This window comes from Notolepis coatsorum (genome assembly GCF_963971535.1).
Source record: "Notolepis coatsorum genome assembly, chromosome: 15".
Taxonomy (NCBI): domain Eukaryota; kingdom Metazoa; phylum Chordata; class Actinopteri; order Aulopiformes; family Paralepididae; genus Notolepis; species Notolepis coatsorum.
Genome location: NC_140179.1, coordinates 53798387 through 54086744, shown reverse-complemented (window position 1 = coordinate 54086744; position 288358 = coordinate 53798387). Strand labels below are relative to the sequence as shown.

The following is a 288358-nucleotide window of genomic DNA, read 5'->3' as shown; positions in this document are numbered from 1 at the left end:
ACATTGTGAATGACTGTAAGCCAGGATTTCCCTCCCAAAATCCAACCCTAATGTCCTCGTCGTGGGAGGGGGAAGCAGGTGAAACCCTACACCCTAGGAGATGGAAGCTCTTCAAGCATACGAGCTGAAGAGACTATGAAGACGCATGCTGAAAACCACATGGAGAGGGTGCATCAGAACCTTCTATCCCCTAGGCAGTCTACCAACATCGCAACCCGGAACATCAGGACCATGTACACAGCGGGGAAGACGTCAGTCATCGCAGAAGAGATGAAAAGATACAAGCTCTCTATCCTCTGCTTGTGTGAAACGAGATGGCTCCAGACAGGAGAAGTCAAACTGACCAGTGGTGAATCCATAATCTTCTCTGGACACCCGGATGAGAAAGCACCACACACGGAGGGAGTGGCACTCATGCTCTCCAAAGAAGCGCAGAGGGCCCTCATCAGTTGGGAGCCCATCAACTCCAGAATCATCACTGCAAGATTTAAAACCACCCATAAAAGAATTAACCTACATGTCATACAATGTTATGCACAAATGGGGGACCCTGATGTAAACAAGACGAAAGTCTTTCTCTGGTCTGCATCCCCTTAACAATTGTGTGTATTGAGCTGTACTGTATTGTACCCATTCTGCAATCTGTTAATAAAGTTTTCAATCAATCAATAAATCAATCAATCAATCAACCCACCAACACCACAGATGAGGAAATAAAGGACAACTTCTACAACCAGCTACAACAGCTACTCCAGGCCAGGAGAGAAAAAGACATCTTTCTCCTCATGGGCGACATGAATGCAAAGGTTGGGAACAACAACACTGGATACGAGCTGATTATGGGAAAGCATGGAATCGGCAGCATGAATGAAAATGGTGAAAGATTTGCAAACGCCTGTGCGGACTACAACCTGGTCATAGGAGGGACAGTTTACCCCCACAAACCCGTTCACAAAGCCACATGGATATCACCTGACCACACCACAGAAAACCAAATAGATCATGTATAAACAGGAAGTTCAGACGTTCCCTCCTGGATGTACGAGTGAAGAGGGGGGCAGATGCGGGGTCAGATCATCACCTACTGGCTGCAAAACTCCAACTCAAGCTGAAGCGCTGTAACAGCCCCACTGACAACAGAGCAAAGTACAACATCCAGCTTTTCCAGGACATAGGAACAACGGAACTATACCAAATCACCCTACAGAACAGGTTCCAAGCCCTGCAAGAACAAGCTCAAAAACCAGTGGAAGAGCACTGGAACAACCTGAAAACCGTATGGAAGGAGACATGCCTAGAAGTGGTAGGGAGAAAGAAAACAAGCCACAAACCCTGGATATCCACTGAAACACTGAAAAGAATAGAGGAGAGGAGGGCAAAAAAAGACACAATAAACAAATGCAAAACTCGAGCAAAAAAGGGAGCAGCTCACAGAGACTACGAAGTAGCAAACAAGGAGGTGAAGAAAAGCATCAAACGCGACAAACAGAAATACATAGAAGACTTGGTGCAAGAAGCAGAGGAAGCAGCGGGAAAGAATAACCTCAAGGAACTCTACCCGACCACCAAGAAACTAACCGGGAGGTTTAGACAGACAAACACACAAATCTGTGACAAACAAGGACGACTCCTCACCACCAAGGAAGAACAATACCAAAGGTGGACTGAGCACTTTAGGGAGCTCCTCAACAGACAGCCCCCTGTCCAAGAGGTGGAGATTTCGCCAGCTGCATACATGCTGGAGATCAACTGTGCCCCCCCAACAAGATATGAGGTGAAAAAGGCCATCAATGCATTGCGACGTGGCAAGGCAGCAGGGCCAGATGACATTCCAGCAGAAGCTTTAAAGGCAGACATTGAAACCTCAGCCACCATGCTACACCAGCTGATCAAAAGGATCTGGGAGAAAGAAGGAAATGTACCAACAGACTGGAAGGACGGGCTCATTGCTATTATACCCAAGAAAGGAGACCTTAAGAACTGCAACAACTATCGTGGGATAGTTGCTCTCAACACCAGGCAAAGTGTTCAACCGCATTATCTTGGACAGACTGCGAAAAGTGGTCGATGATGAACTGAGAGAAAACCAAGCCGGTTTCAGGAACGGTAGATCGTGCAGTAACCAAATTGCCACCCCCAGGATCATCATTGAGCAATCCATAGAATGGCATGCACCTGTCTATGTCAATTTCATAGATTTTGAAAAGGCATTCGATAGTGTAGACCGTGAGCTGCTTTGGAAACTCATGGCACACTATGGAATCCCTAAAAAATACATCAGCATAATCAAGAACATGTATCAGGACATGAAATGCCAAGTGTTACATAATGTGCACAAGAACACTTCAAAGTGCTCACCGGCGTGAAACAGGGCTGCCTACTTTCCCCCTTCCTCTTCCTCCTATGCATCGACTGGATCATGAGGCAAACCACAACCAATAAAAAGACTGGCATCCAGTGGAGTCTGCAAATGACATGTCGTCAGCCTGTGACTGCAACTTGTTCCTGTTTGCGGACGACTCAGCCCTGCTGGTCTCTGACAAGAACAAGTTGCAGGTTGAAAAAACCCTCAGCTCGGAACTAGGCAAAATCTGCATATGGCTCGCTGATAACATCATTACACATGGGCAAAACAGAGTCCATTCTCTTCGGTTCAAATAACAAACTCAGCAAGACCGACGGCTTCTCAGTTACAGTGGGTGACAATATTGTCACAAGGAAAGACGAAATTACCTACCTGGGTTCCATCCTAGAGGCAAATCTTTCCTGTGACAAAATGGCATCCAATGTAATAAAAAAAGTCAACCAACGAACTAGATTCTTGTACCGGATCTCCTCTCTGGTAAACAAGAATACCCTGAAGACTCTGGCAGGAGCACTCATTCAAGGGTACTACGACTATGCGTGCACCTCATGGTACCAAAGCACCTCAAAGGCGTTTAAAACAAGATTACAAACATCACAAAACAAACTGGTCAGACTACTACTTGACCTTACCCCCAGAACCCACCTCACCCCTGCCCACTTTGACAACCTAGGATGGCTTAGAGTAGACGACAGAGTACAGCAACTTGCAATGGGCCTGGTCTACAAGATACACTATACGACTAAGGTACCCATGTACATGTCAAAATACTTCCCAAAGGTCAGTGAATACCACAACCACTACACCAGAGGAAGCTCAACAAATCATGTTAAACCCAGATTCGGCTCAAACAAGGGACTAAACACGTTTCGCAATTATGCCACATCAATGTGGAACGCCCTACCCAAAGCTGTAAAGGAATGTGAATCCCTACCCACATTCATGTATATTTCTCTCCCACCCACCCACCCCCTCCTAATGTACAGTCCCCTCCCCATCATATGTATATACTCTGTCAGGATCTAGGGGTAACAGTACTGTATAGTTGAATACCGTTTATGTCACAAATGTATCAGTACTAAATACCTATATGTCCCTATGCCATAAATGTCATGTATGTTGTGTATGTCATAAATGTCTATATGAATTGAAAATGGGGGACCCTGATGTAAACAAGACAAACGTATTTCTCAGGTCTGCATCCCCTTAACAATTGTGTGTATTGAGCCGTACTGTATTGTACCCATTCTGCAATCTGTTAAATAAAGTTTTCATTCATTCATTCATTCAGTCTAACGGAGCACCTCGAAGACCTGGACTTTGCGGATGACATCGCACTACTCTCACACAACCATCAACAGATGCAAGACAAAACCCAGCTGCTAGAAACAACTGCAGCTGGACTTGGGCTCAAAATAAATGGACCAAAAACTCAAGTAATCAGAGTCAATAATAAAAGCACAAACCCCATAACCATCGGGGGCCAGACACTGGAAGAGGTTGACAAATTCACATACTTGGGTAGTGTTATAGCTGTAGATGGCGGGACTGAGGAAGACGTAAGGTCAAGAATAGGAAAAGCAAGAGCAACATTCAACATGTTAAACAAGATATGGAAAACCTAAAACATCAAACTCAACACCAAGCTCAAAATCTTCAACTCCAACGTCAAATCCATACTGTTATATGGCTTTGAAACCTGGAAAACCACCACTAACATCATCAATAAACTGCAGACCTTCATCAACCATTGTCTGAGACGTATCCTCAGGATCTTCTGGCCAAACACAATCACCAACATCAAGCTGTGGGAATGCACCAAGCAAGAATCAGTGGAGGTCCAGCTGACCAGGAGAAAATGGAGCTGGATTGGGCACACACTTCGAAGACACAAAACGATAGGTTATGTAGATAACCTAGTTATATTAGTATTGGCTAAGCGTCCCACTCTGAGCCTTACGAGATACTCTATATCTCCTGTGATACCTAATGTATCTCCCACGAACAAAAACACATGCACCCCACCTGTATGGGGCCCCGCCCCTTATGGTGGTACCACCCATATAATCATGACTCTGGTCATGAAACACCCTTCCTCGCCAAAAACCCGTCCCAGGAAAAGATCCCTCAAGAGGGAACTCAGGGCGCGCAGAGCGGGACGCTTAGCCAATACTAATATAACTAGGTTATCTACATAACCTATCGTTATATTTCGTATATAGCATCGCGTCCCGCTCTGAGCCTTACGAGATAATGGGGAAGAGCGGGCGCGAGACCCGACAGATGTACCCCCTGAGGACCCGTAAGCCCACATCAAGGGGTGCGGGGAGCCCTGTCACCCCATCCTTCCTAACGAAGGGGGGGCGCAGTCAACTCCACCTGAATGCGAACAAGAGGGAGCCAGAACCCCTTGAACACACCGTACAGGCGGAACCACGTGTGACTCAACACACTGCGGCCCATACCCATACACTCCTGCTACCCGACCAAAGGACGGGAAGCAGGAAAGGCCACAGACCCCAGAACCGCCTGGGAGACAGAACCCCCGGTCATGTCCATGAGGTAAAACCTTACAAAGGGGCCCGGTGAGGACCATGAAGCTGCAGCACAGATGTCCTCCACCGAGGCCCCACCCAGGAGAGCGGCAGAGGCAGCCACCCCACGAGTGGAGTGCGCCCTGACGCCCCCAGGGGGATCCTGCCCAGCCAACGTGTAGCAGAGGGCAATACCCTCGCACAACCAATGGGACAGGCGCTGCTTCGACAGTGCCTTACCAGCACGAGCCCCACCATAACAGACAAAAAGCTGGTCGGTAACCCTGAAGTCCTGAGTACGGCTGAGGTAAAACCCCAAAGCACGGACTGGACATGACAGGTGAAGGCCCGCATCTAACTCACTAGTGTGAGGAGGAGGACGAAAAGCCTGAACCACAATATCCCGGGAGCGGAAGGAACTCCGGATATTCTTAGGCACGAAAGCAGGATTAGGTCGCAGAGTGGCACCGCAATCGGTCCGAAAAGACAGGCACTCTGGACGTACCGAGAGAGCACAGAGCTCACCCACGCGTTTAGCGGAAGTGACAGCCAGTAGGAACGCGGTCTTGAAAGACAGCCGTCCCAACGGCGCCTGCTCGAGCGGCTCAAACGGGGCCAAGGACAACCGACCGAGGACCAATTGAAGATCCCAAGTCGGAGCCAAGGAGCGTTGCACCGGCTTAACGCGTCGAGCGCCAAGCAGGAAACGCTTCACAAGAGGGTGGCTGAACAAGACATCCCCCTCAAATCCCTCATGATAGGAGGATATAGCTGCTGCATATACCCTCACTGTCGAAGCCGACAGACTATCAAGGAGAGACTGGAGATAACCCAGAACAGCATCCAGGGGGCAGGAGACTGGGTCCCAGCCCCCCCCCTTACACCATTCTTGGAACGCACGCCACCTGCCCGCGTAAACCGCGACAGTGGAGGGAGCATGCGCACACCGGATGGTATCAACCACTGCGGGATCCATCCTCTCCAGACTCACCCTCCCACCAGCCACACCACCAGGCGTTGACCCAACACCGGAGGCTGGACAAGCACTCCGTTGTGCTGCGAGAGGGCCGTCGCTGACCACGGAATGACCCAAGGAGGAGCGACCAGAAGCTGGATTAAGACCGGGAACCACACTGACGTGCCCCGGTCCGGCGCGACCAGGATCACCGTCCTGCGCTCCCTCCGTATCCGCTCCAACAGCTGACTCAACAGCTGTACAGGAGGGAAGGCGTACAGAAGACCGGGCGGCCACGGAAAGGTCGAGAAGGCATCCACCCCCAAGGGGGGATGATCCGCTCGACTGAGCGAGAACCACAAGGGGCACTTGTGAGAACGTCGGCACGCAAACAGATCTACCGAGGCCTCCCCGAACCGATCCCAGATCTGTCTGACTATGTCGGGGCGGAGTTCCCACTCGTCGCGACGAGGACCGCCCCGAGACATTATATCCGCCGCCACATTTTCCGTACCAGGAACGTGGAGCGCCCGCAGACTGCGCAGCCTGCGGGATGCCCATAGCAACAGTTCGCGCGCCACCCGGAGCAGGCGGGCGGAACGAGTCCCACCCTGCCTGTTGATATACGCCGCCGCCGTCACATTGTCCGTCCTGATCAAAACATGCTTGCCTACCACCAGGTGGCCGAGCCGTTTGAGGACCAGGAGGACCGCCTTCAACTCCAACACATTGATATGCAGGACAGCTGGGTCGGCATGACCCGTCCAGCTGCCCCCCACTGCGTGGGTCCGAAACGCCCCTCCCCAACCTGTGAGAGAGGCGTCGGTGAAAACCGTGACGTGGGAGCCACTGCTGCCCATGGGGACCCCAGCGGAGAGGATACCCAGCCTCCCCCAGTGGGCGAGATCCCCCCATATCGACAAAGGAACCGTCAACCGTCTCCCTTTGCCCCACACCGGATCTATTCTCAAAGAGAGAAACCACCTCTGTATCCGCCTCATAAAGAGGAGGCCAAGAGGAACCACCGTGTGGGCCGCCGACATAAGGCCCAGCAGACGCATCACCTGCAGCGCCGTAACCGTCCCTCCCAGACGGAAACCCCCGAGCGCGTGACGGAGATCCCCCCGACGCTGCTCCGAGAGGGTCGCAAGCATGGGCTTCGACCTCAATGTCAAGCCCAAGTACTCCACCTGTTGACTGGGAAGAGGGGTACTCTTCTTCCAATTCACAGCAAAACCCAGGCTGGTGAGGAACTCCACCACCAGTCGAGTATGAGACCTGGCAACCTCCTCTGAACGGCTGAGGAGCAGAATGTCGTCGAGATAGAACAGAACTCGTATCCCCCGACGACGTAAAGGCCCCAGAGCAGCCGCCACGCACTTGGTGAATGTGCGGGGAGCCAGAGAATAACCGAACGGCATTCTGTGGTACTCGTACGCTACGCCCTGAAACAGGAACCGTAGGAACTTCCTGTGAGGAGGGAAAATGGGTATGTGAAAATACGCATCCTTCAGGTCTATGGAGGTGAACCAGTCCCCCCTCCTGACAGCAAGCAGAAGGAGTCGGACGGTCAACATCCTGAATGGTCTCACTACAATCAACCGATTGAACATGGACAGATTCAGTATAGGTCTGACCCCCCCAGTTTTCTTGGGCACCAGAAAATAACGGGAGTAGACGCCTGACATTGCATCCTCCCTCGGGACCACAACGACGGCCTGCTTCGCCAACAGAGATTGAATCTCGTCGGCCAGGGCTGTCACCGCGCCCGACCCTAACAATAGGGTCGGCACCAAACCTGAGAACGGAGGATGGGGCCGCGCAAACTGCAAAACCAGCCCCGCCTCTAACGTTCTCCTCATCCACCGATTCAAGGGACATTCCCGTCGCCATATGTGAATATAATCCCACAGCGCCCCCGCCGTCAACTGACGCTGGGCCGCAAGGAACAGCAGATAATTGGCCCGGTCCCCCCTGTCGTGCAAAGCACCCAAGGGGGGACCCCGACAGAAAGGGCCGGTTTGATACGGGAGGAGCGGTCATCAAACTTGTGGACACACACTCACCCCCTGAACACCCCTCCAGCACACGCTGAGGAGCCGTTCCGCAGCCAGACACGCAAGGCCCGAGGACCCCATGGGCTCCTACACGCCGAAGCCCTGCAGTGATATTGCTACCACTCAAATCACGCCAGCCTCTCCTTTGCAGACCACTGCCGGTTTGACGGGAGTGGGAGGCAACAGCGCGATACCCCGCCTGGCGAGGGCGAAGCCGGGGTAACCCCTGCTGAGCATTCAACAGAAGAGGCACCGAGTCCCCCTGCTGACCACTGGAGCTAGTGGCAGCTGCAACACCAGGTTCCACCCACCCACAACCTGCGGTGTAGGAACCACGCGACGACGGAACATTCTCACGGACAGACCCAGGCTCAGCCATCAACTGGGTGTCAGCCCCTGTCTCCATGAGAAGTGAAGAATGGGGCCGCATACGCTTCAAAGAAGGTTCGCGGCCCGCAGCCAAAGGAGAACGCTCAAAGCCCCGCTTCTGGGGATACCAGAGAGAGGACTGAACGGGGAGCGGGCTGCTCGCGGCAAAATGACGACGGGGTGGTTTACCAACCCCGAAATCACCCAAAATGGCCGATCCCTCGGCCGCCAAGACTGTCGGCCTTGCGAAACCCTGTCGATTCTCCAACCAGGGCACCACTGGCGGGGGAAACATGGCCGCCTGTCGAGGATCTCGCCACAGTCGTTGACGAGACCGTGCTCCCACCCCTGGCTGCACAGCGTGAGGCGGTGTAGGACCCGAATCAAAAACCGCCTGCGCCTCCACAGAACGCCCAAAAAGACTATCTGTGGAAAAAGGAGTCGTGAGGAGAGAAAACCTATCCTCTTCCCCAAGAGGAGACTGCTCCAACCAAAGATGCCTAACAACCAAAGTCGATAGCATCCGAATCCTCCCCGCAGTTATAGCTTGCGACTGAGTCAAGATCTCTATAACACCACAAACATGAATCACGTTCATAGTGTCGGTTGGACTCAAAGACCTACAACCCGACGCCATCTTGGATAGGAAAGTAGCCAGCTGAGCCACAACACTGGCCGCCGCTAAATGCCATCCTGCAGCAGTATACCACTCATTCGTCCATACTGCCACCCTCCGAGCCGACATGCTATCAAGCAACGGCCGGGCGGAACGTCGTTCATCCCCGCCTGGGCACAAAAAAGAAGCTACCTGGCTACTTAGCCAAGGTACCCCCGGGCTGCACCCCGTCGTCAGCCCCTTCACCCGCAAAAAAGGTAAATAGAGCTCAGCGAACCCCCCCACACCCACCACCGACTGACCTTCATCAATGAAGGTGGCAAGAGGAGGGAAAAGCGGAATCCCGCGGCGGGGATTATTAGACATTCCAGCGTCAACATCAGCGTTAGCAGAAGAAGCAGCAGTAGCATTAGCATTAGCAGTAGCAGTAGCATTAGCGTCAACAGCATGTTCCAGGATCGCCAAGACATCGCCCACTACAGTGGAACGATCGCCAAGCCGCCCCGGCCCTGGTGCCGAAACATACTCCACAGCACGACCAACACCGACATTGACGCCTACTGACACAGACCTCACCTTTGTACAAGCCGACCCGATAGCCAAACCTTGTACGCTGCCCCTCGGTCCGTCGCCGTCAGCCGAGGAACCACCAGCATAGGTCTGCGTCGTCGAAACAAGCTCCGGAGAATCCAGGGAAACACAATCCTCCGGTAAGCCCTCAACATTATTAATCTTCCTTAATCTTTTCATTCCGCTAGCTCGCATGGTGCAAGCATCCAGTACGCTGGGACGAAAATAGAGGAAGGGTGTTTCATGACCAGAGTCATGATTATATGGGTGGTACCACCATAAGGGGCGGGGCCCCATACAGGTGGGGTGCATGTGTTTTTGTTCGTGGGAGATACATTAGGTATCACAGGAGATATAGAGTATCTCGTAAGGCTCAGAGCGGGACGCGATGCTATATACGAAATATAACCGCAATAACCAAACAGGCATTAACCTGGAACCCTCAAGGCAAGCGAGGCAGAGGAAGACCCAAAAACACCTGGAGAAGAGACACTGAGCAGGAACTCAAGACGAGGGGACTGACGTGGAAACAGCTGGAGAGGATGGCTCAAGACAGACAGGGGTGGAAACTTGTCATCAATGGCCTATGTTCCGAAAGGAATAAAAGGCCTAAGTAAGTAAGTAAGTAAGCCAGGATTAACAATATACAAGAAATACAAAAAAATTGGTAATATACAATGGAACTAGATATAGACAGGATAATAATAATAATCAAAGGACACAAAAAAAAGTTACTTCAAACTAAAGTGTTTTATGACCATCTAATGGGGAAGACTGTGGGGTTTTAAACTCTGAGTCAATATTTGTATTGTCATTATCTGCATTGCTTTTACCCTTTTTTATTCTCTGCGTTGCTTTTATTATGTCTATTTTATGTCTATTTTATACAGCTGTGAAGCACTTAGGGCTGCAATTCTTGTATGAAAGGTGCTATACAAATAAAGTGTATGATTATTATTATTATTATTATTTATTATTATTATTATTATTATTATTATTATTATTATTATTATTATTATTATTATTATTATTATTATTATTATTATTATTATTATTATTATTATTATTATTATTATTATTATTATTATTATTATTATTATTATTATTATTATTATTATTATTATTATTATTATTATTATTATAGTATAAGTATAAGTATAAGACTTTATTTGTCATGACTCATCAGATTAACACACACACATGTGATGGGCGACCCACAGGAACACACACACATGTTCTCTGCACCTCCCATCCTTCCCCCCAAGGGCAGCCGGTAACACACAAGGGCTGCGGCTAGCGCCACGTCCGGGGGACCAATCCAAGTGCTCCTGTCCATCTTCGTCAGGGATGCGACAGCATTAGCGATCTGTTGTGCATGTTTTTCCATTGGGTTTATCTTATTGGGAGGGGAAACATGCAAACTCCACACAGAAAGGCCCGGGATTATTATGAAACAAACCAAGATATAACAGATGGGATTAAGTCATCTTTACCGCTAAGTCACATTTCAGTTCGTCCAACACAAAGGATATTGTCTGTGGATACGACCCATCTTATTGGCTGACACTCAAGTCAAGACTCTCCTTCACTATTTAGCAAGAACACTACACACCCCCCAACCCCCTTCAAGCCTGGCACCGCCCTGGATGATTGTGATTGGTTGAAGAAATACAAACACCCTAGAGGGTCGCCCCCCCCCCCCCCCCCCCCCCCCCCTCCCCCATCTAAAAAGGTCTGGGCTATGCTGTCTCCAGTCACACGGACCGAGTCTCAGGTTAGGACAGGTTTCAAGTCAATCCCTTTGTGTACCAAGGGTTCATACCAAACAGTCATGTTCTATGGATTTTGGAGGCAAAATAAGCAATAAGTAATCAGTTTATATCCCTGAACATGGACTAGGTTACCAGTGGTATTGAAGTAGGAAATAAGGTGCACAGATGGTATAGTGATTAAGCCCCTCTTCCTTGGAACCACATGTACCCCTGCTGGTCTGGGGTTGAATCCCACCCACAACTTTCACCTCTGTGTCTCCACTTCTCTGTGTCCTTCTCAGCCTTCCTACCGTCTCAATAAAGACAATGGACCTCATGCTCGAACGGACTTACGAGAAAGTTATGAACACATTTTCTTCGTAACTCCACTTACCAACTTCTCTGGCCGATTTTGGCATGATCTAACGGTTTCCTTTTGGAGATTCATTCGTAGCTACGAACAAGATTTACGAACGCAGAAAGGCAGTCGTAAATAGGACAGACTGGTGTGCACCTGTGTTCTTAAAGGAACACGCCAACTTTTTGGGAAATTAGCTAGAGTTAGACAAGCAGATACATACCCTTTTGTTCTCTGTGCATGCATTAGGCTTAGGGAACAGCCGTGCTGTTAGCTTAGCTTAGCGTCATTCACTGGAAGTAGGTGTGCCAGTGTAGCCTAGTTCCCAACAGTCATGAAATACACTCCAAATACAACTCCAAAACGTTCCTGTAAACATGTTGTGACCTGTGTATTTACCACGTAAAAAAAGAATAAAAAACATAATTTGACATTTTTGTTTTTCTAAGCAGATATATATAAGCTCTGTTGTTTTTTGAAAAACTGGGCCTTTGAGGTGATGAAATCACTGCGCCTAGGAAGCAGTGGTTCGGCAATTATTTTTTATCTGCTGCCTTTAGTTCTTTTTTTCAGAGGCAATCTGAATAATCTGAACAGACACAACGGATAAACTAGCAGAAGCAACTAGCACAGCAACCCTGGTATTCACCATACTCAGGGGGTGTAAGAAGTACCCAGAAATTATACTTAAGTGAAAATATGGGTACCGTCTCAAAATCGTACTCAAGTAAAAGTCAAGTAGGCTATCTGGCAAAAAACACACTTGAGTCAGTCAAAGTAAAAAAGTTTCTACTTTTAAATGTACTTAAATACTAAAAACGAAGTAAAATATTTTTTTCTGACTGTCTATTCTTCTGATAGCAGGTGTTTAATCAAATATCCCCGCTTTCTAGTCTTGCACAAGAACATACGGTTATCCTATAACCATAGTTATATGAGTATAGCGAGCGCTCTGCTCGTAGTGGTACCTTATCCCTTTCAATCTAATTCTGAATAAAATGTCTCCACATGTACACACCCATCCGCCTGGCCACACCCACATCCGCTTCTCTACATAACGTAGCCATACTAACAGCTCCTTCCCAAGTCTTTCACCACCGAAGGCGAAGACCACAGGGTCCTCAATGAGTCCGAGCAGAGCGCTCGCTATACTCATATAACTATGGTTATAGGATAACCGTATGTTATATTATCGTATAGCTTACGCTCTGCTCGTAGTGGAACACAGGAGCTGAGCAGAGCGGAAGCTCGACAAATGTACCCGCTGAGGCCCCCCACAACCATCAGAACCGGGGAGGACCTGAGCCCCCGGACCCCCCTAGAGGGGGACGGGAGGGAATCGGATCTGACTGTGTGAAGAGGGTTTAGCAACTCAACGCACAGGGTGAGCAGATCGTGGGACTTACCTTCACACAGAAGGACCCGCGACTACTTAGGCGCGCATCCCACATGCCACTAGGGAATGAACGGGAAGGGGAAAAAAACCGTTACAGCCCCTAACATCACGGGGTCAAAGGTCAAGAACCCAACCCCGTGGCAAGGCCGTAGCAGCGGAGGAGGACCGAGCCCCAGGAACAGCCTGAGGGTCAGGACCCCCCGGAAAGGGGACCTGGTGAGGCCAATGATGCCGCAGCATCAAGACCCCACCAGACGGTCACTAGTGACATCACCCCCCACATCGCCAGTGTATCGGACAGGGCCCAATCCAAGAGCAGGCCCTTCCCCACTACAGCACGCCGCCCTGAAGCACTCCACAGAGGCTACACCCCCACAACACTGTGGGGCCAGTCGGTGCACCGGGGAGACAACCCCCAAAGAGGTTGATCCCTCAATCCTGGCAACAGGTCAAAAGTGTAACTCGACCTGTGCCCGGAGCACTGCGGACTAGACAGGCGCCTAAGGGGTCTACTGAAAACAGCACCCCGGCGGAAGGGGCATTCGGTATGCTGTGCACCATGTCGCAGCCTCCACAAAAACCCGACCCCCTAGAGAGGCCGAGGCAGAGAAGGCTGACATGATTGGCAGACGTCATGAAAAGTGCGGGGGCACACTCGCAGGCAGACGGGGTCAAGCCCGGCCTAACCCGAGACTTGACTCTGCTACCAACACACCGGGGAAACAACCACCTCCCTATGTTTAGTTTAACAGGAGGCGGTTGTTCCCTTAATCCCCCCAAGAAAAAAACTCCGAAACACAACTGCTCGTATACACCGGCTATACAGGCAGTACAAGCGTTTCAGTTTTCAAGAAGGGGTTAACCCAGGCCAACAGGTCGACGAGAACGAGTCTGGACCTGGGCCCGGCGGACCGGGACGTACACAGGGATGCCAGAGGGGTACAATAGAACCACCTCGACAGCCCCCTCCCAGCCCCGCCAAGCAGGGGAAGAGAGGGGCGAAAAAGAATGGAGAAGGACCAGGCTCCTTAGCACAGCGCAAGGTACAACACAATATGGACCAAGCAACAGTGAAGGATAACTCGTAGTGACGTAACCACAAACAGACCTCCATAACATCAAACCCTGTGACCCCCGGGCCAACCCCACATTTCCCCCCCGAAAAAGCACAAAGTCCTTCAGGGTACCAGAACAGCAGATCTGCGCCCCGGCGGACAACGGGTTAACTGACCTGGTCCGGCGCGACCAGAACCAGTCCCGTGTCCTAATCATGCCACCATCCCCAGTCCTAAGAGGGGGGTAGGTACGCGTGTCGATCTAAAACATCACAGAGGGCGCCACCAAGACGGTCAGAACATGAACGCACCGCGCCCGGTGGCCCACCCCATGGGCGTGAGACCCCTCCGCCAATGTTTCGATATACTCCGTCATCTCCCCCCAGAGATGAGCGAGAATTCGTTGAGACTAACCTAGTACACTGGCGCTCGGAAGAGATAAAATCTCCATCCTAGTTGCTCTATAAAAAACGTTTCTACAATGAGCAACCAAGGCGCGCCAGCCCATGCGTCGTTCCACACAGAAGCACCCAGGGCCAGCGCTATGTACACGTCGAGACCCAAAACACATCAATGGCAATTCTAACAAGAACCCAGATAACGTTCCCTCCATGCCGCCTGGGACGAGCGGTAGGAAGCTGGTCAAAAGACACAGATATGGGTCCCATATGACGCGTCTGAGGGAAAGAACCCCTGTCAACCCTGCTCTGTACAAGAGAGGGGACAGGAACCCCCAGAGAGACCTCCCACGTGAGTAATAATTGAAAAGATATATGTAAACATTGAGCTACGTGACCAAAAGCTCAATACATATGCAATAGAGCGCAGAGCAGAAAATAAAGTTTCCACGCACCGCATAACTCAATCTTGACAATAACAGCGGTCCACAACATGGAGCCTGAAAAAAACTCACGGAAGCCTCACGACCAATAGAAACGCGCCCAGTGGGGAGCTCTCGGCGCTATTTCTGGGTCGGGGAAAACCGTGCTCGTCACGGATCTGGGGGACACAAGTTCGATTCCCGGACCCGCCATCATTTCTCAGAATGTCTTCCCCTGCTCTACATCCCATTTCAACCTGTTTCTGTCGGTCATGCTTGACCAGAAAAGCGATAAACGCTAAAAAATAAAGTTTTAAAAAAAGAAACGCGCCCAGTGACGTATTCTATGGCCGGGGAAATTCCGTGACCCACCTGCCCAAATATGGCGTGGGACCAGGGAACCCCCCCCCCCCCCCCCCTCTCCCCACCCTGTGACGCGCTGACCCAGCAGCGTGACAGGAAGACCGAAGAACAGGAGGTCCAACCCCCTGGCCAATCAGAAAAAAGGGGGGGAGGGGTTTATCAGTTCACCCCCTTATGACCCCATACCCCGGATACGATGAAAACAAGCAAGCAGCGATGATACCAGTTATCTAGCATGCTACATGAAAAGTGTATATCCACTATGATAAGCTCAACCATTTGCACGCCAGCCACAGACGATAACTAGTTTGCGAACGGGTCTTTTATACAAGGCTTTAGGCTCATGTGCGAACACGTCACCCGTGTTTATGTACTTCACCAAATAAAGAGAAAACACAGACGCTTAAAGAGAGGGTCAAAGACCTCGGTACAAGCTAAATCAAATCAAATCAAATCAAATCAAATCAAATTTATTTATAGGGCCCGACAACACACGTTAATGTCCCCATGGGCCGTACAGATCTTCTTTAAACAAGTCAAGAAGAAAACATAACAATAAGTCAAGAACAGAACAAGAACACCATAAGGTGCAAACATTTTTAGATGGATGCAAATAAATGAAAGAATGCAAGCACTCCCAGACATACCCCACGCGAAGGTAAGGAAAAACTCACTAAAACCTAACAATAGGGAAAAAAGCTCCACAGGCAGTGTGGAGGAGAGAAACCTTAGAAGGGCCATTCAAGGGGGGATCTCCCTTCTTAGATGTTGGTGATAGTAGTGTTGCAGACCGACAGTTGGTAAGCATGCACTCATGTGTGTAATGGAACACAGATGAGTGCATGCAATAGCAACTGTACATTTTGAAAAATTAAAGATAGAGCTAATAGCGATAGCAACTGAACATTTTGAAAGATTAAAGATAGAGCTGATAGCAATCTATTTGAGGCACAGGGGCGGCGCAAAGAGGGTCACGTCCTCCCCGTCTTAGTCAAGGGACATTTAACACTCCGGTCGTTGCTCAGGGACAGCCGGAGACAGGGAGATAGGGGGCGGCGCAGAGAGAGTCACGAACTCCCCGACATCATCGCGGGACATCCGGCACTCCGGTCACCACTACGAGACCTCCGGAGACAGGGGGCACGCAGAGGGGGGTCGCAACCTCCCGGCCTTCGTCACGGGACGTCCAACACTCCGGTCAACACTCCAGGACAGCAAGTCATAGGGAGACAGGGAGACGGGACAGGCGTTAGACAGCTCATGAGATTGTAGTAGGCGGACATAGCAATAGATACAAGTGGTAGGCATATATGTGAATGGAGTAGATATATGAAGTAGGCGTATTATGTGAATAGAAATGGAAGTACTTAACCCAGCAATGAAACCGCATTGACTGTTAATCTGTTAACAGTCTGTTAATACTGTTAATCAGTTGACAGGACCACGGACAGACGGCGGTGAATAACTGATCCAAGGCCTCGGAGGTACATGTAGAGCAGTCACTACAATCTTGGCCAAGACCCTGAGGCATCCATCACCTTAGTCAGCGCCAGGAGACGGGCACTCAAAGAGAAGGGGGGGGGGGGGGGGGAGGGGGGGGGGGGGAAGAGGGGGGGGGGGGGAAGAGTTAGAGAGTTCCCATGTTTGTGGTGCTGCAGAGGAGCAGACATGTAGTACCCTGTAGTGCCATGTAGTACCATGTAGTACCCCGTAGTGCAATGTAGTACCCTATAGTACCCTGTAGTGCCATGTAGTGCCATGTAGTACCCTGTAGTACCCTGTAGTGTCATGTAGTACCCTGTAGTGCCCTGTGGTACCCTGTAGTGCCACGTAGAGCCATGTAGAACCCTGTAGTGCCATGTAGTACCATGTAGTACCATGTAGTACCATGTAGTACCCTGTACCCTAACTAAACTACCCTGTAGTAAACTACCCAGTGGTACCATGTAGTACCCTGTACCATAACTAAACTACACAGATTAATCTAAAGGTCAGTCCCCGACCAGGTGAGATCAGTGTAGGTTGAAGGAGAGAGAGAAAAGATGAGTCTTAAGCAGGGATTTAAAAGCTTCGACAGAGCAGGCGCCCCTGATGACGGCAGGTAATTTGTTCCACAGGTAGGGAGCGCGGTAGACAAAGGCTCTGTGGCCAGCGGATTTCTTTTTAACCCTAGGGGTCGATAGAAGCCCCGCATTTTGTGAGCGCAGAGCACGAGCGGGCGAGTATCGGGAGATGAGATCGGATAGATAGAGCGGTGCAAGCCCATTTAAAATTTTGTAGGTGAGGAGTAACACTTTAAAGTCAGAACGGGCTTGGATAGGAAGCCAGTGTACAGCTACATATGACTACTTCTGTAGGCTAACACTCTAACCTGGTCGTGGACTCGATGCCATGTTTCCCAAACGTAACAGAATACACACAACCAATGTTCCCCCTAAGGTGCGCCCGTGCGCGCACGCACATGGCAAAACGCTCCCGCGCACATCTGAAATCTGTTGCGCACAGAAACGTTTGTGTAAAATATGCATGTAGTTAAATTGACTGGCGCGTTGCACCGAATACTACGGTAACCTGTTGCGTGTGACGTTACCAAGAGAAGCCTCGCTTTCAGTGCTTTGTGGGCGGCGCTACTGCGCGCTCACACAGACACACACAACAGAGCAGGAAGCGGACAGATCCGACCAGCATCGCTGGCTCCTTACAATGCAAACGCGAAAATGTACATTACAGATTAACTGCAGAGAAAATTCCCAATTTATCGTCCCGGTCGAGACTAATTGGAAGCGGAGTGCAACGCATGCAAAGCTTGACCATATGTTTCTGTGTCTAATAAAAGTGGTGGCGATCTCAAAGCTCACATGGACACAGAAAAACATTACAAACAAAGCAGTGCGAGGCGAGAGTTTGATGGCAAAGTTGACCGAATTGATTGAAGCATGCAGCTATACAGAGAGAAAGAAAATAATTGAAAACTATTTTGATGCCTCAAAATGATGTTTTGGTTATGATACAATCATTCTAAGGATTATGTGTGTAATAAATTTGTTTAGTACACTAATTGCAACAAATCTGAAACTGCATAGTGCACTTTTAAATTAGTATCTTTGTGAGGTTACTGTTTTATAATTTACATTACATTGAAAAGATACAAAGATATATTTTTTAAGCTGGATTTTCTAATACAGAAGAGGTATTATTTAGAACATTACTTCATATTTTTCTTGTTGTTTATTTTGTCCAGTAAGACTTGAAAATATATATTATTTTGTCATAGGTTGATTGTTATTTTCTTGAGATTTGTCAGATAGATTACTTTAGGCATAATACAGCATGTTGAGTAACTTTGGTTATAGAGAGATATTATTTTGTTATATAAAATAATATAAACAATAATTTTATATCCATACAGAGCAGGCATACTTTAAATATATTATAATGATAAGGCATCTTTGAGTAAACTTTGAGTTCAAGTTCAAGTTCAAGTTCTTTAATAGTTGTCATACAGAAGTACAGAATACTTTCATACAAAATGCTTCTTACTGTTACGCTCCAGAGACTGTGCTAGACAAGATAGTATCAAATAACATAATAACATAATATAGCATGAATTTAGAAGAAGAAAAATGAGGTCACAGTGTTCGGTATAGACATATGTACAATGTTCTGAGTTACCATATAATATACAATACACAATACTATGCAGTGTACTAATGTACAGTACTATCTAGTGCAAAGCAGAAATGGGATGAGGTACAATTTTAGGTACAATTTACAGTAAGGTGTACGAGTTGTAGTGCAATCCTTCATCCATAAATATAAAGTGTGGGGAGTGGGTGCTACAGTGTGTTTGTTTAAAGTGGGTGTGTGCTATAAAGTGTGTGGAGTGGGTGCTACAGTGTGTTTGTTTAAAGTGAGTGTGTGCGTGTGGATGTGTGTGCTATGTGCGTTTGGTGGTTGTTGTTGTGTAGTGTTCATTCATTGTTCGTTTAGCAGCCTGATGGCCTGGGGATAGAAGCTTCTTCTGAGTCTTTCTGTGCTCGCCTTGAGACTCCGGTATCGCTTGCCTGACCGCAGCAGTTCAAAGAGGCAGTTGTTCGGGTGACTGGAGTCTTTAATGATTCTCTTAGCCTTGCCCTTGCAACGCTTGTAGTAAATGTTCTGGAGGGTGGGGAGCCCCCCTCCAATTGTGCGTTCGGCTGAACGTGTCACTCTTTGTAGTCTGCTTCGGTCTTGTGCAGTGCTATTCCCAAACCAGGAGGTGATGTTGCCGGTCAAGATGCTCTCTATTGTACATGAGTAGAAGTTCTTAAGGATCTTCTGGCTGACTTGGAACTTCCTTAGGCGCCTGAGGAAGTAGAGGCGTTGTCGTGCCTTCTTCACAACACTGTCAATGTGTGTGGTCCATGTCAAGTCCTCGGATATGTAGGCTCCGAGGTACTTAAAGCTGTTGACTCTCTCAACCGGTGCCCCGTCGATGCTGAGGGGGCTGTAGTCCTTGACCCCCGACCTCCTGAAGTCCACAATCATCTCCTTTGTTTTGCTGACGTTCAGGGAGAGGCTGTTTTCCTGGCACCATCCCGCCAGGACCTTGACCTCTTCCAGGTAGGCCCTCTCGTCTGAGTATCATTAAGTATCTTGAGGCTGAAGGCAGTGTCCTCTTTAAAAAAAATCACAATATGGTCACCCTTGAAGTCGCATGATAATTCACTTAATAAAATAATGACGAGTCAGCCTCCTAAAAAGACAAAAGTTAGTGACACGACTCACACCGCCGCCGCCAAAGTAAGGACTTTGCTCTGTATCGTCAATCAATGGTCAAATAAATATTTGATTAAGGAATATAATATGCCTTTTTGTATTATTTCTCGGTGTATCAGCAAAATTTGTATATTTTTATGTTAGACATTGAGGGAAATTAAGATTCTCAGATCTTTTACAAACCGCCGCTTATCAACTAACCGGTTAATCGGCAGGTGATGTATGTTGCTCAGTAGTTGCTGATGTCTGCTCAGGAGGTTTGAGTGTTTGCTCAGACCGAAAAAAAAATTGAGGGAACATTGCACACAACCCCCTCAAATAAAAAAGGTAAAGTTCACTCTTACTACTGCAAGAAGAACACAGTCTTCTTCATGATGAGGGAAGACAAGCCTTTCAACAGAGTGCTAGCCACAGGCCTTGCTAAGCACACATATATATAGCGACCAGAAACTATTTTCAAGAAAACTGTCCTACTCTCTAAGCAAACACACAACCCCACAGCTAGGTGAGGGTTTATACATTGTATCCCCAATATATAGTAAATAAACACACATTTTGTAACAAAAAACAGTCCCTCACCAGGAGGGACCTTTTATTTAATAACAAAAATTATATCTTGGGGGGGGAGGGGGTGGGACAGGGGTAAACAGGGGAGTCACTAGCGGCGCCTGCCGCGTGCAGAGCGGTGTTTGCCCCCACGGGGAGCCGGCCCGGAGGAACGGTTCTGGGGAGCCTGGTCACGTCGATCCCTACCGTTACCTCCGGGCGTGGGGCGGCTGGCTGCAGCAGACGAGGCACTCCCTCCACTCCTGGCCTTCTTCGCCGAAGGTCCAGTAGCGGCGGCGGTGGTGGCGGAGGCAAGGGTCACGGTCCTCTGCCGGCGTTGCTTTTTCCGGACATCACCGGTGGCATCGGGTCGGGGGAAATGGGGTTGGAGCACAGAGCGCTCCTCCTCCATCTCTCTGCAGGCTGCCGTCATCTGCTGCATGGCCGACCCGAATAGCCCAGCATCGGAGAGGGGGGCCGTGAGCAGGGGAATCCTCTTCTGCTCCGGCACCCACGCCTGCTCCAGCCAAAGGTGGCGCTGGGATAGAGTGGCCAGGGCGCGCTCCTTCCCCGTGGCTATCGCCTGCAGCTCTCACAGGATGACGTTGCCAGAGATTACCTATCATGTCATCAGGAACAGGTGCAGGCAGAGGCTGCGGCAACGCCACGCCATTAGTGGCTGCGGCGGCCGCCATGAGCTCGGGGAACAAGCCGCCTGGGCATGAAGATATTGCTGATGGTCATCCAATACCGACCCGCCCGCCATCATCCCCGACATGTAGCGCGCTAGCTGAGCGATGTTGGAAGTCGCAACTAGGCTCTGAGTCGCGGCGATGTACACCTGGTCACTCCAATTAGCCATCTGCCTAGCCGATTTCCCTTGGGGAACCGGCTTTCGCACCGGCTCCCACACCATTTCGGGACAAAGTATGGATGCCATCGGCCTATCAAGCCGAGGCACCCCGTCCTTTAGCCCCTGGACCAAATCCGCCAACCGCGTGACTGGCACGTAGGTGGGGGTAAAGCCAATAATGCATTGATGGGAAGAATGGGCAGACAACGCCCGTCTCTCTCACAGGACGACGTTGCCAGAAATGACCTATCATGTCATCAGGAACAGGTGCAGGCAGAGGCTGCGGCAACGCCACGCCATTAGCAGCTGCGGCGGCCGCCATGAGTTCGGGGAACAAGGCAAGCAACTCCCCTTGCATACCTCCCTCCACGTCACTCGCGTCCCTCACGTACGTGAGGCTGCCACGGGCGCCACCATCCGACGCGGCAGATAGCTGGGCATTTTGTCTCAGGGTCGGAGGTTCTAACCCAACACCAGAGAACAAGGGACCCCAAGGAGACGCAACACTCCCTGCCACTCCCCGAGGGGGAGAGTGATACGTCTCCACTGGGGCATCGAACAAGAGAGCTCTCGCCCCCTCCATATGATCCTCAGTCTCCATCGGAAATGGAGACGAGGCAAGAGAACTCTCGTCCGGCTCCAGCACAACATCAAAGCCTGGCCGTTCGCCCCTGCAGCTCGCCGCCTTACGACGAGAGCGAGCAGAGGCGAAGAGTCTGCGTCGCAAATCCCCAGCCACCAGAGGAGCTGTCGGGCCGACTGTCCACTGGCGGGGGAACCAGGGCCGGAACCAGGGCATCTCACGGGAGATGGAAGCTCAACGGCCCCTCGGAGAGGCAAACTCACCACCGGGCGCCGCCCGGGCATATCTGACCGCCACGACCGCGGAGCCAGAGACGCCCCACAACGCACGGAGGACGCGGCAATGGGGAAGCGCTGGTGAAGGGTGACGTTGTGAGCGTCCAAACCCTCCAAAGGTGCAAACATTATGTCTTAGCCTTTCTCGTAAATTGGCGAGAGAGAGAAAAATAAGATACAATGTCCACGTAGCTCCTTTCCAACAACTATTTCGGCACTAAACTCAAGTGGTGTATACAGACACTTGTCGGTGGTGAAAATAGGGAAGGAGCTGTTAGTATGGCCACGTCCCCACTTATGTAGAGGAGCGGATGTGGGTGTGGCCAGGCGGATGGGTGTGTACATGTGGAGACATTTTATTCAGAATTAGATTGAAAGGGATAAGGTTCCACTACGAGCAGAGCGTAAGCTATACGATAATATAACCAATCAGCATAGGTATGGGCGGGTTAATTTTCCATTGATGGGGATTTGATTGGCTGTTTTTAAATAAAGTGCGGCCGCAGGATTAATAACGTTAACGTTAGTTTGGCCAGAAAAACAAATATACTAATTAAAATAGTTGGACCTGCGAGATTTGTACTTTGTACTTTGTAGGTCTGCATTTTAAATGTAAGGAGTAAAAAGTATGTTTTTTTCTCTGAAATGTAACTGAGTAAAAGTACAAGTATACAACACTAATAATACTTGAGTAAAGTACAAATCCCCCAAAACAGTATTTAAGTATTGTAACAAAGTACAATTACTCAAGTACTTTACACCACTGGTATTCACCATAGGAGAAGAGACGTGGTGGCATTCCTTGGTACCAGCTATCAGTGGTGGAAGAAGAGCACAGTTCCTTTACTTAAGTAAAAGTAGAAATACCAAGATAAATGAGTACTCCATTTACATTCTACTTAAGTAAAAGTAGATAAGTATTTGTTATTGAATTTACTTAAGTATCTAAAGTAAAAGTACACATTCTACATGACGTTTGTGTATCCATTGACCTCTATAGGTTGTGTTAAAGTGGTATGTGGTCCAGTTATGCTGCTCTGATTAAAGGTTATGTTGAAGTGGTATGTGGTCCAGTTATGCTGCTCTGATTAAAGGTTATGTTAAAAAACTCTTAGTTTGCGACGTCCCACATATGGGACGTGTTTTGGACTTTTTGCAACCGCCACTTTGTCGACCCCTGGCTCGGGAGTGCATATTTTGTAATACAATATATATATCGAATTGAAGGCTTATTTGTTGCCTGTCGATAGCGACAAAATCCGACAAAATCCGTTCAGCGGTTCTCGAATTACATGCCGGTATTTGAGGCTTGTGCAAAGTACGCGGTATTGCGCAAAATACCACTCCCGACTCAGGCTGCAGTAGTTCCGTCAATCTAGATCCGATCTCGAAAATTATTGTGGATCGTTGTAGCCAATGAGTGTGGCTTCCAATGATACCCCATGTGGGGATGTGTGAATCAGGGATCTAGGTGAACAACTAAATTCTTTAACAGGAAGCCAAATGAATTGAAGTCTATGAGAAAACTGAGTTTTTCTTTGTACATAGTTTACCAAAATCACTCCTAATCACGCATTTCTGAATGGATCTTTATGAAATGTACTACACCTTCTGGGGAAATACTACCTCTGGACTACTAACTACTACAGAAAAACTTGAGTAACAAGTTTTTCTACAACTCAAGTTCAGACCTATGTTACTCTATTATGTTAGCACTAAAAGTGATTTTTTTTATTATGATGCTCTGATTAAAGGTTATGTTAAAGTGGTACGTGGTCCAGTTATGCTGCTCTGATTAAAGGTTATGTTAAAGTGGTATGTGGTCCAGTTATGCTGCTCTGATGACGTCCTCTTGAAGTTGACAGGCTTCAAATGTGAAAGTACATAATCCTCATACATTATTAATTTAGTATATATTATGTTTTCTATGCAAAATCTTCAAAGTAACTAGTAACTGATGGGTTTAGATAAATGTAGTGGAGTAAAAAGTACAATATTTCCCTTGAAATGTAGTGGAGTAAAAATGATAAAGTTCCCTAAAACTTAAATACTTGCATAAAGTACAAGTAGCTCAAAAATGTACAGTACTCGAGTACAAATACTTAGTTACTTTCCACCACTGGTATTCACCATATTGGCCTTTCTTCAGCTGACACCTCAGGAGAAGATACTTGGAGGCGTTTCTTTGTACCAGCTATACGCTCTCACACTGCTGCTGCTACGAGGAGAGAGATTTATGCTTTCCTCCTGTGTCACCCTGAATATATTACACAGAGCTAACAACTTTCAGATGTCAACTTGGAAAGGGGGGGTATGGAGAATGGGGGTGCAAGGGGAGGTGTGTGTGAGAGGGGAGAGGGGAGGGGAGGTACAGGTATGGGCAGGGAAATAGAAGAAAGACATAATATAGGCATAGTATAGGCAATAAAATGTAATCTGAATATAAAAATATGAGAAAAATAAACTGTGTAAACAATATAATTAAATATAAAAATATGAGGAAAAATAAACAATGAAAACAAAGGTGCAGATGAGGGTCTGTATGCCCTATTGGTTTAAATATACTGTACAATAAAGAAAGAAAGATCTTACCTGTATCTAATATAAAGAAATGCCATTTTTTTTTTTATTATCCAGAGACGGATGATATAGTTTATCGACAGTAGTTGCAGGGGTGCAAACATTCATACGATACCTCCGCATGTTAGGACAGTCAGGACATTGGGACAATCTCTTTATTGAGACGGTAGGAAGGCTGAGAGGGACAGAGAAGTGGAGACACAGAGGTGAAAGTTGTGGGTGGGATTCGACCCCAGACCACCAGGGGTACATGTGGTTCTAGAGAACAGGGTCTTAATCACTGCACCATCTGTGCACCTTAATTCCTATGTGTACTGAATACCACTGGTGTAACCTAGTCCATAGTCAGGGATATAAAACCTGATTACTTATTACTTATTTTGCCTCCAAAATCCATAGAATATGACACAGCTTGGTATGAACCCTTGGAACACAAAGGGCTTGACATGAACCTTGACCTTTATGACCCATGCCTAACCTGAGGTTTTATGGTTCGGGATACAAACTGATGAGCTTCCTGTTTACAAGGCTTTTTCTACTGAATGGTATCCACTAGTGAGCATTCATGCCTCCTGCATCCTGTCTAGGGTGCCTCAGGTCTAGGGTGCCTTTTGTCTAACGTGCCTCAGGACTAGGGCGCCTCATGTCTAGGGGGCGACAGTGGCTTGGGAGGTAGAGCAGTCGTCTGGCAATCCGGAGGTTCCCGGTTCGATTCACGCTCCTCCCGGGCAGCGTGTCGATGTGTCCTTGAGCAAGACACTTAACCCCTAATTGCTCCCGATGAGCAGGTTGGCACCTTGCATGGTTACCTCCGCCGTTGGTGTGTGAATGTGTGAGTGAATGGGTAAAATGTGAGGAACAAATTGTAAAGCGCTTTGGATAAAAGCGCTATATAAAAAAGCAGCCATTTACCATTTAGGGTGCCTCATGTTTAGGGTGCCTCAGGTCTAGGGTGCCTCCTGTTTAGGGTGCCTCAGGTCTAGGGTGCCTCAGGTCTAGGGTGCCTCAGGACTATGGTGCCTCCTGTCTAGGGTGCCTCATTATATCATACAGAGACACAGGTATATGCTTGAAATTCCTTGTCTTTGTGTGGTTGGAATGCAGGCCTACCAGGACTCTAGAACCTCAAGCAAACACAGAAAAGATTAACATGCCGCATTCCAGGTCAACGTTTTTCCATCCTTTCCTCAAGGTTATGAAACAGAACTTACTTTCATTGCACCGTTCCTGGAACTCTAAAATCATTAGTGACTGCCAAAAAGCATGTCATTTATTAATTCATATTTTTCCAACAAGACGTTCGAAGTGTAGAAATGGGAGCGTTTACCGGGAGGGATCAGGTGATGTGTTTCTCCACCATTGTGCCAGTTGGCAATGCAGTCTTGACTCTGGAGAAGACGGTGAGTGCATCTCCCATAATGTTGGCGTGTTTCCTTTAACCCTTTCACTGCCACACTACCGACGGTTAACCTGCTGTTGTGTGGCAGTGAAAGGGTTAACCTTCTGTGTATTGTCGCAGTGAAAGGGTTAACCGTTTGGTAGTGCGGCAGTGAAAGGGTTAACCTGCTGTTGTGTGGCAGTGAAAGGGTTAACCTTCTGTGTATTGTCGCAGTGAAAGGGTTAACCGTTTGGTAGTGCGGCAGTGAAAGGGTTTTAATGCTTCCTCCAATCAGGAGTCATCGGCAGTGGTGGAAGAAGTCCTTTACTTAAGTAAAAGTAGAAATACCCAGATAAATGAGTACTCTGGTAAAAGTAAAAGTCCTCCATTCAAATTCTACTCAAGTAAAAGTACAGAAGTACTTTAAATTGAATGTACTTAAGTATCTAAAGTAAAAGTACGCCTTCTACATGACGTTTGTGTACTCCAATGCTTGGGAGCGTTCAAACCTCCATCCACTGACGTCTAAAGGTTAATGTTAAAGTGGTATGTGGTCCAGTTATGCTGCCCTGATTACGTCCTCTTGAAGTTGACAGGCTACATAATCTTCATGTATTTTTGCCATGTTTTCTATGCAAAATAATTTTCTTCAAAGTAACTAGTAACTGATGGGTTCAGATAAATGGAGTAAGAAGTACAATATTTCCTTTGAAATGTAGTGGAGTAAAAGTACAAAGTTCCCTAAAATTAAAATACTCACGTAAAGCACAAGTATCTCGAAATTGTACTTAAGTACAGTACTTGAATAAAAATACGTAGTTACTTTCCACCACTGGTCATCGGCGACAGTAAACACTCCATGCCATGCTATCATTTAAAAACAAGGACGTGGAATTGCTCACCGCAGTTTCCATGCACCTGCAAACGCACCTATGATGCACCGGACACCTGGATTATCACCCAAACCAGGTGAGCGAGCGAACCCCGCCCCACCCCCACCCCGTCACATTAAACTCTCTTTCCACCCCTGCCATTTGGCTTCTGGAATTTGAACAGAGAAGGATTTGCCCCCTCCTGCAGTTCCCCAGTTAACGGCTGCCTCTTAAAAAAGGCTTGTAAAGGCAGAATGGTGGCTCGTTTCGCACCCGGCTTCCTCGCGCTTTACAAGGAATCATGTGACCGCTATGGGCTGTCTACCTTTCCCTGAAGCTCCATGACACTGTCGGATGAAGTATGAAGAATGAAGAACGATGGAAGAGATGGAATAGAGCAGATGACAAAAATGAAACGGAGTAAAAACGTCATACAGTTAAAAATTAAATACAAAAGAGCGATTCTTGAAAGATACAGTAAAGAGGAGGGAGGTTGTAACTCATTAATGGAGATGTTGATATTAATGACTTATCTTGTATTTGGTTTATATTAGGTTTTTGTTCTGATCCAGTCAGCATATACCTTTTGCTTTCTAAAGATACTGGATGTAGTTCTAGTTTCAAATGTTTTATTAGTTGTTGATTGATTGATTGATTGATTGATTGATTGATTGATTGATTGATTGAAAACTTTATTAACAGATTGCAGAATGGGTACAATCAGTTGGCGTCATTTAAGTCAAAACCAAGGTATGGCGAGGAGGGAGGGTGGGTGGGGGGGGGTGGGTTCTTTTTGTCAAATCAGTTGTGCAATAGTCACTTTTGGTGAGTTGTTTCTATACAATTCACTCTTATGACATTTAGGTATGACACAGGACTACACAAGCATTTTTAATATAGAAATGTGTCAACCACAATATTTTGCATACAAATTATGCAGAATGTAATATCATAACTGTTGTGAAGGATCAGATTAAACCGAATATATATATTTATTTATGGATATATATTTAATAGTATTTGTATATCGTTTGATATCCCTTGTATATTCCTTGTACATATACACTGAATATCCCTTTATTCTACTACAGCCCATAATAGTTCATTCTCTTATTGGACAAAAGGACCAGGCGCCAGGGACAAGCCCCTGGCGTTCAAGTTCAAAGGTACCGACGAGACATGCCTTTACTAGCCTCAGCTCCGCGCAGGAATACGGCTACCGAAAGCAGAGCGGCACTACTTGTCCACTGTGCATATAAATATGGCGCAAGAAATGTAGAATTCCTCTTAGTCCTTTACCCTTCTACCCAACTAAGTAACAAGACGTGAAGCCTCACCCCACGATACCGCGTGCGGTGTAGTACGGCCTGTTTGGCCTTAGAATAGCAGTGAGACCTCGTGCGAATTAATAGCTGAATTGCCAGAGTTTGGCGCTGTATTTCTATTAAGTAATAATAGTCTATTATGTATGGTGCATCGTTCGGTTAGAGTTCTAAAGTGAGCAGCACCCCCATCGTTTCCTCGCGTTATCTAGAGTCTTAACCAGGCTGGGCAGACCACGCGTGGTGCTTTCATCCGAGGAGTTCTGGGCGAGGACGAGTGGACCTGCACATTGGATTACCTACCCCGACGACTGCTGAGCCCTATACGGCATGGAATATCTATTTGCTTTGGTGCTTTGATTTGTGGAGCGGATAATCGCCAACACCGGTGAGTGTTGGATTTACCCCGAGAGGAGCCAAGGTGAGACGGCGCTCAGACCACACTGAGGTCGCCTCGCTTCTTCTTCGTTGTGGACCGACAGCGACAGCTACAGCTATCGTCTACAAGAGAGCCCAAGTGTATTCATCTGTGGATCAAGGTTCCACGGGCACTGTTTTCTGTACCTGAATTCTCCCTGGAAATCGTTGACCAGACGGGATACAGCCGACGGCTCTCCTAACCCCCCTACTGGCTTACAACCGGCGGGACCCCTTCAGTATATTATCCAGCTATAATCATTAAGTGACCATCGCTATAATCCCCTAAGAGCCAGGTTGTATACTTGCTTCCTGTGTAACCAGAGATTGGACATTCAGTGTTGATTTGCATACGAGTACTCATTTGCCTTACAAGAGCATTCAATTCAAATCATAAATGTAATAAGTAATTATTATATGTACCTTTTGCTATATATTAAATATTTGACTATTACCTTTGTGTGGACCTGATTTCATATGTGGGAAAGTGTTCATCATACTTAGATATCGTGTACTGTATGGCCAGTAATTAAAGTACATAAAGCGGTAGTGGTTTAATGATACCATACTTATCAATACAGTCAGGGAATTGTACCCCTCAGTTACAATTGGTCCTTCGAGCCGGAGGGTAATCAGTGTAATATTAATATAGTGGTATTAATATTGAAATGGCCTATGATGAACACTCCACGAAACGGTCCTCCTAAAGTAGAACGCCCGCAACGTAGACGACAGCCACCTCAGTACTTAGAGGATTACGCTGTCAGTAAACTACCTAGCCTTCTACAAACAGTAAACGCAGTAAAAGTAGAAAGTAAAATTATGTCCAACAACCCTATCAACCAGGATACCCCGACCACAGAGGCCCTAGGGGGTTCTAATGTAACTGACCAAGCTCACGGTGGGGACCAGGAGGGAACTGACACGACTTTACCCCCCGCCAATACCGAAGAAGTAGTCCCCCCAGAGCTCCGGGAGGAAGACAACCCTCCAGAGGTGGAACTCTGCACGGAACAAGATGAGGAGAGCGCCGAGGAGATAGAGCTCCAGGACTCCCCAACGAGTACAGCCAGGAGCGGCTCACCTCTACAAGCGTCTTCCCCCAGCGAGGCGGAGAGGATGCTGTCACAGGCGTTCCTCGTCAGCCTGACAGCCTCTACCGAACGCGATCGACTCCAGGGTGAACGCGATCGACTTCAGGGTGAACGCGATCGACTCCAAACACAGCAACGGAGCGAAGAAGAGCACATACGCCTGGAGATGAGACGCCTTCAGACGGAAGAGAATATGGCAAGAGACCGGTCCGACACCCAGCGTGCCGCTGACGGTGCCCAAAGAGAAGCAGAGCGCGACATCGCTCTCATCCAGCGCGAAGCCGAGCGCGACAGACTACAGGGCGAGCGCGACAGACTACAAGCGCAGCTAATGGAGCAGCTGATCACCAGGGCAACACCCCCTCCCTCCACAAGGGGTTCCAGAGCCTCGTCAAGACACACGTCAAGGGCACCCTCCCCTAACCGATTAGGCGACCTTGAGCTCGACCACCAGAGAGAGTCTACACCCCCCTCCGAACTCCTTCCCCGACCGGTCCAAGTGAGACCCAGCTACAAGGAAGGAACGGCGGACACGGCGGAGAGGCTAAATAAACGACTACAGGATCTAGATGACCTGGCAGAAGAAGAAGAGGGAGAAGAGGAGAGTCAAGCCCGACAGCAGCACATTACTCCACAGGACCAGGAGGTCCAGTACAGCCCAGGCTATACCCCCGCGGCTCTGCGCTACAGACCCCCGACTCGACTCACGGGTGAGCATGACGCACGACCAGTCCCGAGGAATAGCACCTGGACCAGCGGGCCATGGTACCCTGCCAGTACCAGCCCACCGAGAGGCGTAAGAAGAGACTCGCCCAGGAGGCCTCTCTTCCAACGCTCACCGATGTGCCAGCCATCCATGGCGTCATACATTGGCACACCGACGTTTCCAGACTTCACCCATGAGAATCGAGCACAGTACACGGAGCTCCGGATGTGCTTAGAGACAATGATGGTGGATGTCGCTGATGAACGCCACAAGTATGCAATATTATTGAAGCACCTGAAAGTGCCCCGAGCGCACAACATAGCGCTGGCCTATGCCACCTCTACGACCCCATACACCGCGGCTCTAGCAGCGCTGGACCAGAGATATGGACGTATATGGGATTACGTAATACAGGAGATAAGGCATATTGATCGCCTACCCCCAGCAACAGACAATCGCTCACTAGACGACCTGTCTATAAAAGTACAATCCCTGGTAGGGATGCTGGGGGCGCAACGAGAAAAGGGTATGCACGAACTATACGCAAACTCGAACGTCGAGAGGATTTTAGAGAAGCTGCCGCCCGCCCGACAGGAGCGCTTCAGGCGGCAAAGAGACCACCGTGATCCTAACGGTCCCGAGCCATCCCTCCTAGATTTAGCCGACTTCCTGGCGAGAGAAGTCAGCAGCCTACGGCTGGATACGTTCGTGCGGAGCACGCCAAGCTCCAGAGAGGGACCTAGGAGAGTAAACGATGGCCGAAGATCGGTGACTGTCATGCACCAATCAGAATCAGTACCGAGCAGCAAGAACCACAGTACCCCCTCGACGAAAGAGAAGTGGAAGATGGTGTGCCCGTACTGCGAGAAGGAACACTGGTTGTCACAATGTGACCAGTTCAAGAAGATGACCGCTGAAGAAGTAAGTCACTGGATAAAGTCCAACAGGCGCTGTTACCGATGTGCGCGCAGTCACATGGCAGCCGAGTGCCGCCTAAAGAAGAAGTGTAGTCGGTGTGACGGAGCCCATCTGGATGTCCTACACGACAGTAACAAAAGAAAGCCTGCACCATCCAACAGCACAAAGGCAAGTGTTATGTACATTGACCCCGCTAGCAGCAGCGGCGCCCAGGTGCTCTTAAAGGTGGTCCGTGTAACCCTGAGTTACCAAGACAAGATCATGGACACTTACGCCGTCCTTGATGACGGGTCAGAGAAGACCCTTCTCCTCGCGTCCGCTGCGGCCCAGCTGGGGCTACGGGGGAGCGAGAACCAGATGACTATTCGGACAATAAGACGAGATCTAAAGACGATAAAGGGCGAGAATGTCTCCTTCACTATCGCAGCAAGCGGGCAGCCAGAGAGACGGTACAGGATTACTAATGCTTTCACCAGCCAAGAAATAGGACTATCGCAGTACACCTACCCCATCGCCAAGCTGATGGAGAAATATGTGCACCTGCGTCAACTTCCTATCCCGCTCATAGACGGCGCCACCCCGACCCTGCTGATAGGCTCCGACCATGCAGACCTCATAGTCCCGATAGACCGGGTCCATACAGGACCCAGAGGTTGTCCTGCAGCAGTCGAGACCCGCCTAGGATGGACGTTACAAGGCCCCCTCGCCAAGTCTCTTAACCGAACAGCAGCCACTGGCTGCCTCCACTCCAGAGCGACAGAAGGAGACACCACACTCCTGCAGCATGTAGAGAGGCTATGGACACTAGAGACAATGCCCTTTAAGAACGAAAAGAAATACATTCGTTCTAAGGAAGATATCTACGCTATAGCCCTCCTCGAGCACGGGACAAAGAGAGTCAACGTCAGCGGAGTGATGAGATACGCAACTCCACTCCTGAGGCGAGAGGGAATGCCCACCTTTCGTGCTACAAAAGAGGCGACGGAGCGGCATCTATTGAACACAGAGCGGCGCCTAGCCAAAGACCCCGCTCAAGAAGCTGTGTACCGCGCTGAGATTAACAAATTAATCACAGCGGGACACATAAAGAAAATTGACATTAAAGAGGCCGATCAGACGACCGAATCATGGTACGTGCCGCACCACAAGGTCCACCACAACGGCAAGGATCGCATTGTGTTTAACTGCAGCTACCAGATCGGATCACAAAGTCTGAATAAAGAACTCTTGGCCGGCCCAACACTCGGCCCCTCCCTACTAGGCGTGCTACTACGCTTCCGCCAGGACAGGGTGGCTATCGGCGGCGACATCAAAGGGATGTTCCTGCAGGTGAGGCTAGTGGAGGAGGACAAGCCCCTGCTGCGGTTCCTATGGAGAGAGAGGATCGGAGATGAGCACCCAACCATCTATCAATGGGAAGTCCTCCCTTTCGGAACCACATGCAGCCCATGCTGTGCTACGTTTGCACTGCAAAAGCACGTCGCAGAGGACCCAGCAGCAGATGAAGAGGTCCAACAAAGTGTGACAAATAGTTTCTACGTGGACAACTGTTTACAAAGCGTCTCGACGCCAGAAGAAGCCGAGGCTCTCCTACTCAAGCTCCGCGCCTCCCTGATCAAAGGCGGCTTTGATCTCAGGCAGTGGGCCAGCAGCGACCCGCAAGTACTGCGCCGCCTCTCCCCCGAGGACAAGGCCGCGAGCAGCGATACTTGGATGGCGACCATCCCAGGAGAAGCCCAAGAAATGACACTAGGACTAGTCTGGCGCTTCAAAACAGACTCGCTCCATTATAGACACAAACCCCTGATCAAGGAGCAGGGAAGGTCGACGGCAATACCGACCACCAGACGGAGTGTATACAGAACACTCGCCAGACAATATGACCCGTTGGGATGTATTCTACCTTACACCACCCGGGCAAAGATGATTGTAAGAGCGCTATGGGACAAAGACCAGGGCTGGGACGATCCCATACCCGAACACCTTGCATCCACATGGAGAGAGTGGGAGACGGAACTCCGCTCACTCCCTGGTGTTAATATACGCCGCAGCTACTTCCCACCCACAGTGAGGCCAGAGACATGCAAGATCGACCTGCACGTATTCAGCGACGCCTCCGAAGTAGCCTACGGTTCGGTGGCTTACTTGCATGCCCAAGAGGAGGGAGGAGAAATACATACTGCTTTCATCCTGGCTCGCTCAAGAATAGCCCCACGCAAGCAACAATCTATCCCGCGCCTAGAGCTCTGCGCAGCCCTAGCAGGAGCGCAGCTCGCCACGTTAATCCAACGTGAGGGGGGGGGCACTGTACAAACAAGCAAAACTGTACATTGGAATATTGACAAAACCATATTAGGTAAATGACTGTACATTGGAGGGGGTTGGGTTAGGACATTTACAGGGGCCAGTTTCGAATTGCAGTCTCCCGTAGGTGTTCTTTGAGAGTGGTTTTGAAAGTGGGTAGTGATTCACATTCCTTTACAGCTTTAGGTAGGGCGTTCCACATTGATGTGGCATAATTGCGAAATGTGTTTAGTCCCTTGTTTGAGCCAAATCTGGGTTTAACATGATTTGTGGAGCTCCCTCTGGTGTTGTGATCGTGGTATTCACTGATCTTTGGGAAGTATTTTGACATGTACATGGGTACCTTGGTCGTGTAGTGTATCTTGTAGACCACGCCCATTGCAAGTTGCTGTACTCTGTCGTCTACTCTAAGCCATCCTAGGTTGTCAAAGTGGGCAGGGGTGAGGTGGGTTCTAGGTTGTCACAATAAAATACATGTACTTTACGGTGGACTGTAGTCTATTGATTGTACAACTTATTATTCATTAACAATGAAGAGCGATGCACTGCTCTGTTGTTATATTTTTATTTAACTATTTTATCACACTTTTTACTGTCTGTTCTATTTAATTATTTTTAGCCTATTTTTAAACTGAATCAAACCGCACTTTTTTACTCTGTCTATTCTATTTTATTATTTTTATTACTGAATGAAACTGTAAACAGAAAGGCCTATTGGGATGCTAGATCCTAATGTGAAACACTGTGATTTACCTTACCTTGCTACCTCTCTATCTTTTTTATGCTCACTTATGTCTGTATTTTTTACTGCTGTGAAGCACTTTGAACTGCTATTTCTGTACGAAAAGTGCTATACAAATAAAGTGATTATTATTAATAGTAATGATTGTATGTTAACTCGATTGAAGTGATTTTGTTTACAGATTATTTTGTGGGAAGACAATCAAACACTGTGTTTGAAGGTGTACTTGGTTATGTAGGACTAATGATGCAGTGGTTGATATATCGAAAGACGAAAGACTGAAAATAAATGTGTTAAGGGTTTATTGTAAAAAAGAGTATGACCTGGTAAGCATCTTGGTTCTTCCTATTATTTTTCTGACAAGAGACTGTTGTTTGTTTATTATTTTATCTTACTTTATCATTTTTCTTTCACAGCACATTATATATATTTATTTGTCTATTAATGAATTAATTAATTCAAGATGTACATTGACGTCGTTTCACTTTCTGTTGCATGGCTTGTTTATTCTGGGCCTGTCGTGGACGTACCGGAGGAATTATTTGCTGATCCATAATTTTAGGTCAAATTAGGGATGGGTACCGAATCCGGTACTTTTAAGGGTATCGACCGAATCACGTCGGTACTACCGAGTACCGATTCACGTGAGATCCACCGGTGCAACATTTCGGTACTGTTAAAAAAAAATTAAGTCCGATGACGTCAACGTTTCATTTACCGTGAAACAAAACATATGAAGTGTGACGCACATTCACGTCAACGTTCAGGCGCACAATACACGCTTACCTAGGATTTGATTTGATTCAACAACAAAGCAGTCGGGGCAATGGCAAGCCGAAAACGGTTGCAAGTGTGGTTACACTTTACAAAGCTAGATGCAGACAATGCTCGCTGCAATATTATATATATATATTAACAAATTGTTCTAAATAAATAATAATGATAATAAATAGTTTGAAGTTTGGACACATTTTTTACAACTGAGATTACACTTTTTGAGACTAAAGTACAGAAAAAAGCTACCGTTGGGTACCGGTACCGATTCACAGGTACTAATGTGAACGGTACCCCACCCTAGGTCAAATACACAGGAGATTGGCTTCAGAAGACCAGATCAGAGGTCCTGGCATGGCATGGCCGGGCCTTAGCCCCCCGGAAGTGGCTCCAAGAATAGAGTTGTACGTCGATATTTATACATTACAAAAGGGGTGTGGTCAGGTGACCACATATAGGAAGGAGATAGGAGGATGAGACATGGGGGGCTGGAGTCAAAGGGAGGGTCTGGAGAAAGGTGAAGGAGGGAGGAGGGTGAATTGTAGACATGATGTCAAGGTGGGAGATTGGAGGGGGGGGGGGCTGGGGATGGGATGGAGGGAGGAGGGGTGAGACACAAAGGAATGGGTGGAGAGTATTGGAGGGGGACGTCTACTGTACCACAGATCAGAATATTACATATTTTAATTAGGGCTGGGACTTTATCGCATTAATTTCGATTAATTAACTACAGAAAGAATAAAAATGTATGCATTTAATCGCATGATGATTTTTCTTTATTGTGTAAGAAACTAAGAATGTTACCTTTCAAAGGAGACCAGACTCATGCATGTGCTATAAGTATAACGTATAATAAATCGCAAATAACTTTTTTTCTTAGTCTGGTTTGTTAAAAAATAAATAAGAGAAATTGAGATCAATCAAGAGTTAAATTTTTTCCAATGGTCAACTGTTCTGGAATGTACTTGAAAGTATTGCATTTTACTTTTACCTCGAAAGTGCTTGAGTTTACAAAAGGTCCTTTGCGCTATACCAGGGCTATTCAACTAAATTGTTCAGGGGGCCACATTGTCAGAAACCCAAGGGGCCAGGGGCCGGACTGCCACGGCGCCTCCCCGTGCTATGAATATATGTACACTTGACACAACACGCAACCACATTTTCACAACTTTTATTTAACTACATTGCAAAAGTAGTATACTTTTCAAAAAAAGTGCTTCATTTATGTGCCACATCTGCAACATCTCCTGCAGAAAGTGCTTCATTTATGACTGTGCAACAACTGCAACGTCTCCTCTTCAACATTTCAATATAAAAATAAAATAAAAAACAAACAAGTGCATGATGTGCATCTGAACATTCTAACATCAACACTTGAACAAAAAAACACATTTATAGTGCAGCTGAGCTTATGAAAAAGTGCTTCATGTCTGTGCAACAACAGCAAATCACAGCATCTTATTAGCACTTATTGTCCACTCTTAACTCTCAAACATCAGGGGGGTGGGGGGCAGACAGGCCTAGCCTACATACACACATCTAATGAGAGCGATTGCACTTCTTTGACTGGGCAGAGAAAGAGGGTTCATAGGAAGTGAGGGCTACCCGCAAACAGTGATGCAAATGCTCATTTGTCAAGGAGGCACGTTGCTTGTTTTAATGGCATTCATGTGAGAGAAACTGGATTCACAGGTGTATGTTGAGCCAAACATTGTTAGCACAGATATTGCCAGCGTTTTTATTTTGGGGAATGTCTTGACATGAATACACTTTATCCAAAATGTTGTGGTGGATTCATTCTCAAGTGCCTGCTTCAGAGCAGATGATGCTTGCATGTCAATTATTTCAAGTTGCAGGAGACCTTCATCAATGTGAAGTGATGCAAGGAACTCTTGTCCTTTTGTGGAAATAGCAGCTACATTGGCAAATGGGTTGCTCACAAAATGCATCAATTCTCTGGACATGTCAAATTCATCAAATCGAAAGTTTTCCCTCAATTTATCAATGAAATCTGTCATTAATTGAGTTACTTTTGGCTCAACTGTGCGTGTTAACGTTGACATGAAAAAAAAAATGTATTGTCATGTAATCTTTGGCGGGCCGGTCAGAATCATCCCGCGGGCCGGATCTGGCCCGCGGGCCGCCAGTTGAATAGCCCTAACTAACCCTAACTAACCATACTGTCATGCACTTGTCCTAATAAACTAACCTACACTGTAGCACTCAACACTTTGATGAACATTGTTACTCAGCTGATAGAGTTGTGCTCTTCCTGATGGCTTGTCGTACAGAACTTGTAAGTCGCTTTGGATAAAAGCGTCAGCTAAATGACTAAATGTAAAATGTAAATGTATACAGTATATATAATTCCTAAAATTGCTGCACTTTGTTAAAAATTGCATTGATCTGTTGGTCTGTGTAGTAGCTAATACAGGATTTTGCTGTTTAAACGAATGTATAATGTATATTCATTGATTCCCTCATATACCCAAATTAATTTGAATTGAACAATTTGGCTTTTCGCATCAAATATTGATATGCGATTAAAATGTGATTAATTTCGATTAATTAACTCGAAGTCTCGAATTAATTCGATAAACATTTTTAATCGAGTCCCACCACTAATCATTTTTTTTTATTATTATTATCTTTTCCCCCCTTCTTTTTCCGTTTTTCTCCCATCCCAATGTTAGTCGTTATGCCAATTCTCAATCCCCCTCCTGGTCGTTGCGCACTCTACCCCCTACCGTCGGTCTGGGAGGGCGGAGACTATCACATGCTTCCTCCGACACATGTGTAGCCAGCCCACCGCTTCTTTTCACCTGGCAGTGTGGACTCTCACTGGGGGAGTGTAACGTGTGGAAGGTCACACTACCTCTCTCAGATCCTTCCCTTGCTGTGCAGGCGCCCAGACCGAACTGTAGGAGTCGCTGTTTACAACGACCAGGACCCACCCTCGCCGGGTTTCCCACCCGCTAACACTGCCAATCGTGTTAGTATGGACGGTCGGCCAAGCCGGAGGCACCACAGCTGGATTTGATCCCACTGTCTCTGTGGTGGTAGACAGGTGCTTAGTCTGCTGCGCTACCCGGCCGCCCTCCCACCACTAATTTTAACATATGTTTTTATTGAGCCTTGGTCCGAACACCAGATTAAACGTACTCACTTGGGTCATGAACCAAAATAAGTGACAGAACCCATGCTTTAGGAGGCACAAATAATGACCACAAAAGCTTTTTTCTTTCATTTCCGTTTTAGGGTCGGACGTGAGGTCTCTCCACTGGGGTTAAGATTAAGGTTAGGTCAATAAACAGCTTTTTGGGGTGAAAGTTATGACGAGTTCCGGCATCGCAGCTTGGCCAGAGGGCGGTGAAGAAAGCAGATGAGATCACAAGGGACTCGACCCGTAACCTCAGCACCTGCTTTCAGATCCTGCCCTCTGGGAGACATGCCGCCCCTGTGTTCAAACCAAACAGACAGTTTAATCCTCTCTGTTATTAGACTCCTTAACAAACAGACAGTTTCATCCTCTCTGCTATTAGGCTCCTTAACAAACAGAGACAGTTTCATCCTCTCTGCTATTAGACAGTTTCATCCTCTCTGCTATTAGACTTCTTAACAAACAGAGACAGTTTCATCCTCTCTGCTATTAGACAGTTTCATCCTCTCTGCTATTAGACTTATTAACAAACAGAGACAGTTTCATCCTCTCTGCTATTAGACTTATTAACAAACAGAGACAGTTTCATCCTCTCTGCTATTAGACTTCTTAACAAACAGAGACAGTTTCATCCTCTCTGCTATTAGACAGTTTAATCCTCTCTGCTATTAGACTTCTTAACAAACAGAGACAGTTTAATCCTCTCTGCTATTAGACTCCTTAACAAACAGACAGTTTCATCCTCTCTGCTATTAGATTCCTTAACAAACAGAGACAGTTTAATCCTCTCTGCTATTAGACTCCTTAACAAACAGACAGTTTCATCCTCTCTGCTATTAGACTCCTTAACAAACAGACAGTTTAATCCTATCTGCTATTAGACTCCTTAACAAACAGAGACAGTTTAATCCTATCTGCTATTAGACTCCTTAACAAACAGACAGTTTCATCCTCTCTGCTATTAGGCTCCTTAACAAACAGAGACAGTTTCATCCTCTCTACTATTAGACTCCTTAACAAACAGAGACAGTTTCATCCTCTCTGCTATTAGACTATTAGGCTTTAATAGATTCATGATTGCCTTGTTTGTAGCTACTGTTTGTAGCTATTGACCAGAGCAAAATACATGTCCCTTGTGGACAATAACTCTTTGAACAACTGCCTCTTTGAACTGCTGTGGTCAGGCAAGCGCTACCGGAGTCTCATGGCCACTACAGAGAGACTCAGAAGGAGCTTCTATCCGGGCCCAGGAGTTCAAAACATTGGATCCCTATTGATTGATTGATTGATTGAAAATTTTAATTAACAGATTGCAGAATGGGCACAGTACAGTACAGCTCAATACACACAATTGTTAAGGGGATGCAGACCAGAGAAAGACTTTTGTCTTGTTTACATCAGGGTCCCCCATTTTCAATTCATAATGAGTTGAAAAAATTTATGAATACAAATATGATCCAATCAGATAGGGATTACAAGTTTTGAACTCCGGGGCCAGGATGCTCAATGACAATGACACCATGTATCATCTACACTCACGTGCACACACATCCACATGTACACACTCACTTTAAACAAACACTCACCTTACCCCTCACTTTATTCACTTTAGATACTTTAACACTTTATATTTATCTATTATTAAAGATATTTGCACTACATTTATACCTCATTTGCAAGTTTTGTACCTCTGCATTGTACCTCACTGTTACTCATTTTACTCTGTATTGTATATTGTATATATGTATATTGACTTTACTTACTTACTTTTTTTTTTACTTACTTTCTTTGTACTGTATGTAGCACACTGTCAGGGGCTCATACAGAAACAAGCATTTCATCATAAAGTATTCTGTATTTTCTTGTGACAATTAATAAACAAACTTGAAACTTGAAACTTGAATAAAGAACATCTATCTATCTATTGGTCAACAATTGACGGCCGTGAAAGTGAACCAACTCTCCGACGAACACGTCTGAAGGCATTTCAGTTCACTTGACTGGACTTGAGTCATTCTGTGTGGTTTTTCTATTTTAGTCCAAACTAAAAGCCTGTCATTTATTTTCCATTCTCTTGTCGTCGTTGGCTTCTTCTTCTTTCGGAAATTTCAAAGCTATGAATTTTCTCAAGTCTCGACTGCTAAAAGGAAATGTATTGTGTGGCGTGACCTTCAATGGTCAGAGGGCACATCAACACCACAACAGCCCTGATTAGAGAGCAGTTAGTCGTAGATGTAGTCGTAGTTAGTGGAGGAGGAATGAGAGGGGATATCGGAGTTGAGAAGAAACCTTTGGTAACACTATAATATATTCTGTCCATTGTACTGTAGACTCTCAGTTGACTATGGGTATCTATGATTTTCAATGTGCCATCAGTAGACTGTAACCATAGTAGTTTACACTCAGAGTGTAACACTCAAGTTCAACACTGTTTGACGATCAATGCCACTGACCCTTAGCTGAGATGTACCCGCTATCTTGTTCACAATTTGTAAGTCGCTTTGGATAAAAGCATCAGCTAAATGTAAATGTAGTTTAATTTATTAAAAGATAGCGGGAACAGTTTAGGTAAGGGTTAAAGGAACACGCCAACATTATGAGAAATGTGCTCACTGTCTTCTCAAGATAGATACACATTCCCTCTCTGTGCATTCAGTAAAAAGCTATCCTGCAAGCTAGCCTAGCTTAGCACAAATTAATGGAAGAGGATACAGTACGGACTACTAGCCTATAGCTTAAAACTCCGGGAGAGGTGTTTTTGGCCAACAGCTAGGCTAGCTTGTCCGTATCCGCTTCCATTAATTTCTGCTAAGCTAGGCTAGTTTGCAGCTGGTTAAGGTGAATGAAACAACCTTTTAGGTGAAAATTCTGATGAGTTAACAACTTTGCAGCTTGGACAACGAGTGACAACCCCCCACTGACAGCCAAAAGACCCCCTGCTGATAGTCAAAAGATGTATAGACCTGTTCGCTGTATACAAACATACCGTGTTCGAGCCAATCAGCAATACCAACTGAGTCACGTGACTAAGTTGCCCCCGACCTGCGCAAGCTGCTGCGCTAAAAAAGTATGACAGGGCTCTATGGAGAAACCATGACACTCCCCTGACTAAAAGTTGTTTCAAACGAAAACGGCTGGATGTAATTTTGCCAAATCAGCATGGCTGTGAGTGTGAGTATTTCACCTTTTATATATCTAGCTTTGGCATGGATTGATTGTTTAGATCATTAGCATGGCTAACAAATGCAAATATATTGTAGTCTGCCCCATTGTTCTGACCAGGATTACGTTCCTTTTCCCCCCTTGATGCATGCGCACACTGAGTCTGACGTGGACAGCGAACAAGTCTATAAAGTCTACAAAGGACTATCACAATAAATGACCCGGCTTTGGTACAGTACATCCAGCTTTGATACATGCAGTTTCATCAGAATTGCGTAGTGTAACATGCTAACCAAGACATGTCTGTAGCTTGATCATGACATCATCAGCAACCTGTTACAGCAACAGAATTGCATTTACAGTGGTCTTGTCTGTAACTAATTCCTAACAGGAATACAGTCACCAGATTACAAAATCTTTTTTACAGTAACTGAAATCAGTTCATTAGAGTTCTGTAAACAAAAGAAACACGGTAATCACTTTGAAATAAATCAACGATTGCTTGTCGGGGAACTCAAAAGGCATATTTGAAAAGAAAAGATGTGATACGATTGTGAGATTATAGACACCTCTATGTTATTAATTAACAATTGTGTGCAGATAATCAGGAAATTCTCTTAACGGATCACATTTTGAAAGTAGGCCTCTCGTCCCATGTGGGGAATCTCGCAGTGTGATTGTCGACGGACTTCCATAGGTTTTGACATGGCTGGTGAAAGTCTCCTCAATAAACTCACCGTCCTTAAAATACATCCTAAATTAGAGGGTTATAGTCTGGGGGAGAAAGAAACCACTGGGTTTGGTTCTTGGCCCCAAACACACACACACACACACACACACACACACACACACACACACACACACACACACACACACACACACACACACACACACACACACACACACACACACACACACACACACACACGCACACACACACACTCCTGCCTCTGAGTTCCTCCTCACTGTCTCCTATTATTCCTGGTCTTCTGCCAGGTAGAGCTAAGAGAGAGAGAGAGAGAGAGAGAGAGAGAGAGAGAGAGAGAGAGAGAGAGAGAGAGAGAGAGAGAGAGAGAGAGAGAGAGCGAATGAGAGAGTATATGAGTGGACGAGAAGGAGAGTGAGACAGTGAGGGGGAGGGGAGGGAGAATGCAAGATGGAGAGAATGAAGGGGAGAGAGGGAGATGACGGGTAGAAAGATGGAGAGAGGGAGAGAAAGAAAGGAAAATAACAGAGAATGTGAGACTGAGAAGGGAGGAGAAAAAGACAGAGAAACTGCAATGTGGCTACGGGTGCTTCCCCCCTTTGTGAGATCTGGCCAATGTTTAAACTGGGAGTTGGATGAAGGTTGGTGAGAGTGGAAACGTTAGGAGGTGGTTGCAGTCTTCCTCTCGTTTCAAAGAACAGCCATTTTGTGAGAGACATCTAACAACAGTAGCTTCAGTTAGACGGCAGTATATTTAAATCTACTCCTATCCGGAGTTTTAAGATCTTTAACGCCCCGATCCCTGTTCCCATGTCAACACTTTGATTGACCTAATGATCGATTCGCTTTCCTCGGTTTTTCTACCCTTTTTGGGTAGGTGACACCGTTAATGACATGGAAACTTCCTGTGACTCCCAAGATTGAAAGCAAAGAAAGAGGGTGTGCTTTTCAAATAGAATCTGCACTATATGATGACAGAGTGCAAAGCCCTTTGTGCCTCATTAGAACCAAGGTCTTAGGAACACCATCTTCAGAGGTGGAGAGGCGGAACAGTAACCCATAAGTCACTGGTTCAATCCCTGGCACAGATATTGGTGTGTATTCCAGCTGTGGACTTCTTCCTTTTCCTTTTCTTTTTCTTCTTCTGCTTCTTCTTCTTCTTCTTCTTCTGCTTCTGCTTCTTCTTCTTCTTCTTCTTCTTCTTCTTCTTCTTCTTCTTCTTCTTCTTCTTCTTCTTCTTCTTCTTCTTCTTCTTCTTCTTCTTCTTCTTCTTCTTCTTCTTCTTCTTCTGCTGCTGCTTCTTCTTCTGCTGCTTCTTCTTCTGCTTCTTCTTATGCATCAGCCTCTTCTTCTTTTTCTTCTTCTTCTGCTTCTTCTGCTTCCTCTTCTTCTCCTGCCTCTTCTTCTGCTTCTTCTTCTTCTGCTTCTTTGTTTGCTTCTTCTTCTTGCTTCTTCTTCTTTGGCTTCATCCTCTTCTTCTATTTCTTCTTCTTCTTCTTCTTCTTCTTCTTCTTCTTCTTCTTCTTCTTCTTCTTCTTCTGCTGCTTCTTCTTCTGCTGCTTCTTCTTCTGCTTCTTCTTATTCATCAGCCTCTTCTTCTTTTTCTTCTTCTTCTGCTTCTTCTGCTTCCTCTTCTTCTCCTGCCTCTTCTTCTGCTTCTTCTTCTTCTGCTTCTTTGTTTGCTTCTTCTTCTTGCTTCTTCTTCTTTGGCTTCATCCTCTTCTTCTATTTCTTCTTCTTCTTCTTCTTCTTCTTCTTCTTCTTCTTCTTCTTCTTCTTCTTCTTCTTCTTCTTCTTCTTCTTTTTTCTACTAATGTCTTCTACTTCTTTTTCTTCTTCTTCTTTTTTCTTCTGCTTCTTCTCGTCATCATCATCATGAGACAAGGTGTGGTAAAGGCTGGGGGAGGTTGGTTGTGGTATAATATATTGTCCTCATGTAAATATATCCCCCTCCCCTGTATCCCCTTACCTATGCCCCCCCCTCTCTGTGGAATAAGATATCCCCCTCCCCTGTATCCCCTTACCTGTGCCCCCCCCCCCTCTCTGTGGAATCACCCCCCTCCCCTGTGTCCCCAAACCTGTACCCCCTCCCCCCCATCTGACCTATCAAATGGGACCACACCCCCTCCTGTTAACTATATAGATCTCCTCTTGAGATCTATCTGGGTCTTACCTGGGTCATTTCAGCTGATCACCTGGGGCGAGAGCCTCAGCCATTCTCTCTATGTATTCTATCTGTTTGGTTAATAAACCTTGTTATTATCCAAGCCTCGGTTGACTGAGACATTCTTCATCAGGATATCCACAAATATCCCACATTGGTATAAAAGAGGGCATGATATTATGTGGGCGAGGCTTATCTTGACTTGTAAACAACAGCAAGGCATGCTCTTGACAGATTGTTCATTGACCAATGACCATAACAGAAGCCCCCCAGTGAGAGGTGCCCTGGAGATATATGCCATAGACGCTGATCTGTGATCAGTTATATCCTTTTCTCTACTAGTCATTAAGGTTAAGAAAGGGAGGCAAATATTTCACTTAATTTAATTTCAAACCTTTATTTAAACTCGAAAGGCAAACGAGGCTTCCCTCATTTACAGTTATGTTGAGTGTACATATAAGTCTAAAACCATATAAAATCACACAGCATATAAAATCACACAGCATATAAAACCACAACAATAAAACAACAAGACAAGGCAAAGAACAAGGATAACAAATCAATTAAAACACGTACAACTTGATTGACAAAAGTTGGAATTCAAGGTGTTAAACTCTGCAACCGAGGGGAGATTCTCAAGCTTTAAGGACTGTTGGAGTTAATTTAATGAGCTAGAGGGGCATCATAGCAAAATGCAGAATTATCCTGTTCCGAACAAACTATGTAGACCTTAAGGACCAGCCAGTCACTAGAACGGGTTCCATAAGTTCCAAAAATGCACCTGAATAATGATGTAGCATAAGGTGTTAGGTTTACCAGTAAGAATGAACAAATACTTAAAAATGAACAAATACAAATGTTTGTTGCACCTCTCTGTCAGAGAGGACCAACCAACCTTCTCATAAAGGACACAATGATGAGTGTCGTATCTATCACCAGTGATGATTCTGAGAGCAGAGTGAGATACAGAGTCCAAGGATTTAAGAGTTGAGGCCGCAGCATGCCTATATAAATTACATCACCATAGTCCAAGTCTGATAAGAAAACTGCTTCGGCAACTCTCTCCTGGTCATCTTTCCCCTTGGACACGTCATGGTTGAACCAAGGAGAAGCGCAAACCCATGAACAGATTACAAATGTTTTTCTTTTTATCTACTTTTTCTCCCCATTTTCTATTTTTCTCCCATCCCAATTTTCGTATTATCCAATTCTACCCTCCCCTGTCTCGTACGTTGTTAGACCATGCCTCCCACTGGTCGGCTGCAATGTGGATGAAGCCTTGCATCACGTGTCCCCTTCGGTACACGAGGAGGCAGCTGTCGCATCTTTTCACCTGTACAACGCAATCTCTCAGCGGCGAGGAGTAACGCGTGGGAGGCTCACGCTGTTGCTTCCTGATTCTGCTGTACAGGCGCACCAACCGACCTGTAGGAGTCGCTGTCCACAACGTCCGATCCCCACCCACCGGCTTTCCCACCGCCTAATACTGCCAATTGTATTAGTATGAACGACCAGCCAAGCCGGAAGCAACGCCGAGAGCTGGACTCGAACCCAGCATATCCTGCGTTAGTGGCGAGCGCCTTGCCCACTGCGCCACTTAACCGCCCAACAGATTACAAATGTTAAGATTAAGAACAGAAGCTGCTGTTGTTAAAAGCATCACTAACATTGTTCTGTTTCACTCTAGATTCAGTCTCACGCAGGTAAGGAAATCCTCTTGGAGTAAAAAAAAGAAGAAAAAAAAGCCTTCACAAACATTCCAGTCCTGAAACTCAGAGGAACTATCCCCTTCTGCCTAATTTCTTTTCCAGATGCCGCCGTCTAGCAGGATGAGTATATTGACTGAACAGAGCCCTAGAATGAGGCCAGAAGTGACACGAGCATGATGGCGGTTGGACAGTTGGTACTGCAACCCGAGCGAACATTGTCGGATGGCCACCGCCAAGACGTTTTGATCACATGGGACAAAACAGGTACCTGTTGACCACGGCCTCCTCAGGCTAATGGCTGTGTGCTCTGTTCAAGGTGTGATCCTAGGATCTTCCTGTGGGTTTAAGGATAAGCCTTTAAATAAAAATTTAAAAAAGGTTAGGAGTCTCTCTCTCTCTCTCTCTCTCTCTCTCTCTCTCTCTCTCTCTCTCTCTCTCTCTCTCTCTCTCTATATATATATATATATATATATATATATATATATATATATATATATATATATATATATATATATATATATATATATATATATATATATATATATATATATATAAACATGGAAATTATACCTACAGCATCAATACTGATACTGGTAGTTATAGAAATTCGATTTTAGTTTTTGGTACATCACAGTAAATAAGAAAATCTGTAGGGCTCTCATTGGTGAAGTGTAACGCGTGGGAGGTCACGCTGCCTTCCTCAAGTCCTCAAGTTTTAATCATTTCAGATAATGGTTGAAGAAGTGAGTCTTTCGTTTCCCACCCACGGCTTCCCTCCCCCTAACCCAGCCAAACGAGTTAGTATAGCGATCAGCCCAAGCCAAGGCAATGCTGACTCCGGGAGTCAAGACCGCAGTCTCTTGCATTGGTGACGAGCGCAATCTCCGCTACGCCATCTGACCGCCCCTTATTTTTCTTATCTTTGACGGTGAATAACACCATGCTAACATTGACCAAACGTGAAAAATTCAGCACCTACTTGAGATCAAGTGTGCAAAAGGTCTAAGCAAATGAATAAAGGGCAGATGATTTACAGGGGGTTTTGTAGATACAGTACTGAATTTTGCCATCCGGACACATGCCATTTAAAATATGAATATAGAATATCAGGTCTATAAATGACCTTATTATGTCACACATCTATGGACCGGGCCAAATCTCCTCTTTCCAATGGCAGAGTTCAATCTGGATTTAGTATTACCAGGCGCCCCTGACAGGGCAGCAAAAACTGTAAATGAAATCTACTGTAAGTACAGTTACTTTTCTATAATGAAAATAGCGTTTTTTTTCTAGACATTCACAGAAAGGTAAAGAAACGAACTACGTTCTATTTTATGGCAATGACGTTCAGGTTTGTTCGACCCGTGAGATATGACCCCGAAAATAACATTCACCGCTCACCGTCAAAGATGAAAAAACTAAGAAATTATAATAATATGGCTAGGGCTTAAGAGGTTAACTTCAATTCATCAAGTATAATTTTTTTGGATGCTACGTTCACCATGGAGACATGCAAGAAGAAAATGTTGTGTCAAGGTGAGTAATTGAAATACAAAAGTGAAGTGCTCCTTTAACACCATTCCTGTTGAAGGCGACATTCAATCACGGCACCATATCTGACCGAACTTGGCAAGAAATTAATTTAAAAAAAAACTATGGAAATGAAATCCCAGTGACTTTTGTTTTAGCATTCAATTTAGCAGCATTCAAAATCACCACAACTCGATAAAACCCTTCGATCAACCCATACCTCTGAGAGCCTCACATCTGTTTGCCCTTATCATAAAGAAAGATGTATTTTGGCACCTTTGCCGTGACAGAACCAGATCAAAGACCAGCTCCTGTTCGCTGAAGACCCAGAGATGCTTTGACTCCATTGGGAGTAAGTTGAGATTCATACGCCGGGGTCCTCAGAGTAGCAGGTAGCAGCAGATGTCATTAAAGTGTGGCCTGTTTACTGCCTGCTCTATTTACAGTACCAACTCAGAAGATCAAGGGTTTTTTATTCGAGGTGCGTTTAGGACCCCCGAGTGTTTTAACTGTGGGTCCTCCGTGGGTTTCATGAGAAGCCAGAACCCAGTTTGAGGCCCCTTGTACAGAAAGAGGACAGGGTTCTCAAGAGCCTACATTTAGGGCCAAATAGGACTATATATTGTTTCTGCTAGTGGGAAATTATTATGAAATACTCAGTAAAAAAAACCTGTCCTTTAAAGATCTGCTCCACTCAACAAATTGTTTTATGGTGATCTCCTCTTGGAGGCATGACTTTGACTATACAGAACTTGTGCAGAACTTGTCACCAGAATGCCTTTTTCACATTCTTCCCCTGGAGAGCTTCTCTGTACTTCCCTCTCCTGTCTAACGGACATGTTTTGTCACATGAAGCCCTACAACCTCCCCCTTTGATATTATCCCCTCACATATCCACAAGGACACATTTTGACACAATTGGCCGTTATTATTAACCCATGTTTATCCACTGGCATTGTCCCAGAATGTTTTAAACATGCCGTGGCCCAGGCCCAGACCTTTCTTTAAAAAAAATAACTATCTGGATGCCAGATCTCCAACAATTATTGACCCATTTCAAAACTACCTTTCCTCAAAGTCTTGGAAAAAGCTGTTCTCATTCAACTGTTAACTTTTCTCAACAATAATGATTATCCTCGAAACATTTCAATCTGGTTTTAGGGCTCTTCACAGCACAGACTCTGCTCTGCTAAAGGTAGCAAACTACCTGCTTTTGTGGACTCAGGGGGACTCTGATATTGTTTACTGTATATAGCATTGTTTGTTCTTTTTTGGTGAAGTGCCCCTTTAAGTGCAGGAGTCACGCCAGCTGATGGGGAGCTGATACAAATTTATTCAGTGGCTTTAATAATGTTCAGTGGAACAAAAGAGAGTCTTTACAACTGGTGGCAGAAGTGATTGTTGCCTTTTACACCGGCTACCCGGAGATTATAATCTAGCCAGGGCTCGGTCCCCCGGAGACATTTGTCTCCATAAACCAGCCCAGTTTCCCCCTGGCTAATGGGTTACATACGGCAGAGTACAGGAGCACGGGTGCGATGTGGCGAGATGTATATACAAGGGTTTGCCGTGTTTGTTGGTGAAAAGTTGAATCTGTAAACCCCGACTCCCCGATGTGGCTGGAGAGAGGGGACACCCTTTTGAAATACACACAGAGAGCATGGAAAAGAGGTATTTTTTGTCTTTATAACATGCTAACATAGGCTACCTGCATACATAACTGTGTAGCCTATGCAATGGTGGAAAGTAACAAAGTACTTTTACTCAAGTACTGTACTTGAGTACAATTTTATACTTTTTACTCCACTATCTTATCTTAACCCATCAGTTACTAGTTACTTTGAAGAAAAATATTTTGCATAGAAAACATGGGGAAAATGTATGAAGATTATGTACTTTCACATTTGAAGTCTGTCAACTTCAAGAGGACGTAATCAGAGCAGCATAACTGGGCCACATACCACTTTAACATAAACTTTAATCAGAGCAGCATAACTGGACCACATACCACTTTAACATAACCTTTAATCAGAGCAGCATAACTGGACCACATACCACTTTAACATAACCTTTAATCAGAGCAGCATAACTGGACCACATACCACTTTAACATAACCTTTAATCAGAGCAGCATAACTGGACCACATACCACTTTAACATTACCTTTAGAGGTCAATGGATCGAGGATTGAATGCTCCCAAGCACTGAAATACACAAACAACATGTAGAATGCATACTTTTACTTTAGATTCTTAAGTACATTCAATAGAAAATACTTCTCTACTTTTACTTAAGTAGAATTTGAAGGAGGACTTTTACCAGAGTACTCATTTATCTGGGTATTTCTACTTTTACTTAAGTAAAGGAACTGTGTACTTCTTCCACCACTGAGCCTATATGCAAGGCCGGTGGTGGATGTGGGGAGGGGTGGGCTCAGCACAACCAAACGTGTATCTTGCCCACCTGATCTTTCAGCTGAGTAACAATGTTCATCAAACAGTGCTGAAACTTGGGTGCTGCAGTATTGAGTGCATAGACATAAGACATAGTAGTATAGTAGGAGGAGTGCATGGTAGTGTAGGACAGTAAGAAGGTTAGTGTTTTGTTTCTCATTTTGTTTTCATTTCAGATATTGATTGAAGCAGTGTGTTTTTAGTAAATGGCGAAAGATTGTCAGGATTAGGATGTCCTAACTGTGGTGGGAAGTTCGTTCCACCATTGTGGAGGGAGGACCGAGAATAGGCGGCTTCTCCTTGATGACCCTCCCAGAGCTCGGATAGGAGTGGGTCTGAGGCGGCCAGAGGATGTAGAGCGGAGGGCTTTAGAGAGTGTGTAGTTAGAGACCATTGACCGGAGGTAGGCGGAAGCCGCTCCCTTCGCCACGCGATATGCCAGGTCAAGGACCTTGAAGCGGATTCGTGTGGTGATGGGGAGCCAGTGCAGGTCCCTGAGAAGAGGGGTAACATGGGCTGACTTTGGTAGGTTGGAGATCAAACTGGCGGCTGTGTTCTGGATGAGTTGAAGAGGCTTGGTGGCGGTGGTCAGTAGACCAGCGAGCAGTGCATTGCAGTAGTCGAGGCGAGACATGACTGTTGATTGGACAAGGAGTTGAGTGGCTTCTTTTATCAGGAAGGGGCGGATCCTTCTGACATTGCTCAGGAGGAATCTGCTTGTCCTGGTCGTTGCGGCGATGTGAGCAGAGAAGTTCAGCCAATCATCAAGGACTACACCAAGGATTGCGGTCGGGGACGAGGCCACGGCTACATTTTCCACTATGATGGAAAGGTCGGTCAGCGGGGAGGATTTAGCCGGCAGGTGAAGCTTAGGTTCAGTTTGAGGTGGTTGGTCGTCATCCAGGCGGAGATGTTGGACAGACAGGCTGAGATTTGCTCAGAGACGTGGATATCTGAGGGAGGAAAGGAGAGGAAGAGTTCAGTATCATCGGCATAGCAATGATACGAGAAGGCATGAGATGTGATAATGTTACCTAGAGATTTGGTGTAGAGGGAGAAGAGGAGGGGTCCAAGAACCGAGTCCTGGGGGACACCCGTCCGAAGGGGGCGGGGGCCAACAGGGTTCCTCTCCATGATACTTGGTAGGAGTGGTCGTCAATGTAGGATGGTCGCCTGTTTTACTGCAACACTACTATCACCGACATCTAAGAAGGGAGATCCCCCCTTGAATGGCCCTTCTAAGGTTTCTCTCCTCCACATTGCCTGTGGAGGAGGCCGGGCCATGGTGAATCCCCAGGATGTCTGTGTGGGGGGGGGTCCAGACAGCAGGGCAGAGAAGAGAGACAGCCGGTCCAGGCAGAGAAGAGAGACAGCCGGTCCAGGCAGAGTAGAGAGACAGCCGGTCAGAGTAGAGAGACAGCCGGTCAGAGAAGAGAGACAGCCGGTCAGAGAAGAGAGACAGCCGGTCAGAGTAGAGAGACAGCCGGTCAGAGAAGAGAGACAGCCGGTCAGAGAAGAGAGACAGCCGGTCAGAGAAGAGTAGAGAGACAGCCGGTCAGAGAAGAGAGACAGCCGGTCAGAGTAGAGAGACAACCGGTCAGAGAAGAGAGACAGCCGGTCAGAGAAGAGTAGAGAGACAGCCGGTCAGAGAAGAGAGACAGCCGGTCAGAGAAGAGTAGAGAGACAGCCGGTCAGAGAAGAGAGACAGCCGGTCAGAGTAGAGAGACAGCCGGTCAGAGAAGAGAGACAGCCGGTCAGAGAAGAGAGACAGCCGGTCAGAGAAGAGAGACAGCCGGTCCAGGCAGAGTAGAGAGACAGCCGGTCAGAGTAGAGAGACAGCCGGTCAGAGAAAAGAGACAGCCGGTCAGAGAAGAGAGACAGCCGGTCAGAGAAGAGAGACAGCCGGTCAGAGAAGAGAGACAGCCGGTCAGAGTAGAGAGACAGACGGTCAGAGAAGAGAGACAGCCGGTCAGAGAAGAGAGACAGCCGGTCAGAGTAGAGAGACAGCCAGTCAGAGAAGAGAGACAGCCGGTCAGAGAAGAGAGACAGCCGGTCAGAGTAGAGAGACAGCCGGTCAGAGAAGAGAGACAGCCGGTCAGAGAAGAGAGACAGCCGGTCAGAGAAGAGAGACAGCCGGTCAGAGAAGAGAGACAGCCGGTCAGAGTAGAGAGACAGCCGGTCAGAGAAGAGAGACAGCCGGTCAGAGAAGAGAGACAGCCGGTCAGAGTAGAGAGACAGCCGGTCAGAGAAGAGAGACAGCCGGTCAGAGTAGAGAGACAGCCGGTCAGAGTAGAGAGACAGCCGGTCAGAGAAGAGAGACAGCCGGTCAGAGAAGAGAGACAGCCGGTCAGAGAAGAGAGACAGCCGGTCAGAGACGAGAGACAGCCGGTCAGAGAAGAGAGACAGCCGGTCAGAGTAGAGAGACAGCCGGTCAGAGAAGAGAGACAGCCGGTCAGAGAAGAGAGACAGCCGGTCAGAGTAGAGAGACAGCCGGTCAGAGAAGAGAGACAGCCGGTCAGAGTAGAGAGACAGCCGGTCAGAGAAGAGAGACAGCCGGTCAGAGAAGAGAGACAGCCGGTCAGAGAAGAGAGACAGCCGGTCAGAGACGAGAGACAGAAGGTCAGAGACGAGAGACAGTAGAGTAGAGATGAGAGACAGCCGGTCCAGGCAGCAGGGCAGAGACGAGAGACAGCCGGTCCAGACAGAGTAGAGAGAAGAGAGACAGCCGGTCCAGGCAGCAGGGGAGAGAAGAGAGACAGCCGGTCCAGGCAGCAGGACAGAGACGAGAGACAGCCGGTCCAGACAGAGTAGAGAGAAGAGAGACAGCCGGTCCAGGCAGAGTAGAGAGAAGAGAGACAGCCGGTCCAGACAGAGAAGGTGTCTTCCAGCGGTGGCCGATCAGTCGTCTCCGTCTGGGAAACAAAGGATAAATGTGTGGGGCTCTGCTGTGAGGTGAGTTCTAGACTAACCTGTCTCCTGGCTGTGAGAAGCCTCCCTTTATGTGGCTGCTGATAGGGCTTGATGAGTTCCTGGTGTGGGTGATTGGCTAGCAGCTGCAGGTGGTAATTGCCATTCTGTCTGTTCCTCCCAGCCCTCTGCTGTGTGGCCCTGTGACCTCTGGTGAATGCCTCATCACAAGAGCCATAAACTGGAGAAGGCCTGAGGGCACAATGACAGGAGCATCTGATCTTGATTCTGACCCCCAGGGCTCAACACTGAGAGAGAGAGGCTGGTTAAGAGGTACAGTTCCATCCAGAGCCCTAAGGTCAGCCCACCAACTGCTGCTAAATGTACCCAGGTCTAGGCTCAAAACCAGAGGGGACAGATCCTTTTCCATAGCCGCCGCTAAACTGTGGAATAGCCTCCCTCTCCACATCAGGTCAGCCCCTGGAGGTCTAAGTCCCGTCTAAAGACGTATTCTCTTCTCCCTGGCCTTTGACCAGAGCTGAGCCTGCTTCCTAGGTCGCTACTTTTAGTCCTTTTAGTTTTATGCCTTATTTTTGTAATCTGCTGCACTTTCTTTCTTTTATCTTTATTTTTTATTTCTATCTGAACCCTTGCACCTATTTGTATTTGCACTTTTGTGGCTGAGATACAGTAGATACTAGATCTGTCTTTTCAAGTCTTCTCAAATATCATGGCTGCAAAGTAATTAAATTGTTGGCTCAACTGATTCAACTCCTGCCACATGTGTTCTATTGACAAAAAAAAGACAAAGATGGAAAGTTTTAAAAGAGGGGGGGGGGGAAGAGGCCCACTTGGTATAGCACTTTGTTTCCATTTTTTTGTTTTGGTCTGACACGTGTGTGTTGGAGTTTAGTCATATTTATTATACTTATTATACTGTGGATTTCTCCAGACCTCTCTGGGCAGAGCCTGAGGTGTGGCCAGCAGTAGTAGAAACCCCTCCCCCCTTATACCCACTCAACTCTAATCCACCAAAACAAAAGATGTAAACACACTGCGATGCCAAGCGGGTCTCTTTTGCCTCAGAGGTCACTGTTTCATGCCCCGTTTCTAGTTTCTAGAGGAATCCGATGCATGACTCGTGAAACATGTGTTTCTAAAACACGCCCCCAAAATGCATCAAATTCTCCCTCATGGTGTAACTTTCCTTCAATGAGACGGCGGCACCACTGAGCCGTCTCTAGAGAGAGAGAGAGAGAGAGAGAGAGAGAGAGAGAGAGAGAGAGAGAGAGAGAGAGAGAGAGAGAGAGAGAGAGAGAAAGCCTTTATTTGGTCTCTCCCCAAGCTTGTCTCTGATCCAAGTGATGAAACAAATTTTGAGCAAGCTGAAACGCCCTCTGTCTGTGATCCAGAGAAGTGCAGCTTGTGTGAAGCTGGGGTGAGGGGGAGGGGTGCTGAGAGTCAGCTGGAAAACCTCTTAGGATGGGTGTACACTCCAGGATTTTCACAACACGCAGCCCCAGTTGTGCTGCCTCACACACGTTTCTTCAGAGATGGTGTAGTGGTAAAGACCCTGCAGCCTCTGGAACCACATGTATCCATGCTCCCCTACTGCTGTCTCAGCCTTCCTACTGTCTCAATAAAGAACCTTATCTCCTGTGTCTCCCATACTCTGTCTCCCTAGTCTCAGCCTTCATACTGTCTCAATAAAGAACCTTATCTCCTGTGTCTCCCATACTCTGTCTCCCTAGTCTCAGCCTTCATACTGTCTCAATAAAGAACCTTCTCTCCTGTGTCTCCCCCACTCTGTCTCCCTCTCAGCCTTCCTACTGTCTCAATAAAGAACCTTATCTCCTGTGTCTCCCGTACTCTGTCTCCCTAGTCTCAGCCTTCATACTGTCTCAATAAAGAACCTTCTCTCCTGTGTCTCCCATACTCTGTCTCCCTCTCAGCCTTCCTACTGTGTCAATAAAGAACCTTCTCTCCCTTCTCTCCCCTACTCTGTCTCCCTCTCAGCCTTCCTACTGTCTCTTCCTACTGTCTCAATAAAGAACCTTCTCTCCTGTGTCTCCCCTAATCCGTCTCCATCTGTCGTCCTACTGTCTCAATAAAGAACAGTTTCTCTCCTGTGTCTCCCGCACTCTGTCTCCCTCTCAGCCTTCCTACTGTCTCAATAAAGAACCTTCTCTCTTGTGTCTCATCTACTCTGTCTCCCTCTCAGCTTTCCTACTGTCTCAATAAAGAACCTTCTTTCCTGTGTCTCCCCTACTCTGTCTCCGTCTGTCTTCCTACTGTCTCAATAAAGAACAGTTTATCCTGTGTCTCCCATACTCTGTCTCCCCCTCAGCCTTCCTACTGTCTCAATAAAGAACCTTCTCTCCTGTGTCTCTCCTACTCTGTCTCCCTCTCAGCCTTCCTACTGTCTCAATAAAGAACCTTCTCTCCTGTGTCTCCCCTACTCTGTCTCCCTCTCAGCCTTCATACTGTCTCAATAAAGAACCTTCTCTCCTGTGTCTCCCCTACTCTGTCTCCCTCTCGGCCTTCCAACTGTCTCAATAAAGAACCTTCTCTCCTGTGTCTCCCCTACTCTGTCTCCCTCTCAGCATTCATACTGCCTCAATAAAGAACCTTCTCTCCTGTGTCTCCCCTACTCTGTCTCCCTCTCAGCCTTCCTACTGTCTCAATAAAGAACCTTCTCTCCTGTGTCTCTCCTACTCTGTCTCCCTCTCAGCCTTCCTACTGTCTCAATAAAGAACCTTCTCTCCTGTGTCTCTCCTACTCTGTCTCCCTCTCAGCCTTCATACTGTCTCAATAAAGAACCTTCTCTCCTGTGTCTCCCCTACTCTGTCTCCCTCTCAGCTTTCATACTGCCTCAATAAAGAACCTTCTCTCCTGTGTCTCCCCTACTATGTCTCCCTCTCAGCATTCATACTGCCTCAATAAAGAACCTTCTCTCCTGTGTCTCCCCTACTCTGTCTCCCTCTCAGCCTTCCTACTGTCTCAATAAAGAACCTTCTTTCCTGTGTCTCCCCTACTCTGTCTCCCTCTCAGCCTTCCTACTGTCTCAATAAAGAACCTTCTCTCCTGTGTCTCCCCTACTCTGTCTCCCTCATGAATCATGACATCATCCAGCAGAGCTTCTTGGGTGCAACTGTTTTTAATAATGAGGTTGGGATGGCAGTTTTAGAGCCACAATCCTGATTCATTCCAGAGATCTTGTTGTTCCCAGGACAACCTACTTCTTGTGATTGATAGGAACTGTGTCTCAGGCATTCCCTGCAGACACCAGCTCACTGGCATGGTCTGATGAGGTATTTATGAGTCACTAAATCTCAAGTCCTAGTCGAATCTCGAATCCCCAGTGTTTGAGTCCGAGTCACCAAAGAAGAGCCTGAGTCAAGTCCCCATTACCCTAGTCCAAGTCCGAGTCCAAGTCATCAAGGCTGAGTCCACTCCACTCTGGCAGCCAAAGAGCTGACATACAAATAAAAAACACTAGACATTAAACATAAATGACAGAGCGGTCACCATTTCAATCAGAGTTTATTTACTTTGTGACACAATAGCCAAACAAATGCACTAGCAATATCTTATGCCAAATTATTAGGGCCTATTACAAAATAAATTACTGTATTTAACAAGTCAGAGTCGTCGTCTGCACCTTCCGAGTCCGAATGCAGTCAATGTTCGAGTCCAAGTCCAAGTGATCAGTGCTCAAATCCAAGTCAGGTCACGAGTCCTGAAAAACAGTCCAGGACTCGAGTACTACAACATTGCTTTTAAGAGATACCGATTATTTCAATAAGGAATTTAATTCAGGGAAATGCGTAATAATGATTGAACCACGATTGATTGTCACAATGGCTACTGGTTACCCAACAGATGGAGTTCTAGAATACTAGAGAAAACATTCCAGACACATGAAAATGTAACGGCAGTCAGCATTCATGACGCATCATAATGATCGCAATTTACTATGCCAACTATCAGGACGTATAGACCTGTTCGCTATATACAAACATACCGTGTTCGAGCCAATCAGCAATACCACCTGAGTCACATGACTAAGTTGCCCTCTACCTGTGTGAGCTGCTGCGCTAAAAAAGTATAATGGGGCTTTATGGAGAAACCATGACACTCACCTCTTTCAAACTAAAACGTCTAGAAGTCATCTAGCCAAATCAGCATGGCTGAGTGTGAGTCTTCCATCTTTTACATATCTAGCTTTGGCATGGATTGATTGTTTAGATCGCTAGCATGGCTAACAAATGCAAATATATTCTAGTCTCCCCCGTTGTTCTGACAAGGCGCTCACCACCAATGCAGGAGACGCTGGGTTCGAGCCCAGCTCTCCGCATTGCTATCAGCTTGGCTGGTCGTTCATACTAATACAATTGGCAGTATTAGGGGGTGGGAAGCTGATGGGTGGGGATCGGACGTTGTGGACAGCGACTCCTACAGGTCGGTTGGTGCGCCTGCGCAGCAGAATCAGGAAGCGACGGGGGCGGCGTGCCCTCCAAACACAGACCCCCCGACGCTGAGAGATCGCGCTGTGCAGGTGAAAAGATGCGACTGCTGCTTCCTCGAGTACCGGAGGGGACACGTGATGTAAGGCTTCGTCCACATTGCAGCCGGCTTGTGGGAGGCATGGTCTAACAACGTTCGAGACAGGGGAGGGTAGAATTGGACGATACGAAATTGGGATGGGAGAAAAATAGAAAAATGGGAGAAAAAGTAGATAAAAAAAAAATATATATATATATTTATTCAAATGATAAATCCTGCACTGCACTGTCTTTGTCCTGTGTCTTGTTATGTGAAAAGAAAATGTATGGAAAAATGCATACTCTGTATCGCTGAGACAATTACCAATGTGGTTACACATATGGCTTAAAGGAATCTGAATCTGAATCTGAATCTGAATACTACAGTACTGTAGCTCCAAGTAGTTGTTAGCCACAAACTACAATGCAAAGTCAATGGGGTCAAGCTCCTGTCTGTATAAGCAACTGACGATATACTTTGTGTGCATTATGGAGTAGGCCTGTCCCCGACTAAGGATTTGTATAGTCGACTTTGATTGGCAGAAGTTTGCCGATGCAATGCAATGCAAAAAAATATATTTTTGATTAAAAAAAAAAATCTTTTTTGGGGGGATCATTCTGTGCTGTGGGGGGTGCTTAATGTCTGAAGGAGTCGACTGAAGGCTTCTTGTCCTCTGCGAAAGCATGCAATTGGTCCACTGATGGATACATCTTGATATTTGTCTAGTGCGTGAAATCCTCTTTCAGTGCCTCTGTGCCAGTTTTTTTAGGCAGTTAGCCTCACTGGTAGGCCTATGTGCGCTATTAGCATTAGCCACACTTCTAGGCCTCTTTGCTCTTGGAAAGAATGATAAAAAAATGTAATACAAATTATAATCTTTTTTTATTATTATTTTGCATTCGACTAAGAGGTTGGCAGTTGACTACGGCTCCTTTCGATCGATTATTCGACTATTCGACTAGTCGAGGTCAGCCCTACTATGGAGTCGATTTCAGTTGTCCTCGGTCAGCTTGACGGGAGCTTGAGCCCATGGACTTTGCATTAGTTGGATAACTAATCGGAGCTAGAGTGAGAAACAGCATGGATTGTGCTAAGACAGGACTCTACCAATGAACCCATGAATGAATAGCAAATAGGGTTTTATTAATAGGCCCGCCTGACCTCCAACCTACCAAAAGTCAGCCCGTGTTACCCCGCTTTTTAGGGACCTACACTGGCTCCCCAGCGACCGCACAAATCCGGTTCAAGATCCTCGACCTCGCATATCGCGAGGCGAAGGGAACGGCTCCCGCCTACCTCCGGTCAATGGTCTCTAACTACACACCCTCATGACCCCTCCGTTCTACATCCTCTGGCCGCCTCAGATCCTCAGGCCGCCTTCATACATATAGGCACAACAAATAAGAATAAACAATAAAAATCAGCTACAAGTCAACACACTTAAATGCAGCAAGAGAAGGAAGAACCTTCAGCAGAAAAAGCAGTTTTCCCAGATTTAGATTCAATAATAAATTAGATTTGTATTTATATTTATATAATACAATAATACAATAATAAACAGTATGTACTATTTTTATATAAATGTATTGTATTGTATAGAAATACATAGTTTATACATATAATTAACAATAGATTAAATTATAATTTGTGATAGTTAAAAAGGGGTAGGAATTTTATAAAGTATAAACTTCTTCCTACTCCTTTTTCGAACAGGGTAGGATTTGTTTATCTTTTTCTGTTTTTGTTGTCTTTTTTTATTATCTTTTCTATATGTCAAATTAACAGATATATTTGTGATTTTATACTTAAATACTTGTATACTTAAAATATGGACTCTGAGTCTCTAATGTCTTGGCGTAGTGAGTTCCAGAGCTTGGGGTCTGCCCCGTAGAAGAGCTCTGTCTCAAAAACTGCGGTGGTTGAACTTGGTTCAAGAGAGCTTAATAAAGGCTAAGCTAATGGGAGAGAGGAGGCTGGCTGAGGTAGATCCAAGGGGCCGAGAGGGTTGATTGTGGGGAGAGGAGGTCTGTGAGATATGGAGCGGCGCAGTTGGTGAAGGGCTATGCAGGTGAGGACCAGATGTACAGTACCTTAACCAGTAACCTGTACCTGTACCTAAGTCACCATGACACAAAGAGAAGCACTCCACTGCAAACATCCCTCCCGTACAGAACTAGCTAACATCGGGCCATAGCAGCTCCAGCCAGGGAACAACAGAGTCCTGTAACAGCCTCTTCGGGGGAACATACCAGGAAAGATAGACAGAACTCATGAGTGGAGCGGAGAGAGGAGGAGAGAGGAGGAGAGAGGAGGAGGAGAGAACAGACATGCTGGCGTACTAAGCCAGGCGAGGGGAAGAATGGCGGCTTAAGGAGAAACAGCAGTGTCTGAGGTCCTCCACGTCACAGCTTTTAGTCATCAGATCCAATGGGAGAGGACAGACTATAGCAAATGGTTAAAGAATGGATAAAGAATTTGCAGTTTGCCAAACAAAATGCTTTTCATAGTCAAGCTTTTCAAGTCAGTTTGGTGCTCTGTAGTTAAGGAAGGCTTTGGGGAAAGGGTACAGTAAAAAAAAACACTGACAAAATAGTCAATACTCAAGTCATCACCAAATTGTGTGTTACTGTGATACAGTGCCTTCTCTAAACGCGTGAATCACACATTTACACCTACATACTCCTCTCAAGTGAACAGACACATTGACTACCAAGCCAGGGGAGGAAGGAATAGCAATAGAAGCTTAGCAAGATCTCCACGTCACATGTTTAGCTGCAATAAGAAACAGCAGATGGTTTGGTCACTGGATAGGGTGTAATTGGGAGTGGGCGGGGCTAGGGGAAGCAGATGCTCTGATTGGCTGTGGGTTGTTGCCCATATTTAGATTTTTTATTTTTTTTTTTTCAGCTGGGCTTTGGAATGGGTGGGAAGACATCTGATTAGTGCTCTCTCTCTCTCCCTCTCTCTCTCACTCTCTGTTTCTCTCAGTTTCTCTCTCTCACTCTCTCTGTCTCTCTCTCTCTCTCTCTCTCTCTCTCTCTCTCCCATGGAGATTCACTCTGGAGTTCAGTTGGTTGGCCCACCTCGTCCATCTCTCTCTCTCTTGCTGCAGGTGCATGTTTTATAAAACACGTTGTTCCTTCTCTCGTCTCAGATGATGAATCTGGCCAAACAGGGACGCTCAGACGCTACACTTCAGGCCCCGCCTCCCTTTAAAGGGGAACTTCAGGCCCTGCCGCATGAATACTTTCGGCAACCAACATGCCCTTCCGCGTTGCTCTGATTGGCCAGCGATAATGCGCATGCGTGCGTTACCGGCGTAGGGGGGAAACAAGCGTATAGAGGGCTGGCCGATCGCTGGCCAATCAGAGCAACGCGAAAGGCATGTTGTGGTACCAGAAAAGTCACGTGAAACACTGCAGACCACTGATTGGTCAGAAGAGAGACGCGTCACTCGTTGGAGGCTCTCCACAAAAACAGAAAGCTGCCATCTTTAATGTCTCGCATAGGATTTCATTTGCAGCAGGAAAAAGTGCAATAAATAAAAAAGGATACAGTCACTGTGTATTCTGCCTCATTTATTGATGAAACAAAACCGACATCAACACAATTTGCCACCGAGCGGAGAGTTTAGTCTCACAAAAAGATCGCTGACTTGTTAAGCTTGTTGTTAGGTTAGGTGCTAATGTTGTGCTAGCGTTTTAGCATGCTATCGTACATAGCGTGATCAATATAACTCGCTATTGATTGTTTGTACTAGTAACTAATGGTTAATGCTAGTAGAATAGACACAACGTGAGGTAATCACCATCCATTTTAAACCGGTTATTACCTAATGCTAACGTTAGCAGATAGACGCGAGACTGGTGCCGTTACAGCTTGTTAGCCTAATGCTAATGCTAACATTAACGTTAGCAGATAGACACGAGAGCCTAGGTAACGTTAAAGCAATGAGAGGTAGCGTTAGCAGAATAGACACAAGAGAGTCTCGTTAATGTTATTATTGATTGAAAACTGTGTTTTACTCTGGCTTGCGCCTAGCTCGCAGACATAGCTATGCTGGAGCTCTCAGCTGTACACCAGCGGCCCCTGCCTCCTCACAGGGAGACAAGTATGAAATGCGCATGCACGCGTTACCGGCGTAGGGGGAAAACGAGCGTAGAGGGCTGGCCGATCGCTGGCCAATCAGAGCAACGCGGAAGGGCATGTTGGTTGCCGAAAGTATTCAGGCGGCCCTGCCTCCCTTTAAAGGGGCACGTCACCCAAAAAAATTAAACAATGATTTATTGTGCACACAATCTCACACACATCCAAAAACTCTAAACAGTTGTGCACACATTAATTTAGTTTATTTAGTAAATTAGTTTAAATATGGCCACCAGTGATGTCATTGAGGGACATTGAATCATTTCATCAAGCTGTAATTAACAAAACACAAGGATTCAATGTGCCCCGATGACATCACTGATCGCCATATTTAAACTATCAATAACTGTGAAACTAAACTAAAACTAAAAGGTTTTTTGGATGTGTGTGAGATTATGTGCAAAATAAATCAGCATTGTTTTTGGTGAGGTACCCCTTTAACACATTGAGTGCCAATGACTATTTTTCTCGTTTTTTAATCGTTATTTATTTTATTAGCGATATCCATTAATTTTTCATCCATCCAGCCTGACGTTATCATTGGGAATGGCTCTGAGGTCGAAAAGGGCAAATACCGCCGCCTATCGTCTCCCGGATGGTATTGCACATCATTGGATTGGATTGGCTGAAAAAGTGCATCGAAAAAATTACTCCGGTCCACGTTTTACTTCTGGGGCATGCATCTGGATACTATTGCATTGACTGAGGAGACTGGAAGAAGCGTCGATTATCTGTTTCGGAGTATAACGTTGGATCAATAAACGCGATCGATATTTGGAATGGCGATCAGGAATTGGATTCATCTTTTTGCAGAACATCTGATGTGAGGTAAGGACTCTATGTTACCAGTTTTGGGTTTTTTTCACAGCAATCACAACGTGTGTGTGTGTGTGTGTGTGTGTGTGTGTGTGTGTGTGTGTGTGTGTGTGTGTGTGTGTGTGTGTGTGTGTGTGTGTGTGTGTGTGTGTGTGTGTGTGTGTGTGTGTGTGTGTGTGTGTGTGTGTGTGTGTGTGCGTGCGTGCGTGCGCGCGCGTGTGTGCATAACGTCAGCGCTAAGCACGGCATGGATAATCGATTTTTCAGCCAGCTTCTCTAGCGTGCATAAGTACACATATACTATCGATAATCTAGCGTTTATTTGAAAACGATTCATAAATCAGCCAAAAAATGACAACGTGTTTTGTGTATTCCACTAAAGGGCTATTATCGCGGAATTTCTCTGAAATTACTAGAACTCTCCGAAACTATACTCGTATTCAAAATGGTATAAAATGGAAATGTCCAATGAAAAAACAATCCGTTTCGTACAGTACATGTTGACTGCAAGCAAGTCATTCATAAGCGAGGGGTGTTTTAGACCCATAGCCATAATTTAAGATATAGTTTAAGCGTTCGCAAATATCCCCGACCTCCCATTGACTAAAGCGCTGGCACGGAAGGGGTTATCTGGGCATAGGGGCATGGCTCTCAATGTGTTAATATAGGGCCACCAACCAAATTGTTTATTATTCTTAGTATGGCTGCTGAACTGGTATTGCGATTATTTAATCAAGGCCTGATATAGGAGATCTGAATTAAGGTCAAATGGAAGGAGCCCCCAAATTATTTTATGCCTCTGGCCCCTAAAAAGTCTCTGGTCATCCCCTCTGTCTCTTTACCTGCAAGTCACTAAATGCATAAATGGCATAAGAGAAACAACCTTTGAGAAACAGAACAAGGACAAGGAACTCCTCCTTTATCGTTCACGGAGTTCGGCGATCATTATGCTTCATGGTGTTATGGTGCCGTGGCGTGCCGTGAATCACCCTCGTACTTCCTTGTCCACGTTTGCATTACAAAAGGAGGGGGAGGGATAAAGGGGAGGAACGTCATGACACAACGCAGCTTCTCCTTCTCATTTCCCAGGCCGGCTGCCACATCAACAGAGGGGGCGGAGTTGGCAGAGCAGCAAAGAGAACAATTTAAAGGAGAGAATAAAAAAAATAAAAAATCATGTCCTCAAATTGAACTACAGAAGGGAAAAGAAGAATAAAAGCAAAGGGAGGGGCAGGTTGTACAGCTTGGGTTTTATGTGGATGGAGGATGAAGCTACATAGTGTAGGCCTAGTTTCTCATGCCTTTAATAAGCTAATAATAGTCACTGTTTCTGCTACTGTTCCCCCGGTACTGCACCATCAGACAGACGGACAACACAGGTATCACCTATCCTTCCTACTTCCTTTCCCAAATTCTGGATTTCACCCTCTCAGGTTCACAATCTAAAATCTAAAGATAGAAGTTTGAGAGTTGAACATCATAGTGATGCTGTAACGACGGCCACCAGTCCTTTAAAGGTGTGGAGTTTGAGAATTACACGACAGAATTCCAAGAAAAATATATAAATATAAATATATATATTTATATATATATATATTTTTTTTAAGGATTTACGAATGTACAACTCACAAACCAAATTTAACTTTTTTGTTTAAGTAATTCTGGAAAGGAAAGCAATGGTGGTAACATTTTCAAACATTGGCAGCTGATGATGACATTCCATCTTCTTCAGCCATTCCCCTTTTATCTCACGGAGGCGTTTGTGTTAGCAAAATCCACAAGTCGGTCGGCACTTTCTCGGCCGAGCTATAGTCACTTTCCCGCACCTACTCCAGAACTACACATGCACATAATGATAAACCTAGATCTCTGGACAATCCAGAGAGACTCCGTGGGCAATCTTCTGCACATGCGGAGTTTGGGAGTTGGTGCGGAAAAGTGACTATAGCTCGGCCGAGAAAGTGTCGATCGACTTGGAACTGGAATGTTCAGGAGATTCTGGCGTATAAAAGTATATTGGACCATGTCTCCCGCACCCCCACAGCTGTAGCTACAACCACTTAATGTCAAGGCTCTCATCCACATTCATTCATTTACTCCCCCCGCTCTCTCCTCCATGATTTCAGAATACCGGACGTGTTGCAGTGGTCTATACTCAGAACATTCTCCTGGGTGTCTCTCTCAGGCCCCGTTTAGACAAGCGTTTTGTGAACAGAAACCGCAAAAGTCATCTTGCGGTTTCACTTTTAATTTTACGTTTAGACGAGCGTTTTGGAGTGGAATTCTCCGTGCAGACGACGCTGTAACGACGGAGACCCGCTGTCACACGATTGGCGCATATGTCACATGACGTGCTGTGAAGCCCCGCCCTACTCTGCCTCTGATTCGCAGACTGTGGATGGGGAATGTGATTGCACCAAAGCAGAGTCACTCACAGACAGTGTGTCCACTCACGCCGCGGAAACAGATTCTTGTGTATTTAACCCTTTCACTGCCACACGACAGCCGGTTGTGTGATAGTAAAGGGGTAACCTTCTGTCGTGTGGCAGTGAAAGGGTTAAAAGTACTGCCAATGTAGCCTTCAAGTGATCTCCGTTGATATAAGTCAGACATACTTGCTTTGTTTACGTCTCGGCTACTGGCGCATACCTGCTACCTGTGACGTAAGCAGTACGCGCGACCAGAGCCGTGACAAACCTTTCGTCATCGTTTTAACAGATTTATACGTTTTGATAGTTTAGACGAAATCGCAAAGCTTTTGCGTTTCTAGGAATTCCACCCTGGAAGGTAGTCTCACTTTTTTGCGGTTTCACCCCGTAAAAACGCCGTTTCCGTATAAACGAAAGGCACATCCGCAAAAATATTTTTACGGATTCACCTGCTAGCGTTTCCGTCTAAACGGGGCCTCAGTCTCATAAGATAAGATAAGATATTGCTTCATTGATCCCCTTGGGGAAATTCAGGCAACATAGCGGCATGGGGGAGGGGGAGGGGAGGTACAGGTAGTAAAAACAAGCAGTGTAAACAATATAACAAATCAATATAATTACTAACTAACTGAAATATACAGTATTCACATAAGGTGCAGTATGCATATGTTAGTATTATTGCCCTTTTAGGGTTCTAGTAGTTGTAGTTGGATGTCTGGCAGCAGTCCCTGCCCACTGTTGTGGAGCCTGATGGCCGCTGGTATGAAGGACTGGCCGAGGCGGTTAGTTGAGTGTCTTCACTATCTTTCCCAAGTCATTGTGGGGACAGATACTCACCATTGTGTCCTTTGTAGCGCTGAGAAGAAGGAGTCGGAGGCGGTGTCTCGAAGTTAAACCTAATTCCTTTATTCATCAGCGTAACAACAAATCGACGTAGTCGTGTCGACAGTAAATAAGAATGCCGGTGGCAGGAAGTGCCACCCTATAAATCGTCCGGGGGGAACTACCATTCCCAACGAGTTCCTTGTGAATTATGTACAGTCACTACACAAGCCCCCCCAGAATTCACCCATAGTCAAAATCCCCCCGGCGTGGGGGAACAATTGCCCGGCCTCTGCGTGTGCGGAAAGCCGGGGGCGGGGAGGGCGGAGTGGCATAAGCGCCCGCGCCGTCCACGACACCCGGGGGCACGAAACGGCCTCGGCGAGCGCGGAAAACCGGGGGCGGAGAGGGGAAAGCGTCGCAAGCGCCCGTACCCTCACCGACACCCGGGGGCGCTGGCATCGGTGAGGCCGCCGGTGGCTCTGTGGGCGGTGGCACCCGGGGCAACGGCGGACGACCCCTGCGGGGGGGAAGGGCCAACTCCAAAGGCTGTGAAACGTCTACGTGAGCGGGCTTGATCCTGTCTATTGACACGGTCTCCGTCCTACCGCCCATGTCGACCATGAGGTCCTTGTTACCGTGTCGCAGGACCCTAAACGGGCCATCGTAAGGGGGGCGTAGGGGCCCACGGTGCGCATCGTGGCGAACAAAAACATACTCCGCCGTGTGCAGGCTGCGCGGCACCCGGGAAACGGGGGTACCATGCTGCGACGTGGGAATCGGGGCGAAGGTCTGAGCCGCTTCTCGCAGGGTGGAACGCTGGCTGGCCGCGGACCAAGGGGTTGTCGCGTCCGGAATGAAATCCCCCGGGACGCGCAATGTCTGGCCGTATAACAGTTCCGCGGACGAGGCCTGCAGGTCTTCCTTGGGGGCGCTCCTAAGTCCGAGCATGACCCACGGCAGCTTATCCACCCAGTTGCCGTCCGTCAGGCCTGCGCGCAGCGCCGCCTTCATGGACCGGTGGAAACGTTCGCATAGCCCGTTGGCCTGCGGGTGGTACGCGGTTGTACGGTGCAGCTTAACCCCCAGGCCGCTGGCGACCGCGTTCCAGAGCTCTGAGGTGAACTGCGAGCCCCGGTCGGAGGAGAGGTCAGACGGGGTCCCGAAACGTGCGATCCACGTGCTGATAAAGGCGCGGGCCACGTCGGAAGAAGACGTCGAGGCGAGGGGAACGGCTTCCGGCCATCGGGTGGTCCTGTCCACCATAGTGAACAGGTAGGTAAACCCGTGAGAGGAAGGAAGCGGGCCCACGAGGTCAACATTGACGTGGTCGAATCTCCTCTCGGGAACCACGAATGTCCCAAGCGGGGCCTTGGTATGTCGGTGCACTTTAGCCCGTTGGCAGGACACACACGCGTCGACCCAGGCCATCACGTCTTTCTTGAGCCCTCGCCACACAAACTTCTGTGACACCAACCTGCTCGAAGGCTTCCTACCGGGGTGAGACAGGTCGTGCACAGCCTCGAAAGCCCGCCTGCGCCAGCCTATAGGGACCAGCGGCCGGGGTTGCCCGGTGGAGAGGTCACAGAGCAGGGACGCGCCCGAGCCGCCAATCGCGACGTCTCTGAGGCGCAGACTGGTATCCGCTGTCCTGAGGGCCTGGATGTCGTGGTCGGAGGCCTGTTCCGAGCCCATGGCGACGTAGTCGAGGCCCAGTTGCACAGCTCCGATGACGACCCTGGATAGGCAGTCTGCGACCACGTTGGCTTTCCCGGCGATATGCCGTATGTCTGTCGTGTACTCGGAAATGTACGAGAGTTGGCGCTGTTGTCGCGCGGACCACGGCTCAGCCACCTTGGACATGGAGAACGTGAGTGGTTTGTGGTCGACGAAGGCCGTAAACTCCCGGGCCTCCAGCATGAAACGAAAATGGCGCACCGCCAACCAGAGACCTAGGAGCTCTCTGTCAAATGCGCTGTACTTGCGCTCCCTGGGGGTCAGTTGACGGCTGAAAAACGCCAGCGGTTGCCAGGCGCCGTCAACGTATTGTTCATGCACTGCGCCCACCGCGTAGTCTGACGCGTCGGTGGTAATGGCGACCGGGGCCCCCGGTGACGGGTGAGCCAACATGGCTGCACCCGCCAGGGCCGCCTTGGTGGCCGCGAAGGCTGTCGTCCTCTCGGCCGTCCAGTCGACCGGCTGGTTGGGGGACTTGTCCTTCAGCGCCTCGTAAAGCGGCCGCATGGTGTGGGCCGCCCGGGGGATGAACCGGTGATAAAACGTCACCATCCCGAGAAATTCCCTGAGCGCCCGGGCCGTCGGGGGTCGTGGGAAAGCGGAAACGGCCTCCACTTTCGACGGGAGGGGGGCGGCCCCCCTCCTGTCGATGAGGTGTCCGAGGAACCGTATGGAGGTCAACCCGAACTGACACTTAGCCGGGTTGATGATTAGGCCGTTTTGGCCCAGCCTCGTAAAGAGGCATCGTAGGTGCTCCAGGTGCTCTTCGGGCGAGGAGCTGGCGACGAGGATGTCGTCCAGGTAGACAAAAATAAACGGCATGTCTCTGAGCGTCGAGTCCATTAGCCTCTGGAAAGACTGTGCCGCGTTCTTCAGTCCGAACGGCATCCGTAGGAACTCAAATAGACCGAAGGGTGTTACCACCGCCGTCTTCGGGACGTCCAAGGGGTGTACCGGCACTTGGTGGTAACCGCGTACCAGGTCTACTTTCGAAAAGAACAGCTTACCCACCAGGTGCCCTGAGAAGTCCTGGATGTGGGGGACCGGGTAGCGGTCTGGCGTGGTAGCATCGTTGAGGCGTCTGTAGTCCCCGCACGGTCTCCATCCCCCGTCCGGTTTGGGCACGATGTGCAGCGGCGAGGCCCAGGGGCTGTCCGAGCGTCGGACAATCCCCAACTTCTCCATGTTGGCGAACTCCGACCTAGCGACTGCTAGTCTGTCAGGGTTGAGCCGGCGGGCCCTAGCGTACACGGGAGCTCCTTGAGTCTCTATGTGATGCTCGACCCCGTGTTTGGTGGTCGCGGCCGAGAACGTAGGCTGTGTCAAGCCGGGAAACTCCCGCAGTAGGCGTTGGTACACGTCACCTTCTGCGAGCGAGCTGGCCAGCCCGCTGTATACCACCTCATTGCGCACACAAGTCAAGGAAGCGTACGTCTGGGCGTCTACCAGGCGGCCGTGCCTCACGTCCACGAGGAGCCCATGTGCGCAGAGGAAATCCGCCCCGAGTAGTGGGAACGAGACGTCGGCCGTGACAAATTCCCACGTGAACCGCTGTCCCCCGAAACACAACTCCACGGTCCTCGTGCCGTAGGTGCGGATCGGGTTACCGTTGGCGGTCGTCAGCCGCGGACCCCCCCCCCCCGCCGGCGGTGTCCTCCACCGTCGCCGGTAGGACGCTCCTCTGTGCTCCGGTGTCGCAGAGGAATTCTCGACCAGAGAGTGTGTCCTTAATGAAGAGTAGCCTGTTCGACGTACCTGCGCTCACGGCCGCTACTGGGCGCAGGTGTTGGCGTTTCCCGCCCTGACAAAAGTACAAGGCGGGCGGCACTTTGTTGCTTTCGCGCCGAAGCGTGCATGGAAATAACACAGGCCTGTGTCATTATTGCCGTCGGCCGCGGCGCCCCTCTCCATCTTCGCCCCTCCCCCTCTGGGCATGTGCGCCCGTGTCGGGGCCAGCACCTCTGGGGCTAAGTGCTGCGTGGCCAGGTAGAACCGATCTGCCTCCTCTGCCAGAGCACGGGGATCCACAATGTTTGTATTGGCCAGCGCCGTCTGTACCCGTGGCGGCATGTGTCTGAGGAACAGCTCTTTAAATAAAAAGTTCGGCTGCTCGGCGCCCAGTAGATTCAGCATCATCTCCATATGCGCCGACGGCTTGCTGTCTCCCAAGCCACGTATATCCAACAAGCGTCGGGCCCGCTCAGACGGCGACAACTCAAAAATCCTGAGTAGGTGCGTCTTAAACGCCTCATACCTATCCCGGGCCGGCGGAGCGGTAATGAAGCCTACCGTTCTCGCCGCCGTAGTGTTGTTCAGACTCGAGACGACGTGGAAGTATCGAGCGGCGTCATCCACGATTCCCCGTAGGGCGAATTGCGCCTCCGCCTGGGCGAACCACGCGGCCGCCGACTGCTCCCAAAACTCAGGCAGTCTGAGAAAACCAGCGTTGTTTGCCATGTTCGTCGTATTCTCCGTCTCGGAAACTTCTTCGAGACTAATGTCAGGGTCACCAGTGTAGCGCTGAGAAGAAGGAGTCGGAGGCGGTTTCTCGAAGTTAAACCTAATTCCTTTATTCATCAGTGTAACAACAAATCGACGTAGTCGTGTCGACAGTAAATAAGAATGCCGGTGGCAGGAAGTGCCACCCTATAAATCGTCCGGGGGGAACTACCATTCCCAACGAGTTCCTTGTGAATTATGTACAGTCACTACACCTTCATGATAATGATGGTTGGCCTTCTCTCTCTTTTCTGGACTCTTTTTGTATCACAAACAGTACTGTATTTGCAAATCTGGTATGTCATAAATGTATAGATGTAGCAGTAAACAAGACGAAAGTCTTTCTCTGGTCTGCATCCCCTTAACAATTGTATGTATTGAGCTGTACTGTATTGTACCCATTCTGCAATCTGTTGATAAAGTTTTCAATCAATCAATCAATTCAATCAATCAATCAATCAATCAAACAGGTGCAACAATCATTGGTATTTGATTTGACATTTGACAATCAGTGGTGGAAGAAGTACAAAGTTCCTTTACTTAAGTAAAAGTAGAAATACTCAGATAAACGAGTACTCTGGTCAAAGTAAAAGTCCTCCATTCAAATTCTAAAGTAAAGTTAGAATTAAGTTAAAGTTAAGTACAAGTGGAGAAGTATTTGCTATTGAATGTACTTAAGTATCTAAAGTAAAAGTGCACATTCTACATGACATTTGTGTATCCATTGACCTTTATAGGTGATGTTAAAGTGGTATGTGGTCCAGTTATGCTGCTCTGATTAAAGGTTTTGTTAAAGTGGTATGTGGTCCAGTTATGCTGCTCTGATTACGTCCTCTTGAAGTTGACAGGCTTCAAATGTGAAAGTATAAAATCTTCATACATTTCTTTTTTGTATATATTATGTTTCTATGCTAAATCCTTTTCTTCAAAGTAACTAGTAACTGATGGGTTCAGATAAAAGTGGAGTAAAAAATACAATATTTTCTTTGAAATGTAGTGGAGTGAAAGTATAAAGTTCCATAAAATGAAAATACTCACATAAAGTACAAGTAGCTCGAAATTGTACTTGAGTAAAAATTATTTTTGGTATTATTGGTAAGCTACCTCCTTACAATGTTGTTGGAATAGAATTTTGGAACCTATTTAAAAATTCTTTCTTAGGGTCTGGTTCTTAGGGTCTGGTTCCTGGGTTCTGGTTCTTAGGGTCTGGTTCTTAGGGTCTGGTTCCTGGGTTCTGGTTCTTAGGGTCTGGTTCTTAGGTTCTGGTTCTTAGGGTCTGGTTCCTGGGTTCTGGTTCTTAGGCTCTGGTTCTTAGGTTCTGGTTCTTAGGGTCTGGTTCCTGGGTTCTGGTTCTTAGGGTCTGGTTCTTAGGGTCTGGTTCCTGGGTTCTGGTTCTTAGGGTCTGGTTCTTAGGTTCTGGTTCTTAGGGTCTGGTTCCTGGGTTCTGGTTCTTAGGGTCTGGTTCTTAGGGTCTGGTTCCTGGGTTCTGGTTCTTAGGTTCTGGTTCTTAGGGTCTGGTTCCTGGGTTCTGGTTCTTAGGGTCTGGTTCTTAGGGTCTGGTTCTTAGGGTCTGGTTCTTAGGGTCTGGTTCCTGGGTTCTGGTTCTTAGGGTCTGGTTCTTAGGGTCTGGTTATTAGGGTCTGGTTCTTAGGGTCTGGTTCCTGGGTTCTGGTTCTTAGGGTCTGGTTCTTAGGGTCTGGTTCCTGGGTTCTGGTTCTTAGGGTCTGGTTCTTAGGGTCTGGTTCTTAGGGTCTGGTTCTTGGGTTCTGGTTCTTAGGCTCCCTCACACATGAGCTCTGAACTTGATAGATCAACCTTTTATATTGATTGGCCCGACACTCACTCTAAAGTTGGAGGTTCTTCCAACATTTAGAGAATGGTTTCCGATCACTGTGTGTCAACTTGCGACTGTTTTAACCGATTTCGTTGTTTATTTAATTTCTTATTGTGTTATGTGATTTATTTGTCTTTTCTGTTGGTCGTGAACTCGTCATTTACCTCGGCTTCCTAACTAGTTGAAATAGAGGTTTGAATGAAGGAAATTGTCTACAGAGCAGCTCCAAACTTACATGATGACGTCACACATTGGAGTTTTAATTTACAATATTTATTTTAACGCATCAGTATGGGTTTTCCTGAGCCACTGTCTAACCCTAACCTTCTGATTACCAGACGACCGCTCTACCTCCTGAGCCAATGTCGCCCTGTGACACCTTGATTGATTGATTGATTGAAAACTTTATTAACAGATTGCAGAATGGGTACAATACAGTACAGCTCAATACACAGTTTACACACAATTGTTAAGGGGATGCAGACCAGAGAAAGACTTTGGTCTTGTTTACATCAGGGTCCCCCATTTTCAATTCATCATAACATATATGACATACCTTTGTGTCAGTTCTCCTCCCTAAGTCTGTCGTCCTAAACCAGTGGTTCTCAACCTGGGGTTCGGGAGTGGGACCCTCAACAAGGGGGTCACCAGATCATTTAAGTGGGTCGGGGGAAAAGATGCACAAATACATCATCATCATGTTTATAATCTTTGATACAGATGTTCTTTCTTGTGATATAATGGATTTCTTTGAATGAACATTTGTTGAAATTTCTCAATTTACTTGTTACAAGTAAACACAACAATTTTTACAGATAATGAAACATACACACCCACAACACTCCCACCCTCCCCCATCACACCACCCCCTCTGCACCCAACTGCTCTCCCCACCCCCAATGATCCCAGGACACCCACCCCCCTCCTCACATCCCCTAATAGGTTATCTGAAGTCTAAATCCTTCCTCCAATCATTAAGCAAAGTGAAAGACCCCCGAAGAGGTTTGTCTCCTCAACACATTGTGTTTTCTTTTTTTATCAGCTGGAACCTGTAAAAGGCATCTGTTTGCAAGATAATTCAAATGGAAGTAAAAAGAAAACTAAAATCTTAACTTAACTTAACTTAAACATTTTAAAAGCCCTCAGAGTGATTATTCCTGTTGTGGATGAAACTTCACAATGTTTCCTTTCAAAAGAGACCAGACTCATGCATGTGCTATAAGTATAAAGTATAATAAATTGCAGATTACTTTTTCAAGTACAATTTTTTTTTTACAATTTCCAGGTGTTTTCTGAAAAATATGCCTGAGGTTAAGAGGTTAAAGAATCAAAAACCCAAAAGAATCGTGTACCTTCTTAAAAAAAAGCGCTTATATCTCTCTGAAAGTAAGCGATCTTGCATCGATCCACAGATGACATTGTTGCTGACCCCCCTGGGCACCTGAGGACCCTCCTCTAACCCTGCCGCCTCCTCTTCCTCAGCGTGTCCAAACACTGTGCAGGCTGCTGCATTCCTCGTCAGCCTTCCACAGAGAGTAGCCTCTCTCCACAAGCATCCATTATATCCTGCGTTGCTATTATCTGGCAGTGTAATAATGTGTAAGAGGGGGGGGGGGGGTTGGGGGTTGGAAAGTGATTTCCACAGATGGTAATATACAAGGACGGTGTGTAGGAGGAATTCTACAGGCTCATTCTTTAGCACAGACTGTTGGATTCTTGGACTATAGGAGAGTTTCCTTTTTTGAGACAGACGTCGAGCAGCGAAACTTTTCATTTGATGTGTGTTTATGCTAGCTCTCTCTCTCTCTGTGTCTCACTCTCTCTCTCTCTCTCTCCCACTCTCCTCCTTTTTTTGTGCCACATGTCTGCTGTGAACTCAGAGGTTTCTCCCCCCCCCTCTCTCTCACTCCCTCCCCTCTCTCACTCCCTCCCCCTCTCTCTCTCCCTCCCCCCCCCTCTCTCTCTCTCTCTCTCTCTCTCTCTCTCTCTCTCTCTCTCTCTCTCTCTCTCTCTCTCTCTCTCTCTCTCTCTCTGATTTTTTTTGTCCTGTCTGTGCCTGCCTTTTGCATTGCTCAAGTTCTTCAATTTAGTTAGCCCCCCCTCCACCCAGTGGGAGGGAGGAAGAGTCCTCTGGGAGTGTCTCCTGGTGATGATGTCAGCAGCTGGCTGGGGGTGCCTCTACATTTTTAAGCTCCGCCCACTCCTCTCCCACCCACCCGGGCCCCGCCCTCCCCCGGCTCGACTGAGCCCAGCCCAAGTGCACCCTCGATCCCTCCCTTCGCTCGCCCGGCCTTGCGGAGAGAGAGAGAGAGAGAGAGAGAGAGAGAGAGAGAGAGAGAGAGAGAGGAGAGAGAGAGAGAGAGAGAGAGAGAGAGAGAGAGAGAGAGAGAGAGAGAAACTCACGGTTCAGTGGTGACGTGTGCTTGTTTATGTTTTCTTTTTTCTTTGTTCAAGTTTCAAGTTTTGTTTTATTTGTCACGTATAATTTGGTATAAAGTACATGTACATTAGAGTGAAGTGCTTGGTTCTGTATGAGCCCCCTGAGAATGTGCTTCATACAGTAAAAAAGAGGAATAAAGTCCCAAAACTATACAAATATACAATATACAACTAAAGTACAGCCTAAGTACAATGAAAGTACATTGAAGTAAAAATGCAGGCAATGGGGTACAAAAATACAAACAAAAAAATTAGGTATGGATGTAGTGCAAATCTCTTTAATAAATAGATAAAATAGGGTGTAGTGTTAAAGTGTTCAAAGTGTCTAAAGTGAGTGAGTGTTTGTTGTTGTTGTTGTCATGAAAATAAAGTCACGTTGGTAACGTGGGAAAAGTCCACAACTTTTAATCAGTTAATGCCTTGTTATCAACTTGAACTAGTTAGTCGTTGTCTGTGTTTATAAAAAATGCAATAAAATGTGTGTGTGTGTGTGTGTGTGTGTGTGTGTGTGTGTGTGTGTGTGTGTGTGTGTGTGTGTGTGTGTGTGTGTGTGTGTGTGTGTGTGTGTCTAACTTTTTCCGTTGCGTAGTCCTGAAACTCTATATCTAGGATTTAGGGAATGAACGCTCCTACCGTTCACATTTTTGTCCTAAAAGGTTCTTATACGACACCCTGGTAGCTACTGTATAAGAGTCCTCTGGACCTCCTTCTGGGTCCAGTGGGTGAAGGGCAGGACAATAGTAAAAGAGGGATGAAGTGACTGAGAGAATATTTTTTGTTCTCTTCCTGCACATGAGTTGAATTTGGGAAGCATCTGGAATCACTTAGGGCTCTGTGGGCTGGAGCCATTTTGTTGTGGCTCTGCTCTGCTCTGCCCTGCTCTGCTCTGCTCTGCTCTGCTCTGCTCTGTTCTGCTCTGCTCTGTTCTGCTCCTATCTGCTCTGTTCTGCTCTGCTCTGTTCGGTTTTGCTCTGCTCTGTTCTGCTCTTCAATGTTCTGCTCTGTTCTGCTCTGCTCTGTTCTGCTCTGCTCTGCTCTGCTCTGCTCTGCTCTGTTCTGCTCTGTTCTGCTCTGCTCTGCTCTTCTCTGCTCTGCTCTGTTCTGCTCTGCTCTGCTCTGTTCTGCTCTGTTCTGTTCTGCTCTGCTCTGTTCTGCTCTGCTCTGCTCTGTTCTGCTCTGTTCTGTTCTGCTCTGCTCTGTTCTGCTCTGCTCTGTTCTGCTCTGTTCTGCTCTTCTCTGTTCTGCTCTGCTCTGCTCTACTCTGTTCTGTTCTGCTCTGTTCTGCTCTGTTCTGCTCTGTTCTGCTCTGCTCTGTTCTGCTCTGTTCTGCTCTGTTCGGTTCGGTTTTGCTTCGCTCTGTTCTGCTCTGTTCTGCTCTGCTCTGTTCTGTTCTGCTCTGCTCTGCTCTGCTCTGCTCTGCTCTGCTCTGCTCTGTTCTGCTCTGCTCTGTTCGGTTCGGTTTTGCTCTGCTCTGTTCTGCTCTTCAATGTTCTGCTCTGTTCTGCTCTGCTCTGTTCTGCTCTGCTCTGTTCTGTTCTGCTCTGTTCTGCTCTGCTCTGCTCTGTTCTGCTCTGTTCTGTTCTGCTCTGCTCTGCTCTGTTCTGCTCTTCTTTGCTCTGCTCTGTTCTGCTCTTCTCTGCTCTGTTCTGCTCTGTTCTGCTCTGTTCTGCTCTGTTCTGCTCTGCTCTGCTCTGTTCTGCTCTGCTCTGCTCTGTTCTGCTCTGTTCTGTTCTGCTCTGCTCTGTTCTGCTCTGCTCTGTTCTGCTCTTCTCTGTTCTGCTCTGTTCTGCTCTTCTCTGTTCTGCTCTGCTCTGTTCTGCTCTGCTCTGTTCTGCTCTTCTCTGTTCTGCTCTGCTCTGCTCTACTCTGTTCTGTTCTGCTCTGTTCTGCTCTGTTCTGTTCTGCTCTGCTCTGTTCTGCTCTGCTCTGTTCTGCTCTGTTCTGCTCTGTTCGGTTCGGTTTTGCTCTGCTCTGTTCTGCTCTGTTCTGCTCTGCTCTGTTCTGCTCTGCTCTGTTCTGCTCTGCTCTGTTCTGCTCTGTTCTGCTCTTCTCTGTTCTGCTCTGCTCTGCTCTACTCTGTTCTGTTCTGCTCTGTTCTGCTCTGTTCTGCTCTGCTCTGTTCTGCTCTGCTCTGTTCTGCTCTGTTCTGCTCTGCTCTGCTCTGTTCTGCTCTTCTCTGTTCTGCTCTGTTCTGCTCTTCTCTGTTCTGCTCTGCTCTGTTCTGCTCTGCTCTGTTCTGCTCTGTTCTGCTCTTCTCTGTTCTGCTCTGTTCTGCTCTACTCTGTTCTGTTCTGCTCTGTTCTGCTCTGTTCTGCTCTGCTCTGTTCTGCTCTGCTCTGTTCTGCTCTGTTCGGTTCGGTTTTGCTCTGCTCTGCTCTGCTCTGTTCTGCTCTGCTCTGTTCGGTTCGGTTTTGCTCTGCTCTGTTCTGCTCTTCAATGTTCTGCTCTGTTCTGCTCTGCTCTGTTCTGCTCTGCTCTGTTCTGCTCTGCTCTGTTCTGCTCTGCTCTGCTCTGTTCTGCTCTATTCTGTTCTGCTCTGCTCTGCTCTGTTCTGCTCTTCTCTGCTCTGTTCTGCTCTGCTCTGCTCTGTTCTGTTCTGTTCTGCTCTGCTCTGCTCTGTTCTGCTCTGTTCTGCTCTGCTCTGTTCTGCTCTGTTCTGCTCTGTTCTGCTCTGCTCTGTTCTGCTCTGCTCTGCTCTGCTCTGTTCTGCTCTGCTCTGTTCTGCTCTGCTCTGCTCTGTTCTGCTCTGCTCTGCTCTGCTCTGTTCTGCTCTGTTCTGCTCTGCTCTGCTCTGTTCTGTTCTGCTCTGTTCTGCTCTGCTCTGTTCTGCTCTGTTCTGCTCTGTTCTGCTCTGTTCTGCTCTGCTCTGTTCTGCTCTGTTCTGCTCTGTTCTGCTCTGCCCTGTTCTGTTCTGCTCTGCTCTGCTCTGCTCTGCTCTGTTCTGCTCTGTTCTGTTCTGTTCTGCTCTGCTCTGTTCTGCTCTGTTCTCTGTTCTGCTCTACTCTGTTCTGCTCTGTTCTCTGTTCTGTTCTGCTCTGTTCTCCTCTCCTCTGTTCTGTTCTGCTCTGCTCTTCTCTGTTCTCCTCTCCTCTTCTCTGCTCTACTATGTTCTCCTCCCCTCTGTTCTGCCCTGCTCTGTTCTCCTCTCCTCTGTTCTCCTCCCCTCTGTTCTCCTCTCATCTGCTCTGCTCTCCTATGTTCTCCTCTTCTCTGCTCTACTATGTTCTCATCTGTTCTCCTCTCCTCTGTTCTCCTCCCCTCTGTTATCCTCCCCTCTGTTCTCCTCCCCTCTGTTCTCCTCTCCTCTGTTCTCCTCTCCTCTGTTCTGTGCTGCTCTGTTCTGTTCTGCTCTGTTCTCATCTCCTCTGTTCTGTGCCGCTATGTTCTGTTATGTTCTCTTCTCTGCTCTGCTCTTCTCTGTTCTCCTCTGCTCTGCTCTACTATGTTCTCCTCTGTTCTCCTCTCCTCTCCTCTGTTCTCCTTTCCTCTCCTCTGTTCTCCTCCCCTCTGTTCTCCTCCCCTCTGTTCTCCTCCCCTCTGTTCTCCTCTCCTCTGTTCTCTTCTCCTCTGTTCTCCTCCCCTCTCCTAATCAAATCAAATCAAATGTATTTGTAAGGCCCGACAACACACGTTAATGTCCCCATGTACACGTCTTCTTTAAACAAGTCAAGAAGAAACATCACAATAAGTCAAGAACAAAACAAGAACACCATAAGTTCCAAAAAATGTAAAATAAATGCGAAATGAATGCAACACTCCCAGACATACCCCACGCGAAGGTAAGGAAAAACTCACTAAAACCTAGTGTAGCACCCTGAATATTCGACTATTATTCAGAAGTGCTGACTTGCCTTTTATCTCCCCTTTGTGCACAAAGACATATTAACTAGTTTCCATTGATATTCTCTCGAACAATGACGTGAGTTTCTCCTTCTCTCACCGGCTGGAATATGGATTATACAGTAAACTGAATCATATTCAATCCACCCAGTTCTTCCTGTGGGGCTAGTTGGCGGTACCAGCAGGGGGCGGCGGTGGCAGGCGGAGCGCACGAGAGAGGCATGGAGGAGAAGCAAGTCAACTGAAACGGAAGTGGAGAGAACCAGCCTCTTCGACTTTGGACTTGGACCTGAATGGTCGTGTCGTTGGAAGAGCCCCGTAGTGGATCACGCGGGTGAACGTATTGAACTTGAATATATTACGGGTTATACTAGAAATATAAGCGTAGTAGCGTGTTGCATGTCCCCACTGAATAACCCTAGTGATACAACGAGTTATCCTAGAAGAAAGCGGTATAGCCAAGGGTTGGCTTATGTTAACGTTATCCCCTCCAGCGAGGTGCCCGGCCAGCGTGGCTTGAAGAGGACTGGTGGTTAGAGGCACCCTGCGTTGTTGTATGTTTCGGCTAGCAGGAGGGCTGTCTAGGACCCACAGAGTAGCTTCAGTTAAGGTAGCCCCAGATTATTATTGCGCATCAACCCAGCACTGGCAGCCAGCAGCCTGTCTTCGCCGGCGGTCTACATCTGCTCTGCACCGGCGGTCGTTAGCCTAGCACGGGAGTTCGTCCCGTCCAGCAGAGGTCGCCATCAACCAGCACGCGCCTCCAGCCCGCTACTGCCCCCTCTGCCTAACACAGCTTGCTAGCTCCTGAGACGAGAGCGTTTGACGCCATCTTACCACCCGGACAGTGGTGGTGCGGCGAGGCCGCCATCTTGGTTGAGTACACTGGCGCTTCGGTGCTCAGGATCCTTTTGCACAGTACACAGTGTAACGCGGCCTACGGGCGAAGCTAATGTTGCTAACTACAGTTCATAGGGGTACCCCATAAACATTACATGCCGGCATTAGTATAGGTGGGCCCACCTTTTTCATTTTCTTTGAGTGTAATAACGTGTTTGTTCTTTAATAATATTTTCCCATCTACTTAACCCTTTCCCTGTGGGGAGGTTACCGACCTGTTGTTATTTAAGTAAAGCCTTAGAGAGGTATTATCACTACTATATAAGTAAAGCCTGAGAGAGGTATTATCCCTGGTACTAACCCAGACGTGGGTGATGAGTCAAGCACATTGAAGTATATTATATTTGGGTCGGCAATACCTGGTTCTATACAGTGTGGGTGTATTTTACAAGTGTTACAAGAGATGGAATTACAACTGAAGTAGACATATAACCACCCTTTACTATTGACTATTTGTAACTGCACAGTACAAATAAGGATAAAGAACGTAGATGGGAGTCCTGTGTGCCTGTCCATTCCTGAGCCTATTATTAACTCTTTTGGTGTGGGTAACGTTAATACAATTAACCCCTTCCTATCCAACTTCCCCCTTTCCACTATAAGGTTTCTAATGTCAGCGAGGGAGGGTACTGCTTGCGGGAGGAACTAAGTTATTTATTTACAATTCAGTCACTAGGTGTGGGAGGGTTAAAGGAGGTATTGGGGGAAGTGAGAGCGAGTTGGGGAGTACTGCTGACCGCCCCGGAAAGGCGAGGAAGACCAGAGTACCGGACCAGGTTGGTAAATCCCGGGGCCCCATCCACTCCCACTGCCGGCCTCCAGTTGACGCTCCAGGCCCAAAGACGAAGGTGCAGTCAGACGGAGCTCTACTGTGTCTCGCTACCCAGTGGCTGTGCACACCCGTTCCCACGAAGCAGGGATAATCCACCCTGCTACATTAGCAATAGGAAAAAATGCACCACAGGCAATGTGGAGGAGAGAAACCTTAGAAGGGCCATTCAAGGGGGGATCTCCCTTCTTAGATGTCGGTGATAGTAGTGTTGCAGTAAAAACAGGCGAACAGTTAGTAAGCATGCACTCATGTGTGTAATGAAACACAGATGAGTGCATGCGATAGCAACTGAACATTTTGAAAGATAGGGCTGATAGCGGATCTATTTGAGGCAAAGGGGCGGGACGTCCAACACTCCGGTCATCACTCCAAGACAGCCGGAGACAGGGAGACAGGGGGCGGCGCAGAGAGGGTCGCATCCTCCCGGTCTTCATCACGGGACGTCCAACACTCCGGTCATCACTCCGGGACAGCCACTCACAGAGAGACAGGGAGACGGGACAGGCGTTAGACAGCTTGCGTGATTGTGATGGGCGGACATAGCAATAGATACAAGTGGTAAGCATATGTGAATAGAATAGATATATGAAGTAAGCATATTATGTGAATCGAATAGAAGTACTTAACCCAGCAATGAAACCATGTTGACAGACCACGGACAGAAGACGGCAAGAAGCTGATCCATGGCCTCGGTGGTGCACATAGAACAGTCACTGCAATCTTGGCCAAGACCCTGAGACATCCACCACCTTGGTCAGCACTCTCTTCTGTTCTCTTCTCCTCTGTTCTCCTCTCCTCTCCTCTGTTCTCCTCCCCTCTGCTCTACTGTGTTCCTCTCTCCTCTCCTCTCCTCTGCTCTCCTCTCCTCTCCTCTGTTCTCCTCTCCTCTGTTCTCCTCTCCTCTACTCTACTGTGTTCCTCTCTCCTCTCCTCTGTTCTCCTCTCCTCTGTTCTCCTCTCCTCTGTTCTCCTCTGTTCTCCTCTTCTCTGTTCTCCTCTCCTCTCCTCTGTTCTCCTCTGTTCTCCTCTCCTCTGTTCTCCTCTCCTCTGTTCTCCTCTCCTCTGCTCTACTGTGTTCATCTCTCCTCTCCTCTCCTCTCCTCTCCTCTCCTCTGCTCTACTGTGTTCCTCTCTCCTCTCCTCTGTTCTCCTCTCCTCTGTTCTCCTCTCCTCTCCTCTGTTCTCCTCTCCTCTACTCTACTGTGTTCCTCTCTCCTCTCCTCTGTTCTCCTCTCCTCTCATCTCCTCTGTTCTCCTCTCCTCTGTTCTCCTCTGTTCTCCTCTGTTCTCCTCTCCTCTCCTCTGTTCTCCTCTCCTCTCCTCTGTTCTCCTCTCCTCTGCTCTCCTCTCCTCTGTTCTCCTCTCCTCTTCTCTCCTCTCCTCTCCTCTCCTCTCCTCTCCTCTGTTCTCCTCTCATCTCCTCTGTTCTCCTCTCCTCTGTTCTCCTCTCCTTTGTTCTCCTCTCCTCTCCTCTGTTCTCCTCTCCTCTGTTCTCCTCTCCTCTCCTCTCCTTTGTTCTCCTCTCCTCTCCTCTCCTCAAATACTTAGGAACATACATCAGCAATAAACTAAACTGGGATCATCACACCACTCATCTACTCAAAACAGCCAATCAAAGACTATTTCATTTGAGACAACTCAAGAAGTATAAGTGTGCAGCTTTCTATTGTGGTGGTGGAGTTTAGGTGCACTTTAGTCTGTGTGTGTAAATAAGTAATGTTTTTTGTGTTGTTTTTTATGCTGTGCGTTTATGTGAATGTTTGATTAGTGGTAGTTGAGCTATGATTATAAATATGTTTTCATTTTCGGATGTATGGAGGCACTGTATGCTTGGTTAAAGTTGTGAATGGAGATGTAGTCATTTCACATGTGATCCAGGGACGTAGTGAGAAGTGGGCTGTAATTGGTCGAGATACGTCACGTGGTGTCAGTGAGACTAGTAAACATGAAGTTGCGGGGAATTTGACAGCAGCGAAGGGAGACGATTGAGAGCTGGTGAGTGGATGTGTGTAAGCAATTTGTTTTAAGAATGATAGTAGTATTGTGGTAGTTATTGATTGAATGTGTGTCTTGTTTCAAGGTTTGTAACCTGTTGGAGGAAGAATTAAAAGCTTTTTGCAACTGAGTGGCATCCTGTTCGTCCCTTCACCCCAGCTGCGGGAGTAAAGCAGCACAATAAGGTTAGGAAGAACTTAATGATACAATTCTACACAGCCATAATACAAAACATTATTTCACTATCCATCATCAAAATCATTAGTGACCCCCTGCACCCAGCTCATCACCTCTTCCAACACCTCCCCTCTGGTAGGAGGTTCAGGTCACTGGGCAGTCGCACGGTTAGGTTCAATAACAGTTTCTTCCCCAAGGCCATACAACTGCTTAACTCCAACTCCTCCTAAATTTACCCCCTGCTGTTATGTTTCTTCTGGTCTAGGTTACATTGAACTGTCATCTATAGTTTTTCATACTGTACTGTTTCTGTCATGTATTTGTTCTAGGTGGTGTTTTTCTGTACTGTACTGTTCCATGTGTCTTTTTATGTTTTGTGGTGTATTGTCGCAGCTACCACCTGCACCGTGCTTGAATTCCACCGGCCTGGCCGTGTGGCAATAAAAGGAACTTGAACTTGAACTTGAATTCCTCTCCTCTCCTCTGTTCTCCTCTCCTCTCCTCTCCTCTCCTCTCCTCTCCTCTCCTCTCCTCTCCTCTCCTCTCCTCTCCTCTCCTCTCCTCTCCTCTCCTCTCATCTCATCTCCTCTGCTCTTCTCTGTTCTCCTCTCCTCTCCTCTCCTCTGTTCTCCTCTCCTCTGTTCTCCTCTCCTCTGTTCTCCTCTCCTCTGCACTTCTCTGTTCTCCTCTCCTCTGTTCTCCTCTCCTCTGCTCTTCTCTGTTCTCCTCTCCTCTGTTCTCCTCTCCTCTGTTCTCCTCTCCTCTGTTCTCCTCTACTCTGCTCTTCTCTGTTCTCATCTCCTCTCCTCTGTTCTCCTCTCCTCTCCTCTGTTCTCCTCTACTCTGCTCTTCTCTGTTATCCTCTCCTCTGTTCTCCTCTCCTCTGTTCTCCTCTACTCTGCTCTTCTCTGTTCTCCTCTCCTCTGTTCTCCTCTCCTCTGTTCTCCTCTCCTCTGTTCTCCTCTACTCTGCTCTTCTCTGTTCTCCTCTCCTCTCCTCTGTTCTCCTCTCCTCTCCTCTGTTCTCCTCTACTCTGCTCTTCTCTGTTCTCCTCTCCTCTGTTCTCCTCTCCTCTCTGTTCTCCTCTACTCTGCTCTTCTCTGTTCTCCTCTCATCTCCTCTGTTCTCCTCTCCTCTCCTCTGTTCTCCTCTACTCTGCGCTTCTCTGTTCTCCTCTCCTCTCCTCTGTTCTCCTCTCCTCTCCTCTGTTCTCCTCTACTCTGCTCTTCTCTGTTCTCCTCTCCTCTCATCTGTTCTCCTCTCCTCTCCTCTGTTCTCCTCTCCTCTGCTCTACTGTGTTCCTCTCTCCTCTCCTCTGTTCTCCTCTCCTCTGTTCTCCTCTCCTCTGTTCTCCTCTCCTCTACTGTGTTCCTCTCTCCTCTCCTCTGTTCTCCTCTCCTCTCATCTCCTCTGTTCTCCTCTCCTCTGTTCTCCTCTGTTCTCCTCTCCTCTGTTCTCCTCTCCTCTGTTCTCCTCTCCTCTGCTCTCCTCTCCTCTCCTCTCCTCTCCTCTCCTCTCCTCTCCTCTCCTCTGTTCTCCTCTGTTCTCCTCTCCTCTCATCTCCTCTGTTCTCCTCTCCTCTGTTCTCCTCTCCTCTCCTTTGTTCTCCTCTCCTCTGTTCTCCTCTCCTCTGTTCTCCTCTCCTCTCCTCTCCTTTGTTCTCCTCTCCTCTCCTCAAATACTTAGGAACATACATCAGCAATAAACTAAACTGGGATCATCACACCACTCATCTACTCAAAACAGCCAATCAAAGACTATTTCATTTGAGACAACTCAAGAAGTATAAGGTTAGGAAGAACTTAATGATACAATTCTACACAGCCATAATACAAAACATTATTTCACTATCCATCACTGTATGGTACGGCAACACACCCAAACACACACTACACAGACTAGACAGGATCATTATAAGGGCATCCAAAATCATCAACTGCAAACTCCCCACCCTGGACTCCATACACAAACATCACACCATCACACGCGCACACAAAATCATTAGTGACCCCCTGCACCCAGCTCATCACCTCTTCCAACACCTCCCCTCTGGTAGGAGGTTCAGGTCACTGGGCAGTCGCACGGTTAGGTTCAATAACAGTTTCTTCCCCAAGGCCATACAACTGCTTAACTCCAACTCCTCCTAAATTTACACCCTGCTGTTATGTTTCTTCTGGTCTAGGTTACATTGAACTGTCATCTATAGTTTTTCATACTGTACTGTTTCTGTCATGTATTTGTTCTAGGTGGTGTTTTTCTGTACTGTACTGTTCCATGTGTCTTTTTATGTTTTGTGGTGTATTGTCGCAGCTACCACCTGCACCGTGCTTGAATTCCACCGGCCTGGCCGTGTGGCAATAAAAGGAACTTGAACTTGAACTTGAATTCCTCTCCTCTCCTCTGTTCTCCTCTCCTCTCCTCTCCTCTCCTCTCCTCTCCTCTCCTCTCCTCTCCTCTCCTCTCCTCTCCTCTCCTCTCCTCTCCTCTCCTCTCCTCTCCTCTCCTCTCATCTCCTCTCCTCTCCTCTGTTCTCCTCTCCTCTGCTCTTCTCTGTTCTCCTCTCCTCTCCTCTGTTCTCCTCTCCTCTGTTCTCCTCTCCTCTGCACTTCTCTGTTCTCCTCTCCTCTGTTCTCCTCTCCTCTGCTCTTCTCTTTTCTCCTCTCCTCTCCTCTGTTCTCCTCTGTTCTCCTCTCCTCTGTTCTCCTCTACTCTGCTCTTCTCTGTTCTCCTCTCCTCTCCTCTGTTCTCCTCTCCTCTGTTCTCCTCTCCTCTTCTCTTCTCTGTTCTCCTCTCCTCTGTTCTCCTCTCCTCTCCTCTGTTCTCCTCTCCTCTCCTCTGTTCTCCTCTACTCTGCTCTTCTCTGTTCTCCTCTCCTCTCCTCTGTTCTCCTCTCCTCTCCTCTGTTCTCCTCTACTCTGCTCTTCTCTGTTCTCCTCTCCTCTCCTCTGTTCTCCTCTCCTCTCTGTTCTCCTCTACTCTGCTCTTCTCTGTTCTCCTCTCATCTCCTCTGTTCTCCTCTCCTCTGTTCTCCTCTCCTCTGCACTTCTCTGTTCTCCTCTCCTCTGTTCTCCTCTCCTCTGCTCTTCTCTGTTCTCCTCTCCTCTGTTCTCCTCTCCTCTGTTCTCCTCTCCTCTGTTCTCCTCTACTCTGCTCTTCTCTGTTCTCCTCTCCTCTCCTCTCCTCTCCTCTGTTCTCCTCTACTCTGCTCTTCTCTGTTCTCCTCTCCTCTCCTCTGTTCTCCTCTCCTCTGTTCTCCTCTACTCTGCTCTTCTCTGTTCTCCTCTGTTCTCCTCTCCTCTCCTCTGTTCTCCTCTACTCTGCTCTTCTCTGTTCTCCTCTCCTCTCCTCTCCTCTGTTCTCCTCTCCTCTCTGTTCTCCTCTACTCTGCTCTTCTCTGTTCTCCTCTCATCTCCTCTGTTCTCCTCTCCTCTCCTCTGTTCTCCTCTACTCTGCGCTTCTCTGTTCTCCTCTCCTCTCCTCTGTTCTCCTCTACTCTGCGCTTCTCTGTTCTCCTCTCCTCTCCTCTCCTCTGTTCTCCTCTCCTCTCCTCTGTTCTCCTCTCCTCTCCCCTGTTCTCCTCTACTCTGCTCTTCTCTGTTCTCCTCTCCTCTCCTCTGTTCTCCTCTCCTCTCCTCTGTTCTCCTCTACTCTGCTCTTCTCTGTTCTCCTCTCCTCTGTTCTCCTCTCCTCTGCTCTTCTCTGTTCTCCTCTCCTCTGTTCTCCTCTCCTCTGTTCTCCTCTCCTCTCCCCTGTTCTCCTCTACTCTGCTCTTCTCTGTTCTCCTCTCCTCTGTTCTCCTCTCCTCTGTTCTCCTCTCCTCTCCTCTGTTCTCCTCTACTCTGCTCTTCTCTGTTCTCCTCTCATCTCCTCTGTTCTCCTCTCCTCTCCTATGTTCTCCTCTACTCTGCTCTTCTCTGTTCTCCTCTCCTCTCATCTGTTCTCCTCTCCTCTGTTCTCCTCTACTCTGCTCTTCTCTGTTCTCCTCTACTCTGCTCTCCTCTGTTCTCCTCTCCTCTCCTCTCCTCTGTTTTCCTCTCCTCTGCTCTCCTCTGTTCTCCTCTCCTCTGCTCTTCTCTGTTCTCCTCTCCTCTCCTCTGTTCTCCCCTCCTCTCCTCTGTTCTCCTCTCCTCTGTTCTCCTCTACTCTGCTCTTCTCTGTTCTCCTCTCCTCTCCTCTGTTCTCCTCTCCTCTGTTCTCCTCTCCTCTGCTCTGCTCTACTCTGTTGTGTCACTTCAACAAAACATTTACCCACAAGAAACAAAGGAGTCATTTTTAGAAGGGGATGTAGTCAAGTCACAGGAACAATCAATGCGCACTTCATTTTATTCCAGATGTTTGCTGTTTCCTGTTGGAAAGTACACTGAAACCTTTTTTCATGTCAATTACGCCGGCCCTCTATAGTCTATCCCACCCCCACTACCATCGCTACCTTAGATCTGTCCACATTCCGACTGTAAGGGCACAACTGCTCCAAGCAAACATACCAAGCGTTTGCAGGCCTACAAGATACAATCACAAATACTCAACTACTTGGGCCGTGTTTCTAAACAGAGAACATCCGGTCGACATTTACAGCTTTAATGAATGGCATGTGTGAACAACTGACACTGTCTCACCTTGTGACTGACAGTGTGTGGGAGATACTGTACTCTTGAGTTTACAGTAAAACAATAAATGAATAAAAGCAGAGTCAAAAAATAAAAGCAGAGTCAAAAATAACAGCTGGGTTGTTTTTACACATTTTGACAAATAAAGGCAGGTCTCAGTTAGAAGTCCGGTCTACATTCACTGTTTATCTGGTTGCCATTGACGCTGCAAAGCAGTTTATCTTTTAAATCTAAACATAAAAGGTAGGAATAAGTTGCAGAGGATAGTAAATTTGGCCTAAAAAACCATAGGGAAGTGTGGGATATTCTGGATATCCTGAAGAACGTTCTCAGTCAACCGAGATCCAGTTAATAACTAGGTTTATTAGCCAGACAGATAGAAATATACACATAGTATTTAGAGAGAATGGCTGAGGCTCTCGCCCAAGGTGATCAGCTGAAATCGCTCAGGTTACGTAGAGAAGGAAGATCTTTGTGAGGAGGGGGATTATATAGTGTGAAGGGGGAGGGAGGGGCCCCATTTGATAGGTCAAATGGGTGGGGGGGGAACACAGGATAGGGGACAAAGGAGAGAGGAGGGGGGTGTCTTTACATGAGAGTTGGGGGTTCAATATATTATTCCACAGAAGCCACAGAAACAGCTAAGCTACATCTACGGCAAAGTGCTTAGGAAGAAAGCTAGGATACTGGGTGACCCCTCTCACCCACTCTATGGGGAGTTTGAGCTGTTGCCCTCTGATAGTCGTTACAGACTACCTAGGGCAAACCAAAACATAAAAAAATGTAAAGAAAACTCCTTCATCCCTAATGGCATTAAGGCATTAAATGAATCGTGCACTTGTTAGACCCGGTCCTTGTTGTTGTTGATGTATTGTACTCCTATGTTCTCTGCACTTCCCCGTTACAGATGTATATATATATATGTATAATGTATGGCGTTGTTGTCATTGTTGTTGTTTTATTTGTCTGTTTGCTCAATTGATTGATTGATTGAAAAGTTTATTAACAGATTGCAGAATGGGTACAGTACAGTACAGCTCAATACATACAATTGTTAAGAGGATGCAGACCTGAGAAAGACTTTCGTCTTGTTTACATCAGGGTCCCCCATTTTCAATTCATCGTAACATGTATGACATACATGACATAGGCTACAGATAAACAGTACTGTTACATCCAGACATGTATGACATACAAGATATACAAATATACAGTAAAAAATATTTTGTCAGTATGAAAATCAAATGTGATCTGAATAGTGAGATTTTTTATTTTTTTTTCTCTTTCTTTTATTCTTTATTCTTTATTATTATTATTATTATTATTATTATTATTATTATTATTATTATTATTATTATTATTATTATTATTATTATTATTATTATTATTATTATTATTATTATTATTATTTAATTGTTTCTTGTTTAACTGTGGATTGTGTGTTTCTTGTATAATGGTATAAATTATTATTTGTGTAAATTAGGTTGTACGCGGACCATTAAGTAAATACTTGTTTAGTTTAGGAATAAGGGGCAGGTAACTATAAGATTTATTCTTCTTCAAGCGGCTAGGTGGTGTAGTGGGCAAGGCACTCGCCACCAGTGTGGAGACGCTAGGATTCGCGTGTTCGAATCCAGCTCTCCACATTGTTTTTCAGTTTGGCTGGTCGTCCGCAGTAATACACATTGGCCGTATTACGGGGAGGGAAAACTGAAGGGTGGGGATCGAACGTTGTGAACAAGCGACTCCTACAAGTCGGTTGGTGCGCCTGCGCAGTAGAATCAGGAAGTGTCGGGGGCAGCGTGAGCCTCCCACGCGTTACTCCTCGACACAGAGATCGAGCTGCGCAGGTGAAAAGATGCGACTGCTGTTACGTCAAGTACCGGAGGGGACTTGTGCTATGTATGACTTAGTCCACATTGCAGCCGGCTTGTGGGAGGCAAGAAACAGCGTTCGTGACAGGGGAGGGGATGGGAGAAAATATGGAAAAATGGGAGAAAAAGTGGATCAAAAAAATAAAAATTATTCTTCTTCCTGCTCCTTTTGTCCATGGAATGATATTTATGATTGTGTAATAAAGAAACTCTGATTGTATGATTCCATGTGGCAAATAAAAACTCTGAACTGAACTGAACAGTACTGTTTAAGAGACAGAGTTTCTAAAAGAGAGTATATACATTTGAGGGGGAAGAAACTGTACATTGGAGGGGGTTGGGTGGGGGGGGGGGGGGGTTGGGTGTTTACAGGGGCCAGTTTCGACTTGCAGCCATATAGGGTTTGAAGTCACATTTGAAGTAGACAGTTTTAGTCCAGGTGAGATTGTATACTATATTGTAAATATTACCAACCAACATTTATCACTCGGGTAACCGAAAAGGGATTTCAGAAAGATTTCAGATTAGAAAAACGTTGGAAGGTAAACAGTACCCACCTACCATCAATGTTTGAAAACTACCGCTGTGGAAACATTCTCAAAGAGGCTGGATATAGGAAATGGGAAGACAGGAAAAAATGTATAGGGTGGCGATGTCCTCCTGAAAACTCAACTCAACACACATCATTTACGTAATTTTTAGGGTGACCAGATGCAAAAAGTCCAAAAGCAGGACAACAGTATGATTTTGGTGGGACAAAGTGGGACAGATAGATAATGTAATTTTTTTTATTAGAATAACTCGTCTTCACCGAATAGATAAAGGTTAAATCAAAATAAATACAAATTAAATACAGAATTATATCTCTCCACATTCATCTTGGCACTGGCAGCTGGCTTGTTACCACCTAACATCTGTTTTAAATATTCAAACTTTATCACTTGACAGGAATGTCTTGTGTTCGATATTATTTTTTTTGCTTCGAAAAGAGGGAGATCCTCTCAATATGTGGGACGCGGTCTTAAATGGTGGGACAGTACAACCAAAAGGGGGACACCTGCACAGCAGTTTACCTGTGGACTAGTAGCCTACTGCACAGCAGTTTATCTCTGGGCGACTCGTAGCCTATACTGCACAGCCTTGCTAGGCCCTTAACACTGTAGTCTCTGTATGTTGCACTAAACAGTAAACATAATAACAGTCACACTCCTCGAGGAGCAATTCTTGAACCTCGGCTTTGAACCATAAAATAATTGCTTTTCATTTATCTATTTATTTATTTAACTGTATTAAACAATATAAAACTAATTGGCCATAATTTACTGAGCAAACTAAGGCTTACTGCTGTAACCTACTTAACACTAAATCTGAAGATTATTATATAGCAGATACCTTGGATAAGTCGTGGACAACTGTAGCGTGTGCTTGTTTATACAGAGCTGGTATGACTTGCTGGCTGAAATACGGAAGAGAGGGAACTAGATAGCGGGGCTCTATTACCTTTAACATGTGCTTAAACCCTGTGTTCTCGACAACGGAGTATGGTCGCAGATCTGCTGCTATAAAAACACCTATGGCGTTTGTTATTGCTTTGGCCCGGTCTGAATTAATAGCGAGATGCTGCTTGAATGCCACGGGAGCTGGATTTGCACTAGGGTCTGTTTCTTCCTTGTACCAGTGATATTCACATTCGGGTGATGCCGTTTCAAATGCATGATAAAGTTCGCAATAAAGTTGAACAATGCTGGCACGTAGGCCCTTTCGTGACTGTCACGAAAGGGGCTAGCCGGCACGTAGCTTTAGTGCGATCCACCTGTCTTTGTCCATTACTGTCGTTAACTGGGAATCCGAAATGATCCCAAACGGGAGACTTGAATGTTGTGGGAGCATCTTCTAGCTCTGGCTTGTCAGTTAGTATTGCACTCGCCATACTAAGGCTAATATGCTATTGTAGAAATCATCGGAAAGGAGAAACGCACAATTTCTATCTTGCGACAACACAAAGCCGCGTGTCATTTATTATCTTTTTAGCACAAGTGACAGCTGTCAGATCTATGCCGTGCTAGCCTCTCACAGCTCCTAGTACCCAAACATTTTATCAATGACATTCCACCAGCGCGTCTTCTTCAAGCCCAACCCCAAAACCCACCTCCTTAAAGCGACAGTGCCCCATCAATACATCAACACAATACAATGGTGAATTATGTCCATAGCACCCACTACATACGTCCCCCCAGAATTCATCATAACAAAAGAAGTCAATGAACAGGAGGGCGGAGAACTCTGCCATAACGGCTCCGCCTGACCCCTGTAGAGGCCGGCGCCTCTGTGGGGAAAACCTCAAGGCCCCTACGGCCACTCGGGCACTGGATAGGTGGCGAGGGGGTCTCGTGGGCCTTACTCGGAAGACGGGGCAAGGTAGGGGGTCGTCCCCGCCGTGGGGGCTGGGCCAGTCCAACAGGTTTGCCCAAGTCCACATGAGCCGGTTTAAGGCGGTCTATGGAAATGTGTTCCAGCTTCCCGCCCATGTCCACGACAAAGTACTTGTCTCCAGCCTCCTGGACACAGAACGGACCGTCGTATGAAGGTTTCAAGGGGTCCCGATGGGCATCGTGACGGATGAAAACATATTCCGCTGACTGCAGACTTGTAGGGACGTGCGACCGGGGGAGGCTGTGCTGTGAGGTGGGGACCGGTGTGAATACCTTAGCCTTCTCCAGAAGTGCTGTCCGCTGCTGGGCTGCAGACCAGCGGGCAGTAATGTTAGGGATGAAATCCCCTGGCACCCGCAGAGGCTGACCGTAAACCAGCTCGGCCGAGGAGGTCTGAAGGTCTTCCTTGGGGGTCGTCCTGAGACCAAGCATGACCCACGGGAGCCGGTCGACCCAGCCGCTGTCAGTAAGGCTGGCCCGAAGTGCTGCTTTCATTGAGCGGTGAAAGCGCTCGCATAACCCATTGGCCTGCGGGTGGTACGACGTAGTCCGGTGTAGCTTCACGCCCAGGCTCTTGGCGACCGTGTTCCAGAGCTTGGACGTGAACTGTGGGCCCCGGTCTGAAGAGAGGTCGGCTGGAGTGCCAAACCGGGCAACCCAGGTTCCAATAAAGGCCCTGGCCACCTCGGCGGACGTTGTGGCTGACAGTGGAACTGCCTCTGGCCAACGGGTAGTCCTGTCTACCATAGTAAAGAGGTAACTGAAGCCATGTGAGGGGGGCAGGGGGCCCACTAGGTCAACATTCATGTGGTCGAACCTCCTTTCAGGTACAGGGAAGTGCTGCAGGGGGGCCTTGGTGTGACGGTACACTTTAGCGCACTGGCACTCCAAACAGGAGTCAGCCCAGTCTCTCACATCTTTCCTAAGCCCAGGCCAGACAAACTTGGCGGACACTAGTCTCTGCGTAGGTTTCTTTCCCGGGTGGGAGAGGCCGTGGACAGCATCATAAACACGGCGCCTCCATCCTGTGGGAACGATGGGGCGGGGCTGTCCCATAGAGACATCACACAGAAGTGTGGTGCCAGCGCTGTCAAAAACCACATCCTCTAACTGCAGGCTTGAGGTGGCTGACCTGAAATCTCGCACTTCAGGGTCGGTAGCCTGGTCTGCCGCCATACCGGTGTAATCCAGCCCCAAGAGGCAGTCTGCGACAAGGTTTGCTTTACCTGCCACATGTTGAATGTCAGTAGTGAAATCTGAGACATATGAGAGCTGTCGCTGTTGACGGGCGAACCATGGCTCAGACACCTTGGCCATGGCGAACGTCAGCGGCTTGTGATCCACGAAGGCCGTGAACTGGCGGGCCTCCAGCAGGAAACGAAAATGGCGGATGGCAAGGTAGAGGCCGAGGAGCTCCCGATCGAAGGTGCTATACCTCCGCTCACTGGGGCTTAACTGGCGGCTGAAAAAAGCGAGTGGCTACCAAGCCCCGCCTACCCACTGTTCAAACACTGCGCCCACGGCTAAATCTGAGGCGTCGGTGGTGATGGAGATCGGGGCCTTAAAGGAAGTATGTGCCAGCATGGTGGCGTTGGCTAGGGCAGCCTTGGCATCCAGAAAAGCTTTGTCTCTCTCTGCAGACCAGTCGACAGCATGTTTTGGCGCTTTACCCCTAAGGGCCTCATACAAAGGCTGCATAATCTGAGCCACCTGGGGAATAAAGCGGTGATAAAAGTTGATCATTCCGAGAAACTCCTGCAGTGACCTAACCGTGGGCGGCCGGGGAAAATTCATCACAGCTTCCACCTTCATGGGAAGAGGGACCGCTCCCTCCTTAGTGACTCGGTGCCCCAGGAAGTCAATGGTCGACCGCCCAAACTGGCATTTGGCCGGGTTGATTATCAGTCCATGCTCATTTAGCCGCTCAAAAAGCATCCGGAGGTGGGACATGTGCTCAGCCTTAGAGGCGCTGGCTATGAGGCTATCATCCAAGTATACAAAAATAAAATCCAAGTCTCGTAGCACAGAGTCCATAAGGCGCTGGAACGTCTGTGCAGCGTTTTTGAGGCTGAATGGCATGCGCAGAAACTCAAATAGTCCAAATGGAGTTATGACTGCTGTTTTGGGGATGTCCAGTGGTTGGACGGGCACCTGATGATACCCACGCACAAGGTCCACCTTGGAAAACATTAATTTCCCTGAAAGGCGGGCAGAAAAGTCCTGAATGTGCAGGACTGGGTACCGGTCCGGCGTCGTAGCATCGTTGAGCTGGCGGTAATCCCCACACGGGCGCCACCCCCCTCCCGGCTTAGGGACAATGTGGAGGGGGGAGGCCCATGGGCTGTCGGAGCGACGGACAATGCCGAGGCGTTCCATGTTCTCGAACTCTGCCTTGGCAATGCTGAGCTTGACCGGGTCGAGGCGCCGAGCCCGGGCATAAACCGGAGGGCCGGTCATGGCGATATGATGCTCCACTCCATGCTTGGCTGTAGATGATGAGAACGTGGGCCGCGTGAGGCCCGGGAACTCAGCGAGAAGGTGTTGAACCTCATCTGCGGCAGAGAGCATGCTAGAGAGTCTGATGGAGTCTGCACCCCCAAGCGCACCAGCATAAGAGCAGAATGTAATGGCATCAATTAAGCGGCAATTTTTTACATCCACTAACAGTCCATAATCACACAAAAAATCTGCGCCTAGAAGAGGGACGGCTACATTAGCTGTGATAAAGTCCCAGCCAAACCGCTGGCCACTAAAACACATTTCGACATACCTGGTGCCGTATGTGCGGATGGGGGTGCCGTTGGCGGACTCCATGAGGGGGCCGTGTCCCCCGGATAGGACGTCCACTCTAGAAGCCGGCAAGACGCTCCTCTGCGCGCCCGTGTCGCACATGAAACGCCGCCCGGAGATGGTGTCCTGGACAAACAGTAGCCTGCCAGCCCGACCGACGCTCATGGCCACTAACGAGCGCCGGCCCGGGCATTTCCCGGCCCACTGAAGCTGCACGGCGGACGGCACTGCTTGGCTTTAGGTCCAAACCGTGCATGATAAAAACACAGCCCTGCGTCACGCTGCTGGCGAGGGGCTGTCGCTGCGGCGGTGATATTCCAGTCTCCCGGCGGTGAAACAAAGGCTTGGGTTGGGAAAATTGCCGCTGCACAGTGCTGTTGACCAGCCAAAAAAAACTGATCAGCCTCTTCGGCCAGAGCGCGGTAATCGTCTATAATAGTGGTGTTGGCCAGAGCGGCCCGAACCGGAGAAGGCAGCTGCAGCAGGAAAAGTTGCATGAAAAGGAAATCAGGCTTGTGCTCCCCCAATAAATCCAGCATCCTATCCATGAGCTCCGATGGCTTGCTATCACCAAGCCCTTGCAAAGAAAACAACCGGCTGGCCCACTCGGTATGGGAAAGTTCGAATGTCTTTAATAGATGAGACTTGATCGTGTGATATTTATCTCAAGCCGGAGGGTTCTTGAGAAGGCTCACCACTCTGCTGGCTGTCGAACTTCCCAGGGCTGACACCACATAATAATATCTTGTGGTATCCGAGGTAATCTCACGCAGCTCGAACTGTGCCTCCGTTTGCGCAAACCATGCCGAGGCTGACGAATCCCAGAACTCAGGTAATTTCAGTGAAACTGCGTTCGTAGACATGTTGCCGCGGAAGCGTCTTCAAAACTTATAACAGGGTCACCAATGTAGAAATCGTCGGAAAGGAGAAACGCACAATTTCTATCTTGCGACAACACAAAGCCGTGTGTCATTTATTATCTTTTTAGCACAAGTGACAGCTGTCAGATCTATGCCGTGCTAGCCTCTCACAGCTCCTAGTACCCAAACATTTTATCAATGACATTCCACCAGCGCGTCTTCTTCAAGCCCAACCCCAAAACCCACCTCCTTAAAGCGACAGTGCCCCATCAATACATCAACACAATACAATGGTGAATTATGTCCATAGCACCCACTACACTATGCTGAATTACAGCTATCGTTCAGCGTGGCTGCGTGCTGCGTGGGATGAACAAACAACATCCGGTTAGTTGTGCACGTTATATTTGGGACGGGGGGATTCCGTACCGTTGCAATCGCTTGGTGCACAGCGCGTACTGTACCGGAGGACCACATTGAGGCAGTACAGTACGGATACGCGTACCGTTACACCCCTAGTGTCTATGCATGTGTGTGTGTGTGCATGTGTGTATGTATGTCTTTAAAAATGTGTATGTGTATGTGTGTGTGTGTGTGTGTGTGTGTGTGTGTGTGTGTGTGTGTGTGTGTGTGTGTGTGTGTGTGCGTGCGTGTGTATGTGTACCGGAGGTGTTATGGTTTGTAACCGACCCCAATCGCACAACACAAGACAGGTATGAGAGTAAGCCAAAACAGGGCATTTATTCATTACATAACAAAAGGCGGCACTGTCCCTTTAAGGGAGAACACAAAAACACTGGAGTCAAAGAAAATAGGGAAAATGCGGCACTGGGCCAGGGCAAAATGTCAAGGACCAGGACCAGGGGCACTGGAGAGGGGGACAGGGACAGAGGCCCGGAGAGGCGGGCTGGAGACAGGGACAGAGAACAGGGTTAAGGCCTTGGACAGGGCGAGGGCCAGAGCTGCTTACAGGGATGAGGAAAGGGTTCCGACAGCAGAGGCCTGGCATGGGAACCAGGGGCCCGACGGCGGAGGCCTGGCACGGAGATCTTCCTCGGATGCTGCAGACGGGCAGCGCAGAACACAGGGGTCCCAGGGGACCGGGGCGAAGAGACACATCCTCCCGTGGAACTAGGAAGCGATGCGCGCCGGCTTAACGTCTGGAGTGGGAGCGCCGGCTTGACGTCTGGAGTGGGAGCGCGCCGGCTTGACGTCTGGAGTGGGAACACCACTCCAGGCCTGGCACGGAGATCCTCCTCGGAAGCTGTAGACGGGCAGCGCAGAACACCGGGGTCCCAGGGGACCGGGGCGAAGAGACGCATCCTCCCGTGGAAATAGGAAGCGATGCGCGCCGGCTTGACGTCTGGAGTGGGAACACTGGAAAACCTCCCGTAGAGAATTAGAGAGCGCAGACGGTGTCCCACTCCAGGCAAACGGCGACAGGTGGTGAGGGCTGGCACGTCGTCACACGCCGGAGACGCGGCAGGTGATGGTAACGTCCAGGACTCCATGAACACTGAACACAGATAAGATACAGAGTCCAGAACACAGAACCAGCATACAGAACGACCCGACAAGGACTGGAGGGGAGGTCCAGGTATTTAAAGCCCTCTGGGGCGCTAATCATAAACTAAGACAGCTGTGAAAGGTAGTCCAAGGGTGGGGGCTGGTGAAGAGTAGAGGAGAGTAAAACATCGCAAGGGTGGGGGCTGTTGAGGAGAGTAGACAGGGAAAGTCCAAAGGTGGGGGCTGGTGAGGTGAGGAGACAGGGAATAAAGGTCCAGGGAACAGGCGAATCCTCACAGGAGGACCACATTGAGGTGGTACAGTATGGATACGCGTACCGTTACACCCCTAGTGTCTATGCATGTGTGTGTGTGCATGTGTGTATGTATGTCTTTATATATGTGTATGTGTGTGTGTGTGTGTGTGTGTGTGTGTGTGTGTGTGTGTGTGTGTGTGTGTGTGTGTGTGTGTGTGTGTGTGTGTGTGTGTGTGTGTGTGTGTGTGTGCGTGCGTGCGTGCGTGCGTGCGTGCGTGCGTGTGTGTGTGTGTGTGTGCGCGTGTGTGTATGTCCTTATGTGTATCTGTATATGTGTGTGTGTGTGTGTGTGTGTGTGTGTGTGTGTGTGTGTGTGTGTGTGTGTCATTCCTGCAGGCATGTGGAGGAACACAAGTCATAACACGTAGACTACTTCTTTTACATGACCTAAGGCTGTATTCCAATCCACACACACACACACACACACACACGCACACGCACACGCACACGCACACACACACACACACACACACACACACACACACACATGCGCGTGCGCAAACACACACACACACACACACACACACACCACACTTCAACCAGTGTAAACAGTACTGTAGGACTGTAAAAAGTAGTTGTTGTTTAGTTTTTTTAATAAATTTCTATATATATACGCAATCAATGAGTTAGATGTATAGACCTTTTGCTAACTTGACAACATAAACACTCTAAATGGGACCGGGTGTATTTCCTGTTGCAGTGTCTGATAATAGCTAACAGGAAATAAACGGTACCACTAGCAACAGAAGTAAAGCCCAGACGCAGTAGACTGTACTGTATGTTACATGTTTACAGGCCTCAACAGGCTTCACCTCCTGACCTTAAGGAAACACTCCCACAAAACCTGAAGAGATGGGTCTTATATGTATAGCTCCTGGAGAGACTGGTCTTATATGTAGAGCTCCTGGTCTTATATGTAGAGCTCCTGGAGAGACTGGTCCTATATGTAGAGCTCCTGCGGGGACTGGGTTTCTACTGTAGAACCCCTGGTCTTCTACTGTTCCATTACTACAACAGTTTCATTCTTTCCGTTCGGGTCAGGACCTTTGTTTTAGGTGCCTGTTTTCTGTCAAAATAATCAAAATTCTGTCCATATTGCACATTCCTCTAGATCTGTGATAGACATAATTAGATCATACTATTATGTGCTTTTTATTTGGGCCTGTGCTTAGAGTAGTCTTTCAACCACCACATACATTATGATTCCCCAAATAGCCCTTCTTGTGAAACCCGGACACTCCCAACGCAATAAAACATGGCATTTTGGGCAAAAGGGACATCTGAACACTTTTAGTAGAGTACATCTGCCCCGGTTCTTCAGTCACTCTTCGTCAGATCGTTAACTCAGCTACTTGGTTGTGACGTTTCAGGCCCATTTTGTGTTTCTGTGTTTCTTCTGTCTCAGGATCACCCCTGCCTGCCTGCCTGCCTGCCTTCTCTGATACAGACTCACCACCTCCAACCTTCCCCTGTTTTTTATTTTTAAATAAACACATCTTCTATATTACTACAGTGTCCGCCTTGACACTAATCACACCAGGGTCTCTGAGGCAGTGGCAGAAGACAAAAGAAGTTGGAGACTGTTTGTGTGGTCCAAGTAATCTCTCTGTCTGGGGTCTGAGGTGCAGGCTTCTCTCTCACTGGGGCAGAGTAGAGCACACTCACCACACGGTAAGACCAAACATTTGAGTGCGGAAAGGATGAATCACGAGACACAGCAACACAGACAGGTTGTGGTTACAGTCCCGACCTGTCCCATCTCTTCCTGTAATACACACTGTGTCTGGAGGAAGAGAGGAACGGAGAGAGAAATGGTTCATTATAGGAAAGATCTGAGTTGATTCAGTCAATGGGATAGATCTGTATAAGTGGCATGTCTGTAAAGTGGCATGTCTGTACGAGGAGATTTTAATCCATTGCCACGTTGCCACATGCAGAAAATCTCCAGGGCTGTATTTAAGTCTAGTCTTAAACCAAACCACATAATGGAGAAGAGAAAGTATAAAACTACTGCCACTAACCCCGTAACAGCCACACCTCTTGAATTATATTTAGCATTATACAATGGCATGCAAATTTCTTGATTCTGATTGGCTGAAACACTTCTTTCAGACATCGTTATTTCTCATAACACACTCCACGTGATCCCAGAACCCGCCCACAACCGAATTACTTTGTTTCCGAATCACTCCGCCGTTCGTGTTTTTAGGAATGAAACCAAGATGGCGGACAATAATCTTTATGAATGGATGTATTGATAGCGTCATAACGACTCATTAAAAAATGATAAAGTCACGTGGAATGTGTTAGTTGCTTACACAATGTTGGATTATGTAATTGGTTGGTCATGACTCATTGTGAAACAAAATATAAATCGCGGGAAGTGTGTTGTTAGATGCCATTCGTTGTAGAACCTCCCTCTCCTTCAAAAGGACACTGTCATTTCACTGTTAATAAAATGTTCAATCAAATAACAACCGCTAACTTCACTGTTAGATGGCATGCTTTGTAGCAACCTATGTATAGATGTAGCACTGTCTATCTGTATGTCATATATGTTATGATGCATTGAAAATGGGGGACCCTGATGTAAACAAGACGAAAGTCTTTCTCTGGTCTGCATCCCCTTAACAATTGTGTGTATTGAGCTGTACTGTATTGTACCCATTCTGCAATCTGTTAATAACATTTTCAATCAATCAATCAATCAATCAAATAACAACCGGTAACTTCACTGTTAGATGGCATGCTTTGAAGCACCGCACCTCCCAGCTGACACGGAGGCAACTTCTTTTTCTTTTCTTTTTTACCTACTTTTTCTGCGGATGGTTTTGTGAATAAATCTCTTTATTGTGGAAGTTTAGTACTTCTTGGCTCATCTTTTAATTAAGCATTACATCACGCGACAGAGTGTGTTATAGAAATTATATCACGCCTATGGGGGTCTAACGACCCTCGGCTGCGCCTCGGGCCTAACAACCACCCATAGGTGTGATCACACTCTGTCGCGTGATGTAATGCTTAATTAAAAGATGAGCCAAGAAGTAAATCAAATCAAATCAAATCAAATTTATTTATAGGGCCCGACAACACACGTTAATGTCCCCATGGGCCGTACAGGTCTTCTTTAAACAAGTCAAGAAGACAACATAACAATAAGTCAAGAACAGAACAAGAACACCATAGGGTCCAAACATTTTTTAGATGAATGCAAATAAATGAAAGAATGCAAGCACTCCCAGACATACCCCACGCGAAGGTAAGGAAAAACTCACTAAAACCTAACAATAGGAAAAAAAGCTCCACAGGCAATGTGGAGGAGAGAAACCTTAGAAGGGCCGTTCAAGGGGGGATCTCCCTTCTTAGATGTCGGTGATAGTAGTGTTGCAGACGGACAGTTGGTAAGCATGCACTCATGTGTGTGGTGAAACACAGATGAGTGCATGCAATAGCAACTGTACATTTTGAAAAATTAAAGATAGAGCTAATAGCGATAGCAACTGAACATTTTGAAAGATTAAAGATAGAGTTGATAGCGGATCTATTTGAGGCACAGGGGCGGCGCAAGAGGGTCACGTCCTCCCCGTCTTAGTCACGGGACATTCAACACTCCGGTCGTTGCTCAGGGACAGCCGGAGACAGGGGGAAGGGGGGTGGCGCAGAGAGGGTCGCGAACTCCCCGACATCATCGCGGGACATCCGGCACTCCGGTCACCACTACGAGACCTCCGAAGACAGGGGGGCACGCAGAGGGGGTCGCAATCTCCCGGCCTTCGTCACGGGACGTCCAACACTCCGGTCAACACTCCAGGACAGCAAGTCATAGGAAGACAGGGAGACGGGACAGGCGTTAGACAGCTCATGAGATTGTAGTAGGCGGACATAGCAATAGATACAAGTGGTAGGCATATATGTGAATGGAGTAGATATATGAAGTAAGCGTATTATGTGAATAGAATAGAAGTACTTAACCCAGCAATGAAACCGCGTTGACTGTTAATCTGTTAACAGTCTGTTAATCAGTTGACAGGACCACGGACAGACGGCGGTGAATAACTGATCCAATGCCTCGGAGGTGCATGTAGAGCAGTCACTACAAGCTTGGCCAAGACCCCGAGGCATCCATCACCTTGGTCAGCGCCAGGAGACGGGTACTCAGAGAGAAGGGGGAGGGAGGGGGGGGCGGGGGGGAGAGGGGGGGGGGGGGGGGAAGAGTTAGAGAGTTCCCATGTTTGTGGTGCTGCAAAGGAGCAGACATGTAGTACCCTGTAGTGCCATGTAGTACCCCGTAGTGCCATGTAGTACCCTATAGTACCCCATAGTGCCATGTAGTACCCCGTAGTATCCTGTAGTACCCTGTAGTGCCATGTAGTACCCTGTGGTGCCTTGTAGTTCCATGTAGTGCCATGTAGAGCTATGTAAGCCATGTAGTACCCTGTAATGCCATGCAGTACCAAGTAGTACTCTGTGGTACCTCTGTGGTACCATGAAGTACTAAACTTCCACAATAAAGACATGAAAATCATGGCCTAAACTCCTAGACTCCTAGACTCCTAGTGAACGTGTGAAGAGGTCATCCTGCCAACATGGCTGCGCGCGCTGGAGTACAAACATGTCCGGATGACCTCTCAGGGACCAGAGGACAGTGTGAGGCCTGGTCTCTACAGACCGTGAGTCAGTGACCCTTGACCCTACAGCCAGGGAAAACACTCCCTCCCAGTGGGGGGGGGGGTCAACCCTATACTGGTTTCACAGGATATCCACATCCCAGACCATAATAATAATAATAATAATAATAAATGTTATTTGGTGGCACCCTTCATGACACCCAAGGTCACCTTACAGATCATAAAGAAAAAAAACACAGCAAGGCAGTTAAAAGTCAAGGTTAAAAACAAAACAAACAGGAAGTATAAAACAGTGAAGTTAAAATAACAAAACAAACAAACAGCAGGGGGTATATGACAGTGACACAGGTTATAGTGAATATGAGAGTTTGAACAGATGTTGTGATTTGAATGATGATAGTGAGTCAGACTGTCGGACATGTGGGGGCAGGGAGCATATAAATACAATCGATGGAATAGAATGGGCAATTCCCATTCCAGTCCAAAATTCTCGAACGCTCCATTTGGCCTGAGACACCAAAAGGAATTTGGATGAACATTCATGAAAGTTTATCCGTTACCATGGTGAAGGAATCTTTTGGATGAACATTCAGAAAGTTGATCTGTTACCAATTAGGAAGGAATCCTTTGGATGAACATTACACTGGCAGTTGTGTAGAACATTCCAACTGTCAACTCGGGAAAACAATGTTCACTTTCATGACAACATTATCGTAATTCTATGGCAGCCATCTTGAGGTGTACTGATGGAAATGACCATGATATTGAACTGAGTGAATTCTGAACCTGCTGATGTCAAGACCAGGACTGGGGACCCAAGATGCAGGCGGACACTGTAGTGATATAGAAGATGTGTTTATTTCAAAAACAGGAGGTTGGAGGTGGTGAGTCTGTATCAGAGAAGGCAGGCAGGCAGACAGACAGACAGACAGACAGACAGACAGACAGACAGACAGACAGACAGACAGACAGACAGACAGACAGACAGACAGACAGACAGACAGACAGACAGACAGACAGACAGACAGACAGACAGACAGACAGACAGACAGACAGACAGACAGACAGACAGACAGACAGACAGACAGACAGACAGACAGACAGACAGACAGACAGACAGACAGACAGACAGACAGACAGACAGACAGACAGACAGACAGACAGACAGACAGACAGACAGGCAGGCAGGCAGACAGGCAGGCAGGCAGGCAGGCAGGCAGGGGTGATCCTGAGACAGAAGAAACAGAAACACAAAATGAGCCCGAAACGTCACTACCAATGGGGGCGACAGTGGCTCAGGAGGTAGAGCAGTCGGCCCGCAATCCGGAGGTTCCCGGTTCGATTCCCGTTCCTCCCGGGCAGCGTGTCGAAGTGTCTTTGAGCGAGACACTTAACCCCTAATTGCTCCCGATTAGCAGGTTGGCTCCTTGCATGGTTGCCTCCGCCGTCGGTGTGTTAATGGGTCAAATGTGAGGAACAAATTGTAAAGCGCTCCCTCCCTCCTTCTATCCCTCTCTCTCTCCCTCCCTCGCTTCCTCTCTTCCTCCCTCTTCTCTAGCTGCTTTTAAATAGGATTAGGATGGGTCAAATGCAAAGCATGAATCCCCCCAAGGGGACTAATAAAGGTTCAACTTAAGTTTGACAGTATCTACAGTAAATATATTTATATTTTTTTAAATCTTAACACTTACTTCTATCGTATTAATGACGTGATTACATCTGTGGGGTAATCATCTCCATAATCATTACACGAGATTGGCTGTGTTGATATGCAGTTGTTAGTGCTTGGTATTTGGTGATCGGGGCGTGGCTGCTGAGCAGCTTGTGATGATAGCATCTGCAGGTGATGAGAGGCAGCAGGGGTGGAATCCATCGGGGGAAGTGTGTTGCCACCTTCAGGCCAAATGCTACTCAATGTCTGAGCTAAACAAACCGAGGGGGTCAGACTAAAGGCCCATAGTAACGTCTAAACCCGTTCACTACCACACTACAGAAGGTTAACCTTTCACTACCACACTACAGACGGTTAACCCTTTCACTACCACACTACAGAAGGTTAACCTTTCACTACCACACTACAGAAGGTTAACCTTTCACTACCACACTACAGAAGGTTAACTCTTTCACTACCACACTACAGAAGGTTAACCTTTCACTACCACACTACAGACGGTTAACCTTTCACTACCACACTACAGAAGGTTAACTCTTTCACTACCACACTACAGAAGGTTAACCTTTCACTACCACACTACAGACGGTTAACCCTTTCACAACCACACTACAGAAGGTTAACCTTTCACTACCACACTAACGAAGCTTAACCTTTCACTACCACACTACAGAAGGTTAACTCTTTCACTACCACACTACAGAAGGTTAACTCTTTCACTACCACACTACAGAAGGTTAACTCTTTCACTACCACACTACAGAAGGTTAACCTTTCACTACCACACTAACGAAGGTTAACCTTTCACTACCACACTACAGAAGGTTAACTCTTTCACTACCACACTACAGAAGGTTAACCTTTCACTACCACACTAACGAAGCTTAACCTTTCACTACCACACTACAGAAGGTTAACTCTTTCACTACCACACTACAGAAGGTTAACTCTTTCACTACCACACTACAGAAGGTTAACCTTTCACTACCACACTACAGAAGGTTAACTCTTTCACTACCACACTACAGAAGGTTAACCTTTCACTACCACTCTACAGAAGGTTAACCTTTCACTACCACACTACAGAAGGTTAACTCTTTCACTACCACACTACAGAAGGTTATCCTTTCACTACCACACTACAGAAGGTTAACTCTTTCACTACCACACTACAGAAGGTTAACCTTTCACTACAACACTACAGAAGGTTAACCTTTCACTACCACACTACAGAAGGTTAACCTTTCACTACCACACTACAGAAGGTTAACCTTTCACTACCACACTACAGAAGGTTAACCTTTCACTACCACACTACAGACGGTTAACCCTTTCACAACCACACTACAGAAGGTTAACCCTTTCACTACCACACTACAGAAGGTTAACCTTTCACTACCACACTAACGAAGCTTAACCTTTCACTACCACACTACAGAAGGTTAACTCTTTCACTACCACACTACAGAAGGTTAACTCTTTCACTACCACACTACAGAAGGTTAACCTTTCACTACCACACTACAGAAGGTTAACTCTTTCACTACCACACTACAGAAGGTTAACCTTTCACTACCACACTACAGAAGGTTAACCTTTCACTACCACACTACAGAAGGTTAACTCTTTCACTACCACACTACAGAAGGTTATCCTTTCACTACCACACTACAGAAGGTTAACTCTTTCACTACCACACTACAGAAGGTTAACCTTTCACTACAACACTACAGAAGGTTAACCTTTCACTACCACACTACAGAAGGTTAACCTTTCACTACCACACTACAGAAGGATAACCCTTTCACTACCACACTATAGACGATTAACCCTTTCACTACCACACTACAGAAGGTTAACCTTTCACTACCACACTACAGAAGGTTAACCTTTCACTACCACACTACAGAAGGTTAACCCTTTCACTACCACACTACAGAAGGTTAACATTTCACATAGCAGCACGGTGGTGTAGTGGTTAACACTGTCGCCTCACAGCAAGAAGGTCCAGGGTTCGATTCCCGCTTGGGGACCAGGTTTCCATGATGCCAGGTACTCAGGTGGGGTATCTCCCAGGCCTTTCTGTGTGGAGTTTGCATGTTCTCCCCGTGCTCGCAAGGGTTTCCCCCCCCGATAAGATAAACCCAATGGAAAAACATGCCCAACAATAGATCGCTAACGCTGTGGCGTCGTTGACGAAGACGGACAGGAGCACTTGGATTGGTCCCCTGGCGCGGCTCACGTTGATGCCTGTCTGCTCCCGGCTGCCCTTGGGGGGGAAGGACGACGGGATGGGTTAATCGCAGATACGAATTGCATGCATGCATCGCATGTGTGCCGATTGATGACCTCTGAGCAGGTCCTAAATTATTATATTATTATTATTATTACTTCGGAGAGTAGACCCACTCTTCACCAGCGGTTCTCCATTCCCGCCTCCGTCGTGCATTCTGGTGCGGGGCTGCTGCCACTTTCGTGGTTGCCGACCCAGCCCAGGAGGCAGCCGATGGATAGTTTGCCTCTCCGAGGAGCCGAGACGTCGGTGCCGTCGCTCCGGCGATGGCATGATCTCAACTCTGGTTCCTCTGGTTCCAGGGAATCGTCCGTTGTTGAACGGACGGTTCTTTTGGTTCCGGAGGATTTGCGACGCAAGCTTTTCGCGTCTGCCCGTTCACGTCGCAAGATGGTGGCATGCAGGCGCGAACGGCCTGGGTTTGGGGAATTGCTGGAGACCAGCGAGGATGCGTCGGGCTCTGCTTGTCCGATGGAAACTGAGGATATCATGGAAGGGCTTTCAGCGGGGTGTATTTGTCGGCCGGCGGCTCCGCTCGGCCTCCCTTTGTGCATGAGTGATGCCGAGCGGATCCACTATGAAACAGAATGATAGGTTATGACTATAACCAAGTTCTGTCAATAGTGGTGACGCTCGGCATCCGACGCCGCTGCAGCCCTTGATCTCACCTTGTGGTGAAAGCTTGGGAAGGAGGAGAGCAGGTGACCACACACCTACTTATGAAGGTAAGCTAACGAGGGGTGTGGTCAGACGAATACTGGGATAAAGGTACATTGTGGAATTTTATTCAGTGCGCGTGCACATGCGGGGATAGTGCATGAGTGATGCCGAGCGTCACCACTATTGACAGAACTTAACGTTAACCCTTTCACTACCACACTACATAAGGTTAACCCTTTCACTACCACACTACAGAAGGTTAACCCTTTCACTACCACACTACAGAAGGTTAACCCTTTCACTACCACACGACAAAAGGTTAACCTTTCACTACCACACGACAGAAGGTTACCCTTTCACTACCACACTACAGAAGGTTAACCCTTTCACTACCACACTACATAAGGATAACCCTTTCACTACCACACGACAGAAGGTTAACCCTTTCACTACCACACTGCATAAGGTTAACCCTTTCACCACCACACTACAGAAGGTTAACCCTTTCACTACCACACTACAGAAGGTTAACCCTTTCACTACCACACTACATAAGGTTACCCTTTCACTACCACACGACAGAAGGTTAACCTTTCACTACCACACGACAGAAGGTTAACCTTTCACTACCACACTACAGAAGGTTACCATTTCACTACCACACTACAGAAGGTTAACCCTTTCACTACCACACTACATAAGGATAACCCTTTCACTACCACACGACAGAAGGTTAACCCTTTCACTACCACACGACAGAAGGTTAACCTTTCACTACCACACGACAGAAGGTTAACTCTTTCACTACCACACTACAGAAGGTTAACCTTTCACTACCACACGACAGAAGGTTAACCTTTCACTGCCACACTACAGAAGGTTAACCCTTTCACTACCACACGACAGAAGGTTAACCCTTTCAACCGTCTGTAGTGTGACAGTGAAAGGGTTAACCTGCTGTATCGTCGCAGTGAAAGGGTTAACCCTTTGGTAGTGTGGTAGTGAAAGGGTTAAACCAATAGGGAGGAGGGGGGGGGGGGCTATTAACGATGACAAAGACATTCTTCCATTCTTATTACACTATTTTTAGGTTGTGGCCAATAGTTTAAAATGTTTTTTCTTTTTTAAATGTTAAGTTTATGTCCAAAGCTCAAGCTGAACACCTGAACGGCAGCTTTCCGAGCGAGTCCGTCTTGTCCAGTCTTGTTTTTCGTCTGGGTTTTCTTGAGAGGTTTTCTACCCGTATGCTGTGAGAGGCTGTGAGGAAAAGCACAGTCTTCTTCATCTTTGCCCTGAGCTTCAGTTCGTCTGTATTGTTCTGGGATCATCTCTCCATGAAGGCCGGCTGGGACCAGGAAGATGGAAGAGCCCCCTCTAGTGGATATATATATATATATATATATATATATATATATATATATATATATATATATATATATATATATATATATATATATATATATATATATATATATATATATATATATATATATATATATATATATATATATATACTCCTCCTTCCACTGAGGAATTGACTTTACTCAAGTATTGTACTCAAATACACTGTACTTCAGTGTTTCCACCTTAGAGGACTTAATAGTTTTACTAAAGTAACGTTATATGTAAAAAGTTAATAAAAGTAAACACCTACTACTTACTACTATACCTACCTACTTTGAAGAAGAAAAAAGGCTTTACGTACAAAATGTCCGATGGGCCCCTGTTTCAGCGAACAAACAATGAACGGAATCGAAAGACCATTCCTCTGTACATAGAAGCTTTTCGTGGAACTATTGATATTAAGCACATTTTATATTAAATAGCAAAATACTGCAATTTTAGCACTTTTAGTATGATTTTCCACTAAGGACCTGACGAGCTGAATTACTGTGTCGACTGTCGACACAACCTGCTTAAATGACAGGAAAAAGACAAGAAAAGATGAATGACGAAGGCGGATGCTTTTAAGGGTGGATAAGAGGGTTACTAGGTGAGTCGGGTGGTTGGAGGGTGGGGGATGGGGGAGGAGGTGTAGACCTTCCAGACTAAATGGTGTAATTTGAGGATCTGGATTATGACTTGAAACTGAAAGGAGGAGCCACACTCAGAGAGAGAGAGAGAGAGAGAGGAGAGAGAGAGGCAGAGAGAGAGGGAGAGGGAGAGAGAGAGAGAGAGAGAGAGAGAGAGAGAGAGAGAGAGGAGAGAGAGAGAGAGAGAAACCCACATGGAATGGGGAAAACGTCAGGAGTGAAAAGGGGCAACGTTGTGGTTCATAGAAAAAGTTAATCTCTCTCTCTCTCTCTCTCTCTCTCTCTGCCTCTCTCTCTGCCTCTCTCTCTATCTCTCTCTGCATCTCTCTCACTCTCTCTGCCTCTCTCTCTGCCTCTCTCTATCTCTCTCTATCTCTCTCTCTGCCTCTCTCTCTCACTCTCTCTCTATCTCTCTCTGCCTCTCTCTCTCACTCTCTGCCTCTCTCTCTCACTTTCTGCCTCTCTCTTTCACTCTCTCTCTGTGTGTCTCTCTCTCTGCCTCTCTCTCTCTGTGTCTCTCTGCCTCTCACTCTCTCTATATCATTCTCTGTCTCTCTCTCTCTATGTCTCTCTCTCTGCCTCTCTCGCTCTCTCTCTCTCTCTCTCTCTGCCTCTCTCTCTGCCTCGCTCTCTCTCTCTCTCTCTCTGCCTCTCTCTCACACTCTCTCTCACTCTCTCTCTCTCACTCACTCACTCTCTCTCTCTCTCACTCACAGAGAGAGAGATAGAGTGAGTGAGAGAGAGTGACAGAGAGAGAGAGGCAGAGAGAGAGAGGCAGAGAGAGAGAGAGGCAGAGAGAGAGAGAGGCACTCTTTCTATGAACCACAACGTTGCTCCTCTTTTCACTATTTTTTCCCCCCATTCCGTGTGTCTGTGTCTCTCTCTCTCTCTCTCTCTCTCTCTCTCTCTCTCTCTCTCTCTCTCTCTCTCTCTCTCTCTCTCTCTCTCTCTCTCTCTGCGATTAGGTCTGTCTCCACAGAATGGAAAGCGTTCCCCCTCTGGCGTTCTCCAAGTCATTCCTCCTAGACGCTCTGCTTGTGTGTGTGTGTGTGTGTGTGTGTGTGTGTGTGTGTGTGTGTGTGTGTGTGTGTGTGTGTGTGTGTGTGTGTGTGTGTGTGTGTGTGTGTATATACGGAGCCGTCACACCAAAAAAACAGGAATTAAGCCTTTATTCACAGTAATGACATATTAGACAGAATCAGAATCAGAATCAGAATCAGAAAGGTCTTTATTGCCAAGTAGTTTTCACATACAAGGAATTTGCTTTGGTCGTTTTCAGTGCAACATTAACGGACAGACAATAACGGACAGATAATAAAATAAAAAGGCGGAATAAAATAAATAAATGGAATATGAACAAAATTAACACTTTCCGCGCCAGACCCGTGATAGTCGGGTTAACTCGCCGAACGTTCAGCGCCAGACTCGAGTATAGTCGGGCTTTAGCCGTTTTTTCTTTTATTCGATATTTCCATTCATTATCCATCCAGGGAGCCTGGTCTTATCATAGGGAATGAGTCTGAGATCCCAAAAGTGCAATACCGGCCACATCCAACCGAGCACCCTTTGAAACTCTGTGTATTGGGCTGTGCGTCAATTATATTGGTCCAGGCGGACTTTTCCATGTCGGGCAAGGGGAGCGGTTGTCCCGATTATTATTATTATTATTATTATTATGTTGGCGACACGATTGACACCAATACTGGGACTCGCAATCAGATAATTGGAATATTCTTTTTGGGACACATCTTAGTCAAGGTAAGGGCTATATGATATCAATATTGCGTTGATCAAAGCATTCCTTCATTGTGATCCGAGCGTATGTGTGTAACGCTAGTCCATAACGTATTCCGTTGGTGACGATCAAAGCATAAAAAAACGCCCGCCCCCCCCACCGCCCCCCCACCCTTTCATGCATTCATGATGGAACATAATACCTATCATATGCATTTGATTTTTTAATTGTAGCATGTGTAGGGACGGAACGCCAATGCATTTAGTATAATACACGTTGGGGGCCATTACCAGCCTCCCATGAATATCAATCTTGCGTTGATCCAATAATTCCTTCATTGCGATCGGAGCGTAGTGTAACGTATTCCACGTATCCCCCCGCCCCACCCCCCCCCCCACCCTTTCATGCATTCATGATGAAACATAATACCGATAATATAGATTTGATTTCGAAACAGTAGCGTGTACAGGCGAGAAACGGCACGTTTTTAGTGAAATGCACGTATTGCTGCCTAGCGTCGTTTTCTGGGATTAGTATAATATAGTTATAGCCCTGCAAACACCGCCACGTATTCCTATACTTTAGAGCGCTGGCCTTTCAACCACACAGTACACAGCGCTCTCTGGCGCTGAAAGTGTTAAGATAGAAGCACAATAGAATAGAATAGAATTATGAACAAAAAAATAGGCCAGGGCGGAACTACTGTAAAAAAAAATTAAAAGGTGGTGGAGTAAAATAAAATGGGATATAAACTAAATGAAATAGAAGCACAATAGAATATAGTATAATTATAAGTAAACAATATAAATAAAAAAAATACTGACATCTTAGGAACAGGTGTGTTGTGTTGTCCTTATGGATGTGTTCTAATCTAACCTTTAGACACCGGATAGCTACAGTATGATACTCACCGCTGTTGGTTGATCCTTCTCTTGCAGGGAGCTGTGATTTGTTTATTTTCACAGCTCTTAGCGGTAAGCATCCTCCCAGCAGTACAACGATGCTGGGTGGGAATGGCTGCCTTCTCCTTTGGTGCTCCGTGCTCTTAGAACGCCCTTCAATGCAATTTATTGGACAATTTAAAGCTTTGATCACTAACCATTGTGCTTAATTTTGTAAATGTTTTAGCATATTTTCTTGTTTTTATCTTGTTTTTATTGTGTTCGTTACATGTTTTTATCTTTGTGTCATCTTATTTCCTTTGACTGTGATTCAACGTCACCTCCGGTTGAATGTGTTGCAGCCATCTTGAAAAACAACACAACGTGTGTGGCTATGCTATGTGCTGGGGGGGGGGGGGGGGCCTCTGTCATTCCATTCCTGGGATCTCTTGCAGAAGTGGCTGGAGGTCAAAGGTCAAATGTTTGTGGTTGCCAGATGCATGGGTGTGGCCTGCCTGAGGAGACAAAAGCCCAGATAAGAAGAGGCTCTCCAATCACACTCTGGATTCCATAGTAGGTACTGTAACAATAGGTAACAGTAGGTAACAGTGTGTGATAGACACACACGCCACTGTGGATTAATGGGGCTATCGTGGACAGGGTGAGCAGTTTTAAGTACCTGGGAGTCCACATCACAGAGGACCTGACATGGACAACACACAGACACTGTGGTAAAAAAGGCAAAGCAGCGCCTCTATCACCTGAGACAATTAAGGAAGTCAATCAGGGAAGATACTCCACTCCTTCTACTCCGGGGCTGTGGAGAGCATCCTGACTGGGAATATCACTTCCTGGTTTGACAACTGCAATTCCCAGGACAGGAAGGCTCTACAAGTCTACAGAGAGTGGTGCGCTCAGCAGAGCGTACTACGGGTATTTCACTACCACCCTGCAGGACTTATACAATAGGAGGTGCAAATCCAGAGCCTGCAGAATAATGAAGGACCCTCACCACCCCAACAATAGCCTGTTCAAGCTGCTGCGGTCAGACAAGCGCCTCCGCATACATGCAGCAAGAAAAGAGAGACTCAGACTCAGCTTCTTCCCCCAGGCCATCAGAACACTGATATATCCACACACAAGCACACACAAGCACACATGAACACACACACACACACACACACACACCCTCACTTGCACACACACACACACACACACATACATACACACCACACACAAGAAACATAACTGTACATTAGTACAATTATTATATATAGTACTTTACCTTAATTCTTAAGCTTAGCATTGTATTGTATTTTTTTTGTATTACCTTTTAGCATGTCTATTTTATTATCTATTCTATTTTATTATTTGTATTTTTTGCACAATCGAGGCGGGCATGGCCACCTTCATTTCACTACAGGTCTTGTGTATGTACGTGACAAATAAATCTCTTGAATCTCTAACAGTAGGTAAATGTAGGTAACAATAGATAACAGTAAGTAACAGTGGGTAACAGTAAGTAACAGTAAGTAACAGTAGGTAACCTCTACACACCAGCCCTTTGTGCTTGGAGCACTCTATCATGCGAAAACGAATACCGTCTGTGCAAGTGGCGAAACTGAGAAAAATGACTCAGTGTTTATCTCCTGTCCTGTCAAATGTATTTGTTGGTACATAAATGTATTTGTGTATTGTATACAATCTATTTTTGTACCAGCAGTACCGTTGAAGTAATTTTTCTCAGTTTCACTATTTGCTGTTCTACTTGTTACTCTCATGTATTGTCTAGAATAATGTATGCACACACACACACACACACACACGTGCACACAGACACACATACTGTACACACACATACACATTTATTGTATATATTTTATTATTATTAGTTTGCCATTGCTTTTATAGTAAAATGAATCTTCTGGTTTTTACAACACTATGAAATGTTAACATGGTTTAGGTGGAGGCTTCAAAATAAGCCATTTGGGTTTTCTGCCTCTCCCTGTTCTGTATATTATTTGTTATTTATGTTATTATTTGGTGCAACTGTTTCTGCTAGAATGACACAGAAACACAAGACTCTTAATCTGTATGAACATTTGAAAGTTTGTGTGCGGAGTAGAGACTGAAGTACAAACAGTGAGATAGAGATCAAAGCACTGCACAAACACAAGAGATCAGTACACAACTATTATCTTGTTATGGCCAGTTTAAGAAAGAGGTATAGACTCTCCCTTCCCTAGGCCTCTTTCTTTTCCATCCTCTCTCACTCTCTCTCTTTCTCTCTCTCTATCTCTCTCACTCTATATCTCTCTCTCACTCTCCCTCTCTCTCTCTACTCTCTCTCTATCTCTTTCTCTCTCTCTCTCTCTCTCTCTCTCTCTCTCTCTCTCTCTCTCCCCCTTTATCTCTCTCTTTCTATATCTCTCTTCCTCTCTCTCACCCTCTCTCTACTCTGTATCTCTCTCTTCCTCTATCCCTCTCTATATCTCTCTTCCTATATCCCTCTCTCTCTCTATCTCTCCCCCATTATCTATCCCCCTCTCTATCTCTCTCTCTCCCTCTCTCTCTCCAAGTCAAACATGCAGCATAATTTATAATCAAATGTGCAGCACAGCCCCACAGGAAATATTACTAACAGCTGAAAAGAGAAGGTCATGGCCAAGGCAAATTCCACACAACTGACTCAGACAGTGGGATCGGGATCAACTAGCAATAGAGTTCGCTGAGGTGGTAGAATGTTGATCACCCATCTATGGATCAAGTAATCCATGCTGAAACCTGAAGCTGCAGAAGTGACCAGAAGACTCTTTGACTCAAAAACATGGGTCCAAATTGTAAACTAGAAGAGATGCCCAAGGCAGGTCAAAACGCATTGGTCAAAAGCAATCATGCCCCTCAAACAAGCTGCTTCATCAAAAATATTAACATCTGATTGGCTTTCTTTGACAGTACGGGTGTCGTCATAACAGATTACAGTCATTCCTCTCCTAAACCGATTTGGACTCGGTTTGGACTGAAGGGCGGGTATTGCCAAGCGTGGCTTCTCAGACTCACAGACAGTCACATGGACCGGGCTTGTTGGATCTGCTGCCACCGGGACTGTCAGGATTATGAACAGACTATGACCCCCAACATAATGACAACATTGAGAAATGTCACAAAATGCACTTTAATCAGCTGCGCTGCTGAATCATTGATTGGGTGTCTTACAGGTTGACTTATATGTTTTCATTTGATCATTGATTGAGTGTCTTATATGTTGACTTATATGTTTTTATTTGGTAATTGAGTGTCTTATATGTTGACTTATATGTTTTTATTTGATCATTGATTAAATGTCTTATATGTTGATGTATATGTTTTTATTTAATCATTGATTGGGTGTCTTTGTGTCTATTTGAATCCTTCTTGTTGTTGCACTGCTCTGGCCTGGGAGGAAACCGTATTTATTTTCTTTACGTTCACAGAAGTACACAAAGAACTGACGATAAACTAAATCAAAGCACCTATATACCGGTAGAACTGGCGACGGAGATGGAATGTGGAGGTAGAGAGACACTGGTAGAAATGGGTCAGTACAGAGATTCCCTCTGGGGTGTCATATGCTGCGGCGCCGATGCAGAACTAAGTTAAACAGTGTGGAAGGAAGCGCTGCTCTGGGCCATGTGTGTACCGTACGTAGCAGGCAGGCCCGAGGAGACCAACTGGGTTTCACATTCTACACAGGAGGGGGGGGGGGGGGGGAAATCATTGTCATAGCGACCACCATTTTTCCTTTTCCTTTAATTTTTTTTTTCATTTTCTGGGATTTTCCATTGAGCAAGTTTTAACTTCTGTGGTTTTTTTGCCACAGCGCTGGAAGAAGGGGGACGGATCTGAGCAGAGAAGTGGCCACATGGTCTTGGTCTATAGTTAGTAGTTTTCTCCACCGACACACAGACAAAGCTATACACACCAGAATGAGATGTGAGAAACATCAGATATCTAGTGGAAGTCGCACCAAAGGAATGGGTGATGGAGCACTGTGAAGCTCTTGTGGTAGTCTGAATCCTCTGCCCATGTGTGTGTGTGTGTGTGTGTAAGATAAGATATTCCTTTATTGATCCCCTTGGGGAAATTCAGGCATCATAGCAGCATGGGGGAGGGGGGAGGGGAGGTACAGGTAGTAAAAAGCAGTGTAAACAAACTATAACAAATCAATATCATTAACTCTGGACATGTGCATATTGGCAACAAGGTGCAAGATGAGGGTATGTATGCCCTCTCAGTTATATTTGCTCTACAATAAATAGTTACAATATATAATCTAATCATCCAATAATCTAAATCTAATCTAATATATAATCTAAAAAAAAAGCTAAATGCTAAATATATGCAATATATAATGTAATAATCCAATAATCAAAATCTAATATATAATCTAAAAATGCTAAAATGCTAAATATCCTCTGCCCCTATGTGTGTGTGTGTGTGTGTCGTGTCCCAGAACCCCCGTCTTCCTCTCGTCTGGACCGTCTGCTCGGACCCTCCTTAAGACGGCCCTCTCTCAGATTGGAAGCAGCTGTAGTTCCTGGCACGTCTGGAGCTGTGGGGAGGCTGTGACGCCGTGGCCCCTGCCAAGCCTGCCCCCCCCCCCCCCCCCCCCCGTGGGGAGGAGCCTCAACATCTGGAAAAGAAAGATGTCTGGAACAAAGAGAGGAGAGGCCAGCAACACGCCTCGTCCTCCTACTGTCTCTCAGCCAATCGCTGCTCTACATGTTGCAGAGGAGGAGGCTGGGAGGTGGATGAGGAGGAGGAGGAGGAGGAGGAGGAGGAGGTGGAGGTGGGGGCGTTCTCACACCCACCTTGTGTAAACAGAACGGCTCTGTAATTAATCTGTGTTCACATCAGGGCACGGAACTATAACTTTTGCATCAACCAGCCATAGTAGCCTGTGCTGTGGGTTCAGAATTTCACCAAAAGGGTTTATTTTCTTAGCAGCCAAAGTAGGCTTTAGCGTATAAAAGAGTGACTGGGCACTGGTCAGCTATACCTGGCAGAGTGGTGTGTAGAGATGGGAACACTTGGGACAGAAGGAGCACCTTTCACACCCAAACTTCTCAGCGTTTTAGTTTTTGTATCCTTTATTTAATCAGGAAGTCCTATTGAGAGATACAAGATCTCTTTTGCAATGGAGAGCTGGCCAAGATAACAGCAGCAATACAATATACAGCATATCACAGACAAAAAAAACCTACAAGAGTTTACATAACAACAAAAGTGCATGGCTGTGAAAGCGCTACAGAAATAATCACCTGGCACCAAAATCACAGAAAGCAATGACCTTCCTGCACGGAGCTCTGCAATAAATATTTTAACCCGTTCATTATCAAAGGGTTAACCCTTTCACTGCGACAATACAGAAGGTTAACCCTTTCACTGCGACACAACAAATGGTTAACCCTTTCACAACCACACTACAGTAGAGAAAGGGTTAACCTTCTGTAGTGTGGTAGTGAAAGGGTTAATTCACCAAGCGAGACCAGGGCGTCCAGGTGGGATGAGCTCCTGCAGCTCATTCCACGCCAGGGGTGCAGAGTGGAAAAGAAGGTTGTCTTTCCGACTTCAGTGACTACTCTGGGAATTTAAAAGTATAGCCATCATCTAGTAGTGGACCTGGTCTGGCATCTTACTAGAGGCAAAGGAAAGCAAGCTACAGAGGTACAGAGGTATAGGGGAAGCTTCCCTATGATGACCTTATATATAGAATATAATAGAAATACTTTAATCATCCAGAGGGAAATTTGGCACTACAAATCGCTCACAGTAAACAGTAAACATTTAGGTAGACAAAACCAAAAGTCACGAATAAGAATAAAAATAAGCCTACGAATAAAATACGGTCCGGGAAAATATACAGTCAGTAAGTACAATTGTACTATGTTGGTTTAAAAGTAAAAGTCTAGGAAGATAGTATTGTTACCCTGTGCTCAGTGATGCACAGTGAAGCACAGTGAAGTACATATAAAGATGTACATATGTGATTTCCTCCGTGATACAGGGTCCACCCTATCATTTCATAGCACACAGTGGTGAGTCAGACATTTTGGCAAGAGTGACGAAGCTCAGAGAAGCACGGGAGACACTGCGTGGGAACAGGGAGGACAGCTTGGTGTAACCCTTTCACTGCCACACACCAAACGGTTAACCCTTTCACTGTGACACTACAGAAGGTTAATTATGTTAATTAAGATCAATATGAATTGAAAATGGGGGACCCTGATGTAAACAAGACGAAAGTCTTTCTCTGGTCTGCATCCCCTTAACAATTGTGTGCATTGAGCTGTACTGTATTGTACCCATTCTGCAATCTGTTAATAAAGTTTTCAATCAATCAATCAATCAATCAAACCCTTCTTTTCACTGCCACACGACAAAGGGTTAACCCTTGCACAACCACACTACAGAGGGTTAACCCTTTCACTACGGTAGTGAAAGGGTTAACATTCTGTAGTGTGGTTGTGAAAGGGTTAAAGAGAATCTTGACGTTTCAGTACTCGTGGCCCTTCCTCGGAATATAAAAAGACTTACGTGGCTTGTGTGTAATGATGTAGGAAAGATTGAAGGAAAGAAATAAGGAAGGAAGGAAGAAAGGGAAGAGAAAAAAAGAGAGGGAAAGGAGAGATTGAGCTCTTTAGTCGGGTTCTCTTGTGTTTTTGGCATCTGGCAGGTGGCTGGTGCTAGAAGCTGTGTGGTCAACATGGTGATGATGTCACTGGCAGGACACTACATTGGATATCCGTCTAGGGACACTATCGAGCATGCGTATATAGGCTGACTGCCGGTGTAAGATCCAACCCTCCGGGACGTCTCCTGATAAATACAGCATGCCTCAACACGCGGGAGCGCGCCCACGGCAGGAGACCAGAGGAAAGGGATTGTAAAGGGGTTCATACCGGTCAAGTGAAACTTACATTCCTGATCTACTGATTTAGATAACATGAATTGGTGCCTGTGGTGTGGGGATGGCTGGGGTTACGCAGCCGCCCACACCTGAGTCTTGGTCAAGATAATTAAAAGAAAGTGCCAACATTATTGGGAATGTGCTGCTTACGGTCTTCTCCAGAGCCATAATCTTTTTATTTTATTTTTAAGAATACATCCACAGAGCTTTTAGAAAGGTACAGAATAATAGTATTGCTTCCCCCCCCCAAAAAGATGACTGATTAATAAATGTCTTAAAAAAGAATGTTGGCAGGTTCCAAAATGAATGTTATTGTTTACATTTTACCTGCATGTATCCCCTCCCTACTTCCCATTTCCCCCACGTGGAATGCACCTGATTGGATAAATGACATGCTGGTGCTCTAGTGCGACATCTAGTGGCTGAATGTTATCTGTAGCAACTTTAAAGTAACATGCCAACATTTTGGGAAATTAGCTTACAGTCTTCTCCAGAGAGAGACAAGAAGATAGACACCAGTTTCCTCTCTGTGCGTTCAGTAGAAAGCTATCTGGCTGCATGTTAGCCTAGCTTAGCACAATGCATGGAAGCGGACATGACCGGTTAGCCTTCGGGAGAGATGTTAGTTGGACAATGGGCATGTCCGCTTCCATGCATTGTGCTAAGCTAGGCTAACATGCAGCCAGATAGCTTTCTACTGAACGCACAGAGAGGAAACTGGTATCTATCTTCTTGTAAGCTAATTTCCCAAAATGTTGGCGTGTTCCTTTAAGTGACTAATGTTGCAAAGGATGAATACTTCCCCCAAAGCACCAAGCAGCGTTCCTTTTCACTCGTTGTCATTAAAGGGTGAGATTTTTGAACGTATCCGATTTCCTGCTCATCGATGATGTTGATCAGTGGAGACTTTCTCAGCACAACCCATGCCGTTATTCCTCATGCTAGACACCAGCATGTTAGCCACAAAACAAAATGCAAAGTCAATGGGGCCACGCTTCATTTTGTACAGGCCCTGCTGAAATAAACGCCGGATCGTACTCTGTAGTGCACCTAAAATTAGGTAAAAAAAATAGGTTTTCAGCATTTATTTCAGGGCTTGCATAGACTGAAGCATGGCCCCATTAAAGGTTATATAGGTTCTCAAGCCGTTTTAACATTTATTCCCATTTTCTAGCTAGCTGGGGACCTAGCTAGCTCATTCACAAGGATAATTTTGCGAATGAACTAGCTGGGTACCCAACTAGCTCATTCGCAAAGATGACCTATAGTCTATTTGCCAACACAATGAACCCGGAAATTTTGGAACCACCAAACTTTTATGATAGATATGAATAGTATGGGTCACCAGCACTTAGAAACTGCCGGATGCTAAGTTTAACATGTTGGGCAATTTTTTTTATTTGCATAATTAGCATACATTTGTTTAATCACCTAAATGGACAAATCTCTGAAAGTACTTGATCAATTTCAACAATGTAGACTACTAGCTAGCTGGGTACCCAGCTAGTTCATTCACAAAGACACATTTGCGAATGAGCTAGCTCACTACCTAGGTTGCAGATATGTCTTTGCGAATGAGCTAGCTGGTTACCCAGCTAGCTAGGTTGTCCTTGCGAATCAACTAGCTGGGTAGCTAGCTAGCTCATTCGCAAGGACCATTTTGTGAATGAGCTAGTTGGTTAACCAGCTAGCTGATGGTGTTTGGGGGTGGAGGGAGTTTGGGGGTGGAACGGAGGGCTGTTTTGGGGCGGAGCAGAGGGTGTTTGGGGGTGGAGGGTGTTTGGGGGCGGATGGTGAGGACAAAGGATGAGCTAGTTCATTAACGAGCTAGCTCATTCGCAAGGACACATTTTGTGAATGAGCTAGTTCGTTAAACAGCTAGCTCATTCGCAAGGACCATTTTGTTAACTAGCTAAGACACGTGCTACCTAGCTAGCTGGGTAGTGAGCTAGCTCATTTGCAAATGTGTCTTTGCGAATGAGCTAGCTGGGTACCCAGCTAGCTAGGTCATCTTTGCGAATGAGCTAGTTGGGTACCTAGCTAGTTCATTCGCAAAATTGTTCCTGTGAATGAGCTAGCTAGGTACCCAGCTAGTTCATTCGCAAAGACACATTAGCTAGCTGGGTACCCAGCTAGCTAGGTCATCTTTGCGAATGAGCTAGTTGGGTACCCAGCTAGCTCATTCACAAAATGGTCTTTGCGAATGAGCTAGCTGGTTAACGAACTAGCTCATTCACAAATGTGTCCTTGCGAATGAGCTAGCTCGTTAACGAACTAGCTCATTCACAAAATGGTCCTTGCAAATGAGCTAGCTGGTTAACGAACTAGCTCATTCACACTCTGTTATGCCTGCCCAGCTATACTAGTATGGAGGTGAGGCCTTGCTGGCCTGGTCCTCGCCCCCAAACACCAACACCCCCCGCCCCCAAACACTCATGAATCAGCTCATTCACAAATGTGTCCTTGCAAATGAGCTAGCTAGCTACCCAGCTAGCTGATTCGCAAAGACAAGCTAGCTAGTTGGGTACCCAGCTAGCTAATGTGTCTTTGCGAATGAACTAGCTGGGTACCTAGCTAGCTCATTCACAAGGAGTATTTTGTGAATGAGCTAGCTAGGTACCCAGCTAGCTAATGTGATGTGTCTTTGCGAATGAACTAGTTGGGTACCTAGCTAGCTCATTCACAAGGACTATTTTGTGAATGAGCTAGCTGGGTACCCAGCTAGCTAATGTGTTTTTGCAAATTAACTAGCTGGTTAACCAACTAGCTCATTCGCAAAATGGTCCTTGCGAATGAGCTAGCTAGGTACCCAGCTAGTTCATTTGCAAAAACACATTAGCTAGCTGGGTACCCAACTAGCTCATTCGCAAAATGGTCCTTGCGAATGAGCTAGCTGGGTACCCAGCTAGCTAATGTGTCAGCTAGCTGGGTACCCAGCTAGCTCATTCGCAAGGACCATTTTGCGAATGAGCTAGCTACTAGCTGAGGCAAAATTTGGTGTAAAGCCTATGGGACAAAGCCGGCTAGTTAACTAGCTAAGACACGTGCTACCTAGCTAGCTGGGTACCCAGCTAGCTGACACATTTGCAACCTAGGTAGTGAGCTAGCTCATTCGCAAATGTGTCTTTGTGAATGAACTAGCTGGGTACCCAGCTAGCTAGGTCATCTTTGCGAATGAGCTAGTTGGGTACCCAGCTAGTTCATTCGCAAAATTGTCCTTGTGAATGAGCTAGCTAGGTCCCCAGCTAGCTAGAAAATGGGAATAAATATTAAAACGGCTTGCCATAGCAGCAGCAGCAGCAGCAGTAGTAGTAATAGTAGTAGCAGCGGGAGCTGCTGGGATCCATCCTAGAGGCTAATCTTTCCTGTGACAAAATGGCATCCAATGTAATAAAAAAAGTCAACCAACGAACTCGATTCTTGTACCGGATCTCCTCTCTGGTAAACAAGAATACCCTGAAGACTCTGGCAGGAGCACTCATTCAAGGGTACTACGACTATGCTTGCACCTCATGGTACCAAAGCACCTCAAAGGCGCTAAAACAAAATTACAAACATCTCAAAACAAACTGGTCAGACTACTGCTTGACCTTACTCCTAGAACCCACCTCACCCCTGCCCACTTTGACAACCTAGGATGGCTTAGAGTAGACGACAGAGTACAGCAACTTGCAATGGGCCTGGTCTACAAGATACACTACACGACCAAGGTACCCATGTACATGTCAAAATACTTCCCAAAGGTCAGTGAATACCACGATCACAACACCAGAGGGAGCTCCACAAATCATGTTAAACCCAGATTCGGCTCAAACAAGGGACTAAACACGTTTCGCAATTATGCCACATCAATGTGGAACGCCCTACCTAAAGCTGTAAAGGAATGTGAATCACTACCCACTTTCAAAACCACTCTCAAAGAACACCTACGGGAGACTGCAATTCGAAACTGGCCCCTGTAAATGTCCTAACCCAACCCCCTCCAATGTACAGTAAATTACCTAGTATGGTTGTCAATATTCCAATGTACTGTTTTGCTTGTTTGTACAGTGTTTCCCCTCCCCCAACCCCCTCCAATGTACAGTAAATTACCTAGTATGGTTGTCAATATTCCAATGTACAGTTTTGCTTGTACAGTTGTACAGTGTTCCCCCCCACCCAACCCAACCTCCTCCAATGTACAGTTTTTACGTAAAATGTATATACTCTCTTTTCTGGACTCTTTTTGTATCACAAACAGTACTGTATTTGCAAATCTGGTATGTCATAAATATATAGATGTAGCAGTACTGTCTATCTGTATGTCATGTATGTCATATATGTCCTGATGAATTGAAAATGGGGGACCCTGATGTAAACAAGACAAAAGTCTTTCTCTGGTCTGCATCCCCTTAACAATGAGCTGTACTGTATTGTACCCATTCTGCAATCTGTTAATAAAGTTTTCAACCAATCAATCAATCAAGCATGTCTATGTTCCCCGGGTCCTATGTTCCCCGATTGATTGATTGATTGATTGAAAATGTTAGACCACCAGCCCTGATTCCAAACTCTAACCTTAACCAACTTCGAAAGAGGGCCTAAGCTTAACCAGTTCGAAACAAGGCGGACATTAATAATTAATAAAATAATAAACATTAATAGAAATTTCAATCAATTAATCAATCAACCGGGGAACATAGGACCCGGGGAACATAGGGATGATCCCGCAGCAGCAGCAGCAGCAGCAGCAGCAGCAGCAGCAGCAGTAGTAGTAGTAGTAGTAGGGGTGTAAAGGTACACGTATCCGTACCGAACCGTTTCAGTGTGTACCGTACCGTACCGAATGGCTGTAGTGTCTACCGAACGAATACAATAGTATGTTAACCACCCACCGGGGGCTGTTTTTTTCACAATCTAATATAATTATAATTATTTTCTCTTTTCTTTACAAGTTGATTATTAATTTCAATATAGAATATTCGTTGACAGCCCTACAAGTACAATTAGTTACTGCACACTACATCACCCCTGAGTGGCCAAACTTTCCTCCACTGTACCGAAAATCCGTACCGAACCGTGACTTCAAAACCGAGGTACGTACCGAACCGTGGTTTGTGTGTAGTAAGTAGTAGTAGTAAGTAGTAGTAGTAGTAGTAGTAGTAGTAGCAGTAGTAATATTAGTAGTAGTAATAGTAGTCGCAGCAGCAGTAGTAGCAGCAGCAGCAGCAGCAGCAGCGACACACAGAGGACCTGTACTGCTGAAGGGATATATCCTGAGCGGTGAGCGCTACTGGCATCCCACAGCCTCGCCTGACAGAGGGGGCATTCTTCTCCAGAGATCCCCCTGGTCCCACCACTTCAGACCACCGCCTGCCAACCAATCTGTTCACCGTTTATTCAGGAAATGTTCACTTATAGCAGGAAGTCTGAGGTTTCCCCCCCTCTGCCTTTGATTCCAGGTCTTGCCCAAACAACACTGGGGTTATTAGTGAGGTCAGAACAACATTGGTGGGAACTAGCGGCTCCCATGAGGCTCAGTGCAGGTCAATGCAATAAGAATGTCATATTTAAAGAGCTAATCCTCCATTACCCACTTTGGCTGAGTGGTTTTGAATGTCATTCAACCCTAATCCTGATATTGGAACTTGTATCGATTTGTCTCAATCATTATTATTATCCGGCAATTTTATTTGCTATTAAAATTGTATTTTGTTCTTGGTGTTCAGATGAGGAAGCTCTTCTTGCTGAATAACGAGATTTCATGTTGAATTTGACTCAAATCACTTTTAGTTATTTAGCTCCGACCTACGTTCTTATAAATGAGAGAGGAATCCTGACGAAGGATTTGGTCGGCTGTATTTCCACGATGACATCACTGGCGGAGGAAAATAAAGATGTTGTTCTGCAAGGAACCTTTTTGAACGACTGAAGGGGCAAAGCAGCTGAACTCAGAAATCACTTTACATGCCTTGACATTTGAATGTTGATGAAATATTACAAGGAATCTCTTCAAATGCTTACATTTTCTTTAAACGCAGCAATGATACCCTTTTATTTTTCATAAACGCCAACATTATGGGAAATGCCGTTTCCTCTCTGTGCGTTCAGTAGAAAGCTATCTGGCTACAAACTAGACTAGCTCAGCACAAATGAATGGAAGCAAAAACAGACCAGCTAGTCAAGACACCTCTTCTGGATTTTTAAGCTAGGCTAGTGGTCCGTATCCATTTCCATTAATTTGTGCTAAGCTAGGCTAGCTTGCACCTGTATAGTTTTCTACAGAACGCAAAGAGAGTACATTGGTATCTTAACTTCTTGTCTGACTCTGGAGAAGATGGTAAGCGCATTTCCAATAATGTAAGCGTGTTCCTTTAAGATGTTTGAACACTGTTGACATGGATGGACAAAACATCACTTTCTAAAAGGTATATAAAGTTTATTTAACTTATGCAATAAAGATACAAATACCCACTAGCAACGATGAAAACGCCATTCACTGCATTATGCAAAATGTGTTTCTGTATATAAAATATTAAGCCTTGAGAATAGGCTTTAAAATAGCCTTTAGCAGAACATTCCGCATCATGTATTCTCCTTCAAAAGACAGAATCATGTAGGCTACATATTTTAAAGAGAGGCTGAGATTATTATAAAATGGGCGTTCTACACACTTTATGAAAGCAACAGTATTGCACAGCCATAAACAGGAGTGACTTAACAGCTAATAACCATCTCTTAACTCAGTCATACCAGATTCACAATGCATTATAATGCATTTTCTGATGTGATTGTTAATGTAAGGGTAGTGAATATACACTTATGCAACAACACTGTGCAGCATTAACACTTTCTTCAATATAAAGTTCCTAAGATGCTTAATTTCAACCTTTTAAAATTACTGCCGGTGTTCTACTGCTGCTTATACATTGGTTTAACATTCAGCTTCTCATTCATAACATGAACCCAAATAAGAGCTCCCTTTTACTTCTTTCTTTACTTTCTATTTCTTTCCTTCCATCCTTCTTTCCTTCCTTCCTTCCCTCCCTCCATTCTTCCTTCTTCCCTTGGCCTTTTCCCGGACCATATGGTGATGGTAATCTTCCTATTGGTTTAAAGTGTCACACTTTTAGACATAGTCTTTGTGAAAAAAGTGTTGATCTTGCTGCTATAGAATAGAATAGAATAGAATAGAAATACTTTATTCATCCCGAGGGAAATTTGGCACTACAGTAAACATTTCTTGGAGAGTTGCCCTTCCAGGTGCTTCAAGTTCTTTGAAATGTCCATCTTGGAACTCCCTAGCTTTCAATGGCCAGTAGCTATTATTACATCATCATTAGGACGTTCGGTTATCAAAGATTATAACTCACGTGTGAGATTGTCCACCTGATGTAAACAAGACAAAAGTCTTTCTCTGGTCTGCATCCCCTTAACAATTGTGTGTATTGAGCTGTACTGTACTGTACCCATTCTGCAATCTGTTAATAAAGTTTTCAATTAATCAATCAATGGCAGGGCTATATTGCAGTACTACCTCAGTCCTGCAGGGGGAGTAGGTGTTTCTCCCAGGAGTGAAAGAAGCATAGGAATGTGTACTTGGGTGAAAGTAAAAAAAAAATACCCTGATAAAAAAAGTACTCTGGTTATCGTACATGTTTTCCATTCAGTATTTGTAGCATTTTAATTAATTAATTGCATGTTTAGCAGGGAAACCTTTTCTCTTTAAATGTTGCAGAGTAGAAAGTAAAATGTTTACTTTGAAATGTATTGGAGTAAAAGTATGAAGTCCCCTGAACTGGAAATACTCAGGTAAAGTACAAGCTTTTCAAAGTTGCACTACTAGTCTCCGTCCCTGCTTCTCACTGCAGCTTCTTCTTGGCCAGCTCAGCCAGCTCTCTGGCCTTCTTCTTCTTCAGTTTCTTCTTCATCAGCAGCAGGTCGATGTAGACGATGTGATCCAGCACCGTGGAGGCACAGAGGAGACCGCCATGCAGCGCGCCCGCTATCCCACAGCTGAACACGTCCTGGCCTGGGGGCAGACACAGAGACAAACTGGTGTTACTGTTACTGAAAGGTTATTTTCTGCTGACTCACCACTGCCATTGTATCTGAAAATGGTAAATGGCTGCATTTATATAGCAGCTTTTATCCAAAGCGCTTTACAATTTGTTCCTCACATTTTTACCCATTCACTCACACATTCACACCATGCAAGGTGCCGACCTGCTCATTGGGAGCAGTTAGGGGTTTAAGTGTCTTGCTCAAGGACACTTTGACATACTGCCTGGGAGGAGCGGGAATCGAACCGGGAACAGACGATTGCTCTACCTCCCGAGCCATTCGGAGGAATGTGTCTTACACCACATAAACCTGTGAAAGTCAGCACATCTGACTAAAATGCTAAAATCTGCACAAAATAGCTACCAAGCCTTTCAGTAACAGTAAAAAATACTAATATTTGTGTGTTCTGTGATCTGGGAGTGGTAGAGGATGAATTTCATTTTGTTTTTCACTGCACCTTTTTCACTGTACACCGACTTGAGGGGGTTTTTATTTGAGAAAATTCAATTTGTAAATCCGGATTTGTTTTGGCAGTCTGAGAGTTGTATGTCGAGTTGGTTTTTTGTGGATAAGATTTTCAGTTTTGCAGGATTTTTGGAGAAAGCATGGCACTTGAGACAAAACACATTATATCCTATATAATTGTATATGAATTCCTCTTGTTTCTTTGAAGTACATTGTTTACAGGTTGTTTTTGGCCATCTTGGTCTATATACTTATTGTTAAGTATACTATATACTTATTGTTTATGTGTCTTGTAAGCCCATATGGGCTGGGCATACATCTGTATGTAAGACATAAAAATAAAAAACAATAAAAAGATAAAGAAATGTAGGGCGACTTAATTTTTGCCATGTGTGTTTCAAGAATGACTTGAAACACACATGCCAACAACACTGGCACGGTCCTTTAAGAGGACAACGTGCTTACTCATAATAACAGCAAATACTGCCATAGCGGTGACTGCTTTAGTATGAACGCACAACACCGAGATTGGCCCCCAGATTTCAAAAGTGTGATCATCCGATCCAGCTGTAGAGGAACTCAAGTTCAAGAAGGCTTGTTCAGAAATGTTCTAAACCCGATATAATTGAATTAAAAAACCAACTTGTGTTTTGCTTATAGACCTGTTCGCTGTTTACAAACATACCGCGTTCGAGCCAATCAGCAACACCAACTGAGTCAGGTGACTATGTTGCCCACAACCTGCGTGACCTGCTGTGCTAAAAAAGTGCGACGGGGCTCTATGGAGTCTTTCACCTTTACATATCTAGCTTTGGCATGGATTGATTGTTTAGATCTGACCCTGGACTACGTTCCTTTTCCCCCCTTGATGCGCACAGAGTCTGACGTAAACAAGAAACACATCTATAGAATGCTATTTCTATTTATTATTTGATATGTACAGGGCAAAAGCAGAGTATTGCCAGGAAGCTTGCAGAAGTTGTTTGTTTTTAGCTCCAATGACAAGAACCGTAGGAAAATAGATAAGGACATTTCATTTTAAACATTATGGGGCGACAGTGGCTCGGGAGGTAGACCAGTCGTCTGGCAATCCGGAGGTTCCCGGTTCGATTCCCGCTCCTCCCGGGCTGCGTGTCGATGTGTCCTTGCGCAAGACACTTAACCCCTAATTGCTCCCGATGAGTAGGTTGGCACCTTGCATGGTTGCCTCCACCGTCGGTGTGTGAATGTGTGAGTGAATGGGTAAAATGTGAGTAACAAATTGTAAAGCGCTGTATAAAAAAGCAGCCATTTACCATTTACATCATGCACAGACTACTTCAAAGCAGATGTGCATTTCAGTATGTGGCATAAAACTGTGGAAATCTCTACAGAATGATTTAAAGAGTTGTATAAATATATTTCAGTTCAAGAAAATGTATAAAGAAAGAACATTAGACTTTAATAATAATAATAAATCACATTTTTATAGCGCCTTTCAAGAAACCCAAGGTCGCTTCACAATCAAGAGGGCTAGGGGAAAGGGGCGATAGGGGGGAAAGGGGGGGGGGGTGAGGGGGCAGGTAGAGGGATAATGACACCTAAATCTAACCTAAACTAACTAGTGTGGGGAAAGCCTTGGTGAAAAGGTGCGTCTTGAGAGCTGTTTTGAAGGTGTCCAGGGTTGGGGCGTTGCGGATTTCGGGAGGGAGAGAGTTCCAGAGGGTAGGGGACGCCACACTGAAGGCTCTGTCCTGGTGCGAGGGATGGAGAGGAGACCCAGATCAGAGGATCGTAGGTTCCGGGATGGAGTGTGCTGGTGGAGGAGATCAGACCGGTATCGGGGGCGAGGGCATGGAGGGACTTGTAGGTGAGGAGCAGGAGTTTGAAAGAGATGCAGAACTTGACTGGGAGCCAGTGGAGGTGGATGAGGGTGGGGGTGATGTGCTGCCTGGCAGCTGATTTTTTTTTATGAAGTTGAGGGGTAATAGCTTTCCATATGACTCAAATATATATATAAAAAAAAAAATCTCATGTTATTGTTATAATTATTGATTGTTAACACTTTGGTTGCCTAAGGTTAAATTCATGATATACCATAGATTGCCAGCGCTATTTGTCTATGGAGAAAGTCCCCTTCTTTGCAGGGCTATAACTTTTTAAATTCTATTGCTACATTGCCATTATTAGGGCCCATTCAAAGTCCTATATGTATTGTTCATTGTGTAGCAACGTTAAACTTTTTCATTCACATATTCATAGTAAAGTATGGTCTAATGTATAAGTATGTTTTCATCTCTTTCTGCAGCTTTCTCCAGAACGTGATCTATAGCCCCAAATACATTATATTGATGATGCAATACAGTTTTATGGCAATCAGCGCGATATAAAAAATTACAACTAGACGTACTTCTAGAAGTTACTACACGTCATCTGATGTTGACCGGATGGGCTAGGGGCCGTTTATAATTCCGTGGGCAGCGTTATACCAATCATCTAATGTGGGTCAAATGTTGATAATAGCTGTTAGTATCGAAGACGGTAACGTTACACGCTGAAACTCACCCCAGTCTCCGCGCGCCGTTGGGCGATCATCGTAGAGTTGAAATCTTATCATTATGGGATGTAAATTTACCCGGTCCATCTCCAGCTTGTATAATGGTATATACGTCCAAATCATGTTGTTTATCGAGTTATTGGCAATCGATCACTGTGTAGCGTGACGAGCCAGAGTCGCGGGACCTATAGCGAGCACCCGGAAGTACTACGGACGTAGCACAACCTCTATGCCACTTCCTGTTAAAGCGATTGCGCCGATCGGCCACCAGATGGCGCTCCTGAACCGCCAGAGAGCTCAGTGGGTCCTGCTGGTGGATCTCAGGCCAGCGGAGGGGACATATGAATCCGATCGCAGATTTTTGAAATATTGATATAAGGACGCTGTACAGCGTCCCCCGGCAACTTGAGCATGGCCAGCAATGACGTCAAAACACGTTTCATGGCAGTCAAAGTGTTAAATATTTGTAATTGACAGACCATGGGCTAGAATTCAGTGGTTCCCAAACTGTGGTGCACGCTCTAGGTGGTGCGTGACATGAAAAGGCTAATGGTGGTAAATATATATATTTATTACATGGCGTTTTCACAGTCGCCGAAATGCTTGCTTGTGATTGGTCAATAGCCCCCCGACAGCGGTCATTATTTTTCAATAATGACCGCTGTGGGACAATAATGACCGCAGTGCGCAGCTGTTCGCAATCAAGCCCACTGACACACACTGTTTCAGTGCAATTAGACACTGCCGGTGTTCTTCTGCCGGCGATGACAGGGGGCGGAGCGACGAGCGGAGCCAGAACGCAGCCAGAACCAGTGTTGCGAGTCGATGTAAAATGAATTAGGTATATTGTTAGTAAGTTAGCCATGTAATAAGCGGGATAATGTATAGCTATACTCGGTCATTGTCGCAAAATAATTGACCTTCACTGACGTTTAAAACACCTCGCCGAAGCGGCTCGGTATTTTAAACTCCGTGTCGGTCAATTATTTTGCGACAATGACCTCGTAGCTATACATTATCCCTTACATATATATATATATATTTTTTTTTTTTTTTACAATAAAATTTCATAAAAATCTTAGTCAAACCTTTAGTATTATGGATATTAAATATGCTGGCAGAGTACATGCATCCATGTTGTCGTGAACATTTTAATTAAATAAAGAAATTCCCTATCCATAGTCGCCGTGGGAAGAGATAAAATAATAAAAATATATACAATAAATTCCCTACCTACTCATGGCCTTAACTGACAACCAACAGGAACCAAACAATTTTTTTATGCCTAATAAATATAACTAATATACATTATTTCAAATGGGGATTTTCACTGTGTAAATCATGAAATTTAAGAAACGTTTTAATAAAAAACTTACGTTTTAATAATAATAATAAACAATAATGTCTCGGGCGTGTCTGACAGGTGTGCTTCATCTGTGCACGGAGACCAGAAACAATTTTTCTAACAGAAACCCATTGAGGGGTGCGTCAGTTAGGTCGGGAGGTGACAGGGGGTGCACGGCCAAAAAAGTTTGGGAACCGCTGGGCTAGATCCACAAAGAATGGATTGCACGGTGCTAATTGCACCCCCATTTTCAATTCATAATGAATTGTAAGTAAGGGTGCAATTAGCACCGTGCAATCCATTCTTTGTGGATCTAGCCCATGCATTTCTATTGTTTATTTATTGTTTTGAGTAAGGGGCAGGCTAAATAAGATTTTCTTCTCCCTGCTAATTTTCCCTCATGGAATGTGCAAATTAAGATTTGATTATGAAATACTTTTTTATATATATATATTTTATGGAACTGAGCATTACTGTGCTGCATTACCATGAACGGAACAAATACAAATGAAATGTTATTTCCATCCACTTCAAGTTGCGTGGTCCTACCGGAGATGTAGAGGTTCTTCACAGGGGTGTTACACCTGTTCCTCGCCACGGCCTCGGCGTGGAAGCGGTCCAGGTTGTGTTCGGCGGAGTACATGGCTCCCCGCTGGGCGCCCAGGTAGTGCATGTTGGTCAGTGGGGTGGCAACGTCCTGGAAGACCAGCTGGAAAATATATCAAATGCACTGCATGAGGGAAGAGAAATAACTTTTTATAAAACAGTACTTAAGTATTGTAACGAAGTACAATTACTCAAGTACTTTACACCCCTGGCATTAATACAGTGTTTTTATTCAAAGCGCTTTACAACTCATGCCTCACATTCACCCATTCACTCACACAGACGGCTGGAGGGGACCATGTTACCAACCTGCTCATCTGGAGCAGTTAGGGGTTAAGTGTCTTTACTTTGACACGCTGCCGGAGCAGCCGGAATCGAACCGTGAACCTTCCGCTTACCAGATGGCCGCTCTACAATACGTCCTGAGCCACTGTCGCCCCCCAGACTAATGTTAACAAAGATGTATTTATCATGAATTAAAGCTGTACCAGGTCGTTTTGAGAAGAAAACAACTACAAATATGCTTAAATATTGTTTATAAATCGACAGAAAGATCACCCTTTGAAACAAAAGTGAACCAACGTTGGTCTTAGAGGAAGCTTCTTTGAAACAAAATGAATCAACATTGCTCTTAGAGCAGTGTTTCTCAAAGTGGGGGGCGCGCCCCCCCAGGGGGGGCGCAGAGGCATGACAGGGGGGACCTTGAGATTTATATAAAAAAAAATAAAAAATTACAGAAAATTATCACTAAAGTGCTATCTGTTGCAGCTGCACTGTTCTCCATGAAAATACCATTTCTCAAAATCTGAAAATCATTATTTAATAAAACACAGAAAAGGATCACCAAGTTACTCTGGATAAAAAAAAACTTTACAGACAACATTGAGACAAAGCTTCCTGACACATCTCCATCCAAACTCTTGGAAGAACTCTTTGAAATCTCATCTGATACCACCTGGAGAGCTAGTTTCAGAGTGTGGTGCTGAGTACCAAGTATCTCATGATGCAGCAGTTAAGGTGTTGATACCATTCAGCACCACATACAGTATCTGTGTGAAGCTGGCTTTTCATCCATGACAGCTCTGAAAACAAAATATAGGGCCAATTTGAAAGGTCACGATATTGGTGTTATTTCAATAAATTTAAACATGGCCCATTTCATGACTATTTTGTTGGGGCGAGGGGGGGGCCCAAAATATTTTGGTCCGCCAAAGGGGGGCCTGACAGAAAAGGTTTGAGAAGCACTGTCTTAAAGGATGCTTCTTTGAAACAAAGTGAATCAACATTGCTCTTAGAGGATGCTTCTTTGAAACAAAGTGAATCAACATTGCTCTTAGAGGATGCTTCTTTGAAACAAAATGAATCAACATTGCTCTTAGAGCAGTGTTTCTCAAAGTGGGGGGCGCGCCCCCCCAGGGGGGGCGCAGAGGCATGACAGGGGGGGCCTTGAGATTTATATAAAAAAAAAAAAAAAAATTACAGAAAATTATCACTAAAGTGCTATCTGTTGCAGCTGCACTGTTCTCCATGAAAATACCATTTCTCAAAATCTGAAAATCATTATTTAATAAAACACAGAAAAGGATCACCAAGTTACTCTGGATAAAAAAAAAATTTACAGACAACATTGAGACAAAGCTTCCTGACACATCTCCATCCAAACTCTTGGAAGAACTCTTTGAAATCTCATCTGATACCACCTGGAGAGCTAGTTTCAGAGTGTGGTGCTGAGTACCAAGTATCTCATGATGCAGCAGTTAAGGTGTTGATACCATTCAGCACCACATACAGTATCTGTGTGAAGCTGGCTTTTCATCCATGACAGCTCTGAAAACAAAATATAGGGCCAATTTGAAAGGTCACGATATTGGTGTTATTTCAATAAATTTAAACATGGCCCATTTCATGACTATTTTGTTGGGGCGAGGGGGGGGCCCAAAATATTTTGGTCCGCCAAAGGGGGGCCTGACAGAAAAGGTTTGAGAAGCACTGTCTTAAAGGATGCTTCTTTGAAACAAAGTGAATCAACATTGCTCTTAGAGGATGCTTCTTTGAAACAAAGTGAATCAACATTGCTCTTAGAGGATGCTTCTTTGAAACAAAGTGAACCAACGTTGCTCTTAGAGGATGCTTCTTTGAAACAAAGTGAACCAATGTTGCATTTAGAGGATGCTTCTCAGAGAGAGAGAGAGAGAGAGAGAGAGAGAGAGAGAGAGAGAGAGAGAGAGAGAGCAACCAACTCTAATGCCAGTGCCTTGCTCAAGGGAAATGTCAGGAGTATGTACCTAGCATGCATGTATTTTATGGTCGTCATTGTCATCATCATCATCATACCCTGTCTTTGATCTTCGGGAACACGGTGCAGGCCCAGTCGAAGAGCTTGTTGGCGAACCTCATCTTGTAGTTGGTGTACTCGTCTCCCCTCTTCCTTACCGTGGTGTCCGTCCACTCTTCAAACCACTCGTACTTCACCATGGTCAGTATCGTCATGCAGGACTTCCCTGTAGACATAATATGCAGGTTTAAAGGTCAGATGCACACTGGTTTAAAGGTCACATACACGCTGGTTTAAAGGTCAGATACACACTGGTTTAAAGGTCAGATACACGCTGGTTTGTACCTGGCTACAGGTGTGTGTGTGCGTGCGTGTGCGTGTGCGTGCGTGCGTGCGTGCGTGCGTGTGTGTACCTGGGTGTCTGATCTTGGATTCAGGGTCTTTGGCAGACGGCATGGTGATGAACATCATGGGGATATTTTCAGGCGCTTCCTCCTTGTCCAGCGCAAAGAATTCCTCCATCCTAGAAATGATTAGAGTTTATCTCTGTCAAAGCAACACGGCCAAACATTATGGGAAATGTGCTTACCGTCTTCTCCAGAGTCAGACAAGAAGATAGATACCGATTTCCTCTCTGTGCGTTCATTAGAAAGCTACAGTATCCGGCTGCAAGCTAGCGTAGTTTAGCACATTATGAAAGGAAGTGGATACGGACCAGCTAGCCTGTTGGCCAAAAACACCTCTCCTGGAATTTGAACCCTTTCACGGCCACACTACAGAAGGTTAACCCTTTACTATCACACTACCGACGGTTACCAACCGCTAACCTGCTGTGTATTGTCGCAGTGAAAGGGTTAACCGTTTGGTAGTGTGGCAGTGAAAGGGTTAAGCTATAGGCAAGTGGTCCATATCCACTTCCATTCATATGTGCCAAACTAGGAAGAAGAAATTGAAGAGAGCCTGCAAATAGAACTTGTCGAAATGCAGTGTGACGATTCTCTGAAGAATCAACATCAGCTTCTCTCCCTATACACGACTTCTACCGGAGCTGGGAAAAGGCCAAGTTTCCTCTGATGGGACGCCACGCAAAAAGAATGATGAGTATGTTCGGCTCAACCCTTACATATATGTGCGCAAACATTTTCTCTGTTAACTCTGAACAAAAGTAGATTGAGAACCAAAATGGCCGACAGAAGCCATCTTCTGTGAAGTCCTTCGCATCTCAACCACCAAACATACTCCTGACCTGCCATCCATCCTTCTTTCCAAAGCGCAGCATCACTGATCCCACTAATAAAGCTGTTCCCATTATAGGTGAGTTAAAACATATTACACAGTATTAATGTGTTCACAAGCCCTTGTTACTTAATAAATTCAGTTAAAATGTATAACACTTTCGAACAAATATTCGTTGATGTGTTAACAACCCCAATAACTTATTTGCATAACTGGCTTAAATATACCCATCCCAGGCAGGTTTTTTTCCTTTAAGCATAATTCAATTATCAAGCATAATTGACCTACAATTGATTTAGTTAACTTTAATAGTGGCCCATCCTTTTGCATATTCCTCTGAATGTGGCCCTCAGTGAGAAAGGTTTGGACACCCCTGCTCTAAGATCTAACAGCCTGCAGCTCTGCCTCTCTATGGACGCCACTGCAAAATGTCACTTTAAATAATGGAAACGTCACTTTAAAGGAATGAGGTATATAAAAAAAGGTATATAAAACTTTAAGGAAAGAACAGATGTGGCTCTTGTATAGTATAGTTTAGATCGGTGGCGTTGTTAGCCCTGGATGTTTTTCTCCTAGCCCCGGAGCTTAAAAAAAATAAAAATGAATGTTTTTTTTTCTTTTTTTTGGCAGCATCCCCATTGTCTGTGCTGAATGTTTGTTAGTGTTTGGTATTTTTGTTTTGTTTTTAGTACTTTTAAAACATCCATTTTTAGTAAGTAGTAGTTTTCATTTGATCCTATAATTTTTTCATTCACCAATTTGTGGACTGAAAGGCCTGAAAGGCGCCTTATAAATAAAATACATTATTATTATTATTATTATTATTATTATTATTATTATTATTATTATTATTATTATTATTATTATTATTATCATCTAGGAGGGAAAAGACACTTTGAATAGTAGGGACTGCATCTCTGCCTGTCCTGGCCAGGAAACACTTTGCAACTGTGATCTCCTCTGGCAGTAGTTGGATATTGTAATATGTGGCGAGGGGTTGCAGCATTTCCACTGAGAGAAACTGGTCTGAGGCTGGATAACATGCCTGTATGCCTCTCATAAGTTGTTCTCGATAACCTTTGAGTGTGTCCTGCACTGCGCTTTTAAATAGTACAGATAGGTATTGAAGATGTGCACTTTAACACAGCAGCACCTGGAGCCATCCATACCCATGTCCAGTGTCCACTATTATTACAAAACAGAGTAGAATCACATGTCACTCAGCAACATTAATAGATAATATACTTACTAATAATTTAATAGATAATATAGAGAGTGGACTATTAATAAACGACATTAATGACCATTTACCGGTGTTTGTAGTCTATCATTGTGATGTTAAAGTGGTTGATAGTAAAGTAATTATGCAAAGGAGATTAAGAACGGAGGACACTTTAAATAGGTTCAGAAAATAACTATTATCACAGGATTGGAGAAATGTATATGAATCAGTAGATGTGGATTCTGCTTATGATTCTTTTCTCAATTATGTTTCTGCTGTTATATGACAGAAGCTGTCCAATGCAGCAAAGTAGAACAAATGCTAAAAGACCTGACAAACCCTGGATTACAGGAGGTCTGTTGAATGCCTGCAAAAAAAGAACACCTTATATAGAGAATTTATAAAACATAGAAATAAAGAGAAAGAAATTAAGTATAAACTATACAAACATAAACTAACTGATAGTTAGAAAATGTAAGAAAGAGTACTATAATAATGTATTAGAAAAAAATAAAGATAACATAAAGGGAACATGGAATATATTAAACTCAATTATAAAAATAAATCAACTAGTTCTGGCTTTCCAGATGAATTTATAGATGAGGGAAAGTCAGTAAGTAAGAAAAATTAGGTGGCAGAAGGGTTCAACAGATTATTTGTTAATGTGGGGCCCAAACTGGCAGAGGAGATAACCCCGCCACAAGGGGGAGGTGTTTCTAATTATTTTGAAGAACGAAACCCATGTACTATCTTCTTGAGAAATACGGATAAATATGAAATTATTGATACTGTGAAAAAAAAAAATTTATCCACTTTTTCTCCCATTTTCTATTTTTTCTCCCATCCCAATTTTCATATCGTCCAATTCAACCCTCCCCTGTCTTCGAACGTTGTTTCTTGCCTCCCACAAGCCGGCTGCAATGTGGACTAAGTCATACATAGCACGAGTCCCCTCCGATACTCGAGGTAACAGCCGTCGCATCTTTTCACCTGCGCGGCTCGATCTTTCAGCGTCGGGGGTCTGGGCTTTGGAGGGGCCCCGCCCCCGTCGCTTCTTGATTCTACTGCGCAGGCGCACCAACCGACCTGTAGGAGTCGCTGTCCACAACGCCCGATCCCCACCCTTCAGTTTCCCTCCCCGTAATACGGCCAATGTGTATTACTGTGGACGACCAGCTAAACTGAAAGCAATGTGGAGAGCGGGGCTCGAACAGGAGGCATCCTGTTCGAGCCCAGTCTCCAGCATTCGTTGCGAGCGCCTTGCCCACTGCGCCACGTAGCCGCCCGATACTGTGAACAATTTTAAGAATAAAACATCAACAGATTGGAACAGCATTGACATGACCTTAATTAAACAAGTAATCATAGCCATAGCAGACCCTTTAGTTTAGTGCATATATGTAACCTCTCATTCAAACTGGGTGCCTTCCCCACCAAAATGAAAACTGCAAAAGTGATACCGATCTTCAAAGCAGGTGAGAAAAATCTATTCACCAATTACAGGCCGGTTTCTCTCCTTTCCCAGTTCTCAAAGATAATGGAAAAATTATTTGCTGCACGATTGGACAGTTTCATTGATAAACACGCATTACTTATAGACAGTCAATATGGATTTAGATCGAATCATTCAACGTCATTGGCACTAATGGACCTAGTAGAAGAACTGACAAGCATAATTGATAATAAAAAGTTTGCAATAGGGGTCTTCATAGATCTGAAGAAGGCATTTGACACTATAAATCGTGATATTCTGCTAAAAAAATTGGAAAGGTATGGGATCAGAGGAGTAGGGCTCAAATGGTTAAAAAGTTACTTAGAACAAAGACAACAGTTTGTGCAGTTGGGGGAGTACAGGTCCACTCAGTCAAACATAATCTGTGGTGTGCCGCAAGGGTAAATTCTGGGCCCGAAACTATTCATGCTGTATATAAATGATATAGGTAATGCGTAAAAAATATTGAAAAATGTAATTTTTGCTGACCATACAAATGTCTTCTGTGAGGGAGAGAACCTCCAAATGCTGCTAAAGAATGTCGCAGCTGAGCTATCCAAGCTGAAAGTGTGGTTTGATGCAAATAAATTATAATTAAATATAAAAAAAAATAATAATCATGATATTTGGTAAACGTGATATACAAGAAAACACACCGGTCGAGCTAATGATTGATAGTATTAAACTGGAAAGGGTATTTGAGAATACATTTCTGGGTGTAATAATAGACCACAAACTCAACTGGAAACCTCAGGTCAAATATGTCAGGACTAAATTGGCACGGAGTGTTGGTGTTTTATGTAAGATAAGACGCATTCTAAACCAAAAAACACTAGCTATACACTACCACATATGAACTACTGTGCGGAGGTGTGGGATAATACCTACAAAAGCACTCTACAGCCAATATGCACCATGCAAAAAAAAGCAATAAGAATAATCAACAATGTAGGATATTATGAACACACCAATAACTTATTTATAAAGCTACAAGCATTGAAATTTATGGACCTAGTTTATTTCAAAACTGCCCTCATTGTATACAAAGCCAGATACAAACTAATCCCAGGCAACATTCAAAAATGGTTCAGAGACAGGGAAGGAGAATATAACTTAAGAGGGAGAGGGAATCTTAAACAACCAATGGTACACACTACGCTGAAAAGCATGTGCATATCTGTTTGTGGAGTGAAGTTGTGGAATATTTTACCTGAATACATCAAACTGAGTAAACATATGGCACAATTTAAAAAGCAGCTTAAAAAATACACATTAGAGAAATACAGAAATGAGTAATGAGGATAAACAAAGAAATGCTATATTGTGTTATGTAGTTCTGTACTGTATTCACTGCTGTCATGTGAATCAAGTTTTTTTCTTTTCGTACTATAAGTAAAAGCATATTCTATATTGTATTATACTAAATTATGTTATAACTAGTAAAATTAATGGAAGAACAAATGTAAATGTAAGGGGGTAGGGATCAATAAGCTTAGCTTCCCTCTACTCCTTTTTTGGACATGTCTGCTAACAAAATACATTGCTCTTGACTTTTTGTTTATAATTCATTTTTTTTTTAATGTTTTTTTTTTATTGTTTTAAAAAGAATTTGATTTTTGTTGTTATGATTGTTCTGTTTGACGGAGCTATATACCGTGATTTGTTTGGAGGAATATGAAGAATACATGTTCAAAAATAAACTTTTTCATTCATTCATTCATTCACTGACAAAGACATGCTCATGATACTGTGATAAACTATAATAAGCTTTAATCGAACCCTGGTTCATTTCCTCGGATAGTCCAGTTGGTTTGGGGTGGCGTGAAAGCTCATTCACTCTTGCAAGTGAACCCTGCTGCGGTTCATTTCAGATGTGAATGCAAAGTGGACCAAAGGCAGGAAAAGACCCAAAAATCTAATATTTTTTTATGAGAAGACTGAAACATATGTATATAATGAAACACACAATACAGTTTTTTTCCGATTGCTTAAGCACGATTTTGAAAACAGGGCCCGGTGTTTCAAAACACTACACACAATTAGCACAACCACACACACAATTATCAGAACACCTCAGATCCTTTGCTAAATTAAACACTCCTGTCAAAACTATACACTAATTTATAAAAACTACATTTTGTTACCATATGAAAACACACGTTTCATATGACTTTATTCTGTTTGAACCAGTTACACACTGCTGTGCTTAACCTAAAACACATTTAGCAATTCTACTTCTCAGTGATTAGAGTACTGCAAGTGAAGTACACGGAGAATGTGCAAATATACAATAAATTCACCAAACACTACACAAGACCAATGCTGTGTAGACTGATGAAAATATTATTTATTTATTTCCATATACCCAAATCAATGATGCAGACTGATGAAAAAAACATTTTCTCTCCATATACCCAAATCAATGATGCAGACTGATGAAAATATAAATGTTCTCTCCATATAACCAAATCAGTCAACATTTCAACATGGAGAATCACAATAAAACATGTCCCAGTTTTCATGCTACTACAGTGTGCATAACACTGTAAGCTCAGCAAATATCAGACAAACATAAAATACTGTATCCAGTACAATAAAACAAAAACAAAAATAGAAAAAATTTAAATAGAGTACAGAAAATACTAGACATTATCTCTTTGCCTAGCTGGATCTGGCAAGAGAATCTTTTGTTGTGATTCTCCATGTTGACATGTTGACTGATTTGGGTATAGGGAGAGAAAATGTATATTTTCATCAGTCTGCATCATTGGTTGTCTTGTGTAGTGTTTGGTGAATGTATATTTTCACATTCTCTGTGTACAGTATTTCACTCTCCTTCCATTTTGGTTGAAGACAGGTGAACTCACCTGCTGCATTTTTATAGTGCTTAAACCTGATTGGTGTATCATTTACCATTTATCTACAATTAAGCAATGGTATGTTTGTGCATCTGATGGCTGTGTTTAACCAATTGGCTCATATGTGTGGTAATTTGACATTGTGTCTAATGTAATGCAAGTGTGTTTAGTGTTTTGCAAATCACTGTGTGTATTGTTTTGCAAAAAGTGTGAGGCTGACATTGTGCTTATATGGGTGCAAATCTGGGCCTATGTTTTGCTCCTTGAGTCAGTGTAAGGTTTTGATAATTGTGTAATACTTTTGATTTGAGTGTTTATGCAATCGAAGAAAACTGTAAAGACTAGAGATTAACTGCTTATTTATTTTGTACATAGACTGTGCATATGTTTGTTTGTTTGTTTGTTTATTTGCTTATGTGTATGATTCTTAACACAATGGCGCCCGACCACGGAGATCTCAGTGTTTCGATTCCACCCATTGTGGACAGAAGCACGGATATATCCGTGGCAAGTTGTTATTGCTTTTATTCCATTTTAATAACCTATTAAAGGTCGCCGAGGTGCACTGCAGATGTACCCTACTCTTTGAATTCGAGAAAGTGCAATACCGGCCAGATCCTCTTAGGGGCGCTATCGCGATAATGCAGTGTGCCCTGTGGCTGAATGGAGCATTCTTTTTTTTTACTTTCAATGGAGTTTTCAGGTAGCTGGATTCTGGATGTGCAGCATGTAGCTTGGATTACGTTTTGGATTGCGGATTTCACTATGCAATAAGGGGATTTATCATCAGTCAATGGACATATTGATCTACCGGATGGCGATCGATAACGGGGAAATGCTCGGGGGGATCCAACCGGCTCATGGTAAGATCTTTTTCACGTAAATTACAGCCCGATCGAGCCTTGTTATGATACGATACGATCGGCCCATGTGGCTACTTAGACGAACACGGTTATTGATAATCAATAATAAGAAACGACGTCCCCCGCCCCCCCCCCCCCCCCCTTTCATGCATACATGCTTGAGGATCGTGCCGATCATATGCAGTTTGAGTTTTAACTGTAGCATCTGTATAACGGAAATGCCATTGGATATAACGTTAGTAACTATTAGCCCTTTATCTCGCCTTCCAGGAAATATACTAGACCAAATGCCGTATAACGCTTATATTCACGGCGCTATAAAATGAGAACGTATTGATGAAAAAATTATTTCTTTAATCCATTTTGAAGGGACGGTTTATGGTCCCAATTGACAATGAGAATGGACAGATAGCAATACTATAAAGTATAGATTTAGCTCTACAAACAGCCCCATGTTGGTTTACATTTGCCGGTCCTCTAGAGATTCATTAGACACATCCCAATGGCCCCGAATGTGTTAACTGTGTTTTTATTTTGTTATTGGTGTGTATGTATGTATATGTATATATATAATATATATATGTATATATGTATGTATGTATGTATGTATATTTGTACTCATGTTGGGGCCTCTTGGACCAGATCAATGTTTTATCTGGCTAAATAAAGGTTAAATAAATAAATAAAAAACTGATGATTTGGTCCTGTTAAATTTGAATTTTCTATGGGGACTGCCCAGATCCCTCTCATGGACCTGGACCTCACTTTGAGAACCTCTAATCTAGTTCTTCAGTATTAGTCTCTAATTACTCTAAAATTGCATATTTCTGTGTAAAAAAATTAAATGCCCTGGTATGTATGTGACAAATAAACCTCTTGACTTGATTTATACAATAGTGACACCTTGTGGCCATTTAAAGCAGCACATCATCTGCATCCAGTGTTAACACATTAAGAGTGCAGAGAGGGAGAATTTCTTTCCAAATCCATGACGGATTATTGATGACCTGCTAGTTATTCATACTCTGATTGCTGTCTTGCTACACTAACTGTAATGGATGGACATCTTTTGGGGAATTCCAGTCATTCCCGACCCTAGCCCCCTAACCCATAAACTTAACCCGTCTAAACTTCTAACCTTCACCTGAACCTAAATCTAAAATAGTCCCATGTCCTACTGAGTAGAAGAACATGTCCTCAAACGACACACACACACACACACACGCGTTTCTTGTATAGTATTTAATGTTTCTTGTATAGTATTTAATGTTTCTTGTATAGTATTTAATGTTTCTTGTATAGTATTTAATGTTTCTTGTATAGTATTTTACGTTTCTCTTTTATTACTTGTGTGATTTTATTACTGCACTTTAAGTTTGAGTCCCAAATCTCGTTGTATGCAAATATAATGACAATAAAGTACAATCTAATCTAATCTAATCTGAATGAATGAAGTTTATTTTTTCTGTCTTGTTTACAGACAAATCAAACACATCTGTGTGTGGACTTACAAAACAAATAAAAAAATATCACAAATGTACATATTATTCAAGGCAAGCTCACACACAAAATCCAAAATCAACGACCAAAAAAAAGGAATAGGCTGAAGGCAAGCACATGCTTATTTTTGCCTATCCTTTACAAATTCTTAAAAACTAAATATATTTTAATATAAGAAAGAAAAACTTAAAATATGCTGCAAGATATAATATTTTGAAAGAAGAAAAACAAATGTTTGAAGTATTACTCAAAACTGTACTCCTGAATTATTTTATCCTTTAAGGCTTTTTTTAAATCTCCCCTGAGAGGTACACAACTAATCTAATCTAACAAAGGGCAGTACTTACGAGCGGTCCATGTTGTTGTTCTTGAAGAGCCAGAAGTTGGTGGAGACCAGGCCCAGCTCCTCCTGTGTCCCCTCGAAGCCAGAGAACACCAGGAAGGAGCCCCTGCCGTGCTTCATCATGTTCAGCCTCTCCTCGATGTCTGTGAGGGAGTATCAGTTTACATTATAGGGCCGGCCAGGCAATATAGGGACATTTATCGATTATCTAATCATCCCTTCCCCTTAATTGGCTAATAGCAATCCCTGTCTCATGAGCCATTCAACCATTGTGTAGTGGGATGTGTGCCGGCTGCAGCCATTGAGCCTGCATAGCCCAAGGTTGGGTGCTACCAGTGGTGGTGAAGGAGGCAATTTCCACCCTACAGTATATTGTAAAGCGCTTTGAGTGTCTAGAAAAGTGCTATATAAATGCAAGTAATTATTATTATTATTATTATTATTATTATCTAAAGCAGAATTGTAGTGGCCGCTTGTCGCTCCCCAATGAATCGACAAGCGTCCACGATGCACCCGCAATTAACTATCTTACTCAGTCCCAAAGTTGTGATGTTGAATGAATTGAATGTCCAAAGTTGCTCCTCTTACGGTTTACAGGGTTTATTGTTGTCCAAAGGTAAATGATAGTGGATGAAGGTTTAAATCAGAACAATTGTCAAGTGCTCCATTGTCAGTTCCAAAACGGTGAGACAGATAGAAAAATGTATCCTCATCACAGGTGCACGAAGATTGCCGTGATCACCTTGGCTATTTATAGGAGTGGGCTGTAATGGGTGGTGAGCCCTCTAGTGTCCAAACATAAATAAGACAGTCTAAAGGTTTAAGACAGTCTAAACAGTGCATAGTTCTAATATATAATATAATATAATAATAATAATAATAATAATAATAATAATAATAATAATAATAATAATAATAATAATAATAATAATAATAATAATAATAATAATAATAATAATAATAATAATAATAATAATAATAATAATAATAATAATAATATATAAATCCACCAAGTCGGTTTCTGCCTCTACAAGAATAATCTCTGATTATATAGAATCTCTGATGCTCTTGTGAACCAAAGATAAGCCTAGAAAATGCATATTTAGAATGACATGTAAACGACAATGTAAATAACTGTGAAACAGTAGCCTTTCAGGAAGCTTTCTAGCTTCAGTGTCCCAGGGACCCAAAGAAAATATACCATAGAATTTGGTTAGATAAATATACCATAGAATTTGGTTAGATAAATATACCATAGAATTTGGTTAGGAAAATATACCATATAATTTGTTTCACTTCTAATTTCTCTCCCGAAAACCACACAGTAGTAGGAGTATACTTTTCAAATGTCAAAAAGGAATTATGGGAAATGCGCTTACTTACTTCTTCAGAGTCGGACAAGATAGATACCAATTTCCTCTCTGTGCGTTCAGTAGCTGCGAGCTAGCTTAATTTAGCACAAATGAATGGAAGCAGATAAAGACCAGCTAGCCGAGCTGTTGGCCAAAAGTGGTCCATATCTGCTTTAATGCATTTGTGCTAAGCTAGGCTAGCTTGCAGCCGGATAGCTTTCTACTGAACGCACAGAGATGAAACTGGTGTATATCTTCTTGTCTGACTCTGGAGAAGACGGCGAGCGCATCTCCCATAATGTTGGTGTGTTCCTTTAAGTCGGCCCTATAGAGTACTGTGCGGCTCACCTGGCTTGACTTGGATCTCGGGGGGCAGAAGCTTCTGGAAGGTGGTGAAGATCCCACAGTTAGAGATCACAACGGGAGCACGGACCTCAACCTCCTCCTGTCCCTTCCGCACCTTCACACCTATCACAAACAACACAAACGTTTGATTGGCTTTTTTGTCTTAGGCAGAATATCGGTGCTCTCACATTCAAAACATCACAAGATCGGATTGTCTTTTGTCACGGCCTATTATTGATCTCACCATTAAGAACTCTCACATCTCCAAAAGGTCATGTATGATTTAGTGATGTGATGACATGAATTGTTGTATCCCTTTGCTGGATTCCTCTGCATGACTTGATGAGTGGAATGTTTGTCGTTACATGTCATTGGTGGTTCAACAAGTTTCCCTCTCAGGGGATTAGTGTATCAATCAATCAATCAAAAATCAATGTTCTGATAGACATGCAGACCACATGCAGACCAATTAGTAAGCCAGGCTACCGGGAAAAACTCCCAGTGCCAGTCCAGACCACAGAATAACCAATAATCACTTATTATTATTGAGTGAATCTTCTTACCGTAAGCTGTCTCCTTCTCGTCGACCAGGATCTGTGTGACGGGGGCTCTGACCAGGCAGTTGCCTCCGTATCTCTGGATGGTACGGATGATGTGGAAGGCGATCTCGCTGGCCCCGCCCCTCGGGTAGTAGGCACCTCGCTTGTAGTGGTGAATCAGCAGTGCATTGATGACGACACTTGAGTCCTTTGGAGGCACACCTGAATGTATAGACAGAGAATTGTTATTAAAGGTGCTATAGATAACATTCGGCCACTAGATGTCGCACTAGAGCACTAGCAGCACGTTTATTCAATCAGGTGCGTTCCATGTGGGGAAATGGGAAGTAGGGAGAGGATACATGTGCACAACATGTACCCAACAAAAGATTTTCAATGACAAATTCATATATTAATTCATATATTATATCAATATCTTTTTTGGGGGAAAAGCAATAATTTTATTCTGCACCTTTCTAAAAGCTCTGTGGTTGTATTAAAAAATAAAATGCATACGGTCATTAATCTAGGAGGCACCATGATGCTCTTTTTCCTCTGAGAGTGTCCAAAGTTTGAGCTCTCTTCATGGTGGTTAATATCCGGTTAAAAACAATATTGCATGGAATTGTATGAACTTTGACCTGGTGACACTTTGCATCTTGTTTTCCAAGGTTTCGCTAGTGCAACGCACATAACCCACCAAGATAATTCACTTTCACTTCTTTCTGTAAAAATGCCATACTTACACAAGTTTACATCCCTTTGAACGTCAAAACCATGCTGGCCCATATCTAGACAGGGATGTGCACAGGTACGGGCTATTGTTGCCCGGGCAACAGCCCATTTACTCTGATTGGCTGAGTTGCCCCTCTGGAGAGCCTTTTTTTTATTAAATTTTTTTTACATAAAACATTTACAAACAGCTCTGCTGCAAATACAGGGAGGGGCAAGAAGGCACAGCGAAAATATTTGATACTTATATACTTTTATATATATATATAAGGGGGGGGTGCCCTTTTTCCAGGTTAGAGCAATAGCCCCATATAGTCTCTAGATGTATCACACTCAAACAGAAGATTTAGGGTTTCAGGATGTCACCAGTTGGGTATGTGGTGATTTATACTAACCACTAGATGGCCCCATCTACCAGGGTACCGCGATCCAGTCTCTATAAATGTTATAATGAGACACCTGTTGCATGTTGACATGTACGTTACCTACCTACCTGTTGTATGCTACCTAACTACTACCAGGACCTAAATAAATGATATTCAAAGAACCCCAGTTTCTTCATTGATGGACAGAAACATTACATGGTACCAGGAGTGTAATCACGAGTCGTCATGATGGAAAGTGTGAAGCCGCCGGACGCTGTGAATTGGACTGGTAATGTGGATTATGAGTGGCGTACCTTCAAACAGCGTTTCATGCTGTACCTGATGGCTGTTGGACTGGAGGGAAAGTCTGAAACGAGGCGAATTGCACTGCTTCTGACCATCGCGGGACAACAAGCTGTGGAAGTATATAACACGTTTGTGTTCGCCGAGGACAGAGAGAAATTTGCGGAGGTTGTCAAGAAGTTTGATGAACACTGTTCGCAGAAGAAGAACGAAACCTTTGAAAGGTATGTGTTTCGCTCGAGGATGCAACAGTCTGCTGAAAGTTGTGATGTGTTTCTAACGGACTTAAAGCTAAAAGCTAGAACGTGTAATTTTGGAGATGTGCACGACTATGATCCGTGATCAAATTGTGTTTGGCGTACTGGATTCGAAACTGAGGGAGAGGTTACTGCGGGAGACAGAGCTAACCCTTGAATCAGCTGTGAGAATATGTCACGCAAGTGAATTAGCAGTACAGCATGCCAGAACATTTGCGGGAGACGCTAGAGATGGAGCAGCGGTTGCTATGGTAACGAGGAAGCCCTACAACAAGGGAGAAAGGGGGCGGTACAATCAACAAAAGGGATCAGACACTTTTCAATGTAAAAGATGTGGTACTCGTCGTCATGCACCAAGACAATGCCCAGCATATGGAAAAATGTGCCATAAGTGTCAAGGACAAAATCACTTTTCCAAGCAATGCTTTGCCAAGGAAAAAAATGGCAGAGGGGAACGTGTACACACAGTAGAGGAAAATGACCTGTGTGATTCCTTCTTTGTGGGCATGGTGACACAGGATGAGGACAGACAGACAAGTGTGAATAGAGTGGAGCAGGACAAGTGGGCCGAGCCCTTGCATATAAATGGAGCTGTAATTGCTTTTAAACTGGATACAGGAGCAAAGGCTAATATGATAAATGAACTTCACATCAGAAACATGAAAGTGAAGCCCCACATTCGTCCTAATCCCATTCCACTCAAAGCCTACAATGGACAGCCCATCCCCACAAGAGGAATGTGCAGACTGAAGGTGAGAGTTAAAGGCAAAGAGCATCACCTCATGTTTGTAATAGTTCCAGATGGACATGACTCACTGTTGGGAGATGACGCATGTGAACAAGGGTTTAGTCAAAAGGATGTATAGCATCAAAACAAATGCACAGAATGACATAGACAATAGTGGATCAGTATACTGATGTATTCAAAGGGTTTGGTGTCTTACCATACACCTACAAGATCCAACTGAAAGAGGATGCACAGCCAGTCATACATGCTCCCAGGCGGGTTCCAGCACCGCTCAGAGAAAAGGTGAAGCAAGAGCTCGACCGAATGATGTCACTGGGGGTGATAAAGAGAGTGGAGGAGCCCACTGAGTGGGTGAATTCGATGGTGTGTGCCAAGAAGCCAAATGGTGATATACGTCTGTGCATGGATCCAAAAGACCTAAATGCAAACATAAAAAGAGAGCATTATCAGATTCCGACAAGAGAGGAAATAACGAGTGAAATGGCCGGTGCAAGGTATTTCAGTAAATTGGATGCTTCACAGGGCTTTTGGCAGATCAAACTGCACGAAGACAGCACAAAGTACTGTACATTCAATACACCATTTGGCCGCTACTCGTTCCAAAGGATGCCTTTTGGAATATGCTCTGCTCCTGAAGTGTTCCACAGATCTATGGAGCACATACTGGAAGGTATAGAGGGAGCACGAGTGTATGTGGATGATGTGGTGGTGTGGGGATCCACACTGGAGCAGCACAATGAGAGACTCATCAAGGTTCTGCAAAATGTCAAAAAGCATGGACTAAAGCTCAACAGAGCAAAATGCCAGTTTGGTGTGAGAGAAATCACCTTTCTGGGAGACAAGCTTTCGAGTGCAGGTGTCGAGCCTGACATCCGCAAGGTGAAAGCTATAGTGGAGATGCCGAGACCTGAGGATAAGCAAGGTGTGTTGAGAATGATGGGAATGATAAACTTTGTTGGAAAGTTCATACCAACTTTGTCAACCAAGACAGTGCACCTCAGACAGCTGTTACACCACAAGTGTGACTTCAAGTGGACTGACAGTCATGAAGAGGAGTGGACAACACTGAAGACCATGCTCACAACAGTACCAGTCTTGACATTTTTTGACCCGTCCAAAAGGATAAAGATTTCCACTGACTCATCCAAAAATGGGATTGGAGCGGTGCTGCTACAAGCGGATGGAGATGATTGGAGGCCAGTTGCCTATGCATCAAGAACGATGACAGTAACTGAATGTCGCTATGCACAAATTGAAAAGGAGTGTTTAGGACTAGTCTATGGATTTGAAAAATTCCACAGTTATGTGTATGGCCTACCAAGATTTGTGGCAGAGACAGACGCCGTTGATCTCCATCATAAAGAAAAACCTCAGTGAGATGTCACCACGCATACAGAGACTGATGATGAAGCTGCAACGTTATGATTTCGAGCTGATATACACACCAGGTAAACACATTGTGATGGCTGATGCTCTGTCCAGGGCAACGACACAGAGTGACGCACCAGTGAGCTCGACGGAGGCTGATGTTGAATTTCATGTAAACTTGATTGCAAAATCACTGCCTGTGTCAGACAGAAAATCTAAACAGATTTCAGCAGAAACGGAAAAGGACCCCCTGTTACAGAGGGTCATGACCAATATGAAAGAGAGCTGGCCTAAAGGAGACTGTCGGCAATATTACAACATCCGAGCAGAGCTGAGTGTGATAGATGGAATGTTACTCAGAAAGAACACAATTGTCATTCCTCAGTCACTGAGACAAGAGATGTTGAAGAGACTTCACGAGGGGCACCTCGGAATGGAGAAATGTAAGAGAAGGGCCAGAACGTCAATATATTGGCCAGGCATCAACACAGACATTGACAAGATGGTCTCGAGCTGTGTAACCTGTCTGAAACACCATACGACGCAGCAGAAAGAGCCCATGGTAACTGCAGACCTACCTAAGGTGCCTTGGCAAAAAGTGGGAACTGACTTGTTCCACCTGGATGGAAACAATTATCTACTGGTTATAGACTATTTTTCTAACTATCCAGAGATAGCACTGCTTTCCAGCATGACAGCTACTTGTATGATTACACATATGGGTTAAATCTATCTTTGCGAGACATGGAATTTGCCAGGTTCTCGTTTCTGACAACGGACCAGCTTACAACTGTAAGGAGTTCCAAAACTTTGCAGAAGAATATGATTTCCAGCATGTAACCTCAAGTCCCCTGTATGCCCAATCCAATGGTAAAGCAGAGAAAGGTGTGGGCATAGTAAAGAGGCTGCTCCTGAAGGCAAAAGAGAGTGGTTCTGATCCATATCTAGCTCTACTGAGTTACAGAGCATCACCACTAGAACATGGACTGTCTCCTGCTGAGCTTCTGATGGGACGGAGGCTGCGAACCACACTTCCTTGCACTGCAAAACAGAAGAATAATAACATCGTGAGACAGAAACAGAAGTGTCTGCAAAACAGACAGAAAGCAAACTATGACAGTCTCAAAAGGTCTAGTACCACTGTCACGGCGTGACACAGTGAGACTACAGGATTCTAAATACTGGGACAGGAGAGCCACAGTTCTGGAGGAAGTGGGTCCTAGATCCTACACCGTCAGAACAGAAGAGGGTCAAGTCCTAAGAAGGAATCGACGAAGCTTGTTGAAAACACCAGAGACACTTGGAGAACGGTCAACAGCTGATGACGAAGTTTGCACCACAGCAGCACCACCGACAGCTGGGCTGACAAACTTGCCACCACCAGCTGACCAGACACCTTCAACACCAGTACTGAGAAGATCTACACGTCAGTCTAGACCACCTGACAGACTTCAGTATTTGTAAAGAACAGCACAGAGCTCTATCCTTTTGCATTAAAAGAATATAAAAGAAAAATTGAAGAGGCAAAAGGAAAATAATTATAGAGCATGATGTATATATATATAACGTTGATTTATGGTATGCAGGTTAAAGTAAATAAAGATAGTGTTTGGAAATAGCAACAGTAGAAAAAAACTAAAAGATGACTGTTTTGAGTCAACAGAAATGTTTACATTTATTGTTGTATGCCGGTATAGCATTCATAGAAAGGAGGATGTGGTGATTTATACTAACCACTAGATGGCCCCATCTACCAGGGTACCGCGATCCAGTCTCTATAAATGTCATAATGAGACACCTGTTGCATGTTGACATGTACGTTACCTACCTACCTGTTGTATGCTACCTAACTACTACCAGGACCTAAATAAATGATATTCAAAGAACCCCAGTTTCTTCATTGATGGACAGAAACATTACAGGGTACAGGACAGGGAATAATTTTTGGACCACTAGAAGGCAGCAAGTCGCCACTTTATACAAACAAGTTTTATTGCCTGAAACCTTTATTTGAGTGAAAACGGGAGCAGAGAACCACAGACACTAGCAGCGTGTTTATCCAATCAGGCACCCACATCCACGTGGGCGAAATGGCAAGTAGGGAGGGGATACATGCTAGGGGTGGGGCCCCACAATACAATATAATCACGATACTTATGTCATGATACGATAATATCACGATTTTGCAATTGTGTATTAAGATGTATTTCCAAAATATATATAAAATGTTTTATTTATTTTTTAAAACATCACACCTGAAAAGGCGAATGGGTTCTTCGTGGAGTCTGTTCTGATCTGTAAAAAAAAAAAAAAAGGATACCATACCGTAGAAGAGGTAGGAGAAGATGATGTGGAGGTCCTTGTTGGAGGTCAGGGTGTCCACCAGGGTGGTGGCGCAGGTCCCAGACAGGGTGAAGATGGAGGAGGCGAGGTGAGCGAGGCGTGACTTGAGCAGGAAGAGAGCGACCCACTGTGGGATGAGCTTCAGGGTGGCCAGGTAGTGGGTCTTCCTGGCAGACACCTGGTGGACACAGACGATTACCAGATTTACTTTATCGTCAGTTTTTACACAAAGCCGCATTGAAATGTGTCTTTTCTGCATATTTACATACTGTAAGTTTACTGTTCAAAAAGCCAAGAAAGGGATTAAAAGGAGATGTATCTCTATTGTTGGGGTTAACTTGTGGAACAATGCTGATATACATTTAAGAATGAGGTCGCTTAAAAAAAGAAAACGTTTTTCTTAAGTACATTCAAGAGCAAATAATTATCAACTTTTACTTAAGTAGAATTTGAATGGAGGACTTTTATTTTTACCATAGTACTCATTTATCTGGGTATTTCTACTTTTACTTAAGTAAAGGAACTGTGTACTTCTTCCACCACTGAGAATCACATATACATGTATTATATCTACCTCTTAAGTGCACCTGTTATTGCGGAGACAGCCCTCTTCCACATTTCCAACGCAGCGGCCTTGGCTTTATTTCCCCCGGGCCGGTGATGCATAAAGTTGAACGGACAGATGGACACAGACAGAGGTAACAACGGTACCTTCATGATTTTGAAGAAGGCTTCGACGGCCGCCGTGTCGTCGGGGAACTGCTTCTTCAGGTGGGCCTCCATCTCGTATTTGCCAGTGAAGATGGTGTACTCTCGCCTCTCCTCACCCTCGCCGATGTAGATGGTGTCAAAGTGCTGGTCCAACTCCTGGAACTCCAGCTGGCCCTCGGAGATCTGGTCGAAGGCAATGCGCAGCAGGCTGTTCTCGTGCAGCTGACCGATGTAGTGAAGCCCTGGGAATGGAGGGGCGTTAAGGCTCGTTTGGAGAAGAGAAAATGACCTCTACACTGTAAAAAACTAAATGCATTCAATTCGGGAAATTCATTGTATTATTTTACAGATCACTTTTGTTTTTCTACTTTAAGTGTAAATGCCATAAAAATACAGTAAATTACTTTCGAGCAAAAATATTAACCATTAAATAAAGGTTGTAATCTGTAAATTGATTTAAAGGGGACATGCATTGCTATTCCTAGCACTATTTGGGCAACTTTACACAATTCCTGTGAGTCTATTGAAGACATCTGTAAGGTTTTTTTTTTTTTTAAATGCATTGTTTTATATTTCTAATCAAGTACTCAAAACCATCATTTTTCAGCCTCAGGATTTCAGGCTGTTATGGCCTGGCTCCGCCCATAAGCACTTCCCACCTGCGCGCAGAGTGTTTGCGCACCTCTCTCTCCCTCTCTCCCCCTCTCCCTCTCTCCCCCTCTTCCTCTCTCCCCCTCTCTCCCTCCCTCCCTCCCTCTCTCCCTCAGAGTGCATGCAGAGGTGTCAGGTTTCACTCTGCCTCTGCAGTATGAGGAAGTGGTTTCCACTCGCTGTGTAGAGGTAGATTGTGGGCGGGTATTAGCTCCAACCACAGAGCCAATCGCATCACTGTCCGCTTACCCAGGGCCCCGGTGACATCACAACATGCCTCAAATCAGGATGACCTAATTAAATCTAGCAGGAAATGGTCTGAGCTGAATCAGAGCAATCCGCCAATATGGTAGACATTTTTTCCTATTGTTAGGTTTTAGTGAGTTTTTCCTTACCTTCACGTGGGGTACGTCTGGGAGTGTTGCATGCATGCATGCATTTATTTTGAGCTTATGGACCTTATGGTATTTCTTGTTTTTTCTTGACTTACTGTGTTACTATGTTTTTTTTCTTCTTGACTTGTTTAAAGAAGACGTGTCTCTGTTAAGCACTTTGAGCTGCACTAAGTGTATGAAAGGTGCTATATAAATGAAGATTATTATTATAGTTACAAATGACCTCTACAATAACTAGTTACACATTACCTCTACAATAACTATAGTTACAAATGACCTCTACAATAACTAGTTACAAATGACCTCTACAATAACTAGTTACACATTACCTCTACAATAACTAGTTACAAATTACCTCTACAATAACTAGTTACAAATTACCTCTACAATAACTGGTTACAAATGTTTGAATATTGTTTATAATATATAAACAAAGTGAACCAACGTTGCTCTGAGGATGCTTTGAAACAACGTTTTTTATCTTGTAACACTTTATTTATTCAATAGTAAAGATATATCATACTTTATGTATTCAATATGTTATGTATTCAATAGTAAGGATATATTGTACTTTATCTATTCAATACTAAAGATATATCATATTTTATTTTGACTTTTCAGAGGTTAGTTTGAAAACACCCCGAAAAGTAGCCATTTCTGTTTTCGTTTTTGAGGACTGCATGCTTATTTTGCAAACCAAAATACTATACTTTATACTTATAGCACATGCATAAGCCTGGTCTCTCACTTTTAGTGCTAATGAAATAGAATAACATAGGTCTGAACTTGAGTTGTAGAAAAACTTGTTAGTCACGTTTTTCTGTAGTAGTTGCAATATCCACAAATAGTATATCCCAAAAAAATGGTATAAGCTGGGAAACATGCTGGCCCCATCGCCTGAAGTATTATGTAGTACATGTGCAAATTTCATAAAGATCCGTTCAGAAATGAGTGATTAGGAGCGATTTTGGTAAACTGTACAAAATAAAAAGCTCTCCAAGATTCCATTTCCTCATCGACTTCAATTCATTCTGCGTTATTTTTCTCTTCTGGTTTTCGCTCATGACTTTTCACCTACAGTAGATACCTGATTCGCACATCCCCACGTGGGGTATCATTGGAAAGCCACCCTCATTGGCTACAACCCTGTCCAATAAATCTAGACTCTGCCATGTACAGTGGTGCACGCCTCACATATCGGCATGTAACTCGAGAATGCCGTTGCATGTTAATAGAATGCGCCGACCCGCATATGGGACGTTTTTAGGACGATTTGCCCACCGGCATTTTGGCGACCCCTAGTGGCTCGGGTGTGCATATTTTGTAATACAATATATATATCGAATTGAAGGCTTATTTGTTGCCTGTCGATAGCGATAGAATCCGACAAAATCCGTTCAGCGGTTCTCGAGTTACATGCCGGTATTTGAGGCTTGTGCAAAGTACACGGTATTGCGCAAAATACCACTCCCGACTCTTGGCGCAGTAGTTCTGTCAATCTAGATCCGATCTCGAAAATGATTGTAGATCGTTGTAGGCAATGAGTGTGGCTTATCAATGAAACACCACATGGGGATGTATGAATCTAAAAAACAAAAAAAAACTAACGAGCGAAAAAAGGAAGAGAAAAACAGCCGAATGAATTGAAGTCTATGAGAAAACTCAGTTTTTCTTTTGTACACAGTTTACCAAAATCACTCCTAATCACTCATTTCTGAATGGATCTTTATGAGATTTGGACATGTACTACACAAGGCTTCCGGCTATGGGTCTGTCTGATTTGAAGGCCATACCACCTTCTGGGGAAATACTACCTCTGGACTACTAAAGAAAAACTTGAGTAACAAGTTTGTCTACAACTCAAGTTCAGACCTATGTTACTCTATTACGTTAGCACTAAAAGTGAATTTTCTTTCTGGAATCAGAAACTTCAGAATGTCATCTTTCAAAAGAGATCAGTCTCATGCATGTGCTATAAGTATAAAGTATAATATTTTGGTTTGCAAAAAAAGTATGCAGTCCTCAAGTTCAAGTTAAGAAATGGCCACTTTTCTGCCCGCTTGTTAGAGGCTATTAGAATAGAGCCCTTTCACAGAATGTTGGAGAAAATTGACAGAAGAGTATCTTGGATCTATTTAAATCTTTTTAACATAAATCCAGTTCTCTTACCGACATCGAACTCGAAGCCTTTCTCGACGTAGGTGTGGCAGCAGCCCCCGGCCTGGTCGTGCTGCTCCAGCACCAGAACCTTCTTGCCAGCTTTGGCCAGCGTGGCTCCGACCGTCAGGCCGCCGATCCCGCTGCCGATGACGATGACATCCAGGTTCTCCGGCACCTTGTCGAGGCTGAAGCCTATAGAGGATAAAGAGGTTCAAATATTTACTGATGTCGTTCACACAACGCTATTGGTAAATGTGTCTTTCTGCCAGTGTTGTAGTACTCGAGTCCAGGGTTGGGACTCGAGTCCGAGTCCTGGAGTAATTTCAGGACTCGTGACTCGACTTGGACTTGAGCACTGATGACTCATACTTGGACTTGGACTCGAGCATTGGCTGCAATGAACTCCCTTTGAAATGGTGACCACTGTGCCATTTATGTTTAATGTAGTAGACCTTATTTTATCAGCTCTTTGACTGCCAGAGTGGAGTGGACTCAACTTTGATGACTTGGACTCTGACTCGGACTAGGGTAATGGGGACTCGACTCGGACTCGACCCGAGACTCGACTTGAATGAATACGTTTATTTTTGGACATGTTATTCTCCATATTTCTCCAAACAACTCACGATATCTTGTTCCGTCGAACCAAACAATCATAACGCCAAATAAAATAAATTAAAAAAAAAAAAGAAAAAAAAAGGAGTTATAAACAAAAGGTCAAGAGCATTGTGTTTGGTTAGCAGACATGTCCAAAAAAGGAGTAGAGGGAAGCTAAGCTTATTGATCCCTACCCCCTTACATTTATATTTGATCTTCCATTAATTTTACTAGATATAACATAATTTAGTGTATTACAATATAGAATATACTTTTACTTATATTAAAAGATTACAAGAAAAAAAACTTGATTCACTTGACAGCAGTGAATATAGTACAGCACTACATACACAGTATAACATAACTTTGTTTATCCTCAATACTCATTTCTGTATTTTTCCAATGTGTATTTCGTTAGCTGCTTTTTAAATGACTTGGACTCGAGATTTAGTGACTCAAGTACAACACTGCTTTTAGCATATTCTTTCAATGAGCCCCCGATTACAAAAGCATGCACATGCTGTAACTAAAAACAAACAAATAGCTTAAAAGGCGCTGTAAGTGGTATTTTTTATTTGTTAAAATAAGTGGTGTTAAAATAATAGCTCTACACTCCGACAGCCATCATAGGAGTGTCTGATCAGTAATGGGTCTCCCAGTCCCTCCGCTCTGCAGTAAACACAAGATACATTTTCTGGTATCCCGTTCCCACTTTATCCAATCGGGAGAGAGAACTCCACACTGCAAAATGGTCTGACAAAAATAAGAAGTAAAAACTAGTTTTAAGCAATAATTGACCAGTGCAGTAAGCAAATTTGGTTTGGCTAAATTTCTTGAAATAAGTAAAGATATCAAGGGTTCTCTCTCCTGATTGGATAAAGTGGGAAGGGATACAAGAAAAAGCACTTTCTGTTTACTGCAGAGCAGGAGGGACTGGGAGACCCCATGTTACTGACCGAACACAGAATGTAGAGCTATTTAGCACATGTTCTAACAAAAATATATGACTTACACACAGTTCACAGGTTTCAACAGACCAACAAAGAGACACCAACTCACAATACATAATACACTCAGGTTAATGGTATAAATGTATGCACATGTGTTTCTTAAGAGATCCTCAACCAATATGATTATGCATGTACGTACTGGTGTGAGAAGAGCATTTATGCAGGTGAACACCAGAAAGGCTGCTGGCCCAGATGGAATAACAGGATGCATACTTAAGTCCTGTGCTAACCATCTAGCCCCTGTGTTCACCACCATATTTAATCTATCCCTGGCGGAGTCTGTGGTCCCTGCCTGCTTCAAGATGTCTACCATTATTCCGGTACCAAAGAAATCCTCCCCAACAGGTCTCAATGACTACAGACCGGTGGCACTCACCTCTGTGGCCATGAAATGTTTTGAGGGGCTGGTCAAGGATCACATTTGTGCCTCCCTCCCCAGTGATATGGACCCTATGCAATTTGCATACAGGCCAAACAGGTCCACTGATGCAGTCTCCCAAGTACTGCACAGCACCCTCTCTCACCTAGACCGCCAGAAGGGGGGCTATGTGAGACTGTTGTTCATTGACTACAGCTCAGCGTTCAACACCATAGTCCCCACCAGACTGGTGGACAAGCTGATCGAGCTGGGTCTGAGCTCCGCTCTGAGCGCCTGGATACTGGACTTTCTGAGTGAAAGGCCCCAGGTGGTCAGGGTGGGGAGTCAGACCTCCAACACCATCACCCTGAGCATCGGGTCCCCCCAGGGCTGTGTTCTGAGCCCCCTGCTGTACTCACTATACACAAATGACTGTGTGGCCAAGTTCAGCTCCAACTCCATAGTGAAGTTTGCGGACGACACAGTGGTGGTGGGGCTGATCTCGGACAACGACGAGAAGGCCTACCGGGAGGAGGTTGAGGTACTGGAACGCTGGTGCCAGGACAACAGCCTGCTCCTGAACATTGGTAAAACCAAGGAGCTGATCGTGGATTTTAGGAGGAGACAGCAGGGGACACACACACCACTGAGGATAAACGGGGCTACCGTGGACAGGGTGTGCAGCTTCAAGTACCTGGGGGTCCACATCTCAGAGGATCTGACATGGACAACACACATAGACTCAGTCATAAAAAAGGCAAATCAGCGCCTCTACCACCTGAGACAGTTAAGGAAGTTCAGAGTATCTGGGAAGATACTCCAGTCCTTCTACTCTGGAGCTGTAGAGAGCATCTTGACTGGAAACATCACTGCCTGGTATGGAAACAGCACGGCACAGGACAAGAAGGCCCTACAGAGAGTGGTGCGCTCAGCCGAGCGTACCACGGGTATTGCACTACCACCCCTGCAGGTCCTATACAACAAGAGGTGCAAATCCAGAGCCTGCAGAATAATGAAAGACCCTCACCACCCCAACAACAGCCTGTTCAAGCTGCTGCGGTCAGGCAAACGCCTGCGAACACCAGCAACTAGGACAGAGAGACTTCGGCTCAGCTTCTTCCCCCAGGCCAGCCTTGAACACTGAACTCTCCACACACAAGCACACATGAGCACACACACAACACACACACTGTACACGCTCACACACTAGCAGCCACTTTAACATGAGCACACACACACTCTTGCTGCACACGCTCACACTTATGGTCACTTTACAAAAGGAAAGGTCACTTTAAGAATAGTATAGTATAACTTGAGATTGTATAGCAGTGTACATTAAGACCCAGTGCCTCATCCGTAGCGAACAGTGTATTGCACTACCACAGGACCTAGCATGTCCTACCATGCTCTGTAAATAACTCATGTACATATACCGATATGCCCTACTTTGTTTACTTGTTTTATTGCACAATGTCGTTCTATTGGATTCTTATTATATATTACTATTGTATTATGCACAATCATTGCGGGCAAGACCCCCCGCATTTCATTGTATACTTGTTAGGGATGGGTACCTTTCACATTTGAACCGGTACCGGTACCTGTGAATCGATACCGGTACCCAACGGTACCTTTATTCGGTACTTTAGTCTCAAGAAATTTAATTTGCCTACCTCAGTCGTGAAAAAAAGAATCCAAACTTCAAATAACTACAATTTCGACAGTTTTCGGCTTGCCATTGCTCCGACTGCTTTGTTGTTGAATCAAGTCAAACCTAGGTAAGCATATATTGTGCGTGTGAACGTTGACATGAAAATAAAAAAGTAAAAAAAATTAAAAATTAAAATTACATTTTTTTTTTTTTTTTTTTTGTATCTCACTTGAATCAATACTCGGTAGTACCGACGTGTTTCGGTTCGGTACCTCAAAAGTACCGAATTCGGTACCCATCCCTAATACTTGTATGCCGTGACAAATAAAACTCTTGACTCTTGACTTGACTTGGTATAGTGGTGTTACAATGGAAAGTAAACACAGGCCAAAATAAGACCATACAATTGGTCCTAAATCTGCCACCTCGAACCCATATTGAGCCATGTCACTTCAATGAGGTGGGATGGCTCCCTGTGGAGCAGAGGGTCTCCTTTCTGAAACTTACGTATAAAATGTTAAATGGATCTGCCACCAGTTATTTATGCTCTCGCATTGTCCTGCGTGGCCAGGTCCACGGACGACAGTTACGGTCTGGACAGCTCTCAGTTTATGAGCCTAGAAAGGGTTACTATTGACAGAATGGCTTTCTGTCTACAGCCTGCCGGCTGTGGAACTCTCTGCCCAGGGCCATCCAAAACTCCCCCACTATTGCCGTCTTCAAGAGGGGTGTGAAGCCACATCTGCAACAATAGGTTGCAGTGGGTGCTTGGCCACCACTCTTGAAGAACAGGAGGCTCTTTCAGAAAATTGTGTTGTCTATTTTATCTACTTGTTGTATCTATCTTATCTTCTTAACTCTTTCTTTGTGATTTATTGTATTCTTCTTGGGACCATGTTGGAAACAAGTCGACAGACTTTCACATGTTATCCTTGTACTCCTTGTTTTAATACTTTTGTATAAATTGTATGTACTAAATAAAAAAGAAATCAATCAAATCAACACATGCATTTCCTTTTTTGTATTTTCCATATGTGAACTGGAAAATAATGCTTTTTATTGTGTGATCTGTCCACTCAGTCTTTATAATTGATTGATTGATTATTTTATTTTTGTGTCATGCACACAAAGTGCTCAACCCTCATAAGACATCAAAGGTACTGTTCCATTATTACATTTCATTACCTAAATACGGATGACATAAATACAGATTATAGCTCGGTCTTAAACAAAGTATTCTGTCTTCTCTCTCAAGCAACATCCCTTCCTGAAGCACAACTATATTTTTTCATTATTCATCCTGCTCAAGAAGATCTACATAAATGGAGGACATTTTACAGAAAAGTAGTTCCCTCACTTCCTCGTAAACAGTAACAGTAAAATAAGAAATTAACCTCATTCTCAATTTAACTTATCTCTCACACCAAACAAAGTCTTAATCAAGAGATATAACTTATCTTGAGGTGAAAAGAGACAAATGGTCAAATGTGAAGGGTTACGTAATGTGTCTGAAGGTTGTCCCCCTGTCATAAACATTACACAATCATAATCTAATTAAGATAAACCTTCCACATGAAAGTATTTTTCAACTCTGCAGGTAATTGGTGGACAAATAGATACATCGTTAGCCATAACTCTGAGAACAGCTCCCTTGTAACTATTATGATCTGTACTGTATCGTGTGTCGTCATATTGTGCTGTGGTTTAGCCTGGTTACGGGGTGTGTACATTGACAATAATATAATCTTCTTCACTTGTTTGTGTTTCCCGTGTGACAATGACCCAGAAATCTAACTTTATGCAAGCAAGCCTTTCAGCCAATAACTTTGCTTATAACAAACAGTGAATAAGATCTGAAGAAACGGAGGAAACAGAAGAAAGCAAAGAAAGCAACCCTTTTAACAATCCCGTTAAAACTCAAAGCATTGAGGATTTAACTGAAATACAAGAATGTCATTGGAGCAATTACAGTGTACACATTTTTATCATATATTAACGTTTATTTTCAAGTAACCTTTTTGCATTGTCTTTTTATAGTTGAATGAACTAAATATTAGAGTAAAGATTAAATACCAAGTTTACATCAATCCTGTTTAGTTGATTCAACAACAACAACAACAACAGCCAAATGCAAAAAAAAGGTTACTAATATGAATTGAGATTTTCTTTATAGTGTATTTACCAGTGGTGGAAAGTAACTAAGTATTTTTACTCAACTACTGTACTTAAGTTAAAAAAAAATCTACTTGTGTGTAATTTTACTCCACTACATTTCAAGGGAAATTAAACTTTTTACTAAACTACATTTACATTTTTTACTAGTTACTTTGAAGAAAAGGATTTTGCATAGAAAACACAATATATACTAAATAAAAAAGGTATGAAGATGATATACTTTCACATTTGAAGCCTGTCAACAAAGAGGACATAATCAGAGCAGCATAACTGGACCACATACCACTTTAAAGGGGACATGCATTGCTATTCCTAGCACTATTTGGGCAACTTTACACAATTCCTGTGAGTCTATGGAACACCTCTGTAAGGTTTTATTAAAAAAAAATGCATTGTTTTATATTTCTAATCAAGTAAATTTTTCTCACTTTGGATTTCAGGCTATGTTGGCCTGGCTCCGCCCATAAGCACTTTGAGTGACAGTCATCCACACAGTCTGCGAGTGGCAGACACAGACAGACAGACAGACAGACAGACAGACAGACAGACAGACAGACAGACAGACAGAGAGAGAGAGACACACAGAGCACTCCAGCGCGATGCCCCCATCCTGCGGCCGGTCATGGTGCAGGCCCGACGACATCTTCTGCCAGAGATGACGCCGTAGTCCGAGTGCTCAGGGCCCGCTACTTCCTCACGGCTAGCGCCAACGGTTGTAGCACAAGCTAACAGCTAACTCCAGGCTGACGGTTTAGCATCAAGCTAACGTTCTAGCCTTAATGTAGTAGCCAGCTAACGGCTTAGCCTAACAGCTAACTGGCTAACAGTTAGCCTTTACAAAGGAGATGATTGTGGACTTCAGGAGGTCGGGGGTCAAGGACTACAGCCCCCTCAGCATCGACGGGGCACCGGTTGAGAGAGTCAACAGCTTTAAGTACCTCGGAGCCTACATATCCGAGGACTTGACATGGACCACACACATTGACAGTGTTGTGAAGAAGGCACGACAACGCCTCTACTTCCTCAGGCGCCTAAGGAAGTTCCAAGTCAGTCAGAAGATCCTTAAGAACTTCTACTCATGTACAATAGAGAGCATCCTGACTGGCAACATCACCTCCTGGTTTGGGAATAGCACTGCACAAGACCGAAGCAGACTACAAAGAGTGACACGTTCAGCCGAACGCACAATTGGAGGGGGGCTCCCCACCCTCCAGAACATTTACAACAAGCGGTGCAGGGGCAAGGCTAAGAGAATCATTAAAGACTCCAGTCACCCGAACAACTGCCTCTTTGAACTGCTGCGGTCAGGCAAGCGATACCGGAGTCTCAAGGAGAGCACAGAAAGACTCAGAAGAAGCTTCTATCCCCAGGCCATCAGGCTGCTCAACGAACAATGAACACTACACAACAACCATCAAACGCACATAGCACACACATCCACACGCACACACTCACTTTAAACAAACACACTGTAGCACCCACTCCCCACACTTTATAGCACACACTCACTTAAACAAACACACTGTAGCACCAACTCCCCACACTTTATATTTATTGATGAAGGATTGCACTACAACTCGTACACCTTACTGTAAATTGTACCTAAATTGTACCTCATCCCATTTCTGCTTTGCACTATATAGTATTGTACATTAGTACACTGCATAGTATTGTATATTATATGGTAACTCAGTTACGTCTATTATGCATCGAACATTGTACATGTCTATACTGAACACTGTGACCTCATTTTCTACTTCTAATTTACATGCTATACTATGTTATTTGATACTATCTTGTCTAGCACAGTCTCTGGAGCGTAACAGTAAGAAGCATTTTGTATGAAAGTATTCTGTACTTCTGTATGACAACTATTAAAGAAACTTGAAACTTGGTGACGACATTATCCTTTCTTTCTCCCGTAAATTAGTGAGAGAGGGAGAAACTAAAGAAAATGCCAACACAGCTCCTATAACTAAACTAACCTTTGGGAATAGACGCTCCGTTAGCATAGCTTAGCTTCATCACTGGAAGTGAGGCAGGACAGTAGCCTTACAGTGCCTTACAGTGTATTGCAAGGTCTGACATTGACCAAATTTGATATGCATGACCTTGGTGGGCTCTAGGTCAACTCCTGAAAAGGGGGTCAATGTCAGACCTTGCAATCAAAAGTTAGGGGGCGCACTGAAATTATGGCAAGGGTTATTAGCCCCCTAACTTTTGATTGCAAAGTCTGACATTGACCCCCTTTTCAGGAGTTGACCTAGAGCCCACCAAGGTCATGCATATCAAGTTTGGTCAATGTCAGACCTTGCAATACACTGTAAGGCACTGTAAGGCTACTGTCCTGCCTCACTTCCAGTGATGAAGCTAAGCTATGCTAACGGAGCGTCTATTCCCAAAGCTAAAATGCACGCACAGAGACAAAAAAGGTATGCATCTTCTTGTCTAACTCCAGGGAAGATGTTAAATAAGCTAATTTCCCAAAATGTTGGAGTTCCCCTTTAACACTAAACTTAAGCAGTGCTATGACACGGTATTTGGTGGTGAAAGTAGGGAAGGAGCTGTTGTATGGCCATGACCCCGCTTTATAGTAGCGGATGTGGGAGTGGTCAGGCGGATGGGCAGGTCTTACACGCGGTGAAAGCTTTCATTTAGGATATGATTAAAGGGACAGTTCCAATAGAGCAAAGCGTAAACTATAACGAAATATAACTGGACCACATACCACTTTAACACAATGTTTAATCAGAGCATCATAACTGGACCACATACCACTTTAACACAATGTTTAATCAGAGCAGCATAACTGGACCACATACTACTTCAACATAATGTTTAATCAGAGCAGCATAACTGGACCACATACCACTTTAACACAACCTTTAACCAGAGCAGCATAACTGGACCACATACCACTTTAATTTAACATAACCTATAGAGGTCAATGGATACACAAACGTTGTGTAGAATGTGTACTTTTACTTTAGATACTTAAGTACATTCAATAGCAAATACGTCTCTACTTTTTCTTAAGTATAATTTGAGTGGAGGACTTTTACCAGAGTACTCATTTATCTGAGTATTTCTACTTGTACTTACTTAAGTAAAGGAACTGTGTACTTCTTCCCCCACTGGTATTTGCAAGCGTATAACATGTAAAGGATCAGCGCACCTTGCTTGATGACTTTGTCTCTCTTCTTCTGGTCAAACTCCCGAGGGCCCGGCGGTCTCAGCGACTCCAGGGAGAAGGGGCTTGGCTTCCCGAACAGGTACCAGTACGACCCGCCGATCCATATCACCAGCCAGGCGAGGAGCACAAAGAGCCACAACATGATGGAGGCCAAGGTGAGGCTACCGTCCCCCGGAGTAGCTGGTCTGTGTGCAGCAGCTGGTTTACTGGAGCAAACAGCAGGAGTCTGAAAGAAAGGTGCTCGCTTCCCTGTCAGCAGCCTTTTATTGTGCAGAGTGTCAAAGGTCTGGAGAGAAAGGTGATAGATGTTTGTGTGACACACTCTGTTCATGTTATGACCAGCAGTAAAGATAAACGACTAATTATCAGACTATCTATGTTGATATGAAAAACTTGTGAGTTGTGCTTCAGGAAGGGAATTTTTCTTTGTTGCAGATTTTGTTTGTCAAGCTCAGGAGAGAAGGCAGAATACTTTGTTTAAGACCGAGCTGTAATCTGTATTTATTAGAGATGTCCGATATTATCGTCCTACCGATATTGGGATTAAAATGTAATATCTGAAATGATCGGTATCGTTTATAAAAAAAAACATTTGATTTAACCTTTATTTACCCAGCCAAGCAAGTAAGAACAAATTATTATATACAAAGGCAGCCTGACCAAAAAGCTAAAGCCTTTTGAGGGAAGGGGGTGTGGGAGGCTGCAACAAAAACAAGGTTATGTACATGCATACAAGTAAATAAAATACAAAATTACAGTAGCATTAGTATACAAGGAAAATTACAATAAATAGAATAGAATAGAAATACTTTAATTATCCTGAGGGAGAGAAAAGGAAAGAGAGAGGGAAAAAGAGAAAGGTTGAGTGAGAACCAGAGGGAGAGAGAGAGAGAAAAAAAGGGGAGATGCACAGATAATGTTTATGTTTAGAATGCCTTATTGAATGCATCCAGTGAAATCAACACATCAATGCATACTTTTGTCAAAAGTATGCATAATGTTGTGTTAATTCCACAACAAGACATATGTAATGTTAGTTACCTAAAATTGTTTCGTTTTTTTGGGGGGGAAACCCCGCATATATCGGTATAGGTTGATATCGGTATAAAAAATTATGAGTTGGACAATATCGGTATATCGGATATTAGTAAAAAAGCCAATATCGAACATCCCTAGTATTTATGTAATTTATATTTAGATAATTAAGTGTAATGTAATAATGGAACACTGTAACAGTATCTTTGGTGTCATGAGGGTTGGACACTTTGTGTGCATGAAAATCAATCAATAAATCAACTGCAAATTTACTTTTTATTTTTATTTGTCATTTATATATACAGGTAAAAAAACAAGATCTCTTTTTTTATGTGTGACCAGTTTACAATGACAGCCATATAAAAACAAATTGATAATTCAATATAATCGTGCATCATATCGGGATGATATCGTCGTATCATTGCACACAATTCTGTCATCTAAATGAATGACAGAAACCACATATTTATTACACTATTACACTATTAAGTTAATTTACATTATTACACTATTAAGTTAATAAACACTATTACACTCTATTAAGTTAATAAAGACTATTACACACTATTAAGTTAATTTACACTATTACACACTATTAAGTTAATGAACACTATTACACTCTATTAAGTTAATAAACACTATTACACACTATGAAGTTATTAAACACTATTACACACTATAAAGTTAATAAACACTATTACACACTATGAAGTTATTAAACACTATTACACACTATAAAGTTAATAAACACTATTACACACTATGAAGTTATTAAACACTATTACACACTATTAAGTTAATAAAAACTATTACACCATTACACACTATTAGGTTATTACACACTATTACACTATTACACATTATTAAGTTATTAAACACTATTACACACTATTGTGTTTTTAAACACTTACAGTATTACACACTAATAATAATAATAATTCATTACATTTTATATAGCGCTTTTCTAGACACTCAAAGCGCTCCCCACAATGTAGGGTGGAAATTGCCTCCTTCACCACCACTAGTAGCACCCAACCTTGGGCTACGCAGGCTCAGTGGCTGCCATACACTGGCACCAGGCACACATCACACTACACAATGGCTGAACGGCTCAGGAGACAGGGATAGATATCAGCCAATTAAGCGTAAGGGATTACTAGGTGGCCTTGATGTCAGAGACCTGATTGGGAATTTGGTCAGGAATGTCAGGGAACCTCCTACTCTTTGCGATAGGCATCCTGGGTTCTTTAACAACCGAGATTAACTATTACATTTAAGTTATTAAACACTACTACAGTATTACACACTATTTTACTATTATACACTATTACACTATTTGGTCGGAATCAACCTTGAAAACCATTTGGGTGGAATAAACCTTTAAAAAGTTAATCGACACCTCCCATAAGTCGACAAACAGTTCATGAGATATCAAAGGGGCGTGGCTTATGTAGATGACAATAATTAATTAACCTCTTAATAGTCTGGCACATTTTGCATAAAACGCCTGTCGATTGCAAATTAATTTGCGATTTATTATACTTTATACTTATAGCACATGCATGAGTCTGGTCTCTTTTGAAAGCTAACATTCCGAAGTTTCTTACACAATAAAGAAAAAATATCACTTTGAGTGCTAATGTAATAGAGAAACAGAGGTCTACTTTTAACACACTGAAATAAAATATTTGCTCCTTACTTTTGTATTGACTTGTTGCCATTCATTCAGACACGCAAGTCAAAACAAAGCATGTTGGTCTTCTTCTGCCCCTTTCTCCTTGCAATCAGTGCTCGTCTGAGATTGCTTTCGGAGCCGACGCTCCTTGGCTACAACAGTGGTCAATAATTTTCGCCATCAGCGGTGACTGGTCAGTTCAGGACTGACCATAACCGGACGTGGTCACACGTCCAAGTGGCTTGTCAAATGACGCTCTGAGAATATTTCAGCTTGTAACACGAGACCCGAAGCACGCAATAGGTCGAGTGTGGTGACGATCAAAAGGTGGCAAATTCAACTTTCCAACAATGTATTGGTTGCATGGCAAAAAATGCAGCCTGGAGCCGGCAGACGGGGGCCAAGTGCCACGACGTGCGTGCGTCCCGTGCACGGGTGAGACGTACTGTATATGGTACGCCGAACGTTAACAGGTTAATGAACATTTTTAATGCATAGGTATATTCATGACAATTGGTTTACTATGGAAACAGGTGCCAGAGAGCTCATTTACCAGTGAACCTGTGTAGCTTGCGTTCAGAAATTGTAACTTCATACTAAATATAAGATAATATATTGCTTTATTGATCCCTTTGAGGAAATGCAGGCATCATAGCAGCATTAGGGAGGGGAGGTATAGGTATGGGCAGGGTAATAGAAGAAAGACCTAAATATAGACAATAAATCTGAAAATAAAATTATTATCAAAATAATTCAGATAAAATACTTTGTTATCGGGCAAATAATCCAGAACCCTGGCCTGCTGTCAGTCTATGAGCAACATCTCATCCAAATCTGCCCTGTTTGCAAGATTAGCTGTGGACAGAAAGACAGACAGACACATGACGCACGCAACCGATTACATGATCTCCCCCCAGGCTTCCCGCCTGGTGGAGATGGAAAAAAAAAATTGGGGTTGGCTTGACATCATAATACTCTACAAGCAGTGAGCGGTTTCCAGTGAAAGCCTGTTGACACAAGTTGATCAACTTTAATTCTCTCTTTGTATTTCCAGATTGCAGCTTATATTAAGGTACATCCTTAGTGACGACTTTATGACTTTGTTTTCCTTCCATCAATGTACATACTTATGATACATGCATACATTTCAGGAAGCTTATCCGACAGCTGCACAGATTATGAATCTCAATAATGCACCTTAACAGATAAGGTAATTAAGATAAGGGGTAATTGTGTTATATAATCACAGTAGACTTTATACATGTAGTATCCAGCGTTGTGTCTTTCTAGAGGTACATTTGGCCGAATGCACTTTGAGTTCAGTGTCTCAGCAGCTTTGATAAAGAGGGAATTGGAGTGGCTTGCTACTGACTGCCTAATGGAGAGGTATGTTGTGTACACTGTACAGGACCTGAAAACACAGTCCTGACACTGGACAATGCACTAGACTGGAAAACACTGCAGAAAAAAGACACATTTAGTGAGTGATTTATCTTGTATTCAGACTTATCACGCTTAATTCAAGCTAGGTTAAGTAACATAATCTTAAATGGAGCTATGTTAAGTAACATAATCTTAAATGGAGCTATCTTAAGTAACGTAATCTTATATGGAGCTATGTTAAGTAACATAATCTTAGATGGAGCTATGTTAAGTAACATAATCTTAAATGGAGCTATGTTAAGTAACGTAATCTTAACATTACCTCTATTGCTCATGTTTCTTCCATCATCATGCTAACCTTACTCCCATTGTGTTTTTTCATGTCTCCACCCGTACCATGATTTTTGACGTCTTATGTTTTCCCCGTGTTTTTACCTCGTGTTTTTCCCATGTGCTTCCCCTCGTTTATCTGTGGAAAACGTACCCCGTCTCTCATGCACAACATGGGAGACAGAGGAAAGTTCAACCCCGAAGGGCATTTAATAATACTTTGCAAAAAGTTAACACACTCCAGTGCGGTGTGTGTGTGTGCGTGCGTGCGTGCGTCTTGAGCCTGGCGGGGGGGTATCCGTGACCGGGGGGAAGCAGGGGGTTGAATCTGTGGGGATAATGGAGAGAGAGACAGGGTAAGTTTTCCACAGAGAAACGAGAGGAAGCACACAGAAAAAACACGAGGTAAAAACACGGGGAAAACGTGAGACGTCAAAAATCATGGAACAGGTGGAGAGACACGAAAAAACACAACGGGAGTAAGGTTAGCATGATGATGAAAAAAGCATAAGCAAATAGAGGTAATGTCAAGATACTTGCCAGGCCGCCAATAAACGAAGATCTGACGCTGATGCATGGAGATCCTGGTCTTCTTGTAGGTGGGGTGGTGATTAGACAGCAGGTGTGGAGTCTCCATCCATCAGCGTGATGAATATCAGCTGCGCCTTTTGCACGCCCGTAGAGCGTGCGCCGAAGTGCAGGGAGTGAATGGGAGAGACACAGGGTTAGAGACAGACACGGGGGTGTGTGAGGGAGACAGAGAGGATTGTGCAGGTGAAACCGTAACACATACATACCAATTATTCACTTGTTCTATTCTCCATCCATCTATCATCCATAGCAACACTATATTATCACCAACATATCACCCTTTTGAACAGCCCATCTGAGGTTTCTCTCCTGCACGCCGCCTGTGGTGCTTTTTTCCCTATTGCTAGGTTTTAGTGAGGTTCCTTATCTTCTTTGGGGAAAGTCTGGGGGTGTTGTGGTGGTTTTTGTTCTGGATCTATTGTGATGTTTCTTCTTGACCTGTAAAGCCCATGGGGGCAATTCCATGTGATTTTGGGCTATACAAATATATTTTTTATTTGATTTGATACTTGTGGCATATACAGGACACCCTTCCTGACTCTGTGAATGTTCTTCCTGACTCTGTGGACGTGCTTCCTGACTCTGTGGACGTGCTTCCTGACTCTGTGGACGTGCTTCCTGACTCTGTGGACGTGCTTCCTGACTCTGTGGACGTGCTTCCTGACTCTGTGGACGTGCTTCCTGACTCTGTGGACGTGCTTCCTGACTCTGTGGACGTGCTTCCTGACTCTGTGGATGTGCTTCCTGACTCTGTGGACGTGCTTCCTGACTCTGGACGTGCTTCCTGACTCTGTGGACGTGCTTCCTGACTCTGTGGACGTGCTTCCTGACTGCGTGTCGCCTGGACAATTATTCTCAACAGAAAGTTACCACTGGGTTATAATAAAAACAACAACAAACTGCTGACTAACACTAACACTCACTTTGTATGGCAAGTTAACTAAGTTAACGTTCACAGAGTCAGGAAGCACGTTCACAGAGTCAGGAAGCACGTTCACAGAGTCAGGAAGCACGTCTACAGAGTCAGGAAGCACGTCCACAGAGTCAGGAAGCACGTTCACAGAGTCAGGAAGCACGTCCACAGAGTCAGGAAGCACGTCCACAGAGTCAGGAAGCGGTCAATAAAGTGCCTGAAGAGAAGTCGAACTGCCTTATTCTTCACCGATCGCCACAGTATGTTTTCAGCAATGGGATTGGGAATGATTATTTTAAACGTTATTGTTTCATCATTGGCAACTATTTATTTTGTCTTTTACTTTCAAATACAGTTCAACTATCTTACTCGAACCTAACCTAAAGGATACATTGAAAAATAGGGACAGTGCAGATAGAGAAACCAAATCTTAGCTAGATATTAGCCCATCGGTCCCTTGCAACAAAAGAAAAGTGCTAATGGCCATATAATGTTTTTTTGTTTGTTTTTTTATCTACTTTTTCTCCTCCTTTTTTCTATGATTTTTCTCCCCATCCCAATTTTACCTCTCGTGCCAATTCTCCCTCCCCTGTCCTGATCGTTGCTCGCATATGCCCCCCACTGGCCAGTTGTAGGGAGGATAGAAGCCTTGCATCACATGTCCCCTCCGATACATGTGCAGGCAGCCTGTCACATCTTTTCACCTGACAGCACGGACTCTCATTTGGCGAGGAGTAACGTGTAGGAGGCTCACACTGCCCCCACCATTTTCCTGACTTTGCTGTGCAGGCGGCGTGTAGTCTTTTACCAACGCACTTGCAGTTCCGCGTTCGGGTTCCGCGATCCGATTGGCCAGTGACGTTTCTCTCAGAGCCAATCGTGTTACGCCTATTTCTGCCTCTAACAGCCTGCTAGCTAGCTGACGCCTAGTTCTATCACTGGTTAAGCTTGGCGACTCTTTCAAAGTTGGTTAAGGTTAGAGTTTGGAATCAGGGCTGCGTTGGTTTAGACCGCCCTGCTCTAAACCAAACTCTAACCTTAACCCTTTCTCTGCCACGCTTATATCCATCAATGTTTGATCACTGCCAGCTCTATTTGTCTATGGAGATGTTCACCTACTTTGCAGGGCTATAACTTTTTTAATTGTATTGCTAAATTGACATTACTATGGCCCATTCAACATCGATTAGCTATTGTTCAGGGTGTAGGAACGTTTTACTTTTTCATTCACACATTCATATAAAAATACTGTCTAGAGTATAAATATGTTTTTATCGTTTTCTGCAGTAATTCCTAGAACGTGAGTTATAGCCATTTATGCATACATTACATCATCAAATGCAGTTTGCTAGCGATTGACGTCAGATAAAAAATGTCAATTGTACAAGGTCCTAAACGTCATGCCTCATCATCTGCTGGTGACCGGAGGGGGGGGGGGGGGGTCGTTTATAATGCAATGACCGACGTTAAATGAATCATGTAGTATGGGTGATATATTGATCATAGCAGTTTGTATGGATAATAATAATCAAAAACGCTGAAACTCACCGCAGCTTCCTCGTAGCGATGGGGGATGATACTGGAGCAAAAAGTTCGCTATTATGAGATGTTGATCTAGAGATGAACCATTTCCGCGTTGTAGAATAATATATACGTCCAAATAACATTGTTTATTGAGTTATGGCAACCGATCGATTATCCAGTGTGTCAAGATGGAGTCCCGGGAGCGATCGCGAGTGGCGGACGGAATAGGGGGGACACCAAGCACTTCCGGCCCCACTTACCCACTTCCGGTTTGGCGATCGGCCACCAGGTGGCGATATTGAACCGTTGGAGAGTTGAGTGGAGATCCCCAGCACCAGTCAAGGATCCGTCGGTGAAATATGATTACCATGACAGATTTTTTAAATATTGATCTCAAAGACGCTGTAAAACGTCATTGGCAGATTACGCATGGCGAGGAATGACGTCTTAACACGGCATTGGCGATTAAAGGGTTAACAAATTTCGAAAGAGTCGCCAAGCTTAAAGGGGAACTCCTACATTTTGGGAAATTAGCTTATTTAACATCTTCCCTGGAGTTAGACAAGAAGATACATACCTTTTTTGTCTCTGTGCGTGCATTTTAGCTTTGGGAATAGACGCTCCGTTAGCATAGCTTAGCTTCATCACTGGAAGTGAGGCAGGACAGTAGCCTTACAGTGCCTTACAGTGTATTGCAAGGTCTGACATTGACCAAATTTGATATGCATGACCTTGGTGGGCTCTAGGTCAACTCCTGAAAAGGGGGTCAATGTCAGACCTTGCAATCAAAAGTTAGGGGGCGCACTGAAATTATGGCAAGGGTTATTAGCCCCCTAACTTTTGATTGCAAAGTCTGACATTGACCCCCTTTTCAGGAGTTGACCTAGAGCCCACCAAGGTCATGCATATCAAGTTTGGTCAATGTCAGACCTTGCAATACACTGTAAGGCACTGTAAGGCTACTGTCCTGCCTCACTTCCAGTGATGAAGCTAAGCTATGCTAACGGAGCGTCTATACCCAAAGCTAAAATGCACGCACAGAGACAAAAAAGGTATGTATCTTCTTGTCTAACTCCAGGGAAGATGTTAAATAAGCTAATTTCCCAAAATGTTGGAGTTCCCCTTTAACCAGTGATAGAACTAGGCGTCACGCGATTGGCTCTGAGAGAAACGTCACTGGCCAATCAGATTGCAGAAAACTGCAAGTGCGTTGGTAAAAGACTACACGCGTGCAGGCGCCCCAACCGACCTGTAGGAGTCGCTGTTCACAACGACGAGACTACCACCCTTCGACTTCCCACCCGCTAACTCTGCCAATTGAGTTAGTATGACGGCCGGCCCAAGCCGGAGGCAACGCCGACAGCCGGATTCGAACCCGGTGTATCTTGCGTTGGTGACAAGCCACCCAGCCGCCTGCCATATAATGTGTTTTGCCATCACAACCAGTAACCATCACACCAGTAACCATCACACCAGTAACCATCACAACCAGTAACCATCACAACCAGTAACCATCACAACCAGTAACCATCACACCAGTAACCGTCACACCAGTAACCGTCACACCAGTAACCGTCACACCAAGTAACCATCACACCAGTAACCATCACAACCAGTAACCATCACACCAGTAACCATCACACCAAGTAACCATCACACCCAGTAACCATCACACCAGTAACCATCACACCAAGTAACCATCACACCAGTAACCATCACAACCAGTAACCATCACAACCAGTAACCATCACAACCAGTAACCATCACAACCAGTAACCATCACACCAGTAACCATCACACCCAGTAACCATCACACCAGTAACCATCACAACCAGTAACCATCACAACCAGTAACCATCACACCAGTAACCGTCACACCAGTAACCGTCACACCAGTAACCGTCACACCAGTAACCATCACACCAAGTAACCATCACACCCAGTAACCATCACACCAGTAACCATCACACCAAGTAACCATCACACCAGTAACCATCACAACCAGTAACCATCACAACCAGTAACCATCACAACCAGTAACCATCACACCAGTAACCATCACACCAGTAACCATCACGCCCAGTAACAATCACACCAGTAACCAACACAACCAGTAACTATCACACCAGTAACCATCACACCAGTAACCATCACAACCAGTAACCATCACAACCAGTAACCATCACAACCAGTAACCATCACACCAGTAACCATCACACCCAGTAACCATCACACCAGTAACCATCACACCAGTAACCATCACACCAGTAACCATCACACCAGTAACCATCACACCAGTAACCATCACACCAGTAACCATCACAACCAGTAACCATCACACCAGTAACCATCACAACCAGTAACCATCACACCAGTAACCATCACACCAGTAACTATCACACCCAGTAACCATCACACCAGTAACTATCACACCAGTAACCATCACACCAGTAACTATCACACCAGTAACCATCACACCAGTAACCATCACACCAGTAACTATCACACCCAGTAACCATCACACCAGTAACTATCACACCAGTAACCATCACACCAGTAACTATCACACCAGTAACCATCACACCAGTAACCATCACACCAGTAACTATCACACCAGTAACCATCACACCAGTAACCATCACACCAGTAACCATCACACCAGTAACCATCACACCAGTAACCATCACACCAGTAACCATCACAACCAGTAACCATCACAACCAGTAACCATCACAACCAGTAACCATCACACCCAGTAACCATCACACCCAGTAACCATCACACCCAGTAACCATCACAACCAGTAACCATCACACCAGTAACCATGACAACCAGTAACCATCACACCAAGTAACCATCACACCAGTAACCATCACACCAGTAACCATGACAACCAGTAACCATCACACCAAGTAACCATCACAACCAGTAACCATCACACCCAGTAACCATCACAACCAGTAACCATCACACCCAGTAACCATCACAACCAGTAACCATCACACCAGTAACCATGACAACCAGTAACCATCACACCAAGTAACTATCACACCAGTAACCATCACACCAGTAACCATCACACCAGTAAACATCACACCAGTAACCATCACACCAGTAACCATCACACCAGTAACCATCACACCAGTAACCATCACACCAGTAACCATCACACCAGTAACCATCACACCAGTAACCATCACACCAGTAACCATCACACCAGTAACCATCACAACCAGTAACCATCACACCAGTAACCATCACACCAGTAACCATCACACCAGTAACCATCACACCAGTAACCATCACACCAGTAAACATCACACCAGTAACCATCACACCAGTAACCATCACACCAGTAACCATCACACCAGTAACCATCACACCAGTAACCATCACAACCAGTAACCATCACACCAGTAACCATCACACCAGTAACCATCACACCAAGTAACCATCACACCCAGTAACCATCACAACCAGTAACCATCACACCAGTAACCATGACAACCAGTAACCATCACACCAAGTAACTATCACACCAATAACCATGACAACCAGTAACCATCACACCAAGTGACTATCACACCAGTAACCATCACACCAGTAACCATCACACCAAGTAACCATCACACCAAGTAACCATCACACCAAGTAACTATCACACCAGTAACCATCACACCAGTAACCATCACACCAAGTAACCATCACACCAAGTAACCATCACACCAAGTAACCATCACACCAAGTAACCATCACACCAGTAACCATCACACCAGTAACCATCACACCAAGTAACCATCACACCAAGTAACCATCACACCAGTAACCATCACACCAAGTAACCATCACACCAGTAACCATCACACCAGTAACTATCACACCAGTAACCATCACACCCAGTAACCATCACACCAGTAACTATCACACCCAGTAACCATCACACCAGTAACCATCACACCAGTAACCATCACACCCAGTAACCATCACACCCAGTAACCATCACAACCAGTAACCATCACACCAGTAACCATCACACCAGTAACCATCACACCAGTAACCATCACACCAGTAACCATCACACCCAGTAACCATCACACCCAGTAACCATCACACCCAGTAACCATCACACCAAGTAACCATCACACCAGTAACTATCACACCAAGTAACCATCACACCAGTAACTATCACACCAGTAACCATCACACCAGTAACTATCACACCAGTAACAATCACACCAGTAACCATCACACCCAGTAACCATCACACCAGTAACCATCACAACCAGTAACCATCACAACCAGTAACCATCACAACCAGTAACCATCACACCAGTAACCATCACACCAGTAACCATCACACCAGTAACCATCACACCAGTAACCATCACACCAGTAACCATCACAACCAGTAACCATCACACCAGTAACCATCACACCCAGTAACCATCACACCAGTAACTATCACACCCAGTAACCATCACACCCAGTAACCATCACACCCAGTAACCATCACAACCAGTAACCATCACACCAGTAACCATCACACCAGTAACCATCACACCAGTAACCATCACACCAGTAACCATCACACCCAGTAACCATCACACCCAGTAACCATCACACCCAGTAACCATCACACCAAGTAACCATCACACCAGTAACTATCACACCCAGTAACCATCACACCAGTAACTATCACACCCAGTAACCATCACACCAGTAACCATCACACCCAGTAACCATCACACCCAGTAACCATCACAACCAGTAACCATCACAACCAGTAACCATCACACCAATAACCATCACACCAATAACCATCACACCAGTAACCATCACACCAGTAACCATCACACCAGTAACCATCACACCAAGTAACCATCACAACCAGTAACCATCACAACCAGTAACCATCACACCAGTAACCATCACACCAAGTAACCATCACACCCAGTAACCATCACACCCAGTAACAATCACAACCAGTAACAATCACAACCAGTAACCATCACACCCAGTAACCATCACACCAGTAACCATCACACCCAGTAACCAACACAACCAGTAACCATCACACCCAGTAACCATCACACCAAGTAACCATCACACCAAGTAACCATCACACCAAGTAACCATCACACCAGTAACCAAGTTACGGTGACATTGCAGACTTAAGGGTATTTTCCAGAAATATGCAGACTCCCTTATACTACAAGATATGTGAAGGCCACCCTACCCTAGCTATAAATATCTGTGTACTCATTCGGCAGCACTCCAGTACTCTGTAACTGTGTTTGCTCTTACTGGCCAGTAACTTCAAATAAACTTCTAGTCTACCTCTGACCAACCATCAGTATCAGCTGGACTCTTGGTTTCAACTTGGCTCCATCGGCCGGCGGTTTGCCCTGTGAGCTTCACATGTGATTATCACTTATTGATGGAGGTGGATAATGTTCCTGTCAGTCACCACTGGTCTGTTCACATGTAGATCTGTAGATAAGGATGATGTCATCGAAGCAGACAGCAATCTGAGTCCATTGAGCCTCCTGAACAGGCCATTACAGTTTGCTTTAAAAAAAAAAAGTGCTTTATGTGCTTTATGAGCTTTAGCAGGTGTGAAAAGTAATTCAGTACCTGGCTTTCAATTCTACCTCTTTCAGCTTCTTTTATGAGCTTTAGCAGGTGAAAAGTAATGCAGTACCTGGTCTTGTGGTCAACCTCCCAGAAGTCTGTATTCATTGTGGAACTAACTGTACCATGGGAGGCTGCAGTTGGTGAAGCATATGAACGTACTCCGACATAGCAGCCGAGGCAGAACAACGCGGCTGGCGTGCCCAGGTGCTTCCGGTGGAGGTTGGTTCTAGAGGATTTGTTGCCATGTCCACAACCAAGCTTCTTAAGGGGATGGGAGTGCGAGGACAGGCATTCCGACAAGCTGTCAAAACACTGTCAGAGGCTGCCGAACGAAGCAGCAGATGGCTATGGATTAAGAGAAAGGACCCCAATTGGGCTGCAAAATGACCATCGAGGGGTAAAAGCAGAGGGGGGCACACCTGGGACGCCAGGTGTTGCCGTTGAGCCCTTCGGAGGTGTCGTGGGCCTGTTAACGAAACACCAATGAAGGAGGGTGCCCACCTGAAGACCCCAGTGAAGCTTTTACCACTACCCCATTCAAAAAAGTGCTGATTATCTAAGGGATTGTAATATCTAGTCCTATAAGCTCAACTCTACCTGTGTTCACATTGGACCAGTGATGGTCGGTTTCAGTGCTGGTTGATTGTGTGTGCATTGTTTGATGTGCAGTGCCTCTTGTAGAGGGTGTTAGCGTGCTGGGGTTAGTGGTGTTCTCTAAAGCCAGGCTATTAGTCTTAGCCCAAGGTGTAGTGATTTCCTTAACTTAACACTTTAAGTTCATGCGAATTCTGCCAATAACGGCGTACGACGTGTTTCAAGTTCATATTTCATATTTTCGTCATGGTATTCATATTTCACTCACGGAGCCTTGTCATATGCTGCGGGAGCGATCACAACTCTGCAACGCTTCAATACTGCCACCTGGTGGCTGATCGGCGAGTTGCAACCGGAAGTGGATCTCTTGTGATACCGGTGCGTCTCCCTATTCCGTCCAGCCACTCGTTTATCGTCCCTGGACTCAAGACACACACCGTGGATATGAATCTTTGCCATAACTCAATAATCCACATGATTTGGGCGTATATTAGTATTATACAAACCGGAACTGGATCGCATCGATCCACATCACATAACTGGGATCCGTTTGCTCCACTCTCATCGCTACGAGGAAGCTGCCGTGAGTTTCAGCGCTTTTCTTTATCATTTTCGATACAAACTGCTCTGATCTATATATCACCCATACTACATAAATCATTTAACGTCGGTCACGGAATTATAAGCGACCCCCCCCCCCCCCCCCCCCTCCGTTCACCCGCGGATGATCAGTCATAACGCTTAGGACCATGTACAGTTGAAATTTTTAATATAACGTTGATCGGTATCAAACGGCATTTGATAATCTATATGCATTTATGTCTATATCTCACGTTCTAGGAAATACTGCAGAAAACGATAAAAACATATTTATACTCTAGACGGTATTTTCGTATGAATGTGTGAATGAAAAAGTAAAACGTTCCTACATCCTGAACGATAGCTAATCGATGTTGAATGGGCCATAGTAATGTCAATTTAGCAATACAATTAAAAAAGTTATAGCCCTGCAAAGAAGGTGAACATCTCCATAGACTTACAGTACTGGCAGAGAATGGTTTAGGATGATCAAAGTGGTGGCAGAGAATGTGTTAATGGAAGCCTTACTGTGGCCGGTTGCTCCCCATGTCTGTTAACCCCGTTCTCTCTGGCAGGAATATGAACGTTGGTCTCATTATTTATGCTAACCATCCAATAAAGATTGTTACCTTTTGTGACAAACAGCAGCTTCCCCTGCTAACTAGCAGTTTCTCCTGCTTGTGGTGTAACCCACTTTTTATTACAATATTATCCCAAATCAGCTTACTGTTTCCATTTGCTTCATTGATTATGCCAATAAAAGAGATGCCTTTGCCTGTCTCAGTTCTTTGGTCACATTATTTCTTAGGGTTGTACATTTACATTTTACATTTAGTCATTTAGCTGACGCTTTTATACAAAGCGACTTACAAGTTCTGTACGACAAGCCATCAGGAAGAGCACAACTCTATCAGCTGAGTAACAATGTTCATCAAAGTGTTGAGTGCTACAGTGTAGGTTAGTTTATTAGGACAAGTGCATGACAGTATGGTTAGTTAGGGTTAGATTTTTTTTTTTTTTTTTTAATTCAGATAATGGTTGAAGAAGTGAGTCTTTAGTCGACGGCGAAAGATTGGACGTGTTTCGGCTGTCCTAACTGGGGTGGGTAGTTCATTCCACCATTGTGGGGCAAGGACTGAGAATAGGCGACTTCTCTTTGATGACCCTCCCGGAGCTTGGATAGGAGTAGGTCTGAGGCGGCCAGAAGATGCAGAGCGTAGGGGTCTTGAGGGTGTGTAGTTAGAGACCATTGACCGGAGGTAGGCGGGAGCAGTTCCCTTTGCCGCACGGTATGCTAGGTCAAGGGCCTTGAAGCGGATTCGTGCAGCAATGGGGAGCCAGTGCAGGTCCCTAAGAAGTGGGGTGACATGGGCCGACTTCGGTAGGTTTGAGATCAGGCGGGCCGCTGCGTTCTGAATGAGTTGAAGAGGCTTAGTGGCAGTGGCCGGGAGGCCAGCGAGCAGTGCGTTGCAGTAGTCGAGGCGGGAGATGACTGTTGATTGGACGAGGAGTTGGGTGGCTTCTTTTGTCAGGAAGGGGCGTATCCTTCTGACGTTGCTCAGGAGGAATTGGCAGGTTCTGGTTGTCGCTGCGATGTGAGCAGAGAAGTTCAACTGGTCGTCGAGGACAACACCAAGGTTCTTGGCGGTCGGGGACGCGGTCACAGCTGCATTCTCGACTGTGATGGAAAGGTCGGTCAGGGGGGAGGATTTGGCCGGCAGGTGGAGCAATTCTGTTTTGCTTAGGTTCAGTTTGAGGTGGTTGGTCGTCATCCAGGCGGAGATGTCGGACAGACAGGCCGAGATCCGCTCAGAGACGTGGATATCTGAGGGAGGGAAGGAGAGGAAGAGTTGAGTATCGTCGGCATAACAGTGGTAGGAGAAGCCATGAGACGTGATAATGTTACCCAGTGATTTAGTGTAGAGGGAGAAGAGAAGGGGTCCTAAAACCGAGCCCTGGGGGACACCCGTCCGCAGGGGGCGGGTGGCCGACAGGGTCCCTCTCCATGACACTTGGTAGGAGCGGTCATTGAGGTATGATGACAACCATGTCAGCGCAGAGCCAGCCACTCCCATTCCTGCGAGGGCCGCGAGGAGGATCTGGTGGTTGACTGTGTCGAAGGTAAACCTACATTTGTTGTGTTCCATGTTGGACTTAAGGGCTATTTTTAGGGCATGATCTTTCTTTCATTGACTTTCTTATATTTTCATTTATCCAAGGGAGGGTGCTCTTTTGGACACATTTGGATTTTATTTCTTTAAGAAAGCTGTCCATTGTAAATTTGATAGTGGAGAGGAACAGGTGACTTGTCAGTTTCTACATCAGTCCTTGATAGTGTAAGATCCTGATCAAACTGGCCAGTATCACGTCTTCGTCTGTTTGGCTCTCCATCCAATTCCTCTGCGTTGTGTCATTTTAATGGTCCTGACGTCTCTGACACTGGCTGATAAGATCCTTATCTCCCCCGTTAGTGCAATCCATAAACCATAATAATTCTCCACCTACGTAAGAATCCGACACTTCGACAACGTGAAATACCTTACAAGGCAGGGTTCGAAATTAACGGGGGCTTGGGGCATAATGCCCTTGAAAATGGACAAAATGCCCTCAAAAATCAGTTAAGGGGGGCACAAAATGCCCCCGACAGTTTACAATTATATATATATATTTATCCGGTAATGGAGCGTCTGTGTGTCGTACGGTTCAGATGACGCGCAAATAAAAAACTTCATTTGGCGGAGCCGGGAGAGGGGGGCACTGGCTGCAGGCAGCAGCAGCACTAGCACTGCAGCCAGGTGCTAGTCAGTTTGTGTAAATGGCAAGCACAATATAAATCAATCTTCATTACGACTTTAAAAACATAGCCATTAACATTACATAGGCCTACACACATCTTGCCATAGCGTTAGCAGTTTGTACTACACAACGCATGTTGAACTATGGTAGCACTAGCCCCAGCTAATAGTCAACGAAATGTTACCGTAGCTAGTGCTACTAGCTAGCAGCCTAGCAGAGGAGGAAATGAGAGTCTGAGAGGCGGGGTGTTTAAAGACAATGATAGGCATTTATTCAACATCCAAGAAGGCTAACATACAACTGTGTTTTACTAACTCCAACCGGGACTATTGCTGCTATCGTGCTGCTTGTTGATGTTATGAACTACTAACATTACCGGAACTGAAGGTGCCACACGCTAAAATGTCCGTGGGGACCCGGCGCCAACCCATAGATAGTTCCAACTCAACGAATTACGTAATCCACCACAGTTGCACTCAATATTTAAATAATGTTAGTCTAAATAAATGTAGACAGATGCATAATAATTTCAAGCAGAAAACGAATCTTTCCATTAAGAACTGACAATCAGGGAATTTAAACATGGTTGACAGTTTTTTTGTGTTTATATTAAAGAAAGGAAAGTCTAGTGCTGGCTGAGCATATTGTTTGTTTGCATTAAGTTAATACTTTGACAAATGTAGCCTATATTTTTCAGTCAGTTCGGTCTTTGTGTGCCAAACATTATTTAAGGCTGTAAACACTGTAACACTGTAAACCTTTTTTATATGTGAATGAGAAGAAATGAGAAGCATGTTTAGATTCAAGTGTTTTTTTTTTTTATATAAAAATTAATGTATATCGAACCGAACCGAAAACGTGACCCCAAAACCGCGATACGAACCGAACCGTCCATTTTGTGAACCGTCCCACACCTACCGTTTATCATAAAAATGCAGTGCCCCCGAAATACAAAAAAAGCCCCCGAAAATCAATTAAGGGGGGCAAAAAAAGCCCTTGAAAAAAAAAGTTAATTTCTAACCCTGTTACAAGGAAAAGCGTGGTTTTATTTGATAAACAGAAAACCTCAGCTCAGATGTTAACAGATTGTATTGTCCTTGAAGAGTCTATTCTAATGATCTTTCGGTGTGTTCGTCTATCGTCCTTTTGTTATTCAGTCCAATAGTGGTCAGGCCTGTTCGTTAGCCGAGACCATCCTCGTGGTAGCCGAAGCTAATGCTGATGTGGCATTCTTCCTCCCCCCCCCCCCCCCTCTCAATGAGAGGAGAGAGTGTCTTCGTGTGATCTCAGTCCTACTCGCTCTTGGTCAGATTCTAGTCTGCCCTCCACCCGGAATCACCGTTCGACTTATAGATGTTCGTCGTCGCAACGACGGCCCCCGCCTTCTGGTTGTCATGCGACGTGTTGTCATGACAACTGCGTTAATAACCTTTACACACATCTCACGTTTCATTAAGATGAACCTCTCTCCCTCCTGCCCTGGGAGACAGTACACTCTAATCTCAGATGTTCTTACAAGGAATGTCAACAAACACCCTCGCTGGCAGTGTATTCAATCCCCTGGTCACCGTTCTATCACCGTTTTAGCTGTGATCCTCTCCCCCCAATCTATACATCACATACATTGAAAAAGCACCCCAAATCCTTCAATAGTATATCACTCCACTCTTCTTAAGACAGTTTTCTAGATACAAGCGTTAAGGTCAGATAGGCCAGTTACTAAATGTAATGATTTAGTAATCCTCTGTCTCGTTACTAAACACTAGGTTGATTTGGGTCTTATCCTAGTTGGCCCTTTAATCATCTGAACAAAATCAAATTTTGTTGTAAATAGTTTGAAGGCTTTTCTACTATGTTCATCTTCCCAGTTTATGTTGAAATCTCCCATCAAAAGTACTTCTTTATCAAAGTTGCACTCTCTAAGTATGGTGTTCAGCTGGTCAGAAAATATAGCTCTGGAGCCCTAGGAGGGTAAAGGCAGGGATTAAAGCAAAAGAAAATCTCCTGACTGAATTTCTTTTGGGCCAAGTGAAGTCATATTCTTATTTTAACCTCCACTGTATATTTTTATTTAACAGCGTTAGCGTTTTAAGGTACCTAGATTATTTTGAACATCCGACTCAAATAATCAACATACCGTAACTTTTCAGTGCACGTTTTTCAGCTGCTTTTGCATGACAGTGCCTGCTTCAGAAAAGATTAATCACTATCAGGCTAAATCCAAAATTTGATTTGATTGCAATCTTGATCAGGCCATTTCTACTAGCTATTTCTAATGCTTGCTGCACATTAAGACACTCGTATAGGCTCATTTGCTTGTGTGACGTTTATAGATGTAGGCTATAGTTAGGCCTAATAACGTCTGCTTGTGTGCCTATTTGTGAGCTCCCGCACAGGTGTGATGGAATTCAAGTTCAAGTTTTTATTGATCACATAGGCAGGCTACACATTGAGTAGGCTACATGGCAGTGAGATTCATTGTTCTTGTATGCTCTCTCGTATTATTGTTATAGGCTATTGTCAAGAAAGGAAGTACATTCTTTTCAATCGTGGCTTTAATTCGTAGCCTTAAGATCATTTATATAGGCTACCGAATACCGACATCAAAATATATTGTATGCCTCTACAAATCATATTATACCAGGTTGTTTGTATGGTAATTAGGTAGGGCTAGTGCGTCTACGTTTTAACAGTACACAGGATGGTGCAAGGTGTGGAGATGTATCTCTTTGTGTAGTTCTTGTCCAGAAGGGTTTATTTGCACATGCAATATCAAGTTGTAATGATGAAGACTTTATTTCAGACTCACGGTCCATATTACACATATACAAAACAACAACGAGAATACAATAACAAAATAAACAAGCCCAACAACATAGATGAAAATACATAAAGGCATCGGTTCCAATGTTTCCACAAATCAGAGGAGTACCTTGTATCACTTCGTTTTACATTACTAATGGCACCTATTATCTTGTTTTTTTTAATCTAATAAACAACACATACATTTAAACATGAGGTTCCTCAGCAGAGCATGGAAGGTGGGGACATTTGTAGTCACAAACAAATGGCTTGCACTAGTCCGTCTTGGGAGCTTAAGGAGGATCCTAAATGCATCATTATATGCTACTGCAGTTTATTTTTTATTTTTGCTGTGCTATAATTACACCAGGTGTGCAGTATAAAATGGAGTACAATAGGCTCTAGTCTGAACAGGCTTATTTTTACATCGTCTGTACACATATACAATTTTCGTGCCAGCATATTGGCCTGTGCATAGTTTGCAGCACTGGCGCTGCACATCAACATCATCACACAGGTCATCAGTGATATTGTGATATCAGTGAGTTGCTATTAGATACTGGTATACTAATAATGGGTAAGACAATTAACTTCTAAAGAATAAGGAACTGTCCTATACATATAGGCATATATATAGTAACACAAATTATATCACTTATCTAAATATCGATCACATGTGCCAGGTTACACAGTAAAATGGTCACATCATTGGGTTAAACAAATTATTACAAACGATGTCCGCGTGTAGCACCACATATTAACATCCTCACATAAAGAAATTCTAGTAACATCTGCACAGCGGCAAAAACGGCACTACACTAGCTTATACGTGAAAAAAGGATAATGGCGGTTGGTACATTAGTTCAATCATAGGAAGGATCACGTTAGCCAACTTAGCGCCTCTTCCAGTCAATCACAGTTAACAACTCACTTGCTGTACTGTATACGCGTTGCACGATGGGACGCTTTATAAAAAATTATATAACAAATAACCACAACATGACAAAAGGAAGTAGGGCTGGGCGATATAACGATAATTATCGTGATACATTTTAATAATCGGTATAAAAAAATAAATATAGATTTTTTTTTCTTTTACCTGCAACAGGGCAGTTTTAAAACCAGAGACAGTGGACAGACTTGTCTTTCTTGCCTGCAACTTAAAGTAATGGCTTTGCTTGTCCAAATGACAATACTGACCAAATTGAGATTTATTTTTCTTTTGTCCATTTATTGCTTTCTAATTTAAAATACAGTTTGAAACCGTCTGTACACTGTAGGCTATTTGTGCTAGCAGAGCTAGTCTCCAGTCACGAGTCACGGTGCACCTGTGCGGTGGTTTGTCCACCAAAAAAGCGCCAAAAGATAGAAAAGAAACTAGTAGAGCCAGAACTGTTCAACTCCCCTGGAGCCACAGCCAGCAGAGAAGCCCGTTTACTTTAGCTTTCAAAACAGCTGCAGCCTGAGAACTGGAGTGTGAGGGGCTGTAACACTAAAGATGGTGGCAACGACAAAGAATTGCTGCAAAATAAACATACATCTGTTGTTTATAAAAATTTTAAAAAAAACTTAAAAAAACTTAACTTACTTATAACAATATCAATAATATCGAATATAGAGTGATATGATATTGTTATCGATATCGCGATATCATTTTTGGCCATATCGCCCAGCCCTAAAAGGAAGACACACACATGCTATGCAATGCATAGCTAGCTAACGTTAGGTTAACGTTAGTTGGAATTGTCCTATGGCTTGTGAAAAATAGCTTATCATTGTAATCATGCCTAGGCTTAAATATCACCTAACTGAGCTTACCTGATGCGTCTTTGGAAGATAAATTGTTGGGTGAATATGTCGTATGCGTTCATCAGAGCGTGTCTTCTCCTACAAAGGTGTCGACGCGAGGCAGTGAGTCTTCTAATCAGATGCATCAATACATTGTTTGAGTCGTAGCATTGATGCTAGACTGAACACTCGCATCAACCAGAGAATTCCAAGTAAAACAATAATCCATACACCCTGCTGATGCTCCGACTCCTGGTTGAGAACCACTGGATTAACACATTGGGTGCCAACAACGATAAATCTCGTTGTTGGCCGCCATGCGTTGAGTTCCAACAACGAGTTCTCGTTATTTTCTCGTTATTTCTTTTATTAGCGATATCCATTCATTTTTCATCCATCCAGCCTCACGTTATCATTGGGACTGGCTCTGATCTCGAAAAGGGCAAATACCGCCCCCTATCGTCTCCCTGATGGCATTGCACCCATTGGATTGGAGTCAATGAAAATGCATGAGAGAAAAAAACTCCGGATTCCACATTTTACTTCTGAGCCATGTAACCTGAGACTATTGCATTCATTGAGGCAACCGAAAGCAGCGTGGATTATCTGTTTCGAGGTCTAACGTTGGATCAATAAACGCGATCGATATTTGGAATGGCGATCAGGAATTGGATTAATCTTTTTGCAGAACATCTGATGTGAGGTAAGGACATTATTTTACCAGTCTTGGGGTAATCAGATGTTCTTTCACATATTTCACAACGTGTCTCATATGTGTGTGTGTGTGTGCTTGGCGTTAGCGCCAGGCAGGGCATAGATAATGGATTTTTCAGCCGGCTTCTCTAGCGTGCATAAGTACACATATACTATCGATAATCTATTCATAAATAGGCTGAAAAATGACAACGTGTTTTGTGTATTTCAGTAAATGGGTATTTTCGCAGATTTTTCTGGAATCACTAGAAATCTTCAAAACTATACTCGTATTAAAAACGGTATAAAACGGAAATGTACTGATGAAAAAACAATCCGTTTCGTACATGTTGACTGCAAGCAAGTCATTGATAAGCGACGGTTGTATTAGACACATAGCCATAATTTAAGATATAGTTTATGCGTTCGCAAATATCCCTGTCCTCTCATTGACTAAAGCGCTAGCACTCAAGCGATAAATAGTGCACCCCCTGCTGGCAACCAATGTGTTAATACATGAAAGCCACTTCCAAATCCTGTTTTGAAGCTCCAGACACCAGCAAAGAGGGTCTGGTTCCAGTGATAGCCACCTCATAATCATTCTGTGCCCTCCAAAAAAAAGTACATGGGGTTCCTATTTAGTATACTGCTTAGTAAAAGTACATGGGGTTCCTATTGTGTATACTGTTCTACTTTTCAAGTCTACTCACCACTTAAACTGAACAACTAAATGGTTTCTCACCAGTATGAGTTATCATGTGGCTATTCAGACTTCCTTTCTGGCTGAATCCTCTCCTACAAACCGAACAACTAAATGGTTTCTCTCCAGTATGAGTTCTCATGTGTGTCGTCAGATATGCTTTCACACTGAATCCTTTCCCACAAACTGAACAACTAAATGGTTTCTCTCCAGTATGAGTTCTCATGTGGCGATTCAGACCTCGTTTCTGGCTGAATCCTTTCCCACAAACTGAACAACTAAAGCGTTTCTTTCCAGTATGAGTTCTCATGTGGCGATCCAGATGTGCTTTATCGCTGAATCCTTTCCCACAAACTGAACAACTAAATGATTTCTCTCCAGTACGAGTTCTCATGTGGCTATTCAGATGTGATTTATGGCTGAATCCTTTCCCACAAACTGAACAACTAAATGGTTTCTCTCCAGTATGAGTTCTCATGTGTGTCTTCAGATATACTTTCAGACTGAATCCTTTCCCACAAACTGAACAACTAAATGGTTTCTTTCCGGTATGAGTTTTCATGTGGCTATTCAGACCTCGTTTCTGGCTGAATCCTTTCCCACAAACTGAACAACTAAATGGTTTCTCTCCAGTATGAGTTCTCATGTGTCTATTCAGAATTCCTTTCCAACCGAAAACCTTTCCACAAACTGAACAACTAAATTGTTTCTCTCCAGTATGGTTTTGTAAGTGTTTCTTCAGATCTCCCTTCTTGCTGAACCCAGACCTACTGCTGGACAAACTTTCTATTTTCTTTGTCTTCTTTGGTTTCAGAGTCATCAAACTTGGTCCTCCACTCTCCTTCCAGTCATCGCTGTCATCCGTCTCAGAACTGTCATCATCACTGTTTTCAGTCTCAGTTCCAGAACTGTCATCATCACTGTCTTCAGTCTCAGTTCCAGAACTGTCATCATCACCGTCTTCAGTCTCAGTTCGAGAACTGTCATCATCACCGTCTTCAGTCTCAGTTCCAGAACTGTCATCATCACAGTCTTCAGTCTCAGTTCCAGAACTATCATCATCATACAGCCCTTGATGTAGTTCATCTCTAATCTGTAGGACCTCTGAGTCCTGGGTTTGGCTGAGCTGTGAGGACAGAGTATTCACATAATCATGTTCATAATTCACAGGATGTACGGTTGTCTTGGAGCCATCAGCCTCTAGATCTTTAAATAGTTCATTTTGTTCCTCTTTAATCTGTTGTGACTCTGGGTCCTGGGTTTGGTTAAACCATGAGGACAGAGTATTATCACCATCATTTTCATATTTCACAGGATGTAAGGTCGTCTTGGAGCAATCAGCCTCTAGATCTTTAAATAGTTCATTTTGTTGATGTAGTTCATCTTTAATCTGTAGCAGCTGTGGGTCCTGGGTTTGGTTAAACCATGAGGACTGAGGTTTCTCTTCATCATGTTCACTCTTCAAAGGGACAGGAATGGATGTCGACTTTATGATATCAGCCTCCTCCAGACCTTGAAGCTGCTCTCCCTCCTGACTGGCCAATAGTTCCTCCTCTTCCTCTTTAATCTGTAGGGGCTGTGGGTCCTCCTGGCCCAGACTGGGGCTCCTCTCCTGCTGTTGAGGGGGAACCTCCTCTTCACAGATAAACTGCAGTAAGGCAAGGGAGTCTAGAAAGAAGGGCATACAAATATTTAAAAGTAATTTGTTGAAAGTAACAATGGGACATTTCACACTACACTCTTACCAGGAAAGTAACATGTTGAACCAATATATGGGGATAGACAGATCATATAGCCAATATCGCTACCAGGTCAATATTAGCTACATTTGATGGATCAGTATCAACCACAGGTGGTCTGATCTAGAGCCCAACCGATTAATCGGTCAGCCGATATTGGCCTATCACAGACATATTGGCGTATATGTTGGCCAATAAGATCCGATATGAAAAAAATTTTTTGCAGAAAATGATGCTTATTGCTTAGAAATGGTGTCATCACTTAGTTTGACCAGCAGAGCGCACTCTGACTCCATTGTTTACAATACTCTCACCACAGCACATGTGGCAGAGTAGCATCACAGCAGAGCAGACTGTAAGTTGCTAACTAGTTTGTGAAATACATGGCTAGAAAGTTCATATACCCATCATTTTCCCTTTTCAATATAACTAATATAAACCTGACAAATGCCATGTCACTCATGCTGATCTTATCACATCTGTTTGCTATGTTAGCGAGGTAGCTAACGTTAGCCAGCTATAGTTTGTCAGTAACCTAGCAGATTGAAAGGTGAGCATCAGAGCATCTCTTCCCATTCATTCTGCAGCTCAGCAGACAATGGTGTGGTGGTGGATTGAGTCTGTTGAGTGTTCACTTCACGCTATGTTGTTACCTAGTTGGTGAGATGCAATGCTGGAAAGTCAATAAACAACGCTATTTGTTTGCTTGCTAAGGGAACGCTATTTCAGTTATGTTGAGGCTGTGTCCTGCATGTCCACCAACGAGCTGTATGTAACGTTAGCTAAACAGCACCAAGCTTACAGTAAACACTAGAGCTTGGCTAGGCTACCGGTGTTTACAGCTCCGTCAATTAGCACTGAGTGTTGTATATTTTGCAGACTGGAGTATTAATTAGCTAAGTTAAGATAGCTAGCTAATGTTAACTAGTGCAAACGTTCACCGTCTGTATAGCGCCATGGTCTCTAGCTCCTTTTTTTTCCTCAGTTGAAAAAAGTTGAACTTTGAGCTAAAGCGCAGCTAAGACTGCAGAGACAGGGAACGTTACTGCTAGCTATCTTATATCAGAGTAAGACACACACACAGCTCACAAAAGACCTAGAAGTCCGTCTGATCTGACTCATCCTCCTCTCCTCTCCCCCTACAGCTGTTGGAGCCTAGTGAGTGGATCCACGTCACCCTCCTGGACCAGGATAACAGCCCCATCAGAACCGCAGTGCTGGGGCAGAGGCTGCTACTTTGAGTTACTTTTAAAACATTATTTGCACATTATCTTTACATTTAAACTTGCACTTTAAATTGTATTATTTAATTAATTTATTTTGTTTTCATTATGATTGATTATTGTATTTATGTTATTAAAGTACATTTGATTAACTCTTTCAGTGCCACTCACGAGATTTCTCGTGTTTTTTTATAGGTGGTTGCTAGCCACTCACGAGATTTCTCGGATATTTTTTTTTTTTTTCGATCTGAAAAATTATTGCATCACCCGAGCCTACCCGAGTATAGCCGAGGGGCGCCAACAATCACTGTGGAAAAAAGCGCCCCCTGTCGTCTCCCAGATGACATAAGTGATTTTGGAATGGACTCAATGAAAATGAATGGGGAAAAAAATCCGGTACTCCACATTTTCCAGTTCACTGATCCAGCCGGGGTTACTAGAGTTCATTCTGGAGCCTCAGATCCCCGCGGATCATAGAGATCTACTGTGTCGCGTTGGATCCATACACTTATCGATTTTTTCGAATGGTGATCAGGAATTGGAATATACCAGTTGGATACCATCTGATGTCAGGTAAGGACTCTGTGTTATCAGTGGTAGGATAATCGGAGTAAGTTTGATGAAGTTATAAGCTGTTTTGTGAAATGTCTTCTTTCGGTTTCATTGTAAAAGTCCGAGAGGAAATCAACGGGGCGATTATCAGTGCGCGGCCGTAATGTGCGTGCGTGCACGTATAATATTGATCATCTAGCGTTTATTTGAAAACGATTCATAAAAAGGCAGACGAATATCAACGTTGTGGAATATTCCACTAAAAGACGATTTTCATAGAATGCTCCAGAATGAGCCGTTTTTATATCAAAACGGGGGCTTTTCTAACTGCTCTGAAACGGAAACGACGCGATAAAAAAAGAATCTGCCTTCACAGCACTGACTGGAAAATAGTATTTGATAATGCGATGGGCAGATTAGACACATAGCCATAATTTAAAACATAGATTAGGCGATATTAACGTTAACATTGGCGCGGATGGTGGCATTCAAGCGGTAAAACGGAAAACCAGGCATGGCATTGAAAGAGTTAAGCAAGTAGCATAAGATCCAGATATATTTTTTTTGCTATGGGATCTATGCTATGCTATGGGATCATCAAAACTCCAACATTTTGGGAAATTAGCTTATTTAACATCTTCCCTGGAGTTAGACAAGAAGATACATACCTTTTTTGTCTATCTGCATGCATTAGGCTTAGGGAACGCCCGCACCGTTAGCGTAGCTTAGCTTCATCACTGGAAGTGGGTCAGACTTTTACCCTGAAGTTTCCTAGTGAATTCGACATTTACGTTTTCTAAGAAAATATACTCTGAACTATTTCTTGCCTAACCACTCCTCTCGGGGCGCAGTGATTTCACGCAACGCAGTGCTACTTTCTAACGTGACGCCAGTGTTTGTTTACATTTTCATTTCATTCAAAGGATCCGAACCAATTGAAGTTTATGGATACCATGACTGTGGTAAGTTTTAATTTATGTTTTTAGATGGAAGGCTGTATTCCATCGGTCTAACGTTAGCGAATATTGTGAGATTGATGAATAGGACATAACGTTGCTGGACTATCGACCTAGTTAGCCCCTTTCCTGACTGCGATGCACGGCTACAGGGTTTGGGCGAGTGAATCCACACTTGTGGTATTATTATAACTCATTTATTGTGTAACGCTAGCTCCTTAAAACTTACCACAGTCATGGTATCCATAAACTTCAATCGGTTCAGATCCTTTGAATGAAATGAAAATGTAGACAAACACTGGCGTCACGTTAGAAAGTAGCACTGCGTTGCGTGAAATCACTGCGCCCAGAGAGGAGTGGTCTCTCTCTCTCTCTCCACCTTCAGTGAGACCATAACACCTGCACATCATGAAGATGACGTGTCACCCACCTCTACAAGCAGCAGTATCGCCACCACCACCACTAAAGGTTTGACCTCACAAGACCCTGCACTCTATGGACAAGTGTCATAGGCCATACCCAACAATGTGGTATCAAGGGGACCAATACAAGTCAAAGATAGTTTCCGCCCCAAAATACAGCGAACATGGCTTCTGTATTCGTTTAGCACAGACTCAGTCTTCTGTTTGATATTATATATATAAAAAAAAAAATTCCTTCCTTTCCTTCCACTTAACACCCCTGCAAAAAAAGATATAACCCTCCCAGGTGAGATACCTATGGTAAAACATTTTAGATGCTTGGGAGTGGAAATATTTCCCACCATAAGACAAACGGTGAAGCACAATTACACAAAAATACAAAACAAAATCAAAGACGACCTTGACAGGTGGGCAAAACTTAAAAACTCAGTACAGGCAAGGGTATCAATAGTTAAGATGGATGTACTACCTAGAATCAACTTCTTCAGTTCAATGCTACCGTTACCCCCTCCAGAGGGTTACTGGAAAAGATTACACTCCTCCACATACAAATTTATTTGGAATAACAAACCACCACGTATAAAAAGATCCACCGCACAGAGAAATAAAGCAGACGGTGGCATGGCAATTCCAGATTTTTTCCAATATTTTAAGGCGTACACATTAAGACCATTGACAACATGGTTTGATCCCCAAGCATTAGTATCCTGGAGAAAATTGGAAGAAAACATAGTAGCCCCACATAGACTGAAGGACATAGCACACACTAAACTACCAATCAAGCACTGTGAGCGGAAATGTGGCCCCATAATTACCCATGCGATCCGGATATGGCGTGAAACACAAAAAAAATATCCTAACCCACAAAAATGGCACAATCACACTCCCTTATTCAATAACAATGCACTATTTTTTTTTTTTAAACTTTGGCCATTCCCCTGGCTCTTTTTAGCGTTTATCGCATTTATTCTGGTCAAGAATGACCGACAGAAACAGGCTGAAGGGGTACAGATGGGGGGGAAGACACTCTGGGAAAGGCACGGCTGCAGTCCGGGATTCGAACTCGCTAAACCCCAGATCCGTGACGAGCACGGTTGTCCCCGGCGCCGAAATAGCGCTCGAGGTACGTGGTGAGCTACTGGAGCTCCCTATAATAACAATGCACTCTTAATTGAAAAACGTCCTATAAGATTCCCTATATGGGAAGAGCAAGGCATACACTCTTTAGGGGATGTTTTTAACAACCTGGGCCCTCATTCATCAACCTGACTTACGCACAGATTTGTGCTTAACCTGTGCGTACGATCATTTCTAAGCAAAGAGTGGGATTCATCAATTTCAACTTGAACTTGACTCTGTGCTTATATTTACGCACAGCTCGGACCACACTTAGCTGACGCCCAGTGGTAGAATATATTATTACAACAAGGAAATGAGCTTCTGTGCATAATAACACTGGCATGTTCTGTATGAACCGTAATTAATTATAGTTCATTGTAAAATAGCAACAGTAGTGTAATTATGGTCAAAACCCTATAAATAGCATTTGGAATAATAGATCTTTCTCTCAGAATGAATGCAGCATGGTTTATATAGCGTTATCGGAATATACGGGGTGTAGGCTACTAGTACTGACTGACTGCGCTCCGCGTAGCTTGATTGATTGATTGAAAAGTTTATTAACAGATTGCAGAATGGGTACAGTACAGTACAGCTCAGTACATACAATTGTTAAGGGGATGCAGACCAGAGAAAGACTTTCGTCTTGTTTACATCAGGGTCCCCCATTTTCAATTCATCATAAATCATAAAGCTCAACTCGTTATTATTTTGCGCACAGACCGCAGAAACACGGGAACGTTTTGATTATATTTAAAAGGCTTTACGTTAAACGAAACAAGTGGAATTTCGAAGCTGTAAGCAGAATACAAGTCATATGAACACCCACGATAGTGTTCTTCCCCCTTTTTACTGTATAAGAAAGAATAGAAAACGCATTGCAATGACACCAGATAGTGGACAGACTATGTATATGATGGGATTCAAGTTCGCGTTTATGTTGATCATAGGCATGCTGTCAGAGTATGATATCTTAATCAAACATTCTAGAACATTTGTCGTCACAGATCATGTCCTAATAGAACATAGGCTATGGCATGGTCCATCGTGATATTGTGTGGACTGTTATTAATGTACCGGTACCACCCATTGTGACAACAGCCTTGTGAGTCCCGCACACAAACATGATGGAATTCAAGTTCATGTATTGAAAGGCAGGCTACATCATACATGCAGTGAGATTCATTGTTCTTGTATATGCTCTCGTATTATTGTTTATATAGGCTACCCAATACTGACATCAAAATAGATTGTAGTATGCCTCTAGAAATCATATGCAGCAGGTAGAAAATTGACGGGAGATCCATCGCGATTTGGAATAAAATTGAGGAGAACTTTAATCCCTGGGTATTAATCAAACAACACGGGAAAAGGCAGTCATATTCCAGCGCGGTCTTTATTAGTGTTTGCGCTGCCCAGGCAGCAATGGTTAATAGATATCATATCCGACATCACCGTAAGTGTACACGTCTGTCAGCCTGTCTCATGACACGCTTCCCTCGGCTTAGTCCATTTTTCCACATTTCATGGGGGTATTCCATTACCGTATATGGTTAATCGGGGCGGTTCTGGTATGCAAATACTTAAAACAGTGCACGAGCTCAAACGTAGGATCAAAGTCATATTCATCATGACAGGTGTGCGTAGAGCCTGCGTACGCACGTGTGGTGAATCCCGTTTATTTTGTGCGTGCACTGATTCGACATTCTGTGCTTACGTGTGGAAATAGAAGATTTTCCACGTCACGTTGATGAATGAGGGCCCAGGGTTTTTGTAGTTATGGAGAAATATGCAAAAAATTTAATCTCACCGAGTCCACATGGCTTTTTTACATACAGTTACGGCTATGTTTGAAGTCTCACGGTGTTCCATTAGACATACCAGTTGAACACCACAGATACCACAAATTCTTCTATGAAAGAGAGACATCGAGAGGTTTTCTATCAGGTTTTTATTATCAATTACTAACGTCCTCGTATGAAACCCTCCAACTAGACTGTCTGGAGGAGGGATATACCAGACCTGGAAAGTGACTTTGATTGGCAAGGAGCATGGGCAAATGTCCGTCTTACATCAAGGAACCCGGACCATCAACAAATCAATCTTAACTATATTCACAGGACATACTTGACTCCTATAAGACTGAACAGAATGGGTCTTAAACAAGACTCAAAATGCTCCCAATGTACAAATGGAGACGAAGGGACATTTATGCACATGTATTGGGACTGCCCACCAGTTAAGGCATTCTGGAAAGATGTGACCCATCAATTATCAAAACTCGTATCTTGGAATATACCAGTACACCCCTCTGTATTACTATTGAATGATGTTTTTGAGTTTGCAGTAAATCCACAGCTAAAGAGATTGGTTTTATCGGGTATCACAGTAGCTAAAAAGCTGATCGCATCACGCTGGTTTCAACCGGAAAAAATTTGCCGGAAGGTTTGGTTTCTTACATATCTCGATGTGATTTATCAAGAAATATCTACAGAAAGAATTCTGGGTCTCAACGAATCCAAAATGTCAATGTGGTTAGAAGTGGTGGAGATAATAAAAGCTAGCTTATAATGGTAGTGTCTGGTTAGGAGTGAGGGATAATGGAGGTACTATCCAAGGAGGGGTCCGGGAGGGGGGGGGTTCGAGCTGGAGCATATGTGTGTAGGGTTTTAGATAATAGGTATTAGATATATCCTGTATAAGACATTGGTATAATTGGTAATTTCGTTGGATATACACTGTATACGGTAAAATATTATTATATATATATTTTTTGTTTTCTGTTTCTGTACTTGCATGTCATTTTAGCCACCTTAATTGTTAGTTTCATTATGCATTGTGTGTTGAGTACTGACTTTTAATAATTTTGTTTTGCAATAATTAAAAAAAAAAAAAAAATGAATATGATGAATAAATGCCTCGTAGTTAAAGAAAGCTTGAATTTCGGACAGGGAACAAAATAAGTACCCGCCAACCGCCAATGGCGGGCAGATTTAAGGTTTGGCGAGTAACAATGAGAGGTCTGCCCGCCACCTGGCGTGTAACAAAATAGTTCATATCGATATTTTTTAAATCCTGTAGCGGGTCTCATTTCCGCCCCAAGCACAGGTCCAGTCATAATATCTATGGCTCCGGCAGCTAGCAACGTTCGGTTCATAGCGATACTCTTATTTTGAAAATCCCCGCGGGCCGTGGCAACTCGACGAGTCATATCCGCCCAGTCCGTGCTGTCTGCATTAAGCAGAGCAGGGCTACACAGCAGTGCGCCTATTTTGCGACCCGGAATAAGTCTGTGTTTTTTTCTTTCTTTCTCACAACGGGTCAAATGCATCTAACATGCTTTGCATCGTCGCCATTCCTTTATGCCCACATCGCCCGAAATGAACGTTACGTTAGCGTAAGCTAACAAGCTAATCCTGATCAGAGGCAGAGCCATAGAACAGCAGACAGTGTGGACTGGGGAAAGGGAAATGGGGGGGGGGCACTCTCCCTTTCTCTGTGTGTGTGTGCGTGCGTTTGGAAAGACGATGAAGTCACTAGTCAGGACTCAGGACAGGAGTATATTATAGTAAACTGAGAATTACTGAGGATGGACCGATAATGTTGATATTCAAATATAAAAAAGATCGAGAGGAGTGGAAGTTTGAAGACAGACTAGACTACAATATGATGTGGGGGTGGTGAGTTGAAACAGTGTGTGTGTGTGTGTGTGTGTCCCGACTTCTATGTTTCAATAAATTATTTGCATTTAAAACTATTAACGCTGTCGCTGACTCATTCCTTCAGTCCACTCAAAATTATGCTAATATTCCTTACGTTGTTTATGATATTAATTGAAAATAGCATATGAGAGTATTATATAGTAATAATAACACATGGCGATATACTAAAAAGCTATTTATAATTTTTGGCTGGTAAAAAATCTGCCTGGCTGGTAGTTTTTTAAATCTACCAGCCAAATGGCTGGTAAGTCAAAAAGTAAATTTTGTTCCCCCGATTTCGGACTTCTTTATATAAAAATCATTTTAATCTCTCCCGTCCTCCCCAATTTTTTTAACTCCCCAGCCACCACTGACACACACAGTGGGGGATGTTTTAAAAATATAATTTTTGCTTCAACAAAAGATTTGGTCAGCAGCCGCCACTGACATCTAGCTAATGAGCATAGTGAGGAGAAGACACTACAGTTCAGTATGAAACATATAGCTAAGAGTGAAGAGAAGCCACTACAGTTCATGAAACATATAGCTAAGAGTGAGGAGAAGACACTACAGTTCAATATGAAACATCTAGCTAATAGTGAGAAGACACTACAGTTCAATATGAAACATCTAGCCAATAGTGAGAAGACACTACAGTTCAATATTAAACGTCTAGCTAAGAGTGAGGAGAAGACACTACAGTTCAATATTAAACATCTAGCTAAGAGTGAGAAGACACTACAGTTCAATATTAAACATCTAGCTAAGAGTGAAGAGAAGACACTACAGTTCAGTATTAAACATCTAGCTAATAGTTAGGAGAAGACACTAAGTTCAATATTAAACGTTTAGCTAGGAGTGAGGAGAAGCCACTACAGTTCACATCTCCCTGGGTGTTCCCATTTCAGGCAGAAGCCCAAAGACACCAAGGATCTGGGTCAAAGTTTCTATAGACATTTTATTTGAATGTATTAAAAACTGCCGAACTATTTAGGAAAATCTGAGCATGCAGGTTCTCGTTCACAATTCAAATGAATAAAAGCGGCAGTGGCCTGTTGGGATGTTAGATCCTAATGTGAAAAACTGTGATTTTATATGTCTGCTCATTTTACCCTTGCTATTATTCTACTAATTTTTACTTTTATCTTTACGCCCCACTATCCGCTGGGTGCATACTATAACCTTTATCATGTTTTGTAACAGATTACAGAAATCCAAGAAGCCTATTGGAACGTGAGGTTTTGATATTTGATTAATATATCCGCATTATTTTATCCCACTTCATGCTTTGCTCTTGCTGCTTGTTTTACACAGATTTTATGCCTCATTTCTTACTGATGTGAAGCACTTTGAACCGCAATCCCCTGTATGAAAGGTGCTATACAAATAAAGTTATTATTATTATAATTGCGAATAATCCGATTCACATACCTGCTCTGTGTAACTTGATCTGTGGTTGCAGAATGATATCCAGCAGCTTGCGCTGGCGGTCGACCTCCTGCTTTGACCGTACGGCTTCCTCCTGGAACTCTGCCATCACTCTCTCCACCAGCACCATGATCGCCTCCGCCGCCGCCCTCAGCTGCTCCGTCACCACCGCCCTCTGCAGCGGCACTTCTGGAAAAAGGAACGTTGTCATTGAAATCATTAGCACATCATACTTTATTCAGGATAGCGGTCCGATTATTGAGTGTTGTTCATTAAATCTGCATTTTTTCATTAAATCACCCATAGAAGCCGTAATAAACCTGTCCCTGTTGTAAAACATTTTGGGCCTGCCTAAGAATGACTCATGTTCTTTAAATGATTTAGCATCAAATAAGTAAGGGATAATGTATAGCTACGAGGTCATTGTCGCAAAATAATTGACCGACACGGAGTTTAGAATACCGAGGCGCCTTGCCGAGGTGTTCTAAACGTCAGTGAAGGTCAATTATTTTGCGACAATGACCGAGTATAGCTATACATTATCCCGCTTACATGGCTAACTTACTAACAATATACCTAATTAATTTTACACCATCGACAAGACGAGATCAAATGCAGACGCAGTTGTTCTGTGGCTCTGTCAGCCCAAATAAAGTGATTATTATTATCGCCGGCAGGTGTGTCTGATTGCACTGATGCAGTGTGTGTGTCAGTGGGCTTGATTGCTCCAGCTGCGAAAAGCAATAATCACCGGTGATTATTGTGTGTTGCCCATGGCAGCGGTCAGTTTAGGGCTGACCTTCGATTTTTTTTTTGGCAATCGAAGATTTTAATTCGAAGCTTCGAATAAAAAAAAATCTTTCTTTTTTATATATATAATTTTTTTTCTTTTTTTTAATCTTATGTTGTGGGACTTGTACAGCACTTTGGTAAACTTTGTTGTTTTTAAATGTGCTCTATAAATAAAGTGGATTGGATTAATGAATTAAGTAGCCCCTTTCGTGACTGTGACGCAGCCAACACAGTGTGATTTAATTCAAGGTGGATCGCTGTTGTCGTTTGAACAACTTCAGATTTCATGGGAACTACCAATCCCCCAAATCAAGAATGTTTAAGATGAATGAAGTAAGATTTTGATTATTTGAAATATGGCCTGTGTAGACTAAACTATGCACAGAATTATGTCAGTCTACAAGGTCCGGATTCTACATGGTCCGGCAATGTAGACCTTGTAGACTCCACTACAGACCAATTATCAGTGAATGTTCATGCATTTTTAAGAAGGGCTACTTCCACAAAAAAACAAAGAACTCACCAAAACATCTCAGTAGCACCTTATCTAAATGTTCTATTTCATATATGGAGATTCATATTTATTTATGTATTGCATGCATTTCTACATTTTATTTCCTATTTTGTTTATTCATCCCAGTATATTTCTTTCTTATGTGTGGAATTCTACAAGGCATTTACATTCACATTTACATTTAGTCATTTAGCTGACGCTTTTATCCAAAGCGACTTACAAGTTCTGTACGACAGGTCATCAGGAAGGATACAACTCTATCAGCTGAGTAACAATATTCATCAAAGTGTTGCGTGTTACAGTGTAGGTTAGTTTATTAGGACAAGTGCATGACAGTAAGGTTAGTTAGGGTTAAGATTTTTTTTTTTTTTTTTTTTTTTTCAGATAATGGTTGAAGAAGTGCGTCTTTAGTCGACGGCGAAAGATTGGATGGGATTCGGCTGTCCTAACTGGGGTGGGTAGTTCATTCCACCATTGTGGGGCAAGGACTGAGAATAGGCGTGTAGGTGGTGTATATGTGTTTGAGGATGATATCCTTCAAACAGGCAATAGTGATGATATAATTTGGGCAGTGCTGAGCTGAGTTACTTTCCTCCAGTGTATTTGTCCCCCGGCCCCACCCAATGGCCCCATGCACACACACACACCGAAGTAAAAATAAAAATAAAATAAAAAAATTGAAAAAAAAATGAATACATTTTTTTTTAAACTTTTTTAAACTTCGTATTTAAGACAGCCCTAGGTCAGTTATCGAAAAATTATTCACCGCTGTCAGGGGCTATTGACCAATCACAATCAAGCATTTCGGCGAATGTGAAAACGCCATGTAATAATAAATAATAATAAATGTTCATAGAAAATCTTGCTGAATGTGCCCCATGTGCTCTGGAGACTCACAGCGATGGAACAGAGCAAGGCATATAGGCATTAGGCGGCCTTATGGCACTAGGTAACAAATAGCAACCAAACGTATAGGCATTAGTCCTTATGGCACTAGGTAACAAATAGCAACCAAACGTATAGGCATTAGGCCTTATGGCACTAGGTAACAATAGCAACCAAACATATAGGCATTAGGCCTTATGGCACTAGGTAACAATGGCAACCAAACATAGGCATTAGGCCTTATGGCATTAGGTAACAAATAGCAACCAAACGTATAGTTAATAAATAGCAACCAAACGTATAGGCATTAGGCCTTAGGTAACAAATAGCAACCAATGTATAGGCATTAGGCATTAGCAACTATCGTCCTGTCTCTCTTTTCTCCTTTCTTTCTAAAACACTTGAACGTGCTGTATCCAACCAACTCACTGCTTATTTCTTACAGAATTACCTCCTAGACCCTAATCAGGCAGGCTTCCGGACTGGCCACTCCACAGAAACGGCCCTCATTGCGGTCACAGAGGCACTTCATCTAGCAAAAGCGAAAGGCCTCTCCTCTGTCCTGATTCTCCTAGATCTATCTGCACAGCAGCCTTCGACACAGTCAACCATCAGATCCTCCTCGCGGCCCTCGCAGGAATGGGAGTGGCTGACATGGCTGACATCATACCTCAATGACCGCTCCTACCAAGTGTCATGGAGAGGGACCCTGTCGGCCACCCGCCCCCTGTGGACGGGTGTCCCCCAGGGCTCGGTCCTAGGACCCCTTCTCTTCTCCCTCTACACTAAATCACTGGGTAACATTATCACGTCTCATGGCTTCTCGTATCATTGTTATGCCGATGATACTCAACTCTTCCTCTCCTTCCCTCCCTCAGATATCCACGTATCTGAGCGGATCTTGGCCTGTCTGTCTGACATCTCCACCTGGATGACGACCAACCACCTCAAACTGAACCTAAGCAAAACAGAATTGCTCCACCTGTCTGCCAAATCCTCCCCCCTGACCGACCTTTCCATCACAGTCGAGAATGCAGCGGTTACCGTGTCCCCGACCGCCAAGAACCTTGGTGTTGTCCTCGACGACCAGTTGAACTTCTCTGCTCACATTGCAGCGAAAACCAGAACCTGCAGATTCCTCCTGAGCAACGTCAGAAGGATCCGCCCCTTCCTGACAAAAGAAGCCACCCAACTCCTCGTCCAATCAATAGTCATCTCCCGCCTACTGCAACGCACTGCTTGCTGGCCTCCTGGCCACTGCCACCAAGCCTCTTCAACTCATTCAGAACGCAGCGGCTCGCCTGATCTCAAACCTACCGAAGTCGGCCCATGTCACCCCACTTCTTAGGGACCTGCACTGGCTCCCCATTGCTGCACGAATCCACTTCAAGGCCCTCAACCTGGCATACCGTGCGGCCAGGGGGCGAAATTTAAGCCCGCCGCCCGCCATTGGCGCTCAGTTTTTACGTTTGGCGCTTGCCACTGAGAGGTCTGCCCGCCGTGTGGCGTGTAGTTCATAACGATACTCTTATTTTGAAAATCTGTGTGGGTCTCATTTCCGCCCCAAGCGCAGCTCCAGTCATCATATCGATGGCTCCGGCAGTTAGCAACATTCGGTTCGTATGATACTCTTATTTTGAAAAAAAAACGTGGCAACGAGTCATATCCGCCCAGCCCTGCAGCGGGATACTATTGGCTTCTGCTCGTATCAACACAGAGGCAGTCTGCTCTAGTCTACTCTAGAGCGGACCTCCATGAGCTACCGTTACTGTTTAAACAATGACCCAGTCAACTATTCACCTTTAGTTTAATACATGACAAGGCATTGTCTAACGGTATCTAGCTGGCTAGCTACTGATAACTGCTGATAAACAAATGCTCCAGCAATAGTCGACTCGAGTGCATAATACCTCACGTTAGCTAGCTCACGTTAGATCTATATGTCCCAGTAAAGTAAATTGTCTTAACATTATCTAGCGGGCTAGCAGTAGCTACAGATAGCTCCTGATATCAATGTCTTATAACATTGATTCAATGCGTATTCTAGCTGAGGGCTTGATGAATGTGATTTTACCAAAGAACCGTAACATTATACCAATAGGGTCCAGCTGCAGCGCCGGAGAATCCTTGCTGGAGCTGGAGGCTACTCAAGTATACACACAGCAGGGTTTCCGTTAGAATTTTTTTTTGCAGGTCTGAGTGTCCGGTAGATTTCAATCTACCGGACAAATGGGATAAATTCCGGTCAGAGTTTATTGAGCTTAAAAACAATTGATAGGCCTATATAAAGAATGACATCAAGGCATTTATAATATTTTAACTTAAAACTAGGCTACTTTTGCGTATATACAGTCATTAATATATTCCAAATAAAATAAGTCCCTCGAGACTTCGTGCTGCTGCCGACTTGAGGTGTCGGTGGGCAGTCTGCCCGACCTTAATAAACAGCAGTCTGTTATAATCACATTTTTATGAGCTAACGAATTCCGTTATATTGGACATTTGTATTAATTATATCAAGCGAAGAACTGAGAAATTTGGCAGAGAGAGACGGCAACATTATCGTGGGTTTGCGTGATGTATATCTCCACCTCCCAACGACTTGGTGCTGGTCATAATGTCCTGTGAAAATAATTCCCTCTAAACACAATTTGATTATTTGAATTGTATTAAAATAGGCTAAAATTAAATAGCCTATGCGATGAACGAAACAATCATTTGTTTCATCGTTGCTTCACCAAGCAGCCGGTCTAATAATGACATCCTGTTGTCAGCGCGAGCTGGCTGCTGATATATTTACGTGAAGCATGGAGCAGCAGTGTTTTTAGGTCCGGTCTGGAAACCGCTCAGCAGCGCCCCCACCCAACAGCTGAATTGCCAATGGCTGAATTGGAGTACTGCACCCTGCCGGCCGGCAGATGGATGCTTCTCGCAAATATATCAGCAGCCAGCTCGCGCTGACAACAGGATGTCATTATTAGACCGGCTGCTTGGTGAAGCAACGATGAAACAAATGTAATGATTGTTTGTTTCGTTCATCGCATAGGCTATTTAATTTTAGCCTATTTTAATACAATTCAAATAATCTAATTGTGTTTAGAGGGAATTATTTTCACCGGACATTATGACCGGAGAGATTAAATATGTCGGACTTCAACAGATTTTGCCGGTCAAATACCGGTAATTACCGGCTAACGGAAACGCTGACACACAGACAGTGGAGCTGTTTGCAGATAGCGAGCATTTTGACTTATTGCGTGGTGGCGATGTCTCGCAGATAATACAACTACAAGTATGATTATATAATATATATTTTATTTTAAAAAAAGAATTTATATAAAATATATATATATATATATTTTTTTTTTATCAAAAAAAAATTGGCAGGTAAGAAATATGCTTGGCGGGTAGATTCTTCCCATCCGGTGAGTCAAAAAGTTAATTTCGCTCCCTGCGTGCGGCAAAGGGAACCGCTCCTGCCTACCTCCGGGCAATGGTCTCTAACTACACACCCTCAAGACCCCTACGCTCTGCATCTTCTGGCCGCCTCAGACCTACTCCTATCCGAGCTCCGGGAGGGTCATCAAAGAGAAGTCGCCTATTCTCAGTCCTTGCCCCACAATGGTGGAATGAACTACCCACCCCAGTTAGGACAGCCAAAACCCGTCCAATCTTTCACCGTCGACTAAAGACGCACTTCTTCAACCATTATCTGAAATAATGAAAATGAAAATTCTTTCTTCAAATCTAACCCTAACTAACCTTACTGTCATGCACTTGTCCTAATAAACTAACCTACATTGTAGCACTCAACACTTTGACGTCAGCTAAATGACTAAATGTAAATGTAGGCCATATGGCACTAGGTAACAAATGGCAACCAAATGTATAGGCATTAGGCCTTATGGCATTAGGTAACAAATAACAACCAAACATATAGGCATTAGGCCTTATGGCATCAGGTAACAAATAGCAACCGAACGTATAGGCATTAGGTCTTATGGCATTAGGTAACGCATATTATCAACCAAATGTATTAGGCCTTATGGCATTGGTAACACATAGCAACCAGGCATACTAATATCTACAGATATGTAAAAAGGATTATGTACAGTACAGGTATGTACCAGTGGCGTCATTTCAGTAAAAGGCAAGGTATGGCGAGGAGGGGGGGGGGGGTGCATTTTTTTTTGTCAAATCAGTTGTGCAATAGTCACTTTTGGTGAGTTGTTTCTATACAATTCAGTTATATGACATTTAGGTATGACACAGGACTACACAAGCATTTTTAGTATAGAAATGTGTCAACAGACTAAAGCAGGGAACCACAATATTTTGCATACGAATTATGCAGAATGTAATATCATAACTGTCTATTACTTTTCTTGCAATTGAGACAATTTTCCTTAGGTACGGTTTTGAGGTGTGTGTTCAACAGAATGTAGTATCAAAAACACATTCACAAAAAGTATGGGTTACTGAATGCTGAACTGCACTGTTATAATCACTAAGCCAGACCTTACCTGTGTCCCTGTATCACTGGTCTCTGCTGCCCTTTGATAAAAAAACGTCCCTATGTCCATTGGGCATATTTCAGTTAGTCACAGTAAAAGTCACCTAGTAAAAGTGAGATAATTGACAATATCAAAACATGCTAGGGCTGTACCGAATAGTTCAAAGCTTCGTTCATAATGTTGACATTCGAATTCTAAATCAACATAAAAAATTGTAAATAATTGGATGGATTATCCAAGGGGGGGGGCCCGGGGGGGGGGAGCGAGCGAGAGCATATATGTATAGGGTATTAGATAGCAAGTATTGGGTGTATACCTTGTATATTACATTTATTTAAATGGTAATTTCATTGGATGTGCACTGTTAATTAATGCTTGTATATCTAATTTTATGTTGTCATGTTTATGTTTATGTGTTTGTTTAAAAAATAATTAAAAAAAAATATATAAAAAAAAAATTGTAGGGGTGCTCCAGTAGCACACCATGTTACCGCGCTGCGTCGCGGGACTCCGTGCTGCGTCACGGATCTGGTTGACTCCGAGTTCGATTCCCGGACTCGCCGTCATTTGCCGAATGTCTCCCCCTGCTCTCTCTCCCGTTTCACCCTACAACTGTCGGTCATGCTTGACCAGAAAAGCGATAAACGCTAAAAAATAAAGTAAAAAAAAAAAATTGTAAATACTTTTTTTTTTTTTTTTACATTTTTATTTGCCAAGGTATGGCGAGTGCCATACCTTGCCATACCAAATTGACGCCCCTGGTATGTACAGAGACAGATGTGGATAGATAATAGGTAATGCATAGCAACCAAGCAGGGTTCGAAATTAATGGGGGCTTGGGGCAAAATGCCCTCGAAAATTGACCAAATGCCCTAGAAAATCAGTTAAGGGGGGCAATAAAAGCCCCCGACAGTTTACTAATTATATATATGCTCTACAGTGCGAGCATTTCCCCCGTATTTGCCCCTAATAATATGTGTGTGTGCGCGAACCGGAAAAATCATTTACTTGCAGAGTGAAGATTACAAAACAGCTCCGCTGTTAATAGTTAAGAAACTGGACTGAAATTCATTTTTGGGTGGAATGCAAAGAGGGAGGGAGGCGGGGCCCGCTGCGTGTTACAGGGTGCTTGAGAGGTGCTGCGAACACAGACAGACAGCTCTGCTCTGCTTTCAGCAAGCATGCATAGTGCTGTGTAACATTAAGTTACACTGCTATCTTAACGTTAGCAAGCTAAGCATCTGCATAGCGCGACCTGTGTAACGTTAAGTAACTTGTGTTCGGCGGGGAAAGACCGTTCCATTTGTAACACAACTCCAAAGAATAACATCCAAATGATCCCGATGCGCATTTCCTTCATTCCACAGCGCTGAGCGCGCAACGTATTTCATTGATCGATCTGACAACAACACAACTTGCCCTCAGGGACAATCATATTTAATCTATTTAGATAGAGTATGTATGTATTATTTACAGATAATTGAAGGTACCTCAAAACATGAAACCAAGCCATGTCACACATCGTGTGTGTGTGTGTGTGTGTGTGTGTTACTTGAACAATTGTCACTCTGCTCCTAAATTTCTGTGTGCTCCTAAATTTGTATTTAGATTTTATTTATTAACATTTTATTTAGGAGCACATGTGCTCCTTGGGAAAAAGGTTAGCGTAGAGCCCTATATATGGAGACATTAACATTACGTTATCAAACATAGGGACGAAGACTGTAAAAAAAAGTGTCAACAATGTTTTATAATATTTATGTTAATTTTCATTATAAAAATGTTGTGCCCCCGAAATACAAAAAAAAGCCCCCGAAAATCAATTAAGGGGGGCAAAAAAAGCCCTTGAAAAAAAATGTTAATTTCTAACCCTGCAACCAAGCATATAGGCATTAGGCCTTATGGCATTGGTAATGCATAGGTGTAAGGTGTAACGCCACAATCTTTTCAAAATCAGAGATCAGAAGATCCCAGTTGGAAAATGGGAATTACAACCTCATTGCATTCCAGTCCCCAGCTGGGAAATAAACCATAGACGATATAAAATATGTAATGTGTCTAAGGGAGAAGCATGCGACCCCAGAAGCAGCTGGTGTTTGTGTGGCTGGTTCTGAGCACCACAAATATGTTTACTAACTGTTATTATTTGGCTACAACACAGGTATTGGTAGTAATCCAGCTTCAGTCGTCTTCTAAAGATCAAAACAATGTTGTTTACAGTTATTAGTGTATGCAGCGGCCATGTTGAAATGACTTGAGATAACTGCATCTCGGAAAAGCTGCAGGGGTCATTGAGAGACCAACCCTGGGTATTCCCCTACTTGGAATATCCACTTTCGAGGGCCGTTCCATTGCATTTTTCCTAGTAGGAGGTTGAATTTGTCCTAATTCCCACTTCATTTACATTACATTTACATTTAGTCATTTAGCTGACGCTTTTATCCAAAGTTACAAGTTCTGTATGACAAGTCATCAGGAAGGGCACACATCAGCTGAGTAACAATGTTCATAAAAGTGTTGAGTGATACAGTGTAGGTTAGTTTATTAGGACAAGTGCATGACAGTAAGGTTAGATTTAAAAAAAAAAAAATTAGATAATGGTTGAAGAAGTGTGTCTTTAGTCGACGGCAAAAGATTTGACGGCTTTCTGCTGTCCTAACTGGGGTGGGAAGTTCATTCCACCATTGTGGGGCAAGGACTGAGAATAGGCAACTTCTCTTTTTTTTTTGATCCACTTTTTCTCCCATTTTCTATATTTTCTCCCATCCCAATTTCGTATCATCCAATTCAACCCTCCCCTGTCACGAACGCTGTTTCTTGCCTCCCACAAGCCGGCTGCAATGTGGACTAAGTCATACATAGCACAAGTCCCCTCCGGTACTTGAGGTAACAGCAGTCGCATCTTTTCACCTGCGCAGCTCGACCTCTCAGTGTCGAGGAGTAACGCGTGGGAGGCTCACGCTGCCCCCGACACTTCCTGATTCTACTGCGCAGGCGCACCAACCGACTTGTAGGAGTCGCTTGTTCACAACGTTCGATCCCCACCCTTCAGTTTTTCCCTCCCCGTAATACGGCCAATGTGTATTACTGCGGACGACCAGCCAAACTGAAAAACAATGTGGAGAGCTGGATTCGAACACGCGAATCCTAGCGTCTCCACACTGGTGGCGAGTGACTTGTCCACTACACCACCTAGCCGCCTGAGAATAGGCAACTTCTCTTTGATGACCCTCCCGGAGCTCGGATAGGAGTAGGTCTGAGGCGGCCAGAAGATGCAGAGCGTAGGGGTCTTGAGGGTGTGTAGTTAGAGACCATTGACCGGAGGTAGGCGGAAGCGGTTCCCTTTTCCGCACGGTATGCCAGGTCGAGGGCCTTGAAGTGGATTCGTGCAGCAATGGGGAGCCAGTGCAGGTCCCTAAGAAGTGGGGTGACATGGGCCGACTTCGGTAGGTTTGAGATCAGGCGGGCCGCTGCATTCTGAATGAGTTGAAGAGGCTTGGTGGCAGTGGCCGGGAGGCCAGCAAGCAGTGCGTTGCAGTAGGGCTGGGCGATATAACGATAACGATAAATATCGCGATATATTTTAATAATCGATATCGAATAGCGAAATTAAAAAAAAATCGAAAAATCGTTTTTTTTTTTTATTTTATTTTTTTACCTGCAACAGGGCAGTTTTAAAACCAGAGACAGTGGACAGACTTGTCTTTCTTGCCTGCAACTTAAAGTAATGGCTTTGCTTGTCCAAATGACAATACTGACCAAATTCAGATTTCTTTTTCTCTTGTCCATTTATTTTGTTTGCTTTCTAATTTAAAATACATTTTGAAACCGTCTGTACACAGTAGGCTATGTGTGCTAGCAGAACTAGACTCCAGTCACGAGTCACAGTGCACATGTGCGGTGGTTTGTCCACCAAAAAAGCGCCAAAAGATCGAAAATAAACTAGCAGAGCCAGAACTGTTCAACTCCTCTGGAGCCACAGCCAGCAGAGAAGCCGGTTTACTTTAGCTTTTAAACCAGCTGCAGCCTGAGAACTGGAGTGTGAGGGGATGTAACACTAAAGATGGCGGCAATGACAAAGAATTGCTGCAAAATAAACATACATCTGTTGTTAAAAAAAAAAAAACAATTCGATAATTATCGATATCGAGAAATAAAATAAAATTATCATATCGTTATCGCGATATGATTTTTTTCCATATCGCCCAGCCCTACGTTGCAGTAGTCGAGGCGGGAGATTACTCTTGACTTCAATGGAATGCACCTCAACTCCCCAGTCCCCTCCCCCTTCCCAGAACCTTTACTATGCAAAGTGCACTAATCATGCGTTCGGCAGGTCCATGTTTACCACCAAGACCTTGCACTCCAACGGCCAACCAAGTAGGGTTGCACGATACACATACTAGAAAAGTATTGCGAAAGCTAGCTGTTAAAAATGGTTCAATACTCCCATTTTATTAGTATTATTGATACTTTTAGAATAATAGCCTGATGCCTCAGTTGAGTGGATGCGTGACCGGAGCAGTGTGTGTGTGAGGGAGAGAGCGCATGCTTTGCATAGTGGGCGTGTCACACACCAAGTTAAAGTAAAATCAGTAAGTCTGCTATAAGCCATTCTCTCTCCCTCTTGTATGTGTGTGTGTGTATGTACATTTGCTATAGACTACTCTTTTTTTACATGAATTAGGCTAACAATCCTGAAGCCTATTTTATTCAAAAGGAAGATATATATAATGTGGAGTGGAGAGATAACACATAATAACAAATGGAGCTATATAGCTCAGCAGCTGTATCAATAATTTTATTATTTTTGATAGTTTCAACAGCATCAAGATATCATTCATAAAAATTATTTTATAAAGAATTTTCCATGTTCTGTCTGTTCTAATATTACATTCCATTACTTTTCCTGATATTTTAGGTTTTTGCCGTGGTATCATTTTAGAACCGGTATCGTGATACTTAGGCTGGTATCGGTATCGAAGTCAAAATGTTGGTATCGTGATAACACTGTCTCCCTGTCTCCGGCTGTCTCGGAGTTCTGTATCGTTAGTGGCTTAGCTTGGCATCGCTACTGCACTATCTCGCGTACGTGCACGCGTACTGAATAAACCACAAATGTACCTCTAATACCAGTATTAGTCTGACCACACCCCTCATCAGCTTACCTTCATAAGCAGGTGTGTGGTCACCTGCTCTCCTCCTTCTCGCTTTCACCACAAGGAAGAGGTGCCTCGGTAGATCCCCACACTTGACACCATGATGGAAGAAATTGGATTAGGAACAGCTTGGGAAACAAGGATACGTTGACATCATATCTTTATTTTCTCTCTCACTATTTTCGAGAAAATACGGCGATATTGTCTTCGTACTGGAGTGTCTAGAAGATGATGATCATTCTACAAACCCTCCACCGGTTTTCGTATTGGGAGCACGCCGCTGCATGCTTCTCAACTGCAGTTCCTTGCTGTGTTTGTTGGGGTGAAACCTGTCAGGCCACAGCTGAACTGTCGGACATGCCGCTGTTGTGAGGAGCGGTGCGTTCCAGGTTGGGTGAGTAGTGTTTGCTGGCGGGCTCCACTTGTCTGTTAGTGCTATGGGGGCTACTTGACAAAGTTTATGGAAACCGGCCCCAGGCTAGGGTCCTTTGTTTAGCCGTCTAGGCGACAGAAGGCCTTGGTCTGGCGACCATTATAGTTTTAACTAGTGGGCCGCGACCATTGACACTGGTGATCCCTGTGTGTTCTGGACGAGTGGATTCTCTCTGTCACCGTGTTAAGACCCCATCTTTCATATCCAAATGAGAGTATTCCTTCACGAGGGGATATGTGCATGTAATGTGCGATAGCGGCAGATTCATGTTCAAAGTCAGCTATACAGGCCAGTTGGTACTGTGCTGATTCCGCCGGACGTGGTAAAATCACCGTTGTGAAGCGGTGTTGACGTCTTGTTTTCTCTTTTCTCTTAAAAAGTGAGGAGGGTTCAGAACGGCGGCCTGTCTGGGTGAGTGTTATGTCATTGTTTACATGTTCATAGCTTACGGTTAGCCGGTCGGTGGCCTGGCGCGGGGTAGCTTGGCTTCTCGCGCGCCGCCGGGAGCTCGCTCCTGATCGCGTGCGTCGTAGATCGGCGTCTCGCGAGCGGAAGCGATAGCACCCGAACGGTTGGAGCAGCCGTTAGCTTGATGCTATTCTGTTGAACGTGCTTTGATTTTAACATGTTTTACACTCTTGACCACGACGTCATCCTTGACAGGGGATGTTCGTCGACCCTGCCTGAGCCTAGACGGGGATTGCGTCAACAAAGAGGACTGTAGCGACTGGTGGAGCGGCGACGCTGCCCGGATCGAACAACACGGGACGGCTGTGTTCTACGGTGGCTTGTGACTGCACTTCGCTGATCTGCGTTCCGGGCAGGTACGGGGTTGGCCAGACCTCATAACACGTCTTCTGGTTTTACCTTGCTAAATGTATTGTGAATAACGGTGTTTTTTCCCAAAACGTGTGTTGTTGCAATGCATTTGAGATACGTTGCGGGTTGTGTGTGAGCTGTTTTTGTCACTGGCAGTTAGCTTCTCCGTGCAGATCGTGATGTATTGATCTGGTTGTTGTGTGAGAAACATCATGGTGTTTATGTGTACCGTGTACTCACTACTAAGGCAACTAACCTATGAAGCTATGCTTGGTGACGAGTGAGTAAAAGAATGTTCTTTCTCAGACTGTAATGACAATGAACAGTGAGTTCACACATTAACAGGTTTTCCTGTTTTAACTGGCCGTATTGAGGGTAAAATAGGAGGATTGTGTTTCCCCCCCCGGTTCCCTGGGGACTTTATCACCTCCTATCAGACATGTTGTGCATTAATTGTGTCTTTTGTGTGGTAGGGATACGATGTAACTCTCAGCTTGATTGCTGAGGTTGTGCTAAATCTGCTGGGGAAACTTATTTCCTAAAGGGAAATTGGTTTGGTTGCTGTCATGTGTGCTTAGCAAGGCCTGTGGTCGATACTAATCAAGAATGATGTATTCTCTCATTGTGAAAAAAACGGCGTTCCTCTGTTGAGTGTTTTTGCCATTTTTTGTAGGTGATGATGGGTTGTGTGTGTCATGTGACCTACAACTGGGTTGTACTGGCCACAGAAGCACATGTGTATGTTGGACCGGGGTTCTTAGAGCCCTCTCTATTCTGTGTTTTTCCTTAGTAAAAATCAGATAGCAGGTTAGCTCGTGCGCTGTGTGGAGCTGTGAAACGCTTCATAGAGCTGACTATGACTGTGTCATATTCTCTTTTTGTCGTTACGTCGTATCATGGGTGTGGGGTCGTAAAGGGGTGAACTGGTAACCTTTCCTCTCCCCATTGTTCTGTCGGTCAGGGGTACACCCCCTGTCCTTCAAGGTTCCCGTCACGTGGCGGTTCGGCACGTTACGGGGGGGGGGGGGGGGGGGGGGGAGGGAGTTCCTGGTCCCACGGCCTGGTATATTGGGCGTGTGCACCGCAGGAATTCCCCCGCCATAGAGTACGTCACCGTGCGCGTCTCTGTTGGTAGGACTTCCGTGTGCTGTTCAGGTCCATGTGATGGATCTGTTTTCAGGGGGGGTGGTCAGGGCTCCTCCTCACCAAGCGCCTACTCAGGCCTTCTGTGAGTTCGGACTCCTTCTTCCATGTGAGGAAGCCTCCATCAGAGTACAGAGCCTTCCTCCTCAGATTGTCAAAGTGAGTGGACCCTCTAGAAGGGTCCTTTTCTATTGTATGTATATTCGATTCAATTCGTTTATTGAGTGTGTATGGGTTCGGTGCCTCTTCCCCGGAGGCCCTAAAACCAGTTTTTTACATGGCTCAAGGTGCAATATATTCTTTTCAATCTGTACAGCTCGCGTGGGAAGTCTCTCTGGGGATCCCCGTCTCTTTCCTATGGGAGGGTGGTGGGATGTAAAAATGTGAACATTTTTTACCCCGGCTGTGTAGACTGGGATACATACTGTTGATGCTTCCTTCTTTCTATTCCAGAAGTGTTGGAGTTAGGGAGTGTCACACCCCTCTTGTCGTTCCCCTGGGCGCCTTGGGGATTCAATGACAGGTCTAAATAGCCTGTTCATTGATGGGGGTGTGTCCCGACGCACGTATAGTGCTAGCTCGCTGTAAACAGGCGATTGACTGGCACGCCTTAGTTGCTTGTGGTTGAAACAGCGTTTTTATGAAGCAACTGAGATGGGGGTTTTTCCTCTTCCGGCGACCACATCCCATGACCTGGGTGGGTTGTCGACGGATTCTCGTTCATGTCTGGGGGATGATGACGGGATGGATCTGAACATATGTAGTGGGGTCTCACGCCCTTGGGGTGGGCCACCAGGCGCGGTTCGTCCCAACGTCTGGGTGGCGCCTTCTTTTCATGTTAAGATCGACACGCATATCTGCCCTTCTCCTGGAGTAGGCATGTCGGCGTGGTTAGGGCACGGGACTGGTTCTGGTCACGCTGGTCCAGATCAGTTGAACCCGTTGTCCGCCGGGGATGCAGATCTGCTGTTCTGGTACCCTGAGGGACTTGGGCTTTTTTCAGGGGGAAAAATGCCAGGTCGGTCTGGGTGTCACAGGGTTAAGCGCTATGGAGACCCTGGTTGGGTATGTTTTTACTCAGCACTGTCGTCATGGCTTACAGCCATGCCATTCTGTACGCGCTCGATCTCGTCGGATCTCGGCCGCTACACAGGTTGGTCCTGGTTAGTACTTGGTTGGGAGACCGCCGGGGAATACCAGGTACGGTGTGCTTAGGGGCTGGTTCTCCATTATTTTTCGCTCCTCTCTCACGCATGGCGAAGAGGGGCCTGTGGGGGTGGTTTTTTGACCTCCTCTGGTGACCCTGTGCTTCCCGTACCGCCAGGCCCGGTCCGAAGTGATGTTTGCGACCCGTAGGCCTGGGTTAACCCTTTTTGGAAACTGAAACACTTGTACTGCGGTATAGCCGGTGTATACCCGCAGGTGTGTTTTGGAGTTTTTTCTTGAGGGGTTATAGGAACAACCACCGCATTGGGTAACACCGAGGTGGTTGATTCCCTGGTGTGTTGGAGCAGTGTCAACTCCCGGGTTCACCGTTTGAGGGTGCCCCTGCACGTTCATGACGTCTGCCAATCGTGTCAGCCTTCTCTGCCTCGACCCCTCTGGGTGGGGGTTGTTAAATGGAGGCTTGGTCATGCAACACCGCCAGCTTACGCTCCTTCCGCCGGGGCGGCTGTGTTCAGCTGTCCCCTCTGGCGCCTGTCTCGTCCGCAGTCTCCAGGCTAGGGTTAACAGCCTGTTGCCTGGTTTTTCCCCGGTGCGCTGCCTGCTTCCGTTGGTTAACCTTTTTTGTGTGCTTACGGCCATGCTGACTGCCTATTCTGCAGGGTCAGTGTGCCAGGCGGTGTACTATTGGGGGGACGGGGCCCGCTCGGCTTACGGCCATACCGACCTGAACACGCCCGGTCTCGTCCGATCTCGGAAGCTGGGCAGGTTCTGGCCTGGTTGGTTCCGCCTGGGAATACCAGGTGCAGTAACTGAGGGGCCTTTGTCCGAATACGCTGGCGATGTGGGGGGCGGGGCACTACGTGCCCACCTGGTGGGGTCTTGATGCTGGCATCATGGACTTCTCCGGGCCCCCATTCCAGGGAGTCCAGTCCTTTTGGTGGGTCTGGGTCTTCCTTCGTGCTCCGCTGCTACGGCCTTGCCACGGGGTTGGGTTTGCCCTTGACCCCGTGATTCTGGGGGCAGTAACGAGGTTGTTCCTCCGTTCGTTCCCGGGTGGCATGCGGGTTGTGCGTGTGTGTAGTCGTGGGGTCAAGCCACGGTCTGCTCACCCTGTGCGTTGAGTTGCTTGAGTGCCTCTTCGCACGGTCGGGTCCGTCGCCCTCCCGTGACGTCCCTAATAGGGGGGCTACCCTCCATTAGGGGGGGTCGGGGGGGCTCGGCCCTCCCTGTTCTGATGGTTTTGGGGGGCTGTCAGCGGGGTGTATTTGTCAGCCAAGTGGCTCCGCTTGGCCTCCCTTGTGCAGTAGCGATGCCAAGCTAAGCCACTAACGATACAGAACGTTAGGTTATGACTATAACCAAGTTCTGTTAGTTAGGGGCGATGCTTGGCATCGGACGCCGCTGCAGCCCTTGTCCTCACCTTGTGGTGAAAGCTTGGGAAGGAGGAGAGCAGGTGACCACACACCTGCTTATGAAGGTAAGCTGATGAGGGGTGTGGTCAGACTAATACTGGTATTAGAGGTACATTTGTGGTTTATTCAGTACGCGTGCACGTACGCGAGATAGTGCAGTAGCGATGCCAAGCATCGCCCCTAACTAACAGAACTTGGTTATAGTCATAACCTAACGTTATGACCGGAGTGTTGAACGTCCCGTGACTAAGACGGGGAGGACGCGACCCTCTTTGCGCCGCCCCTGTGCCTCAAATAGATCCGCTATCAGCTCTATCTTTAATCTTTCAAAATGTTCAGTTGCTATTGCTATCAGCTCTATCTTACATTTTTTCTAAATGTTCAGTTGCTATTGCATGCACTCATCTGTGTTTCACTACGGTATATGGTATATGTCCAAAAGTCTGGAAGGAGGCTAAAATCATTCCTTTACAGAAAAATGCAGAAGTCAACCTGTCAGGTGCAAACAGTCGCCCTGTGAGCATTTTGCCAGTGTTGGCGAAGATAATGGAGAAAATAGTGTTTACAAAAATCCAGAGTTACTTCAATGACAATGAATTGAATACTGATTTTCAGCATACCTATAGGGATGGTTACTCAACAGCGACAGCGTTGACACAGCTAGTAGATGATTGTCTAATGGATATTGATAGAAAGAAATTAGCAGGATCAGTGATGTTAGACTTCAGTGCAGCATTTGATGTCATGGATCATGAAATACTACTGGGGAAACTTAAAGACTATGGCTTTGCTTCATCGTCAGTTTCATGGATAACTAGCTACTTATACAGTAGAAACCAGAGATTATTTTTTTTTTTATCCACTTTTTCTCCCATTTTTCTATATTTTCTCCCATCCCAATTTCGTATCATCCAATTCAACCCTCCCCTGTCACGAACGCTGTTTCTTGCCTCCCACAAGCCGGCTGCAATGTGGACTAAGTCATACATAGCACAAGTCCCCTCCGGTACTTGAGGTAACAGCAGTCGCATCTTTTCACCTGCGCAGCTCGATCTCTCAGTGGCGAGGAGTAACGCGTGGGAGGCTCACGCTGCCCCCGACACTTCCTGATTCTACTGCGCAGGCGCACCAACCGACCTGTAGGAGTCGCTGTCCACAACGCCCGATCCCCACCCATCTGTTTCCCACCCCCTAATACGGCCAATGTGTATTAGTATGAACGACCAGCTAAACTGAAAGCAATGTGGAGCGCTGGGCTCGAACAGTCGTTACACTCTGTTATTCACCATTTATACAAATGATTTGCCGTACATTTTTGAGCAAGCGAAGGTGGCTATATATGCGGACGATACAACCCTGTACATGGCGTCCTCCTCTGTGGAAGATCTGGGTGTGGCACTAAATAAAGAGTTACAAAAAGTAGAAGAGTGGATTAGAGCGAATAGATGCAAAAACAAAGTGTCTTTTAATGGGTTCTCACCATATGCTAATTGCTAATCCAAAATTAAAAATAATGATGGGAGGAACTGAAATTGAACAGGTAGAAGAAGCAAAGCTACTAGGTATAACATTGGACAGTCATCTGAGCTGGTCAACGCATATAAATAAGATAACAAAAAAAATGGGGAGAGGGCTGGCGTTAATTAGAAGATGTGCAGAATTCCTAACTCCAGAGTCAGTGATCCATGTTATCCATGCTCTGATCCTTTCAAATCTGGATTACTGTGCGGTGATCTGGGGAAGTGCTGGAAGAGAAAAACTGGGAAAACTACAAATGACACAGAACAAAGCAGAGCGCCTTGCTCTGAATTGTAGGAAAAGGTCAAACATAGTAAGTATGCATGAAAAACTGTCATGGTTAATGGTAGAACAAAGACTAAATGTAAATATCATGTTTTTTAGAAATATATATAAGAACAAAAAACCTGCTTGTCTATATGACGAGATACAATTCACAATAAACGGACACAGTTACTCCACCAGGCATGTGTCAATGGAAAGATGTACTGTAAGGATGCCAAGAACAAATGCAATGAAAAGGACTGATGTATAGAGCCATGACTGCATGGAATTCCTTACCACCTGCATTAACTAGGGTTGAAGAAAAACAGACATTTAAAAAACACCTTAAAAATCATATAAGAAAGAATGGTCATAGTGGGTGATTGAGAAGATGGGTATGTGTGATTGGTGAACTTAGATATTTTATTATAATATTTGTTATATTTGTGTTATTGAGGTGTATTGTATGGTTTTATTGTATTGATTGTATTGTATTGATTTTATTGTATTGTATTGATTTGTGTGGACCCCAGTAATAGTAGCCTATGCCTGTGGCAATGGCTAATGGCGATCCGAATAAACTAAACTACGCACATGAGTGCATGCTTACCAATACCAACTGTCCGTCTGTAACACTACTATCACCGACATCTAAGAAGGGAGATCCCCCCTTGAACGGCCCTTCTAAGGTTTCTCTCCTCCACATTGCCTATGGTGCATTTTTTCCTATTGCTAGGTTTTAGTGAGTTTTTCCTTACCTTCGCGTGGGGTATGTCTGGGAGTGTTGCACTCATTTATTTAGCATTTATTTTAAATTTGTTGGACCTTATGGTGTTCTTGTTTTGTTCTTGACTTATTGTGATGTTTCTTCTTGACTTGTTTAAAGAAGATGTGTCCGGCCCATGGGGACATTAACGTGTGTTGTCGGGCCTTACAAATACATTTAATTTGATTTGATTTGACTACAACCAAGTGGTAAATATTAACTTCAGTAGCAAGTTGCATGATACCATCAAGAAAGAAAGGTTGAATAATCTGGCTGAATCTGCTGCCTTGCATCTGATTGGTTCTAACTAGCGCACTCAAATGCCATCACCTCGTATTTACCAGTTGGTCACATGATACTGTACATTTACGACTTTAAGAGGATGTGCTGAACACACATTATCCATTTTTAGGGGAGGGGACCGTGTGGAACAATGCTGATACATTTAAGAATGAGTCATTCACTTTTGGTTTTTAAGAAAATGGTGTATAGCTATTTTTAAAGATTACAAATGTGAATACCTTTTTTGTTATTTTCTTTTAGAATACTGTTTGAGTCTTAATTTTGTTAATAATATAAGACAGGCATGTATACGCATTATGCTTCAGTCTGTACTAGGGATGTCCGATATTATCTGCCTACCGATATTATCGGCCAATATCGGCATTAAAATGTGATATCGGAAAATATCTGTATCGGTTTTCAAAAAAGTTATTTTTTTTTCTTTACATTTCTATAACCTTTATTTACCCAGGCAAGCATGTAAGAACAAATTCTGATTTTATTTATTGTCAAAAGTATGCATAATTCCACAACAAGAGATATGTAATGCTAATTACCTGAAATTATTCCATTTTGGGGGGGGGGGGGGGGGGGGACCCTGCATATATCGGTATCGGTTGATATCGGTATCGGAAATTAAGAGTTGGACAATATCGGTATATCGGTATCAGTAAAAAAGCCAATATCGAGCATCCCTAGTCTGTACCTTTTCAGTCACTGCCAAATCAAAGATTGTGGAATGATTGTGCATATTGTATTGTGTGTGATGACTGAATAAAACTACTACTAGTCTACTACCACCACTACCACCACTACTACTACATTGTAGGGCAGGGCAATATGGCCAAAAATGATATCACGATAACGATATGATGTTATCATATCACTCGATATCGATAATTATCTATATTGTTCTAAGTATTAAAAAGATTTTTTTTTTACAGATTTATGTCTATTTTGCAGCAATTCTTTGTTGTTGCCGCCATCTTTAGTGTTACAGCCCCTCACACTCCAGTTCTCAGGCTGCAGCTGGTTTGAAAGCTAAAGTAAACAGGCTTCTCTGCTGGCTGTGGCTCCAGGGGAGTTGAATAGTTCTGGCTCTGCTAGTTTCTTTTCTATCTTTTGGCGCTTTTTTGGTGGACAAACCACCGCACATGTGCACCGTGACTCGCGACTGGAGACTAGCTCTGCTAGCACACATAGCCTGCTACTGTGTACAGACGGTTTTAAACTGTATTTTAGATTAGAAAGCAAACAAAATAAATGGACAAGAGAAAAATAAATCTCAATTTGGTCAGTATTGTCATTTGGACAAGCAAAGCCATTACTTTAAGTTGCAGGCAAGAAAGACACGTCTGTCCACTGTCTCTGGTTTTAAAACTGCCCTGTTGCAGGTCACAAAAAAAATTAAAAATAAAAAAAATTAATATAGGGCGGCTAGGTGGTGCAGTGGGCAAGGCGCTCACCACCAATGCAGGAGACGCTGGGTTCGAGCCCAGCTCTCCGCATTGCATTCAGCTTTGCTGGTCGGTCATACTAATACATTTGGCAGTATTAGGGGGTGGGAAGCTGATGGGTGGGGATCGGACGTTGTGGACAGCGACTCCTACAGGTCGGTTGGTGCGCCTGCGCAGTAGAATCAGGAAGCGATGGGGGCGGCGTCCCTCCAAAAGCGCAGACCCCCGACGCTGAAAGATCGCGCTGTGCAGGTGAAAAGATGCGACGGCTGCTACCTCGAGTACCGGAGGGGACTCGTGCAATCAGTGGTGCAGTCGTAATATGGGCCAAGGCCAAACGCCACGTGCGCACATGTCTCTCTCTCCTCTTTCATGAGTCGGAGCTGGGAACGACACACACACACACACACACACACACACACACACACACACACACACACACACACACACACACACACACACACACACACACACACACACACACACACACACACACACACACACACACACACACACACACACACACACACACACACACACACACACACACACACACACACACACACACACACACACACACACACACACACACACACACACACACACACACACACACACACACACACACACACACACACACACACACACACACACACACACACACACACACACACACACACACACACACACACACACACACACACACACACACACACACACACACAAATAGGATGCGCGCACTTCTGCCTGAGTGACGTAGCCTAAACGTCGTTTGACCGCGTATGCCCACCACTGCATCGCTGCGTGCAATGTATGGCTTCATCCACATTACAGCCGGCTTGTGGGAGGCATGGCCAAACAGCATTCGAGACAGGGGAGGGTAGAATTGGACGATACGAAATTGGGATGGGAGAAAAATAGAAAATGGGAGGAAAAAGCAGATAAAAAAAAAAAATTATATATATATATTTTTTTATTGACATTTCTTTTAATTATCGATAGATAGATTATTAAATTATATCGCGATAATTATCGTTGTCGTTTTATCGCCCAGCCCTACTACATTGTTAACAGTTCATCATTAAATCATATGGACGGGACAACTGTGCCCAAAGGATCATCAATAACATAATTTAGATATGACTTTTTATTATGCATCAATTCAACTGAATAAGGGGGTGACCAGACCAGACCAGGGGGTAACTCGCTTTAAGGTTAGTCTTAACACTTTCAGTGCCACGAGGTGGCGCCAGAGTTAGCGCTTGAATGCCATCATCGGCGCCAATGTTATCGTTAATATCGCCTAATCTATGTTTTAAATTATGGCTGTGTCTAATCTGCCCGTCACTTATCAAAGAATCCTTTTCCAGTCAGTGCTGTCAAGGCAGATTGGTTTTTTATCGCTTCATTTCCGTTTGAGAGCATTTTGAAAAGCACCCGTTTTGAGGTAAAAAACAGTCCATTCTGGGCAATTCTTTTTTATTTATTGTTGATCTTTTTCCCCCTCCATTTTCCTCCGATTTTCTCCCATCCCAATGTTAGTCGTATGCCAATTCCCAATCCCCTTCCTGGTCGCTGCGCACTTACCCCCCACAGTCAGATCATCTGGGAGAGTGGAGGCTATCACGTGCTTCCTCCGACACACGTCCAGCCAATCAACCGCTTCTTTTCACCTGGCAGCGCGGATCCTCCCTGAGAGGGCGTAGCGTGTGGAAGGATCACACTATCCCACTCAGGTCCTATCTGCGCTTAGCAGGCGCCCCGACCGAACTGTAGGAGTCGCTGTTTACAACGACCCGGACCCACCCCGCCAGCTTCTCCCACCCTCTAATACAGCCAATTGTATTAGTGTGAACGGCCAGCCAAGCTGGTGACAACCCCGGAGCTGTGAGCTGGATTCGCGGGTTGGTGACGAACGCAATCTCCGCTACGCCACCTAACCGCCCCCATTCTGGGCCATTCTATGATAATCGTCTTTTACTGGAATATTCCAGAACGTTGATATTTGTCGGCCTATTTATGAATCGTTTTCAAATAAACGCTAGATGATCAATATTATACATACGCGCACGCCCCCTTCGAGCCGCGCACGGATAATCGCCGTGTTCATTTCCTCTTGGATTTTTACAGTGAAACCGATAGAGCCCATTTCACAAAACAGCTTATATCTTCATCAAAATGAGTCTGATTATCCTAACACTGATAACATAGATTCCTTACCCGACATCAGATGGTATCCAACTGGTATATTCCAATTCCTGATCACCATTCGAAAAAATCGATAAGTGTATAGATCCAACGTGATACAGTAGAACACATGATTCCGCAGGGCTCAGAGGCTCCAGAATGAACTCTGATAACCCCGGCTGCATCAGTGGACTGGAAAATGTGGAGTACAGGATTTTTTTCCCCATCCATTTTCATTGAGTCCATTCCAAAATCCCTTATGTCATCTGGGAGACGATAGGGGCGCTTTTTTCCACATCTGATCGCCGGCGGCACTCGGGTAGACTAGGGTAGACAACAAGGGTAAACTAGGGCTAGGCTAACGATTTGGCTAGTTTACAATATTGAAATTGACATTCCTGATATTTAACTCTTTCAGTGCCCACCACGACATAACACGTGTTATCAGCCTGCCCCCTGAATGCCCACCACGACAATTAGCGTGTTATTTTTTTATTAGCGATCTGAATTCATATTTCATCAACTGAGTCTCTCGTTGGGAAACCAGCCCCATCAGGAGCTCAGATGTGAAAAAAGCGCCCCCTATCGTCTCCCAGATGGTAATGCACCCTTTTGGAATGGACTCAATGAAAATGGATGAGAAAAGAAAAATCCGGAATCCACATTTTACTTCTCACGCATGTAACCCGAGCCGATTGCAGTCATTCTGGTCCCTCAGAACAGCGTGGAATATGTGTTTCCACTACCCAGCGTTGGATCAATAAAAGCGATCGATTTTTGGAATGGCGATCAGGAATTGGAATGATCTTTTTGGAGAACATCTGATCTGAGGTAAGGAATCTATTTTACAAGTCTTGGGATAATCAGAGTTGTATTCGCTGAGCTCTCAGCGTTCGCCCTATGTGTGTGTGTGGCTTTGAGGAAATCAGAGAATCGATTTTTCAGATCGCCTATATAGCGTGCATACGTACACATATACTATCGATAATCTAGTGTTTATTTGAAAATGATTCATAAATAGGCCGACATTAAACGTTTGTGTATTCTAGAATATTCCAGTACAGGGCGTTTATTATGGAATCTTTTTATTTTCCTTGAAAACGAGGGCTTTTCAAAATGCTATAAAACGGAAATGAACCGAAAAAAAAACAATCCGCTTCGACAATGTTGACTGGAAAATGAGTCATTGATAAGCGACGGGCAGATTAGACACATAGCCATAATTTAAAACATAGATTAGGCGTTATTAACACTAACATTGAAGTGGATGATGGGCATTCAAGCACTAAATCGTGCGCCCTCTGCTGGCACTGAAAGTGTTAAGGAGTTGAAACCTATTGCACAAGTCAACATAACATGCGTTTTCGCGTTTGATTTTCCCGCCTATTGATTGTCCCGCTTGCCTTCCCTCTTCCTATATTCCAACCTCTGATGTACATATCTTGAATAGAGGCATTGCACTGAATGTTTATGTATGTCTCTTTCTTCCAGGATGGCTGCCTGTAACATAACCATTATTTTGTGCAAGAGACAACGGTTTCTATGTGGAAAACATAGGTTGCTATGTGTTTATTTATGAGACATTATTATATATATTAAAAAAATAAATGGGTGTCTTATTACTGGATCTTGTAAACCGGTCACAGTATTACAGTAATATCATGCTTTTTGAGTGTTTTACCTGCTCTACCACTGCACAGAAATGAGGCATTTTCTTTCTATGTGGTTACCACTGGTTACAGGCAGCCATACTGGAAGAGAATAACTAGCCTACACAAATATCCCGTGCAAGGTCTCTCTGTTAAAGATATTTAACTGGAATTATGACTAGTCAGAAATTGTAAATATCTGAAACTGGAATTACAACTGGTCATAAATCAATTGTAGATATCTGAGAAATTTGTACAGATATCTTGAATTGGAACTTTGACTAGTAAAAATATTATTTACAGATATCTTGATTTGGAGCTTTTGGCAAAGATTTTGGTAAAATGACGCTGCAGATAAATAATATAAATATCCAGTCTAGCTAATAAATGTTCAAACGGCTTCCTCTATCTAACCTCTTTGGCTCCATCTAGCCTAATCCTAATCTATACTTTCTATATACCTACTTATACACCTGCATATAGCCTAAACCATATAACTCTGTATGATAGCATACAATAATGCTGTGTATAACTGCGTATATATAGGGTTTGTCAGGTGGAAGTAGGATGCAGAGGATTTATAGCATGATCAACTTTATCATTATTGGGAGAGTTGGGGATTCTGAGATGTCAGAAGAAGCATTGAAAGGCAGTCAGTGGATTTGGTTGAGGAGAAATAATGTCAGCCGGGGGCCAAAGTAAACTAAGGCTAAGACTAAGAGTATTCCTTTTCTTCTCGGTTGTTGCCGTTTCATGTGTGACATTGGTATCAGGAATTGTTTTATTTTTTACATAATGATAACATAGGTTCGACATGTGAGCGAGCATGGAGGGGGTGGGTCTGGGACGCGTGTAGTCTTTTACCAACACACTTGCAGTTCCGCATGCGGGTTCCGCGATCTGATTGGCCAGTGACGTTTATCTCTGCGCCAATCGCGTAGCTGCCGCCTCGCAGGTTCTCATTCAACTACTGTCCAAGTTGCTGTATAACAGCAGCGTGATTATATGTTAGCGTAGTAATACATCTATACTTTTCAAGAAAACAAATGCTGTATCTTGTCGGTGAAGAACAAAAAGACACGTAGCCTTTGCTTTAAAATCCTGTCGAAAGTCCGGGAGAAGCTGTTTTCCTTAAAGCAGTGTTTTCTCTCTCTCTTAGTGGTGTTGTGTGTAATGCTGTTGCCCGTTTTGAGCTTCCTCGAAGCGTTTCTGGCTTGCGGACGGTGGCTATTCTGAAATTAGGCAATACGATTATGTGAGCATGTGCTATCAAGAAAATATATGAAAGTTATTACTTCAATGCTAAATCCGTGGATCTTTAAAAACGAAACACAAGTCAGTTTAACTCCGCTGGCAAGATTCATATCCAAAAGATATCCATTATGCACGATCAATTCCGTGATGGTGAAGATGATGACAACATATAGGCCTGTTTTACCCTCTGATCTTGCTGGTAAAAGACTACACGCAACAAGGACCCTTACGTCACGGCTCACGATTTATGTTCATTGGTTGTTCAACATCACAGAATTGTTATTTTACCGATGAGAGGTATACGGTCTAATGCTTCCTTTTAGGGATGCCCCGATCGATCGGCCACCGATCGTTATCGGCCGATAATCAGTATAAATATGCGATCGGGGAATTCCGATAATTAGTCATATTCGCCGATCGCGGAAACTGATCAAGTGGATATCTCACTCGTTTGTCTCAGACGCACAGGACCTGCAAACTGCTCCTCCTCCCTAGCCCCGCCCGTACCCGTGTAGAGTTTGTAAACACAGAGGAGGCGGACCTCCTCTGCTGAGTCTAGATAGTAGATAGTGCATTCGACCTGAGCTAACGTTAGCTACCTAGCTATCGTTACTGTTTAAACAAAATTACCCAGTCAACTATTCACTTTTAGTAGGCATTGTCTAACGGTATTTAGCCGGCTAGCTACTGATAGCTCCGGATATCAACAAATGCCCCAGAAGTCTAGTGGTCCATGTTGATATCTCCGTTAGCTTGCGTTAGCTGACGTTAGTTCACCGTTCAAAACGAAATGTCCGATTGAACTAAATAGTTGTCTTAACGTCATCTAGCTGGCTAGCAGTAGCTACAGATAGCTCCTGATATCAATGTCTTATATCAATGTCTTATCAATGTCTTATAACATCTAGTCGGCCAGCTACCGATAGCTCCTGACATCAACAAACGCTCCACAAAGTCTAGTAGAGACGTGTATGCTACCTGTTAGCTCACGTTAGCGCAAGTTAGTTCACCGTTCAAAACGAAATGTCCCATTGAACTAAATAATTCACTGAGGCGTTGTATTATTAACGTTATATATCCGGCTAGCAGTAGCTACAGATAGCTCCTGATATCAATGTCTTATAACACTGATTCGATGCGTATTCGAGCTGAGGGCTTGCTGAGCACAGTTAAGTAACGTTATGCCAATAGGGTCCAGGTGCAGCGCCGGAGAATCCTGGCCGTAGCTCTGCTCGAGGCTACTCGAGTATAGGTCCAGGTGCAGCTCCGGAGAATCCTGGCCGTAGCTGGAGGCTACTAGAGTACACACAGACAGTGGAGCTTGTTGCGTGGTGGCGATGTCTCGCAGATAATACAAGTACAAGTCTAATTATATAATATATATATTTTATATAAAAAAAATTAAAAAAAAATTTTATATAAAATAAGTTTTAATTTCTTTTTAATCAAAAACGATCGGTATCGGATCGGTATCAGCCGATATGGCTCACGACGATTGGTGATCGGTATCGGTGGCAAAAAACGTGATCGGGGCATCCCTACTTCCTTTAGTTGCCCGTGGCACGGGACTCATCCCGCTGTAGCTGCTGTTCTATTAGAAAATATTGAAATGACAAGTTCACAAGAGAGAAAAGCAAGATAGAGGGTAAAACAGGCCTATATGTTGTCATCATCTTCACCATCACGGAATTGATCGTGCATATCAATGGATATCTTGAGCCGCGCGGAATCATGTGTTATACTGTATACACGTTGGATCAATACACTTATCGAGTTTTTCGAATGGTGATCACCAGGAATTGGAATATACCATTTGGATACCATCTGATGTCAGGTAAGGAATCTATGTTTATCAGTCTTAGGATAATCAGACTAGTTTTCACGGAGATATAAGCGTTTCCACTATATGTGATATTGCTGTTTCACTGTAAAAACCATCAGGAAATGAGAGCAGCGATTATCAGCTCGCGCCACGAGCGTGCGTGCGTACACATATACTATTGATCATCTAGCGTTTATTTGAAAACGATTCATAAATAGGCCGACAAATGACAACGTTCTGGAATATTCCAGTAAAAGGCGATTATCATAGAATGGGTAGTTTTTTCCGCGAAAACAAGTGATTTTCAAAATGCTATCAAACGGAAATGAAGCGATGTTTTTTTAATCTGCCTTGACAATGTTGACTGGAAAATGAGTCTTTGATAAGCGACGGGCAGATTAGACAGTAGACACATAAGTAGCCATAATTTAAAACATAGATTAGGCGATATTAAGTTAACATTGGAGCAGATTTGGGCATTCAAGGGGTGGCCAACCCGCGGCTCGCGAGCCGCATGCAGCTCTTTGCCCGTCAATGTGCGGCTCTTCCATCCATAAAAAAAAGAAAAAAAAGGAACTTTTTTTTTTATGTCACTCACACATAAGGACGTAGAATAAACATTTACAAAAAAAATTTAAATGGTCCATTTGCATGTTCTTGGGATCTGAATCTAGGGACATATATGGATCAGTGTCAGAAATAGTGTGTCTGTTACTAGGCTTGAGTAAATTGTAATGAACCAAAGGAGAATATCAATTCTATTTAATTTTTTTTTATCTTTGACTGTGAATAACACCATGCTAAAATTTACCAGACCTGAAAAATCTAAGCAAATGAATAAAGGGAAGATTATTAAACAGAAGGTTTTGTAGAATTCTGCCATCTTTTTTATAATGTAAATTTCTCCACCATTTTTCATCGTATTGCAACACCGTTTTTTGCAAGACGTTCACAGAAAGGTAGAGAAACTAACTGTGTTCTGTTTTATGGCAATAACGTTCAGGTTTGTGGGAGATAATCCCAAAAAATAAGAGAAATAAAAAAGTTAATCCAGAAGTAGGGGTGGACGGTATAAACACATACGGTATAAACGGTATGAATTTGCTCTACGGTATGGATTTTGACTATACCTTGTAACCGGTAGAGCAGCTGTAAAATAGCATGACGTCATGTAACCACAGCGCGACTATTTCACTCGCATTTTCCCCTAAAAATAGATAGAATTAGTCATAGATAATAGATATGTGCAAACTGGAAAAAGTTATTTAGGAGGCTTCGCGCAGTGGGCGTGTCAACACACAATTGTCATTTCATAATAAACACAATATCACTACGGCGCACAGCAAGTTTCAATTTCAGTTCCTGGCATTTTTAACCAGTGGAGAAAGGTAAGAGATTTCCCTATCGTTTTTCTTATATGAATTATTCTACGTTAATAAAACATACCTGGTGATCAACTACAGTTTGCCGTGAACATTATGATATGTGTGTAGTGTTCTGATAACTACGGCTGGGCAGCGGGAGCTGGATGCTGGATTTTGCGAGAAGCATGCAGCTGCAGAGCCGCAGAGCGGGGTCGCTGTGCCTGCACAGTGCAATACTCCAATTCAGCCATTGGCAATTCAGCCGTTGGGTGGGGGGGCGCTGTTGAGCGGGCCGCGTGTATACTTTCCGCAACGGAGTTCGGTTTCCGGGTTCCTCTGATTGGCCGCGACCCCCACGTGACCCGCCCCCCTTATCACTGCCGCTCGCCGCTGTGTTGCAGAGCAGAGTGCTCGCTTCCTGAGTCGCGAAACGCGCCACTCTGCTGTCAAGAAACGCGCTGTTGGTAACTTATCTTAATGTGCTGCTTATGCAGTTATCAGCTGTTCAAGAAACGCAGTCATCTTAATATGCTGCTTATGCACCACATCAAAACATGTAAAATATTTAAACAACCATTAAGCAGTGTTGGGCGCGTTACTCAGGAAGTATAAGAGTTGTGGAAAGCAGGATGAGAGAGCGTAGATTTCAGTGTGTATCATTTAATCATTTAACATTTGAAAGGCATACATTGTTGTCATACAGAAGTACAGAATACTTTTATACAAAATGCTTCTTACTATTACGCTCCAGAGACTGTGCTAGACAAGATAAGTATGAAATAAAATAGTATAGCATGTAAAATAGAAGTAAAAATAGAGGTCACAGTGTTCAGTATAGACATTATGTACAATGTTCGATGCAGAATAGAAGTAACTGAGTTACCATACAATATACAATATACTATGCAATGTACTAATATACAATACTATATAGTGCAAAGCAGAAATGGGATGAGGTACAATTTAGGTACAATTTACAGTAAGGTGTACGAGTTGTAGTGCAAATCCTTTACCAATAAATATAAAGTGTGTTTAGGAGATCTAAAGTGTGGAGAGTGGGTGCTGCAGTGTGTTGTTTGTTTCATTCTGATTTAATTACTGGACTGTCATTATTGTTATTATTATTTCTGTTATTGTCCTGTGATTCATCGTTGATTATTACTGTTACTGTATTGTTTATCTTGTTTCATGTAAAAAAAAGGGAAAATAAAAAACATTTGTTAAAAAAAAAAACATACTCAACCTCTACTGTCTTTAACTATGAATGAACACAACACTAACTTACACTGACCGTGACGCTAACCTCTACTGTCTTTAACTATGAATGAACACAACACTAACTTACACTGACGCCAACCTCTACTGTCTTTAACTATGAATGAACACAAGACTAACTTACACTGACGCCAACCTCTACTGTCTTTAACTAGATGACTGCACAAGAGCATGCGATGTGAAAAGCGACAATATTATTAACACTTTAACTGCCGGAAGACGCTTTTAGGCGTCCTTCCCCGCCATGCTCAAGTTGCCGAAGACGCCGTAACTCGTCTTTGATATCAATATTTCAAAAATCTGTGATCGGAATCATATTTCCTTTCCGGGGGCCCTGAGACACAAGTGTGATCTCCTCTCAATCCTCTAGCGGTTCAAGACCGCCATCTGGTGGCCGATCGGCAGATCGAAAAAACGGATGTTACCTTTAACCCGGTAGGACTCACTCCATATGGGGTCCGGGCACTCGCTAGTGTTAGAGAGACTCAGTCTTCACACAGTGAACATCGATCGCTGCAAATAACTCGAAAAAACAACATGATTTGGACGTATATATTACTATACAACCTGGAAATGGACCGGATATTTCTATATCCCATAATAGGAAAATGTCTGTTCCACGCTCATCGCCCAACGGCGCGAGGAAGATACGGTAAGATTCAGCGTTATTTTTCAATGTCTCCTATACTAACTGATCCGATGAACATTTGACCCACATTAGATGAATGGTATAACGCTGCCCACGGAATTATAAACGCCCCCTCGGCCATCCGGTCAACATCAGATTACGTGTTGTAACTTCCAGAAGTCCGTCCAGTTGGATTTTTTTATATCGCGCCGATTGCTATCAAACTGTATTTGATCATCAATATAATGCATTTGGGGCTATAAATCACGTTCTGGAGAAAGCTGCAGAAAGAGATGAAAACATACTTATACTTTAGATCATATTTTAGTATGAATATGTGAATGAAAAAGTTTAACGTTGCTTCACCCTGAACAATACATATAGGACATTGAATGGGCCCTAATAATGGCAATTTAGCAATAGAATTTAAAAAGTTATAGCCCTGCAAAGAAGGGGAATTTCTCCATAGACAAATAGAGCCGGCAACCTATGGTATATCATGAATTTAGCCTTAGGCAATCAAAGTGTTAAACAGCAGCGAGCAAAGCGTAAGTCTCAGGAAGCGAGCGTCAAATTGAAAGCGAAAGTCAAGTCCATGGCCGCTCGCTCTGCCGCGCGCGGCAGCGGTGGATAGGGGGGCGGGTCACGTGGGGGTCGCGGCCAATCAGAGGAACCCGGAAACCGAACTCCGTTGCGGAAAGTATACACGCGAGCGGGCCTGTGACCGGACCTGAAAGCGCCCCTGCTCTGCGGCTCTGCAGTTGCATACTATTGGGATTCGTTGGGAGCAGCACGGAGTCTCGACTCGGGACTTATTTTATTTGGAATATGACTGTATACGCAAAAGTAGCCTAGTTTTAAGTTAAAATATTATAAATCTACATGCCTTGAGGATGTCATTCTTTATATAGCCTGCCTATCAGGCAAACAAAATTATTCTAACGGAAACACTGATACCGTGATATATACCGTTACCGTCTATGCTTCAAATTATACCGTGATATAAATTTTAGACCATACCGTCCACCCCTATCCAGAAGTCAGATGATTGACAGGGGCTGGTGTGAGCTGGGTAGGGTAGTTTTTCTAAATTCGAAAGCCCCGAGTCTCTTCCTTCAAAAGACTACACTCACTTTTGGCTGTGCCACTTCCTTCTGTCAATATGCGCCGGTTTCCGACTCAATGCCCTGAGATTTCTATAATCTTATATTTCACTAATAACAATTAAAATAATTGGTAAACAAACATAATGCTGAAAATATACACTTTTACTGTATATCTCGGGCTTAAGAGGTTAACCCTGTGAGGCCCAAATTAAAAAGACATTAGCAACTTCAGAGGCCAGAGGGTGGGACATATAAACACATTTACTATCAAATAGCATTGTGAGGCTGAACAACAGGACCAATTGACTATAGGCCTACATGTGCTTAACATTTTTTAAAGGGGAACTATTTTACTATTTCTTTCACTATTTGGGCACTTTTACACAATTCCTGTGAGTTTATGGAACACCTCTGTAATTTTAAATTTTTTTTTAATTCATTGTTTTGTATTTCTAATCAAGTCCTCAAAAACAGCATTTTTCTACCTCAAGATCTTAAGCCGTTTTGAGCCTGGGCTCCTAAACCACTGTGTTCGGAACTGTGTGTGGAGTGTGTGGAGTCTCATGCAGCTGAGTCTCTCTGACATCACAAATCAGCACATTTTCAGATGACTCAGTTCAGTGAGGGTGAATATTGTGAGAGGAGAATTGGACGAATGCGCCAATATGAGAATTAGAGACATAGATCATATTAATATAAGTCCACATAGCTAGGAAACAATGCTAAACACTGAAAAAAGCCATTTATAAGATAGTTCCCCTTTAAATAAACATAATTTTTTTTTTATTTCTCTTTCTCCAATTTTCTGTTTTTCTCCCCGTCCCAATTTAGTCGCCGTGCCAATTCCCCCCCTCCCCTACCTGGCTGCTGTATGCATGTTCTCCTACGAGTCGGTACAAGGGCGTCCCGAAGCCGACCGCACGCTTCCTCCGATACGTGTGGCGACTGCCAGTGACGTCTTTTCACTTGGCAGCGAGGACTCTCATTGGTGAAGTGTAACGCGTGGGAGGGCACGCTATCTCCACCAAGACCTGCCCCCGCTGAGCAAGCGCCGAGACCTGACCTGTAGGCGTCGCTGTCCACAACGCCAGATTCCCACCCACCAGCTTCCCACCCCCTAATACTGCCAATTGTATTAGTATGAACGACCAGCCAAGCTGGTAGCAACGCCGAGAGCTGGGCTCGAACCCAGCATCTCCTGCATTGGTGACGAGCGCAATCTCCGCTACGCCACCTGACCGCCCTATAAACATTATTCTTTAAATTTTTTATAAATTTTGCAACCGTGGGTCTCACAGGGTACTTTTAACCCTGTGAGGCCCAAATAAAAAAGACATTAGCAACTTCAGAGGCCAGAGGGTGAGACCTATAAACACATGAATGAATGAATGAATGAATGAATGAATGAATGAATGAATGAATGAATGAATGAATGAATGAATGAAAACTTTATTTAACAGATTGCAGAATGGGTACAATACAGTACGGCTATACAATTGTTAAGGGGATGCAGACCTGAGAAAGACGTTTGTCTTGTTTCCATCAGGGTCCCCCATTTTCAATTCATATAGACATTTATGACATACACAACATACATGACATTTATGGCATAGGGACATACAGGTATTTAGTACTGATACATTTGTGACATAAACGGTATTCAAATATACAGTACTGTTAGCCCTAGATCCTGACAGAGTATATACATATGATGGGGAGGGGACTGTACATTAGGAGGGGGTGGGTGGGTGGGAGAGAAATATACATACGGCGGGGAGGGAATATATACATGCGGTGGGGAGGAGACTGTCTATTAGGAGGTGGTGGGGGTTTTGGGCATTTACGGTGGCCAGTTTCGAATTGCAGCCTCCCGTAGGTGCTCTTTAAGAGCGGTTTTGAATGTGGGTAGGGATTCACATTCCTTTACAGCTTTGGGTAGGGCGTTCCACATTGTTGTGGCATAATTGCGAAACGTGTTTAGTCCCTTGTTTGAGCCGAATCTGGGTTTAACATGATTTGTTGAGCTTCCTCTGGTGTAGTGGTTGTGGTATTCACTGACCTTTGGGAAGTATTTTGACATGTACATGGGTACCCCGGTCGTATAGTGTATCTTGTAGACCAGGCCCATTGCAAGTTGCTGTACTCTGTCGTCTCTGTCGTCTATGAAGGGTGCCGTGACTGGAAAAAAAGTTTAGAAACGCTGGTATATGGTGTGGCTCTTTGTGGTACCACAGTAATTTTTGTGGCTCTTAGTCTCTGACTGGTTGGCCACCCCATAATAAGGAATTAACCTTGGGCAGTGAAAGTGTTAAGGCATGAATGAATGAATGAATGAAAACTTTATTTAACAGATTGCAGAATGGGTACAATACAGTACGGCTCAATACATACAATTGTTAAGGGGATGCAGACCTGAGAAAGACGTTTGTCTTGTTTCCATCAGGGTCCCCCATTTTCAATTCATATAGACATATATGACATACATGACATACAGATAGTCAGTACTGCTACATCTATACATTTATGACATACCAGATTTGCAAATACAGTACTGTTTGTGATACAGAAGGAGTCAAGAAACGGGAGTATATACATTTGACGTAGAAACTGTACATTGGAGGAGGTTGGGTGGGGGGGGTTGGGTACATTGGGATATTGACAACCATACTGGGTAATTTACATTGGAGGTGGTTGGGGGGGGGGTTAGGCGGGGGGGGGGGGGCGGGGGGCACACTGTATAAACAAGTAACACTGTACATTGAGGGGGGGGGGGGAGGAGACACTGTACAAACAAACACAATTGTACATTGAACTATTGACAAAACCATACTAGGTAAATTACTGTACATTGGAGGGGGTTGGGTTAGGATATTTACAGGGGCACAAGTATCTTGTGTTTTTATTATATTGTATTATTATATTACCATTACATTTGCACTCTGGTTAGATTCGTTGTAGCTACTGTACTTGTGCTGTATGGTGACAATACATTTTAATCTAATGTAATGTCGAGCAAAAGATGAGCTACGTTGCTAACAAACTGTAATTGTAGGTAATGTATGGCCCTGGCTGGGTTGTTTGGCATCACACTCCCGATTCACAGGCTGTAATATCTACAAAAGAAGTGTAATAAAACTAAAATACATGTAAATGACTCACCTGTTCCGCCAGACTGCAGCATGTTCAGCGGTCTCCGTTCGACAGCAGTCTGCAGTTTGTGCTCCTTGGGGGAAACGTCCCTGTTGAATCCTAACGTGGTTCTTTCTGCAGAAGTTAAAATGAGCTCTACAGCCGCGGATAGTCGCTCTGTGACAAGTGTCCTCAATAACGTGAGCCGAGTTTTAGACATGATCAGTTCATGTATATATCACACCGACGCCGTATTGACATGAATGATTGTTGACTGTAGTTTAGCCACACGGTTCCTTTCTTCTTCTTTCTTCTTGTAATTTCCGGCAGTCTAGACCATAGATATATATAGAACACCTTCCGGCGTATTGCTGCCTAACTCGATCTTCTTCTTCTTTAATGTCGAGTCGCCACAACAGAAAGGCGCATACCGCCACCTCCTGTACACGGTTCCTTTGCTTGAACTCGTCCAGCCTCTTTGCTGTCGAATCAACGAGAGCCAAGTCAAAGATGGTCTCTGGCCACGTGCTGGTCTGTGGGTCTGTGTGTCGAAAGAGCCGCTCTCGCCGCCTGCTGGACTGGAGTAAAACACTAACCGTTTAGATTACCAACTAAATAAAAGCACCAACATGGATACAGAAAATGTTGTGCATTCAGTAGTAATTCAAAAACTTTTTTTAAATTATTTTAACAGGACAATACAGTATCAGTAAAAAAAAGAAACATAGGAAAATAAAAAGACAAATCAACCCATAAAAGAAAAAAGAAACACAAACATGCCAGAGCCCTCATTTATCAATGGTGCGTACTACACACAGATATGTGCGTAACCCGTGCGTACGATCATTTCTAAGCAAAGTGTGAAAACGGCCTCGCCAAGCGCGTTGCATGACGGTTAGAATGTTGTCCGACTTGCTCTGAAAATCTGACGAGACGAGGCGCGGAACTCTCGCGGGAGCGAGCCACGCACAGCCTTCAGAGCAAGGCTCCACAGTACCTCTCACCCAGAGCTCTCACCCGGCTGCGTGAATACTTTACCCAAGGCAGTTGTCCTTCCGCGTTCGGTTTGCGCGCCCTGATTGGCCTCTCAGCGCCCAATCGCGCTTAGCCCTACTATCGCCTAACTACTCGCTCAATATACTACTATCACTCAAGCGCCGTGCATCAGCTTTCAGTTAACGTCGTATTGTTTTCGCCTCTCTATTAACGTAACGCGCTATTCATATCAATCGACATCACATCAATATAAATAACGTATTGTTTTCATCTCTCACATCAATATAAATAACGTATTGTTTTCATCTCTCTATTAACGTAACGCTATTCATATCAATCGACATCACATCAACCCAGCCTCCTCCAATGTACAGTTTCTATGTCAAATGTATATACACTCTTTTTCTGGACACTTTTTGTATCACAAACAGTACTGTATTTGCAAATCTGGTATGTCATAAATGTATAGATGTAGCAGTACTGTCTATCTGTATTGTAGTATCTTAATAGAGAGACCGTGGTAGTGCTCAGTTGTGCTTTATTCACAGTTGGTTATTCATACAGGTAAACAGTGAAACAGCAGCCAGTCCCTCTGGCTGCTACCTTATTCTGACACAGAGCGCTCCGGGGCGCCTCTGGTTCACGTAACAGTAACCAATGATAAGCAAGACACGTGACTACACTACACTCCTCCCCTACCCTGATTCCTGAGATTACAGATCTAATCTGTCTGGGGGTTTTGCATTTCGTTTTGGTCTACTACTTCCCCTGACCTGAGGACCATCAGGCCCTAGTATTACTCGCTCTTCCGTTTCAGGCTGTGGTAACTTAGTTGACACCATTTGATTCACATGTCTTTTACATACTTTGTTCTGAACCTCAACCATGTATGTAACCGGGCCTAATGGCCTCACAATCCTCCCATGAACCCACTTTTGTCCTTCCCCTCCCCCATAGTTTTTCACCAAAACCCGCTGGTGCGGTTGAAACGATCGGACCCTCTTCTGCGGTCCCTCCGGACTCCGCTGTGTGCTCTGTTGTCCCGTCTCTGCACCGCTGGGCTGTATCAGCGACAGTCTCGTTCTCAGTTTCCGTCCCAAGAACAGTTCTGCCGGTGTTTTACCCGTCACACAATGGGGGGTGCTCCTGTTCCTGAGAAAGTCCTGAAATGTCCGTGACTGAAATGGGGGGCCATTGTCTGACACCAGTTCCTCTGGCAGTCCATAGTTTGCGAAGAACCCCCTCAGAACCTCCACTGTTTTCTCCGCTGTCGTTGTCATCATCAATGACACTTCCGGCCACTTAGAGAAACTGTCTGTTAACACCATGAACTTGTTTGCCTTTGTCTGCAAAATCCATGTGGACCCTCTGCCACGGTCTCACTGCACCAGTCCATGCATGCACCGGAGCCGTCGGTGGTGTGTTTCTAGTCAGTTGACAAGGGTTACATGTGGCCACCAGGTTTTCAATGTCTCTGTCCAGGTTTGGCCACCAAAAATGGCTACGTGCTCTGGTCTTCATTCTCACTATACCCAGGTGATCGTCATGTAACTCTTTTAACATTTGTGACCTCAGTACGGGAGGAATGACCACTCTAAAACCCCACATCACACAATCACTCTCTACAGACAGTTCTGTACGTCTCACCCAGTATGGTTTTAGTTCCTCCTCCGTGACATGCTTAGGCCACCCTTTCTGTGTGAAATCTTTCACTGTTCTCATTACTGCATCACTCTTGGTGTGCTCTGCGATCTCTCTAGCAGAGATAGGGATCTCATCTAAGAACGAGACTCTGAAGTCCGGGCTACACTCTTGTGCCTCTGCCTGCATCGGTAACCTAGATAATGCATCCGCATTCCCATGTGTCAGGGCGGCCTTATACTGAATATCGTACTGGTATGGCTGCTAGAATTAGGGCCCATCTCTGCAGTCTTGCTGCTGCTAATGTGGGAACACCTGTCTTAGGTCCTAAGATCTTGACCAGTGGCTGTACAGAGGGTAAATTTTCGACCATACAAATATTCATGGAACTTTTTTACTCCAAAAATGATACTGAGGGCCTCCTTCTCTATTTGCGCATAATTTACCTCTGCCTTGGACAGGGTCCGCGAGGCATATGCTATTGGCTGCTCACTGCCATCTGGTAGCTTGTGTGATATCACCGCCCCTATCCCGTATGGGGAAGCGTCACAGGCCATTATCACTGGTAACTGGGGGTCAAAATGCGCTAGCACTGGTGCTGCTGTCAGCATCTTCTTGGTTCTCTCAAAAGCCTCTTGACGCTGCTTTGACCAGACCCATTCCTGTCCTTTCTGTAGTAGTTCTGTCATAGGTTTTATCTGAGTAGATAAAGAAGGCATGAATTTCCCATAGTAGGTTAACAAAGACAGAAACGCCCTCAACTCTGTGGTGTTTTTGGGCACCGGGGCCTTTTCGATGGCCTCCGTTTTCTCCTGAAGGGGGTGTAACCCCTGTGCATCTATGCGATGGCCCAAATAGCACACACTGTCCTGAAAGAAAGCACACTTTCCCTTGTTTACTCTCAGCCCATATTGATCCAACCTCTGCAGTACCCTTTCTAGGTTTTTCATATGACTGTCTGTGTCATTGCCTGTCACCAATATGTCGTCTAGAAAACAGACTACTCCATCTAACCCTTGCAGCACTTGATCCATTGTTCGTTGAAATATGGCTGGAGCGCTGGCTACCCCATAAGGCAAGCGATTGTATCTGTATACAACCCTTTTGGTGTGTTGATTGTTAAGTATTTCTTGCTCTCCTCTTCTAATTCCATCTGCTGATATGCCTGTGTCAAATCTAGCTTTGTAAAATGTTTCCCTCCTGCCAACTTGGCAAATAAGTCTTGTGTTCTGGGAAGAGGATACTGATCTACATCCAGAAATAGATATACTGTTTCTTTGTAGTCCCCACATATAACCGTGTTGTCTCTCTTTGGTATATTCACTATGGGCGCTGCCCACTCACTGTGTGGCACTGGAGAAATAACCCCTTGCTTCTCCAAGTCATCTAGCTGTTTGTTTACCGCTTCCCTCAAAGCATAAGGAACAGACCTGGCTTTGCAAAACCTAGGTTTTGCATGTGGGGACACATACATTTTAGCCTTAACCCCTGTCACTTTACCCAAACCATTGCCAAATACCTGCGTATATGTCTGACACAGGGACTCCACCGGATCCCCTATCCTGTTGACCTTAGACCAGTCTAGGTTTAATGGTCTTATCCAATTACGACCCATGAGTGCAGGACCCCGCCCCCTGGCTACCACTAAGGGTAACTGCAACTTCTGTTCCCCACTCTCCACTGTGACCATTATCTTCCCCATTAGCTCCAATGGCTCCTCTGTGTACGTTTTCAACTTAGTCATACATGGAAGTAATGTTACATTTTTTAACTTGGCATGGTACATACTCTCTGATATGACTGACAACGCGGCACCTGTATCCACCTCCATACATATTTTCTGATCATTACATTTCACAAACACATTGTATGGTGAATGAATGAATGAATGAATGAAAACTTTATTTAACAGATTGCAGAATGGGTACAATACAGTACGGCTCAATAGACACAATTGTTAAGGGGATGCAGACCTGAAAAAGACGTTTGTCTTGTTTCCATCAGGGTCCTCATACTCAGGTCTCTCATACTCACAATCCATATTAGGTCGGACTGTATACAGTCCCATTTGAGTCTGTTCCTCTGAACCGGACCCATACTCTGCCTGTTCATGTTCAGTCTCTGAGATCATGTTGACTCCTCCTCCTCGCCCGCCTCTGTGCTGGGCCGCGCGCGTTGCTCTCCCTCGCTGATCTTGTCCGTTGAATTGGCCCCTCTTCCTGCAAGCCCTCTCCAGATGCCCCGTCGTCTTGCAAAATCGACACTGGAAATCCTTGTAGCGGCAATCTCCCGCCAAACGTCCTCTCCCGTTGCAGCGGTTACATTCCGACGCATTGCCGCTCCTCTGCTCTGTTCCTGCTCCCGGTGGTCGCCGTTCTCCCGTAGCGCCTTCCCGTTGTCCTCCCGTCATCTCCACTCTGTCGGTTCTGAACTGCGGCTCTGGCACAAACCTTTTCATGCTGACCATGGTGCATTCATAGTTGTTGGTGATCTCCAGCGTTTTGGTCCACGCTAGGACCCCGTCACAAGCTGCATTCAGCAGCTTACTGCGCAGATCGTTACTTGTGATACCGCAGATAAACTGGTCACGAAGCTGCTCTTCCATTGATGTTCCAAACGCACACCAAGAAGCCAATCCTTTCAATGCCGCCACATATTCCGTGAGCGATTCACCAGAGAGCTGTTTGCGATTTCTGAACGTATACCTCTCTGCTAGCACATTCTTCTTCGGTGAAAAATATGCTCTCACTGCCGTTAACAAGTCCTTCAAGTCCACGTCGCCTGGCCTGTCCGGCACCACCAAATCCTTGAGCAATGTAAACGTTTTAGCTCTTACCACGGAGAGAAACACAGCCCTTTGCCGGCCTGCCGCTATGTTGTTTGCGATGAAAAACTGCTGAAGTCTCTCTTCATAGGCTTCAAATGTCTCTATCGTCTCATCAAACACCAGTCCCGTTTCTAGACTGTACAGCGCCATTCCTTTTTGCACTTCCCCGCCACGAGTTTCAAGAGAAAAAAAAACGTGGAAGCTAGCTTGACTATTATTCTTTCTTCGGCTACAAGCCTACAACCTCTATTTCCGAGGTGGACACAAACGTGTGTTTTCCTTTATCCTCGTCGCCACTGTAGTATCTTAATAGAGAGACCGTGGTAGTGCTCAGTTGTGCTTTATTCACAGTTGGTTATTCATACAGGTAAACAGTGAAACAGCAGCCAGTCCCTCTGGCTGCTACCTTATTCTGACACAGAGCGCTCCGGGGCGCCTCTGGTTCACGTAACAGTAACCAATGATAAGCAAGACACGTGACACCTTAACATCAGGGGAGTTGTAGTCCTACACTACACTCCATGTATGTCGTGTGTGTCATATATGTTACTTATGATGAATTGAAAATGGGGGACCCTGATGTAAACAAGACAAAAGTCTTTCTCTGGTCTGCATCCCCTTAGCTATTGAGTTAGTATATTGTGAGACTCTTCGGCGGTAGCGAGTTAGGCGATAGTTAGCTGAGTGATAGTTAGTTTTGGTATGATGCACGGCGGAGGCGAAAACAATACGAGGAAGTTGAGTGATAGTATATGATGCACGGCGGAGGCGAAAACAATACGAGGAACTATTGGGCGCTGAGAGGCCAATCAGGGCGCACAAACCGAACGCGGAAGGACAACTGCCTTGGGTAAAGTATTCACGCCACCCGGCTGCTCCACGCAAACCCATGATGGGAAACAACTTGCTATGGTCGCGCAAAGCGCCTATTGGCTCAGAAAAGTTGTCACCTGGTTGTCACCACCAGCCACGCCCACAAGAGGAAGTTATGAGACGTTTGATTGATTGATTGATTGAAAACTTTATTAACCGATTGCAGAATGGGTACAGTACAGTATGCGTCCCACGTGCATGTAGCCTTTTTGCAACGCGTCCGCGTTTCCGGGTTCCCGTTTTGCGCTCTGATTGGCCGCTGCGCTGACCTACGCTAGTACGCCCCCCTCGCTATGAGCGTAGCAGGAGGACGGACGCTGAACTCGAACAGCTGTTACGTAACAATAGGCGTGTTCGAGATGGATTTCGGTTCGCCTCGAAAGTAGACGAGAGTAGCCGAGTGAAGCCGGGGGAGGAGTTAAAAAGGCGGACACTTCCGATTTCACGAGAGCCTCTCGCCTAGTCTCGCATGGCAGATACGCTTTCACGTCACCACGCACACATTACACACCTGTCCAGCTCATTATAATGCGATGGCCGTGTGCAAAATTAGATCAGATTCAAATGTACAGCACACCATATACTGCTATAGTGGAATATACTATTCATATACCATAATGTATACCATCTTGTTGCGCGCTCCTGGCCGCACGCACACACAACACACTGCTGAATAATTCTGTTTTGCATCAATATATGTATACTGTGTATATTGAGGCAAAACAGAATTATATATACAGTATTGAGGCAAAACAGACGACGCATGTGTGTGTGTCTGACAGCTTGAAGTTTATTATGATGATATGATGATAACGCATAACATAATAAAGTTTTCAATCAATCAATCAAACATCTCATGACTCCCTGGCTGTCACGTGGCTGGTGACTGACAACTTTTCTGAGCCAATAGGCGCTTTGCGCGACCATAGCAAGTCGCTTCCCAGCCCGGAGCAGCCGGCTGAACTGTGGCGCCTCGCTCTGAAGGCTGTGCGTGGCTCGCTCCCGCGAGAGTTCCGCGCCTCGTCTCGTCAGATTTTCAGAGCAAGTCGGACAACATTCTAACCGTCATGCAACGCACTTGGCGAGGCCGTAGTAAAACCTGCGCAGATCTGCGTCCGCCTATCCCATCTCGAACACGCCTAATGCCCGATGTAAAGTAAGGCGTGTTCGAGATGGGATAGGCGGACGCAGATCTGCGCAGGTTTTACTACGGCCTCGCCAAGCGCATTGCAGCGACTTGCTACGGTCGCGCAAAGCGCCTATTGGCTCAGAAAAGTTGTCAGTCACCAGCCACGTGACAGCCAGGGAGTGATGAGACGTTTGATTGATTGATTGATTGAAAACTTTATTATGTTATGCGTTATCATCATATCATCATGATAAACTTCAAGCTGTCAGACACATACACACATGCGTCGTCTGTTTTGCCTCAATACTGTATATATAATTCTGTTTTGCCTCAATATACACAGTATACATATATATATTGATGCAAAACAGAATTATTCAGCAGTGTGTTGTGTGTGCGTGCGGCCAGGAGCGCGCAACAAGATGGTATACATTATGGTATATGAATAGTATATTCCACTATAGCAGTATATGGTGTGCTGTACATTTGAATCTGATCTAATTTTGCACACTGAGACTATTGGACAGCTGTGTAATGTGTGTGTGGTGACGTGAAAGCGTATCTGCCATGCGAGACTAGGCGAGAGGCTCTCGTGAAATCGGAAGTGTCCGCCTTTTTAACTCCTCCCCCGGCTTCACTCGGCTACTCTCGTCTATTTTCGAGGCGAACCGAAATCCATCTCGAACACGCCTATGGTTCTCTCCTCTTTGTATACTTTTGTCCTCACAAGTATTCTGCCAGGGAACTTATGGACACGACAGTAGTAATAAGTAATAACATTCTGCAATGTTAAATAACGTTTATCCATTCAACTAGCGGTACTAGGTAGCTAGCCTAGCCGCAATGCTATGGTCAATCCCATTGCCATTAGCATGTAAGCTAACAACAGCGTCTTATAACTACTACTATTGTCGTGTCCATAAGTTCCCTGGCAGAATACTTGTGAGGACAAAGGTATACAAAGAGGAGAGAACCATTTTGACACGACAATAGTAGTAGTTATAAGGTGTTTGAGCTTGTAACGTTGTACATATTGTGTATACAACGTGAGTAGCTAACGTAGCTTAGCTTAGCTTGATAGGTTCGAAACCTAACAATGCCCGATCTAAAATGGTTCTCTCCTCTTTGTATACCTTTGTCCTCACAAGTACTCTGCCAGGGAACTTATGGACACGACAATAGTAATAAGTAATAACATTCTGCAATGTTAAATAACGTTTATCCATTCAACTGGCGGTACTAGGTAGCTAGCCTAGCCGCAATGCTATGGTAGATCCCATTGCCGTTAGCATGTAAGCTAACAACAGCGTCTTATAACTACTACTATTGTCGTGTCCATAAGTACTCGCGGAAACAGCTGTTCGATTTCAGCGTCCGTCCTCCTGCTACGCTCATACCGAGGGGGGCGTACTAGCGTAGGTCAGCGGCCAATCAGAGCGCAAAACGGGAACCCGGAAACGTGGACGCGTTGCAAAAAGGCTACACGCGTCCCGCGTCGTCTACAGATATATTTATTATTATTATTGGATACAGGAGTTTGGGTACCAAGAGCTTCCTCAAATAAAGTTATAATCATATCATCATGATAAACTTCAAGCTGTCAGACACCAAATTATTTTTATCAGAGTAATGAATGCTGTCTTAATAACCATCTCTGCAATGGAGTTTATATCAAAATAACAATATATCAACCCCCCTGAACAAATGGTGATTGCTTCTTCAAGTCGATTCTACAGACGGACTGTTTCTATCATCGGAATTAAATAATTATAATGATAATAAATACGACAATTACGTTTTGCATTTATAATCATGACTCAATGAGCAATCTGACCATTACCGCTCTATGTACAGTACTCCTCTAAGCAATCGGGCTCTCAGTTAACCCAATCGCTAGATAGATTAACGAATTCCATATAAATCTATAGTTCATTATGCAGCAGCTGAGCTGATAGTACTGTATCCCGCACACACACACACACATACACACACACACACGTCGTCTGTTTTGCCTCAATATATACTCAAGTTTCAAGTTTCTTTAATAGTTGTCATACAGAAGTACAGAATACTTTTGTACAAAATGCTTCTTACTGTTGCGCTCCAGAGACTGTGCATGACAAGATAAGTATGAAATAAAAACATAGTAAAAATTAGAAGAAAAAAAAAGAGGTCACAGTGTTCAGTTTAGACATATGTACAATGTTCGTAGACGTAGTTACCATACAATATACAATACTGTGCAGTGTACTAATATACAATACTATATAGTGCAAGGCATAAATGGACGAGGTGCAGTTTAGGTACAATTCACAGTAGGTGTACGAGTTGTAGTGCAAATCCTTTATCAATAAATATAAAGTGTAAGTGTGTTTGTGTGATCTAAAGTGTGGAGAGTGGGTGCTGCAGTGTGTTGTTTGTTTGAGTGAGTGTGTGTGTGCGTGTGGGTGTGTGTGCTGTGTGCATTTGATGGTTGTTGCATAGTGATTATTGTTCGTTTAGCGATTATTGTTCGTTTAGCAGCCTGATGGCCTGGGGATAGAAGCTCCTTCTGAGTCTTTCTGTGCTCGCCATAAGACTCCGGTATCGCTTGCCTGACGGCAGCAGTTCAAAGAGGCAGTTGTTCGGGTGGCTCGAGTCCTTAATAATTCTCTTAGCCTTCCCCTTGCACCGCTTGTTGTAAATGTTCTGGAGGGTGGGAAGCCCCCCTCTAATTGTGCGTTCGGCTGAACGTGTCACTCTTTGTAGTCTGCTACGGTCTTGTGCAGTGCTATTCCCAAACCAGGAGGTGATGTTGCCGGTCAGGATGCTCTCTATTGTACATGAGTAGAAGTTCCTAAGGATCTTCTGACTGACTTGGAACTTCCTTAGGCGCCTGAGGAAGTAGAGGCGTTGTCGTGCCTTCTTCACAACACTGTCAATGTGTGTGGTCCATGTCAAGTCCTCGGATATGTGGGCTCCGAGGTACTTGAAACTGTTCACTCTCTCAACTGGTGCCCCGTCGATGCTGAGGGGGCTGTAGTCCTTGACCCCCGACCTCCTGAAGTCCACAATCATCTCTTTTGTTTTGCTGACGTTCAGGGAGAGGCAGTTCTCCTGACACCACTGTGACAGGTTCTCTACCTCTTCCAGGTAGGCCCTTTCGTCGTTGGCAGAGATCAGGCCCACCACTACTGTGTCATCAGCAAATTTGATGATGGTGTTGTTGTTCCGCTGTGCTACGCAGTCATGTGTGTACAGGGAGTAGAGGAGGGGGCTCAGAACACAGCCCTGGGGGGCCCCTATGTTGAGCGTGATGGATGAGGAGGTGCAGTTGCCGGCTCTTACCACCTGGGGTCTGCCCGTCAGGAAGTCCAGGACCCACTGGCACAGGTCATAGTTCAAGCCCAGGTCCCTGAGCTTGGCTATGAGTTTGGAGGGGACTATGGTATTGAATGCTGAGCTGTAGTCGATGAACAGCATTCTCACATAGTTCCCCTTCCTCTTGTCCAGATGTGATGCTGCTGTGTGCAGCACATGGGCTATGGCGTCCTCCGTGGACCTGTTGGGGCGATATGCAAATTGCAGAGGGTCCAGGTTGATGGGGAGGGAGGAACAGATGTAGCCCTTCACTAGCTTCTCAAAGCACTTCATGGCTATGGAGGTGAGGGCTACAGGGCGGTAGTCGTTGAGGCAAGCGGGCGTAGATTTTTTGGGTACAGGGATGATGGTGGACTTCTTCAGACAGGTGGGGATGACGGCCTGTTCCAAGGACAGGTTGAAGATGTCAGTGAATACCGGGGCCAGTTGGTCGGCACAGACTTTTAGGACGCGGCCGGGGATGCCGTCCGGTCCTGCTGCCTTCCTGATATCCACTTTTTTAAAGATCCGTCTCACCTCATGCTCTGTTACCCTGAACACTGAGTCTCCATCAGCAGACCCCCCCCCCCCCATTGCCGTGGTTTGTAGGCTGGTGTTGTTATTCACAGCCTCAAACCTCGCATAGAAGGAGTTGAGATCGTTTGCTAAGGAGATGTCACTGTTCATATATATACTGTATATATAATTCTGTTTTGCCTCAATATACAGTATATATATATATATGCGTGTGCTGTCCACACTGGTCAGCTGAAAAATTGTGAATATTTGAGACTAACGTGGCCACATGGACTTGGAATAATATAAAATCCTCTTATGTTTGGGTATTGTTCATGGGTTTAAAAAAAAATAAAAAATGTATCATTATTATTTTCCTTTCCTATTTTTTTTCTTCCCCTCTTTATTACTAATGTTATCATTATTATTTGGTTGATATATATTTAGTTTTAGTCCCTCATGGTTTATATATTTAATACATTTTTTTGTTATTATTATTTACGATTTAAGTTATTAGTGACAGTATTAGTGGTAGCTATGTTAGGTGAATTATTATGGCCGGTATTTTATTTTGTACTACCATTAGTGCTGCTGTGGATGGTGTTGTTGGCATCATGATTGATGGGGACGATAATATCACCCATGGCATTACTCTCCTTACCCAATATAATTTATCATAAATTAAAGAAGGAAAGAAAAGGAAAAAATTATTTATCTCCCTGTTTTTCTTCCAATTTTGGTTTTTGGTAATGCAGGTATTTAATAACACATGGAGACCAGTAGAGGGAGCTGTCTGACCAGCTAACATGTCACAACTCTGCAACAGGCAGAGAATGGGGGGTAGGAAGGCGGCTATGTGGAATAAGGATACTACGGTATTCTACCCACGTGACTGTCTTCGGGTGGGGGGTGGAGGGGTAGTGGGAGGTTTTTGGGTTTCAAGTTTCAAGTTTCTTTAATAGTTGTCATACAGAAGTACAGAATACTTTCATACAAAATGCTTCTTACTGTTACGCTCCAGAGACTGTGCTAGACAAGATAGTATCAAATAACATAGTATAGCATGTAAATTAGAAGTAGAAAATGAGGTCACAGTGTTCAGTATAGACATATGTACAATGTTCGATGCAGAATAGACGTAACTGAGTTACCATATAATATACAATACTATGCAGTGTACTAATGTACAATATTATATAGTGCAAAGCAGAAATGCAGAAATGGGATGAGGTACAATTTAGGTACAATTTACAGTAAGGTGTACAAGTTGTAGTGCAATCCTTCATCAATAAATATAAAGTGTGGGGAGTGGGTGCTACAGTGTGTTTGTTTAAAGTGAGTGTGTGCTATAAAGTGTGGGGAGTGGGTGCTACAGTGTGTTTGTTTAAAGTGAGTGTGTGGATGTGTGTGCTATGTGCGTTTGATGGTTGTTGTTGTGTAGTGTTCATTGTTCGTTAAGCAGCCTGATGGCCTGGGGATAGAAGCTTCTTCTGAGTCTTTCTGTGCTCGCCTTGAGACTCCGGTATCGCTTGCCTGACCGCAGCAGTTCAAAGAGGCAGTTATTCGGGTGGCTCGAGTCCTTAATAATTATCTTAGCCTTCCCCCTGCACCGCTTGTTGTAAATGTTCTGGAGGGTGGGGAGCCCCCCTCCGATTGTGCGTTCGGCTGAACGTGTCACTCTTTGTAGTCTGCTTCGGTCTTGTGCAGTGCTATTCCCAAACCAGGAGGTGATGTTGCCAGTCAGGATGCTCTCTATTGTACATGAGTAGAAGTTCTTAAGGATCTTCTGACTGACTTGGAACTTCCTTAGGCGCCTGAGGAAGTAGAGGCGTTGTCGTGCCTTCTTCACAACACTGTCAATGTGTGTGGTCCATGTCAAGTCCTCGGATATGTAGGCTCCGAGGTACTTAAAGCTGTTGACTCTCTCAACCGGTGCCCCGTCGATGCTGAGGGTTGATGCTGGACTACAACTGGGGAAGGGTTACATGATGTATATATATTATTTCCCTATTGTATTGCTATTTTTATTCTTTACTCTACAGCTTGACAATTTAATGCAAATAGAAACCCTCTTGTTACCGTGTCATGAATAATTCCAAGATATACATAATAATAATAATAATTATTGCCAAAGCTAAATTAAATTTACAGAACATATTATGGCAAAAATAAATATACTCTCATGGAATGTACAGGGAATAAATAAGAATATCAAGTATAGCAGCTGTCTTGAATATCTAGACAAGAAAAGGATTGATATAGCTTTATTACAAGAAACTCACATGTCACAAGATTTGGGAAAATTGGAAAACAATAGATACATAGTCGTTTCTTCCTCATCTGCTATTAATAAAACAAAAGGAGTATTAATTCTAATATCTAGAAAACTTAAATTCAATACTATTGAGAAAGGGAATGACTCAGATGGCCGATTCACTTATGTAAAGGGCATTCTAGGTGACAAAGAGATATTGCTGCTATCAGCATATGTCTTTATCAGACAATCTGTTATTATTTCTTGACAATACACCACAGTCCCTACCTGTAGTCTTAGACACTATTAAACATTTTTGTTATGGACGGTGTCCTTATGTGTATATATATATGGGGCTTATGTATGTTATCTGTTGTGTGTGTGTATATAGGCATGTTTTGATTGTTCTGGTTTTGTCTCCCTCCTGTGTAACATATCCCATTCTCAGGTGTCTCCCAGTTGCAGCACCAGCAGCCAGCTGGTCAATCAGCAACTCACCCCAGTGCAACGGCAGCTGAAGCTGATCTGCAATTAAGCTCCACTCTCCCTTTATATATCCCATTTTGTGCAGTGTTAGTTAGCTATTTTGGCTCATTGTGGTGGTGGGTGTCTCTGGTGATAATTCTGTGTGTTGTTAGGTATATAGAGCAGTGGCTCTTCAGAGGTAAAAGCTCTGGTTCTTAGGTATATAGAGCAGTGGCTCTTCAGAGGTGAAAGCTCTGGTTCACTTCATTGTGTTTTGGTGTTCTTTAGTTTGCTGTACATTTCTGTATTAACCCTTTGTATATTCGTTTCCCTTGTGTCACCCAGCTTATGGTGATTGCTTTTCTTTGTATAAATCTTTTGTTTCGCACACAGGGACATTGAGGACAGGAAGATACCCTGGGGTCTACATTTTGCATCACGTAGGTGACCTGATGTTAAAGACACCAGCTTTAGAGTGAGCACCACCACCTGTACTTTTGGGCATTCAGCGCCTGTAAAGGGGGGTGGGTTTTCATTTCCTTTTACTATTTTATTTGGTGCCACTAGGTAGTCCTCCTTGCTCTCTGTGTTGCTGTTTTTGTTCATTTGTGAAATAAATACTATTATTTTGCAAATTGTTTCATGGTTGTCACTGCACCCTCACCTAACGTGTCTGGGACAGAGGACAGAATCAATCCAAATATTACTTACTGCGGCCCAGAAGGTAAAATCAGTACTCCACTAGGTTGAACACTTGTACCTTGACACCAGAGAATGAACAAAGATCATGTTGCTGTTGTTTATCTTTTCTTTTTCAGTTTACTGTTGTATTTTTTGTTGTCGTTTCTAAATTGTATTTTTCCCTATTACTTTGTAACAGGATCAGAGGTTATCTAACAAACATAATTATGATTTATTTTTAATTAATTGTATCCTATACATGTATGCATCATGGTTTCCCCCTATCCTAAAATGTCTATGCAAACCCGGGGGGCTGGGAGGAGGGTTAAGCGACCTGGGCTGTCTTGCAGCCACAGGACCGCCAGCACGGAGGAAGAGACTGTCACAACTGCAAACAGTCAGGTTACACAGTATATGAATATACTGACGGACAATCTATATACTGAAAAGACACTTTTTATGCCACTGTGTGAATTAATATGAAATGCTGATGTGAATGTATCTTTCCTCTGAACTTAAAAAAAAAGACAAAATAAAAAGTTGGTCACAAAAAAAAAATCTTGACATTTCAGTTCTGATACTTATACACTGTTCAATAACCTTTTTCTAAACTGTGGCTGTTATTAAATGTTGATTCAATGTCATTTCTAAGATGACCCTTCTGACCAGAATTCCAAGGTTGAACCGTTTTAACTTTTTAAAAATAAAAAAAAGGAGGAAAAGGGTGATGACGTCAGTGTGAGAGAGACGCTTCTGCTGTTCTCCCCAAACCCCACAGAGAAAATGTTAGTTTAAACACTACTTATAGTCAACAAAGTTTTAATCCATGGTAGAGTTGAAGTAACCCTAATAATGTCAACCAACGAGGAAAAGAAGAAGAAAGGACAAGGACGCGCCACAATTGAAACTCGCTCAGCGACAAACAAACAGGACGACGCCGACGTTGAACTTGAACCTGGCGCGACGAGGAAAGTAAATGGGAAAACATCGCTGCCCGTGTGGTTCGCGATGTGACTGAAAAGTTAAGTGCCCTGATGGACCTAAAGCTTACTGCCCTGACTGCAACACTGGAGGGCTTTAATAGCCGACTGTCAGACAATACCAAACGCATTACAGAGGCGGAATCCCGCATCTCAGCGGCCGAGGACAACTCATCAACAATAGAAAACAGACTGAAAAAGCTGGAAAAAACAGTGACGACTTTGCAACAGCGGGCGGAAGATGCCGACAATCAAAGCCGACGTGAAAGCGTTTGTATTATGGGTTTGAAAGAGGGGACAGAGGGCACACAACCTGTTAAATTCTTCGAGACCTGGCTTCCAACTCTGCTTAATATCGATACAGAAAAAGGCAGTGTGAAGATTGACAGGTGTCGCAGGGCTGCAGGAAACATCCAGCCTGATAAAACCAGACCTGTGGTCATAAAATTTCAAACCATGCGAGATGCACAACGAATTATGAGAGCAGCACGGGCGAAAGGCGTACTGAACTACGAGGGCAATAAACTTCTGATCAGACCAGACATCTCCTATCAGACCAGGATGGAAAGACGTAAATACAACACTGTGTGTGATCAGCTCATCAAAAAAGGGATACGATTTAAAATGCGCTTCCCTTCGAGACTAACCATTACACACAACGGCGAGGACCACTCTTTCAAGACCCCACAAGAAGCGGAAGACTTTCTGAAAGAAGGGGATTAAAGGTACTGCCCACCCAACACATATCGGACTGATGGAATGCGCTCATGCAGAACGGACTGAGATCTCTCTCTCTCTCTCTCTCTCTCTCTCTCTCTCTCTCTCTCTCTCTCTCTCTCTCTCTCTCTCTCTCTCTCTCTCTCTCTCTCTCTCTCTCTCTCTCTCTCTCTCTCTCTCTCTCTCTCTCTCTCGTTTTGTTGCTTGTTTTTTTTTTTTTTTTTTTTTTTTTTTTTTCTCCCCATTTTTTTTTACTGGCTCACTTCACATTATACTGGTATAGGTTATTAATTATTATGTATTAAAAGACTAGTTTTTATGATTGAAATGTCCAGCTTTGATTTCAGACACAAATATTGGGGCTCCCCCCAACCCCCACAATGAGTTGGAATGGAGTAGTCCGGATAAAACTATGGCAAGCATATCTATAACCTATGGAGTGCTACAGTAGTTCATGGTTAGGATGATATTTTTTTTATAGTCACCGTAATCTCCCGGGCTCTCCCCACATTTCTTCTTTTTTTTTTTTCTTTTCTTTTAATTTAATTTGTATCACTTTATCTGATATGGGCTATACAGTTTCATGATATGCTTTAGTCACGTGATTTATGGTTTAAATACTCTTAACTCCTTCAGATATCAAACAATGGATTCAAAATCATGATTATAGATCAGTGGTACAACTATCTTTGTCTTATTATTATTATTATTATTATTATTATTATTATTATTATTATTATTATATTATTATTATTATTATTATTATTATTATTATTTATTACACCGTATTCATGCAATTCAGACAAACAAACAGACCAATGTAACTCCAATTTGAATATATACACAAAAAAATATGATTCATTCCCATAGTTTATTATTATTATTATTATTTTTCTCCTGATTGCAATTTTTCCTTTAAATCCATAAGGGCCACAATATGTGGACAAAAATAATGGTAGTAATAGGTGGGGGGGATTAAACAGAAGAAAATGGTCATACTATTTTTGGTCAAATTATCGGATGCGAGTAGCCTATATTATCTTTAAATATCTGATTGAAATTACACCTACAGACAAGGAGTGAAGCTCCAGTACTGTTGGGTTTTGTAACTATTTACTACCAATTGATACGGCGGTGTGGGGATGGGGGGGGTGTGCGGAGAGGGGCCGATTTTATCACTCGATAGATTGGCCTTTTACTCCCCCGCGGCGGGACTCCTCTCAGCTTCACTGGAACGATGTTAATCATTTTAGCCCATCCATTAGGGATGGGCCGTATGTGTTTTATGTGTAACCCGTCTGTACAAGACGGCAGGGTTATTTTGTTTTATGTACTTCACCCCCTCCCCCCTCCGTTCACCTCCTCCTTATTCCAGCCATTTAGAGACCTGCCCACATTAGCCTCAATAGAAGCGTCAAAAAAAATATTGCATTACCAACAACCATACAACAACATGTATAGATTATGGCTAGTTTGAACATAATGATATGGAACACTGGTGGAATAAATAAATAACACAAACGAAAAAGCGTGCTCACACTGATGAAAAAAGAACAGGTGGACATAGCTCTGCTAAGCGAAACGCACATTTTAGAGAAAGACATAGATATGTTAGCGGACAACACATATCATAACATCAGTCACTCTTCCTTTGGAACGAGAACTCGGGGAGTAGCCATAGTCGTTAGACGGAAGTTGAATATTGAATTGAAGGGAGTATGGTCTGATGCAGATGGTCGGATAACTATAGCTAAGATTTTACATAAGAACAGAAAAATAGCGTTGGCAGCGGTATACGCCCCAAATTTATACGAAGTTAGTTTCTTCACTACACTTACCAGAGCAATGTTAGACCTTCCCGAATACTCATTTATAATCGGTGCGGATTTTAATGCCATTTGGAACCCAAGGATGGACAAATCAAACCCCTCCTTTTCCAATGAACAAAAAATGCATCTAATGCATTAAAGGATTGGTCGAAGATTACAGGTGTAAATGACTTATGGCGTTCACTCAACCCCATGACCCGGAAGTACTCTTGTCGATCTGCGAGACATAATACATTATCCAGAATAGATTACGTTTTCACAACCCCGAGACTATTTGATAACTACGATGTGGAAATGATACCCAATGCATTGTCTGATCACTGTTATTTACTCTTAAAAGGAACATTTGGTATACTATCATCCCGAGCCCCAAGATGGCGATTTAACACGATGCTGCTTAATAACAAGGAATTCATTACACAAATCAAAGAAGCTCTTACGGTATTCCTACGGATAAATGTGAATTCGGTGCAGGACCCCAGAATATTATGGATGTCGACAAAGGGAATGATCAAGGATTTCACTGATAGCTTTTCCTCCCAAATACGCAAGAATCGATGCTCAAAACTGGCTGAACTGGAAACACTTTACTCAACGTTATTTAATTCTTTGCAATACAACAACTCGGTTCAACTGGAAAATCAAGTCAATATACTAAAAAAAGAGATTAACGCCATATACAGACAACAATCTGAATTGCAAATACGTAGCACAAGACAACAGCAGTACTCCCAAGGTTCCAAACCAAGTCACCTATTAGCTATGCGACTAAGAGTCAACGCAAAATTTGCAGATATAACTACCATTAGAGCACAACAAGGACTTGTTACAGAACCCAAAGAAATAAACACGACATTCAAAGAATTCTACTCCAACTTATACAAATCAGAAACGACCTTCGATCAAAACAAGATGGACACATATCTTAATCAAATTAACCTCCCTAAACTTTCAGAGGATGACGCTAAACAGTTAGAAACACCGATCACACTAGATGAACTTAGGGAGGCCATATCTGAAATGCAAAGTGGAAGGGCCCCTGGAAGAGACGGTATCCCACCAGAAATGTACCTCTCTTGTTGGGACATAATTGGACCCTTATTACTAAATATGATTTTATACTCAGTCAAGGAGGGGAACTTCCATAAGAATGACAATATTGCACTCATAACAGTCCTCCTCAAAAAAGACAAAGACCCCACCGAGTGCGGTAGTTACAGACCTTTAAGCCTCCTCGGAACCGATATCAAACTGTACTCTAAGGTATTAGCCATCAGACTACAAAAGCATATGACGTCTTTAATTCATCCGGACCAAACAGGCTTCATAAGAGGCCGCCTGATCACTGATAACATAAGACGATTACTACACGTACTAGATGCTAACAAGGAAGACAACACACCTAAGGCGATGCTGTCCCTGGATGCAATGAAAGCTTTTGACAGGTTGGAATGGTCGTATCTATGGGCAGTGTTAGAAAGGATGGGGTTAGGAAAAGGATTCATTGATATGATTAAAGTATTATACAAAGACCCATCGGCCATGATTACAACAGGTACAATCACCTCCGAAATCTTTCCAGTATCACGGTCTTCCAGACAGGGTTGCCCCCTTAGTCCCGGACTATTCGATCTATCATTAGAGCCTTTAGCACAATATATAAGACAATCCCAATCCATAGAACCAATCGTAATCAAGGGCACACAACACAAAATTAGTTTATATGCGGACGACGTAATACTGTTCATGCAAAACCCCAACACCGCATTGCCGCATATTCTCAAGTTGATTGAGGACTTTGGAGATTTATCGGGATTTAGGATAAATTGGCCGAAGTCGGCCTTCCTCCCACTTAACGCCCCTGCAAAAAGAAATATAACCCTCCCAGAAGAGATACCGATGGTAAAACACTTTAGATGTTTGGGAGTTGAAATATTCCCTACCATAAGCCAAACGGTGAAGCACAATTACATAAAAATCCAAAACAAAATCAAATACGACCTTGTCAGGTGGTCAAAACTTAAAAACTCAGTACAAGCACGAATATCAATAATTAAGATGGACGTCCTACCTAGAATCAACTTCTTCAGCTCAATGCTACCGTTACCCCCTCCAAAGGGTTACTGGAAAGAATTACACTCCTCCACATACAAATTTATTTGGAATAACAAACCACCACGTATAAAAAGATCCACCGCACAGAGAAACAAAGCAGACGGTGGTATGGCATTTCCAGATTTCCACCACTATTTTAAGGCATACACTTTAAGACCACTGACAACATGGTTTGATCCCCAAGCATCAGTATCCTGGAGAAATTTAGAAGAAAATATAGTAGCTCCACATAGGCTGAAGGACATAGTGTACACCAAATTATCAATTAAGCAATGCGAACGGAAATTTGGCCCCATAATCACTCATGCAATCCGGATATGGCGTGAAACACAAAAAAAAGACTCTATCCCACATACATGGCATAATCATACTCCCTTATTCAATAACAATGCACTCTTGATTGGAAAACAACCTATAAGATTCCCTAGATGGGAAAAGCAAGGCATACACACATTAGGAGACGTTTTCAACAAACAGGGTTTTTGTAGTTTTGATGAGATATGCAAAAAATTTAATCTCACCAAGTCCTCATATTATTTTTACGCACAGTTATTGGCATGTTTGAAGGCTCACGGTGTTCCATTAAGGATACCAATTGTACACCACAGATACCACAAATTCTTCTATGAAAGAGAGACATCGAGAGGTTTTGTTTCAGATTTTTATCATCAATTACTAACAGCCTCGTATGAAACCCTACATTTAGACTCAGTCTGGAGGAGGGATATACCAGACCTGGAGATAGACTTTGACTGGCAAGAAGCCTGGGCAAATGTACGCCTTGCATCAAGGAACCCGGACCATCAACAAATCAATCTTAACTATATTCACAGGACATACTTAACTCCTATAAGACTGAACAAAATGGGTCTTAAACAAGACTCCAAATGCTCCTTATGTACAAATGGGGATGAAGGGACATTTATGCACATGTACTGGGACTGCCCACCAGTTAAGATATTTTGGAAAGAAGTGACCCAGCAATTGTCAAATCTCTTAACTCTGGATATACCTGTACACCCCTCTGTATTACTGCTGAATGATGTCTTTGAGCATGCAGTACCTCCACAGCTAAAGAGATTGGTTTTATCCGGTATCACAGTGGCTAAAAAGCTGATAGCATCACGATGGTTTCAACCGGAAAAAATGTGCCGTAAGGTCTGGATTCTTACATATCTCGATGTGATTTATCAAGAAATATCAACAGCTAGAATTTTGGGTCTCAATGAATCCAAAATGGCAATGTGGTTAGAAGTGGTGGAGAGAATAAAAGCCAGCATATAATGGTAGTGTCTGGTTAGGAACAAATTATAATGGTTGGATTATCCAATGGGGGGTCCGGGAGAGGGGGGTACGAGCTGGAGCATATGTGTATTTGTATATCCTATTGTGTGTTGTCATGTTTGTTTATGTGTTTGTTTAAAAAAAAAAAAAAAAAAAAAAAGTAATTTGATTAACTTCTGAGACTCATCAGGATAAATATACAATGACAATGAAGTTTTAAATGCTCACAATTTAGTCATTTAGCGGAGGCTTTTATCCAAAGCGACTTACAGATTGTGAACAGCATGTCACCAGGAGGTACATCTGTGGCAGCTAAGGGTCAGTGGCATTGTTACACTCAGAGTGCATAGTAGTAGTATAGACATATTAGCAAGATGGGTAGTAGTAGTACAATATTTTATTTCTTTATTATTTCAGATATTGTTTGAAGGTGTTTCTAGTCAACAGAACATTTTCAAAAAAAATTGCATTCAGAAGATTAAGCCTTTCATACAAAGTAGGTTCAAATGTAATATTTCATTTTCATACTTGAATTAGTTACTTATTTTTTATTAATTTTTTTGATCTTTTTCCCCCTCCTTTTTCCTCTGATTTTCTCCCATCCCAATGTTAGTCGTTATGCCAATTCCCAATCCCCTTCCTGGTCGCTGCACACTTAGCCTCCACTCTCCCAGACCGACTGTGGGGGGTATCACGTGCTTCCTCCGACACACGTCTAGCCAATCAACCGCTTATTTTCACCTGGCAGCGCGGACTCTCACTGAGAGGGTGTAACGTGTGGAAGGATCACACTACCCCCCTTAGATCCTATCCGCGCTGAGCAGGCGCCCCGACCTAACTGTAGGAGTCGCTGTTTAAAACAACCCGGACCCACCCCGCCAGCTTTCCCACCCTCTAATACAGCCAATTGTATTAGTGTGAACGGCCAGCCAAGCTGGTGACAACGCCGGAGCTGTGAGCTGGATTCGAACAGGCGAATCCAGCGTCTCCGGTGTTGGTGACGAACGCAATCTCCGCTACGCCACCTGACCGCCCACTGAATTAGTTACTTCTAAGACATCAATTCACACCTTCCTACTTATCTTGACGCTTACAATTCATCCATATTAGCTAATCATACATTCTAATGAGAATGGATGTTCCATCAGAAAGTAAACTATTTGTTTTTAATTGATTGAATTGAAAGTGGATTCCAACCCTATAACGTTTTGATAGTTATTAATGCTACAGCCATTACTCGACAATATACACAATGACAAAATAGTTAGCTACGTGTGCAACAGGCTGCTCTGCAATTAATAAATCAACCAACAGTTAGATGGTAGAAAAACAACTAAAGAAAGATGATAAATTCATATAAAGGAACAGCCATTCCTTAGAATACAAATGAAGACAATACATGGAACATTAGTCTAAAATAAACACTTCTTGTGAAAGTAAAAAAAACATGTCCTACTAGGAATGTTGACAATGTGTGCGACATTAGTTCAATACATGTCCACATACAAATATAAAAGTCAATACCAGAAGCAGTTTCCCCTCCAGTGTGTACACACCACATGTTTTAACTAGCCTGGCTTTTGGCTGGTCACCCCATACTGAGGTCAGAAAGTTCCTATGATCCCAGTATTTAAAAACACTAGAACAATGGATGTTCACTCTTATATCAATGACATTATTGTCCCAGGAGCATCCCCACTGTCTGTCTCACTCAGAGCGACATAAACACAACTGTTGTTGTCAATGACAACTGTGTCTATGCTAGTACTGCTTCTCTCTCACAGAGGCTTCTGTGCAGGTCAAAAGCACTTGGTAGTCGTTTTTCATTTCAAAAGAACGGTCAAATATTACTACCACTATTATTCTTATGATTTGTTGATGGACTAATAGCTGTAATGACGTACTGAAGCATTTAACACTGGGCCACATGTTCATTATGAGTGGAACTCTTGTAACACTGGCTACAGCTGTAGGGGTTCAGGTTTGACATCTCCCTGAATCTTCTCTCCCAAGTGAATTGGCTCATGTTTTCTGAAATATGCTAATGTGCTGAATCTCTTATCACACAAACCACAATGATGTGGCTTCTCTCCTGTGTGGATTATTTGGTGTGTTTTCAGCTTATCCAGTCGCCTAAAGCTCTTCTCACACTGGTCACAGGAGTAGGGCTTTTCTCCTGTGTGAATTATCTGGTGTGATTTAAGATGAGACAGTTGACTAAAGCTCTTCTGACACTGGTCACAAAAGTATGGCTTCCATCCTGTGTGAATGCTCTGGTGTTTTTGCAGACTACTCTGTTGACTAAAGCTCTTCTCACACTGGTCACAGGAGTAGGGCTTCTCTCCTGTGTGAATTCTCTGGTGTTTTTGCAGACTACCCAGTTGACTAAAGCTCTTCCCACACTGATCACATGAGTAGGGCTTCTCTCCTGCGTGAATTCTCTGGTGTGTTTTTAGACTACTCCGATGGACAAAGCTCTCCCCACACTGGTCACAGGAGTAGGGCTTCTCTCCTGTGTGAATTATCTGGTGTATTTTCAGACTACACAGTTGACTGAAACTCTTCCCACACTGGTCACAGGAGTAGGGCTTTTCTCCGGTATGAATTCTCTCGTGTTTATTGAGATTGGGCTTTGAACTGAAGCTCTTCTCACACTGGTCACAAAAGTATGGGTTTTCTCCGGTGTGAATTCTCTGGTGTAATTTCAGACTAGACAGGTGACTAAAGCTCTTCCCACACTTGTCACAAGCGTAGGGCTTTTCTCCGGTGTGAATTCTCTGGTGTGTTTGTAGACTACTCAGATGGCTAAAGCTCTTCTCACACTGGTCACAGGAGTAGGGCTTCTCTCCTGTGTGAATGCGCTGGTGTGTTTGTAGACTACCCAGTTGACTAAAGCTCTTCCCACACTTGTCACAAGCGTAGGGCTTTTCTCCGGTGTGAATTCTCTGGTGTAATTTCAGACTAGATGGTCGAATAAAGCTCTTCCCACACTGGTCACAGGAATAGAGTTTATTTCCTGTGTGAATGCGTTGGTGTTTGAGATTCATTGTTGAACTGAAGCTTTTTCCACACTGGTCACAGGAGTAGGGCTTCTCTCCTGTGTGAATGCACTGGTGTTTATTGAGATTGCTCTTTGAACTGAAGCTTTTTCCACACTGGTCACAGCAGAGACCTTTTCTTCCATCCAAGCCTCTTGGTTTCTTCCGAGGCCTGACAGGACACCTATCTGGATGGAGAAGAGTGTCAGAGGAAGGAGAGATTTGGTGATTTTATTCAGCTTTAATTTCCATGCAAGAGGTATTCAGCTTTAATTTCCATGCAAGAGGTTTATAATGGTATGTAGCTGTGTTTCATCGTTTCAAGTGTAGTCCAGAGTAGTCTACAGACTTTAACCACTTTGTTTCAAGCATCAGTTAGTCAACGGAGTGGTTACATCATGTCTATGGTTAAGGTCGGTTTAAATTTAGTCCGGGACTAAAGCCGCTTTAGTCTCAGGTTATGACAGATTTAATTTAAGTGTCACCTTATGGATCAAACCTTATATCACGCTATGGGAAATTTCATATATCTGTAATGATATATATCACAATATAGTATGTTCTGTAAAGTGGATGAAACATTTGTCTACAAAATAACCACATAATTTAGGAACTGCTTTTTAATAATCCTGAGTGTAAACTAAATAAAGATTTAAGGAATTTGTCTTCCGTTAAGCCTTAAGGGACCCTGCTTTTCTTTATCATAAATCGATCAATAGAGACCGTATTAGATCCCCAATTATCATATCATGGGGTATCATTGGAAAGCCACACTAATTGGCTACAACCCTGTGCAAAGATTTTCGAGATCGCCAAATGATTGACGGAGCTGGAGCCCCGGGAGTTTTTTGAGAACCAATGGTTCTCGAGCCGTAACGGCACATGGGGCAGGAGCCTATCTCCTGTTTCCGTAGCGTGAGGCAGCTTGATGTACAAGTACACCCCTTGGAAATGACGCTAGTATGTCGCAAGGACTTCCCCCCAAACCAACCCTTGATGCTGAGTGTCAAGCAGGGAGGCTATGGGTACCATTTTTAAATAGTCTTTGGTATGACTCGGCCGGGGCTTGAACTCCCAGCCTGGGAGTCTGGGGTGGTAATGTGTACTTTTGCGTACTTTGGGGCACGCCTCACATATCGGCATGTAACTCGAGAACCGCTGAACGGATTTTGTCACCTGAAAGGGCAATCGACAGGCAACAAGGCTTTAATTCTATCTATAATCTATCTATATATTTCTTTTATGTATTAAAAGAAATACACACCCGAGCCACTAGAGGTTGGCAAAGAATCGTCCACATTTGGGCCCTTGGATGTTAAGATGTTAATGTTTTTAAATATTTTTTTTGTAGCCAAGAGTAAAGACCATAACCCTATCAAAAACAGTAGTCAAAGTGTATATTTTCATTTTTACCGATGTTTTATACGATTTATCGGAAATACGAATTTTCGGAAAATGCCAATTATCGTAAAAACAGCAAGGAAATGACTAAATCCAGATTCAACCCTGGCATTGGAAAGAGGAGCATTTTCCCTATCCATAGATGTATGATTTGGCCATAATAAGGTCAAGGTCAAGTTCAAGGTCAAATATGAATTTATAATTAAAATCGATTATCATTAATTACTGTATCTACAAATCATTCGACTAAGAGGTTGGCAGTCGACTACGGCTCCTTCCGATCGATTAGTCGACTAATGGGGTCAGCCCTAGATAAAACACAATACATATATATAATATTCCTGTTTTTCAGCATTTAGCTACAGGCATGGATACATTGTATGTAATGATAAATAATGTCATAGTAACGGGGGAGTGTTATATTATTTCAAGATAATAAAGTAGCTAGAGTCAATAGATAAAAAGCAGTAATGGCATGTATGTTACTCACCCCATGTTGTGACTTTTTGATAATAATATAATTTGAATAGCTTGAAATATCATTTTATTATAGCAAAAGGTGTGTAAATGAATTGGCATAAATATGTTCTATAATAGCCTTAACGGATATTTATGTTAAATTGTTTATTATATTGTTTAGAATAAAATTACATTATAGGCTATATTTCTGTAACGCACCATTTTTGCCCCCAGTGGTAAGTCAGCTGAGCGCAGGCACAGCCCCACGCTCCAACGTTAATTGGAGACGCGTGCCACCTGAAAAAGGGTGTGTTTGATCCTTCGGCAGAAGTGACCATTTGTTTGTTAGATATAGAAGCCATGCCTCGCTAAAGGGAAAACAAATTAAACAAAATGGATTTGAGAACTACATTGCTGCCTCCTGGTCGTGAATGAAAATGAAGAACGAAAACTGTGAACTTTGAATAATCATGTGTTTTAATAGAAAGATGACCTTGAACAGTTTATTGTGCAAACAAAGTGGTGCCGAAACCAGGGAGAATTTAGTATATTCTACACGGACAGACTAATTAGATGAAGAAGAAGCTCACAAGATTGAAGGCTATCCGAGGAGCAGTAAGGACGTCTGTAACCAAGTTGCTGAACAAGATAGATGAGCAGATAGGAGCAGAGGCCCCATGTCTGCCCGACTTGGAGGAAAGCAAGGAACTATTAGCCGTCAAGGAGACGACTCTAAATGGACATGATCGGGACATTGCAGCAGCAACGGACTAGAAGGACCTAGTTGAAGAAGTGACCATGGCTCTGGACTATATGGACCGAATAATCAAAAGGAAAACTCGGATCAACAGGCTGGTGCGCGACTCGCTCGTAAAGACAGAAGAGGAGCGACAGAGAAGAGAGAGCGAAGGGAGCTCACACTCGCACTCTGGTAGATCAGATCATATCGGACTTCCAAAATTGATAATGGGAAAATTCAGTGGCAAGACTTTTGGAATCAATTTAAATTGTCGATTCACAATAACACCACCCTGAGTTCAGCTGACAAGTTCAGTTATTTAAAGTCATTATTGACAGACACGGCCGCAAACGTAGTCGCAGGATTATCTTTATCCGACGAGAACTACGACAATGCAATTACAATGTTGATGGATAGATTTGGCCGTAAAGATTTGATCATAAACGCACACATGAACAAGCTCCTTAATCTAACCCCTGTAAAGAGTGCCACGAACATTAACGAACTAAGAAGATTGTATGATGACTGTGAAATTCAAGTAAGGAGTTTAGACGCACAGGGCGTTGTGTCGGACTCATATGGTAGTCTACGGTGCCCAATTCTCATGAAAATGATTCCTGAAGAGATAACCCTGGAGTTTACGCGTGTCCAGGCTATAGGGTCTGTACTGAAAGTCAAAGACTTAATGACATTCCTGCAAAGGGAACTGGAGAGTCGGGAAAAGACAATGAACTTGACACAGAGAAAGGAAACTCCACTTCCACCCAAAAACAGTGCCTGGGAAAGGAGGAGTCGGCGCCCCCAGAGTGCGGGCGCAGCATCGACAGCTACATTTTAAGCAGCTTATAATGAAGATGGAAAAGCATGTATTCTGTAACAAAAGCAATCACAAATCAAAGGACTGTTCAGAATTCACTGCTGAGATCAGGAAAGAAAAATTAAAAGGGACAGGGCAGATGCTACAGATGTCTAGGTGCCAGGCACACTTCTAGTAAATGCAGGCACACTTCTAGTAAATGCAAAGTGCAGGGAATGTACTGCGAGGAGTATAATAGTGTATGGCATCATAGAACAGTGTGTACCAGACAGAAGGGCACACAGAGTAACGTTAGGGAAACCCCCTCAGATGCTGTAGTGTCAATTGTCCCAACATCGGAAAGAGGCACAGTTTTGCTGCAGACAGCAACGGTATGGATTGAAACACCCACACGCAGCCAGATAGTGAGGTGTGTAATGGATGGGGGTAGCCAACGCAGTTTTATAAGAGAAGATATCTCAAAGGCTCTAAATCTACCAGTAGTAGGGGAGGAGGTATTGAACCTGCACACATTTGGCTCGCTAGAACCCAAACGAATAACCTGTAGGAAGGTTAGAGTGTATCTGAGAAATATTCGAACCAACCAAGCAGTGGAGCTAGAACTGCTGGAGACGCCACTCATGAGCACGTCATCAAACCTAACAACAGCCAGTGAGAAACAGAGTAACGCTGCACAAAAAAGGAATGCAACTTGCTGATACCCCAGTGAGGGGAATGGATTCAGAAAAACTTGGAATCCTGATCGGAGGTGATCACTACTGGAAAATCGTCACTGGACGAATGGAGAGACTGGGTGACGCACTAGTTGCGCTCGAAAGCAAGTTTGGATGGTTAGTGCAAGGAACTGTCGCAATTCTGTGTGTCACAGAGACGCCAGATGTGGACGTGCTGCACGTGAGCCTGGGAGAGGAGCAAGCGCTTTCGAAACAGTTGCGCAGCTTCAGGGAAACGGAGTCCCTCGGAATTGACATGTCAAAAGAAGGCCGCGCTGAGAGTGCAGACGCGTTAGTGAAATTCGAGGAGTCAATCAAATACACAAACGGGAGATATGAGGTTCGGCTGCCATGGAGAGAGGAACAGGTGATCATCACTGATAACTACGCAACAGCTGAGAGTAGATTCGCTCACCTGGTAAGAAAATTCCATAGCAACCCCGTACTGTACCATAAATATAATGACGTCATCCAAGAGTATCTAACCGAGGGAATAGTAGAACAGGTGCAGTCCAAACAATCAGAGAACCCTATTTACTATTTACCCCATCATGCTGTAATTAAAGATAAAAGAGTAACTACAAAGTTAAGACTAAGAGTAGTATTCGATGCGTCTTCACATGGAGACTGTCGGTCTCTTAACAAGTGTCTCCAAACCGGCCCCAATTTAAATCCAGACCTGTTGGGCATTCTAGTCAGATTTAGACAGTATAAAGTGGCCCTCATGTCAGACATTACGAAGGCCTTCCTTCAGATCTCTCTAAACGAACAGGACAGAGATGCATTGAGATTTCTCTGGACCACCGGAGAAACATTGTCAATGGACCAAATCAGCATTCTGAGAATGACGCGAGTTTCATTCGGAGTGTCCTCCAGCCCATTTCTATTAGCAGCCACAATTCGTCATCATCTAAAGAAATACAAGAATAAATATCCAGAGAACGTGATGCTCATCTGTTTCTTACTACAGACTCAGTGTCAAAACCATATACTGAATTAGGGATGCCCCGATCACGTTTTTTGCCACCGATACCGATCACCGATCGTCTATGAACCATATCGGCCGATACCGATCGTTTTTGGTTTGATAAAAAAAAATTATATATATATATATATAATATTTTTTTTTTATAAAATATATTATATAATTATACTTGTAGTTGTATTATCTGCGAGATATCGCCACCACGCAACAAGTCAAAATGCACGCTATCTGCAAACAGCTCCACTGTGTGTATACTCTGCTTTGGTCAAATCACATTCAGCATGCCCTCAGCTAGCCCCTTTTGTGACTGCGATGCAAGCCAGGGGCTCGAATACACATCGAATCAATGTTATAAGACATTGATATCAGGAGCTATCTGTAGCTACTGCTAGTCGGCTAGATAACGTTAAGACAACACCTCAGTGAACTATTTAGTTTACTGGGACATTTCATATAAACAGTGAGCTAACATGAGCTACCTAGCTAACGGAGGTATCATGCACTACTAGACTATTGCTGGAGCATTTGTTGATATCAGGAGCTATCTGTAGCTACTGCTAGCCGGCTAGATAACGTTAAGACAACGCCTCAGTGAACTATTTAGTTTACTGGGACATTTCATATAAACAGTGAGCTAACATGAGCTACCTAGCTAACGGAGGTATCATGCACTACTAGACTATTGCTGGAGCATTTGTTGATATCAGGAGCTATCAGTAGCTAGCCAGCTATATACCGTTAGACCAGTGCTTCTCAAACTTTTTCTGTCAGGCCCCCCTTTGGCGGACCAAAATATTTTGGGGCCCCCCCCCCCGCCCCAACAAAATAGTCATGAAATGGGCCATGTTTAAATTTATTGAAATAACACCAATATCGTGACCTTTAAAATTGACAACACCTTCCCTCGCGAGAGCCACCTTGCCTCGCTGTGAAACAGCACTGCAGAATGGTCAGCTCCCATCTCCTCACACAGCGCAGAGAACAGGCCCGCTTTCAGGGGTCGGGTTTTGATGAAATTTACCACGTTTATAACTTCTGTCAAAACCTCATTCAGCTCAGGGCTAAGCTATCTTGACGCTGGCGCCTCTCTGTGAATTTACAGTCCGTCCATTGCGCGTTTGGCGAGACCCCCTTGATGAGCGCCTGTAGCCCCCTCCTTTTCCCTGCCATGGCCTGCGCACCGTCAGAGCAAAAGCCCACACAGTTCTCCCATTTCAGTCCATGTTCTGTCAGGTAACTGTCAATCATTTTGAAGAGCTCATCAGCTGTCGCTCTGTTTTTGACATATTTGCAAAACAGCAGATCTTCACTCAGTGACTGGGAATTTACAAAGCGAACATAGGAAATAAGCAAACAGTCTTTATTGCTGTCAGTCTTTGACAAGGCAACACGCATGTCATCCTCAAGGCTCAACTTGGCCCTATATTTTGTTTTCAGAGCTGTCATGGATGAAAAGCCAGCTTCACACATATGTGGTGCTGAATGGTATCAACACCTTAACTGCTGCATCATGAGATACTTGGTACTCAGCACCACACTCTGAAACTAGCTCTCCAGGTGGTATCAGATGAGATTTCAATGAGTTCTTCCAAGAGTTTGGATGGAGATGTGTCAGGAAGCTTTGTCTCAATGTTGTATGTAAAGTTTTTTTTTATCCAGAGTAACTTGGTGATCCTTTTCTGTGTTTTATTAAATAATGATTTTCAGATTTTGAGAAATGGTCAAACTTATCCAAATATGGTATTTTCATGGAGAACAGTGCAGCTGCAACAGATAGCACTTTAGTGATAATTTTCTGTAATCCAAATTTTTTTTATTTTTTTTTTAATCTCAAGGCTGTCATGCCTCTGCGCCCCCCCCCCCCTTTCTGTATTTTACTCCCTCTGTAATAACAAAATGTTATTTCAGTTGTAACATCGATCCAGATCGATACATCGATCTAATTATCAATGATCCAATAGAATCGATGCAACGTAAAGAAGATGGTTCATATCGATACTCTTATTTATAAAATCCTGTGGCAAGTCTCATTTACGCACAAGCGCAGCTGCGGCAGCTGGATTCGCACAAAAACAAACCATCTGGCAGCAAAGCTCCGGCAGCTGGATTCGCACGAAAACAAACCATCTGGCAGCAACAACAGCATGTGAAACGCCTGTGTGTGAAGACGTTACCGCAGGGCTCCAGAGTGCGCCTATTTGGTCACATTTTGCTACCCAAAATAAGTCCCTACTTTTTTGTTCGCAACAGGTTCAATGAGTCTAACATGCTTTGCATTCTTGTATGCTTACGTCGCCGTAAAAACCTAAATTAACGTTAGCTGCTAGCGCTAACTAAGCTAACCCTGCTCACAGGCACAGAGGAAATAGCGGAGCAATAGTGAGGGAAAGGGGAGTGAGCCAGTCTCTCTCTCTACGTTCAATGATTTTAAGTAGCAAAACGTTACTTTAAAAACTAACTGGATAGCTGAAATATTCAAAAATCAATAAGTAAGGGATGGGTACCGTTCACATTTGAACCGATACGGTACCGGTACCTGTGAATCGATACCGGTACCCAACGGTACCTTTTTTTTGTACTTTAGTCTCAAAATTGTATCTACCTACCTCAGTTGTAAAAAAAAAAATCCAAACTTAATATTTTATAAATAAATAATGTATTATTAATACTTTATTATTATTTACATCTTACTGATGTAAAGTATTTTACAACTGATTAAACAAACAAACAATCTAGCAGCAATGAACTACTCTAGCAGTTCTTTTCGCTCCACCCCTGCTTTGGAGAAGACCCGCTCTGCGGTGTGTGTGTGGCTTGTTTACCGACGTCACATCCTCTACTCTTCTGTCCCGAGTTGTGCCGGCTTGCACTGTAGCCCCAGGAGCTAACGTTAACTTATGTCCGACGGTTAGCTAACGTCAGCTTAAGAATGCTAAACGGGTTACAAATATGTGAAACTATCGAAGGAGTAAGCCGACCGCTAAAAATAAAACCCACCGCGGCAGCGTGAGCACATAACAAAAGAACGTTTCGAGAGGAGTGGACGTTTGGAGATAGACAGTAGTGTTTTAAGAGACTGGCTACAGTAATATGATGCTGGGCTGTAGTGATCAGTTGTTCCGTGTGGCGCAAGTATGTAAAAAAGAAAAACAGAAACAACACGTTTGTCATCTGTAGTAAATAAATGAAGCTGGAATCCATTCGTGACCATGAACAGAGCCAGTGTCCCGGATTCAATCTCCTCTCCTCTAAAGACGCTCTGTGGCTAGGCTAACAGCCATGTCAGACAGAGCAGATGTGGAAACTGAGCTACACTTTCTAACAACCTGCCCACTACCAAGATATCAGAGACATACTCCCCAGTCCCCAATATGAATTGCAAACACCCAAAGAGAGGGGCTCATTAGGCTTGCATTTCTTTGCATCGAAGATGCTACAATCTTCAGTTTTCAAAAAGAAGCTGTGTTTGACCAAGTGTTTCCTCAAGTTGCCGGCATTACCCTTCCCTGCTTTGCACGTCGCGTTACAAATGTTGCAGAGAGCGTTGTCAGCATCTATTTTGATAATAGGCGTGTTCGAGATTGGCGAGGCGGACGCAGATCTGCGCAGGTTTTACTACGGCCTTGCCAAGCGCGTTGCATGGCGGTTCGAATGTTGTCCGACTTGCTCTGGAAATCTGACGAGGCGAGCCACGCACAGCCTTCAGAGCGAGGCGCCACAGTACCTCTCCAGCAACTGCTCGATGCAAATGCATGATGGGAAACGACTTGCTATCGTTGCGCAAAGCGCCTATTGGCTCAGAAAAGATGTCACCTGGTTGTCACCACCAGCCACGCCCACAAGAGGAAGTTATGAGACGTTTGATTGATTGAAAACTTTATTAATTGCAGAATGGGTACAATACAGTACGGGTCCCGTCTACCCATCTATCCCCTCTATCAGATAGATTTAGATACAGGAGTTTGGGTACCAAGAGCTTCTTCAAGTCAATTCTACAGACGGACTGTTTCTATCATCGGAATTAAATAATTATAATGATAATAAATACGACAATTACGTTTTGCATTTATAGTCATGACTCAATGAGCAATCTGAGCATTACCGCTCGTATGTACAGTACTTCTCTAAGCCGTCTGGCTCACAGATAACCGACTAGAATAACTATAACTATAAATCTATAGTTCATTAACGATGCAGCAGCTGATACTGTATACACACACACATACACTGCTGAATAATTCTGTTTTGCCTCAATATATACTGTATATATAATTCTGTTTTGCCTCAATATACACAGTATAATATATTGATGCAAAACAGAATTATTCAGCAGTGTGTTGTGTGTGCGTGCGTGTTAACAGGAGCGTGCAACAAGATGGTATATAAATATGGTATATTAATACAGTGATGACAATACATTTGAATCGAATCTAATTGTGCACGCGGCCCTCGAGTCGCATTATAATGAGCTGGACAGGTGTATGTGGTAACGTGAACGCGATATCTGCCATCTGAAGTGTCCGACGTTCTGACTCCTCCCCAGTCCCCCGGCTGCACTCGTCTACTTTCGAGGCGAGCCGAAATCAATCTCGAACACGCCTATTGTGTAACCACACTTGCTACCGTTTTCGACTTGCCATATTGCCCCGACTGCTTTACCTATAGTCAAAGAGGGGGGATACAAAAAAATTCGCTTTTCATTTATCTATTTATTTAACTGTATTAAACAATATAAAACGAATTGGCCATAATTGACTGAGCAAACTAATGCTTACTGCTGTAACCTACTAATAACACTTAAGTAAATCTGAAGATTATTATATAGCAAATGCCTTAAGTTGGAGGATAAGTCGTGGACAACTGTAGCGTGTGCTTGTTTATACATAACCCCTTTCATGACTGTGATGCTTGAATGCAACGTTGCATTCAAGCAGCATCTCGCTATTAATGCAGACCGGGCCAAAGCAATAACAAACGCCATAGGTGTTTTTATAGCAGCAGATCTGCGACCATACTCCGTTGTCCCCGTTGCATTCAAGCAGCATCTTGCACTAGGATCTGTTTCTTCCGTGTAGCAGTGATATTCACATTCGGGTGATGCCGTTTCAAATGCGTGATAAAGTTCGCAATAAAGTTGAACAATGACATGGCTCTGGCTTCTCAGTTAGTATTGACTCACCATACTAAGGCTAATATGCTCGTTCTGTGTAGCTGCGCGCTGCGTGGAATGAACAAACAACATCCGGTTAGTTGTGCACGTTATATTAGGGCCGGGGGGATTTAAGTTCAGCAAAAAAAGGTTCCATACCGTTGCAATCGCTCGGTGCACAGCGCGTACTGTACCGGAGGACCACATTGGGGCGGTACAGTACGTATCCGCGTACCGTTACACCCCTAATAAGCCATTATCCTTTTCTCTGTGTGTGCGTTCGTGTCCCAGACCAGATGAGGTCAGAGGAGTTTGATAGTATTTACTAGGGGTGGGAATCACCAGTTTCATCACGATACGATATCGATTATTTGGACAACGATACGATATTTGCCGATATCACAAAGTCTGCCACGATACGATACGATTCAGGTGCCTGCGATCGATATGAGGCGATATTATGTGCCCATTTAACACAATCAGTCACATTTAGATCAACAAAAAAAGGCTAAGGAAATATCAATTGACGTTTTTATTTTTTAGCTCTTCCAGACATTTAAATGAAAAACAATCTATTGTTTTTAATACAAATAGACCTGTTCACTGTAAAGTGCCAAGTTTTATATATTGAGCTTTAAACTTTAAGTAAAATGTTTTGGAACTCACAACACGCAAGCTAAAACCCCTTTCTCTCCCAAACTGTTCCTACAATTGTTTTATGTTGCATGATGATCATGAATACATTTATTATGTATTCATGTTTAAATATCAACATTATCTGTCCATCCTCAGTAACACACACACACACACAGAATGCCCCCCCCCCCTCTCTCCTGTTCTCTCTCACGGTTAGCTGCTTAGCTTAGTTAGCTTAAGCAGCTAACGTAACGTTAATTTAGATCTGCCCACACGACGTGGGCATAAAGGAATGGCGACGATGCAAAGCATGTTAGATGCATTAGACCCGTTTCGGGGAAAAAACTGCACAGACTTATATCGGGTCGCAAAATAGACACTCTGTAGCGCTGTTCTGCTGTAATGTCTACACAGAGTTTCAGACTACTGGGGGCGGGCGGATATGACGCGCCGGATTTTCAAAATAAGAGTATCGCAATATTCAATCTTTTTACGTTGCATCGATCCTATTTGATTATTGATAATAGCTGGATATATCGATCTGGATCGATGAGTATTTACTGAGGATGGCCAGATAATGTTGAAATTTAAAACATAAAATATAATGCATAATACATTTATACATGATCATGCAACATAAAACAATTGTTGTAGATACGGTTTGGGAGAGAGGTAAGGATGGGTTTTAGGTTGAGAGTTCCAAAAATGAAACTTTCTGAACTTGAACTTCATGGGTTTGTTATGGAATATTTGTTAGTGGGTATGTTCAAAGTACATCATATATGGTACCATATTGAAGATAACAACTAGGGCTTTTAAATTATATAAAATGTGTATGATAGTAATGTACAGCAAATATTTTTAGTTGAACTTGAAACAAACAAATGCAAACAAAACCACTTTACCTCCATGGGATAATACAAATTGGAAGTGTATGGAATTTAGAAAATGTTGTGGGCAAAATAGAACAGCGGACAGATAGAAATATCATCCATTGTTCAAAAGTTATGAATGAATGAAAGTAAAAATAAATAAAATGTGTCTTCCAGGAAATAGTTTTTTAATTACATGTGTTAATTTGTATTCAAACTTACTCCATTCTCTTCCTCGAGGTACCACTGGTCTCTGCCTGCCTCACAGCATCAGTTGCTGGGTCAGTGGGGGTCTGCCAAGGGGGTCGGTTCTGACTAACTAGAACCTAGCTCCCAGCTAATTCTGCTGCCATCTGGTGGCCAGCCTAAAGGTTTCAGCAGGAAGGCGTCTCTTCTATGCGAGGCACACCGGAAATTCCATCCATCTCCGGCCTGAATTAATCAAATAAAAAATATATACATAGGATATCAATACACTATTATCAGCAAATACACTTTTTAGAAAAACATCCTTACTTCAATTGACGGATGAGCGGGGGCGGGCACCGGCACGAGCCGGCACGAGGCCCTGGCCTGCATGCGCATTGAATTGTTTGCTGAAGCAAAACAGATCACCAAAACCACCCAAAAAACATTTCAAACACTAGAAACTAGGGGTGCACGATATTGATTTTTTGACCCCGATATCGATACCGATAACTTTCTGCTCCTCAAGGTCAATACCGATAACCGATATATATATTTATTGTATTATAAAAAACATTTATGTATATTCCTGTAGTTTTGACCTAACCAGATTTATCATGACATGAGCGTTACTACTATGAACAAAACAAAGCCAAGAGAACAGTTTTGACTCTTCAAATAAAGTGACTATATTTATTTTTCCAAATAAATATAATTTGAGTCAATCACAAAATTCACAATCCGTCAATGTCATTAACAATGTGTTTCCCTGAACAATGAGTGAACTAAAAACCAACAGGTATTGTGCTTTGTCAGTGGGGATGGGTACCGGTACCTGTGAATCGATACCGGTACCCAACGGTACCTTTTTTCTGTACTTTAGTCTCTAAAAAATCTACCTATCTCAGTTGTAAAAAAAAAATCCAAACTTCAAATAACCACATTTTCGACAGTTTTCGGCTTGCCATTGCCCCGACTGCTTTGTTGTTGAATCAAGTTAAATCCCAAGTAAGCATATATTGTGCGTGTGAACGTTGACATGAAGAAAAGTTTAAAAATAGAAAAGTGTAAAAGAAATATATATATTTTTTTTAATCGGAGCTATCAATAATTGTATCTGGTTTCAATTACACGTTCAGCCGAACGCACAATTGGAGGGGGGCTTCCCACCCTCCAGAACATTTACAACAAGCGGTGCAAGGGGAAGGCTAAGAGAATTATTAAGGACTCGAGCCACCCGAACAACTGCCTCTTTGAACTGCTGCGGTCAGGCAAGCGATACCGGAGTCTTAAGGCGAGCACAGAAAGACTCAGAAGAAGCTTCTATCCCCAGGCCATCAGGCTGCTAAACGAACAATAATCACTATGCAACAACCATCAAATGCACACAGCACACACACCCACACGCACACACTCACTGACAAACAAACAACACACTGCAGCACCCACTCTCCACACTTTAGATCACACAAACACACTTACACTTTATATTTATTGATAAAGGATTTGCACTACAACTCGTACACCTACTGTGAATTGTACCTAAATTGCACCTCGTCCCATTTCTCCATTTCTGCCTTGCACTATATAGTATTGTATATTAGTACACTGCACAGTATTGTATATTGTATGGTAACTACGTCTATTCTGCATCGAACATTGTAGTATTGTACATATGTCTAAACTGAACACTGCAACCTCATTTTTTTTACTTCTAATTTTACTATGTTATTTTATTTCATACTTATCTTGTCTTGCACAGTCTCTGGAGCGCAACAGTAAGAAGCATTTTGTATAAAAGTATTCTGTACTTCTGTATGACAACTATTAAAGAAACTTGAAACTTGAACTTGAAACTTTATCGGGATGACGTCATAATAGCTGATATCGGCCCGATAATTATCGTGCATCCCTACTAGAAACTGTACGAATACTATATGTCCAACAACGTTGTTTAATTGATTAAAATTCGTACTCAAACTTTGCCTCAAAATGGACGGTTCGCTACTTATTCCTGGGTAGAGTTTAGTAAATCCCCGGGCTCCCTCTATTGGTCGCTCCAACCAACAGTTTTTCCGACCAATCCCATTAAGCCGCTCCTGGGACTTCCAGAACGAGGCGAACATCAAATTAAAAAAAAGGGACAGTTCTTACCTTCGGGGGGCGTTGAAATGGTGTCAAACGGACAAGAACTGCGGGCAGGGCACTAATTTGAATGAGACTAGTAACTGCGCTCCGCCGGTGGCACGTCTCGGTCTATAAGGGTTTATGGCAGAAACGTGAGGACTGCATACTTCTTTTGCAAAGCTTAGCTTTATACATACATGCATGAGCCTGGTCGCTTTTATTTCAAGTTTCTTTATATTAATAGGATGTGAACATTTTAACGCTCAATATATTAAAACGTGTCACTTTACAGTGAACAGGAGGTCGATTTGTATTAAGATGTCTGGAAGAGCTCAAAAATGTAAATGTCAAATTATATTTTAGTTTCCTTTTTTAAGTGGACATCACCCCACGGATATAAGGTAAGATATTCCTTTATTGATCCCCTTGGGGAAATTCAGGCATCATAGCAGCATGGGGGAGGAGAGGTACAGGTAGTAAAAAGCAGTGTAAACTAAATAACAAATCAATAATTAACATAAGTAACTCTGGACATGTGCATAATGAGCAACAAGGTGCGAGATGAGGGTATGTATGCCCTCTGTTATATTTGCCCTACAATAAATAGTTACAATATATAATCTAATGCAATAATCTAAATCTAATTATAATCTGAAAAAACTAAATGCTAAAGATATGCAATATATAATCTAATAATCCAATAATCTAAACATGCTAAATATATGATCTGATAAAGTATACAGTATTCACATAAGGTGCGGTATATTGTCCTTTTAGGTTCCTAGTAGTTGGATGTCTGGCAGCAGTCCCTGCCCACTGTTGTTGAGCTTGATGGCCGCTGGTATGAAGGACTGGCTGAGGCGGTTAGTTGCGTGTCGGGGGTATAATTTATGCAAATGACATGTCATCAGCTTGTGACTGCAACTTGTTCATGTTCGCGGACGACTCAGCCACGACTCTGCTTGACCTTACTACTAGAACCCACCTCACCCCTGCCCACTTTGACAACCTAGGACAACCTAATGTGAATCACTAGCCACCTTCAAAACCCCTCTAAAAGAGCACCTACGGGAGACTGCAATCCGAAATTGGCCCCTGTAAATGTCCAAACCCAACCCCCTCCAATGTAGTTTCCCCCACCCCACCACCGACCCAACCACCTCCAATGTACAGTTTCCCACCCCACCTACCGAACCTCCTCCAATGTAGTTTCCCTACCCCACCCACCTCCAATGTACAGTTTCTTCCCCCTCAAATGTATGCTCTCTATGCTCTCTCTAGACTATTTTTGTATCACAAACAGCACTGTATTTGTAGATCTGGTATGTCATAAATGTCTAGATGTTAGGGATGCACCGAATGGGAAATTCTTGGCCCAAACCGATACCGAAAATAGGAAACAGTTGGCCGAAAACCGAATGCCGAAAATGATTAATATATTATATATATATGTAACGGAGGTACCGCAGTATATCCACAGTCACGATGGTACAAGTAGTTCAGTGGCTGTGGATGGTAAGCGGTACTGCAAGTAAACTCACTCCCCAGAGGCATCCAGACCCGGAAGCAAGAAGTGAATTCACTTCTTGGTATAGTGGTCTGTGATGCCGCCCGCGACGCGGGAGATCGGGGTTCAACTCCCACTCAGGGCGATCCCTTAACAGGGGTCGAATCGACTAAACACAACGCAACAAGATCACACCGGCTACATATATATAATGTTTTTTTTTTTTTTTTTAAGCTACCTGATTATGGCAAAAGACATGATTATGGCAAAACTTAACTTAAATAATATTAATAATCACTATTATGGGCCCATAAAACATTTATTCAGCACTTTCGAATGCATACATTAATTCCAGACTGACTGGTGAAAGATTGTACAATTTAAACATTTTATCTTTGCATACAACAAAATGTGCATTAAAGTCAAGTGCATTTTCTTTTCTCTGTAGGATAACTACAACAAAGTACATTCAGAACAAAGCCAAGGTGCTTTAAAACTGCATAACGATCTGCATAAAGACACACACACAGGACTGTTGTATTTACTACATCTCCCATGACTCTTAGCGGGGGATGACGTAGATTACGAGAGACGGGTCAAAGAGGAATGGAAGCGTTAGCTAGCTTAACGCTAACATTAGTTCAAAAGGTTTTAACCGCGACGGGCATATAGTAATGGCGAGGATATAAAGCATGTTAAGGACGTATTTATTGGATGCGTTGCTCGCAGAGTTTATAGAAACAGCACGACTCCCAAGAGGAGTTAGTTATCACAGGCTGCAGAACGCAGGAAGAGCTGCCAAGCTGCTCACGTTACACGTTGAGCGTTTTGATTACGTCATCACAACAACACTTTAGGTTACGCAACCCTGTTCTTTGACATTCGGTGATATATTTTCGGTGCTAAAACCCTTTCGGCCGAAAGAGCCTTTTTAACCATTTTCGACCGGTGCATCCCTACTAGATGTAGCAGTACTGTCCATCTGTATGATGTATGTCATATATGTTATGATGAATTGAAAATGGGGGCCTGATGTAAACAAGACGAAAGTCTTTCTCTGGTCTGTATCCCCTTAAAGGAAAACTCCAACATAGCTTATTTAACATCTTCCCTGGAGTTAGAAAAGAAGATGCATACCTTTTTTGTCTCTGTGCAGGGATTTAGCTTTGGGAACAGTCGCTCCGTTAGCGTAGCTTAGCTTCATCACTGGAAGTGGGGGAGGACAGTAGCCTGACGTTCCCTTATAGTGTATACAGTCACCAAATACAACTCCAAAACATTCATGTAAACATGTTGTGACCTGTGTATTCACCACATGGAGAAATAAAAAATTATTGAATTAGACAATTACGTTTTATAAGCAAATATACTCTGAACAATTTTTTGCCTAACCACTCCTCTGGGCGCAGTTATTTCAGTGCTACCTGCTAACGTCGAGGGAGGCGGTCGGCCAGTGTTTACCAATGTGACTAGTAGCTTAGCGACAGACTTACTTGACTGCTGCTAATCATGTCCGACTTTGAAAGAGAAGAATCCTCAGAGGATGATGAATACTTCGGGACAAACAAAGATCCAGAAACGTACCTTTTTGAACCCGAATACACAGAGGAAGAATGACGCGAGGATGAAGCAGAACAGCTTGAGGCCGAGGGGAGAGTCAGAACCGACACGGATTGGTGGTGCAAATGTGGATCATGTCAACCTATGCCGACAGAAATAGAGTGTTTCTGCTGTAATGAATGGGACTCTGTGCTGCCATCAATGATCGGAAGGCTTCATATATCGGATGAAGAGGACAGTGCACAACGAGACTGTGTAACGAGCAAGGAACATTTCTCAGCGCTAACCCATCCAGAAGTGGTTGGAACTTTTTTCCATGTTCCGAAAATAAATTGGAAAAAACGCCCGGTGCCGAGTGGACCTAACGGAGAGTTGTCTATTGAGTAAGTGACTATTATAATTGTCTAATTCAATAATTTTTTATTTCTCCACGTGGTGAATACACAGGTCACAACATGTTTACATGAACGTTTTGGAGTTGTATTTGGAGTGTATTTGGTGACTGTATACACTCTAAGGGAACGTCAGGCTACTGTCCTCCCCCACTTCCAGTGATGAAGCTAAGCTACGCTAACGGAGCGACTGTTCCCAAAGCTAAATGCATGCACAGAGACAAAAAAGGTATGTATCTTCTTGTCTAACTCCAGGGAAGATGTTAAATAAGCTAATTTCCCAAACATTTTGGAGTTTTCCCAATTGTGTGTATTGAGCTGTACTGTATTGTACCCATTCTGCAATCTGTTAATAACATTTTCAATCAATCGATCAAAGGGAGAAGTTGCAGGTTGAAAAAGCCCTCAGCTCTGAACTCGGCAGAATCCGCACCTGGCTCCTCAGCAAGGCCAACGGCTTCTCTGTGACAGTGGGTGACTGACAATATTGTCACAAGGAAAGATGAAATTACCTACCTGGGTTCCATCCTAGAGGCAAATCTTTCCTGTGACAAAATGGCAACCAATGTAATAAAAAAAGTCAACCAACAAACAAGATTCTTGTACCGGATCTCCTCTGACAAGAATACCTTGAAGAAAGGAGCACTCATTCAAGGGTACTACGACTATGCTTGCACCTTATGGTACCAAAGCACCTCAAAGCTCAAAGGCCCTAAAAACATCACAAAACAAACTGGTCAGACTACTGCTTGACCTTACTCCTAGAACCCACCTCACCCCTGCCCACTTTGACAACCTAGGATGGTTTAGAGTAGACGACAGAGTACAGCAACTTGCAATGGGCCTGGTCTACAAGATACACTACACCACTAAGGTACCCATCCAAAGGTCAGTGAGTGAATTCCACGACCACAACACCAGAGGGAGTTCCACAAATCATGTTCAACCGAGATTCGGCTCAAACAAGGGAGGGACACTAAACACGTTTTACAACTATGGCACAACAATGTGGAACGCCCTACCCACAGCTGGAATGTGAATGTAGACCGCCCCTCCTCTGTTGTCCGACCGGTCCAGTTTATTGTTCAGGTGTGGTTTGATTGATTGATTGAAAAGTTTATTAACAGATTGCAGAATGGGTACAGTACAGTACAGCTCAATACATACAATTGTTAAGGGGATGCAGACCAGAGAAAGACTTTCGTCTTGTTTACATCAGGGTCCCCCATTTTCAATTCATCATAGTGTATTGGGGTGTGGGTGTCGCCCTGTAAAGACTACTGTGGACACACTTACAGACGATTATCGCACTCGAGACTAAAGATATTTCATTTGGAAGATAATGAGATGACAAAATTGTTACGTCTGGTACTCTAGCGAGTGCCAGCACTTTAACTAGTGTTCTAACTATTGCGACAGTGTCGTGTTATTCTGTTGAGTTTCACGTTACGGCATATGGCCATACGTGACGTTGACGTTGATGTTCTGGTGTACGTTAGAATGCATGTGTCTTGAGTTCAGTAAACACCGACATGCTGAAACTACGTGTTGTCTGATTCTTCCAACATAACATTGGCGACGAGAGATGGCTGAATTATCTATCCCACCCCCTCCACCCTTCCTACCGCTGCCCGGTGAGCCGCCCGTCCCGTGGGCGCGTTGGATTTCCTCGTTCGAGACGTATATCCTGGCTACCGGTTTGGACTTGTCCGCGGTGAGAAAACGTGCATTACTACAGCACTGTTTAGGCGTGGAGGGACAGCGTGTGTGTGAAACGCTCGGCACATTAGACAGTGACACATATACGTCGGTGGTGGCGCTCCTAAAGGGACATTTCGCCACTCCACAGACTGCACTCCTCCGTCGAGTTGTGTTCCGACGGAGACATCAACGTACTGGCGAGTCAATAACGCAGTACGTCGCGGACCTACGGGGCTTGGCTAGCTCATGCAAATTCGGGGCATTACAGGATGAAATGGTGAGAGACCAACTCATATTGAACACTGACAGTGATAAAATCAGGGAAAGACTACTGTTGGAAAATGATGAGCTGACATTAGCAGTAGCTATTAGACTAGCAGTGCAGGTGGAATCTGCTATGAACTGTGCAGCTAGTTTGTCTACCTCCCCCCGCCCCAACACACACATGCCAGTAGAGGCTGCGAGCACGCTCAGCTCAAGGGTGTCCCTCCTCAATGTGAGTGCAGACGACGGCGGGGACAATATACTGCTAGCCTCCCAGTCACGTGACCGCTCACGCCAGCCGTGCGGGAATTGTGGCTCCCTTTCACACAACTCCAGAGCCCAGACCTGCCCTGCCCGTGGCAAAGCCTGCTCCAACTGCGGGAGGCTAAACCACTTCCAAAAGGTCTGCAGGTCAGCCCCAGCTAGCGCTTCCAAGCCACCGACCACTATCATCCATAATGTCAGCTCAGGACGAGTGCCATTCAAAACATGTTCATTGGTGGTTGGTGACATCACACTGCCCCTCCTCCTCGACACTGGAGCCACAGTGTCTCTATTGAATTGGGCGACATACTCTCAATTCTTCTCCCACAAACCACTGGGCCCGCCCACCACCACCCTGCGAGGCTACGCCGACTCCAAGATTGACATCGTTGGCTCCCTCCAGCTGCCGGTGAGGTACGGAGAAAGGACACTGCCTGCCTTCAATTTCAACATCGCACGCCGAGGGACCAACCTCCTCGGCCTCGACCTCTTCAGTGGCCTCGGTTTCTCTCTGCTGGACACCACAGGCTCAGAGATCCACACCGTCACCGCTGTCTCCTGGCAGCAACAGTGGCCGGCACTGTTCAACGGCGTGGGCTGCCTCCAGGGTTTCGCTCACCAGCCCCTGCTAGACCAAAAAGTGACTCCGGTCATCCAGCCCCTTCGCCGCTCCCCCCTGGCTCTCCGTGAGGGCATCGCCACCGAGTTACAGAAGATGCTGGACAACGACATCATCGAACAGGTGAACGCGTCACCCTGGATCTCCAACTTGGTGGTAGCAAAGAAGAAGACAGGGGACCTGCGACTCTGCGTGGACATGAGAGCGGTAAACAAGGCCATCGTCCCTGACAAATACCCCCTGCCAACCACAGAGGAGCTCACCGCCCAGTTCCACGGGTCCAAGGTGTTCTCTAAGCTGGACCTTCGTCAGGGGTACCTCCAGGTGCCACTACACCCAGAGAGCCGCAACCTCACCGCGTTCATCACCCACAGGGGGGTCTTCCGTTACAAACGCATGGCTTTTGGCTTAAGCTCCGCCCCCAGCTGCTTCCAAAAGATCATGGCCTCCGTCTTCGCCGGGATCCCCGGGGTGGCCATCTACCTCGATGACATCGTGGTGCACGGGGCCAACGCCGAGAGTCACGACGCGAGCCTCCACAGTGTCTTAAGTGCGATGGCGAAGCACCACCTCACACTCAACGGCGAGAAGTGTGTCTTTGCCACCACGACCATTGACTTTGTTGGGTTCCGCCTCTCGGCTGACGGCATGTACCCGCTCCAGTCAAACACAGAGGCCATACACAGTGTCCCAGAGCCCACCTCAGCGGCCCAGGTGGCCTCTTTCCTGGGCATGACGGCGTACTACCTCCGCTTCCTGCCACACTACTCCGACACAACTGCACCGCTGCGGAAGCTGTTGAAGCAGGACGAGCCCTGGCTCTGGACGCCTGCCTGCTCGAAGGCTGTGCGCCTCCTCAAGTCCCAGCTCACCTCATCACCAGTCCTGGCGTTTTTCGACCTAGACAGCACCACCCTCGTCACGTGTGACGCCTCCGCCGCAGCCGTGGGCGCGGTACTGTCACAGCTGCACGGGGGTGTGGAGAGGCCGGTCGCTTTCGCTTCACGGGCCCTTAGCCCCACAGAACAGAGGTACTCAGTGGGGGAGCGAGAGGCCCTGGCCTGCATCTGGGCATGTGAGCGCTGGCATATGTACCTCTACGGCCGCTCATTCACGCTTAGGACGGACCACCAGGCTCTCACTACCCTCCTCGCCACGTCAGGCACTGGCCACAAACCGCTCCGCCTCCACCGCTGGGCTGACCGCCTGCAGCAGTACAACTTCGGTTTGCAATTCACGCCGGGCCGGGACAACGTAGTAGCTGACCTACTGTCACGCGCCATCCCCAGTTCCCCCACGGCCCCGCCCTCGACTCCCGATCGGGATCAGGCTGAGCATGACCTGGTCCAGCTCCTCCACACTCCCCTCCAAGAGACAGTGTCGCTGCAGGAGCTCCAGGACGCCTCGTCTGCTGACCCTGTCCTCTCTGCGCTCTCAACCTACATCAGGCAGGGTTGGCCGGCGAGGACACCTGACGAGCTGCTTCCCTATAGCAGACTCCGGGACGAGTTGTCATGCTGGAACGACTCCTGCGTCGCTCGTGGGCTCTGTACTGTGGTCCCGAGTGTCCTTCGGGCGCGTGTCCTTGCTATGGCGCACGAGGGCCACTTGGGCATAGTCAGGCTCAAACAGCGGTGTCGTGACTTGGTGTGGTGGCCAGGCATCGACAGGGAAATCGAGACCCTGGTCAAGGACTGTACTGCCTGTCTTCTGAGCGGGAAGACCAGGGCCCCAGCCCCGCCCCCACCCATGCAGCCATTGGACTGGCCGTCCCAACCCTGGGAGCACCTGCAGCTCGACGTCTGTGGTGAACTGCACGGGGTACCGCATCACCAGCGTTTCCTCGTTGTGATCTACGACCTCCACTCCAAGTGGCCTGAGGTGGCGCCCGTGGGCTCGGTCACAGCCGGGGTGCTGATTGAGATTCTCGAGTCCCTGTTCACACGCTGGGGCCTGCCCAAGAGGATCACGACAGACAATGGGCCCCAAATGATCTCCCACGAACTGGCCTCCTACCTGGGGGGTAAGGGGATACGTCATATCCGCACGTCGTTCTACAACCCGGCTGCGAACGGGGGGGTGGAACGGCTGAACCAATCCCTGAAGAATGGCATCAGGGCCCACCTGGCACAAGGGTGCACATTCATCAACGGTCTCCAACAGACGCTCCTGCACTACAGGGCCACTCAACACGCCACCACAGGCGTCTCCCCAGCCTCCCTCATGCTAGGGCGCGAGTTTCAGCTGCCCCTGGACAGGTTGCGCCCTACTCCGGCTCAGGCTCCAGCCCACCCGCTTCAAGCCACAGTCAACGCACGCCAGCGCCGGATGAAGGACCGTTTCGACAGGACCCGACATGCGAGACCACCTACCATCGCCGTCTCAGACTGGGTCAGGATTCGGCGACCCCACCGGGACAACAAGCTCCGGTCATTCTGGTCTGACCCGGTCCAGGTCAGACAGCAGCTTGGCCCGGCCTCATTCAGGCTGGCTGATGGGACGCGTTGGCATGCTGGCCGACTGCGCAGGGTGCAGGCTCCCGCTGCCCCGGGACAGGGTGTGCCCGCGGCTGTAGCTCTGCAGGACAGACGATTCAATGACGTTGCAGCCCCAGCACCCGCGGCTATAGCTCTGCAGGACAGACAATTTGATGATGTTGCAGCCCCAGCACCCGCGGCTCAGCCTGAGGCTGCGGGACCTCCGCCGTTGGCTGTTGCAGTGCCCGGGCCCCGCCCACTCCGAGCGCGCAACAGGCCTGCACACCTGAATGACTTTGAGACTGAGTATCACTCCTAGGTTGAGTGAAGGGGGGGGAAATGTTACGTCTGGTACTCTAGCGAGTGCCAGCACTTTAACTAGTGTTCTAACTATTGCGACAGTGTCGTGTTATTCTGTTGAGTTTCACGTTACGGCATATGGCCATACGTGACGTTGACGTTGATGTTCTGGTGTACGTTAGAATGCATGTGTCTTGAGTTCAGTAAACACCGACATGCTGAAACTACGTGTTGTCTGATTCTTCCAACATAACAAAAATACCATGGACACCAAATGTGAGACAATAGAATATAAACTAATAGTCTAGTCGACTCCAACAAGCTAAGCTAACACTACCCCCAGCTAGGCCAACACTAGCCGCAGATACTGCGGCACCAGCTAAGAAAATACTAGCTCCAGAAGGAAAACTACTAACGGTAACAAAAATAACTATTGGAATGAACGTGGAGCAAGACCGAAAACAAATAGCATCCCCAACCAAACAGGAGCAGCCGAAAAGGAGAGAGAGTGCTAATGACTGGCTGTGCTAACTAGGCTAACGTCATCAACCCCCACGAGCAAGAAGCAGCTGTGGACACTGCTAACAACACAGTAAGAGCGGAGAACTCCCCTCAAACACTGAAGACATACAGCTAGAAAACACATTTCAGTCACTACCTGACGAGCCTACATCACCAGGAGGACGGGGCTCAATCCCACGCCGAGGACAATGAGCAGGACAGAGGACTGCAGCAGCAACAGCAGCAGGACCAGCCTCCGGTTCTTTTGAACAAAGGGAACGTAGCATGTGTTGTGGCTGCAGCCCCGGATGCGTCTATGCCTTCTACAACGCTGTTCGGTTTCCGGGTTCCTCTGATTGGCCACTAAGCCCACGTGACCCTACGCTAGCACGCCCCCCTTATCGCCGCCAGTTCGCGCGACAAGCCCCTTCAATGACAGAGCTCTCATATTTGCGAATGCATAAACTATATCTTAAATTATGGCTATGTGTCTAATATGGCCGTCGCTTATCAATGACTTGTTTTGTTTACATCAGGGTGAACGCTGTTGCATTCTCAAATATGAGAGCCAGCAATACACAGCTATGTTGTTTCTTTACACATATGTTGGATTATGTAATTGGTTTGTCATGACAAACCAATAAAAAATCGGACTTGTTTTGTTTACATCAGGGTGAATGCTGTTGCATTCGCAAATATGAGAGCCAGCAATACGCAGCTATGTTGTTTCTTTACACATATGTTGGATTATGTAATTGGTTTGTTATGACAAACCAATACAAAATCGCTACTTTACATCAGGGTGAACGCTGTTACGCTGCCACCACCCACTTCAATGACAGAGCTCTCATATTTGCGAATGCATGAACTATATCTTAAATTATGGCTAATATGGCCGTCTAATATGTCTAATATGGCCGTCGCTTATCAATGACTTGTTTTGTTTACATCAGGGTGAATGCTGTTGCATTCGCAAATATGAGAGCTATATCTTAAATTATTATTGTGTCTAATATGGCCATCGCTTATCAATTGACAGAGCTCTCATATTTGCGAATGCAACAGCGTTCACCCTGATGTAAACAAAACAAGTCATTGATAAGCGACGGCCATATTAGACACATAGCCATAATTTAAGATATAGTTTATGCATTCGCAAATATGAGAGCTCTGTCATTGAAGGGGCTTGTCGCCAGTGGCGGCCGGTGGGTACTTCGCCACTAGGGGCGCTATACCAAACATTTTGCAAACATGTACAGTACAGTACCACGCAACAGACTCATGGCAAGACGTGAGCGATTCGACTCACGCTCACGGCAATGAATCGGCTCTTATGAACGAGTCGCTCAGCTGTTACTACAACAACACACAACCAGTCAAATAAAGTATAGTCTAGACTCTAATTCACAACTTGAAACACAATATATAAATAGAAAAGTTAGAAACAAAACTCGCCCGTCTCCAAACACAGGCAGATCTCTCCCTCTCTCATTCTCTCTCTCACACACAGCGCGACGTGGAATCGATTCGTTACACAATCATATATTGTTATATGATTATGACCTATTATATACCAAGAATAACTTCAGTATGAGTACAGGGCTGTACACATATTTTGCATATTGTTAAACGAGCCAAGGCTAGCTATTAAACTATCGATATGAATCGAAAATCTGGGACCCTGATGTAAACAAGACAAACGTCTTTCTCTGGTCTGCATCCCCTTAACAATTGTGTGTATTGAGCCGTACTGTATTGTACCCATTCTGCAATCTGTTAACAAAGTTCTCATTCATTCATTCATTCATTCAAACATAGACGATATTGAACAAGCCATAATCCACGTATTTTCAATCCGAGAGAGCTGCAGTAGTTAAATCAATGAGCCATCGACATAGTCAGTGTGGTGGTAACGTTATTATTGCATCCAAGATTGATACACGGCTGGCTAGGCAGTTGGTAGTCATAGTCTTGTGTTATAAAATAAATAAACAATCAGCAATGTCTTGCTTCATGAATGGCCAGCAGTAGCCTAACAGTACTGCTCCTAAAAAAAACTATTTACAAACGTTAACGTTAACCACAGAGAGAGAGAGAGAGAGAGAGAGAGAGAGAGAGAGAGAGAGAGAGAGAGAGAGAGAGAGAGAGAGAGAGAGAGAGAGAGAGAGAGAGAGAGAGAGAGAGAGACTCACTGTTTAGTTGAAACGTCCAGGGCAGGAGAGCTTGATAAACGTGTATAATCCACTGATGATGTATTCCAGACCACTGTCCACTGTAGTCTGTCTCCAGACTGCATCCGCCATGATATAGCTTGTTAGCCAAGTGTTAGCTCGTTAGCACAACACAAGTACATTCCTTTGTCCATTTCCGCTCGAACAGACTGCAAACTACCTGGCGTTCTATCGCCATGCTCTAAGACAAACTCTAACCTTAACCAACTTTGAAAGAGTGCCTAAGCTTAACAGTCTAAAGAACTTGCAGTCACGGCACGCTCGTCTAAAACAAACAGCTGCCTGCATCATTCTCACAACAACACAACTATCTCCACCGACCAACCTAGGAAGGAATAACCTAGAATTGGAACATTAGAAATTGGATTCGGCCAATCAGAGATCGTCTCTGTGAAATTCTGCTACGGAAAAAAATACTGGCGTCGGCCAATCAGAGAGCGTCTCCGCGAAATGCGGCTACAGATATTCTTGACGCTACTGGCTAGACCGCTTCAAATCGCGCCCGGATTCCAACATAATAGTCATATTTCAACGCACAACGCGTTATGCACTGATTGGCTGTGACGGATACAGCGATCAAACTGTGACGCGCACTCAAAGCGCTATCGCGTATAGCCCGGGCCGAGAAATACGAAAAAATAAAAAAAATAAAAAAAACGTGATGTCACTTCCTGCTCTGGAAAACGAGTGTTTTTTAATTGTGATAATAACGTTATATTGAGCATTGGAAATACATTTAATTTTACATTTAATATTTAAAATGAGTAAATATTATTCATTTTAAACATGTTTATATTATTTATAGGGCTATAAAACAAAAAACTAAAAACTTATTTTTCTTGTTCTCTCATATAACCAGGGTAGTTCCTGAGGGGGGGCGGCGCCCGAGCGCCCCTAGTGGCGAGCCGCCACTGCTTGTCGCGCGAACTGGCGGCGATAAGGGGGGCGTGCTAGCGTAGGGTCACGTGGGCTTAGTGGCCAATCAGAGGAACCCGGAAACCGAACAGCGCTGTAGAAGGCATAGACGTGCCCCGGATGCGTGTATATTTTGCGTTATTTCTAAACCTAGCCGCATTTCTGGCAAGACGCTCTCTGATTGGCCGACGCCTGTTTCTACACTGGTTAAGCTTAGGCACTCTTTCGAAGTTAGTTAAGGTTAGAGTTTGTCTTAGAGCGTGACGGCAAGTTCTTTCGACGGTTAAGCTTAGGCACTCTTTCGAAGTTGGTTAAGGTTAGAGTTTGTCTTAGAGCATGGCGATAGAACGCCAGGTAGTTTGCAGGCTGTTCGACGCGGAAATGGGCAAAGACACAGCTCGTCACGCGATTGGGCAAACATGTCAGTGGCCAATCAGAGAGCGTCAGTCAGTGCCAATCAGAGAGCGTCTGCCACAAATGCGGCTAGGTTTAGAAATACCGCGTATATTTTCCGCATGCTTACGAAACCAAGCCGCATTTCTCGGAGACGCTCTCTGATTGGCACTGACTGACGTTCTCTGATTGGCCACTGACGCGTTTGCCCAATCCGGGATAGAAGTTCCTTTTGAGTCTCTCTGTACTGGCCATGAGACTCCGGTAGTGCTTGCCTGACCGCAGCAGTGCAAAGAGGCAGTTGTTTGTGTGGCTAGAGTCTATTCTCTTAGCCTTGGCCCTGCAACGCCTGGTGTAAATGTCCTGGAGAGTGGGAAGCCCACCTCCAATTGTGTGTTTGGCTGATCGAGCCACTCTCTGCAGTCTCCAGCGGTCGTGTGCGGTGCTATTCCCAAACCAGGAGGGGATGTTACCAGTCAGGATGCTCTCTATTGTGCATGAGTAGAAGTTCTTTAAGATCTTCTGACTCACTTTGAACTTCCTTAGGCGCCTAAGGAAGTAGAGGTGCTGCCGTGCCTTCTTCACTACACTGTGTGTGGTCCATGTCAAGTCCTCGGATATGTGGACTCCGAGGCATGGCCGTAGCCAGCTATGAGGTCACCGAGGTCCGGACCTCAGTAACTATTTGTAACTATTAAAAAAAAAAAAAAAAAAATTATATAATTTTTTTTTTTATAATTTTTTTTTTTTGTCAACGACCGGCCCACTACTAGGCTGAGACATCGGCCCATTGGTACTGACTGACACTGGGCTGGCCCAATCACATCTCTTACTAAGCACCCCCCCCGCCAGTCGTGCAGGTATATGACTGAGAGGGGGGCTGGTACATGACTGAGATGGGGCTGATACATGACTGAGAGGGGGCTGTGGTACATGACTGAGAGGGGGCTGGTACATGACTGAGAGGGGCTGGTACATGACTGAGAGGGGGCTGTGGTACATGACTGAGAGGGGGCTGTGGTATATGACTGAGAGGGGGCTGTGGTACATGACTGAGAGGGGGCTGGCTGGTACATGACTGAGAGGGGGCTGGCTGGTACATGACTGAGAGAGGGCTGGTACATGACTGAGAGGGGGCTGGTATACATGACTGAGAGGGGGGCTGGTATACATGACTGAGAGGGGGCTGTGGTACATGACTGAGATGGGGCTATGGTACATGACTGAGATGGGGCTGTGGTACATGACTGAGAGGAGGCTGGTACATGACTGAGAGGGGGCTGGTACATGACTGAGAGGGGGCTGGTACATGACTGAGAGGGGGCTGGTACATGACTGAGAGGGGGCTGGTACATGACTCAGATGGGGCTGTGGTACATGACTGAGAGGGGGCTGGTAGATGACAGAGGGGGCTGGTATACATGACTGAGAGAGGGCTGGTACATGACTGAGAGGGGCTGGCTGGTACATGACTGAGAGGGGCTGGTACATGACTGAGAGGGGGCTGGTACCATGTATTGGGCATCATTGTAGGTCAAACCATTAAAAAGTTAATTTCCACGGCAGCCATTTTGGATTTTGGTCTCTCACAAATTTCCCCCGCCTTTTTAAAAAATCCATTGAGAAACGAAGTGCCACAGATGACCCAACTACTAGGTCCATATCGTATCATCATAATATTATTTTTTAAATCATTAGGATAAGGGTTCCCTTGATAAAGATGCATGAAAAGGCTGTATAATATACAACACCAGTAGCTCAACTGCAAAAACTGCTTTTTTATTTGATTAGATTTATTTGGAAATTAAAAACACATCATAAAAACAAATTATCTTGACCAATTTGTATTCCTGAGGATATCACCTAAAAGCATTCATTAACAAGCATTAACACTTATTTCCAAGGTGGTCCTCGATGGAAGACATAAAAACACAGCACATTATAGCCTACTCAACTGCAAATTTTTCCTCAACTGCAAAAATGTATGCCTACTTATGTATTAGCCTACAGGGAAAAACACATTCACAACAGGCAGCAAAGTTTGTTTTCAGCCAAGTATGGTAATAAGGTAACTATTAGGATATACATGGTATGGATTACTTACCCTTAATAACTTATTACTATCTGTGGTAGCTCTAGTCTCCACCTACACAAATTGTTTTTGTGCTGTCCATTGATCATGGACCTTCACGTGGTAGGCACATAGGTCAAACTCCCCAAACAAACACACCATTGATTTAATTGCCATATAAGATGAATATAAAACAAGAAGGTGATCTATTAACTGTGTAAACCTTATGCAATATTCATCATTGATATTTGAATACTTGAAATCTGTATGAACTGAGTAGTTAGTATCAAATGAAATAAGATGGAACTGCTCCATGCATTCATTGAATAAACAACTATTTTCTCATTACCAGTATGGTATTGTTTAAATTGTACAGCTTTTTGCACATCTTTGTCAGGGGATTCCAACAATTCTGGACCTGAATGTACCAGTTAATTGTAATCATCTCTCTCCTTATGTCTAGTCAAGCCAGGTTGTGGAGGAGAGAGACAGGGATGAACAGGCTATAGACTACGTTGCCCATCCTGAGCCTGCTATGATGCAGGTGTTTTTACATCACCACCCAAAACAAGATTCAGCCAAGAGCGAGTGAGTACACTGGTCCACTTGTCCATGGCACTTACTACCCAGCTTTGTAATGGGTTGGGGGGGGGAATAGTACAGTAGGTACGCATATTTAAGGGGACCGTAAGGATGGTGTACTGGTGGGTGGTGTCCGACCGATTATAGTGGGCCGGTCTGGGCCAAAAAAATAAATGGACCTCCCTAATTTCTAAACCCTGGCTACGGCCCTGCTCCGAGGTACTTGAAATTGTTCACTCTCTCGACCAGTGCCCCATAGATGCTGAGGGGGCTGTACTTTGCCCTTGACCTCCTAAAATCCACAATCAGTTCTTTGGTTTTGCTGATGTTCAGGGAGAGGCTGTTCTCCTGGCACCACAGCGCCAGGTTCTCCACCTCTCCTAGGTAGGCCCTCTCATCGTTTGCAGAGATCAGACCCACAACAGCTGTGTCATCAGCAAACTTGACGATTGTGTTGCTGTTGTGCTTTGCCACACTCATGCGTGTAAAGTGAGTAGAGGAGGGGGCTTAGAACCCTGGGGGGCACCTGTGTTGAGAGTAATGGATGAGGAGGTGCAGTGTCCTGCTCTCACCACCTGGGGTCTTCCTGTCAGGAAGTCCAAGACCCACTGGCAGAGGTTGTAGTTCAAGCCCAGGTCTCTGAGCTTGACAACAAGATTGGAGGGGACTATGGTGTTGAATGCTGAGCTGT

The 288358-nt window shown here is 44.5% G+C and overlaps 2 protein-coding genes across 2 annotated transcripts; both read right to left on the bottom strand.

Moving 5' to 3' along the window:
* Nucleotides 1-125210: 125210 nt before the first annotated feature.
* Nucleotides 125211-238364, bottom strand: LOC311242057 (inactive all-trans-retinol 13,14-reductase; the record flags this gene model as incomplete). The annotated part of the gene is made up of 14 exons (XM_084331010.1): nucleotides 125211-125380; nucleotides 130308-130467; nucleotides 132699-132865; nucleotides 133053-133162; nucleotides 142158-142296; nucleotides 143854-143973; nucleotides 144414-144611; nucleotides 150488-150683; nucleotides 151217-151458; nucleotides 154432-154614; nucleotides 163389-163692; nucleotides 168981-169261; nucleotides 197587-197769; nucleotides 237794-238364. 14 exons carry the CDS (start codon nucleotides 238362-238364, stop codon nucleotides 125211-125213), a joined length of 3024 nt encoding a protein of 1007 aa, XP_084187136.1.
* Nucleotides 238365-255779: 17415 nt separating this feature from the next.
* On the bottom strand, nucleotides 255780-281750 carry LOC311241698 (uncharacterized protein). Its single transcript, XM_084330581.1, has 3 exons — nucleotides 281633-281750; nucleotides 269800-270009; nucleotides 255780-257994 (listed from the first exon to the last, which is right to left on the bottom strand). Exon 3 carries the CDS (start codon nucleotides 257813-257815, stop codon nucleotides 256730-256732), a length of 1086 nt encoding a protein of 361 aa, XP_084186707.1. The 5' UTR covers nucleotides 257816-257994; nucleotides 269800-270009; nucleotides 281633-281750; the 3' UTR covers nucleotides 255780-256729.
* Nucleotides 281751-288358: the final 6608 nt, after the last annotated feature.

What these genes read in the sequence shown, in the direction of transcription:
- LOC311241698 (XM_084330581.1), bottom strand. Translation starts at nt 257,815, where the DNA reads ATGAATCTCAAACACCAACGCATTCACACAGGAAATAAACTCTATTCC.